This window comes from Ischnura elegans, chromosome 2 (genome assembly GCF_921293095.1).
Source record: "Ischnura elegans chromosome 2, ioIscEleg1.1, whole genome shotgun sequence".
Taxonomy (NCBI): Eukaryota; Metazoa; Arthropoda; class Insecta; order Odonata; family Coenagrionidae; genus Ischnura; species Ischnura elegans.
This window is the reverse complement of record NC_060247.1, coordinates 35854402-36142759: the sequence shown is the minus strand read 5'-3', so window position 1 is coordinate 36142759 and position 288358 is coordinate 35854402. Positions and strand designations below refer to the sequence as shown.

At 39.6% G+C, this 288358-nt stretch overlaps 1 protein-coding gene across 1 annotated transcript; it reads left to right on the top strand.

Annotated features, from left to right (window-relative positions):
- Positions 1-99708: 99708 nt before the first annotated feature.
- On the top strand, positions 99709-267393 carry LOC124153609 (homeobox protein HMX3-like). Its single transcript, XM_046526890.1, has 2 exons — positions 99709-102233; positions 264433-267393. Exons 1-2 carry the CDS (start codon positions 100823-100825, stop codon positions 264963-264965), a joined length of 1944 nt encoding a protein of 647 aa, XP_046382846.1. The 5' UTR covers positions 99709-100822; the 3' UTR covers positions 264966-267393.
- The last annotated feature ends 20965 nt before the right edge of the window (positions 267394-288358 follow it).

The following is a 288358-nucleotide window of genomic DNA, read 5'->3' as shown; positions in this document are numbered from 1 at the left end:
GCATATATTTGCTCATCTATATACATGTGTATCTGTTATCCTTGAGGCTGATTTTCTATTTATAATCATGAAATCAATTAGGGATCGGTGACCCCTGGCTGACCAGGTGAATTTATTGATATCTCTTTTCTTGAAAAATGTGTTTGTTACGTTTAATTCGTTAAAAGTTATAAATTCTCTCAATTTACTTCCGTTTTGGTTCAAATGGTCTTCTCCATGCACTCCAATCAATTTTGGAATTGGCTCTTTCCCAATTCTAGCATTAAGATCACCAGCTATTATTAAGTAGTCCCTGTTATTTAATTTCCCTATTTCTTTTTGCAGTTTCTCATAGAAAATCTCCGTTTTTTCCTTTTTCCCATCTTCAGGTGCATATGTTCCAATTATTGTTAAATAACCCCTAACAAATTTGAGTCGCACAGTTATTATTCTTTCGTTTATGAAAGGGTATTCCCTCATGTTATTTTTCCATTTTTTGTCTATTAAAACACTCACTCCACAACATGCTCTTTTATTCTGATCAACTCCACTGCATAACATTACGTAATCTTCCAAGTCTTTCGCCCCTTTTTCTACGTACTTTTCTACACCTCGAAAATTAAAATCTACCTTTCGGCCATTCAAAAAATCAAGGAATGTGTAAAGTTTCAGTAGGAGTAGGAGTAAAATTTCAGTAGGAGAATAACTAGGAGTAAAATTTCTGAGATTTACACTCAAAATCAAATATTTTAAAAAGATTCTTCAGCACAAAATATGAGAGCCCATTTGAATAGTACTATTAGCGACATATCCAAGAGTTAAAACAAAAAACTGATATTTTAACGGATAATTTAGTCGTTTTTATTATAATTTATTTGTATTCTTAAGGAGGAAAAAACACTAGGTACAGCAGAAGAATGCGCTCGTTTTTCTTTTACATCATCTAGATTTGCTTTCATACACCTACAACACCACGTTATTACACCAAAACATTGGCAGCTTTAATGCTTGCCTGACGAGGCAATAGAGTGCTTTGATGAACTTCGTTTTCAGTTGACGGAAAACGTCTCAATACAACTCGATCCTGGGAAAACCTAGAATTCTCATTTCATCCGTCCTGCTGAGACAACCTTAGCGAGTCCTCAATTACTAACGATTTAATGCGACCATCCAATATTCCCAGAATGGATAACTTAACGTGCAATTTTGTGCATGATGCCATGAGAACTGTTGATATTATGCATGATGAGTTAAATGACACTTTGAGGAAGCATTAAAATTACCATTATCTTAAAAGGCATACCAAAAAAAGGATAATAAAGGGAAAATTGGACGACCTAACGTCCGAAAGTGAGCCGGTGGACAAGCCATGTCTTGAGGCGCAGTATTTACCTAAGAAAAGCAAGGAAAAAAAATGAGAGGAAAAATGCAATTAGAAGGCCAGAATATAAGTACGAGACTTGTGCTTGGAGCCGATGGATGCAAACAGAAGGAAGGCAATCATCAGAGATCTGTAGGAAGTGGCTAGGGAAAACGATAAATGGACAATTTGAATGATAAAAATTAAACTATGTTTCTCCACAGAATTTTTATTAAAACACTACCATGGTTTCAACGCTTGGTTTTGGTATCAGAAGATGACATTAAGCATCGAAACCATGGTAGTGTCGTAAAAAGCCTGTGGAAAGGCAAAGTTTATTTTTTATCCAAAAATGTCTCCAAATGCCACAAAGTATCGCCAGAAATCACCAACTTTGATATAAATGAAGTTTAATAGCAAAATAATCTCAATATTTCACTGATATAGTTGAATAAATTATAACATATCAAATGTAGTTGATAAAAAAGCAATTACTGGCTATAAGAAATGATGTGTTACGACGAACAACAATCACATATTATTAGAATTAAGAATGAAATCATTCCTATACCTACAAGCCGTAAGGTTGATTCAGGCTTAAAAACTAATCCAAATATGATGGTTCTAAATGGCATAAATAATTCCATCACGTAAATCGGTACCCGAGACACGGTAGACTATCACATTGGAATTCCTCATGAATGGCCACGTGCCTTCACGAATGAATAGCGGAGGATTGGAAAAACCTCATCTGTAACCACCGCGATTGCAACTTCGGTTGGTGAGGCGGTGTTTCCAATCATAGGTGGCCGTTCCTCGCGGTAAAAAGAAATATATTGAAAAGATGCGGCAACCGCGGAGACAGCCCGGGAGCCATAGAGATTCCTAAACGATCGCCGCAGACCACAGAAATGCTTTAGTCCGGAGGTTTTACGAATATTCCGCCGGGCACGAGAATGAGGCGGGTAGTGCACCCGGCGCGGCGCGGTGCCGCCCTTCAACTGTTACGTGTTTTGCCCGCGGAGGGCAGGTCTCGATGAAGAAGTGCGCGCTGCAACCTCAATGCGAACGGTTTCGAGGTATCGGGCACCGATATTTCGATGGAAATATGCGGTCCAAGTCCATTGCACGTTGCTGTGGTGACGCACGCACGTGTTCTATAAGAGAGAGGGACAGAGAAGGAAAATGGTAGATTTTGATGTACCTACATCCTGTTTCGATGATTGCACGTTTTTAAAGATTTTGTCACGCCTTCTGAATTTGATGACCGCTAATATCACGCTCAAGGGGCACGGCAGCAATTCCCGTCGTTTCCCTGGGGATATTCCACTGACGCCCGGCTGAACTTTTCGCGGCTTTCCGAGTAACCACCGAAATTTCAATTTTTCCGACGCCACGAATTACATGCGGTTCGACCGATTCGCTTCCATTTTTTTCTCTCTCGGAGAGAGGACTTATTTTTCCACGCAATTTCAGTTTTTTTGTGATCAACCATTCAAGAATTCGGAAACGATACGATTTTTCTTCCTAATTCAGCTGTTCTTTCACCGTAAAGTGCCTCGAGGAAATGTATTAGGGCTCTCTACCGCAGCCAAAATACATGGGTATCTCTAACACATAGACGGTGATTTAAAGTAGATTTTCGCCAAAAAAACGGAGTTTTGGGCTATTCCATGGTCGCGTTTCCATTAGGTGACTTGAACGCAGGAAAGTATAAAACATTGCTTCATTCATATGACGAGCAATATCATCTTCCATTCAACCCATCAAAATTTGATGCCAAAACGTGACATTAGGGAGCATAACCTATAATTTGGACACGTAGAAATTTAGACCTCACAAATAAGCCAGAATCGTTATGTTCTTGGTACATCGTGAGCGTGTGAAGTCAAAATATTTTAACTTTTTGGGAAAATTCCGGTAATTGGCAAGAAATAACTAATATGGAAAATACGTGTTACAACAACCACTATTTCGACGACCACTTAGGAAAATATAGTGTAAGTATACATATATATTTCATTTTAAATGCTGATACTAAAATCTATATTAGGATCAACGTGATTAATAAAATAATAGCTACCAATTTGTTTTAGCATCCCGGCAACGCATGCAATTTTAGGACAGGAGAAGCATCTAGTCTCCTCCTCAACGTACGAAATTCTACCTTCCAAATACCAAAAATGGCAAAAATTGTGCCACGTCAACCTTCATCAATTAAATCAGCCATTAGTTTTGAAGCACTGAGAGAAATTTACTACTATAATTATATTGACCGTCTATATCGATTCTTTCTAATGTTTCTCCTTATATCTCTCGATCCATACGCTCTTACCAATACATGATCATTCGTCACTCGCACTTCCCACGCAATCAACACATCCCTCAATTGAATATACCTCAAAAGCTCAATTCTTTTTCTCTCCTCTAGTCGCATAGTCCATGTTGCTGCATGCTGCCTTACATCAATAAATTACAATTAAACGCTAATAGCTTTTTCTTTAGCAGGATATCGGTAGCGTAGCAAGAAAAAAATTTCCTCTTACTTTTGAATGCTTTTATCAATAACTACATACGAAAAAATATCGAATAAAATTAAAAATGCTTACAAAATCGCGTTAGAGCTGATGTGCTCCGCCATTTTCCGCAACTTAAGAACGCCACAGACGCAGGGCTATTGGTGTCTTCGATCAGCGATGATAACAGAATTCACAAGATTGCGAGTCGTAAAACCTGGAATCCATTCTGAAATTCTTGATTATATCTTTGCTACAGTCGAATTTTAAAAAGGGAAGAGCAGAATTAAATAATTTTAAATTCCGTCATGATGCAGGTTTTGAGTCAAATATCCAATGCCCACCTTAGGCCCTTGAAGCATCTAAGCGTCTACTAAAATGGCGCATTGGTCCCATTCGAAAGGCGATAGATTCTTAGAAAGGCGTAGAAAAAGTCTTCGTTAATATTGCGGTATGGGTTCAGGAACAAAAAATAAAATCTGGACACAATTTCTTGCTAAAAATGAATACTGATCTCCTAAAGTCCCGCAGTTTGAACCATGAGTTCAAATAATGACGGATACGATTACTCGTATTTCAAATTTATTTTTTTTTAATGAGTTTGGTCCATAACTTCCATTAATTCCTGGGTATCCTCAGTATAAATTTGTATCCAGGAAAACTTATTATGCAGGAACTTTTAATCCAAGAAAGATTAGCACATAACTCTTGGGCTTTAATTTGGGACTAGAAAAATGAATTTCTTAGTGAGGATGAGGTCTTATCAAGTTTCTATGTAAATTTGTGCTGTGCATTGGATGACCCATGAAAAAAAACCTAGCGACTCAATAGTACAAAAGAAACACCCAAGTACAACCCATGACCACAGAGAATCTCTTGTGATAGAGAAGAAGAGCTGAAACTAAGGCGTCGACTTGAAGAGCGAGAAGGGGCCCATGAGAGGTGGAGACGTCAGCCGATTGGTCCAGAGAACGTTGAAATGAGGAGCGCCCTGGCTCGGCTAGGTAGAAGCGGGAATTAGTGGAGGGAGGTTTATGAGAAGAGAAAAAATGAAAAAATGGTAGGTTGAAAGGAGGATAGAGACATTAAACGATGGGACGTAGGATGAGAAGAGAGGATGCAAGCCGAAACTTGGATGCCTCTCGTAAAAATTCCAAGCCTCCTCATCAGCGCCTCTTAAAATTTTCCTATGGCCAGATGATGTCAGTTATGAAGGAATAAAAAAGGATAGGTGCATACCAGATGAGATAATACACGAGCGCTTAAAATACAGCAATAATTAAGCACAACTGGCAAATGTTCTCGAATATTTGTTGAGTGCATCACTGGCTAATATGCAGGAATTGTAGGGCGGAAAATTCTTAGACATATTGTTAAACCAAAACAGCATTGCAGTGTGTTCATGCAGTCATTTGTAACATCACTAGTATTTTTTGAATTTATGCATTGATTTCCAAGGTGACATTTTTTCATGCCGAAAACGATTTCGGGAGCCATATTTTCTAGAAAGTATTGAGTTACGGTAAAAAAAATGAAAATGTGTCCCGGGACTGAGAGGTATAAAAAACAGCCATATCTCTCCAATCATAAGCCAATCCAATAAAAAGCAATGAGATTTAAAATTCAGTGTATCCTCGGTCAGAGTAGATTGAACGCTGATCCGTTTTGTGGAACTATGCATTGCACACTTTCGACACAACAAATTCAAGGGCCAGCCGATTTATTTAACATGATTATATAAAGATGTGTACTGTAAATTAACCAAATTTCATTTGACCTTACAGACAAACGAACGTAATGAAACATATACTTTTACCTCGTTTCTTCCGCTCCGAAAAAAATCAGGATGGAAAACTATATGCAAGGCCAGATAATTGGGCAAAATACACTAAGTAATATGCCTATATGATCGTTTTAACCAAAAATATTCATTTATTCGATTATTTTTTTCTAACTAAAGAAGCATTTAATGAATCGGCCTGATTGACGTTCGAAATCAAAACATGTGCGCCGTTAACTCTTTAGGGCTTTGATAACTCGATCTAGGTACCCGATTTTTTGCCAAAATAGTGCGTATGGTGCCTACTTGTGTTAACCAACAGAAGTCACGAATCAGAAACTTTTTAAAAGAAATTATGGGCACATCACGATAACAACACCCAAAATGGCTAAGTTCGTTGATCTTGTGTTTAGGAAAACTGAATACACTTCTGCGTTTATCCAAATGTGTTGCATCAAGTGATAAAGGAAATATTTAAAAAATAAAAAATAACTACTAATAAAGGCTATCTAAACAATTATTTGGATAAATTAAAATTAGCAATATGGTCAAATTTTGAAAAAAAAAATTAATTTGCGCACGGAGTTAAGTTAGTAATATGTGACCTATGATCAAGATTCACTATCCAACCTCAGTTGACGCAAGTCAAGTTCACTATTGATGCAAGAAGTCACAAAGAAATGAACCTTGCCGCTGTATAAATATAGGAATGGAGCAGAACATGAGTACTGAATTCACAGAGGAGAAGGAATTCAGCTTGCTGATATCAAGGATCACACATAAGATCATATGGAGATGATGAAAACTTGATTAGGTTAAAAGCAAGAAAATTTGCTCTCAATACCAGTTAAATTATCCAATGAGACGAATAAAACGAAATAATCGTAATCGAAAAAATTGTATTGCACCACTAGTTTGCAGGATCATTTACAATCACGTTCCAGACAGACGAGGTTTACTCGAAAAACGGAAGGAAGTCGAACCATTAAAGCATGATACAGTCTCGGCACTGCACGCCACCTCAATGTATCCGACAGAGTATGGAAGTCATCGTTCCTAAAACTTACAAGGAATTAATTATTACAACCGTTATAATAAAAATAGTGATGAAAAGACCTTGGTGGTCATTTTGAATGATCGCTTAACAGTAGTAAAATTGCATTACGGGTTTTCTTTGCCATTTGCTTAAATTAGGAGAATAGTAAAAAATAACGCGCATTTGTTGAAAGACAAAAAAGTACCATCAAGGAGCAAAAGGTGAGAAATATTTGAAAATATTATCCAACAGAGAACAAAATAACAGGATAAGAAGAAAACATACAAGCCATTTAAATACACCCTGATGAGAGGGAGGTCAAGTAAGAATAAAATAAAACCATATGTCTCAGAATTCCTATTTACAGCTTACCAATTTAAATCTGAGATAAATTAAGCGCGGCTAGCAAAACATATTCCTCAACCTCAATCAACGATTTATTTCACAAAGAGATGGCTACCGCAAGTGGAAAAGTGCGCATAGAACAAATTTTAGGCGTATTTTAAATAGACATAACAGGAAGAAAATTATTTCTCGGAGTTAGCCCTAGAACAGATGAAGGCTTCACTCCGCGGGGTAAAAGGAAAGTTTATTGTTTCAGAGATTCAAAAATACCTGGAGTTGGGAAAATGAAGCCTTAATTTCAATTAGTCATGCACTCTAAATACAGAGATAAATGCACTGCAAAATTTAATCAGTATTAAACTCGAAAGGAAATCATCTTCCTCATCCCAGAGGCAACTAGAAGCTTGAATAAACGGGCAGGAAAGAACCTTATGGCTATGGAAGATAAGGAACAGGTTGATAGGGAAGACAGAAAGATAAGGAACAAGAAACTCTTTTGTTAAAACTTCAGCAAATACTGGTCTCGGAGGTACCAGAGTATTTATTCATTATTGGATTGATAAAAATTAAGAAATTATTGCAACAAGAAAGTAGGCTATGTTCCAGATAAATTCTTCGGAAGAATATTATATTTCTCATCAGAAACAGCTTCAATATTGCAATGCATTCAAGTCAATGATTGTTCGGGTAGATGACGTTTGTTCATATATTTATACCAGTCTAAAGTCGAGGCTTTATGCAAAGGAATGAAATAAAAGAATTTTTCTTCTGTAATTCATTACAATTGTGAAATACTACGGTAAAATGTATTTACTATGAGTAAATATATTTTTTACCAAACGTTAAAAAGCAACAACTCTGACTAGACAGTAAATAGGGTGAACAACGTGCTATAGATTTGCAGCACCTCCATGAGGTAAATCTATTTCAGAATATACAAAACGACATCAACATACCCAAGGTCATAATCACTATCTATTTGTGAGATTGTTTTCACTTCATAATGTTCCAGAGGTTAATTCATGATTCCAGGGGGATTTAGTCTAACGGTACGAAATATTTCGGTATAAGTGGAAATAATTACCCATTGGAGAGAATATTAATTTTTGAAAAGGAAAATGAATGTGACTGCTATATCCTCAATTAAACTATAGAGAAAAATTTCTGTAGTTTTCCGAAAAAGAAGCAACAAAGATTTAAAATGAAACTAAAAATTTTGCTATGGTGATGGAAAGCCAGTCTATCCCACTGAAATTCTTCATCAGATTAAAACTACAACACGATCAGATCCAGAGTGAGATCATTACTAGAGTTCGACGGAGCATATCTCCTCATAAAACTGACCTCTCACTTCTTAAAAAAAACAGCGATTCCGAAAGATGTCTACGAGGCACGAAAATGTATGGAGTAACGGATTCGTTGACTGCTTTCGCTTCGGGCCACAATGAGCGACTAAGATAGCAGCAGGAACGCCAATGCATACGGTCATAAAATGAGGAAAAGTATAAAAGCCAACCATCGATGATTCGATAAGGATCCTTTTTTAAGAGAACGGTGGTGATATCAGCATTAAGGGTGGGACCCGAGGCAGGGCATAGCAACGAGGCCATGGCGCTTCTTGAATTATTCATTTATAAAAAAAAGGGGGTCTCGCCACGCTAACTCCATTGCCTTTTTGTATAAAGACCAAAAAAGGTACAAAATACAGAGAGAGAGAGGAAGAGAATTCAGGGCTCTACTGCTCACCTACGCACTCACTTTTTCCTTTATCAGGAAAAACAGCTCGCCAGCGAGACAGATCGCGAGGGAATAATGACGGAAAACAAAAGCAAAGCGAAGGCTTTGGCGCGCCGTAATCGCTCGTATTTTTTCCTTAATTTGGCACGCCCCATATATCTTTCCATTTATTATCCTTTCCCTTGATGGCGAGTAAGTAACCATGGTGGGCCTTAATAACCAGGAATAATGGAAAAAGGTGGCAGCGAGGGGTTTGCGGGAGGAGGGGGAAGGGGTCACTGGATAAGGTGGGAGGGGATAAAGGGAGGAAAGGCACCAATTACCTCCTCCCATCACAAACATCACGTGACCTATCGCCCTCTCGCCTACAAGAGAAGAGATAAGCATGTGGGGGACCTGTTTTTATTTTCAAAGGGATTTTTTTCATCTAAAGGGTTGTCACGCGTAAGAGGAAGAGTGGCGTCTAAAGGTAATCAGCCTTACTCATTAGCGTCTTAAGTAGAGGGATTACCAAAAATATAATATTATTCACGTAAAATATTGTACAGCACCCAGAACCAAACTTTTTTTACGCGTAGTAACGAATTTATGTAGATTCAAAATTACAGTAAAGAGACGTATTTGGGAAAGGAGCAAGGATAAAATAACAGCACACACTAAAATAAAAGGAACACCGATACTTGGTAGTTTTTTGGAAAATAAGAGGAGTAGTATAACGTCATATGCTAATTCTGTAATGCGTCGGCAATAGATAACGATTGTAATGCTGAGCAGAATTTTCAGTCCTTTAATTATGGTTTTGTGATATTAAACTGCTTTTCGTTAGTTTTTCTCTTTGGTATTGATTCTTTGTGTCATTTTTTAACCTGTTAATTCAAAAATATAAATTAATTTCACATGTATTACTTATAGAAGAAATATGAACATTATAACAGCGATATGCAGCTAATATTGGCAGTACATTGGGAGTACACATCGGTTAAACTAATTTGATCCACGCATCGAGCCCAACGACTGGATACATCGCTTCGGTACCTCTCAGCGTCACTTCATTATTCTTGCTCTAAAATATACAAGATAATTTAGGTAATAAATCATTTCAAATCATCTCAAAACACCTTAGAATAGTATCTATTCTAGAATTAAGGAAGTACGCGGCCAATGCGCATCCCTTTACTTTGATGAATAACGCTATTTTACGAATTTGTATATACATCAAGGCAGCAAACAATGGACTCAAAACAATTAAAAATTATGCTATAACCTAGGCTCTAAGGGAAAAGAAAAATTTAGATGAAAATAAAATTTGGAGTAGGACACTTTTCAATATTTGGCTGTGGGTGATATTTTTCGTTTAAGGGAAGTTAATGGGTTTTGAGTTGATTTGAGGATCAAATACCATTTTTCAACAACATTTTTCGGTTTTGAAATGATTTTCCCCGACTTTGGAAACGCTGAACATCTGAATCATGGTGAAATCACGTTTAAGGCTCAAATTACGGTCCGAATTGGAATATCTTGGAAATTGGCCATATGCTTGCCCATAGGTGGTAAAAGAATGCCTGAGGACGTAAAAGTGTGAGATGCAGGCAAGGCCAACTGGTAACGGCTAGCATGAATTTAAAGTGGAATGGGAAATGAGTTGATCACGGAAGAGCATATCTATCCGGGTGGATCGTAAACGATATAACAATCATAGCCAAAGAAGAGTGCTTCGTTCATATAAAAGATTAAAGCATAAAATAAAGATGAAACTCCATTAGCCAATAAATGCCTTGACGACAAAACAGGAAGGATTCATTGTAATAATATAAAAAAATAGAAGTCAGAATTCTGAGCATATCCAGGAGGAAAATTCAATTGCTTTTTGCCCAAAATTTGATTAGCGCGAGATTGCAATGAAAAGTTAAGTACATAGCATATCAACGACGTAGCTTAGAAATGAAAAAAAGCAAATCCTTATTTAACAGATATCCCCACATTGACCCTGTAAAACGATAAAAATGCAAAATTTAAGCAATAAAATACAACGTTTAACCTGAGAACAAGTGAAAGGGCTTACGTACAGATGTCACCTGTTTTCGATTACCAGCTTGAGGAGTTTAGAGAATAAATACCAAGGAAGAGCCAATATTTCTCGATAGAGCACGTTAGAATTGCTCCCAATCCAGTCATGGAACAGAACCTTAGGCTGATTTAGGAGAGGAAGGAGGACATGGGGAGGGGAAGGGTAGGATTGAGACGTGGCGTGTGGCGAATGATGGAGCCTGAAAGCATCGATAGGATCAGTCGGTGGCAGGGAGGACGAGAGTGGGGCAGAAAAAGTAATCGTGGAAGATAATTACTTTCCCCCACCTTCTAGCCCAAAACCTTAGCGCACGCCTCATAAAACCCAGCCCACGAGCTAATCGGTGAGTGGAGGCCACTGTATGTGTGTGGGTAGCAGGGAGGAGGAGGAGGAAAAGGAGATATTATTAGAGGCGCCCGAGCGATGGGGAGAATTAGACGAAGCGAGAGAGGTGGGAAGAAATTAAGACGATAGAGAGCTAAGGTAGTGCTGGAGGTGGAGAAATTGAAGCAGGAGCAAGAATGAGAGTGGGGGCTGAGTTTTAGGGAAAGAATTACAAAGGTCGAAGTGCTTTCATAATAAAATTTAAATAAAAATGTTAAAATTAATTTTTAACTTACAATAATATCATATATAATTTTTTTATAAAATTATAAATAATATATTTAACGGCTTTAAAATATTTTTACCGATTTACTTAAAATTATCAATATCAAATCTAATAAATAAGCAACTCTAAGACTTTCGCCACGCAGTTTTACTCATGCGCATCCAATATCTATGCTCTAATTCCTGCAAGAAAGCGCTTGTAGTGAATGGTCAACAAAAGATTATCCCAAAATTCACCAGATCAGGCCACATGAATGTGGAAGCTCCTAAATGATCATGTGTGCGTGCCTGCGCCACCAGCTTACTAACCCTAATTTGAAAACAGGATTTTGATAGTCGCTGGATCAATGAGTGCTGACAAACGGATCAAAGGTGTGGGAGGAACTTGCATATTGACAGGATGCGTAATGCGAGACGCACAGTATCGGTACCAATTCGCTAAAATAAAAATTTTTTTAGTTACTATTTCGTTAGCTACATCGATTAATTTATTTTCTTTTGATGTATCACATGAAATAATAACTGAATCTGTAAGTAATTACCTATCGCTATATACGAAAACAACAACAATCGAAAAAGAACCAATCAGGGCACTCGTGGAAATAAATAAATGAAATTCCAACGAGAATTTGGTCCCATATTCATCCCCTGAAGACGATTCAAAACTTTGGGACCAATCATCCAAAGCCACAACCGTTGGGAAACCCGAGTATTATTCCTTCAATTACTAATAAGAAAGCAACTCGATATAGTGATGGTTCGCTGAATGGCATAAAAATCTATAGATATGCTCAAAACACCGATATTAATTTTAAAACTCCATGTGCTACGAGATCGGCGGAGGGTCGCGCCTTGTGGCGGAGAGGAGGGGGGGAAATCGTTCTAGGAAACCTTCGGTCGCCGGTGGCTGGCTGGCTGGCGGGCGGAGTTTTTCAAACGTGGTAGCCGATCATTTTCGTCCGAGTCAACTCCCCGCACCAAGTCATTCCCTCCTGTCTCCCATTATTCCACGGGGGACCACCCACCGTGGGCGGCGTGTATAAGATGGAGTCCTCAAGTAATAAAGGGCTGCAGAAGGGCGGGCGATTTGGAAATCAGAGCAGGGCGGAGAGATCGGTGGGATGGGGAAGTGGGATAAGTCCCCAACGGGAGGGAAACCGTTTTTGGGGTGGAATGGGAAATAATCTTATAAGATTCGAGTCGATTGGATGGGATAGTCATCTCGGGAGACGGAGGAAAGGGTGGGAATTTGATGGGAGGGGAAACTATGATATAAGGGAGAGAGAAATACACCGTTGGGCGTTATACTTACCTTCGGCGTAAATGAGACTCCAATAGAAGTTTCAGTAAGAATAACAAAGCCACAAGCCGCACCCTCTCTGGCGCAGAAGTTTGTCGCTGGGACCGGTATATGGTCTCAAAGAAAAAGTAAATAAAATTCCACGTAGGGAATACGGTTACCCACTTTTTTACTTTATAGCCAAAGTGAAATGATTTCTGTCGATATTATAATTTAATGCTTCAGCTGTTTCTATAAATAACATGTTCATTGTTTCTGTCATACTTCTGTCTTACCTGACTGAATAAAACGGTAATCTCAATACCTGAATCGCAGTGGAAGTTTTTTTTTATCCTTAAGTCCAAAATTCTGCCATTTCAAAACACAGTTGAAATTTAGATTCCAGTCCTGGTCTTATGATACGAGGTAAATATTCGAATTACCTGGTAACCTACTAGGTACTTTCTACATGATAAAATAGAATTCAGTAAACTTCATTACCTTCTGGACCTTGAGGCAAAGCCAACACAATACAGAAATTGATTGTTTGAGGCGTAATTTTGTGAAAGCGATTAATTATTAAAATTAAAAAGATTAATACAGAAAGTTACGGTGAAAAATAAATATCAACAAAATTATAACCAAGGTCATCATACGGGTGATTAATGCGAAAAAAAAACAAATTGAAAAATAGAAATAAGAAAATTATTTTCGGACATAAGAATTTCAAGCGGCGAAGAAAAAGAGAAAATTCATTAAATGCCAAGATAATAATGTTAGCTATTTGAATTCATGTATCAACATTTTTCGAGATGCAATTACATTTTTTTTTAATTATATAGTGCACACAGATTTTTGAGACATTCCTTTTTAAAAATTACAGAGAGAGTATTTAGGGAGGGATCGTCAGATATTTTATGGAATAATCCGAGTAATTTATTTTTAAATGATTTTATGTATTTCAATTTTCTGATATAAGGTGGTAAATTATTTCATATTCGAGCCGCTATTATTATCAAACAGATTTTTGTACGTGTGAACTTTTGTGTAGGGGAATGTTTATATGAAGGAGATGGTTCCGGGTTAAAATCGGATGAATAGTTTTCCTCCAGGAAAATCTGTCGGCAGGATATATAGGGCTACCTGTGTGCACCGTATGAAATGCAAGAAAAATTAAGGGGTATAGGTGTCTTTGTTTATAATTATCCAGTTTTAGCGCACAATTGAGCTCATACTTTCATCTAATTTCTTCAGGTCATAAATGTAGCGCATTGCTGACTTCATGGTAAATGGCAGTTTATTCTAATTTTTTTCGGTTAGTTAGAAGGGAAGAGCAAGAGTCTAATGAGGTAAAATTAGAGATTGTTCCAGTGTTATACGAACTACAGGAATAAAAATATCCTTGTTTCTATATAATTGGAGTAATAAACCTGAAATTTGTTTTTAGTATCATATGCTTGTTGCTTCCAAGTTAAATCTTTATCGAATATAATACCGAGATTTTTTATAATTTGCGTCGTATAGTTAGTGAAACATGATAATGGTTCTCTATTTGAGGTGTGGTTACATCTGTTTGGGGGTTACAGGTGTTTGGGCTAGCAGATGACCTCGCCCTATGGTAATTGACTTCGTTTTGTTCTCATTTAGCTGGAGGCATTGCTCCAATGACCAGGATACCAATCGTTTAATGCCTTCATTAATCAGCGATATCGTGAATTTTAAGTCCGGTATGGAAGAATGGCAATAGCTTTGGAAGTCGTCAGCATAAAGATGGTAATAACAGAGCGCTATGACTTACAGAATAACGTTTATGAATAAGGAGCACAGGAGAGGGCTTAAGACTGAGGCCTGAACTACGCCTTAGGGAGCGTATATCCAGTCAGAGATTTATTATATGGCCACCTTGATTTCAACAAATAGAAATTTTCCCATTCTGAAAATAAATAACTCGTGTTCGCAAAGTCACTTATGACTGACCTTCGTCCATTCTCATCGGCAGGGACTTCTCCTTTACGCTGCGTAGATTGAAAAGACGAGGAATCCATGGGAAAGACCGTGTAATGGAGAAAGCAGGTATAAACTTTGAGAAACAGAAAAGAACTCGGACTGAAGGAAAAAGGATCGATTTGGAGATAAAATACCCGAGCTCGAAAGAAGCGTAATGAGAAACTTGGAAGATGGTAGTAGGATACGTGAACCATACTTGTCATAGGCACGTATGGCAGTTTCACATTCACGATCGCAATTTGATGCCTTACTCAAAAATTCTTCTCTCTCTCTCGCACTCCCCCTCTGCAATTACCCGCGCAAATAAACGCGAGAGCATCGAATCACCCCCTGCGGTGATATTACCAAGGAGAAAAGGGGTGCGATCGCAGAATCACATTTCGAAACTCCAATTATACGATACGCGCACAAGTCTCTCCGCGCCGGCTCACTCGTTTTACAGTAATATGTTCCGTTCCCACGTTACCCGCCTCGGTTCTGATTCAAACGTGGATTATGATTGGGGAGGTTAAGAGGCGCTTCAATGCCTTTCCTGCGAATGATGGAGAGATGGCGGTTGGAAGGGGGGACTGGAATGGGGTGACCCCCCTCTTACCCTCCCAATGTCCAGGAGGGAGAACTTTTTCAAGGCAGTCGTTAGCGCGCGGACTGCGGTAGCAAGTTGGCAGAAGAGTTTCCGATCGAGGTTGTTTTTTCACACGCCCTCAATCACCCCGGATCACGTGATGCGTGCAGGGATTGGCGTGATTGGACGCAGTTTGGACCCCCCCACCCTCCTCTTTCAAGACTTCTTGACACTCTGGTACGGTTGGCGTCGCCTTTTTACGTTTTTTCACTGAGAAAAAAAATAACTTTAAAAATGGCCTACCAGCATACGGAATCGAGGTGTGGGCATGGGAGAGAAATGAGTCTAAGATAGGAGGTTAGAGACCACATCATCTTTACTCTCAAAATACTATTTGATTCCTTATTCACTAGAATAGTTCACAATAAAATAATATTTATTCAAATGATAGAATTCGGAATTCATTCTTTTCAGTGTCATGCATTTATAATGTCATGTATTCGAAAGAAATTTATCTTGTGACACGATTATTAAACACTAAAAGCCATTTATTATCATGCAATATTTTTGCAATAGGTTTCGGTTTTCTTGTGCCTACAATGAGACGGTTGAATAGTTTCCCACATGGACGCGTACAAAATTTGTACTGTATCAAATTCGTATCCTATTTGCATTGACGCGAATCATACCTATAGATGATCACCATCTGAAATGACAGTGTTGATTTTTGATCCTATGTAAATGTTGCTAAGGACACAATGTCCCAGAAATTTACCTAATACACAGGAATACATTAAAATACAGTCAATGTGAGCGTTTCTACCAGCCGTATTCAGCCCAGTCCTCGTAAAACGAAGTCCGCAAACAGGAGCAGGGTTAGAGGGAAGGAAAGTATAGGGGAACTACGGTTTTCCACGGCAGAGCACGGCAATTTTCGAAGTGGATGGAGATTATCGGGCTCGCAATAAAAAAACTCACTCCAAGCACACGTATCGCTCGTTTTTACAGTGCCCCTCGAGTCACGGCCGTGCTTCACGCACGCTCTTTGGGTGGCCTTTCTTTCTCGCTTATTTTTTTTTGTTACTCCATGCTCACGCGGTCCTCATTAATTCGAGCCCGGCAAAAATCGTTCCGAGAATTTTTTTCCTTTCCATCCCGAGGAAAGACGTGGAAGAGTTATGCTTAACCCGATTCTCGAAAAATTCACGGTGCAATTTCATCAATTCAGCTCCATTACAGGCATTCAGGCATTTATTTGAATATTTACTCGAAGTCATATTCATTGCGGAAGATTTACTCGATTTCCCATTCAAAGTGGCTAAGAAGCTTTTTATTCAACGAATACGGGAAAGTTAGAAATGAGCCAAATACTGATATGATTCAACTTTTCCAATAAAGTGACATTAACATATTAACATAAAGTGGAATCACCACATTTTTTGTAAAAGCAATGCCATATTTTCTTCAAAATTAGTATTTTCAGTGGAAAAAGTAATGTATTTTGCAAGTAAATTTGAGAATATTCATAATCATTCCTAGAGCATTTACGAGCAAATGGTATGCCTTTCATTTCACAAAGTTATGGTAATTCTACGATTCCAACTTTTATGCAAATGCTGTATAAAGAGAAAAAGTAATTTATGGATTACTTTATGGAGTTCCAAGGCTTTTTCCATGGTTAAATACACATCCAAATTCCTTTTTCCTACAAGAAAAGTAAAAAAAAAACATTGCCAGATAAAACTAAATCAACGCTTATGGAATCATAGTGAATATGCAGTCACCATTCACAGGATAAAATTCTGACGAATCGGGACAGTCACATGCCTACATTCAGGCAGAAATTTACCCAACACGACGCGCAATGTCGTCGGGAAAATGTTTAGAAACATATAACTCCTCACACGCATATTATAATTTGGACGGCAAAACAAGATTGAGCTTCAAGATACGCACTTTGTAAACTATCGTAAAAAAACTCAACTCTTGAAATATGAGGAATCAGGAAATACCAGATATCGCTAGGAAAATCCAAAAATGGGAGATCTGATTTAAAAAATCACTGCTACAGAAACAAGGGAGCAGAATAAGCAACAGTATGGACGCATATGCGACACTTGCTCTTTATTGTTACAGCGAGTGATAAGACCACCAAACTATGAGTTTAATCGAGTGTAGTCTTTTAATTTCATAAGAATGCACTGCACTATCAATATGTCCAACTATCTATTTCAGATAGTATCTGGGTTATCAAAATCATTGCAAAAAACGATCTTATTGAAAACAAACTCCAAATAAACTTGCACATATTTTTACATCCTCAGACATAAAAATACCATGCAGTGTATCGTAAATATCTACTACGATCACTATTGCTCTTCCTATTACGAATTTTAGCTTTGAAATTCGTCCAGGCAAGATTTTTTTAACAGCTAAAGAGAGTAAAGTTACAGAAAAAGTGTAATGCTAAGCCAGATTTGAATAATAAAGCAAATACATTGATCGCCATAATTTATATACCAACTCGTAGGAATATCAACATTTGTTTGCACGAGGTTTGTTATTTTTCCAATGCCACTAAATTATTTTACCACATTCCCCAAATTTGGATCTCAATTGCGTGGTTTATATGCTCAGACTTTATGATTAGCAAAGTTGGTTGCCACTAGCAGATACCATTCTCAGAGATTGCAAAGCAAATATTTCAGAGCTTACAGTCAACAGCTGGACGACTAATCCAAATTAAGTCGAGCGCAATTATGAAGTTCCCCAACCAAAATAAAATGTGCTCCTATCATTTCAGTTTTATGCTCCTAAGGAGTTTGAGCGTATATGGGAATGGACCAATTTTACTGCTGATAATTAATGGGTAACTTATATGAACGTTTTTTGATCTTTGATCATTGAATTTTAAATCTATAATTTCAATGCCTAACTTCGGAGTATAGTCAAAAGGCTCTATGATTCACTAGATTTGACTATAAATTGAAGAATGCTAAACATTAATTCGTGTTTACAAATAAGAAATGAGTTTCGAGAATCCTCGAATGCTGTAGCGGAAAGAAAACAAAAAGCTTTCTCTCACTGAAAATAAAGATAAATTACGACAAGTATATACTGAAACCTCCAACGGGTAAATAACATCAGAGAAAGTGAGCGGCTTGTTTCTTGTTGCTCTCTTTGCCTTGATAAATATATCCGGCATTAAATCGAAGCTTGAAGCTTTTACGTGGTGGAAGGGCTCCATATTAATTATGAAAAACACTTTGTTACTTCCACAAAATTCACAGAGTTTCTATTTTTAACCGGTTTCGACTATTACATCATGTATTTGAAAATGGTGTAATAGCCGAAACCGGTAATAAAATAGAAACTGTGAATTTTGTGGAAGTAACTAAGTGTTTTTCATTATTAATATCCGGCATTGGTTTCCCTCGAAAATAAAATGATAATATGAGTCAAAGAAAGCCAGAAAGAGTGGTTTATGAGAAAATAAAACCTGTGCGTTAATGGAAAATTACTCAATTTTTACTTGATCAAAGTCTTGATGGTCTTTAAATATTCATTATCGAAATTTCAGTACACAGTCGTAGTGTTTAATGAAACTTCGTTCCAAGTGGGTATTTGACGAGAAGAGTGAGATTAATGCATGCGAATTGTATTCATGCCTTGAATAAAATGCAATAGCTTATATTAAAATGATTAAAAATGCAAGTGACTCCAAGTGAATTAATATAAATCAATTGTCTTTAACTTGAGCTAAATCTAGATGACAGACTTGAACCCAAATTATGAAATTGCATTCGCAGATAGGCTGGGTTGGTAATCCTTTCTTCTTTTCACGGGGTATTGAATAATGCTCAATGCAATGGCGTATTAATATTAATAATGTAATAAAGCTGAGAGCTTCATTTTTCCGCTCATAATTTAAAAAAATAACTTTGATCTTCCCCGTTGTTTCAGTAGGACATTATTATGATATGAAACGATTTTCATTCCAAGATAGATTAACACTGCATTTTAATTTTCCCATTTAATCTAACTTGATGCAGTGAGACACAACACAATATTCTACACACATTATTCGGAAATATACAACAAAGTACATGCAGTACCAATTCTGCGCTAGTTGGAAAATTTCATCCCAAAAGGTTTGGGGTGCATATTAATGCTCTATCCGAGACGATAAGTTGCCTTGGAATTCTATGTTTGGTGATTCTGCCCTAGATTGACCATTTAATAAGCCTTAACACAGCAAGAGGCCGAAATAGCAGCACTCTGGCATAATTAACAGCATTGGCTTAGTATTTCACTTCCTCATTCCATTGGTTTTCTCTAAAACCGTAAGTAGTTGAAAGAGTGTGGAACTTTTAAAAAGTCATTAGTAAAATACACCAATGAGCAATAATTACTTTTAAAAAATATTAATTACTCCTGAAGTCGAACCACAAACCCCTCCGTTTGTGCCGGAAGTATTTGCTTGATAGGAATAAGCTGATGATTAGATGGTTATACAGATAGGACATCATTACCAGGACAACTACATCAGCAGTGCTTCTTACTAAGTATCAGCATACTTCACGGTTACCTAGGAAATTTATTCTTATTTTATTTTTATTTTATCCTCAAACCATTGAATACAGCTCATATTAGCCATTTTATATCGGGGTATTCAACAAATTTAACAATTAAACGTTGGCGAGCAACCATGCCCTGGACAGGAGAAATCTACCCATGCGGGACTCAAACCCGCGACCTCTTGTTTGGCAGGCGAGGACGTTACCCCGCCGCCTCCGAGGCCGGCATTGGGTAAAGACGCTAAAAATAAACCTGATGGTGAAAGAAAATAAATGGAATTTCACAATCCGGGGAGGGGGATTTTGGTTATTTTTTTTTAAGCTGCGACATTCATACTGAGAATGGATATCTTTAAGAGCGACACAGAGAACATAATATTAGGGCCACACTATATTTCCAGGTCCGATAGAAGTGATAAATTAAGAGAGATGTTTTGCCGAACGGATAGATATGCGAATTCGTTTTTCCCCCGAACCATAAAGGACTTTAGTAAACGCTAGTCCCAACTTCGTTTGAGCACTTAATTTTTTTTTATAGCTGTAAACGGCTGGTGTCCTAACACCCCCTGCCACACGCCTTTTAGGCGGCTTGCGGGGTATTATGTAGATGTAGATATAGATGAAATGAGTTATTAAGTCTTTTTTCAGAAAACTTTCATCGATGGTGAATCCTGTAGGAGTCAGAAATCAAAATATATCTGTCTGGCCTTGTTGCGCTAAACCTTTGATCAAGGAAAAAGATACCTGAGTAGGTAAGCACTGTCAAAAGTTATTACGTACATAGGTATTATAGATAACAGTTAAATGTTATGAAACAAATATGACTTGATTTTAGAGATAAAGAAAGCATCCATCCGTTAGCATCTACTTGCCAACGGAAATTCTTCTGCAGGATATCATGACTCTGAAATGCTTTGGCATCTTACTGAATTCAGAAACTATCTGGGAAGAAGCATTTCCGTACGGAAAATAAAATAGCAGATATGGCGTAAACGGTTATTATTCCAACCCTACCTTAACGTTCCTTTGACTCCAATCCACAGTTGAACCACAAAATTTATGGCTAGCATAATATGCCAATATAATGAGGATGACGTAATGATTCATGAATTTCTGATAATAAAGAGTCAAAATATAAAATACTAGATGTTTACATTAGATTTATTCAACAATATATTCGCATAGGCTTAATTTTCTCTATAGCATCGAAATAACTTAATAAAGACAGAGAACACACATTTTCACTGTTTTTGGTTGAAATTTATATTTTTATTAGTTACATAAAATGTTTAGTTTTAATAAATAATATTTTAAGAATATTACTTGCATCAAATACTGATTTCTGTGTATCGTACTCTACATTTGCTTAAGTAAACATTCGTTACTAATGCCCTCAATAGTCACAATAGCACGAGAGATCATCTAATGTGCCACTGCAAAAAGTTTAAGCCTTTCAGACAGTTGAGAGACTATGAACCATCACGATACGGCAAACACACTGAATTAACTGAAAAGAGCGGATTCCCGTCCATCAAAGGGTATCAAAGAATGCATCTGATGTCAACATTTCACATGGAAAATCTCTTTTGCACCGTTGATGGTTCAATTGACAACCTTATCTCGAATGTAGTTAGGACCAAAGAAAAGACCAACGCCACCACCCTCTGATAGGATCACCATGGTGCCTCTTTTTGCCACTTTCTTTAGGAGCATATTCTATTCATTTTATTCTCAAAATATTTTCTTCTATTCGTCTATTTTCAAAATATTTATCTTCGTGGAATAGATGGAATCGGAATCGAATTTAGACGATCGATTCTCGATTCTGATTCCGTGTCCAAGAATCGATGGAATCGAGAATCGACATTTGGAATCGACTCATTCCTACTTTAGAGAAATCATGGCAACGCCCGCCTCTCTCTCCCCCCATCTTATATCCCTAGTGTCGATGGTCCCACCTCCTGCCGCGACGCCGATCGAAACATTCCGATCTCGCACAACCGGGCCAATCACAAATATATTTGAAAAGAATTATAGAATCGCTTGGACCCCGTGACGTAAAGAATATGTTCAGAAAGAGGATGAGAGCAAGCCAGATTCGAGGACTCGCGGGAATGAATGGGGCGGGATGTGAAAAAAACTACGGAATTTCCCTTCTCCTCTCTTCCTTGCAGCCTTGCTCACCCACCATTTTTTCCCACTTCAGGGAAGTAAGAGAAGACCAGAGATTTCGAAGGAGGAAGAAAGGATAAGTTTGGGCGTTCCTCACCTTTCTGGAGGGCCGGAGGACGTTATGAATGGGTTCTCGGGATGTTCATCACGGGGTTGTGCGTGAATCAAGAAGGGAGAGAAATGAATATAGGGGATGGGGAAGGGATGATAAAAGGGGAGGGACAGCAGGGGTGGAGTGACTTCGTGATTTAGTAGGAAGCAAGCAGGTATAAGGTGGAGGAGGTAAGCCAGGGAAATCGTGGAGTGAGTCGGAGATAAAAGACCAATAGGCGCTGCCTCGGGAAATGAATTATGCGCAAAAAAGGTGAGGCCACACACGATCAGGCCTATCTCCGTGTGCATGAGGAATACCGCGCCCTCCCCAGGGAGACTCGGGGACATTGATTGGGCTTGTCATGTTAGCATAAATGAATGGGAGCCCGCACGGGAGGAAGGGGTGGAGTCGCCGGGTGGAATGGAACAAGTCAGGGCCGGGAGATGAAGCATTGCACTCCCGTTGAGAGATAGCACTTCCTTCCCGGGGGCATGGATCTCCGGCCTTGCACAATGCCATCGCGGCGATGCGAAGAAGAATTAATCCAGCAGAACGAAAGTTTAATGGACCTTCCCGAGTTCAGCACGTTAGAAATCAAAGGAAATAAGAGGGTGTTCGCCAGCAAAAATATTCTAGCTATTTGCAAATACATCACATATCAATCTTACAAATACATAATTCCCTATCAACCTCATGATTAAATGAAGCACCAGGAATTCAAGCAATATGAAACACATGATAATTAAAGAAAACACAAATATTGGTACACTTGCGAAATTTCAGTTTAAATTGCTGAAAATGTCACACTGTTGTCACAGGCATTAAAACCTAGCTGTGCAGTAGGTAATACATTATATGTGATGGTACTATTTGCAGAAATGATAAAATAGAGTAAGGGATGCGTAAGGAATCCTACTTAAATACATGAAATAATGAACCTCACCTAAACAAATGAAATCTCAAAAATTTTTAAACTCATCTTTGGCGTAGTTTTTTCAAGGGTAATTGTTTTAAAGCCAGGTGAATGAACCTTGTGACGCGCATTATGGTGAAGTATGGTGCATCGATAAAAGATACTTTCCTGAATAAAACAAAGACAAAAATTTTATTGACCAATGAGGATAAGTTTTCCATCTCAGTCGTTGCATCACAACGCAATTGGTTGTCTTAAATCTCCTAGACTGCTCGTTGAATGAAACCACAGGGCAGACCAAGCCGATGGGACTGGTATACAAAAGATAACATCGGTAATGTTCAAACGATCACCGTTATCAATAAGAGTTGTAAGGGCAAGAGATGATCGTCAAAAAATGCCAAAAACATATCTCCATAATTTTAGGATATTCTTTGTGCTTCAATGTTTAGGCGCGAAGCTCAATGTCATGTCCGGTGTTTATCAAACTTCTAGTGCACTTCAATATTTGGTAATTTTAAAAATAATCGATATTTTTATCGAAATTGACTTTAATGCATCCCTCTATTCACGTAATTGACTCATTTACTGAGTTCAGTCAAAAAGTACTTATTTCTCATGTACATTTTTTCAAGAATTGAATGCCAGTGTAGAGGTATACGTAGAGGAAAATAATTTGGAAATGCCTTCAGGAACATAAAGTATGTTCTTCGGAGTAAACAATATAAATAGTACGCTCATTGGGTCCAGAAAGAGGACAGAAACTCATCCGTCTAGCTAAAATTTTATAATGATCTCTGAAAACATTTTAAGCGCCAAATTCGGAGCCTATATCTTTAGCAAGGACTCATCAGTGTGGCAGACTTAAAATTCTTATTTTTAATCGCTTATGCATAGAATTACATGAATCACTACCATACTGAGCTATATTCACACTTCAATAATTGATAAAATGCACGTTGAATTACATTACCAACGCAATTACCAGCCTTTACGACATGCTATTTAATACTCTGGGCCTTAAATAATAATGGTCGGGCGAAAATAAGCGACAATAATCGTCTGAAACAATTTATCTTTTAGCTTAATTAAACGAGATCTCTGAGCGTGCATCAATAATACGTTCGCAGGATCCCAGCCATTTTTTAAATTAATTGTATTAGGCAATTATTATCCCACATTTTTATCCAACCCTACTTATTTAATGCCATTAAAAATTCAGAGAATTGAATAAAATTTTTGAAAAAGCCCGGGCACCCAAGAAAAACGGTATGTGCTACGTTTATCAAAAAATATTTTTGCATTGCCATAGCTCGGTAACTTAGAAGTTGCGACTTGTGGACAGAAAATGCTTAAAGTTGTCTCCCATTCCACCTCCTGAAGTACTGGAGATTCTTCCTGAAACACTATGCACACTATGCATACATAAATAAGTCTTAAATACAAATAGGACTGGGTCTATCATTTATTGAGGAATTTCTTGTTGCTTCCTCGCATTAATTTCCTTCCAAGAAGCAAAAAATAATGAGTTCGAGGGAACGGAAAGGCAAAATATTTTGGGCAAGAAATATTAATTTATCCCCGAGTTAAAAATTGCCTCAAAGACCACCAACGTGCAGGCCAAGCGTAAATGCTTTATGGCACTCCGAGTTCCTATCCACGGCACGAAATTCTCATCTTAATATCCGGGGATATGTGAGTCACGGAAAGCGTAAGGATGAGTTTGCAAGAAAAAATAAGATTAAGTGGGATAAAAAACGGCCTTAATTCAATTACCGCAAGGAGTGACACAAACTAAGCGATGTTAGGTATTTAAAACGTAAACTCAAGATCTTTTACTTTTTATACATTTCCGGATTACATGAAATATTGCCCTGAATTTTCCACGGTTACGTGAAGGTACAGGAACCCATATGGGAACCTTTCCTAATGCTCTGCCATTTATTTATTCCCCAAACAAATGAAATTCAAGGCGGACTTAATGCTATTGAAGAGACCAGCCGTAAATATACTTTAAGGTTGGAAATTTCAGCCATAGTAGATACAATCTGAGGAATACAGCCTCCAAGAAAAATGGGGCAATGAACACCGATATGAAACTCTGATTTTGATGCAGGAAAAGGAAGCAATTAGGAAACCATTGTGGCAGTGACTAGATACTTAGATAGTATTATGCAATAATATGCCCAGAGTTAAATTCAAGCGACTTATTTTACAGAAAAAACAAAGAGAAAATCATGTAAAGAAAACCACTTTGCGCGCAGCCACTGCACACAATTCTACTGTTATATCTTTTTAAATTAAAAGACAAGAGGAAACATTTGAAGGAATCGGACATGAAGGAACTCAAGACTGGAGGTGAAAACCAAGCGAAAGAATCAAATGGGCTCCCATAATGAAGCAACAGATCAGGAGTTAAGGCATGATGAAGTCAGGAGGCCCTGAGGATCATAAAAATGCCAAGCACCTTGACCACGTTTTCGAAGGAGATATTGTCCGTCTGTTTCACACCTAAATCGAACTTCCCTGCTAAAAGGCGTATTTTTTTACGACCCGACAGGACCAATTGCGGAAAATTTCGAAAAGAAATACATTTCAAAAGCGGCGTCTGGTCTCACCTCCCTGAGCCATCAATCCAGAGAGACCGCACCCCCCCACACCACGCTGGAATCTCACTCTCCTAGTCGTGAGGAACGCATAAAAAAAACCTTCCAGTCCCTCCGTGCGTCGGTCGTAAGTTTTAATAATTCGCTTTTAACAGGAAGGAATCCATCGGCCGAGAGCAGCAGGGGAAATAAACTCGTTAATCCATCCTAACGAATCCGTTCTCAAAAAAGCAAAAAAAACATAAAGTTTGGCCCTTTTCGGGAGGTTGAAGAGAAAACGGTTGGGCATTACGACGTTGGAGGAGGGTTTGAGGGAATTATGTGAACGCTCACTCGGAAGGAAAGGAGATGTGACGCTTTAGGAATCCGCGCATCGAGCTAACAGATGGGGAGCGGAAGAGAAGGGCGGCCTTTTCCCTCTCTTTCTTATCTGCCAAGAGATGAGGAAGTTTGTGCGGGGAGGAGGGAGGGGTTGGATGGGAGAGATAGCTCGAAGAGGGAGGGACGCTCGCTCGAGGTGAGTTTAGCGGTGAGGTTTGAGTAGGTGGCGCTGGAATGAGGAGGAAAGAAGGCTTATTTGAGGACGAGAAAATGGTGACTGAAAGGAAGGCTCACTGACACCTGTGGGTTCACACACATTGCTTAGAGATGTGGACAAGGAAATCCAAGAAATTAATTTAGGGTTTTCCACCGGGTCGTTTTGTTTCCATTATGATTAACGATTAAATTCCTGCATCTTTTGATTTATATAATAGAAGAATTGCGTACAATAGCAGCGCAATATGAGGTTTTTCCCTCCCTGATGCTTTCTTTCTTTGCTGTTCCTATGAAATAGGCAGATTATTCCAGAATTCTATCGAGGTATCTTGTCGCATTCACAATAATTTCCTAATTGTTTCCTTTTCCTGCACAAAAAACAGAGTTTAATATCGGTATGTATTCGTCTATTTCTCTTGGAAGATATTAATTAGATGGTATCCACCATACTATGGTAAGATCATAAGACGATGTCATCGTGCTGATGAGGGACGACGCGGTTATCGAAACGTTAAAGATAAAGAAGAGCAGAGTGAGGCTACAGAACACAATTCAACCAAGATCAACATTTACCGACGAAAATAAAAGTTGAACCAGAACGGGGCAAGGATTTCCGATGCTTACATTTTCAAAACTTTTTGCACTACCTAATTTTTGTACCAGTACGAGGGCATCAATCTGATAGTGTCTTAATTTCAACTCAAATAGCGAAAAATCGGTATCTACCGAAACTCCAACGAAACAAAGCTAACAAAGTTTCCCATTTATCCCAATAACGAATATTTTTTTCCGAAAAATTGCATCTCTAGTGAATTGGGGCAACATTTAGGCACATAATATTAATGAATAAACTGCATCGAATTTCAAAATTTAATTACTTATTTCAATATGTCATCGAGAACCAGGTTAGACAAATATTTAGAGGAGCCATTTCAATGTTAATCATACGTCGTCGGTGAAATCGGCCGAACATTCGAAGGTGAAAGAAAGTTGAGGAAGCTTTGATAATGGTTTGGTGGTTTAGTATGGGAAAGATCCAACAAAATCGAAGGTCTATGAGAGAGAAACAGACCTAAAATACGAGTGACAGGCAGCATCGAGTGGTTTGAGGTACATTTGGCCAATCCCAAGAATGGAGCACACCACCTAATAAAGGTACTCATAAATAGGAATTAAAACAGCAATTGGGTACATGTACGCATGAAACCCGATAATATGCTATGCAAGCTAAATTCTTAATTTGACATTGGTTATTCTTTAGATATTGTTAGCACGTAGTTATTTCTATACAATTATAATTTTATACATATACTTTCGGGCGTCATTTTGTGAAGAAATTATTACATGTTCATAACTTTTATGCACATAATTCAGTACAGAACAAGTGTAATTACTTCCTGCACATTTTCGATCAATTAAATACTCCTAAAATCATTTCTCAGGGGTTTCAAGTCCTTATAGAAATGGACATTTTACAATGAAATATAATAATAACGATGCGGTAGGTACACAACTAGAAGAGAAAGGGAGTAAAGATATCTTAAGTGGTAAAATTTAGCAAGAATCGTCACCTGACGTGAGAAACCTAAAAACTTTCAACCGCAAACGCAATTAATTCCAACTTGACGCATCGGCAAAGAAAGAAAAATTCAATTAAATTTGTAAAAAGAAACGCCCCTCTTTACTTATCCACTAAGACAGTTGTCTTCAACATTATTTCGGATAACTAACGTCACAAAGTATTTATTTTCACTACTCCTACTCAAACAATTAGTCCTAGCAACGCAACGGATTTCAAAATGATTTTTTTTTTTTCGTTTCAATAGCTCATCGACAGCAAGATTGAACCAAGAACTAGCGGAACCATCCCCATTGAAATCATATGTTGACGATGAAATAGGCCTACTATCTGAGCTATGCTAATATGATAGGTGAGAGAGAGAAAGGACACTCATATTTAATATAAGACAGTTGATAATCGGCGTACATGACCTAACCTCCTCAGTCCCGGCACATACCTCGTTATCTCTGGTCAGAATTTCATGTTTTCTGGGTTATTAGATGTTATCAAATACCGATTTATGTACCATTGAATTATTCTTTCATCTGTCAGGAAGCACTGAACTAGTTGTAATAACGTCATTTCACCTAGCCAAGCGGTAAAAAATTCTAATGCCGATGTATTGCATACAGAACGCCACGACCGAGGAGGATACGGGAAGAATGCACGCAAAAGAACCTCACAAACCACATGGAGGCGAAGCACTGAGGTGAAGAACTTAAGGATTTAATTCAGAGAGAGAGATACGAGAGGAGGCGGTGGTTATACCTCCAGCGAAGAGTGGTACCCCACTCAACCCATCCACCACCTCCTTCGGACTTCCCCATCCTCTGCCGGAGTCTTGGAAATGGGCGGAGCTGAAGAGGAGGAGGCGATATCTCTCCCAATTTGGTGCCGGAGTGAAGAGGCCAAGGGCCGCAGGAGAGAGGGAGGGGGTGGGGGAGGGAGAAGGGCAGGTAGGAAGGAAGAGGAGGACCACCTAGGCGGTGTGCTCACGGAGGGGGCGTGGCGAAGTAACACCCGTTGGAAAGAAATTAGAAAAGGAAAAAGTGGAGGAGGGGATGGGGTGTTTGTATGGGTGTGCGAGGAGGAGGAAGGATAATCGGATGAATGGCTGGCATTCGTATGCGCGGAGGGGGGGGGAGGGAGGGAGGGAGGGCGGGAGGGGAGGGAAGATTGAGCAAATAGGGGGACTCGATAGAGACGCGTCGGCTCACGCAGAAGATGAAAGGGGACGTTGAGGGGAGGAGATGGTGCGACAGCGGAGAGGCGAGAAATGAGGGGATGAAGAGGGAACAATGATCGTCGAGGAGGGAACGATGATAGAAAGGTCTTTATAAGCGTATTTTCCCATTTTTAAATGCATGCGAAAGAATAAATATATGAGACATATCAAGAAAAATGCGCTACTCCCTATGCTAAGCGCCGCTAAAAAATTAAATACTCGAATTAAAAAAAAATAACTAGCGATGGTTGCCACCTAGGCAAAAGATTTTTTGACAATTACCCACAACTAAGTAAAATACTATTACTATTTTTAGTAGGTACTGTTAAAATCATGTTAGTATAGAGTACGTAAAAATGCCCCTTGCGCAATGAAAGAGGATAAGTATTGGAGAAACGCATATAATGGCGATCTTTAAATGAGTCGAAGTTTATCTTTTAATGGAGCAAAGAAAATGTGAGGTACTTTTAACTGTGTCCCATACCAGCGATATTCTAGCCATATTTCGTGATTAAATATATGCCTCCTGATTTTCCTGAGTCCTAGAGAACATCCAAGTGAAATAGACTGCCCCTACTGAAAAAGTTAACACTGTTCATTTTGTTTATCATAATCCTGCGAAAAACTACAACTGAACGGCGTGAAAAAAGTTTTGGAACACTATTTCACGACCAAGTAAAACCATCAGGATAAAATATTTTTGAGCACGATATTGGAAGTCTCACAAAAAATTGTGAAAAGTTGAATACCTCTGAATTATTTTTTAGAAATCAAATAAAGAGCAGCCATCCCGAATATTTATAAATGAAAAAACAAGATTTGAAAAGAAATGAATATTTCAATCGAATGCACCTGTGTTCAGAAAAGAAATTACAAAACAGAATTCAAACTATCTCGCTAATAGAACGCAATTCCACTTAACCTCATCGATATCGAAGCCAAAATGAAATAAATTGAAATTATTAAGAGTTAAAGATTAAGGAAAAAAGTGGTTTCAATTCATAGAGGGATCCTTAAGATCCGAAAAGACGTCTTTCTCACATAAGCTAACTTTTGCTCGGAATAAATCATGAGAGGAGTAGAGAAAAGGATTGGCCAAAGGATAGGAACGAAGGTCGAGATCAGACGTGAAGGATAGGTCGCTAAGTGGGAAATGCGATTCATATTGGGGGGTCGGAGGGAAATGGAGAATGGGCCGAAATATGTAGAAAGGCTAGGAAGGGCGTTTCAGCTCCACGACAGTAAACGAGGTGAAAGGAGTTTTATTTAAGAGATGGGAATAGTGGGCCTCACCGATGGTTGAACGAGATAGGTATATGCGCTTGAAACGAACGTTAAAAAAAACTTTCACGGTATATCTATCCATTCGTCATGGACAAGATTTATGACTAAATGCAAGATAATTTCGGTATCACTATTTTATTCCGTAAAGAAGTAATGAATGATGATTTTTTTTTACTTTGAGGCACACTTAACTGCATACTTGCAGCATTTTAATTTTCTTAAAAGCTCAATGAATATATATGTACCTACAGTCACTTTCAAAAGTCGGTCACGGCAAAAAACTACGTTTCCTGGTCAGCGCGAACTTCTCGTATTCCCTTTGTGGCTTCATAGTAACAGCTTTTCTGCCCTATTCCATGAATGGGAGTGAAGTATGTATTTCTAGGAGTGCGTACGTAGTACTTGAATTCGAATAAAAATGTATTTGCCTCAATTATAATATGTTGGACTCCGTATTTCGGTGACCTAAGAACGAAAAAGAAAATGTTTCGCTATCTTCCCAGCGTATTCCTAAACTTCATGCTAAGCTCGGCTTCCTTCAAACTATTTTGGTTACGGCTGAGGGTTGTTGTCAGGGAGATAGTCTTCTGATTTGAAAAATCATGCTTGGGTATTTAAGAGTAAGCAAAGTCAAGTCGCACCAGTTTTACCACCCAATCATGTCAAATTGACTATCGGTAGATTCTATATAACGCATGATCAATAAGTGATGGTTGATGGCAAAAAGAAAGAAGACGGTGCACCGGTTTTGTGGACCGACCTTGGAAAATCTTTTAAGAGTTTAGGTTAGGAGTAGGTGATTCATACAGGTTGACTGATGATTAAATGATTCGCTTCATATATTAGCAGTAGCATAAACTAATTATAATATAAACTAATAAGTAATAAGCAAGCAAAAATACACGTATAAGTGAACAAATTATTAAAAACAACGTGCAAATATTTAACTAGCTGAAAAATTCATCACTAACGGTAAAAAAGAAATAAATACGCAGTTTTTTCTTTATAGATCTAGGTAAAAACCCAGAAACTACAACCAATTCCATCGGTGAAAGCAGGAGTATCGTTTATCATATGATTCTTAATTGGAAACCCACTCCTCTGTACGATACCAATAAATTTATCAAAACGTTGAATCATACTTCTAAGCCGGCGAAGGTAATTCTACTCATAGCGAACCGACAGTCATTCTACTTACAAACGAGCGGCATTTAGACCGGTGAATGAAACAAAAACATCTTACAAGACAACCGCTAATGTGGAATGGCGAAGTAAAAGGCCATATTTTTCCACGATCGAGGCTGAAAAAAGAACGGTCGCTCCGTTGGAGGTTAGCATCCATCATGTCGGCAATTTAAATGCAACTCGCAAAAAATTTAAGCGAGCTATTATAAAAGGGCACTCGTACTCTCCGCTGCTCTAATCAAATGAATTATTAGTTTTTTTTGCTCACAACATGCTGGGTATTTTATGTTCTCAGGACACAATTAATGAGTTCTATTCTGTACTAATGGTCACGAGTCTGAGACAAATTATTAAACTCGCTACACCGGCAATAGTTCGAAACATCTGATGATCATAAGGCGTGCGATCGTCTTGATACTACTTCACGAATTTTCTTCATAATATAATCTATCTGAAAAACACTGGTATGAATACTGAGTCCCTGAAATACGTTTCTCAATTCTTTGATGAAAAATTATGAATTGGCAAGGGAAACAAAAATGTCCATCATTGTGGCATAAATTTGGCACTTCTAAATGGAGTTCATAGTGTCTAATAATAGAATGGGGCCATACAGCCGACCTCTTTCAATTAATTATGAATAACGAAGAGTATTTTTAGCATCGCTGGAAATACTGGGAGATGAGAAAAAATTCTGATGCTCCTTAAAATAAAGTATAAATAGTTTTAACAACTTGATTTTTAGTTTCAATTGCCAGCATGTACTTAATAATACCATATGATTAAAAAATCTAAACAAGAGCTTGAAAGGTCAAGGAAATATACGTCATGAATGGCTTCAATGTAAAAAGAAAGTTAACTGCGTGAAAGTAGGCGCATCACATTTTAGCACTCAACCGAAACATATACATATGAAAGTCATTTCAAATATGAATTGACTATTAACACCTCATGAGACGCGAAAAGATTATTCACAAAACAATAAAAAAAGACGGAATATTAAATAGAGAAAGAGAGAGCGAGTAACAGGAATGCCCATGTGGCTAACATAAATTTACTACTTCTGGGTCAGCTATAGAAATATTAAACTCGTTGTCCTCACTACAAAGGCCAGGAATAAATGCGTCGTTTTCATTCTCCCTTATTACTAACATGAGAGGTATTTCGTATATATTTTCAAGATTTTAAACTGCAATGAAAATAGTATCTTTGATTCATACTCACTGGCTCCAGAGTTAAATCACTATGAATTACAAATTAATATCTCCTTCAATATAGAAATGCATGTTCTGTGACACAATATATCCCATGAGATCGGGTGACCAATATGATTCTTAATAGATAGAGTAGGTTTTCAAAAACAATCGCATGTTGTGGAATCAAATTTTGATATGAGAGCCGGAGATGGGAACAGCTGATGCGTTCAGACATATTTGCAAAACGCAAGGAACAAACAGAGCACTTTAAAAATATCAATACTCGAGGCACACAATTATGAGATTCACAGGAGCGGAAAAATATGAAGATGAAAAACAAAAGCACATAACTTGCGAAGTCTATCGGTTGACTTCAAGCTAAATAAATACCGCAGTACAAGGAAGATACAATACCTACTTAAGCGTTGATAATGTTTTAATTTTAATAAATTTCACCGATATTAGCAAGGCGGAATAAAAATCTCTGGAATCATAGTAGAGCAAATTCTTACTAATAAGGATGTGCGATCGAGGCACTGAACCAGAGAAATAAGCAACTAGCTAACCGAAAAACTTAACGCACTGATCTGTCAAATTAGAAAAGAACATGTGCTATCTGTGTTAAATCGAGTATAAATAAATTGGTAATACACGGGTGATGACTGGCATTTTTCGAATAGAATGAAACAGATTTATATGACCAAGATAAGATTATTTTAACTTTAATAATTATGCTTTTTCTGATAAACATTCATCTGGAAGATCATATTATTGAGGTTACTGACGTTATTCAAGTTATGAAAGGGTGCTTTCTTCCAGGATATTATTATGTTTTGATAAACAAATCTTCATTAGCAATGAAACATTTTACAGTTGTATGAGTGCTTCTTAACTGGGGTTTAAGCCTAATACAATAACTCATTAACTGCATGGAGGTCAAGATTTTTCCGTCAGTCCTGATTTAAATTCTAAAGATTATACGGATTTTTCTTGCTAAATACATGCCCGTTTTTCTAGTTTCGTCCGATTTATGCGAAGAAAAATCTCTTTTAATTAAAAAAAATTAAATGAAAAAACAGAGCCATGGATAAAGTCAATGGATGGAGCCGATATTAATAAAATCAAAATTGAATCAGCATTGCCCTCCTTCCAAAAATATAAAATAATTTCAAAATTGCAGCAAATTGAGGTAATTACGTAAGTATATGGAACAGTTCTCTTATTCAAAAATGAATCAAAATGTTCTTAATAAAGACACCGATGCCCATGGCCACACAAAATTGTTTTCGGGAGACCATGACATTTTGTGTACCACTTTTTTGCTGGCCCTATCTGTCTAACCTCGCCAGCCTTACTGTGGTTATCAACAACCTCAGAAAGAGAAAAATCCTGATCTCAAAAATTTACGAGAAAAAGGGCTAATTTGTAGCTACGTATATAAAACTGAAAATGATTTTGAATAAAAGTCGTCCAAAAAAAGGCTCGTGAGAAAGGTTAAAGGTCGTTATCGTTGGAATAGCAATAGCAGGCCGTTAATTAGGTACCTGTCCGTCTTCGTATGATTTCGTTAGGTTATGTCAGTTTTAATTAAATGATTACGGTCCTCAACAATCTACTCACCCCAGAAAAAACCGTATTGGAGAAGATCCTTCCAGTGTGAAGCTTTTTGATGAGATTTTGGCTGCTGAAGACGTTTCACAAAGGATTAGGTGTCCTACTGTGGTTATCAACGATTATATCAACTCAAACATATTTTTTGGAATAAGTATGGTATCATATTGTCCACGGGGTTTCCTAAAAATAAAAAAGTAAAATCACATTCTCATTTACATCATTATCGGTGACTGTGCACATTATACGGGGATATTCTGAAGAATAAGGAGTCCAACTTTTATAGAAATAGAAAATAAAACAATTTATTTTCGATGATATATACAATATGTACAATATACACATCATTTTCAATATTGATCAACTATATACTTTTTCTACATAATTGCCATTTCGGTCGACGAATTTTTATATAAAAGCTGTGACAGTTATTGTATGCTCATGTTGTACCAGCTTGCCGCCATGTTGAGCTTCATCTTTCACCTCTTCGTCGGAGCTGAAATACCTTCCAGGCAAATGTTCTTTCAACTTCGACAACAGGCGAAAGTCACTGGAGACCAAGTGGTGGGTGGTTGACAATGTCCAAACCTGTCACCAAGTCTTGCAGGAGAGCGACGATTCACGTGAAGAATCGACTAGCCTGGATGAAAGTTTCTCGGGTTTGCAACCGGGTCAGGGTCTGCATGGTGTAGACCGACATGTCGTTGGGACACTTTCCCAACATCCTCAGGGCTGATGATCACTCATCAGGGCTGATGAATTACATCAGCCCTGAAGATGTCGGTCGGTCTACACCATGCAGATCCTGACCCGGTTGGAAACCCGAGAAGCTTTCATCCATAGTATTCACCGGGAATAGCTCAGATTCTTCAATCAACTAGCCGTTTGAGGTTTTTAGTCAGCATTCTCGGCACCAATCTTGCACACACCTTCCAATAATGCGACTTTTCCTTTAGAATCCTTTGAATGGTGTTTGTGGTGGATAGGGTGGGTGGTTGTCAGACTCAGGTTCAGCTCCGACGAAGGGTTGAAAGATGAAGTTCAACATGGCGGCGAGGTGTTACGACATGAGCATTGGGCAAACAAAGACTGCCACAGCGTGAACAAAAATGCATCGCACGAAATGGCAATAATGTAGAAAAGTATATATAAATGATCAATATTAAAAATTATGCATATATCATAGAAAATAAAGTTATTTTTATTTCTGAGAAAATTGCAGACCTTACTTTTGGGATCACCCTCGTAGTAAACTCACACATTGTATAAATTGAGCCACATATACTGAGCGAAGGAAAATTGTGTTTTACTTCTCATCGCATACAACAATCTAAGAATATTACCCTCATAAACGAAAAAAAATGCCTAAAACACAATGTGATAATTGTAACAGAAAAACTTTTACCTTGGGAAACCCAGTAATAACGGTACGCAGAAGATTGAATGAATAAACAACATTCATAACAGTTTTAGGATTTAGGCGATGTTGAAGAGTATGAATAAATGGAAAAAAGGAGTTAAGGCATGAATCACTCACACAGTAAAATAAAATATTATTACTATGTTTTTCCAACCCACAAAAAAGTTAAAACTTAAAACAAATATATATTGCGTGGATACTAAATGGCGTGATGAAATGAAAATAAGCGAACAATTTTGTAAGTAACTTCATCAAAACCTTCATAAGTCACCGAAACATACCTTTAAGGTATACACACCGAAACATACCTTTAAGGTAAACATTTTGATATTCATACTGCGCGGTCGGAATTATTTCAATTGCTGCCTAACATAAACCTTGTGTTATTGTAAGGAAAATAACACAAGGTTTATGTTAGGTAGCAATTGAAATAATTCCGACCGCGCAGTATGAATATCAAAATGTTGCTTAAGAAGTTTGAAGGAATTGCCCTTAAATGGCTAATACAGGAAACACTGTGATGAAGGCATGGAATGACAAACAATAACGAAGGCCTAATGATCTAGAGGCGAGGAAGAAAAACCACATTTCAGAGGTGAGGAGGAAAAAACATGCGTCACCTTTCCTTTGTTCCGAATTGATGGTTTCTGGCGAAAAAGGATGTTTCGTCATGAGGCCTAATGGCATTCGACAAGAAAAAGAGCTGCAGAAGGGGAGAATAGGGCATGGAATAATGGGAAGAGTGTGAGGAGGAAGCGAAGGAGTGAGGGAGGAAGGTAGTGGAGTAGGGGGCGATAGGAGAGGGGACCATTTGGCGGTCGACTAGGCGAGGTCTTCTCAAATGGCTCTTGACAACCATATACCCACCGCATCGCAAAAATGTCGATCTTCCCTTCCTCAAAGCCTCTCTTCCTTGGCATTTTAAATGTTGCTGCCCGCTTCACTTCAGTTTTCCCTGCATTACAGTCATCCAAGCGCGTGCCTGAACCAAATTCATCAATTAAACGACTTCGTTCCGCCGTTCGTCATCATTCTCGCTCCAGGAAAGAGGAAATACCGCCCAATTTGACGGAGACTTCAACTACCGATAGCAGTTCGAGTCATAAGGATGGCCGCAGCTATGGGATGATCTTCGTTACAAAGTGAAACATTAGAACAACCGTTTCTGCACATAAAAGATGATGGAAAATTTTAAAAGAGTTCATCAATTTTTTATTCAACATATAACGCGGAACCTTCATCAACTTTGCCCGTCACCACACTACGAAATGGGAATTAATATAATGTAAAGTAAATAAAAATTTACCGAATTGCATAAGGTAAAAAATATGAAAATATTTATAATCTCATATCGAAGACAATTAGAAACATCATCATCATAATAATTTTCCATCTCGCCCACGTTATCGCTCGAATTAAAAATAATTAGAGTGGTATATCACAGAAACTCTAAAGAAAACAAATTAAGCCGATGTTGGACTGCATTCCATTTCCACGATTCGTGCACAAAAAGAGAGGTTTTACAAAATCAAAAACACTTTGTTGGTATTAAATAGTTGCGTTTAGAATTTGTATTGTAATTATAATTTGTTCCAGAATAATTTTAGTACATGTACTGCACTGTAGGGATTTTAATAAAATTGTGTTTTCGAAATTAATATAATGCATCAATCATGGGAATAAGTGCGAATGCTAAATAGCTTCTATTTATCAGAAATGCACTGTAAAAAAACATTATGCTGTACCAACTATAAATTTTTGTAATATCCTATAACTTTTAATAGCTTATTTCAAACTATGGGCAAAATGGAGCATTAAAGCTGTAAATGAACGTTTTTTGATTCTCATATTTTCGTAAAGCATACATATTGAAGGAGTAACAACTTGTTCAGTCATAAAATAGAAAGCAATGTGAAATTTGTAAACTATAATTACTGGAGTCAAATCAAACGATAAACAGCGGACCCGTAGCTTACAATGGATTTGAATAGTATAAAGGCACAGCTCTGGAGTGACAATCTTTAGTTCACTTCAAAGCGAAGAATAACTGGCTCGTACAATACTTCATTGAAAATATTTTGTTAAGTGAAGGCACTATTCTTGACGTCGAGTAAATAATACAATCATTAAATCAATTAAAAAAATTAGTTTTAAGAAGTAATATCGACTATTGTGCAAGTGTTTCCTACCATATTACGAGAATCACACACGTCTTTTTTTCATAAACAAGAGGTCACAAACATGAATGACGAAATAAATCGCTATTAAATGAAATATTTATCGCCAAAAAACAATCAGAGCTGGTGGAACTATTTTTATGCCGAACTTTTTAAGTAATTATAAAATACATATGAATTAAACCGTACGAATGTAATCATTAAAAATTTTTAGTGTTAATTTATCAGTAAGGATTATATTAAAATTTTCATCACATTATCTTAGCATACAAATGAAACTCAACTCATGAATTTTCCGTCAGAGACTAGCTTTTTCCGCCAATCAACACATACGTAACTTTTAGTACTATTCAGAGATAAAAAAGCTCCCATAAAGATAAAGAATATCCCATTAGATTCCGAAATAATCTATACTTCTTTGTCAGCTCACAAAATATAGGTAACATCTAACAAAGTAACTGAAGACAAAAACGTCATCAGGTTTGTTTCGATATGGTTTTAAGGTTAAAAAAAAAATGCTTTCAAGATTGAGTCGCAAATTTTATTCCATATTCATTGAATGAGGCAAGATGAAAGCTCTAGACCGCATCCAATATTTGCGTTAAATTTTCGAGGCGTTAGGGATTTGAACATGATAGGTTGTAAAAAATTACTCCCACATTTGCAATTCTAATGTTCTAGAAAGCTACAAAATTGCCGACGAATGCCTGAGAATATTCTCATCTCAATGACGCAGACATTAACCTTACATTATTTAATGATTTTTTCCCTGGAACACAAATGTCCATTGGATGATTCGGTCAGCTGCTTTCTTCATATGAATTATTTTATGAAAATAGTTATTAGCTCCCTATCTACAGGTGGTCCCACTTTCATTTTGACTTCAGGCGGCCTAAAGAATCCCGAAATGAATCGTCCGCCCAATATTTCACCGCTTTAATGGCGGGGAATCTAATACAGTACTTTTTTCCCAGAGACCTCCAATATAGTGTTGAAATGCCCAATAAAATATGAAACATAGCTGATTTAGAGGCAACACCTGGCTTTTAGACTTTAACGACACACTCGTTGTTGGCCAGGACCATCTCTAAAATCGGTTGAGTTTGAAAAACCGGAAGGGATCCCTTCTTTCCAAATATTTCAAAAAGAATTAGGACGTTAATATTTACGACTTCCAACTATTCAAGGTAAGTATGGTAGTAATTTAAGAAAAATTAACTTTTTCTCACATAAACAAGCATTTCAAAAGAGCGTCGAAAAAGATATACCATTCACACCACAATTCAAATTATGGAGTTCTCTAAATTTACTTTTATGCTGATAAATTGCATTAATTATAAGTGATTCACTATCCCAACCAGCCCAAGGAAAATAATTTGATTCAAAAAGCGTTTACATCAAATTAATATTGCCTAAAAATGGATCCATCATCAATTAAACAAACAAAACAGGTTCCGCATTTTGTGTTTTTTTCTGATCACTGGAATAGATTGCGGTGGCAACAGGTGAAAAACCTTTGGCGTAGTGGAACCTCCATGTTCATTTAAAATTCTTCTCAGTAAAAAAACTGTTTTATGCAAATTATTGTGTAACCTAATTTTGTCAACAAAAGTCTGCACTTCTGACGTATTTATTATTTACATTCCAATGCTAAAGCAAAATGGTGGTTGATATAATGACTAACAAGCATCTAATCTCAAAACTGACTAGCCTCTTTGACTTGAGAGCACGCTGCATTAGTTTCTGTGTACTAAGGCATGCTAAAAGCAAATATAACCTGGAGAATACAACTGAGTATTTACATACTCCTGTCCATAAGCTCTGATATTCATCTAGTTTAGTACATTATTATCGCTTTTTCTTTTTTCACCGGAATCTATTGCACGAATATTCCGTTGATGAGAAAACATGACGAGTGCAAATTTTGATACTCGGAAATTTTATTAAATATATATATTTAATAACATTTCTGAGTATCAAAATTTGCACTCGTCATGTTTTCTCATCAACCGTTCATAATTTATCCTTAGACAGTGATATTTTTCGTCAATTAAAATTGCTCGCCGTTTTACATCATTTGAACTATTGTAAATCCATTAATCTTTATTCCAGACCTATTAACCTTTATCGTACTTGCGGCCCCAAAAGGGGCCACCTAATATTTTCGTTTATGGCCTTGCGCTCCCTTTAGGGAAACTGAGACACACTTCGTTTAAAATCGGCTTATAATGAGTTTCGTCGCTGAGATAGTGTAAATATTTCTTTAGTCTCCTGGAATGACACTCGCTAAGATCATAAAATAGGTTACACTTGCCATTTGACTTAAAGCCGTCCTGTAAATGTTAAATACATAAGTTTGATTTGATGACACAGTTGGAAATTTTAAACGGATAAAGCGTACCACAATATATATTTGACTGTAAATTTATAGCATATTCCTTAAATTTACTTTTGCATTGAAAGAAGACGTATTCATGTCATCAAAAGCATCAACGTCCACCAAAGAGCTTTCATCTGATAAGTGCGATATAAACACAAAAAACAAGGATTTCACTAATACTAAGATACTTTTAAGCGCTTAGTAACCATACAGTAAGGTCCCGGCGGACTCTTTAAAAACCTAATAACATCTTAAATGCACCATAAGAAACGAAGAATTTGTTCCATGAGGTTCACTCAATACGTAATTCACGAAAGAAAAAAAGTAAATACATTTGTTTGCGTATGTGTGAAGTCTAGTCAAGTTGCACCCTTAAGTTATTTAACTAGCCGATGTATTTCGCGGAATTTAAAAACATCAACAGTTGCGGATCTTGGGCATGAGCGCTGATAGAACTTCCTCGTCATGGACGCTTTGGAGATGCACATGAATGATTCCCGATATGAATATTATATTTTCTGCATTCTCTTTTTTGTTCTATTAAGAGTCCAATTATAAAAAACCACAATGTATTTAGACCTGTTCTCAGTTCAGGTAAATTTTTCTGCGAGTCAAACTTTAAAAGTTTACCAACCAATTTGCCCTCTAGAATAAATTCTATCAATTAATCACCTAGGTAGAAACATAATGGACGGGGATCACAAAACCACAGGCGAAGCTCTCGATCGTTTCTCACTCAACACGCAACCTATCAAAATTCTCTAACTCATTTTTAACTGCGTGGTATTCCATGCAAGGGTTTCTCGGATGAATAAATATTACTTATACCACTTCTTTTTTTAAATAAAGCTAATAATGATTTACGAATGAAAGGTAATATTTGTAATTAATATACGCCTGATGATAACGTTAATTATTCATTGAAATTCAGGTAGATTAAAAAAAAAGAAGTGGTATTAGTAGCAGTTATTCATGTAAGAAACCCCTAAGAAACACAAACCCGGTCGACAAAGGAAGGTCGTCAGACAGCATCATCCCAAGAGGAGACAAGGGGACTACTAACAAGTACGCAAAAATGCCTCACCGAGTTTTCAGGAAGTCAATTAGCAAGGCGAGGCGGGCGCAAGATGGTGGTGGGGGATCAAGAGGGTGTGACGTGAGACTCATGGGCAGCAATACAGGAACGGCGGGAACAACGGCCTTGGTGGGGCGCACGACGACTGAGATCATCATCAAAGATTAGAGCATAATTAGAGGAACCAGATGGAGGAGGAGGAAGGGGGAGGGAAACACGTATTTGCATGGGTCGTAGTCTCCCGGTATAAGCGAAGCCAACTGGGTGGGATGCAGTCAGAAACCATAAAAAAGCTTGTTTCACACGACACTTGATCCAGTATAGGACCTAGCCTGCCAACTAGTGCAGGATGCTGTGAAAATGCAAGTGTAGGCGATGTATTGGAGGGCTGAACAAAGTCATTGAAATTTTTCCAGCGAGGAAATAGCGGTGTGTATAAAATGAAATGTTATCTGATTTTTTGTGTATTCTTCTGTTTCTAGGGAAAAATGTAACCGGCCAATTCTCCAGGAGTCCTGTCCAGTCTACTAGGAGTCCAGTCCAACGCTACGGTTACCCTTTTTGGCAATACCGATTGAAGCAAAGGTCGCAAAAAATGTTTTCTATGCATGGTACCCAAACTAAATTTTAGGTCATGTCATTTTTGCTATCACTGCACATCTCACATTTGTCAAATCATTAATTTTATTCGGAAAGGAAAGTGAATATAGGTGATTGAAAGTATGTGATTGAAATTCAACGTGATAGGTTAAAAGCTACCAGTTCAACTGGGAGCCAACTGCAATTTAGTACCGCATCAATCAGGAAAACATGTATTTGTAGTTTGCAATGAGGCCTGAAAAATAACTGCCCTTCCTATACGGATAAAATAATTTTGTTCAAACATTTCATCCAAATTGGATCACATAACTCTCCAGACCGTACCCATTGGAGAATAATAGCTTACATGTCACCATGAGTAATTTATAGTTCTATTTGATTAGAATTAGCTATCGTAAGCGATTATCTAGTGCTAAATCTAGTTATCGCAAACAATGAGTTCAAAACTCTCACCCTAATCACGGATCACGCGTAGTCTTTCTCCATCCTAGCCAAGTTTCTCCTTTCAACTTCATAGTAAGATGTAGTTAAAATAATTTGTAGTTCCTGGAACTTTCTTTGTCTCGGAGAGTCTGTATGCTTGTGTGTCCTTTCGCCGATGCTACTTTCAGGTTTAATGAGGACTTACTACTATATTGCAAAACACCTGATAATAACTGATCTTCCTATAAGTAATGGACAATTAAATACACATTTCGTTCAAATGCTCGATCCTAATTTGATATCATGACCCTCTAGATCGTGGCCAAGCGCCAGACTGCCACATTATGTCAAATCGAAAATATCATGCTTGAAGTAACACAAGTCAATTATCTGTCCATTTAATGGTGGAAGGGGTTAACTTAGAGAAAATAGTAATATTTTTCTATTTTAAATTTTAAATAATTTAGAAAATTTCCGGGAATTTTTACGGTACAAACGCAGGTTTCGATTTTGCTATAATTATCTTCTCGCACACAGGCCTTGACAATGGCAGTAGCATGGCCAATAATCATGAAAATTAAAATTATGACGTTCCTTAGAGTTTTTAAGATACCAACCCATATTTCCACTATGCTACAAACACTTTCCGATTACATTTGATATCACAGAAACGTCATCATCAACAAGTTGATTGTGATTATCACCATTTGCATGGAGTTTCAAAAAGTTATGTCCACCACTATCAAGTGTATTTTTTAAGGTTTATTTACGTACGGTGGCGGAAAGAATTACGCGGAGCTCATTGGCCTCTGTCTGAGGCCAGGTAAGGAACAATTTGAAGACATCTGACCTCCGAAATTGTGCCCTCGTAAAGTTCTCATAAAACCGGGATTTTTAAACAAAATTCCCTCTGTACGGGGGAAATTCAATCACAAGCGTCGCAGTAAGACAACGCATAAAAGATCCTACAAACATAAGAATTTTTCCAAACCATGCCTCGTTCACGTCTCACCAAATATGGAGTTAACTCTTCTCGGGTTTTCAAGCGTCGGAAACCACCTTTTGGGGCATTGAGACAAATGAAGAGTATAATCGTTCTGGTGGTGTAGCGGGTAAGTATCATAGGTTCGATCATTAAGTATCATAAATAACACAGATTCAACGGATCAAATTTTGCACACCTAAATTACTCTGGCCTGATAATGTAGAGCCCATACGAGGGGGTGTGACTCCTAGGGGTACAAGTAAGTTTTGTTTCTAAACAGAGTTAAGTAGAGAGATTAAGTAAAGATAACCGATGAGATCAACTATCCTTTCCATGTCCGCACCGAACAGGGGCTCGTGTCCCTAGGCCGCCAAGTTTTTGCATTTTTCTTCTGTAAATTTCTGTACCTAACTACGTTTAGAAAAATGACTCGTACTTCTTGGCTTCTCACCCTCTCAACCGAAACAGAATAAATAATGCGTTAATTCGAATCATGAAGGATTCAGATCTTGACAATGGAATTAGCTAGGTCAAAATTAAAGGATATCGGAGGAAAATTATTATCATTAATTATCAAAATAAAATTTAGGAGCGAGGGAGGATTGTTAAAACTAATTTTTTTTAAATATCAAGAGAAATTTCCCGGATTTGAAACGGCACCAACCCATCTACATTATTCTAGCATACTTATGTAAAGCCCATGGAGAATTAAAAATGAGTTAATTCCAATCAGGAGGAGGGAGGGATGATTGTTAGGCCGATACATGCAAGAGAGAGAGAAGTGAGAAGATTAGTGGTGTGGATGCTAGGAGAGGCGTCATGGATGAGAAGGGAGTCGAGGTCGTGGATGCACGAGAGGGGGGTGTGGGGAGGGGGGTTTGGGCGGGGGTGAAATTGAAGAGGACCCCACACGGTGCCACGGTTGCCTCGCGGCGGCGCCTTCCCTCTCCAGACGGGATGAGGTTTGATAATGGGGTGTGGGGGGATTATGAGGGAATGAGCCGGGGTGTGAGCAGAGAGAGAGAGAGTTTTTTTTTCATATTATCTTTTTTATTTTTTTCAGATGAAGGGGGAGGAGAGGCTCTGTCCGGGCTAGGTGTCGGTTTGGATAAAGTGGGAAAGAAAAGGAGAAGGAGGGAGGAGGGGTGGAAGATGCCCTCGAGGTGTGTTGTGGAACGCACGGCGTGTGAGGCTGAGGAAATTCTGGAGGCCGTGAAGTGTGAAAGAGGAGGTAACGATGGCAGGGGATGAATCTGGAGGAGATTATGCTTTTGGGTGGGCTTTCTCTGAGAATCGTGCCCTCTCGAACGGCCGGCCATGCACAAAACACCTTCCCAAGCACCCCTAGAAATCAGTCTAAGGAAATAGAAACAAGGTAAACGAACTACTAATTTCCAGTGGCTAATTGTTCCTGGGTACTTTTACGTGGGTATTATTAAATAAACTATGCCTTCCTCGGCCTTCCATGTACAAAACATCTTCCCAAGCACCCCTAGAAGTCAGTCGTAGGAAAAAAGGCAAGATTCAACACCTATTCCAGTGTTAAATTGTGCCTGTGTACATTCATGTGCGATCTATATTGCACTAAGAGTATCTTAAATTTCGATCCGTATTATTCTGTCCATGCCTTATATTTGAGCAGCAGTATAATGCTTATCAAAAGAAATGTAGTACCTACCGCTCTAGCTCAAAATTAAATTCATAGCAAAAAGGAAAAAAAAGGATCTGCCACAGGACTCGAACGAAATGTTTCTGGGATCTTGGAAAGCTTTTCTACCTTTCACTATTTCAATTACCTTATGTTATATCTCATTCCAGGGTAAATAAGTAGGTATATTAAAAATAAATTGGTAAGTCAGTAGGTACGTTAGAACTGAACCCTATGAAATATACAAATTTGGGAGAGCCAATGGTGAATATCTTCTCAATTAGCTGAGCCAAGACAATCCATCAAGGTGGTATTTCTCAGCTTTGGCTTTCATCTCCTCCATCTAGCTTGCATCTTTCCCCTTTACCTAATTGGCAGTTAACCATACTGCATCTCGCTAGAATTCACCTGTTTGGCGGTCCAGCCCATACCATTTTTCTCTCCCTGACAAAATGCAATTTATTCAGGAACTTAATATTGTTGCAACTATTGGGCGTGTTCATAAACTTAATAAAATACGCATTACCCCAGAGCAACTGCGGCTCGTTGGGTAAAATATAGAATAATGATATTTAACAACCAATTATTCATGTAAAAATTCATGCATAACTTTTGCGGAGTAATGTATAATTATTTCGGAAAAACGGAATACTATATCATTCTCTTTCATTTAATTGAGTCGATCAAAACAAAAGATCTCGACCATTTACTTGATAGTCACTCTAAAAACGTCTACTGTAATAAATTCAACGATCACCGCAGTAATCCGGAGACGAATTCAGAACTTAATGCAAGAATATGATGGTAAATTATTAGTTAATCGCAACAGACTTAAATATATAATGATTTACTAGAGGCACATGCATCGTCGAAAATAGGAAAAATATGAAAAGTAATTAAAAAATTCTTTGGTAGAGATAACTCGAGTCGAAATATATCATCTATCAGCCAAAAATTAGTTAATAATTAGGGAAATGTTCCAGTAAAAAATAAAATGTAAGTAACAAAGTAGAAAAAGATAATAAGTTACAGCAAGTACAAATAAACACGGCACTGGAAACTTCGGCCTCGGCGATCGGCCGAGAAATAATTTTCTCGGCCGATCGCCGTCTAACTCATAAACCCGTGACCCGTGGAGAGTCATAGTGGCGAAAATCGGAGGCGCAAGCGAAGACCTTTTTAAGTGGGCACCCATGGAGATGAAGAGGGATCTTTAGTCCGAGCTCATCGGTGGCACGGGAGGTCCTCGCGAGTGACTGACCACCCTAATTCTAATGGACGCGATGGATCACGCGTTCCCTTCTACCCGTATATAATCACCGGGGTTGTAATCAAGCCGAGACTCCGGATCTCTGCCCTTAAGCTGGAGAGCGTGAGGAGCTCGGAGCGATAATATTGTCCGCCGCCTAAGCAGGATGCGTGTCCAGAGCCGTTGGTTTGCCGTCATGGGAGGCACTTCAGAAATCTCGAGCTAAAAACGTTTCACCTCTGAAGAGACTCTTGAGGGGAGAGAAAAACGAGTTTGAGGTTAAAATGAAAGGTGATGTGGAAGATGAAGGGAAGACGAGATGAAAAAAAGATGGAGCAAGCCATCCTACTCAAGGCTATTAACATTTTCATTATTGCTGACCCTTTAGGAGATCAAGAAGTCTATCCCCTCTCTTTCCTCGGCATGTTCCATACCAGCCTCACCTCTGGCGGCGAACCGAATCACGAGACGTCCAGATACGGCCACACCCTATCGCCACCTCTCCAGACTGTTCGCCCTCCCAGGACGAGAAATCCGTCGAGCTCGGGATAAGAGAGGCCTAGGGACCATCATAATAAGGGGGATTAAGCAGCTCAAAGAAACGCGGAGAGAATCCCCGCGTCTTAAAAGGTCAGCGCAATTACGCTTCAAGAGCGTCGAGCGAGCGAGCGGTGGAGAAAATTCTCTCGGGGGAGAGGCGACTTAACGAGAGGGGGTCCCACTTACGAGCTGGAATATCGAGACAATGATTAATTCACCTCTCCATTCCAGCGAAGGATAACAGTCTTGCACCAAGAACAGTACGGGATCAAATGGAAGGGCTGAGGGCTGCTGGAGAGCCCGCTCCTGCTGGAAAAAAATTGAAGGAGGCAATTTAAATAGTTACCGATGCGTAATCATGCGGCGCATGTGTCTGGCATAGGTGCTCTTTACTCTCTGCACGTAAGTACTCATAACCGCGTGCAATCGGCTCTCCACTCACGTCTCAATGAATGCTGAAGTGGTTTTTCGCACTTGCGTGTTAATGTGGCCGCTAAAAGCCAGTCCCGAAAACATCTAATTATTTACTGTAATTTTACTGGATGCAGGCGATATCCTCTTAAAAAAAACCGAATGGCAGTCAATATAACGCCATGGAATCCATGATGAAAAGCATACCAGGGAAGAGAAAGCACACACCATTCGCAAAATGATATCTAACGAGTGAACTCAGAAACAATGGGCACCAGGGTCGTTCACACTTCGACCTTACCATCAAAAGGTCAAGCACCGTACTTGCATCCCATTTGTTCATACAATATCGTTGATGAGTACGCTACTAGCTATGTTCTCCGCTAGTCCATCATTTTCAAAACTCAAGTCAGACTAAATGAATTTGCTCCCATCCATTGTAAGATGCATAGGGTTTCTAAAAAAATAATTCTCTGTTTTTAAAACTACATAGTTTTATGATAGAATCAACCACATTAATAGATTGTATTTCAAAATTTCACACCTCAAAAGTTATATCATTGCTATTGTAACTGCTGTGAGTTCACCATCAACAGCACGAGCAATGTCTTCACTATCGAAACTCTGATAACATATTAACGTAAGTATCTTTGTTTTCAGAAGTTATGGCAGTTATTATTATGTTCTTAGTAGAATAAAATAGCATTTAATATAAGAACTTAGTCCTTAGGACTTTAGGTTCAACATATGTTACAATTATGACAAATGCACTCTCCCAGTCAAAAAAATACTCAGTTGCATCTCCAAACAGTACAGAAAACCATTACAGAAATAAAGAGTGACGTACATAAGATACTTAGTGAATGATTGGTCTGGATATTACAAAAAAAAACAATCCTCGTCTAAACAATAACAATCCTCGTAACAAATCTACCCCCATCGCACAAACCTCCAACCTAATAACAATAACCTACTATCTGGGTGCAACCTTTAGGTTTAGACATTTTGGAGATACTTCATCGTTCACTTGATAATATGCCAGACGTAACAAAATACTAAAACAATTTTTTATCACTTAATAAATAGAAGTATAAATACTGGAAGTTCGTGCATTTCGGAGATTTTCTATGGTACACTCAGTAAATCGCCAGATGCAAAAGATTTCTTACACTATTTCTCATCACTTAACTAATTTAAGTACGATTGTTCTTTAAATTTTCCGTTAGGCGCGAGTCTAATTTACAATAGTATTGCATTCCATATGAGGGTTGCAAGTACCAGGAAGGAATTGATGTAAGAAGTAGTCCAGTGTTGTGGTAAGTGCAGGTTATCGAGCGAGTAACTTTTGGTTCGATTTCTCCTGAGAACGTAAATTGTGTGTTCTTCAGGATATCTATGTGACAAATTGAAGGAGAAATGACCACACTTTCCTTCGTATATCCCGACAAAAAATAAACCCCATTGGTAGGCAACGATACGGAAGGATCCACCATGCCATCACCCGCATCGAGAACCGGAGTGTTTGACATTATGCTCATCTGTCTTGAGCTCCTATGGAGCATATGATTGGAGAGGAATTTTTTTCTTATCAAAAAACCTAGAGGTCCCGTGGGACAAACGCGCTTCGATCCAAGAGTGATTCCGTTGATGTATTCAGCAAGGAAATTGGTTTCCAAGGATGGCGCCATGGGGACGCGAGCATAACGCTTCCCCACCGTCGTCGTCGCCAAGCAACAACCGCTTCCACTCCCTCAAACCCGGGCACTCATGAACAGGCTTTCTTCTCGGAAACCTCAGGATCGTCCTCCCTCATCTTGCTCTCATCATGCAATTATTGTCATCGCCTTTTTCTGGTGCCCTTCGCGTCGGATTAAGCACTCCGAACTCTTTCCTTGAACTCCGAGCCGGTGATTTTGAGGTGATTCTCGAGGAAATTTGATTTAAGGGAATGTACGCATGATAATTTTCCCGCGAGAGAAACATGGGTGATTGGGTGGAGATACATAGTGACTCACACAGCATTCTTCTATATGAGAAAAAATAGTGGGACAATTTTATCTTAAGCCTAAATTTTGCTGTTGATCATAGCGTTGTAATGACTTTAAAATATTTCGATTCAATGCTATTGTTCTTTTCGTGGCGCATGATATAGTACCCAATGTTCTCATGAATTGTTTTTTACGTTATAACTTAAGTCCTTATCGATTACTAGCTGCTCCTAATATTGCATTTTCATCTGCGAGAGAATGCAATTAGTCATATTTAAACCTTTTGAATTATTTGCTTCACAGGTATTGCATATAAAATGCTATGATATGACAAATTAATGCGGAAATGCTATATTCTGGAGATATTTTACACCATCATTGCGAACTACCACTGGTTACACGGTTAATGATAATGTGATAAGCAGTAGAAAACCTGTATTTCTACGAATGCATAATTCCTCGAATATTGTCGGCGTTTGCATTTTTTTCAACAAATCTTGGGCTAAATATCTCTCTGGCTACATATGAAGTGCCGGTGACTTAAAAAGAATTCTTTTATATGAATCCCTTACTTATTTACTCTCTCATGTTTGTTTACATATGTAGTAAAAGGGACTTGATGTTACCAAACTGCAATGATATTATGAAGACAATCGTCGAAGGGCAAGTGGAAGGCAAGAATGGAAAAGGAAGACCCCGAACAAAATATATGGAACAAGTAAAGAGAGATGTGAAAGAGAAGAAATACGTAGGTGTGAAAAGATTAGCTGATAGGAGAACTGAGTGGAGGTCTGCGTCAAACCAATCCTAGGATTGTTGACCAGTGATGATGATGATGAATGATATTATATTTCTGCCCCAAAATATCATATTTTAATTTGAATACTCGATTTTGAATACTTTAATTAATGGTTCAATTATTTAAAAAGCCTAGAGACTCACAATAATTAGATGCAAGTTTAATTAATTCCACACATAGCATGTAATATTACATCTTAAGCCTATTGTCATTAACTTCGTAGGTATGTTGGTATTTTCGGTAAATCATAAGTAAAATAACGAAGGAAAGAGGTATGAGGGATCGAGGGTATTGCGATTTGATTGTGTTTCACTATTTATCTGAACCACCTTTGAGTAATCATGCATCGGCCTCTTGTATGTACTCCGGCGTAATTTTAAAACATTTCGCTAATGGATGCAAAAAAAAAAACTTCGGGCACGATTTTACGGTCACGAAAGGAAATTCAAAAGAGAGAACCAAGATCGACACTTTTGCACACGACTTCATGATTACTTATGACTAAAGCAAGCTGAAAATATGAGACCGGGACGGTGTAAAGCGGAATTTTATGGAGTCTCGGCCTTGCGAGAGCTTCTCTGCCCGACGCAACTATATGCGTGCCAACCCCTTACCTTCCTTGCAGCGGGAAGAGCGTAGTTTTGCCACCCCCGGATCGCCCGTAGTCTAAGGCCTTTTTTTCCCACCTCTTAGAAGAGGTTCCCTCAAACCAGCGCCAGCCAAGACCACCACCACCCCCAATCATCTCATACCTTTCCAGAACCATTCCCTTCCCCTCCATCTCGTTCATTCTCGCCTCCCGAGATAGCGGCGTGTATTGGTGGGGGCAGCGGCGGCATCCTTTGATCTCCGCCGCCCTTAATATGCAGGTGTGTCGGCCTCACACTCAGAGAGTCCAGGACCACCGCTTGTTTCCACCGCCAGATTAGAGGAAGGGGAAGGGGGTGAAGTGAGGAGGAGGGAGACGAGGACGATCGGAATAGATGAGTGGGATGGGGAGTGGAGGGGAAGTTGCGGGTCGTGTTGTGGTCTTGTACTCATCTTTCGCCACACACACAACCACGGTCACGCACACACAAACACGGTGTAGTCTCATCCCTCCAACACATCCCAATTTCTTCGGCCAAGACGCACCCTCAAGTCTCCAGACTAAAGTACTCGCCTCACTGTCTCCTTCAATATCGGTCCTTAGTGATAGAACGAATGTTTTTGATCTCTGAAATTTTCACGGGTTTTCTGCCGCGTCAGTCGGCTTGTATACAACAGCTGTGCACGAGCCTACTGACGCGAAAGAAAACCTGAGGGAGTAGTAGAGATCGATCCTTCGATTTGAATATTGACTACCTTGCGTCTCTCCACCTTGTGTACGAGAATATATTTTGATACACAATCTATCAAACTTATGAGGTATAAGGATGAAGAAATGAGGGACTGTGCAGAACAAGGAATCAAAGGAGTAAGGGTGAACAAAGATGAAATCTGTACACAGAGCTTCGTTGATGCAACCACTACATTTGAAGGAAGCAAAGAAGATTCACCCGGCCTGATCGAAGAAGTGTTTCAGGAATACATCATGAAAACTAATAAAAGGAAACCAATAAACTTGTCTCACAAATGTACTTTGGGCCAAGGAAAAATCTGATTCATTTGAAAATAAATACCGTGGGTGACTATGTGACAAGGGGTCTATTTTTCGTATTTTCAATCTCGCGTCGAGACCGCTCGTCTCACAAAAGAGATGTACTGGGCATTTCATTTGTCAGACATGTTGCGGCAGCTTGATGGAGCTTCTTAGCATGTGCAGTTCTTTCTGACGCCATTGTCTAGCAATACTTTTTTTCTACTCTTTCGGAAAAAGAGAGAGTCTTAAATCGAGAAAAACCTTTTTGTTACAGGCACATCTAAAACAGGTTTGCTCATTTCTTTGTGAATATGTTGGGCAAATTATTCTAGAATATCGATTAAATCAAGTCATGTTTGTTGAACATATGAGACAAAAACTGGAATGCTTGCACTTTGTGTGGTGACTTTGTGACACGTGGGCTTGTCACTAAGACACCCCGCCATGGTTTCGGGGTAAATTTTATCATGTTTCTTTTGTCTTTGCAACACTGAAAGGAAGATGAAGACATAAAAGAATTTAGGAGCAAGGGCCTAAACAAATTACTTACTGCAATCACTAGATGTCGCCATATTCAGAGTTCTAAAACTGATTTGGCGCGCAATTTTGTCGGATTAGAAGCAATCAGCGTCCGGTAGCCAATGAACGTCCGTTCCACGCAAAAGACGAAGTGCCTGGTCTGTTAAAGAAAATGATGGACAAGCTGCAGAAAAACAGTATAAAATCTCAAGTCAGGAATGAGGAAGACTGGAATTTTTCCGCTCGACAAAATGGAAGTGCTCCGAAGACTTTCGAAGGCCATCTTGGAAGAGAGCCTTCAGTCAGTACCAGGAGTGGTTGGTAAGATCTACATAAAAGAGCTACACAAAAAGAGAGATGAGGTTATAGGATGCCGTGCCCCAAAGAGAAGGAAAAGCGTGGGTTCTTTGAGGTGAAAAAGATCGATTAGGGAGCACCCAGTTCATCGTTAGCAAAAATACTGTAGCTTTGCCAAAGCATAAGAAATTATAAATTAGATTAATATAGTTTTTTCATTTGTCGGCATTGTGACATTTTTCTTTTAGTGTACTTTGTAACCCAAATAAAAGTTGTCACAAAGTCACCCCATTTTACGGTACAATATTTATAAAACTTTACACACGATCGGAACATGAGTAACTTCGAAATTTCGCAAGGATTTAGCAAGCATGAACACTTTCCATATAGTTTTCTCGGTTGTTTTCAAGCAAAATGAGCTGTAATGAAACCTCTGAGACGAGATACCTATCCGAATATACCTTGAAATTGAACAGCTATGTGATGTATTATGCAGATGCAATGAGGTTTATTTTCAGTCGAACATGATCGGAAACGATGACAACGAACAAACGCTGATCACAAACAAAAAGATGCCAACGCCTGTCATTGCTGAGGTCGTTCACCAAATACAACCTCTACAGTATTTTTTGTTTTACCGGACACACTTATGAGTTCTAGTTTTCTAACTCATGGCAAGTATTATTTCATTCTCATACTTTCGAAAATTCTTCTTTCTCCGATGACATTCTCTGTATCTTGTCAACTATTTCGAGCCCTATTCAATCACCAACCTTTCTTCTTTTCCTTCACTATTTCTAATAAAAATATTTTCTTTGACTAAATGAAAATGCAGGTAATTTTTTAACATGTTGAAATATTAAATACAAAAAAGAATGACAGTTCTTAAGTTTATTTACTCGGAACAAATTGGTATGGGAACAATATTATTTCATGAAAAAGTTGTGATATAACCTGTGTCATTAAATGAAAACGACGCGGTTGACAAAGCTATTTACTCCTTGTCCTTATTCCTAACTCTCATTACTCCAAAATTGACAACAACGTACTTCCGTCTACTTTTCCCGGCGGAGTTGGAAGTTCTTTTTCCATGTTGTCAAAATAAAATTTAGCAATTCAGAATCAAGATTTGATCAGTAATTTTTAGAAAACTAAGTGCCAAAGTTTTTTCAAACGAACGCCCACATGAACGCGAAAGTCAACAAGATCGCAAACGGCAAAATGAAAATGAACGCCCAGACGAAACGAACGCCTAGAGTCAATCGAACGATCAGATAATTACGAACGCCAAGGGGAAACGATCGGTCAAATGAAAACGGACGCCTAGATGAACCGTTCGGCATTTGACATCGACTGGGCGTTCGCCGTTTGTCCTGACTTTTGCATTTGATATATTTGCTAGAGTCAGCTATTGAGCTGCAGTTCTAAATACCTCTTGGTGAGCATACCTACCGGCCCTAACGAGCCGCACGAGAGCAGAGCAAAAGTATGAACAGTAAACAGGGAGTTTTTAAGAACTGGTCATTTTTGGACCGGATAATTTTAGTGCACAGCTCGTTTTGGCAGTTCGGTTCTTTTTGGCCCACCTCTTGATATGGAAAAATTAAATGAATTTGGATTTCTTGAACCAATTGACTTTTGGCATGAGAATTGGGGTAGGTAATATTATGCGTAGATTACTTATTAGTAAACCCGAGTATTAAAGTTACCAAGAACTAGCTATCTGACAAAACCGTAAAAGTTTTCTTATAAGATAGTTGGCGCAATGAAATGCGTTAAATGATTAAGGTGGGTTTAATTGATATATTTTTGGCCAAACGGTGCTAAAATCAACTATAAAAGCCACCTTAATACACATTTACAATACAGTAATAACCGGTTGGTTTTGAATTGCTTCCACAAGCGGAACTTAAAATTTTATGGGTGCATGTTTGAGAGCGAGAATATACATATTTATCAATATTTACTTAACCGTCTGGGAAAAAAAGGAAATTGGCTGGGGAGCCTATAAAAAATAACCATCTACAAATTTTGTCTCATCACCTTTAACGCGGAATTCAGGCTAAATAGGTTTACAAGATGAAGTTGGAATAAAATATGTAGCTGTCGCGGATTTTGGTGAAATGTAATGTGTACATTTTAACTTCGACCATTACGAAAAAATAGTTCTCAAATTGAAAACTCTACGATTATAAACACTCTATTTTCCATATGACACTAAAGCATACGAAGGATTTACTGTATAATAAAATTAATCACAAATAATTTAAGGGAATACCAAGCAAATAAAAACGGCAAAAAAAAGGAAGCAAGTCTTTGGCTACTAAGTATACAGGGCTGATATTCAAGGATTGACTCATGAGAAGTTCATAACTCAGAACTCGCTCATCATTTAATTTTTCCCATCCGAAATAGGAGTAGAACTTTCTGAAATGGAAATTCGTTTTTAAGACCTAAAACAAATCGAGTCCAAATCTAAGCCTGGATGAGAATAGTTCGCAGTCGTCCAGGCACGTAATATGAACGAAATCTTTAAGAATTTCTATCCACGTTGAATAATTAAAAATGGAACAAAATTCCTGCGTGATGGCATTTCCTCGTCATCACTACCTAAATGGCCTTAAATGCATAAACCTAAATGGCCTGATGAAAAGACCTACGATGAATGAATAATAATAATAATTTCACTGAAATCTCGGAGCTCCCCAATCAAATACATTCCCACTTTTTGATGTGCCTTTCCTTCGATTTTTATTTTACTGTCATATGATAGAAATTTCCCACAACAACATAATGCTGTAGGGAAGTACCAGAATTCGTATTTTAATCATAATCAGATACTTGAATTTGCGGAAAAATTAATATTATTGTAATGATTTTTGTCACCGTTTCCTATTTAAATTGACTTAGCACTCAATTATGATAAAATTATTACGACGACGTAGTTGCATAACAGAGCAATGCTTGTTGCTTTTTTCGTCCGGAAAACAAGTTTTTCTCAATTTCTAAGTAAAAACGATATCTTTTATGAATTCCATGACTACATCGGGGAACAAATTCGTAGATCACTTTCGCTCATGTCACCTTGACCAGCAATGGCACGATTGTGCTAGTGAAAATTCATCGAGCATCTTAGGTAACATTTAAGACCAAAGTTTCTATAAAAGATTGTCTCTCAAGCAGTGAAAACCGATTCCATGATAGCGTCATGTGCGGGAAGAATAAGATTACACAGACACAATAAGTAAGTCATGCATAAAATATCCATAAAAAATATATTGTAATGTCATTTCTGCTTGGAGGGAGAAACAATAACATAAAGGTCGTTCAAATTAGACAACTTCATAAGAAAACCTCACCTGCTATCTATCACAATTGACTGTACGAGGAAAAATTAAAAAAAAACTCTGTGGCATAGCCTGCCATAGTTAGAGGGGTAGAAAGGAGAAAAAAGGATGCATTCACAAAAAAAAAACATAATAAAAGCAGCAAATAACCATCATATACCGAAGGATGGTGATGAAAATGCTTTATACCACTATTCTATGTAAGGTCATAACCAGAAATAAAAAAAATGTGAAACTAAGTAATATCTAGAAGTGAGAATCAGGCCAACAGCAATTTAGGCAATTTAGGATGATGAAGGCAAACAGCCTGGAAAAGGCACTAAACACAATGACTGAGGAGCCAAAACGCTGTGGGAAAAAATTTAAGGCATTCGGCACGTTAGCCTAAGGATAAATGAGGAGACATCCATCATAATGGATCATCGTGATTTTTCTCTAAAACTCTCCCATAAATTTTCCAGAAACTGATAGACCGTTTGGCCATGTCTTGTGAACATGCAGCGATTTTCATGAAAGTGAAAACGTTTTCAGTGCCTATTTAAATAGAATTTGAAATGTGAGCCATAAGCATAACATAAATCAAAACTCGCATAAAATATTCTGGTACTGAAGTTGCAAAAACTCATGACAATTTTAGGTGTTACAGCTCATCATAACTTCTGAAATTGATTATATTCTTGAAAAAAATATGATGCATAATATTACAAAATACCGATACGGCTGTTATAAGGACTGTTATTTAAGATGAAATTGACACTGGATATTCCACAAAAACTGGAGACTTCCCACAATGTGCCACTGATCGTAGAAAGGATCCAAGTAATCTAAGGGGGTAAAAAGTGTAATATTAACATCAGTTAAGCACTAACATGTGCCTATATTTTCAATGATGATGAAATACGTTCAGAAGATAAAGATAAAGAACGGTTAACACATAAAACGTCCGCGCTTGAGGTAAATGAAAATTACTGTCGAAATTGAACGTTGATCAATTCCTTCCTTCACTCTAATGACCATATGTCTGCTTAAGCTAATTTAAGAAATAATTGAAAACTATATTAAAATCAGTACCCTCTATCCAAATATACCTACTAGACCTGCATCAACACATCCCCAAAGTAGAAATGTCGCATTCACAGAAAATTTTACAGTTTATCTCCCCATACCAGTAATTTCTACTGTAGTGAATTCACTATTTCTCTATCAGAATCAAAGATAATATTTTAAACAGTATCGTATAATATTTGTGTTTGGAGATATATAAATTCTGATTAATAATAAACCGTGAAGTAGGCTCATGAAAATAAAAATGACCAAGAAGAAAATGAAATTGCGGGCAGAGACTTTGAGAGTGATGCTAAATTAAAGCGAACACTTTAGGTGAAAGGAAAAGAGGGTTACAGCGTTATGATAAAGCCATTTTATCCTAGGAGTCCCTTCATTTGGCTGTAGTAGGAATTTCAGCCATTTCCTATGCATAAGTCCATATCCCAATCAATATACATCTACATTTGATCCCGTGCTAAATTTGATCTCCAAAGCAATTTCGAATTAGTTGCAGGACATTCACTGACCGGTCTAGAAATCAGTGTAGTCCAGGGACGCCGACTTACAAAAAATATTGGGAGAGCCCAAACCGGGAAAAATTATAAGTAGTGAGTTTTAAGTTTTTTAAGCATTTTAAAAGAGTCATATGATCAACATTAGAACCCTGACAACTCGAATCTCGATATCTGGACACTCCGGGGAAAATCGACAGGCCTGGCACATTTTTTCGTCACACGCATAACGAATTTTAGAGGGGGCTCGGGCCCCCTCAGGCCCCATGGAGTCGGCGCCACTGGTGTGGTCCATCTCACGTCCTCCTTAAACTCGGATTAACCACTTTTAATTCGTAATATAAATTCACAATTCAACACTCGGTCATCATTTCACATTTCCCATCGGTAGTATGAATATAATTTTCTGAATAGAAAGAATTTTTGGAAGACCACACACAAATCGAGTCAAAATCTAAGCTTCGACGAGAAAATTCAGCAATGATACTGGCAGGTGGAGGATATGCAAAAAATGAGGGTCTTTTGAGAAATTACCGCGCGACGCGTAAGGCGACGGTGCAGATCGCAATTTGTGGCAGGACTGAGATTTTAATTCGTAAGCGAAATTCATAACTCAGCACTCAATCATCATTTAACATTTCCCATCCGAAATAGGAGTAGAACTTCCTGATATGAGAATATTTTTAAGACCGAAAACAAATCGAGTCCAAATCTAGGTCTGGAAGGGGATAGTTAGCAATTTCAACGACAGCGTGCGTGGAGGATACGCAAAAAATATGAGGGCCTTTCGAGAAATGAGCTCGCGACGCATACGACGACGGTGAAGATAGGATTTTGCAGGAGGACAGAGATGATGGTCGAATCGGGAAAAATGAACATGAGAGGACTCGTCCAAAGATTGGGAATAGCTGGGAGGGGAGGGAGGATGGCTTTCGGAGCAGTTTTAAAGGTACGAAATGGGAGGGGGGCGGGGAGGAGAGGGTTAAAGGCGGGCGGGGCGCCCACGTACGAGGCGAGAGGAGATGTCTTCCGCGGCCGACTTCAAAGGAGCCGCTCCCCTTTGATGCTGGATCGCGATGCCGACGACGGTGCCCTGGCTGCTGCTGGAACCCAAAAGACCCCTACACAGTCCATTCCGCCATATTCGCCCTCTCTCTCTCTCATTCTTTACCACCTCATTCCTTCCCCTCTTGTTCTTCTAACCACCGCACGACCCCCCTAACCACCGAAGCCGTCAAATGCCTTCTCTCCGGAGAACTCCACCCGCCTCGCCGCATTCGACAACCCCCCTCCAATGACACGGAAGGGGAGAAATATCGAAATGGAATTCCAGGATTAAATTGAAACGGGGAGGGAGAAAGACGGACGGGGAGAATGGTAGTTGGTTGCCTGTCGGCCACCTACTTGTGGGAGTGGCGGTAGCGTTGGGTGGACCGATGGTGGTAGCTGGTATTTGGAGCGTGGAATGGTGATGAATTGGATCGATAGCAAGGAGTAATACTAGGGTCAATTCCAATCAGGGCGCAATACACAAATATATGATGGTGACTTACCATTGACTGTTTACAAGTAGATCTGACATTTGCTCCTATTAGGACATAGGCGTCCCTTAGATTGGTTTTGTAAATAATGCGGAAGATAATAAATTCGTCAAGTCATTATCCATTACGGCAATATTAAATAAGATAGATAGTACATTGTTACCGGATGTATTTATTGATATATTTTAAAAAGGAGAGGGTAAAAGCCTAATTGTTGTTTTATAACCGCCTATAGGCTCTCGATATCAAATCTCAAATGAAAACTTTGGACACACTCAACAAAATTCGCCGCAATGTAAGATGAACTTGGCACTTTTAGTTCAAAACGATCTATCCTTTTCAAGGATCCTGTAGTCTCCGTACATGCTAGCAGTCGATAGATTTGAGTGTAGAATCTAATCCGTACTTTCTTTTTGAGTTCTTATTGTGGAACAACAATAAGATCTAATACCACATTCTGCTTTCCAAACTCGACCAAAAACGATTCTGATAGGTTAACCAGATTTCAAATTATTACTTAAGTTTACCCTGAAAACGATTGAATAAAATAAAAATTGCAATGAAATAAGTAAGTACTTCTGTCGTTTAATATGTTTTTTAGATTAAATCTGAGAAATGGGACCTTACATCCGTTTAGCCTTTCACCTCATAATTTTTTTAAACTCTACACATTTAGTCTTAGACGACACAAGAGTTTCCCAAGAATAATAGCCTCAGACAGAGAGAATATTTAACACAAATCACCGGGCGCATGATGTTCGACAGTTGGATTGGAGCACATCTACTAGGATGTTCGAGCAATCGTCTTCCAAACGATTCCCATATACCAAATATGGACTAAATCAAGTAATCTTGGAATATTGAGAAATAATTTAGGATGAAGTTAATGAAATGCGACTATGGCGAATATCATAAAAAAAAACGATTCCTTCAAGTTTTTTAGGATGAAATAGGAACGGCTCAGAGGAGTGCGCAAGGATAACCAGCCTCCGCATTACATAAGGTCGTTAAAAAAGACAGCGTTTGATGCAAACCGCTAGAGAAAATATACAGAAAATCCTAAAAATAAAAGTTCAAAAGCATCCACTGAAGACATTTAGGAAGATCTTACGAGTTAACTGTGGAATGATTTTGTCCTCATGGTAAAAAATATTTCCAACTCAAGCATATTATGAATAAGGAAATTTCTTCCTCTCTACCTAACTGATAGCCGTACAAACTATTTACAGATGGGCCCCTTCTTTTCTTCGCCAGGCTCATCATCATAGAGATGACATAAAAAAATGAAACCGCAATCACATCACGGGAGGATATTTCTTCGTTCGCACCGGAAGGAGGGCCGACCGCAGTGGGAAAATCTAAGAGGTGACTCTTCCGTAAAATATGGATCGCTCAAAATCGGTTTAGCCTCGGACCTAACTTTTCCCGTGAGAATTGCGTAACGACGAGAAGAAAAAAGACCTTAACTGAATCCGCTGCAATGGTTTCCGATGCCATCACCCTTAAACCAGACGTTATCAGAGGACACTATCTTCTGGAATTTGTATCTACCGCCTAAGAGTACTCGCGATTGATATGAAATTGAGATACAATACGACCAAAGTGAATAGTAATCTGGAGCTTGACTAAAACATATCCACCTATTATGAAAAATACAGTTAATTATTTTTACTATTGTCAGGTACATTTCCTGATGTCACTCGATGATTGTATGAAGAGAAAGTATCGCTTCAAATGTGACAAGCGATACGATTAATAAAAAACGCGCCAAAAAATATAATTTTTATATTAAAATCTATATTACTTAAAATATATTTGGAAGTACTTGAAGCACATTAAATGGAATTTTAAAGTAAATGGCCCGGGAAAGACCATTTGCTTTACGTGGAGTCTTAAATGAAATCTCAAGTAAAGCTCAATTCTATTTTCAACGATACGATTAACTGATTTTCATTTATAGCATTACGTTCAGGATCCACGTTGTTAATTACATGTGCAAAAACATAATAGGGAACTAAATCATCGATAATTTCCTCTAGAATAGAGACTACACATGATGGCACTATGATACTGAATTCAAATTGTACAGCTACGATGATATGTTGACAACAATGGAAGAATTCATGAAATAACAGAATAACGGCGTGAATCCACTTGATCTATCATAAGCGATAAAACGCATAAAGGGTATCATAAATTTGGGATGAATTTTGTCATATTAAGTTATGAGACTAGACAGCCTTCTAAAACATAGGAAAGAGGATAGACGTATTTCTTAGCTATATTTGACAAGACTATCATGTATGTTTTACGAATGATTATCATGGATGAGATAAACCAATTTTCAGTGTTACGTCAGTCAAAGTATGCATTTAAAAATATACAGAGGTATTCATAACACAAACTCTTATGAAATATTAAACAATCGATGACATGCTAGAGCTCATAACAATTTATTCAAACGTAATATTTTGCGAATACACAATTTACAACTAAAATACAACGTTGATTTCCATTCGCAAATACACATCACCATTATTTGCTCGATTACAGTCTTTATTGTCGTATATTTCTACGTGAATGACAATAAAAACATGAAATGTGTAAAAAGAGAGAACTTTTCACCGCCCGCAGAATTTTAACTCCAATTAATTTTTTGCAAATAAATCTTTTCAATATATAGAAATTTGTCAAACACAAAATAACCTAATTGCAAAATTTAAATTGATTGCAAAAGTCATGCTAATACACTGCTGAGGCTGATTAATATCGGATAAAACCAAATATATCCACTCATACGGTGGTAGGCTTTGTATATATTAAGGCATAACGCCTTATATTACGACATCATTGACCCTCATCAGCGGTATTTGATTTCACTACCCAATTACACTTCATAAATCCACCTTCAGCGTGAAAATTCTCACATGCTGGCAAAAAACAGTATTGAAATGAGGAGGATGGAAAGAAAAGTTGTAGGAAATCGCGGAGGCGTGCGAAGTGATGACAAGAATGAAGGAAGTAAACGATTGAGGAATCGAGCCAAGTGAGAAAAAAAAGGATAGACGACACCATCTTAAGATCTGGAACGTGCGGTTATCTGGTGAATGACTATATTGGGCGGTGGAGCGGAGGGCAGTGGGAAAATTCTGAAGACAGATTCAGGTGGATGAGCGCGGAGGGCCGTCCGAAAAAATACCGGAGGAACGCAGGAAATAGCAAGTTTGCATCGAGGGTCATTGGTGAACTTGAGAGACAGAAAAGACGAGCTGTAAGAGGAAGTGGCGTACGGTCTCACCTGGTTCGAAGCGTAAAAGGTGGAGACTTCAACGGGCGAGTCGGCGGGAAACTTCGACTCCCGAATCTTTTTCTCACGTGATTGACGCTCGGGACAGAGTCTGCTATGAAAAACCTTCTCTCCCCGCGCGAAAGAATGAGCTCCAAGAGAAATGGAACGGGGTGATGATGGATATCTGAAAGCGCGTATAAGGGAAGCGAAATACCCATTCCCGTTCAGGTAATAGGCAGTACCATCATGGCACAAGGGGATTACCTCAGTTTTTTGTACAAGATGATGGTGGGAGTGTAAGGAAAGGTACCAAAAAAGCTAAACGAAATAATTTTAAGAGATGAAGAACGTGGGAAACCCGTATCTTTTGCCATGTCTTTCACTTGGGGGTGATTGAGGTCTCACGAATTCGATCCTTACCTGTGATTGAGAGGTGGAGATCCGGGAGCTCTCGCCGATTGAGATACTTGAAAAGGTCAGATGTAACGGAGGGAATGAGAGAAGACGAAGAGGTGAACGCTAAATTTGGCTCGTAAATAACAGGAGTGATTGCGAGTTAGATGACGAGCAATATCTCACATAAATGCATTTACCCTCTTAAAAATACCGAAGGAAAAATATAGAACTAATTAAAATTATCTAGCACATATGTAAATGTACCTGTATTGAAAACCATCACTGCCAAATCGAAATCCACGGCGCTATGAATTAGAAGCAACTAAATTTACGATTACTGTGATTATATTTCGAGGTTCCCCTCCGTAGGAGATTCACTGTAATTTTGACATTCACTTCACAGAGTTAACACGTACACGGACTCTGCTGGGTAAATTAAAAGTGAGTTATTCATTTTTAACTGATATTTGAAAGTACAATGAATGAAATAGAAATTGGAATTTTTTAATGAAAATTCAATGAAATAATGAGAAAAAGTTACTACTACAATTCTTCCTTGGATTTCACCATAATTATGAAAAAAACATATCCCCTATCTTAAACCAATATCTTATAAAATTGTATGATTTAATGCTACAAACAAAATAGGGGATGTTCACCATCCACTTCTGGGGTTAACTAGCAAAATTTGGCACTTTTTTAATATTAACGCAAATGTAAAAATATTTCTTTCATGCAGAAGGAAGTTGCTTTAAAAAATGAGGCAAATATAATTTTCTCTCCAGCTTATAATGAAAACTGTTTAGGAATAAACTTGAAGAAAACGAAACATTTCCTCGAATGGCAATATGCTTAAATTTAACTATAATTTACATAGTATTAGGTCTCACTATCATGATAATTTAAATGAAGTCCACTATTTTACGCTTAGCTATCCAACAATTTCGATGCGTAAGTAAATCTTCTTTATACATGCAATGTCTACCACTCCTTACTTCCACCTTTTTTCTTCTCGGGGATTGTTTATTCAATAACATTTTATGTGTTCCACAGTATATGTGTTGTGTTAAGCTAATATCTGGACTCTATCTTCGTGTCTATTCTTCTTCTTCTTGCTTTGTGCCAAAATGCAGAGTACCCAATTGTACTTAAGTTTTCTGGGACTCATCTTATCCATAAAGCTCGATATCACTCTAAAGTCTTTAATTCTTCCATGGAGTCATTTCTCTTCAACATGAGAGGTTTACTCTTGGTTGTTTGGGAGAGGTAAAGGAAGCTTGAGACTAGAGACAGGTCAGAAGGGATTCAGCATGCAGAGAAGTACTTGTCTATTTCCAATGAATTTATTCATTCAAATCGATCCAAGGTTCGGCACAAAATGCCATTTTCAAGGTGAAAATGTCTCTCAAAAAAGTACACTCAATGCCTTGAAAATGGCAATATGTGCCGAAACCTGAGTCACTTTTTATAAATAAAAAAGTGTGAAAACAGAAAGGTTCTTTTCATTCATTATGCTAAATATCAAAGATTATCATCGAATTACGCCGGAAACTGTATTTGTTATCTAAGAAAGGAGTTCATACCTGAAGGGGTTCAAGAAGATTAGCTTTTAAATGACTGAGAGACACTAGGAAGAAAAAATTACGCACGCATAAATCCTATCGATTAGAAACCCGCAAACCCTTAGGGAGTATTGGCTGGTGACAGCATGCTTGCCATCTCTAAAAGTTTCCCAACGTATGGTCACCTTATGAACCTATTCTTGGCCGCCCAACTCCCATTTAAGCGCCACACACATACGGTGTAGGTTTCAGGAATGAAAGCCTTTCACAAATCTTTCCTCAGCAATTCGCCATGCGCCACACCATGGAGAAAAGGGACAGGTGATGGAGCGACTGTACGGCCCAAGGGCCCGTCAAACCTTGCGGACCCCACGGTAGTAAGCGCACAGGGCCCGTCACTTCCGCTTTCACAGATGACGTGACATGAATTACAGATAATTAACGAGGCACAAATACTCTGATTAAAAACTCGGCCCCATGATTCTACCTGGTCTGAACTCATTGCACTGAGAAAGGATTTATGAAAGGTGGTACAGCGCCGAATCGTGGCCACCTCGTATGGGTGTGATGAGAACGTCCGGGAGCCTTCCGCTCGGAGATGTCACTTTGATTGATGGTTACTGCTATCCCCGCCGGGAAAAAACTTTTATTGTGTTGATGAGAAGCCTACAAGAGAGTGTATTCTCCTCGCAGGAAAAAAGCTAGTAGCAGTGCTTAAGAGACTTCCTTGCTTGGGAAGCTATATATATACCTGCTCCTTCCTCATCAGGCACTCACTCAAACAGCATTACGAGACGTTTCGACAGTTATTCCATACGATTCTTGGTCTCAGTTATTTTTGTGAGTCACGTCTCATACCACCCTAGTCGTTTTTCCTGTAATCCATCAAAGGAAACACTAAAACGCTGACGGAACCATCCGAGCGCGGTGAACTGGATTAGTGCCACGGAAAGGAGTATTGATTTGTTTTAAAATGAATACAGTGAAGGAAAAATGACTGGAAAAATTATAAGGTCCATTCACAAGGGAATTTATATTAAAAAATATATTCTCATGGGAATTTACATTCACAAATTATATACAAATGGGATTTTAAAACTTTTTATATTAGTGAATAATGATATACTGTCGGTGCGGGAAGCTATATAAGCCAAATTATGAGATACTTAATTCATTTTTCTAACTATTTTTAGACCAGAAATTCACCATATTATATCTGAAAAATAATTGGTAGAGTGTTTTTATCCACCTGGAAGTCTATTCACTAAATATTTTATAAAACGTTTGGCGTAAATTGGGAGAGACGTGGTTTACTTTTACCAGAGAAGCGTCATGCTCGGGTTGAAAGGCTAGAAAAAACTCTCCCAACGAAAAAAGAAACCGCAAAACTCCACTTACCCGTTCTTCCCAAACGGTCCAGAAGCCGAAAAAGGCGGGGGCTATTCACTGGGTGGATAAGCCTTCAAGCTTCATGTATTTTGAGTCAAAGGTGCCGAATGGCTGAGAAAGATACTACCGGAACTGTACTAATGTCGGAAGGACAAAATCGTCGGAGACACCCTGATTTTGAAAAGGGACTCTGGACTTAACCTCAGGCATACCTATTGTTGAACACTGGGTCCCATTTGTAAATGAGACACCCTTTGTAAGAACTGATGGAAAGAAAACAATACATAAGAGTGTATGTCAACAGCGGCAGCTCTTCGGTTTGGGAAGGATTTAGATGGTACCTTTTTCTCGCCGTAAATGCTGCCAACTCTGTATGGCCTTCCTTTAAATCTCATTATGCTCGTTTTAAGAGCATTAAATCACAATAAACTGGATTGCAACATACAATTTCAAACTGTGATCAATATTTGCGTATGTTTGTGATACATTTGTAACGATCTTCTGTCATTATAAATACTGTTGAATCGGATTTTCAGGATTTTTATATACATGAATGGCAGAGATATAATATTCATACGGGAGGCAATAAAAGCCATAAAAATAAGCAGCGATGCATTAAATTGCATTCGCTTTTCCAGCTACGATTTCCCTTACATATCCCATACAGAGCATCATTGGAGTACTATTCCATTTTATCTTACGAGTAACAGCTCGTTATTTATTATAATTTTGATTGAGTCATATGAAACTTTTAAATTGACTTATTTTTACATCTAATCGAATAACTGATCTATAAGACAATAATTCTTGAAATAAAGGTGCTAAGAAAAAAATACAAAACTAACTGAAAACTGTCTATATTTAAAAATTTTAATCAACATTTTCATCAGCTGAATACATAAATATTGCATCGCCACCGGCTCGATACTAACATCCGATGAGAGTTTTCTGCTGAGAAAAAAACAATGTCTTCGAATTTAATCTAATTTTTACAACTATTTTTCTCGAAAAAAAATATGAAGGATTGAGTTCGCTAGCTGAGAAGGCTCGAGATCATTCGGAAGAACTTCAGTTCAATGGACCCATTTTTCATAATTTACATGTTATAGTGTCAGGATTGTGAATTAAGATTACTAATCCTACTTTTCCAGCAAGTATTACTTAAAACTAGATCCATACGAGAAATTTGCCACCGTCGTCCAATTCTAAGGCTAAGATATTCCTCAACGTGTGCATGTGGGCATGTAAGCACTAAGAAAAACCGCAAATAAACTATAAGGAACCTCAAAGCACTAGCTTTCTCAAATTATAATTGCAGGTTATGAACCATTTCCTAGTTTAATTCTGGGTCAAGGTCTACCCTGACCTAACTAAACCAATCTCCGGGCGTTAACTCTGTCGTTTCCGGGGCCAGCAAGCTTGAGGCTGGGTGCAACTCCAAGCCACAAACGTTTCCAGGCAATGGCGCCCGTGTCTTGGACTCATTTTCAATTACTTCAGTCTATGCATCCCTTCAAGGAGACACGTCCCTTCAACCCTTACGTCCTCATCAATTCACATGCTTGCCAGCCGTCTCAAATGAGAGGGAGAAGAAAAGAGTGCGAAGGTGTGAGGGAAGGAAGGGGGGACGAGGGGAGACAGAAAGCAAGCGATGAGCGTGGTGGTGCGTTTGTCGCGGCGACCGACGAGTCTTTCGGAGGACTTCATCACTTCGGACACGCTTCGCCTTTTTGGAGAAGAACTCTTGGAGTGAGAGGGACGGCGGAGAAGGTGAAGCAGACGGAAGACCACCAACTCTCCCTGAGTCCCTGGGGGGGAAGGAGGTTTGGGACATTTGAAGCGGTCGCACACAAGAACATCATCGGTCGCCCCACGCCTGAACGACCTGAATGACCGCCCGCTCTCTCAGATGAATGGCCTGTTCCCCTTTTTCTTTTCATCCTTTTTGGGGCGAGAGAGGAGGAAACTGCGACAAATTCGACCTGAATGAGGACGGGGGAGGGTTTTTGGGTGTAGGGAAGGAGAAAATGAAATTTTTGTGTAAACGATCGGAAACGAAAATGTGCCGTGCCCCAAGACCTCCCGGGCACAAAACCCGGACAAAGCAAAGCAAAATGAACAAGAGAAGCATGCAGAGGCCTAGCTTTTGGTATACTTAAAGCAGAGAGTCGGCACAATGCTTGTATTGAGTGAGACATAAAGACGCATTGAGGAATTTTAGAAGTGTAAACAAGTTGCATCTCGTTCTACCTTAACCTTCAGTTCTGAATATTGCATTTAAGTAGCATCGATACATCTTCCATCTCCATGCGATGCCATGATGAAATATTGATCGTTCTTTTGCATGGTCTCAATTTTTTGTATTAATATCCGTCTATTTATCATTAAAGCGTTCAAAATTTATTTTGTGGTCGTTTTATGTTCAAAATCACTTGAAAACGAAGAAACCGGAATAATAGTAAAATGATAGTAATAACTCGTCGTCTTTATTGAGCTTGGTTGGGATTAGAATTTCCCATCTTCCATCTGAAGGATAGGCATTGAAACACTAATTTATATGGAAACACAACTAAAATGATAAATACATTTTATTGAGAAGTCGAGAAAATTTGGAAAAATTCTACTTTGTTATGCAATTTAAGGTTCATAATAAAGTAATAATGATACAATTTGAGGCGCAGTTGGAATGTTTCAAATGACAACACAACTTGCGAGGGAAAAAGATTAAATTTGACTTATGAAAACATTTTCTTCATCAGTAACATCTCCATTTGTTCCAGCGCAGCAAGCACGAACACCTGTGCAAACACAACCCACGAAGTGGTACGTGAGAATTAGACCACAATTATCATTGACGGCGTATCCTTCATATTTCTCTTTTTCCACAAATAACCGCCACGCCTAACTTTAACGGTGCAATTGTCCTCAAACGTTGGTGAGTATCCCAAACCATTTCGGCCTCTAATAATGTTACCGTACCTCGAGTCCAGGTTCTTTCATTTACACTCCCAGCAGTAATATGTTGAGAGAGAGGGAAGCAAACACAAAATTAACTACTCACCATGAGAATTCCTTAAATTTCATCCCCGAGGAGAAGGCGGTTGGAGATTTCGAGCCCTGAATTCAAATCTGGATGCTGGAGCATCTTTATTGACACGGCAAACGTTTTCGGGAGCTCTAATTTTCGGAGGAATGCTTTTCCGGCGCGAGAGGACGGACATAAACATCAATTTCCCCTTTTAATGCGCCCGCCGTGCCCCACACCCCATCAATCCTTCGACAAACACAGCTCACTCCAGAATCCTCTCATCCTCTCCGCCTATCATTCCCCTCCTAAACCATAATCCCCCAAAGTAAAAGGTAAAAAACACAAGAACAAAAATTTAAGAACCGTTTTTTGAGTTATTTAGGCCGTAGAACTACCATATAGGTCTGTAAAACATTTCATGCTACCTGGTGCTCAACACGCGGGACAAAAAAAACTTACAAATATGACATGTCTTTAAAAAAGAAGTGCGGGGATACCTGAGAAAATACTGAAAATTTATAAGAGCAACGTTGCAATTGCGAAATTCACGCGTAAATCTGTGACTTGTGTTTTTGTTATCCTGCTGCGTTTAACTTGTTTTGTTCATTATTTCATTTTAAAGAAACCTTTTCTATGAGAACTAACGTCTCATGAGCTAGGATTATTTTTTTAATTTATCGTATCGCTTTCAATTACAATCAACAATAATGATTATACCAACGTCATTCCAAACAAAGTTAACGCTGATATCCAAGATATTGTGATACTGTCGCCACAAAATGTCATGTAAATGTGTTACTTTGGGGCATTGGCGGATCCAGGATAGAAACAAGGGAGGGCTACGTGGGGATAATCTCCCTGCAGTAGTGGGGGTCTGAACAAAATTACCATTCTATCTAGCGTAAAATGGATACCCAAGGGGTGCGCTTAGCCACCCCCCCTCCCAATAGATCCTCTAATGCACTGGGGACTGTGCCGTTAACTTCACATTTTTATTTTTTAGTAATTAATCTCGCTCAAAAGCCTCAATCCTGGAATGTAATTTGTTAATGCCGCATTAGAAACCCCAAAATAAAGCAGTAAATAATAAAAAAAAGTTCGTCAACCTTCCACTTTCCCCTATCTTCATTCTATCGAGAATTGCTCTTCGTAAAAACATGTATAATTTATTTAGGCATTATCGCTTCCCTTTCTCTTGACAAGTAAACCCGGCCATTACGCCCTTCTGTTCAAGGCAAATTAATGCTAGTAAGTATGTATATTATCTAATTGTGGTTGCCAGATAATGTTATTTAAACTCATTTACTCCTCTTGATCCGCAACACATTCCCTGCGACGCCATTCACTCCATCCAGCCCCATCACTCACTACGTCAAGGAATAGAGAAAAGCGAAAAGAGGAGGAGGAGAAAGAAACATCCACTTCACACTTTTACCCCGAGAAGTAGTGTTGGTAGCGGGAGCTTTGGAGAAGAAGAGGAAGTAGAGAGAGATCTTGAGCTCACATCATTCCCGAAACGGCGTGAGTGGCCTGCAAAGATTACCCTTCACACTAACAAAACACCGAAAGCCATGTGAGAGCTCGCCGACCAACCACCGCACTCCTTCAGCCTCCCTTTCACTCCTTCTCCCCCCACTTCTCCACTAAAAACTCTCACCCCCACCCTATCAACTTCCCCCCTACTCATCCAGCATCCCAGCATTGCCCTGGATACTCATCCCCCGGCGCACATGAGGGAACCTTCCTGCCTCACACTAAACTCCCAGGCCATTCTCTCCCTCAATCCCTTGCTCTCCCGAAAAACCGTTCTGCCCCCCTTGCGCCATTGTCGGGTGATAAATTAATTTTCCCCGGGGACCACCATGACTGCCCCTACGCTTAACCACCACCTCATCCCTGCCCAGCGCTCACACCTTTTCCCTCGGAAACTTTTTTTCTCGTCCCCCGCCCTCGCCCCAACCCTCTCAAAACCCGCCACACAAACTTGTGCTCTTCTTCTTGTATCACCAAGCCAATCCATTTGCCGCCCTGCGTCATTCCCGCCGATAAATATCTGATTGTCCGTCGGGATTGCTGTGCACTGGCTACGGATGTGAGGGGCAGAAAAATAAAGTGATTCACTGAAATTCAATGCATACCAAAAGAGCTTTTTATTTAGAGGTATGTATCAATAAAAACTACGAGTATAGCATCCAGTATATTACCCACCTTCTTTGCAGTTCGAAAGGCCTCCATTTTCGTTTGAGTCCCTCTTTCATGATCAATTGTTAAAATGAAACCGGTAATATTCTTATGATGGGAGGTCACTTGCAACGTTATCCTGTGCCTTTTGTGATACTGCAGCCACTAATTATCATTTACACATGTCTACTAGCATTACGCTGGGAACTGTGCGGCTAACTTCGCATTTTTATTTTATTTTTATCATGTAGGCAATCATGCTCAACGGGCTCAAATCCCGGAATGTTATTTTGTTTATAATGCAGCCCAAAGCCCAGAATAAAAAAGGAAATACTCAAAAATAGTTCTTCTGCCTCCTAACTTCCTTCACACGGCATTTTATCAAGAACAATATTTCGTAAAAATCTGTATCACTTCTGTGTGCTAGTAGGTAACCACTAGTTCACAGCCATAATTTTCAAAGTAAGTAAAATAAATAAAGCTGAAGAGAATAAATACTGACGCATGAAAAATAGTATTACATTCCCTGGGAAGTAGATACAAAAAGCTGATTATCCATATGCGTGTAAGAGTACACTGCATTTAATTAATCTTCGAGGAAATATGCTGGACGTGAAACAGGAAGGTGGTACAGAAAACAGGAAGGGAGTACCGGGGAGGATATTGTAAAATAGGATAGGCGGACAGTGAGGCATAATTTATAGAAATCCAGCAGGGTAGGATCAGCACAGCAGCATACGTTAACCCTCTAGCAAGAAATACCGGCTTCGCAATCATACGAATGCATAGAAATTCATTGTTTTTCCTAGAGCTACTACTTAGTGCTTTATGTGAATCTCTAGTTCGTCGGATTGTGCACTTTGCCAGGAAAGAAAGTAAATGTTATTTTCCTGAGAAATTTGAATCCTATCTCCTGATTTCGGCGTTACTTTATGAAACTAAGAAATACTAGTAAAAGACAATGGATTATGGTTCTACAAAATAATTTTAATTTATTCAAAAAAGTAGGATTCTACAAACTATTAAAGATAGAGTGAACGAGTTTTTGTAATCGTACCTTTTGTTCTTGCCATGAAGAATTTAGTTTTCTTTTAAAAGATACCTATCGTATTCTACCAGCTGCCGTCCATACATTGAAAACCAATTTACATAGGAAAATGCGATGGAAAAACCTATACTTTTATATAGCCTCTACTTACCAGTTAGCTCAGTGACCTAAAGTATACGAGTGTTATCTTGGTGATTGTCACCCGAAGAAATGGAACAGTGCGGAGCCAAGTCGCAAAGATCCCCCGGACATGTACCTTTACAATTAGTTTTAGTATTATTCTTAATTTACATAGGAAAATGCGATGGAAAAACCTATACTTTTATATAGCCTCTTCTTACCAGTTAGCTCAGTGACCTAAACAATACGAGTGTTATCTTGGTGATTGTCACCCGAAGAAATTGTACAGTGCAGAGCCAAGTCGCAAAGATCCCCCCGGACATGTACCTTTACAATTAGTTTTAGTATTATTCTTAAGACCAACAATTTCAAAAACAGATGGTGGAGTGTATAAACTATAAAGTACTTTTCTTCGGTCTAACGACTATTTAAATGAGATTTAAAGCTAGTCAAGATCTTCAGCTTATTTTAGGATAGATAGCTGTAATATTTTTTTCCTCAAAAGTACTTCCTTTCAAATACTTTTTATTGCATAAAATTCTACTTTCATCGATAATGCTGCACTGAAAATTAATCCACATGTCTTGCAGATTCCTCAATGAATGTAATTTTAAATTAAATTCACACTAATTTTTCTGCGTAATTCTTGTTTGAATCATGGTAGACTCACCATAGGCCTTTGTTAACTTTTTATACGCTTCGTAACACTTAATTTCCTAACTATTCTTTGCTCTGCAATCATTCTTTGATCTATTCTTTCAACAAACGAAAATCACCGAACTCATAGAAACACGACTAACTTAAGCGGCTGCCACAGACAACGTAAACCTAGAATGTACATCATTTTCTCCAATGGTTTCAAGTTGGAAGTCCTTTTTATGAGGGGAAGTCGTTAAAAATGACGTCTCTTGAGAGAGATTTAAAGTCCTCATAGTAATCCCAAAAATGTACGTATCCACAAACTGTTTAATATATTTTTAATGGACTGTGGTACCCATTCTCGTTCAATTGAAAATACCTTGCGGAACCTCTCATCGTAGCATTAAGGACGAGTATTACTTCGTTCTACTTTTTAACGCCGAAATTTGTAGATAAATTTAAAGTTCTCATGAAAATGACGTGACTTTTACTTGGCGTCTTGGCAAAACGCTGCATCCGACGGACGGAGAACCGTCTCAAGTGAATGGAGAATCATTATAGCTTCACGAACTATGTAATCTGTATATTCTCCAGTAACCAATTGAATCAAATTTCAAGTAAAATAAAACTTTCTTGTACAGTCCATTATAACTAAGATGAAAGTTATTTACAACAAATTCCGATTCATAGGGTAGTCATCAGGTTGTTGAACAATATAACGCTATGCCTCGAAACGCGTAAAACGCGTCGAAACGATAACTTCCGCTTAAAAAAGAGCGGACAGTATAAAAAAGTTTATTTATTTCAATTCATTAAGCTATTTGACAGAATATATCTTAATATAAATTAATATGTTGGAGCCGTTACATATATCAGCTATTTTGCGAGCGCAACCAACATTCGATCTTTTTGAATGAAAAATTAAACTTTAAACTTAATAAAGGAATTACCCTTCGGAAAGACAATGTTAAATTATTCATTCAAAATGAGTAAATTCTATAAAATATCGCCAGAAACCATCAATTTTAATATTCGATCGATAAACAACTACAACAAACAGAGTTTCATACATAAAAGTCATTTCAAGAGCAATGCATGGAAAAAAATTTCAAAGTTACAGTTACACTCACAGATAAGTTATCCTAGATAGATATAGCTTTAAACTGGCTAAATCTCTGGAACTAGAGAGGTCAGAGCTAAAATTTAACTATTAATACGATTCGAACTAAATGACAAAATCACACGACTAACACTTAAACCAACGCTAGATTTAATTTTGAAATAATATCATAGTATACAGCCTTTGACATGTCAATATAATTAACATTTTGCAACAATTAGGAGACAGTGAAAGCCACTGTGACTAGAAAAAAGGTTTCAGAAAAGACTTGAGCGTTCAAGTTGGCTTACAAAGTTCGATATTTCTCGATGTATTCCAATTCGCGATAAGGATCTTCGAACTCTAAAAATAATTCCGTATTAATTCAAGAATTGCATGTTTTAGTGCGTATTCCTACGAGAAAAACATCCAATGATACACTAATTTGACTAAAAGAGCATTGCTTTCAGCTATAGATCTTGGGACAATTCTATTTAGACTAATTGTAAGTATGTTTCTTGAAGCGCCTTCGACCGCCTTACGGCATAGATAGATGAGAAGAAATCACAATTTATCCACACGGATCTAAATTTTGATGCAGATATCTGAGTCATGAAAATGCTTTCTACTCACTATCAGATTCTATTTTTTAAGGCTACACATAATGAGCTCTCATTAAGAAATTTTGGGGTTCTATCTTCGAGCAGCCATCTAAAACAATGGCAACTCAGATATGTGCCGTGATGAAAGAACAGAAAGATAACTCTTGTGAATTTCCAGAAGGCGATCAATCTTACGTTTAATAATTCAAAATATCTTCCGAGGCATCTTTACTAATTAGGCTTTTTCCCTTGGACATGCGATACTGGTGAGGTAGAATCGCGTGCCAAAGGGCGACCACCGTGTTTTGCATAAGAGTTTCGGAGTAATTTAGTGGATGGATCAGTATCAGCACATCTGGCTTTTCAACAATAACGATTATGCTAATGGCGCGGACACAATAGGCTAAACAAAATTTTAAATATTGGGAATGCTTTAGGGGGAAAGAACGTTTAATATCTTTAAACTTGACCGAGTTTTCAGCTAATTTGAACCCTGATTTAAGCCTTCTACTTCGGGTAATGCAAACTGTCACCAACTCTTAAATTAACGTGAATTAATTAATTGCCTGAACTGAGTTGTGGCTCTTAGACTGATTGAGATTATTATTAGTTATAAATTCCGATAATTTTTACTGATGATAAATTGATGATAATTTTCATTCACTTGTACAATAATATTACGAAAAATTTATTTAAAACACAGGTACATATATTTATATATTTTCATGCTTCAAAATTAGAAAATAGTCTGTTTCGTATATAAGTCATGATAAGGGGAATATCGATATCGTTAAGAAAATAATTTTCTCATCGAGGCCACCAGCTTGCTCTCGTATAAAAATCGGTAAAGATGTTTCGCTTATCGTTATAGTAACATCGATTCAGCTATGGAGCTCCATACACCATCAGAAACAGTACCTTTTATCAAGCTTTGGCTGAACTTAATTTGTATGAATTAGTGAATTATCTCATACAACAGAAGCTCAAACCAACGTTCCGAGAGCAGAATCAGAAGCATTGAATCCCAGCTTTGATTTCATGTGAACTTTTGATCCAAACTAAAACCTTCTCAATGATCCAGTTCTTCACTATAGACCCTATCCCCTTTGAATATCCCCTTGGGGTTTCCAGTTCACACATAGAACTCTGGATTAGAAAAGGTGGATTGGCTAACATTAAGACCTTTCCACTCCCCTAACGCAGTCTGATACGGCGGCATCCCAAAACCAATGGTTTCAAAACGAACGAATGAGAAGAAGGGTCTTGGGTAGCAGAAGCATAGAAAGTTTACACGGAGATCCGCCTTCAATCATTTAAGAACAGCACGCGAGACGAGGTGAACCGAAGTATCCGGAGCCTAATATAAGAGGCAACGGAGCGGTGTGGCCGCATGTGATGCAGGCTGCGGCGATGCCTTTTCCCTGCCAGCCTCCATGGTCCTCTTCACAGTACACAATTCTCTGGCTCTGAAAAGTCGAGGGGTTTTCACGGATGGAAAGAATGAAAGGCGGGAGGGGGGGGGGGTAGGAACACCCTAGCGAGGCACGACCCTCTTCGAATGACACCCCACAATAGCCTCTGGGGAGAAAAGGAGGGAGGAAATGATTTTTCAATAATAAAAGGGACTAGGGCGATGAGAGGTAAGTGGTTTGGTGCTTACGGCGGGGGGTAAAGGAGAAGGGGGGCGTGAAAAGACTCGGTCAGAGAAGGGGGAGGAATCATCTCTTCTCCACCTTTTCGACTCATATGTATATATATATGTACTATACGCGCCCCCTCTCGCTTCAATAAACCCTCTTCCTACCTTCCGATTTTTTCACGGTACCCTAGCCAAAGCGGCCGACGAGCGATTCCATCCGGGATCCTTGTACATTCTACCACACTCTCCCTCGCCGTCAGCAGACAATATCCTTTTCCGTCATCAGGGAGCAAGTCTCAGGTCCTCAAATCCAAAGATAACACGGGAGTCTCACATTATTCCGCCTCCGATTCCACAGCACCGCGCTTTGGTGCCGAGAAAAAAACCGCATCCCCACAAACGTCGGCTAAGCACAGAGGATACACACCTATTTCTCTTTCGGGACGAATAAATACCACTGAAGTTTATTATGGGAAGGGATATTGCACCAAAATCTATCCGAATGCGTGAGGTAGCTCGGCTGAAAGCGCAAACGGATGCAGGATGATTCCAATCGATAGGAAGCGTGAACATAATTTCGATACGGCGATTGCGATCACACTTTGAAAATTGGACTCCAAAGATGATATTCCTCATGCGCATTGCAACCAAGCAATGAATACTATCATCAACTTCCACAGCCACCGTTGTGGCTAACAATGTCTTTCCCTGGTTTTTCATGCTGATAATAATAAAAACATTCATAGGTAATATTCTGAATTCTTGCTGTGATCTTGTTCATACTGACGAAACCTAAGCACAGAAAATTATTCAAAAATAAAAAAAGCTTAACAAAGGTTTGCTTAAGATTTATTAAAGTTTAATCATAAGGATAATTAACTACTATGAATAGAGGGCCGCAATTACGTGTATTGACCCTTATCAATTACGATATTCTGAAATACCTCGATATACAACAGGCACAAGACAAATATAAAAGGAATTTCAAACCTTATTCACCTTCTCGATTTCTCTCTGATAAAATTAACCTTGGTATCTAAAGGTCTTTGTGCGATAAATTCCACCTCCAAATATGAATAAATTACTCCTTAAAACAAACGTAACTAACCTGGTAACCAGACCAAATTATTCCTAAATAGCCACGGCCGGGTAGCAAAGCCGATTAATGCATCGAATTCCCCGTATAAAAGCACATTGTATATTGCGACAACTTAGATCTATTTCCATACTGTGGCAGGTTTAGCAAAGACCGTCACCTAAAAAAATCACAAAAAAATCTGACGGCCAAAATTTACCAACAAACACTATCGGTGACCTCAAAGAAGATGAAGGGTAAACGCCGGAGACGGAGGACGAAATGAGTGAGAGAAAGTTCTTTCCCAAAGATAGACTTCGCATTGAGTCGGAGGTGAGTGCGAGAATGGGATAAGAAAAGTTTCTGTCGAGGGAGACGAATTATCGGACAACGATGGAGTATGGGTTGGGAGGGGAGGCAGGCGGCAGCTGTTCCAATGCCAATCCCGCCCGCACCCGTCAACAGCCAACATGCCACGCTGCCGTCCAACTCCGCTCTTTGAGGTCGCAGGCGTGCTCTTCTTTGCTCTTCATTGGCATAGCACGCCCGCCCATCTCACTCCCACACCACAAACGCCGCGAACGACGAGAGACCCGTCTTCTTTAGTTCCGGTATTCTTCGGCATGAGGCGCAGTGCCCGAGCATCGTCAGACCTCATTTTCACCCTATTCACATCATTGCGCACGGTGGCTGCTCCGGACTCGGTGCGACCTTACCATTTATCGGATGTTTTGTTCTGAGGAATTGGTAGAGAAAGAAGCAAAGGCAATCGACTTAACCTGCCCCTGAATTGACTAATACACCTCTGACTACCAAGTCTTTTAAAGTTTTCGGCAAACAATTGGGTTGCAACGAAAATAAAATTAAGTCTTGCTGACGCAGAGGCACAGGGGTGAATAATCAAAAGAATCTCTTCGAATCGTGGAATTTCTGGATTGGTTTTGCAGATGGAATCACAAATAGATATTTGTTTGATCTTTTAATAGAAAAATCCACCACATCGCTACCTATAGGAATTATACCTTGCCAAAGGGGTCTTCGTACTACAGCCTAATATCTTTCTTTAGGAAAATAATTACCACCGACCAATAATTTGCCACAATAAATACATGATTATTATAAATAAATGTAAATAAGTAAATAAAACTTTTTAAAATTTTAGGAAAAGGTGACTTGAACCTTATTAAGATTTCACTGGCATTTAATGTAATATCCAAAAGGGAAATACCACAGTTTTTATTGGATTAAAATATAATGATTATTCTTTGGTCTTTCTATAGGACTATCTTCTTGCATGGTACTTCACTTGAAGAGGGCAACCTTTGGCTTAGCCCATTTGCACCATAAAAACAGTAGGGGGGAGAATGAGAGAATCTGAATGTTGGCGTTATCCCTCTTCCATGAAAACACAAGATAGGAAAAACGGCTTTGCCTTCAACAAACGTAACAGGTAGGCTGCTGGATGTGAAAAGCATAGCTAGAATTCACAAATGATTTCATGAATATTACCCAATTATTAATTAAATAATGGCCAAAGATTTGAAGAGTCCTGTAAAAAATATAACACTTTTTGGTTGCAATGCATAACAGTCACGTTTTCACATGTAAAATGGAGCCGAAGGAAATACTTTTGCCTTTTGATGCAAAATTATTTGTTTAAAAATACAGAATTCACAGAGGAAATAGCGGATTGATAATCATCAACTTATAGCAGAATACAGAATTTCAAAACAACCACATTATATAACATGGCTAAATCACGAAAGATTTGAATAAACCATTGTGTTCAGCGCGAGATCTGGATACCTCAATAGCATAATCTGATACATTTATAGTTCTAAATTAAGATTTAGTGCCAACATATTCGTGAAGAAAACAAACCTGCGGTATTAAAAATCAATAAACAATTCCAGGACAATAACGTCTATCATCCAATGTACCCTTCGTGAGGTTCGGAATAGAGCAAATATCCGGCTGCAGAAATAAAGGATAGTTTACATTTGAGCTCTTTCACAAAGAACCCTCAGCTATTGCCGCAATTAAAACTGAACAGCCCATCACACAAATGAGGGGTATCGATAAATTAGGCCTGCGTCATAACAACAGTCTTCAGTGGGTTGACTCAGTCGCCTAGGAAGCCACCAACAGTAGAAGCTCCTTGCGTTGTATTTCACTTATTCACTTAAATAATGGGCGGGTTTGAGGATTTCATTCGATAATGACACCCTCATGCCGAGTGGAGGAACCATTTAAAAAAATTAACGGAATGAAACACCCGCTCGTGGAATCACTTAGTTTCCCGGATGATGGCGGCGTGTTAGTAGTGCGGAAGTGTTGTTGGCGGCAACGCAGTGAGCGAGAGGGGTGGGGAATGAATTGAACTAGCCCAAGGAATGATGGTCCAAATTGAAACATCCTCCTCTCCGCTAAACCAATGCATATACTTGTTGGTATAACGGTTTAACTCTCGCATGCTAACACAAGCCTAGGCAGACATTATACGTATGGTATTTTTTTTGGGAGGATGCGTCCGACACTTGAGGTCATTTGCGCCATGAGGGAAGAGTAAGTAAGGAATGGTGGAGAGAAACAAGGCGCCAAGGGGAGCACGGCTTAACGTCCCATCCGACGGATGTAGTGTTGCACTTGAAATGTACCCCACACTTCATTCAAGCAGGGATCTGGCAGTCTCTGAAAATTCTCAGCCACCGCGGGTTTATGAACCCGAGCACACGGGGTGGGAAGCCGACACACCAACTACCTCACCAACTACTACACCAAACTAAACCCCACATGTAATACGAAACATATGAGTGGTTATAATGCGTGATTTGAATCTTTTTTTTGCGTTATTTTGCGTTTAATTTTTCCCCTAAACAAATCAAAACACTCCCCAGTAAAAATATAATTTAAACGTGACTGAATTCTTAAAAAATATTTCTTAACAATTGGTTTGAAAGAAAATTGTCAAATGTGAGGCTTCACTTGTTTTTCAAAAGACCAGATAAAGATACGGAAAAATAAGTGCGAGCCGTACTAGCATGAAATCCTCAATAGTGACTTTTGAACTGAACGCAAAAGTGTCAATGCATTTCTTTCATCATTTACTAACTGAGTTTGCCAATTAATTTACGCCCCCTTATTCAGCGAAATCATACGCTGTTTTAGAAGCTGAAGGATTTAAAGCCTTGATATGACTTTGCATCAATCAGGAAAATTCAGAAATCAAATACATATATGACTAAAATACCAAAATGACAACATGGTAAGCCATCTTCCTGACTGCTGTTCAATGTGAATCATTACATATTTCAATGCGAGCCTGTTCGTGGATAAATAAAAGAGCAATTTAAAAGTGTTTATCCTGTCTCAACTGGTTATCGAATGCCTACAAGCTCACGCATTTCACTTAACATCATTACATGTTAACAACTATGTAAGTCGTGGCTAATCTCAAGTTTCCATGGCTATACATCTTTGACGTAATGGCTTCGACTCTTAACTCGATCATTAAACTTTCTAGTTAAGACGGGAAACAGGGTTCCAATTAGCTTTTTTGGCTGCAGTGTCATCTGAAACTGAAGAGTTATTAGTTGAAGCACTAGGAGACAAAGTATTGGAAGAAGAGAAGCGGTTTACTATATGTGTGAATTTATTGGTATTCATTTTTGCTAATTAATCAGAAGGTGGTTCATATTTTTATGGTTCTCCATTGTCTGGAGCATTTAGAGAAAAACTTGGTCGATGTTCTGCCCATTATTTATTTGCTATTCCTTCTAGTTACCTAGTAATCTTTCTCTGTTGAACTTGAGAAAAATATGGACGAGGAAACAAACGAGGATATAACGTGTAACTGCCCCTTCTATAAATATAGATATAGGATATATAGATAGATATATGCATTTCGAGCCAGGTTCCGTACGGTGCCAACACCAGGCCTCTTAAATGCACTCCAGCCAATAGACCGGAGAGCGTCGAGGGAGGAGACCGGGCCGATAAAGCCAGGATGGCGAGTCATTTGCAAGTTAAATAGTTCGCTTAGGCAGTTTATCCCGGGTAACTTCCACCCTCCCTTGAAAATATCCTCACCCAGCTCCATCGGGTCCCCATTCTCCCCCCCCCCCCAAACTCCCCCGAAAAATCACCCATTACACCCCGAAACACGGATTCCACCCCTCCCCCTCTTCCGGTTCTCCTCCCAGGGAGAGACCTCGCCATGATGCGGCTCAACCATTATTCATTAGCCCTCTCTTGTGATCCCCATCGCTTCATTTCACACAATCCACACACACACGCACATAATGACAAGTGATTTGGTTTCAGAGGGACGATGCTCCCCTTATGTATATCGGCTGTCAAGGCTCCCGCGTGAAAATATATATACATGCACTAAAGCAAATAAGTGAAAGAAGGACGATTAGCCACGCTCAGCCAGGAGTTGAGTCGATTACCGTTCTTTAGCTTATCGTCTTTCAGCTATTCAGATTAATATTTTTATTCGTAGAATAAAAATTTTTATTCGTAGAATAAAAATATAATAGAAGTAATAAAAGCAATTTTGAGTAATTACTTTCAGTATTAATGGGTGAGCACTGAAGAAAAGTCTTTTCCTTTTTTTGTGTTTCTTTAATAATTTTTATTTCTCGCATAAAATTTACGATATATTGCTATTTTTTGAACGATATATATATATATGAATTCATGTATAAGTATGTAGTAATAACCTCTGCACTGGTGTATACCATTTAATGTAGCTAATTCCCCTCAGTTGTATTGCTAAAATTCTTTCTTTGTTTTTTTTTCTTAGGATTATTTATAACTGTATCTAACATGGTTTTCCACAGGAGGACATTCGGCTGCAGGGATTCAGGAGGTCTTCTTCGGCCGAATAAGCGAGTGATTCGCAGCCATACCCATTCTCAATCATTAAATTAATCTCCTGGGTAATTACAAAAACTTAATAACTGACCCGGATGTAAGTATAACGTTGGTTCCTTCTACCCCATGTCATCTACCTCAATATATGATCAAAGGAGTTACAGTTGCTGATTTTTGTTACATTTACAGCTTCATTATTTGGAGTCTTATATTCCCTTCTCTATACTACATTATAACTCAGTAAGTTAGAGCAAATGACATTCTGAAACTATTGTTGGATATTTTTAATGAAACCACTGTTCAGATAAGGAAAATTTATAACCTGGTATCCAATGATATCTGAGGCTAAACTTATTTTTGTTTTATGCCAAAATAATGGGGGATGTCAAGTAAAACGAAGCGAAAGTCAAAACCAGTAAAATGTCAATAGTTTCGTTCCCGGTAGCGAAATGAAGAAACGTAACGAAAGGGATTTAAACCCCGGGAGCTAAACTCAGGGACGAAACGAAATCGGAGTCAAAACTACTTCGGGTCGAAACTAAACTAAAACTCTGGGACGAAACGAAACACATATAATGTTTCGCAATGGAGGGACCACGTACTTCACCTTCAAACACTTTAGTTTACACACCGAGTGCGAAGTATAGTTGAATGAAGTAGAGGTTCAGCCTACCGCCATAAAATGCATAGGGCAATAATATTTTTGCCACTAACAGGAGAACGGTAAAATGGTCAAACTGGCCGTTCGATTTTTAAGGTCAATGTTTTAACCTCTCTACACGCATGTCAAACGTAATGGGTCGAAACTATTCACTCTTATCACCCTCCACTCAACTTATGGGATCGAAACTTAACTATGAGCAGCGGAGTTTCGATTAATTTAGTTTTGTTCCCAGGAGTAAAGTTTCGTACCGGGTCGAAACTAAACTCCTTGGTGATATTAATTTCGTGCGGGAATGAAACTAAACCCAGGCCTCGTATTTTTGTTTCACTCCGGGCCGAAACGAAATATTTTCGTTTCGTTTCAATTGCCATCCCTCAAGATAATTCCGATCAAAGACCCTGATTCGAAAGAGCCAAGTAATCAAGTAAGGGAGCCCAAACGATCGTACTTCCGTTTCAAACAAAGCCAAAACTGTATATACTACTCCACAAGCCAACTAAATAGGAGAGTGACCGAGGATGCTAGGACTTCATCTGTTTACAATAGAAAAGGAAACGGGGTGCATAGTAGTGAATTGACTACTGAATCCCTACAAAAAGCACCTTCAGAAGAGATCACGAATTCAAATTAGCATCAAATATTAAAGTTTTGGCAAAAGTTTTTAAAATTTCAAATTTTTCTCCTCATAACGTTTTTGCATGGTTGAAAAGCAACATAGTAAAAAAGAACTTAACGTTTCAGGAGAAGAATTACAACTGTCGATGTGTCTGGGAGACTCCACAGCGTAAACAACTGATATTACCAATCAACTGCACCGACCCAATTTACTTTTGAACGCTGAGACAAAGACACAAAATAGCATAAACATTTTGTAATTTATTGATATGAAGTATATTTTAATCGGTCTACTACCCACCTAAATAGCAGTACACTTTGATGGCCATGGCTTTTAGAGCTTTATTCACAAGGAAGCCTCAGTTCTCCAGGAGACAAGCTATTTCTTCCTTAATAATAATAAATGGATCAGTCGGTCAGCGAGTATATTTCGACATCAATGCATTTCATCACCTATGAAAAATATCATAAAATGCACCGTAAGAAATATTAACTGCTTTCACATGCCCATACATAATTTCACACCTATGTTCCAAATGACTTTCCTTCTCATAACTTGTTTGCAATCATCCCAGAATTCCGACACTGGCTTGTATTCACATAAAGGGTACTTCATCACATTTAACTCCTAGAGTGCTAGCATGGTTCTTTTTACTGCCTTTCTTTTTTCAAATGGACCACTCATGCTTTTCACATTATTTAAGGGAGGTTTCCGCAGCAACTCGATAAATAACAGAACAAGATAACATTATTTCATTTTTTTTATTCATATTGCTTTCAGGTGAGTTCAACCAGCATGCTGCGTATCATAACTAAGCTACCCTAATCGAGAAAACAGCAAATATGTCAATATCATTGCATTTTCTCGGGTAGATACTAAACATCAGAGTAGAGCAGCGGATAATAGTTTGGAAAATAATGAAATTAAACGGCGGAAAATCACCAGTGCTTTTCCTTGTGCCCTGAGACTATCTTTATGTACTATATTGATGTAGGGAACAATATGGTTAATTAAAATCAGTGCTACAACTATTTGGTTATGCTACGACTTTTTGTTTATTCAGGGGTCGTGTGCAGCTTTTTGTCTATTAAAGCTTAAATAAATGCTCTGCTCTGATCATTTGATTGGAATTTTCGAATCGATAGTACATTCGATACAAAAACCGAGAGCATTTGGAATATGATAATTCCTGACAGAAAGTATTAATTTTCAGCCGTGGCCATTTCTTTAAACATTCATGGTATTGCAATCGTAAGATTGGTATACCTCGATGTCTTCCGTTCTCCATCCAGTTCTTTTTGTTCCCTGTGGATCTTCTTCCTTCCTTCCTGATATGTCCACAGTATTTATAGCTCGTACTTCATCGAGGGACTTTTTTCAATAATCATATGCTCAATGTTCCTCTCCATTATATTTCCTTCGTGATTACTGCCCCATTGCTAGGCCAATCCACCGTGCTCTTTCTCAGATAATATCACAGCGCAGTGCCCTTTCTTTTTTCATGCCTCCAAATCCTTACTCATTATTCGCCCTATCAATCTATCGGTTCAATCTTCAGTACTCTACTCCAGCGCCAGATCTAGAAGACTTATGTTATTTTCTGGTGGGTTTATAGCTGTCACGCCAACTATTCATACAGGTATGTAAGTGACCGCACGAATGCTTTTGCGTGCCTCTTCGACTTCTTCATTCTTAGGCCCAGTTCCACCAACGAGGATAATATTCTCTGTTATCTCAGTTTTCAAAAACTCGGTTAAAATTATTATCTCAGTAATTTGATGATCGTGTTTCACCAACGACGTTTTATCTTAGTTTGCAAAAACCGAGATAATCAGAACAAATGATTTGGCTCGTACGTTTTTCATTACTCTGACGAGGGAAAAATAAATGACGGTAAGGAACCGTATGACATGCAATCAGCTTTAATCAGTCGGTAAGAGTACAACCAAGTATACAGTGAAAAAATGAACAGCAACAGTGTTGATATTGACAAAGAGAGTTAGAAAAGCTCAAATGTGCTGAGGCTGCATGCGCGCCATGCCATGTTAAATCTGCCCTAAGATTAACTAGGATAATAGCTTTGAATGGAGGGATATCGTCAGTAAAAGTATAAACCGAGATAACAGCCAAAAACCGAGTTAATACATCTGGTGAAACGCGATTGTTGTAATACATCGGTTTTTGGAGAATATTGTCCGAGTTAATTCAATTATCCTCGTTGGTAAAACTGGCCCTTATTCTCTTTTAATGGAGCAATGGTCGTTTTTTCATGAACACTTTTTAGCTCGGGCTATAAGAAGCTTGATGTCTGTAGTGCACCTCCGTCCAATTTCTTGCGATGACGTTTCATCACGAACTAGCGAAGCCAAAAAGTTTGTTTTCATTCTAGAAGCCCGAAACATTCAGTCCAACTCGACGCATTTCCTTGCGCCCGACATCTGCTTAAACTCCCGACCCCGGCAGAGCACCTCGTCGCAGGGGAAGCGGGTCCTCTCTCCGCCGACACCCCGGCCGCCTCCCCCACGCCACGGGGGAAAACAGAGGAGACTGCCTTCGTCGGTCGGACATCTCCTCCCAGCCTGATCTGGATAAGCGACGACGCCCCCAGCTTAAACGAAGCCATTCGACTGCGGCCACCACCGCCCCGAAAAGATTAATGAGCCACTCGGGAATTTGTCACGCGCAATATTTCTCCCGGGACGCAATCAATCCGACAAAAGCCAACGATCAAGCAGCCCCGGACCCCTGCTACTTTTGTACACACAGGAGATCGCCACTCGGGGAATATACCCTGCTACGTCATCATCATCATATCACTCTGTTCCGCACGAGGTTTTTTTATACGCACACATACAGTATATGTATACATGCGCGTCACTTGAAGGGGCGTGCTTACTTTCACTATTCATCCTTCAATGCGCTCTTAATTCATTCCCCTTTTTTCTCCCTCCTTGCGGTGCACGCTACTCCACGGTCCATGCAGATCGTAAAGAAGGGTAAATGACTTTGGTCCTTGATATCACGGCTGCGGGAAGGGACGGGTCTGAGCGATACATCAGGCAGAAACCAATGACGACGTAGGAAATTGACATAGAGAGGGGACGGGAGAGCATTAGACTCCATTTGAATTTCTAAATGCTTAGCATAAGGCAATACATTTTTATGATTTATAGCTCGGTCAATGATGCTAATATTCTCCGTTTCAAATTCGAGTCGATATCATGAATTTTAAATTAAAAGTCCTCGATTTACATCTCCATGCATCGACATAAATTGACCTCAACATATCCCATCAGCTAGTAATATTGATAGATTACCAGATGTATTTTTCAATGCCGCAACATATCTTGAGTGGTTCAACGAGATAAATCAAAATTCGTTTATAGGTGATGGAGTCACTCGATACTACTATTAAAGTAGATCATAACCTCATAAAGATTGTGGCTGTTCTGAGGGAACCTCAATAACGGCTAACAAAGGACAAAATGCAACATATATCATACGACGTCCAACCACAAGTATGTCAGTAGCTATGCTCTTATAATTCAAACTGTCTTTACGAAATATAATTACTTGATATGCAGATGCATGAACGAGGATTCATTCATAAATTGAATCACCAATGCCTGCCTGCACTGCCGGTAAGTGCAAAACAAAATATTGCTCGACAGGTTATGATGAAGGCTTATGACAAAAAGGTAGGTATTTCCCCGTCATCATTGGTGTATTTATGGGATCACTCTTTCGATTCGATGTTCTCTGTCCTTCATGAGAAATCATTCGTAACACATTCATCTCCGTCTACTAACAGCTCCTATTTCATCAAGGAAATAAGGAAAAGGAAGGTTAATCGCGTTAATGAGAACTAATAAAAGAGTGAGCACTGTCTAAACTGAGTAATTCTTTTAATATAGAGGATAACAAGAGCAAGCCGCAGTAAAAACTCGGTAGAGGGAAATTATTTAAATAAGCATTTAACACCAAAAGCACTAAATATTGTTTATAGTTATAATTTTTCTCTGCTAGAGACAACAAATATTGTACTGGATTTTTAAAAATGAGGAACTGTTACCCATTGATAATGAGCTGTACATTGTCATCTGACTGGTCACACAACAGAGCCAATGTACTTAGTAGAAATATGAAACATAATATATTTTAGTTTATATGTCCCTAAACATATTTTCACCAAAGCATGAAAATAGATCAAAGGCGTAGAGTACATTTAAATTAATAGTTCACAGCATAATATTTAAGTTATGGTAAGCAATATTAAATTTACTTTCAATGCCGATTGGATAAAAAATGGAAATTACTGCCTCAAAAAACATAAAACTAAAAGAATTGATTCAAAAACTAAATTGTTGCATGTATAATTAACAGAAGATCACTGAGATTTCCTCAATTAACAATTACTACGAGCGAGAATGCAGCTAAAATGACTACTGAAAAATATAGCGCGCGCAATGGAGATAAGATGACCGCCGTACAAGCGCTTCATTCTGAATAGTTGCTCTTTAAGAATGGAGTTTGATAGAGGAAAAAAGCCAGCAGATAATCGCAGCCAAATATTTGCTTGGGAAGCTAACAGCTGAAGGACTTTCGTCTCTAAGAACCCAGTACTTTCATCTAGAGCCACACAAGTTCATGTCGCGATAAGAATACGAAGCGGCTAGTTTTTTTTATCTCCGAGACGTCACTGACCGCCCTTCAGCGCTTGGAGCTTGGGTGGCAAACATTATATCCCATTGATTACCAAGAGGATAGTACTCCTCAACTTCCGGCTGATTTGCGAGCCTTGGCAAGCAAGCCTTGGAGAGCTGAGTCGCCGAGCGACCGAAGCGACTTGGAAGCGAGGGATGCGTGAGGATGGTTGTTGGCATGGTGACTCTGAGTTTGCCTCATCAAACGAGATGAATGCATCCCGCCCACTTAACCCCCTCCCCCACAAAACATCTTTCCGTGAGACCACGCCCATCGGCAATCAACCAAGCTCCATCCAGAGATCACCAATGACTTCATGCACGCTGGTTTCGCGGGGATATTAAAGGGCGTTGGTGGCTTTGTGGAGGGTTTGAAAGGGTCTCTGGCCCCCACCACCCACCCGTATTTGTACAGAGCATTTTAATGGCGCCGAGTTGAGGGAGGTATAAGAATGAGGGAGGGAAGAGGAGATTATAAGGTAGGACGAGCATTTATGCGGGAATAAATATTGAAAGCAGCATCAAAGCCGTTCGACCATTGTCGTCGTAAATCCTTTTAGGAAACGGTGCGATCTTCCTGCCAGCCTTTATTCACGAGCTTTTCGATATCATTGCGTACGAGAAATTTTACAGCCGACCATAAATCGAGAATCGGAGGTGAGAGCAGTGAAGCCGTTTCATTAGCCAGAGCTTCTTTATTTTTTTCTTTGGTTTCTAGTCAAAAATGGCAAAGAACAATTATCACCTGAGGTCAGCGTTTAGAAACACCGCATTTTTCAGCAGTCAATCCAGCAAATTAAAGACATGACAAATTCAACGGGGTTTTATCACGACACGAAAATATAATAACATAGTCCGATCGCAATAATATAATGCTCATAGTCCGAATTTTATGCTCATTTATCTGTACGAGCATAATATTAGTTCATGCGTGGAAAAGATCAGGTACATTTTGAAATGAAAATTGAAAATAATGCGGGATATAATGAAGCTTGGCAAAAAATCTCTCTCTAGCATTCAAGTGTATTGTCTTGCATGTAAATAATACTTCGTTTCCTTAAACATAAGTGTATTTGTAATATAATGAGAACCATAGTGTGGATCTAGGTCACAAATAGTGGATAAAGTTGGCCTGAAGTGCCAAAGAAAGTGTCATTAGGTAGAGAGTTATTCCTTTAGCACGAACAAAACGCTATGCTCAGGTCATTTGACTAAGCATCAGGAACTAATGGTATCAAAATAATGGAATAAATGTTTAGTATCCGTTTTAATTTATATTTTAACGCAGCACAAATTCACCGTCAATACCGTTTAAAAAACGAAGGAAGTAATTGCAACTCAAAACATAGAGCTAAAAGAATTGATTCAAAAATTAATTGGTGACATAAATTATAAACAGAATATCATTGCGATTCCCTCTACTGCCAATGGCTATTAACAGGGACTGCGATTTTACAATGTCAGGTACTGAGTTAACAAAGCTGATCCAGTAATATTGTTTGCGTACATAGGTAGTCATAAGTAAGATATTACCTGGCTAAACTCGCAAAATTCCGGCAAAAACTTATTTTCTTTGAAATATTGTAAGAAAAAATAACGCATTAGGTGAATTTGAAATTTTTAGGAAAAACATTTATAATGGAGTCGACATTGAAATCAATACTATAATAAGAACCTTCAAAAGTCTTACTACATTAACTACTTTTTATATTTGTCCTCCCACTGAATGACCGCTTATATTTGTGGAAAGAATAACTATTTATTGAGGATAAAATATATTTATGATTTGCATGAACCCGGGACTCTAAATTCATCAACTGATAAGATGTTTCAGTCATTCCATCTCAATCTGATCGTCAAATTGACCTGCCCAAACACAACATAATAGTTACAGGAGCCGTCGGAACGCCGGATACTCATAACTAGGCCTATACTCTTAAGGAATAAGTCTCAGTTAAATATTATTTCCTCAAATCCTCTATTTGATTTATAAAGTAACAACGCTTAAGAGGCTATGCATCGGGTATAAAGAGCATGCAAATGCGTTATATGTCATGTTTAGAATTTATTAGTTGATAAACTTAAGTCTAACAGGGTTTAAAATATTAAAAGGTAGCATCAAAAGCATAGGTTACGTATCGTTAGTACATGTGAAATTGATACGGCAGTACCCAGTTCAACAAATATAAAACCTGCACAACAGTTAGTGAGGAAATTGCTTTTTAATCAGACATCTCAGCAGCGGGAAAGGCCTCTAAATATTCGTTCTATTTTGCCCAAACAGATTTTTCTTTGTGCAACTATTATCGTCTCTCCCCACAAAGTCACATTAACTATTTACAACACATATTTAGAACATTGCCCATATAATAACTTCTTCACAATCAAAAAATAAGAGCGAACTTGAATGCACCACTATTTAAAATGAAAAACGTTTTAGCATACTCTCTCTCGTCCAAATGTTAATGCTCTTTGGCACGTTCGATCCATTGTGAACACGAAAAAGGCGCTTCGAAATCGACCCTACACGCTACAAAATGATATCGCGAATAAAATTCGACTTGCAGGTGAGTCCAGCCGAGTGTTAAGTGTTGTTTTGGGCGCTCTCTTGTAACCAGGACAGGGTCCGGCTATAACGTTCGGACCGAACTCAACGGAGAAGGAATGCTAAAGAGGTTACGGAGCCAAATCGGCAATAAAAACAACTCTCTGCCGCGTCTTGAGGACGAATCTTTTAGCGCCGCTTTCAGACTTAATAAACGGCGGCCCAGCTAACGGATTGAAATTGGAAGCGGGCCAATTATACCACATCTAATGGACGAGATAAGATAGAGCCCTCTTTTATGTCTGTCTTAACCGGTGCGCAACAGAGTCTTATCAACGAAACACTGACTTTGAAAGACGCCGTTCTCATGCGAGTGTTCATAATGAGGCACTTGGGAAATTGGACAGGTGGTGTAAGGGAAAAGTAGCCTTAAAATTATGGCCCCAGACCTCACTTCCAATACCGACTGATACGAAGGGATGGAAGGTAGATAGGATAAAAAAGTCAAATTATTCAAATGCAGGGAGGAAGTATATCACAGCTTAAAAAGTGTGCTGACTGAGATAGCAAACATGTATCTCTTCCGCCGTCTTCCCACACTATCTCTTCAGCAATTAAAATGAAACCATTCCTTTGTCCTGGATGAAAAAAAATCCTGACCCTATTTTTTGTTTCGTTCACATGAATCCAAGTCTGTGTCTACCACAGTCCCGAGTGTACAGCATCAAATGTGCGGAATGAATAGTCGTAACCGCTTTGAATATATATGCACCGGTTTTAAGCTCCTAGAAGGGTGGTAATAACTCTTACGAATGCAAAATTATAATGCACGGTTGTTGGGTCCGGTTGAGCTGAACAATACCCTGGTCCCTAAACCGGGGAGGCGGTATGACAATTGCATATTTGCCTCCGTCTCGATACACTGATGTGTTTCTTTTTCCATACGAGGGAGGATGTTTGTCTACATAATTATTTGGAGGGCGTAACAGCTCCACGGTCGGCTAGGAGGTTTAATCGACCACATACCGCCTGCGACCGGATGAAGTTAGAGAGTAGACGCCGAAGGCGCATAAGAGAAATTCTACTTGGTGCTTCTTGATGAAGTAGCAGTGATGCTTCTCAACTGCCAACGCTAGGAAATATAAATTATGATAGAAGCAGATTAATGTACCGTCAGAATTACCTCCTCAGACCCGGGATATATGCCGTTGTTTTTGCTCTGAATTTCATGTTTTCTGGTTAATTAGATGTTAATAAACATCAATAGCAATTTATGTGATTCTTGATGATGCTGTCATCTGTCAGGAAGCACACAGCAAGTTACAATGACGACATTTTACTTAGCCCAGCGGAACATAAATTCTAACGACGATTTATTGCATACAATACGCCAGGACCAAGAAGGGTAAGCTAAACGCGTCAAGGAGAAAGAGCCCACCGACAATGATATACACGTTTGAAAGAATAAGAGTTGAATTGTTATATCAAAAGGGATTCAAAACAACACAATTATACACATGAGGGGAAAGATACGGCACATGAAGTATCCATCATAATTTTATCATAGCTTATTCAGTTAGTTATGAGGCAAAACTCTGACGCATACCTTAAAGAAATCTACTTCCAACTTGTACTGCAAAAGCAAGGATCAGCGTTCACTGATATTTCTACCCTGCAGCAGGCCTGAGTCTCCAATACAGGTGACCCCAAGATATCTCCTGTAACATGAGTATAAGGACATTTTAAACAGCGGCTAGCGGTCAACCTTAGGTAGAACATAGCATAGAAGAAGATAAGCGACTCTCTGTGCACCTTAATTCAAACCCCAAAGACTATGGCCCAATTGATACATTGAAATAAATAAAATTAATCTACACCAAATTTACCAAAATTTACAACATCTAAAATAAATTATAGTTTATCATAACTAAGAAAATTGACGATATTTGCTCAACAATGCTGAATTCAATCTTATGCTTACTGATCTCATTTCATCATATTTTCCGCAGAGATTTCACTTCAGAAGATGCAGCGATTACGTATTTTAACTTATTTCAACAAGCCAGCCGATGAAATGAAATGCATTTTCAAAAAAGGGAATAAATAAAACATGCCTAACGCATACCTTGCTTACCGCACCCTTACATGTTATGTTCAGAGGGTGCAAATCGAAGTCGACACTATTCACTCAAGGAGCCTGCGCAGGATGTCTACTGATTTTCCATAAAAGCTTAGACGCCATTGCCATCTAACGTAAAGGGTAAGAATGAAAAGGAACTGCACACTTAGTATGCAAATGTTCAAACAATTGATTTCGGCAGCAGGAAGTCTGGGTAATGTGGTTGGTTGGTGATGAAATTTTAAGGTTAAGACTCAGGACAGAAGAGTTTCCGGAACTCATTCCAATTCCACTTGCATAATGAGATTAGCTTTTGTTCAGGTAGTTTTGTTATTTTTGTTCCATGTTCCTCCCCATCTTTTTTCTCAATAGCCCTCCAAAACGACTCATTTCACATACTCCTTCAACGGCAATTATGGTCCCATTCATGACAGATATTCAGAGCTTTCGAGTAGTGACGAGAGTGTGACTCACCGTATTCCTGAGTGCATATATGTATCCAAATCCCATATCCTATTGGTAAATGTCGAGCGTATAACGATATTTGAATACATAGGAAATCCAATATTGAGATTTATGCGTTCGTGGTACACTATTCCCGATAAGATTCGCGATATATTTCCCAGTATGAAAAATAAAAAATTAATTGCGAGGTACAAATATCCGGATAGAATATAGTAAACATCATCTAATAAAAATTGCTGCCCGATGAAACATCACGAAATATCGTCTGATATATTTCCGATTAAATGTACATAGTTCAATATAAAATCTGATATTCTATCGCGAGACGATATTTCATCGGAAAATATATGCATAAATGATGGTGAGATATGTTACGATATTGAATAATGATGAACTAACAGATAATTTTATCGCGACCTACAAGACGATAGTTTATTTTTTGATAAGAGTCGTAGCTATCATAAATCATTGATATTAAACATCATTACGTTCCGGAGCTGAATATTCAAGATCGCCAAACCCACCCAAAGTCACCGCTCTACGGTGTCGGAAAACAGAAATTGCGGCGCTCTTCTCAGCGGTTTCGAGTGGGGAACGAGAGCGGAGGAGAATAGATGAGAGGGGTGATAGCGAGCAAGCGGAAGGAAACTCAATTTTTTTACCCTATCATTCACAAGCCTTATGGGACTCACTCGTGCGTAATTTGGTCTCTCTAAGAATCAAGAATGTCCTCCCCCCATTCCGAGAGCGTTCCAATCCCCTTCCGAGCACAGCCAACCCTTGAAGCTGGTGAGCGTTTTAAACTCCGCCCGTTTCTCCGAACAAAAGCCTTATTACCCTGATCTTAACAAACGAGTGAGACGGCAGTGTGCTGCTCCGCTCTTTCGCTCGAGGGTAAGGGGCTCGAGTCGCAATCATTTCCCAGGACGACCTTTATTTTTTCTCTCCCATGTCTCGCTGAAAGGGGATTACGAGAAAAAGATTGCGCAGTTGCTCGGGAGTGCTTACCATGAAATTCCTTTCGATGTAATCTTAAGGACGCATTAACTTGTATTTATGCCCCCAAAAATATATTACCGAGCAGAAATAAGATTGATGCTACCCCGGCGAATTATGTGAGTAAACCTTTCTCGGGATTCCACCAGGGTTAAAAGCTCCATTTCCGCCGACGTTTCGAGCCCCGAGTAATAGCTCAAAACGTAGGTAGAAATAGAGTTTTTAACCCGGTGGGAATCCCGAAAGAATTATCACAAACTATTTACCAGAAATACCAAAGGGTGAAACCTTTAATACCTGACGCCAAACGTCGAGCCATTCCTTTCCCACCTGTAACCCAGCATTATTTGAGCAACAGGAATTACGTTACGTTGCAATATTTCATTGCTTATGGTTACTAATCGAAGCTATCTACGCATTTTGCCATTGTTAACATCTTTATTTTTACAAAGTTTAGAAAAGTAAATTTAAAGCCTTTCCAATAACCGGGATGCCAGTTATAAGGGTGCAGTATTGGTTTCAGCATTGAGGAGGTGCATGCAAGCGTATTTTCTCGTCTATGTGATCAAAATCAAATACCATACGTGGGAAAATATGATGGAAAATACGATGGAAAATTTCTCGGGTTTCCCACCTGGTGTGGTAATGGGTAACTTCTCCCGACGTTTCAACGGCTGAGTCTGCCATCGTCTTCGGGGGTATACTCTTTACGGTATTTTTTTCAATGCCGTAAAGAGTATACGTTTGGAGAAATTCCCTAATATCACACCCGGTAGGAAACCCGAGAAAGTTACCATAACGCCGGGAAGAACTAAAATTCTACAAATACTACACGTGTAAATAATTCAAAAAATCCCATTATTAATGAAAATCTATGAGGTTGTAAAGTAAAATTACGGTAAATGAAAGATCGTAGCACTTTTCCACAAGAATTTTTAAATTACGGTATTTATATTGCGGATTTATCAATCCTTGCTTTGTTTACGCAATAATTTTTTCCAGACACGTGGACTGACCGAAATGTCACATTAATGCAAATAAACTCGGTTGACCTAAATGGCAATATAGGTACAACTCAACATCTAATGGGATAAAATGCTTACAGGTGATTTTATCATTACTTTTAGGTAAATGATAACGAATGTTAAGTACCAGTTTTTTGTCAAAATGGTGTATCCATTCCGGCAGTAATCAATATTCTCCCTAGCTAAGTCAAGCACAGTCATGGGAGCAAATATAAAATTCATGATTATAAAATGAAATTTCCAAGAAGTATTTCCAGATGGCATTAAAAACCTATTTTTCGTGGCCGTCAGTCGATGAGAATTATAATTCGCAACTTTCATGAAAATAAAATATAACAACTTCGTTCATAGCACCTAATGCCAAAAAACAACAAAAAGAAAATAAAGTTCCACCATGGATACAAGTCACATTTTTATGCGTCCCAAGTTTGTATGGATGTCAGCAATTCCAAATCAAATTTCAACGTGCCCGATTCAATATTCGGCTTTTAACAAGAGCAACGGAGGAGTTTTGATCAATGCGCTTTGAGCATTTATTCTGTAATGGCAAGTATTGCTTTATGTTTAATAATATCACAGCAAGAGATCTAGCAGAAAGTCTATTTGACCAGGAACTAAACTTTAAGGAAGTAATCTTCCGCGATGGGAAGCAAGAGAACTTAGCAAGTGAAGCCACAGTTTTCATGGACATTCTGAAGAGCAAGAATGGTAAGAAATCCGGACCCTTGGCACCAATCCAATGGCTTTGCCTTGGAATTAACATTTTTTAACGCTCCATACCCGCTGCAACCATTAATGCGACCGGCCTGTCCCGAGGAAATTACTCACTCACTAAGTAAATTGTCAAGCGGATCCATGGCAACAACTCAGGTGAATATTAATGAGTGTGTGTAATGATTCTTGGTAGGCAGTCTTAGCGTTCCAGCCGTAATTACATTGTGTGCGTGGAGGTAGAGAGAGAGGGGTATGAGAGAGCAATTTGTGGAAGAGCGTTTAATATTCCTGGCAGAAGGTCTAAGAACGCGGCAATGTGTTAACAGCCTCTAAGCGAATAAATTGCCACGAAATATGTGAAGCATAGACAGGGAAAGGATTTAGGAGGGAAAAAAAAGATCCTAATGACTCAATATCATAGTATATTCATTAGACTAACGACCATTATGCCCGTATTGGAGGTTACCCTTAATTAACATTGACATATACGGCGGACAACTCAATTAATGATCGCAAAAAGCGTTTAGCAGTTACGCGAAATTTGCGCTCCAAATTGCAGCTGTTAGGATTGATATCAGTGAACAATGTTTAATCAAACAGCCAAGCTTCCACGTCTTGAAACGACTACAAATCATAAACGAGCCATTAAAATAGTTCAAAATGACCTTTTACAAGTAAACTCATACGCTGAAATCACCCCTGTCAACGTGCATTAATTTTATGATAGGTATCTCGGCTTTAAATGACGACAAGATTAAAGTCCGACTTTAAAAATTGCATGCGCGGGTGATAAATCATGGCGTAACGAAATAAACAAACTTATCAGTCTGCGTCCTTTGATATTAACATCAGTCTCTTTCTTTCAAACGCCAAAGCTAGTTTAAAAATAAGTATTTTGGTTTAATAGCCCAAAAGAAGATTTTCCGATGTCGTCTATTTTCACAGGCTATTACCATTCCATAGAACACTCGGTTGTTAAATCTTGAAACAGTCGCAACATTTCGAAACTGAAACTGTAACCCTTAACTGGGATTCCATCTAACTTAATCATGGGATGGAAAAGTTGAAGACTTCTTCTTCAAATATACGATTATTTAAACGCTCTTAGCAACATAACCAAATGGTCTGGAGATATTACATTTCATTCTTAAAATAAGGATCATCTCAAGAACTCTAATTTTTTTACGACGAATTAGTAATAAATTTACTCCTAAGTTACAATCTCCATTCGTGCTTTCATTTTCTGCACCCTAGGCTAAGACTGCTTGAGCAATTGAGAATATATATCTTCAAGAGTGACACAGAGAACATCATATTAGAAACCCACTACATTTCCAGGTCCGAGAGAAACGATTAAATAAGAGAGATATAGTTCCGAACGGATAGGTAGATATGGATATTCGTTTTTCCTCCAATGAAGGACTTTCATAAATGTTAAGCATAATTTCCTTAGATAAATTCGTTTTTCTAAGCAAATGGCTAGTGTCCTAACAGCCCTCTCCGAGCGCATATTGGGGCGGCTTACACGGTAGTACTACGGAGATGTAGATCTGACACGCTTTCCTGACCATAAGATATCAATGACTATCCCGAAAGAATTTTTAGAGTCCGAATGTCTTTAAAGGGTCTTAGCTTAATGACGTCAGGTACATTTCGATTTTTTCCTCAAATAATAAACAATCTTTAAATCTCAACTTAATGCCATAAAAGTGAATGAGGTGACGAGTGAAAAACACAACATGAGGTAAAGTCATATTTCTACTAAGTAATGCTCCAAATTCATATGGTTGATGGAGGCAATCAGTACCAGAGTAAGATGTGTTCGACAGCAAAATTCAGAGCAATACATATTTCTAGTTTAAAGAGAATGATGACATAATGCAGAACTTGTTGCGAATCGGTACAGTCTTTTATATGCTAGAAAGACATACTATAAGAAAACTGAACAATATCTAAATAGCAGGCATAGGACAATCAAGACCGACAAAAATGAAATATCATATAACATTAAGAGAGCGGGAAAAATGACAAGGCTATACGGCCACACATCATTAAATACTATCGCTGCTTCGAATACAACTTTTCAGAGGTATCCAGAGAAGGCTAGAAAATAATAAACTGCCCACAACCTGAAAAGGGTAATAGGTAATAAGCTACACCAAAGGTTGAGTGACTGCATTGAAGACTGGAATATAGGCATCGGTTTAGGTATTGATGGTTTACTTGTGGCTTCCGAATTCCTCGTGTGACTCGGAACGTAATTGTAACTTCAAACTTGACAACTTAAATTGTTAAAAAGTGAAAACTGTGCCCGTATACTTAGATGCGTATTATGCAAAATAGTAAATCCCAAGTATTTATAGCTACAAACTCAAACTTTGCTGCATGAGCTTACAAACAGCCTTTAATTTCCCCAATGATATAAGCAAAATATTTCGTTATACCAGGTAAAAATAATACTCCTTAGAAGGTGATAAATGCAGTGATTGGTAATTAAATATCCAAAGACTTGAAATAGGGGAAGTGAGTAAGGTTTGATGTCACTGTGATAGGGTGAATTACCTACAAAAAAGTTTTCCCGCGATATCATTCATTGGTTCAATGACTTTCACTCAAGGTAGGTAAAAATCACGGCTAAATATGTACTGAAACATACGAATAAACAAAACGTCAAATTCGGCATTTGGGGCGTAAAACAGCCGGAAATTATTTTAAAGAGATGTGGTGAGGGCGCGTCACCGCCAGAAAGAACGGAAGAGAGATGCCGCTCCGTCAAACGACTTGTCGCCACGTCTCCTCATTCCGAACCACGCAGATATAATTACGTCGAGCCAGGAAGGAAACGGATCGCTTGGAGAGGAGGGCGCGGTGTTTGAGGGAGCCGCCACACTGCAAGAGACGGAAGGAGAGGGCTGGAAGAGAGAGGAAAAGAAGAATGAGACGAAGGAGAGGAAGAAAAGGGCGTGAACTCTCTTGTGGCGAAAAAATATAGCCTTCATCACGCTTGGCTGGCTCTCGTCCATGGCCGGCCCCGGCGGTGGGCGGGGCTTCGAGAGGCAGAGCTGCGGGTTCCACCAATCGGAGATGCCGGTGGGAAGGACTTGGGAGAATGCGTTCACCGCCCTCACCCTCCCAACATCGTTTCCCATCCCTCCCCTTTAAGTCTCCCGGATGCTACCCCCACCACTTCACACACACGAACCCTGTTCCACGCCCCCTAAGAGTGGAAGAGGGAAGGGAGGATTTTGAGAAACCATGGAGAGAGAGATAAAGTAGGAGATTTTTCTCTCTTGCCGGTTTGAGAGCGTCCTCCACAGTTACAGAATGCTCGTAGGAAACACTTTTAGAGATAAGTATTAGGAATATCCACCGTGTAAACCTTCATCGTACTGCTATTTTTCCCACTTGATCTATTACCATCTCCTACAACACGGAGAGAGTGGGGGGAGGTCAGGATAGATGCGGACTGAGATGGGGTGAGATAGAAAAAGAGGACACTTGCTTAAGAGCGAGACAGGAATATCAAGAAGTAAAAAAAGACAAACCACAAGTCCTAGCAGGCACGTAGCGCATATCTGAGGGAAAGTGTAAAAAAACGGTCTCTAGATGGCATGGTAAGAGTTGTGGTAAAAAATATAATTCTAGAGCCCATCCATTCCTTTCCTTACCAGCTCCCCCCGACGCAAATCAACCTCTCACACAAATCGTGAGAACCCATTGGACGACAGCGCTCAGTCTTAGGTATATGGAGGGGGAGAGAAGAGCCTTCCTTCACCCCCACCCGACTCTCTTGACGCTCGCTGAGGGGCCCGCCAGTCATTAGTATCTCCACCTCCTCCAGCGCCTCCCCACCTTAACTACTCCCTCCCGTCCGTCCGACCGCCCCAAGTCTCTCTCGCAGGAAAGTTATTTATCGACGTTGATAAACCAGATGACAGCTTCCCCTATGGTGGTGGAGTTCTTGGTGCTTGAAGGGCTGGAGGCCAGAGCCGTTTAGGCACCGCCCACTTTTCGGCGTAGGAGAAGGGCAAGAGGTGTAGGAGGAGGAGGAGGGCGGACAGCGTCGTTAGCGAAGAGGCTGCCTTGCCTCCTCATCTTGGATCGCGCACAGCAAGGAGTTGGGCGTAGCGGCGAAGACACGGCGCGTGGAAGGAGTGAGATTTGCTGTTTTGATCGACAAGGAACGCGTGTGGAGGGGGTAGGAGCGAAGTGAACGGACGGACACTTTGCCAAGAGACGAGTGGACAGCTTGACCATCGCCCGGAGAAGTCTTCGACCACGTCCGTCGTGAGAGAAGTCGTCGAAGGTTCTTCCAACGAAGTCCAAGGGATGACGGCCGATGGGTTTCCTGCTCGACCCTCCCTTGAGTTAACCGCCTGAGCGTCCTCACGGGCGACTGTGGAGCAAGCTGTCGCCGGGGCGAGCGATCGAGCGATTCACCGGTGGATCGAGGTCCGTTCCCCGGGCGCAGTCGGGTGGTTTCCCCGTGAAACTCCGTCTGCGTCTCCCCGAGAAACTACGCGAACGCGGAGAAGTGTCAGTTCGATTCAGTGCGAATTCGCGAGACACCCTACAGTGAAAAGACACCAGGAAGAATCGCTGCCGTGTTGTTGGAACAAGTACCGATCAACTCTACGCATTCTCGGTGTACAGTGCCCAGTTTTTATTTCTGTGCGTGAAATGTGATAGACGGACGAAAATTCGCGCTTTGTTAGATCAATAATAGGACGCCAAGTGGACCCTTTCTTCCCGGAACACGTGTATATAATTCGAATTGATTTGTACACATGACGCATGAAAACCAACATCCACCACGGAGACAGTGGTCCGAGTAATGTGGCCGCCATCTTTAAAAGACAGTGAGTGAGAACTGAAGCTTTCTGTGAACTCATGCAGCAGTGGAAGTTATGTCGTGATGTGGCAATTGGTAAAAACATTAATTTACACTATCTGATGCGAAAATAACAATATTTATCCTCGCTGTAGACTTCAACCAGAACAGAGTGACGCAGAGGATTGCTTCTAGAATATTTCGCGGTGGTAAACACTGTCAACGCATCAGTGAGAGCAAAAATATCACACCGTCCCTCGCGACTAGCTAAGTGAAGGCAGGGCTTTATTTTACACTCGGCCATAAAAAATCGGAGGACTGGAGACTATACAGTTCCTGAGCCGCTTAGGCGGTCCATTCACAATCTCTGCACCTCCGATGTGCACCGTAATGGACGCAGAGGTGTGCAGCCACCGAAGGCCTCCGATACACGCCCTGATACCTCACAGACGACTGTCCGCCCCCATGGCCACCGCCCCCGTCGCCGCGTCGGGGGCGGAGTCCCCGAGAAGCGACTCGGACGCTACCACGCACGGCGACAGGACGCCAAGCCCTCATCCGCCACCCACCAACCTCTCCACCCGGAAGCACCTCCATCACCAACAGCACCTGCAGAGGCGCCGGAGGATGGCAGAGGACTGCGCGGAGGGCGACCCGCCTTCCCCCGAAGACCCCACGGAAGATCCCGCCAACCCGGAGACCGCACCGGCCGAAGAGGACGACGACGAGATTAGCGTGGGGTGCCCGTCTCCGGTAGCTCCCCTAAGGCCTGCGACCCCTCCACCTAAAGCTCCGTGCGAAGCCGAAGATGACGCGGACGGCGCGGCAAGGAGGAGACGGAGGAGACGCGGCAGCGGTGCCAGCAGCACGAGTAGCGGCGTCGGTCAGGAGGGTCACGGAGCGGTAGTTTCCGACTGCGGCGCAGAGTCATACACAGGGGGGAGCCCCATGTCTAGGGCGGAAGACGAGGGCGAAGAGGACGAAGACTACTTCAAGCCCCTCAAGAAGCTCAAGATGATGCACATAAAGCACGGCGGTCAGCACTCCCCGAAAGGAGACAGCCCCCGTGTCCCATCACCCGCGTTGCCCCCGTCACCTCCTCTGCCGCCTCCGCCACCCCCACTGCCTCCGCCGCCCCCGGTAGCGGCGACCCGACCTTCCGTCATCGGAGGTGTCAAGTCCTTCTCGATCCTGGACATCCTGAACCACAAACCAACGGTGAAGAAGACTACGGCCCCCGCGTCCCCAACCGGCTCGACGGTGTACAACGGAATGGCGTGCGAGGTCGCCTCTCCGGGTGCGAGTGTTAGGATAGTCAGGCCGTGGGATCTGGGATCCGCGGTCAACCAGAGCGCGGGAACCGAGGCCGCGCCGCACCACCCGCTCCCCCTGCCGGGAAGGCCGTCGGGTGGCGGGCAGGCCAGGAGGAGCGGCAAAGCCTCCTCACTGGGGGTTCCACCCCCGATGGACTGTTGCGACCCTTCTAGCCGGTGCTCGGAGAGCGATTACCCCGACAGCCCGTCCTCTGGCGGGACGCAAGCGACGCCGCCCCCGCCGATGCTGATCCCGTCCCCGCACCTTCACCTCCAGAGGCACCACCACCATCACCACCACCACCACCATGGGTCCGGGCACCATCGGCGGTCGGCGTCCGCGGGGCCGACGCACGGCGCGAGCGGCGGAGGGGGCGGGGCCCAGGGAGTGTCATCGGCGTCCTCGTCACCGCTGGACGCGCTCTTCCAGATGACCAGCAAGACATTCGAGGGCTTAAACGGCTCTGGAGAAGCAGGTGAGTAGACTGACGTTTCTGTACTGTATGCTCGCTGCACTCTATGCTCACAGAATATTATCATTGAGTTCTGACAAAAAAGTAAATTACCTTCGATACATCATTATCAATGAATTGTTATGATATGTTCCACAGCATTCAGAACTGATGATAGACTAAGGACAGTATCAACATAAATCCGAAATAGAAAAACAAAAACGTCACCCAAGATATTGACGTTTCGCCTACCCATTAATCATAATCTAAGTGATATGAGATGCTACGAAATTCCTAAGTTCACCCTCACAATGGCCAAAATCTAACAGATTATCTGAACATGTTTCGAAGAAACCGATGACATTATCCTCTTGTAGCAATACATTTATAGAAAAATAGTGAATCAAGAACTATCCTAACGTTTTATGAAAAGATAATCATCAAGAAGCTTAAATTCAATATTAAAACCTTTTTCGACAAGAAATATTTGCAATCCACGTTTTATCCACGAAAAATATAGTCCGATAATGAGTTCTCCTTAGAAATAGTAGTTGTTAATACCCCATTATTTTCAAACTCATAAATACGAAGCCCTAAAATTTCAGTATAATAGTAAACAGCATTTTTAGTCACTTAAGTAAAAACTCTCTCCAGTATTTCTTATCTGTACCTGAATAACTTATAGAATGCATTTGAGTTAGCCAAGCTTATTGTTTTTTTTAGTATTCCAAGGAAAAAAACTACCGAGTAGAAAACTACCGAGTAGAATTAAAAATATTGAAAACTCGAAATTTAAATTTCTCGCTTTATTATTCACGAGAAGAGCGAAGGTTACACAAGGAGCATTTTCGAGCAGAGCTTCTCGATTTGCAGTTTCTTCTTACATTGATTCTAACCTAAGGTAATTTGCACGATTATACGATTTTTTAAATAAATCAATATGTCATTCACTTGATCTGGAGCTGTTTTGTTCCTTCGAGATGAACCTTGCATTATCAGATTTTTCGAGCACGTTGATCAATATTTTGTTGAAGTAGATTACTTATTTTGCGTAAAAAGTACCCGCTTATTTTTTTAACAATAGGTAAAAACATTTTCCATATTATATATAATAGAATAGCAGTAGTAAGAGTATCGGATTTTTTTAGCACTTAGGAATTTGCGGTTTAATCAGCTACATAGTTTCGTAAAATACTGCAAGTAGTTTCAATTCTTTGTCAGATGATTTCGTTTTCACGAAATAGAACTGCTAAGAATAAATTAAAAAAGGAGAAGGTCTCAGCACATCCATGCATCCGATTCATAGACGTAAATTAGCCTTTACAATAATAATTTCTCAGGAACAAAGCAGTTAACGAAATATGATGCTCTGAAGAGTAAACTTCCGTAAGGATTGATTAAAATAATAAATAGAATACCGAATTTAAAAACCAAGGAAGAGTCTGTTAATGCAAGGATACTGGAGGAAAAATTAATGCATGATCTTATAATTAATTTGTAATCAGGGCCAGAAGATTTTCATATCTTTGAGGGAGCATAAAAAAATCAAGTAAGTAATCAAATAGTGAGCTTACTATCAGTGTAAAAAGCAATCGATAATAAATAAGAGATTGCTGCGTTGCGTATAGTAAGCGGTTAACTCAAGGAAAAATGCTGGAATAAGACTGCGAAAAATAACACATAAAAATTGGCATTTTAATTCCGGAAATTAAATTGCAGTCTCTTACAACAACATTAAGGCACAATTATTATATACATATATACTCATATTTTTTTTTATTAAAGTTTTCGGGGAAATTCAACAGAAGTTGGAACTTTCGAATATTTTCTTGCATGGCTCCAAAAATGGCTATCAAAAATTATAGTAAGGAGGGGCAACTACAAGAAAACACCTACAATGTGTGTATATTACGGCTCTTCAGTATTAATTTCGCCTATTAGAAATAATGTGAAAAGACACACGTATAATATACCATTCTTCCGAATAAATTTATAGAGGCCATAACCTCAACTATAGCGTAAAAAATCAAAATGAACAGCTTACACAACCTAACATACGTTGATAGCATTTACACTGCAGCTTGATACATTCAAACAATATTTTTTAAGTAGCAAATTAGTAATGGCGGCTCATACGAAGAAATCCATCTCGGAGGACCAGATCCTAATAAAATAGCAAATATGAAGAATATTTATCATTGGTTTCATCTTCATTTTTCAAAGCGACCCCTCTTCTAAATGCCATGACGCAGACCTTGATGCGCGACAGCAACCAATCCATCGACTTACGATTCTCAGCACATAACAAGCGATGTTCAGCAGTCAAAAAGGAAAAATTGAGGTCGACATCACAGGGCTGTCTTTGGAAGAGTTCCAACGCGCTGTCGCGGCATTGACTTCTCGGACCATTGAGCGAAACAAAACGTTGTGAGAGAGCAAACATTTATCCGCTACAATGCAACAAAGAGGGGTGGGAGTTCATCGCGCTTTGGGGGAGAAAGGCCTTCGTACTGCTCAGATGTGGCTAGAAAAAAAGGACGCATCTATAGTTAGCCGCTCCTATTCCCTTAAGTAATTTAATGCTTTCTTTCGGGAAATAGCTTCTGAAAGAGATACGGCAACATAAATGGAGTCAGTAATATTTTAAATAAGTGCAAGTCAACAAATAAGGAGTAACTTAGAAGACCAAATAGGGGAAACTTCGGAAGAAGAGGAAGAATTTCCAGCGTTTCACATAGCTTTTAGCTACGGACTTCTGGAAGGTTAAGAGGTTGCTTTAAAATGGGTTTCACCGCGTTTTAATTACTTTGACAAACACACTATGCTGTGAATCGTCCAATATCATAAACTAAATAGAAATAACAAATCGATGAGGAAATCTTACACTTAACGCAATATTTTTAAACGAAGCGAAGTAGTAAAAAGTATGACAGTACTTCAACTTAAGAGAGAGTTATAAGGATATTGAAATCTTTGTTAAGATTAACCGAAGCCGAAATATGCTCTTAGGATTCAGTTCTTTTAAGCATGAAACAGTAAAAGCAACTGCGTAGCCGTGTAAAAGACAGAAAAATTAATATATATCACAGCGCAGAATTGTTTGCAAAAAAACTCGATACATTAATAACCAAATGAAAACAATAAAATATCATCGGATCATTGGTAAGTATTACAGCTCTGAAATCTTCTTTATTTCAAACCTATTTCCACGGGAGTGTTACACTATGTTTGCATGAGCACAAAAATTACCACCTGGGAAAATATAAAATGCATTTCATTTATACAACTCTTACTAAGGCCAATTTTGTACTTTTTAGCACCTTCTTCTGGCATTTCGAGAAATTTAGTTACATGATGATAAATCACGTCAAAATGATAAACACGTGAACAAAGTCACAATCTCGTGAAACATATGAAAAACAACATTTTACTTAAAAAGCATCGCAGTTACTGATAACTAATCAAATTGCATAATAACATCATTACCATTTATGTAATGATGGTAGTACCTTACAGATTCATTATGTTTCGCAGCTTGCCTGCGCACTTTTGGGATGATAAAAACTACAAGGATGAAAAGGTATCTCTCAATTTCTCAGAGGAATTTAATTTTTCGGTTTATGTAAGTGAGAATAAAAGCCAGTATTTCTGCGGCAATACTGAACGAGCACGTTTTAAATATCCTTAAATTATATAAAAATTTTCGACATGTAAAAATGGCAGAGTAGATAACTGGCAAGGATAACATTTATTGGGAAAGCACAAGGTTATCAAATAGATTCCACTAGATTTGTATAAATGAAAAATGAAGCATCGTTTCGGTGTGTTACTTCTAATCTTGAAAGTGTAAGAGCAAGACGTTCGTTGAACTTAATTGAAACTTAATATAGCGAGTGATTAATTACGAGAGATCGAAGACTCACGAATATTTTAGGCAATAAAGATCATTGCGAAAACCCACTGTATATGCATATCGCACTATTTTATAAATTAGATTTTGTAAAGTTACTTCCCACTTATAGAACTTTTAGATGAAAAGAAATGTTAGTGTGGACTGCTTGTTTCTTAAGAATAGAAGCATGAATAGTACGTAATTGATTTTAAATTTCTATTCTCAAAGGTAATCAGCTGAAATGCACCATATCATAATATTTGTATTCCTGGTATCATTTATATTTTAAATATTCACATACTTACGATGGACTTCTTCTCACTTCCGTACAAAATGTGTGCATAACTGCGTAAGACCGAAGCTTTAACGTTCCTTTTATTAATTGAAGTTAATTTTGTTTTCATTTTCTTGAAATTTACTGCCCTTAGTTTACCATTAATTTATAGGGGAAGCTATTATTAATTCAACAAATGGTCTTCACGTGTAAGGATGGCTGACAATTGTTTAAGACACGCTAGTTGAAGAATTAATACTGTATTTATTAGTTTATTAGTATTATATATATTGATATTATATCCTATCTCAGAAACTGTATTTTTTCGCATCACCGGCTCAGTACGCTAGAAACCATTTTTCACGCCAGGAGAGATTTTCGATTCCGTAACATATTTCCGTCACTGCGTCAAACACTTTGCGGAAAATTATTGTCAAATCTTAAAATATTGAAGATTAGTAAACGCAATTTCCCGTTGCTTATAAGAATTGCAAAAACAGAAAAAGCCGAACCATAGCTATTATATTTCTTGTCGTTTAATTGAATGTTATATTTTTTCAACTTTGACGCACGCTAATAAATGTTTCAATTAAATATGGTACGTGCGATAGTGCTTAAGATTTCATATTTTATGTCATAAGTGCGCTCTGCTTTTCTGTCATGAAATGCGATTACTGCGAAATTGACAGTCATGGAAACCATGATTCATTATTCATAAAATAATAGTGATATCATAGGTCGCCGAGTATATTCCTTCTTAGAATTTATTTTTAATGATATCTAAATACTATAAACTAAGAATCGATTTATTTTAAAACAATCTAGGTATATGTTAATTATAAATGCAGATAACTTAAGATAATATAATAATAACATTATGAAACTACATTATTTCTTCAAAATACAGATAGTTCAAAATGTTTATACATTATCAATATCACAGCATACAAATAATTTCTATTCAGAATAATATAATAATAACATTATGAAACTACATTATTTGCTCAAAATACAGATAGTTCAAAATGTTTATTCATTATCAATAGACAAGCCATCAATATCACAGCATGCCAATAATTCCTATTCAGAATGTCACGCCTTTTATTAAACATAAAAAAATACCTGCTCTAAATGAATAACTGAAGGCTTAACTGTTTAAACATTTTTAGTACAATTTTGACTAAGGGATATATCGTCTTCAACAACAATTTTCTTTCTTATATACAGTTTTCTGATACAAAATATGCGAATTTCTTAATAACTACAATGAATTAAAGCTTACAGATAAGATTTATTTCACTCACAGCACGGCTCATATGGAGAAAGGTTTATCGATTCCAGAATTCATCATGGAAGTCTAGAAAATAATGGCTCATGTTCAGACATAACTGTTTACAGAGAGTTACAATACTTAGCTTATCACTGGATATTAACGAAACAAAAGCATCATACGAATAACCACTAAGCAAACAAAGTTTTTAATGGGCGGGTTGTGAAAAGGGCAAATAAAACACTGACGAACGAGGAAGTTGAAAAACGTCGTGATTTCAATAACATGATACCGTTGCCCTATGCTTTTAACGAACGAATTTTTTCCTACCCATTACAATCACTTTTAATGTCGTGCACTCAGCGGTATACAAAGACAAAACGTAACGTTATATCCTGTTCTTGCATCGTCCTTAATTGTTTCGTTCCGCTCCAACTCGATGATGATCTATCGACGTGAATCCTTTTATGACCCTCAACTCTTGAAATGTTGAACGACAAATACTTAGAAGAGCAATTGCGGGAAGAAAAAGGTTTCCATCGGAGCATTGCGCGAGTGAAGTCCGCGCAGCAAAAAGCCAACCATTAAGAATGCGGAGAGAGACATGAAGTTCATGCGCCTTCCATCGCTTTTTCACTTCGTAATGCTAGCTATAGTAGAGTATTTAACTTCTCTTCATTAGGAAATAGGATTGACAATAATGGAAATTAACTTTATGGGGATCAGGGATCAAGTTTTTCGTTGGCTAAATGAAATGAGAAATGCAACGATAGAGACAAGTAAAAGTATAAGGATTATAGAGCGAACGCATAATTTGTTTATGATCAGCACAGAGTATCTATCGGAAACGCATACCTAGTAAACCAATATTGTCATCGACTTACATTAGCTGAAAACATGTAGCGTAAATATCACTTCACATTTTCAATTACCCTTGAATATCAAAGTACTAGCGAAAAAAAAAATCATTTTTAAGCAGAGAAAAGAAAAAATAGTGAAAAAGAACCATCACACGCTATTTCAGAGCAATGTTAAAAATTTAGAAATATTTCATTATCCGTCATTACGTTGTAGGATGAGAATTTCACCTACAAAACCAAAATTCTGAGATGCCGTTTTCAGCAAATTATACAATCAGAATTCGAAAATTCAAACTTAAACTCCTTTGCCAACGTGGGTTTACTAAGAATTGTACTGAGGTGGTAACGTAAGATAAACTAACGATTTCATAATGGCATTTGCAGCTCTCTCGACTTGAGACAATAGGGTATATGATTTTTACCAACGTTGCGAGGTGAATGCTGGTGGTTTAGTAACTTCACAAGGCACACTGAATATTTAATATCGCTTAACATGTCACTGACAAACTATTAGTCGCTACAATGCGCTCTTATGGAGCGTGCGTAAACAATTTATCCCATTGCTAACTCATCTCTTAACATTCCTCATTCAGTTAGAAAGCTTTCATTATTATTAAAAAAAAAAAAAATATTTTTCTCGCTATTTTAAAAGACTTCGAGCATGCGCATCTGGCATGACCGAAGTCATAATCAGAAAATTCGCTGACTTCGTGGTTTTGCCTACAATATTTTGTTCGACGTAAGTACTGCAAAAATCTGCTCAAAGTATTGTCTTTTATCTTATCTCATCGTCCTCCATTTTCATAATCTACAGGAGTTTTATTTTTTATAAAAATATGCGGTATGATGACCAAATATAAACGCATACAGGACAGAGCCTCAATTATCAACGAGAATTAACTACTCACGAAACTAATTACAGAATATTATTTACGGTCAATAAGAATACCATTGAAAATATTATGTGTCTTATTGTTTCAAGTTTACGCGTGAGAAGTTTTAGATACCTACCCGTTTATTCTTAAAATAATCAACAGATGAGAATATTTAGCAACATAATCAAGACTACAAGTGGCAACTGGCCTTTCGCAAGCCACAGTCGATTTTAAAAGTTACAAATGCCTCGGTAAATGATCTCCATCTTCGTAAAGCTCGCAACATACTTCCCCAACTTGTCATATTATTCGCTAAAAGATGTGGTAGGTTAGTGCGAGTCCTGCGAGGAAACTTAAGCAGAAGCTCCACAGAATGCGGAAAGACAGCATTTAATCGCAGTCACGTGTTGCACAACATATATCCAGCAGATTAGGCAATCACATTTTTTGGCATTTAGCTCCATTTCAAATAACTTAAGCTTAAGATGACTAAGCATGTAGCTAAGAAGTTAGAATGGTCGGAGTAGGTAATATGATGAAACATCATAATGAGATAATTATTTATTCAGCCAGCATCGAAAGAGTGAACGATGATTGGGACACCTTTCCTCAACTTGAAGAACAGTTACCCGAAAATATTCCACCAATCGATGCTCCAAATAAGTCTAAATTTATATTAACTAACATTCTTCCGTTCACAGTCCTACCTACGAGATTTTATGTTAAGAAGCAAATTAACGCAAAGTTCCATTTTTTATAGGAGTACACCGTTCCACTTGATAGTAAAGTAAAACGTCCACAACAACAAAGATCAAAGAACGTATCAAGTCACTCACTAGATGGCCTTAACGCAAACAAATAATTTGAACCATAGGAATCCCATTTAGAAACAGTGCGAAGAATAAGGAATAATAACATTTTTTTCGCACATGAATAAGCCTTTCCCTAGGGCTACAGGATTGCCGCCGCAAGGCCTCACGCCTTAACACGACCCCTAGAGCAGCACTGGCGTGATGCAAACATGACAACATGCAAAACCCTTGCAGAGACTAAAGGCCATGAAGGGGGGGAGCACTACCAAAATAATTCTCAAATACTCCATGGAAACCTACCTCAATCGCTAGAATACTTAATGCATGAACTTGAATTAGCTGTATCAGTTATTTCGACTAATTCGCTGCGTCGGCCTGCAAGACATTTTTCAGGGTGACTTTGCTGCAATTCAAGACATACTTAACCCTTAACCAGTGACGTGCAATTCTTGTTACACTAACAGTGACGTGCGGTCTGGGAGACCGCAATAAATCAAAAATTCATAAAATATTGCTACGCCATTTTTATTGTTTTGTTTAATTTTTCTTTGAATGATTAACTATTTTAAAACTTTTATTATAATTTTTACACTCCCAATACGAACCAATTTGTCATAAAAAATTGCGATTTGAAGCAGGATCAAAAAACTGATGCCAAAAACACTTGAGTTATAATTATTATATTTATGTATCAATATTTGGCCAGATTCAAAAAAGGCCTTAAATGTTAAAGTTGGAAGGCAAAGTAGTAAGTAGCCATGAAATTTATCCCGCTTATTCCTTTTCTTGACACATTCTTGGTAAGTGACGTGCGGTCTCACAGACCGCTAATCGAGTTCAATTGCAAATTTACAGAAATTATTAAAAGGAACGTTAAATTTTAAGAGTGGGATGTCCTTGTTATGCAAAAATATGAAGCTAACGAGAATGATAGACATTTTGGAATCTTAATTTTGAAAATATTCATAATTTTAGAAACGCAGCGGTCTCTCAGACCGCACGTCACAGGTTAAGGGTTAACTATTTAACCTTCACCTGAAACTGATTGGAAATCAACATGTACAATCTGAAAATGACTTGAAGACACCAGTAAGTTTGATTTGTACTGATTCGCCACCTGCATTGCTAGAAATCATTGTACAAAGCGAAGCGGATATGGAAACCTTAATACCGATAAAATCATTGGAGTAAATAGAGTTATTTTTTATTACATGCCAAATAAATAGAGTTACTTTTCGAATCGCCAAACAGGATGAATAATCTGATAGCAATACCATACTTTTATCCAAGTATCTTCAATAGAATTTTTATGTAATCATAGCATGCAGGCTGTACACAGAGATATTGTATCTTTTATTACTCTCATCCTGACTATTACTTGCCTCCTAATGTGTTACGCTTTAAAACCGGTGTTCAAGAAGTTATGGAGTTCTTATTAAAGAAGAAGCCTACTTTATTAAATAGAATAAGCTAAAAATCAGATATTTTCGCTATAGGTACATGACAGTTATTTTATGATTTCAGCTAGTCTTGCGAACTCTTAAAGACGTCACGGAAGTCAAGTTTAGAAAAGAACAATGTGGTGTTGCACGTTAGAAGTCATTATTAATCAGCACGTACTACTCTTCTTCTCCTAGAATAGTGAAAAATGGATCGCTTTTCTCCAACAAACGATCTTATTTTATGAAATTTGCAGGCCGAAAAAAAGGAAGATAAATTTTTTAATATAAATATTAAGATAAATTTTAATTTGTTATGCATACCGAAGATCAAGTTGTAATATGGACTCACTAAGGGAGAAAAATAAAAAGAATAATTTGATAGACGTGAGAAAAATTAAAATGAAATATTTCCTGCACATCCAAGCGATGATTCACGCTTTAGTACGTACTATCCATAAAATGATGGGAAAAGAAGTCTTCAATTTAGCTTTTTACAGATTGTGGAGAATGTTTTGACATCCTCAAGATATTTCATGCAATTGTAACTCCATCTTCACTGTAGAATATATGACAGGTTCATAATTGAAATTAAAATATTTTAGAGAAAAACATCCCAAAGCCTATGAGAGATGGTCAGTGTCAGAGTTAAATCCAGTAACTGTATGCCCATCAATCAAGACCAGCCTGCAGTAAAACCTTAACGTAGTCGCCTGCAAGTACATACAAAATGAAAAATTACGTCCTCCTAATCAAGGCAAATAATTTTCCCTTGATGGAATTTCAAAATATTCAGAGGAACATTTCCACTCACGTATCAACAGTTACCATTTCCGATCAATACTATCGCCATATTTATCATACTATTTACTAACAAATGACGAATTTTTATAATAAAAATGTCGGTACACTTTTTCGATAAGCTGCATTATCCTACTAAATATCTAATTCAGCGGTGCAAACGGCGATTTCTCACGTAACATACAGTAAGTTACGTAAGTAATAATTATTTTAAAATTTTTTATCGACATAATAGTGACAAAACGTTCCTCAATAATTACTCCGTTCGATGTGACCATTCGTAAGATTTCATCGAGTCATAGAAAATTTAAAAAATTTGCTTTAGATATGCCTAAGTCAACGGTTTAAGCTAACTTATATATAGTTTAAAAGATCGAAAAACGCACTTTTAACTAGACTAAGTTGTACTCTTTGCGCATTTTTTTTAACTTCCTCCCTACTGTTTCGCAAAATAATCACTTTTTTCGCAATCATTTTCATTACTTTAGCAGAGGAATATAATATATAACATATAGTAGCAAATTCGCATTAACTGTTCATTCAGTCATTTGCGACAGCGACCATATCGACCTGAGTAAAGCACCATTGCCAATGGCTGATTTTTGACATTATTCTTTCTTCTATCATTAGCCGCAACCCAGTAATTCTACCGCAGTTAGACTTTACGGTAAAGAGACAGCATTAGATGGTTGACCGAAAAGTTACTGCTAGTCAATTCGGATCTGTTTTTTGTTCACAAATAATTTGTTGGCATATCTAAGCATATGTTTTGAATTCTGGGGATTTCACGCTTCCATACAGTCCGCCCGCGCACTCTTTGTTTTCCAATTCAATTGTTACCAATATCGGTTGCGTATTCAGAGACTTTAGGGGAGAGTGTTTGTTGAAGGCTATTTCTGCTCTCCGCCCGATGACATAAAGAAAATTTGCTGCTCGGACTGTATTTACCAATAGATATGTGCCATTTCCTCATGAGAGGAAACTAAAAATCTGGCTTTCAAGACCAAAATGTCCCAGTTTATGCACCCGAAGGCTTTTAACGTTAGGTACAAAATATTTTGCCTTGTCGATTTCTGGTTTTTGGAAGTTGTGAATGCACCATTATCCAATTTGGTAAAGAATTCCGGCCAAAGGATACAATAAAGACTGGTTAAATGTATCTGGAGAGAAATAATTTTTTTAGACCATAGCAATCGTCACATCAACTATTTTTTCCGAGTCATACCTTTCATGCACATAGTAATTCAAAGAGAACGTAAAATTTAGCACATCGGACCCGAGATCGTGAGCCGATCATGATTACAAAGCGTATTAGAAACAATTAACCCCGTAGACATCAAGCGATCAACTCTACAGAATATATTCATTTTCAGATTAGCCCCTGATACGTATGTACCCAATATCCAAATTCTGAGAGTTTAACCAACCAATTCCCTGATTACAAAGACGAAGTTTTACAATCCGTGGTGCGATTAACACATCAATTATTAATTTGGAATCCGGAGCTTTAACAATTTTAAAAGAATCTTTATTTGCGGATTATATTAATCCATTTATTTTTACACGAATTTCAAAGTGCTTAGGAATTTAAAAATATTCGGCAAACAACCAATCGGATCGTTGTAGTTAAGCCTTGATTTTCTAGGAAGTATCCTACGCTTGCCTTTTGGTGAATGCTCTTTGAGACCTTCACAATATTAGCCCTTACATTTCGATTTGAGTATGAATCTCAACCGATCATCAGTTCTGAAAACACCGATGACGACAACAACTCGTACATAGAAACTTCAGAAAAGTGTACTAGGTTTCATTGAGTGGGGATCAGAAATAGCCTTAAAAAATCTCTAGTTTACCTCTGATGAAGATAAAAAATTTTAAATCGATATTGGTAAAAATAGAATTTCAAAGGAATGCAATAGCGCCCAGACTGTACGGTGGTGTGAAATCGCCAGCAAGGAATATTTGAAACAAAAATTTGTGCACAGAAAGGAGAACCGAGTTAACTAGTAAAATGATCGGGAAAAACCATAAATTATGGAATACCAAAGTTAAAATCAAATTTCTTCCATTCAACTGTTATTAACTTAAAATATTCGTACGCAAAATAACTTTAAGTTTAACATTAAATTTTTTTACAAAATAATTCTACGTGTTAAAAATTATTAACTTAACTTTAATCATGGCAATAGGCGGGGAAACGATGGTCGGCTATTCACCCAGTGATCCAACTCGAATATTGGTTTTGATTGGCGAGCTCAACCAGCCTTAAGCCAGGGTGAGTGCATGCCTGAAATTCAGGAAAATGGGACAGTTCCTTTCCCGATGTCCCCTTATGCGTCGACGTTGTTTGCTTGGGAGCAATCGAATGTTTCACCAGTGGTATGATCCGGGAGCCTTTGGTCGACAGCCCAACCCTCCACCAATTAGAAAAAACGCTGCATTGATCGATTGTTAATAGAACTATGCTCCAACTGTATAATTTGGTACGGCGGAACGCATTGGTCAAGAGACACTGAAAATACGGTATTGACCCAAAATAAAATTTATCTCCGTACAATTTGACGGGTAAGGGTTATTAGGAAAATCCCTCCGACTTCCAAAAGATTTCAGGCTTTGCCGACAGACGATTTGGATTAATACCTGCTATTTTTATTAGTGATAGTAACAAGTGCCTGGGAATTCACTAGTTGGCACTGGCCAATCTGAGAGTGGGAGCACTCGAGACAGCAGCCGTATTCCCAATGCGCTGCAAGATAAGCTCCCGCTTCCGACTGCTGTTATTCCTTCTTGAGTTATTTAAACATAAACAGAAAACATAAGTAAGTTCTGATAAAAATTTAATTAAAAGGACACGTTATTAGCGTATATCAATTAACTTTTTACTCAAACATTAGAGCGTATTACACCGAAAGTGAAAAGTAATAAAATGGAATAAAGGGCCGTGCGGTTTTACCCACGTCTTTCTTTGCATAAACAAGGAATTTAGGTTATCTCCTTGACTTTGTATCTTTAAAATATCTACACAGCACTTTATGAGGCTATTATTTCATGATTTAGTATCATAACAATATTACACTCTACCTTTCGATGTAGAAGTTTCCAGGTGCGAAATTTATGCTTGAAAAATAAAGGTAACCGCAAACCCTGCTTAAGCTCATGATATAACTTGCGTATATCCATTGCAAGTAATTTGTAACATGGAGCGTTTTTAGTATATAGCTGGCATCTCCATTTCAGTATATCATTAGTACCGTGCCTGACATTCATCGAGCAATTCAACTGTTGGCATAGTAAGAATTTATTGTAAAATCTTCTAAATTTGGTCGGTTTACAGGATTATTAGTTATTATGTTATTGTATATTCAAGAATTTATCAGTTTCGCCTATTACCGAACATTTTCAAATTTTTATGGTTGGAGAACATTGTGATTTTTTCAATATCAAATGCCCAAATCCGTAATCAGTGACCTCATAAACCTGCAAATACTCTGCTTCGGTTTCAATAGGTTACCGTCCCGCACTTTTTATTATTCTGGACAATTGTACGGCATTCCAATGAAATTTTTACAATGGTGCATTGACATTGGAAAATTATTCTTCAATGATTTGACATCTTCACAGTATTACTCTCTACATTTCGATGTCGGTACGGATCTCCAGCGACCGTGAGTGCTGAAGACCGGGATGATAACAACAGCTCGCACATCGAGACATCAGAAAATGTACTTGATTTCCTCAAGCGGAGATCAAAAACAGCCTCCAGCGAAAACTCTCCTCTAACTTACCTTCAAAGAGGACACCAAATAAGTACCTACTGTTATCGATAGAATTGAAGAACAGAGAGAGCGGGCGGCTAGTACGGTAGTGTGAAGTCGCTAATACTAGACACTTGGAACAGAATATCGTTAGCAAATGAGCGGTTCATGGACAGGAAGGAGCTCATGAGAGGACCCGTACGTAAGTGTTCAAATTAAATGTTAGTGAAGAGTTGGATTGGAAGTGTATCGATTTACGGTGCGGAAACATGGACACATAAGGAAGGAGGACGAAAAAAGACTGGAGGCGTACGAGATGTGGGTTTGGAGAAGAATGGAGAGGGTGAAGTGGAGGAAGAGGAGGAACGACGGAGTGCTGGACATGGTGGGTGAGCTATTAGAGGCGATACGGAGGAGACAAAAAGGTATGGATGGAGCGAATACTAAGCGTGCAAGTGATGTAGAAAACAGTTTTAGGGGGTAGAACTTAGGTAGACGAGGGAGAGGAAGGAAATGAATAGCAATTTTTAGATAGAATGACAGGTAGTAGGTCTCATTATGAAATAAAAGAGGAGAGACCATAAAGGAAGGAAAGACTTTTAAATACTCCATGAAAACCTAAATGTACTTTAATGATCCATTATTTTTGGATGGTCCTTACGACGGGAATTGATCGCCGACGCCCGGAAAGTAAGCCGTATGACGTAAACAATGCTAAAGAAATATGAAAGATTAAATATGAAACCTTGCAGTTAGTAAACATTGGGATATTAAATGTCTATTTGCCAGCCTCGGTGGCGGCGGGGTAAAGTCCTCGCCTGCTAATCTAGGAACAATGGGTCGCGGGTTCGAGTGCAACCTGGGTAGGCTATCCCTATCCAGGGCATGGTTGTCCGTGCATGTATAATTGACACCATCGATATGTACTGTTTTCGGTAGAATGGGAATAGATTTTTTTTAAATAATAAGCAGACTCGTCGTCAGCGGGCAAAGACTATGATAGCTGTCGGCGGATTCTGGATGTTTTTATATTAACGCACACTGCTAGGAATTTTACCCGTGATGTCATTTTACTTGAAAATGCTGACCGGCCTCATAAATGCCAATACACGTATGCAACCGCAGAAATCAAAATCTGCTCCACCTACCACTTAACTCCGCATCGCCAAAACTCCTCCGGAAAGAAGCCAGAGCGAGCTGGAACGATTCATCCGAACGAAGAGAGTCGACTCTCGCGGTGACCGAACGAATCTTTCCCGGAGAGCTCATGCGTGCGCTGAAGAAGAAGACGGACCTTGGTGAGCCGTATATAAGAAAAGAGGGGAGAGGATGAGGCTTTCGGGAGGCCCTCGTGGGGCGGCGGCGTCGGCGATATAAGAGGGCCTTTCGGGCCGAGATGAAAGGGGCCGCCGCCGTGGGGGGGCGGTGCGAAGGGGCGGCGAAGGAGCCGGGCCCCCGGGGGCGAGTGAGGGGAGGAGGGAGTTCCCTTGGCTGCTAATGGCAGACGGGGAAGAGGGAGAAGGTGTCCGTGGGGGCATCGGAGCCTTCTCCTCACCTGCATCACCTACACACGGACACAAAACACGATTACACCCTCCTCCACCGCTCCGACACGTCCAGAAGACTTGGCTTCCCCACACTCCCGAGACGCTGGCCAACCCACTCCTCCCCCCTCCTGCCCAAACTCTTTCTTAATAACTTCATCCCTCTCTTCCTCACACCCGTCTTCTCTCGCATCTTCCCTTAAAGAAAGACCTCCCGCCCCTCTCCCCTTTCCCCGCCCGCATTAACATTCTTTCCCCGCTCTCCTCCATGCCGATCGCAGTCTGGTGTTCCTCCACGCCTACCCTTTTCTTGCCGAGGATCGGCGCTCGAGGTTTGGCGGCGGATGCGAGGGGAGTTGCCGTTGAGAATCGGTTCCCGTCTCCCGAGCATCTCCAACTCAAACTTTCTTTGATGAAGCCTTGGTTTCCAAAAACGGCACTCGCCTACTTGCCAATACTTTGGTATGAAAGGTTGTTACACGTACAATTATGATTTCAATTGACTCGTAAATTCTAAACCTATGGCTAAAAATTGATGTTTGCTGATATTATTTGGGCTATCTCTGATTGTTGACTCTGCGCGTGGTTAGAAGAATGATATCGATTTTTGTCTGGATATATTGTCAAAGATTACCGGATATTTGCAGATGTCGTATATTCTTGTTGTGTTCAGCTATTTCAGACGGGGGTAAACAACTGTCATATACAGTAACCTGAGCAAATAAGAACATGGACGCAAATTACAAGCTACTACAATTTGCTTCTTCTTCATAAATTATAATGTAGTTATCGTCCATTGTCTGTAAGCCAGGCCATAGTGATCAGAAAATATAAGCGTAAATCACTAGCCATTGTTCCAGTTAAAACGTAGAGTTTTTTTTACGAAAAATACGTTTTACACTGGCGATTCATTTGTCATTGCAATGGATAAATCAACCCCTTTAATAAACACATTAGTAGATGAATCAGCAAAATAAGCTACCCTAACATACCGAATAAGCTCAACAGATTCAGGCTTCAATTGGTGGAAGTTAGACATATTTAAGTAAATGAAAGGTCGTAGCACTTTTCCACAAGAATTTTTAATGCGTACAACGCGTTTCGGCTCACTGAGCCATCATCTGGTACAAGACCAGATGATGGCTCAGTGAGCCGAAACGCGTTGTACGCATTAAAAATTCTTGTGGAAAAGTGCTACGACCTTTCATTTACTTAAATACCCTAACATAACCGATAGTACATCGATAGCTTCTGTCAGCTTTCATTATATAAATCACAAAATAAACAAAATAAATCATGTAATAAAGGGAAGCCTCTGAATGCAGAGGGCTGAACACAATAAGATTGCACCCGCATGGATGTATACATTGTAAATTATAAATTACTTTGTTTACTGTACCTGCGATCAAGTATTCCTCTTTGTTTGCTTTAAATTTCGATGAGACGCAGCCCGTATCCCTCCAGAGAGAGAAGAGGTATAGGAATGTTAATGTAATGGAATATGAAATGAAATATAAATATGAAATAAGTTTACAACCTTGTAAGAAAAAATAGTGTAAAAAGGATCGATTAAAAACTGCACTTGCTGGTGACAAAATAATTGAGAACATAGACCTTTGGTTTTCCTCAAAACAATTTCATTTGCTGCTACAAGTTTCAGAGCTCAAACTTAGGTAAGGTGGTTATCACTTACGTAACTCACACCATCCTCAGCAATCCTCACCCACAACATCAAAGTCAGAAAAATTAATTGCCTTAACATATTTTATTTTATTATATTTTATTATTCTAACATTCACGCTTCATAGAGACACAAGGAATTGACTTTTAGAGAAACCTGCATTTTGGACATATATAGGTGTGTATACCTGTGGTTTTACAAGTCATTCCTTGATTCAAAGAGAAATAGAACGATATATTTACTATGGAGAGGAAGGAAGGAAATAAATACGTTCGGGTTACTTTTGTTGGAACGTAAAAGATTGGTGTAGCGATGGAGTAGTTTTCCACACCACACAAGCTGGACGGATCAATTAGATATTGGACTAGAAGTTCCCAGTAATGGCTCGTGTTTTAAAATGTGTTGACAAATGAACGGCCACTAGCAGTCGCTGTAAAATTTCGACCGCCGAAGAAGCGTTAGATTTAATGTTCGTAAAACGTGCGACCGTGAATACGAGAGGGGACGGAGACTAAAATTTTAGCTGTTTTATTTTTATTTTTCCTCCCGAAAATCAGGCGGGGGTGTGTGCACTTGCCACCCGCTGACAAATTTCTGGAACAGCCCAGCGTTCCTCATCCCCCTCAGAACGCAGTCAACTTCCCCCTCCTGGATTTCACCCCCCCACAACTCCCACTTCGCTAAAACTCCTCTCCGTCCCTGTGCTTCCCACAGTCTATGCCTTTTTCTCTTCCTAAGTTCCACGAGCTCCTGCTTTAACGTGAATTCTCAGTAAGTATATGCAGTAAATATACTGTGCGGCTCACAGCAATGTCAATCAATTTTGCGAAAATACCACAGAGTAAGATCCATTCGCCTAAACCAGGATACGAACCCCAGATTTCCGGTCGAGTGCTTAGCCAGTTAAGCTATCGAAGCGTCATTACCCTCGGAGTAAATTTGTGGAATATCCTGATCAAGGTGAATGATGATTTCTCTGTAGAACTTTCGCACAACTTGTGCATTGTGGGTGACTCCGTAAAGTTTTCACCGTGGCCCCGATAAACTTAAATATCAGTTAAATTTCAATCGAGTCATTATTTTATAAGTTTCCAGAGGCTTGCGTAGTTTCTAACAACTTCCATCATTTTAGTAACATAAACGATACATTTTTTTACATCAGTGCACAGAAAGATATAGATCTCATTTCGTCGAATGAAGTTTGAAAGTTATGAGAATGGAAATAGTAAGAATACCGAGTGTGCAAAATTGAGCAAACTTAATGCTCCGGCAAAAAATAGATACTTGTTTTTTTAAAAACATTAAGTGCGAGAAAAACTAAAGGGTGAAGGATTTTTATTTTAAGCATAGAACCATTTATTATTTATTTTAAGCATAGAAAGGTCTTGTCTTACGCTTTTTGCTGCATTGAAATTGGTCGCTTCGTTTGAACGCTCGATCTCGAATTCGGGTGTAATGCTTTTATTTTAACAAACACAAACCATTCCTGTAGTCCTGTATCACCAATTGATCCTGCCTTTTTCCCCAACCAACTTCCACCAGCTCTTTGCTTTCCAATGCGAAGACGGGGGGGACTTGTTCAGGGGAGCAGAACGGAAACTTGTTTTCAAGGGGGGCGTGGAAGTGCGAAAATGCGACATGGGGTACAAGGGTGGAGGGGCTCGATTTTCGGTTCGACGAGGGGGCGTGGGAAGAACACGGGGATGGGATTTTCTGCTTAAAGCGTTTAAAAGGTAGCAGGTCTGAAAATGGGAAACCAAAAGGGAACAGAAACAAGAAAGAATTGCCGCTTGAAAGAACCTTCGGATAGAAATGGATGCCCATATTACTAGCCTTAAGTTTCGTCACTTTGGTCTCAAGTACAAACATCGCACGAAAGAAATATATAATAGGATACTACTAGAAAAAGAGTTTTCCCAAACATTCTATTCAGGAGACTTTGTCACGTAGAGCATTGTTTTTCCCATCATGTTTCCATTATGTCGATGGCCAATAAATTCCCATTTGGAAAAAAGTTAGAGGACTAAGGGTGACTTAAGACGTGGAAATGGTTTCATTTGGTTACGAGTTTAGTCACACAGTAGGTAATGAGAGTTCACCACTAGATCCAAATCCACTTAAAACCCAGAATTGGCTAAATTAGTAGGCCATCAATTCAGTATTAGTATGTATTTCTTACATATTACTTAGTTGCATCCGCAATTCGGGACGAATATTTCAAGCAATAATATTGATATGAAAGATTTTTGAGAGCATAATACCTTCAAATTGGCTTCATCAAATTGATTCAATATTGACACATTGACATTTATCATAATAGATTCTACGTGGATGTACTCTTTAATTGGTATTTATTTTCTTGCATATTTTCGTCGGCATTCAAGTGAAACGCGCAGAGATTCTGTTAGTCATAACATACCTATTTCGCCAATTGGACGTAAGTTGAAGGCGCAGACTCAGGCGCAGCTAATACGGGCATGGCAGCGATAACTTTATCAAACATTTAAAGGTGACAATTCTTCACATATACTACTTGGGTCAAAAAGCACGGATGGCCAATAAATTCCCATTTGGAAAAAGTTAGAGGACTAAGGGTGACTTAAGACGTGGAAATGGTTCCATTTGGTTACGAATGCATAACGATAGGGAACGAATAAAAAATAACTTCAAAATACATCACAAGTCACCCCATATCTAGGTAAAAGTTAGAATAATTAGGTCATAATCACTGAGTTCTATATCAGACATATTCTATAACGATTTTCAGAGGAGCAATATGTTTTTGAGGCCAATTTATTTCTAAGTTACGTAAGTTAACCACATATTTATGCCTGTCACCAGCGGTTTTTACCATAAATCAAGGTATTCTAATCTGAACATATTCACTTATGATGGACATAAACATAGCGATCATGCACTTTGAATGCTAAAACATTGCTGCAGTTTATGATATAAAAATAAGATTAAGATAGAATTCGTTCGAAATTTAGAAAAAAGAGCAAAGGGATATTGGGAAAAAATTAGGGCATACAAGAAGAAAAAAAACTTTCTCAAAAGTACTCATAACGATATTCAATATGCATGGATTTCAATATACCTTTCCCTCTACAATATTTCGTCCCGTTCACTTAAACAGAAGGTAACTAATAAGGTTATTTCATCCGCAAGAAAGTTCCGAATACTGAACAATATCACGTGATTAACTATAATCAGAAATTATAATATAGAATATCAAATCTTTCATTATTTATTATTTTCCAAGCATCTAACTTTCAATCACTTCACATCATGAGAGGATAATGGGGAAAACAAAAGATTAAGGAACTCACTCCGAGGAGAAGGAAAGGGACATATCGAGAGGGAAAAGGCTCAAGGGGATAAGTTGATGAGAATCAATCGAAAATAATCGTTTCGGAAGTGTGCGGGGAAGTCAACGAAAAAAAGAGTAGCATGAGGGGGAAGGGAGCGGAAATTGAGGAGCTTGAGGTGGGGCATCTGTAAGGACAGGAGGGAGAGGAAAAAGGGGCAGGATTGTCCTTTTATATTTCCATTCCGTCATTGAGTCCAGCTACCACAGATACACGCTATATGCATTTAAGAAATACCCCAATTGGTCCCGAGGGATGAATGAAGAAGACATGGACGATAGAGAAGATTTAACGTCAGGCAAGATATACTACCAATAGAGAAAACAAATTTTTTATTTAATAGTCTTCGGATGAATTTAAGTTCGAAAATGTAAGTGAGCCAGTCCTCATTAAAGTGAGTTGCAATTGATTTTATGCTATGGATACCATTTCTTCTTTTGTAAAATTGCAACGCTTCTTTCCATAATTCAGCCGAGAAAATGCCTTTTCTACCCTTATTAATTCCACAACTAAGTTCACGAATGGGTTTACTATTGCATTCTTACTGTTAGATTATTTTATTGTGACAATGTGTGCCACTTACAAAGTCCCACCTGAAGAAAAACAGACCCAAAGAAAGGAATTAACTTTTTGGAATTGCATATCATAATTCTTACAAAAAATATTTGGAATTTAATACGTCGCATTACACCTAGGTATAGTAATAGATTAATAATTTGAACGAGGAGGAAATCCTCGCAATCACGAAGTTAAAGCTTCATTTATCTTTAAGCCTTGGTTTTCAATCTATCAGTTTAGTTGCCACGAGTTCAGGACATTCAGCGAGCAACAATTTCTTAGGATAGCGTTATTACGTTGAAGGAAGTAGGTTAATCATTAATGGAAATTTGAAAATTTTTGATTTAATTGCACGTGAATTTCTACTCATTTATGCCAAAACTCGATGCAGAAAGTTTGCCTTCATTCTCAGCTACATGGAAATAACTGCTTCTGAAAGTTGTATTGCAGAATAATCAACTTATCTGTTCCCCTACGATTTTACTGAACTTATATAAGGGTAGTTTCATTCCTAGGAGTCTTCAATAGCAAGTGAATAAACATGGTTCCAAAGGCAACTTTGGTGCAAAAAAGCATAAATAATGAAAAATTTGATGCAGAAAGCGGAAAATACTTCATCCACATAACAAAACCACGTGATAAACACCCTTACGTCTGTATAAAATGCGTCTATATCCAGCCTGCATGGACGGAAAGCTAAATTCTCCCAAAGAGTTTGATCTCTGCTACCTCACATTCCTTCTGCCTCCTCCGACTCGAAGAAAATCTATATGGATGGGAAAAACACGTATCCTTCGCTTGTTAAATCCTTGGAATGATCGAATGGCAGTGCATCGTTTATAGATTCCCTTCCCCCGCCTTCGTATACTACCCGCATTATGATCTTGTTTTTTTTTTTCAATGATATAATTTCTCCATTGTGAGGGATTATTATTACGAGGCAGCCTTCGTCTATTCCAAGCACACGGGAGGGAGCGGGCACGTGATGGTGCCTCCCATTGCCAATCACCCTTAATGGGTAAATGGATACGGGGCGATTTTTTTTTACGGCAGGCCCCTTAGCCTCCCCTTAATTGATTCCAAACGAAAATCTTGAGTCCGCTTACGAGGTTCAAATTTTGCGATCGCGCCCTTCCACGGGATGCGGTGCGGGGTATAATTCAGGCTTCTGGCGAAAAAACTAGCAATCGGTAGCGTAAAAAGAAACACCCACTGAGCTAGGGCCCTCGCTGCTGAAAAATTTACATCGAATGTTAAGACGAGATAATTTTCGCGGATTACTTCCTCCATTCGCGGAAATTCGTATTTTTTCAACAATGACGGCTCGCTATAATAACTCTCGGCCGCCGAAATACACGGAATTATACGAATTTTTACGATATAATTAAGGATTTCACGAGCGTTATGGAACAATGGAAAACAAAATTGGTGTTGTTTCCCTAATTTCCAAACTAGGTAGGGTCCAACCTGACGCAGTACAAGCGGTATTGGTCGAATTCATCCCCATTAATTTAGTTAGGTAGTACAAACTAACTTCCCATATTCCATTAACAAATACGTATGATCAAGTCATCATCGATACGAGAAAAATATGAAATAATGCATCTCAAGGGGCAAATCTACAAGAGACACGAGTTTTCGGTTCATGGCAGCATTAGCATCATTGGTAGACGTATTACTTCATAATTCGTACTAACTTATTCCCTCATTACACGTTCCTACTTATCATTTAAAAACTTCATTAGCTCTACACTACTTTATTCATGAATTTCAAGCAAAGCGAACCACAATTGTCAAAATGAGCAACCACATTTTAGGCCTTTAATGTAGTCACCACGCAGGTGGTTTAACTCAACTCGTGCTTTACGCAAGATATTGTATAAAGAAGAAGGTATTTGAGGTGGAAAGTTAGAAGATAACAGTAAAATGAGCTGCAAGAACAGTTTGTATTCCATTTTTAAATATTAATTTTCCTATGCGCCATTATGACCGCTATAGCATATATTTATTTCCAATTTCCCCGTAAACAACCCATAAAGGCCTTTACAACAGAGGTTTAACAAAGGACACCACAAACATCCATGCCCTGGATAGAGACCACCTACCCAGGCGGGATTCAAACCCACGACCTTCGGTCTGGTAGGCAAGGACTTAACCCCACCGCTACCGAGGCCGGCAATGTATGATATGGCAAAGTATGATACAGCAAAATATGAGTATATAATCTTGAAATGTAGGTTGCCGATTCATACGATGACTAAATTAACCAATAACAACCATGTCAAGACAAGGATCCCAGCATAATAACTCCCATGCTAATATTAAGGGAACTTCAAGGAGTAATATCCTCTATTTAACGAAAAAACACGCAACAAATATTTTCTACCTAAAAATGTAGAGTTCGCTGGAATTAAGTCGACTCAAATAATTTCGGAAATACTAGAGAACGGAAATGGAACGTTAAAATTTACTGATGATTTAATGAAAATGTCAAAATCATCACCAATTCCAATGATTCCTACACTCATATCAAACTTAGAAATACGAATAATTCTCCGCTCTCTCAACAAAACACTGAAATTTAATGGGATATTTCTTGTAAAATGGGCCTTTGTTTCACACGATATCGTCGTACGTAACGAGGAATGCTAATTGATTCCGTTTTATAGCATCCCTCTTTTTAACTCCCTACCCTCGCTGGTTGGACGTTGAAATTTTCACAATAACTTCCCCCTCCCCCCCACACCTTCCCTTCATCTCTGCGCTGTTGCTTCCTCCCTCATCCTGAGTCCTCATTAGCCGCAATCTAGATGATAGCCGGTATACTTGGGAGCCGAAAAACCTTGAGGTGCCATTCACTCTTACCAGCACCACCTATTTAATTCCATTCCTTCACTTGCTTCCAGAAAATTTTTCTTATTCGCCAGAATCGTTTCTTCCTTCAAGCAATAAAAAACGGAGGGGTCCGTATGGTATGGTTTCATTTCTCTTTCTTTATGGCTCTTGAGCAACGAATAACGATACAAGGCATAAAACTTGTTCGTCGAAAGAACACAAAGACCTGAGTTAAATCGTGAAATTTCCTTTCATCAGGTTCACAGACCAAGGAAAGTGAAGCGCTGAAGAACAAGAATGTGTGGATGTTCTGATTAAGGGGAAATAAAAGTATTTAGAAATAATTACGCGGTGGCCCATTCATGTATTTTCTCCGCTTGACGAGAACTATTTACTTTGTTAGCTATAACTCCCAGTATGCAGGGGAATTTTGGTGGCTGGGGTTAAAGTTTTTCTCTTTCTCTACATTTTGGTCAGGGAGTAATATTTCGATATTAATTCAAAGTAAATTTTCAAATAAGATCTAACGAAAGAAGATTAATTTTTACCTTTCCAAATAAGAGCCAACGCAAGACGAAAGCCAATTTTAACTAACGAAAGAGTACGGACGCGTCTATCACAAATTTGACGATTGACTGCAACATGAAGTAAAATTCGTACAAGGATTCAGCCAATGGCACTAAATGCATCCTCACACATCCAATATTCATCTTTACATTCAAGTAAAATGGCTTATTACACTTCGTAATACCTTGAGGATGAATAGTATTAACAAATTGCTGTATTAGCCCAAGCTCATGACTTATTTTTATCTTCGGTCAAATACTTCACCAATCTTTGAGTGAGAAAATATTTTTTTAATTTCACCCAAAGAGCAAATTGAGGTCTGCCAAAAGGCAAACCACGACTTATTGCGTAGGTTTAAAACTTGGCTCAGAGGGTAGGATATAACCGATGTTATGAGAAGCAAAAGGTACACCTGCCACATTATGTGAAAGAGACATTTTGCTATTTTATCAATACTGAAAGAAAATGAGAAGAAGTTTTAATTCATTGAGTGATTTCACCTGGTTAATAACAAACTTATGTGGAATTCAATAGCTTATTTATCACTAGCTAAAATATCTCCGAATAAAATTTAGATTTGAAGTCGGAAAAGTAGCAGCTGTGACGCATTAATCAAATCAAATGACGTAATTCCATTTTATTGGCGTAAAATTTTATGGGCACTGACTTTACGGGCGGAAACTTGCTCTTTTGTTACTCTGTACAAATATCCTAGAGAACCAGAGACAGCCAATGAATGACGCCCGACATTGGGTTACGAAAGATAACCGAGACAGCAATAAAAATATAAAAAAAATTGAAGATGCGCTTTTTTGCGTGAGGGCAACGATGAAGAACGCAGCCGCAAAAACGTGGAGGGAGTTCTCGCTAATTAATATTTAGTGCCGGGACATTTTTATCGGAAGGTTGCGGAGAGGGACTGACGAGTTCTCAAAAGCCCCGCGCGTTTAGGGGAATTTTCTATGGGCATGTTACGAGTGGCTTTTTGCTCTCGACCAAAAGAAAAACATTGCCACCATTCATAATGGCCGATTTCGAGTGGGTAGTGGGAGAAAGAGAGGGACTTCTAAAGGGAAGCCGCCTAGATAACGGAGGGGGAGGCAGATAGAAGTGGAGGGGGGAGACTCGAGGGCTTCAACAGCAACATGGGTTGGGTGGCGAATCGAAAAAATGGAGGAGAGAAAAAAGATAGACTACCTAAGGAAACAAAAATGGAAAAGTACTTAAGCATCTAAATACCCACTACCTTGCGAACCACCGCCTCAAAATTCCAGAAAAGTGAAACGCCAGCTATCGGCCGAGTTCGAAACTAGAGCTCCAAGGATATGTAGCAATCGCCATAGACAACCACGTTCACAAATCATAGTCATTGTTGGGAATTTTCTGATTTCTCTTGTTATTTCGTTGGTATTCAGCTATAATAACGTAGTAATGAATGTATTTTATGAATTCATATTTATATGTCATCCTTTTTTGTTGCCATTCATTACTACAATTCATCATTTACTGTGACAATGGTTGTAGGTATAAGGCGTTTAAGGTAAAAAACGTAATATACTTTTTCTTTTCTATCCTGCTAAGAACAGTTTTGTTTATCGGATGGTCATAAGAAACCCTTTGCGTAATCGACGCGAGGTAGCTGCGGAAATTTCAGCTATAATTTAATACTTCCTGATATTTTCTTGCTCTTTGCCGTTGCTCCTAGGTGTCGAAATACCTCCTCAATACCAAAAAAATCTATTATATATCTATATCTTACTTGACATTTCCTACTTTATTTTTCGATGTGACTCGAGTATTCTTCCTATTTCACCAATTTTATCATCACAACACTATCCTCGATGCGTCGACCATATTGGCAAACTATGCCAGTGCCTTAAGCGCCGTCATCGATGATTTGAGTCTCGAATAGATTACTGGTTGTCATGCATCAAGGACGGAAGCAGTTGTAGCCAGTCTGGGACTTACAAGCACGGCCGGCTTCAATGCATTTGTTTTAAATGGGAAAATGGAATCCGAATGGGAGGATAGTGCAATTTCAGCTACAATAATTGCCTTATAGAATGCAAGTAATTTATCTTCCCATCGCATCGGACATATATGAGAACTGAGATACAAATTTTAAACCTGCGTTATATCCCATTTATTTAAATTGGAGCGCAATTTTCAAGCTCCTTCTCAAGGTGGCCAAATGCACAACTTCGTTGCTTCCATTAAGGCCGTTTTACACGTTACACGGAATTGCGCAATCTGACGTACGTGCGAAGGCGCAATCAAAATTGCGTCGTGTAAAGCGGTGAATTGCTAGAACACATGCGAGACGGCAAAATAGCCCCTGTTATAATTTCGTTAATGCATTCGCGCAACTCCACGCCATTTTAGAAATTAATGCAGCTCTAACCTGCGCAATTCCGTGCCCCGTGTAAAACGGCCTTTAGGGAAGGGCGTATCAACATTCTGTTTTTCAGAGTTCCATCCCCCATCGGCTTTTGCTAGGTGAAAGTAGAGGTGTGCGCTGCTGCGCCTCAAACTTCTACAACTATGATACTTTTCAAATATCTTTGCGACCGGCCCAGTCGTGCAAGCTCCGAATGTTTCGAGCGGCGTCGCGGCAGTAGGTGGGACCTACGGCACGAGGGATGTGGGAAGGGGATAGAGAAAGGTGGACGTTGCAGTGTTTTCTCAAAAAGACTTTTTCAGTGCATGAAAACGATATAATGTGCCAAAAACTGTCTTCCCTCTTGGCAACACAGTTACCTTACTCATGAAACGTACACAACGAAGATCTGAAAGCGGCTGAATTTCCCGGAGACTAGGCTCCACTTGCCGCATTTTGGTAATTTGTCACCAAGGCCCGTGCCCTTCGCCCTCAACCCCGGAAAAACTTGCGTCTGCCTCTCAGTCGCGAAGACATTTGAAATGAACTCTAGTCTACGCCGCAGCACCGATGCCCGGTAAGCTGGATATCAGACAGTGAATCTCTCAGAATATGCTTACAGAGTATTATGATGTTAACATATTACGTACGGATGTCGAGCATTCTCCTCATTTTTCTTCGCGAGCGTTCAGGACGTATGCCAATATTCTCGTCATTTGGGCGTCAACTTAAACAATTTCAAAGTATACTCAAGGTATGAGGTAGTGGGTTTTCACTTTTTGCTCGTTTCTTATTGTGAATGGACGTATCGTGATATTTAATTACGTAAAGTTATATTTCGAACATCAGCATTTCTAACCGTATTCAAACCAAATGCAATTCGCCCAAATTGGCACATATTTTAAATCTCAACACCTATACGCAAGTACGTCGTTCCTCTGAATTTAAATGCCCCGGTACGCGACGTGATAAGTCGACATTTTTTCTTCAAAAAATTCCAACTTCTTATAGAAAAATCATAAATCTACCTTATCGTACCGTCAAGTTTTTTCAATTCTTCTCGATTCCAGCAAATCTACTATGCATTCTAATTCATCTTGAAATTTTCACTGAAGGATATCGATCACGGAAAGATTTTTTTTCTTCTTAGACTTTAAGACACTGGATTCTTTAAATTTCGCAAGAAAGTAAATCGATGGTAGGAAAGGGTGAACGTAAGCAAGACTCTCCCCTCTTTTTATGCAAACGAGGATCCGGTCTTAAAAAAATGGGGAAACATGTATCTGATTCCAATGCCCACGGATATCCACGCGTGAATCCTGGCTCTGTTCATCGCCATCCGCATAATTGAAGTCACTTCCGTGCCTTCTACGTCTCAGACTGAGAGAAAACGTACCCATACCCGAACCATGGAGCAGTTACCGGCAGCATACTTTTAATAATTAATCAAGCCTTAGATTTGAACGGAAGTGATCACCAACTGGCAACACTGATCACTCTTCTCTCATTTAAATACTCTCCCAAGATTCTTTCTGGCCAGAAATTTAGTTACAGTTTTTGCAGGCGTCATTACAATGATGTGACTCACATGGTTGTTTTATCGTATAATGTTACTCTTTTATGTTTGCATAAATAGCATTTGATTACCAATAATTTACAGCATTAGGAACTTGGAAAACTCCATCAAGTATCATTTCCCTACCCAGCTAAAACACTTGTTCGCCGAATTTCTTCACATAATTATTCTCCCTTTCATTTCCATCTCGTAGGAATAAAACTGTAGAATTTAGTGACACCTCCCACTTTTAAGCTAATAACATTACCGTGTATATATCATTAATTTCATCGCGAAAATTTTTTTAAAAATGCACGCCGCCATTTTATTGTTGATATCATACAGAGGTCGGGATGGAATAACTATTTATATTATCACAAAAACGATGTTTTCTGTGCACGCAACTGTAATGCGCAACCCCAATAAGTAATTCCACAGTGTACATTCAATATAAGATGTTTGTACATGAAATATTTCAAGATTATAATTCAATGTTTAAAGTTTTAAAATTTAATTATTTTACTTATGATCATTATTTGAAGTCTGCAGGAGTAATGTCTAGTAATGATACGGAAAGCGGACATAGGAGCACCTATACATTGGTACGTGGGCATTGCAATCATTTTTTCTAGTATGGTAAGAAGGGAAGGGGCGACTGGGGAGGGGGTGGGGGGAAAGAATAAAGGTGATGGAGAGGAGGAGGGCTGGCGGGAGCAATTATCGCCCATCTAGGCAGCTCCGTGCGGCGGCGCTCTGAATAAAGCTTTATGGCGTTACCAGAAGGGAAACCGACAGGGCCATCTTGTGGCCAAGAAGGATAAGGAAATTGGAGTCGGATAAGGAATGAGGTTTCGGCCGAGGGGTGGAGTTATATGAGTTTTTGGAGAAGGTGACGCGGCGAGGGCTTTTATCCTCACATGGTACATGGTGAAGCAGAGGAGGAATGCTCAAGTTTCGAGTCGTTATCTCCCTTCTCCTCCAACCGCGACACTCACGGAGCAACAGCCTCGGAGTTAAAAAAAATGGAGCAGTCCGGAAGGCGTTCCCTGGGGATGAAGGCGTCCTCACCGAGGGGAATGGGGCGGGTTTTCGAAAGGTGGTGAGCAGGGTAGGTCTGAGAAGGGTCTGGAAGCTGTTGGAGTATATGTATTCATTAGCGAGATCAGTGCAGTGACTCTCCATTGAGAAGTAGGGAGAGGGCGGAAATATTTCCCGGCCCCGAGAAAAAGACGAATTTTAGTTCATCCACCAAACATCATACTACAGGGATAATTTTTCTCATACATAGCCATTTCAACAAAAAAGAACGATTTATCCCTCAAAATAAAAATTATTAATTCTGCAGCGAATGAGTTATGAAAATATACCTCACTAAAGAGCATTTAACAGTTTTGCATTGCTCTTTTCCATTTCTTTGCCTGTAGTGGAACCTATTTACCTTCTGCAAAAATTAGGTATTTGAAATTTCAACCTTACTTGACTTAGTAATTTCTATCTAATGCACTATGAGCAATAAGGCAAAAGTTTTGAACGAAATATTTAAACTCATGCCACGAAGATAGATACGTATGTACTGGCCATGCATAAAATAAGGAGAAGTCAAACAAAGGGAATACGTAAATATATTGGGAATTTTATGTTGTAAAATTGCCATTATCGGCGATAATTGGTTTCTATTTCATCCATGCCTTCGATAGAGCATTTTTGCGATAGTATTAATCCTATTACGTGGCAGATGAAAGATTCATTTTTATATTTTATGATCAATATGTTTGTAAAAATTAATAAATACGTCAATCATTCAAAACTCTTTGCATTTTCTAAGCCACAGTTTTTTCAGCAACTCAGCTTATTGCGCAATTGATGATTCAAGTACCATGGTTATTGCCAGGATAGAAAATTATATCATAATAATCTACTTTTAACCCTGCAAAAAACTGTAGTCTAATTGTTGACACTACAATAAATACAGAATCCTAATGTGTACAGATCGCAGACCCCTTAGGTACATGGAATAATAACTTTACTTCTTTTCTCGCAGCTGGAGCCATGAAACATACCACAGGTGGCATTTTGATTAAGTCAACCTCATATGCATGAGACAAACGTTCATAATTGACCGAATAATCGAAGCCACAATAACCCTGAACGAGTCTCCAGAAAACTCATTTATATTCGGCAGTAAAATGAGGGAGTAAAGGCAGGAAATGTCAGGAATTAAATTCTATTAGTCCTTATAGGATCGCGATAAGGCAGCAATAAGGAGGAGTCTGGACGAATGGTGCCCGGAGGGCGGCGGGCTGCCATGGAAATCCGAAAAATGCCGGGTGAACCAAGAGAGCCAAGGCAGCGCGGTAGCAGGCCAGCCGTTTGATTAACGGATCATTTTTCGCCACCTAATCAACTGCTATCAAAACAAAATTTTCGCAGGTGGAGAGCCGAGCGGATTCCTTTTGCTGGGGAACAGCAGAAAAATATATACGCGCGGATGAACCCCGGGGGAACAAACTGTTTAAAAAATACGACAGCTATGAAGTCTCCGCGGCTAAACGCTAAGAATTGGAATGACTTTGGGACGGCCGAGCATTGATCTAAATGCAATCTTAGATTGTTAGAGAACAATCAAAAATAATTAAAAGAGATATAATTGTCATTCTTGGGGTAAAAGGAAGAACATATAAAAGTAGCGCTAAAGAAAATAAATTAGCTGATTGGGAATAAAATTTTGAATGGTTACTGTGGTAAATAATTAATAAAAGAATCATACAATCAGGATACTGCTTATCTTACTAATATGATATGAGAGGAAACTAATTTATACCGCTCATTCAATCACCTGGCCACGGAGAGAAGTTGTTGTCAGAAAACTATAATTCATTAGCCTAGCTTAGATTCATCAACTCTCTCCAGCTCTCTCCCTATTTTTCAACTCTTATCCTTTACAAGAAATACTGAGCGATTCTGAATTATTGAAAAACACCGAATAAAAAACTTGAGAATGAAAACGCTGACTTTGAAGAATGAATAGGCTGCTATACGTTATAATTACAGGAAACGTCTCATCGAAAAATATGATTTAATGGGGAAAACCGTCGAACATGGAATATAAGCAGACATAGAGTGTGATTAAAGATATAATTTCTCCCTTACAATATTCCTCATGGCTGACTAAATCCATGGGGGCTCGAAAAAACGGAAGCCGTATGAATAAACCGCTGGAGATCTGAGGCAATTGCGCGCGGAACAGAGAATCCATCTGTGTAATTTACCATCCATGACACATTATGATCATCGAGAGGATATCTGTCGAGGGCGCAAGAAGGCTTCTTTCGCAATCACCTTTTCTTTGCCGTCATGAAAGGTACTCTCGGAGCATAAACATAAGGAGAGTGACGGGATACTTGCCTGATGACAGCCGCATAGTAGAGAATGCACACCTGACTCATGTTCGAAAGAAATGCAGGTCGGTATAAAAGTTTTATTGATTCTGAAATCATTCTGTCTTTCTTTTTTATTTCTCTCACTACGATTTTTCCATTGGCACCAATATAGAGATAGGAATCTCAAACATGTTAAATTGGATATTAGCGTATTTATTTTTCAATGCATAACTTGAGCATTTTTGATAATTAATGAAAACGAAAAGAACCGGAATCGATGGAAACAACGACAAAATTAATTAATAGATCAAATAACTTATGTTTAAAAGCAATGATACTCGTGGAGTTTCCAATTCTGACCGCTCCCTTGATTGCATATTTGAACCGTAGTGAATAATCTCCACCTTATCCATTAGCAACATGTCTACTCGATTTCCATGTATAACGCTAATGTAACTTCAAACTCTCACAGAATTAACGAGCATTTCATTACAAGTATACAAATACTTCCTCATTAATGAATAAATTCATTTCTCGAAGCAGAGATATTCACAATGACAGCTAATGGCAGAATCCTGAGCAAAAGAATAAGGATGAGTTTCCCGCTTTGGGACTGATATTGTATTTTATAGACTTTTTCGCCTCCTATGATAGTTTTGTTACAGTCCTCCAAGTGTCTATTCTCACAAAACTGGTATGAGCATAGAGTCTGAAGCCCCGATTATTGAAACCGTAGGGAGTCTACATGAACAGAAGAACACCAATTCATTTCAAAAGACAAAACTTTCGAGTTATGCGTCACACTATTCATTCCACCATGACTGAACACTATGCGTCAGCCCAGGATTCCTTTCCTCCTTCTTCCAACATATTACTCATAAATTCCGGAAATATTTGGTCCCCCATTCTGCCCTCCTCCCATCATTAAGGCCCCCTTCAAATCACCTCACAAAGACAGCGAAGAACGCACGCCCGTCTGAGGAAAACCCACTTCTCATATATCTGGGCAATTCCAGAGAGTGGCTATCCCTCCATCTCCTTCCTAAATTATTGAAAAACAAGGATTCAACCTTCTCCTTCGTTTTTCTTTCTTTATCCCTATCATCTGAATACCTGTCTTACACACTGGCCTGTCCCCATGGGTACCTACATTCAACTCTTAGCTCAAATCAGCTGTCGAACAAAAACAATCAAAAAGTACCGCGAGGTAAAATGGAAAGTAAGCGCACCAAATGATAAAAACAAAAAAATGAATAAAATTCATTCATAAATTACACGGCTTGCATTCTGTAGATTGTCTTATTTGATAGAGGAATACTTTAAACTGATCTATGGTGTAATGAAGGGTGCTTTTTTAGGTGCCTACTGATAACGCAAAGTTTCGGGGAAGTTAACGAGAGAGAAAAACTGGCGTTAACACAATACTTAGTCAATCATAGCGGTGAAACTCAATTTCTACGCCAGTACTGAACAGATATATATGAATTTGGATAAGAACGGAATGTATTGCATTGCGTCCCTTACAGAGTCCCTCACTAACATGGCGAAGTTCGAATGGGGTAACTCGAGAAGCATGACTGGTAGGTAATGTTTGCGCACGGGGCGGCACGGGAACCCACCGCTCGCTGAAACAGAGGCGCAAAACCCTTACCCGATCCTCCGCAAGATGAAAAGTTGTTACGGTGGAGAGACTTTATCTCTTTCCCATTCTTTCCCCGATGGTAGAGCCCTAACCCACCGTACACGCACGCACACACAAACCACGCGAGCAGTGCCCGTCCCAACAAACTGTCGGTCTCGCGTAATGGCCCGTATTATTGGCACTCGGATGGGGTCGGGAGGCGTGGATTGGAAGGTGAGAGAGGGCGGCCCTGGAAATTACAAGGCGGCCTCCTGCTCGTGTGAGCTTTTTGAAAGGAGGCACTCACCTTCTCTTCCTCCCTCAGAGGTGGTCCGACCGCCGATCGCTGCCTCCGACGCTCTCCGCGAGATGCCTCCCCTCTCTCTTACAGCGCCCCCCCTCCTAAATCGCTTCCCAAACCATCGCGTCCATTTCCTCTACATCCAACGTGAAGACATGAAGTTTGCATCAACATCTACGGCTTCGTAAACGAAATAGTGGTAACACAAGGGTAAAGGTAAACCTAAGCCAGGCACGTAGCCAGGGGAGGGTATAATGGGGGAGAGCCACAAATATGGAGGTAAGTAAAAGAGATCACCAGTATCGCGAGGTAAAATATAAAATGAGCATAATTGATGATTAAAAGCTATACAAATTTATTTTCTAATAAAATTTGAGAATATCCATTTCCTATTTTCTGGAAACTGCGTATAAAAATCCAAATTTTAAAACAGGCTGGTGCGTCCATACTGATTTAAACCAGGCAATATTCAGAGTGACGTTGAGAGCTTCAGCTCCTACAAAATTTTTTCCCTTAAGATAACTACCCGCGATACATGTGGTGTTGAGACCACTACTCGCTTGGTTAGTAGTCTCATTGAACTTTTTATATATTTACTCTGAGGATGATAAAGGATGTTAGGATGCCATCAGTGTACAAAACATGGGGATGCGAATTCGACTTTCTTCACTTCAGTTGCCCACTGGAAGTAACAGTCGATGGAGCTGGCATGAGGGCCAACTCTGGTTCATTTCAATTCAGGCTCGTCCATCACCTCATCCTCATCTAATTAAAAACTAATCAAACTGAGCGACCATGTTGAATCTTTCACGGAAATAAATATATTATCAAATGAACAAGGGTAGCACATTGTTGATGGAGGCTTCAGCGGAGTGATGCAGAAGGGGCAGCTAGTTTTCCAAGTGGTCCTCCGCGTCGATTCATCTACGTGACGACAGTTTCGCCGTCGTTGCAGCAGGAGTCTTCAGGTTCACTTCAGTCGTCTTCACGTTCACTTCGAACCTAGAGACGCCTGCTGCAACACCGGCGAAATTGTCGTCACGGAGATGAATCGACGCGGAAGACAACCCGGAAAACTAGCTGCACCCACGGCAGTTCAGACCACCGACACTACTTATCAGCACGCATTTTTCCTCATTGACAATCCCCGTCGACGCGACGCGCAAGGAAGATATGTGGTTCTGCGAGTCAAGTATGAGTGCGAAGTAGGTATCGGCGCGAAGGCGCGCGCCGTCATGCAACTCGTCTACTTCCCTCCCTCAACGAAGGTGCACCTGCACACCTGCTCCTCGTTGAGGCCACGCACACGATTGCGATCATTGCGATTGGGCCCTTCCCGCCCACATCTTCCACGTGAACTCTTCGTATGCCCCAAGATCGCTTCATCCTAATCCTTGCTCCAATTCCATACTCACCTCCATGGTACTACGAAACCAGATAGACCACAGCGGTGGACGAAATTAAGCTCGTACTGCGATTGGTGTCACCTAGATCCCTATCTCGTTAGATCCTTCGCCGGAAAAAATATGAAACGTGGGGTACACGAGTGCATTTTGAAATTCAGTGCATAAATAACTCGAAAAAAACTGCTTAAACAAATGCGAACGGGAAAACAATGCAATATTGTACCACGCTCGCCTCTTCCAACGGTACATATAGGCGCTGGGACACTCACAATACTTTCGCGGAATAATTCTGATCGGTTTTCATTACGAAGATTTTCATCATCGTACATGGAGAGGTTGAAATTCGGTAAGATTACTTATGCTTGAAATTTATCATTTTGACGACTCACAGACACATACTAAGTCATGGCATACCTCGTCGTCAGAATAAAAACTTTCAAACACAACATATTTCGTGTGGCTCCGTGAATACATACCACCATGCAATTCGAAAAATCCTCTGACCATACCTGAGAAATATCTCCTCCATCTAGCCAAGATGAACGAAACTATGCGAGCATATGGCAGCCAGTGAAAAAAGTTCTTCACCTAGTGAGTAGTAAAAGTCAACTCCATATCTTGAGTGCTAATTTTTAAGAGCACAGAGAAAAAGAGTGGGCATTGAAGGAATCAATAGACAAGTCACTATCAGAAATCGAACACTAACCGCAAGCTTTGAAGGATAGTATTCTAAGTACTCTTTATAATATATGGTTATCCTGCTGGGTTTACCTGAAAAAAGTTAGAAAAGAAACAATCTTCCCTCTTCCGTAATAAAATCAGCCAAATAGCCGTGTCCGTTGCGGGGTACAAAAACAACCGTGGAGGGCTACGAGCAATATAAACAACGAAGGGAAAGGGGGCACCCAAATCTCCACAAAAAAAACTTTAACCTTGCCACATTAAGGGCCGCATTTCGGTTTCCCTTTACCCAATTCTTAAAGGACACGGCTGTGGTGGGGCTGCCCTTTGATCTAGTCAAGGGTACCGCGCCGCTTTAACCCACACAGACACACTATCCTTCTTATGTTTTTTTTTATCCACCAAATCCCCACACCATTCAAAACCTTTTTGTCCCGTGACCGGCTTCCGTAATTAAAATTTGCCTCTTTTTCTCGATGGCGCGCGTACCCTTTCATTTTTTTCTACGCAACCAAAAAAAAAACACTCCCTTATCTCGCTCTCCCATTGGTTCTTGTGTTACATGCGTGGTTTTCACTAATTTAACTCCACACGCACCGGTCGCTTTGGTACGTGTCCGATTCACCATTACCTATTCTTTCTATTTTTTTTCTCATCGACGATCAAGTGTTTCCGAAAATTCCGGTGGTCGGTGGAGCACTCCCTGTCTTTTCCCCTTCCCCGTCAGACGGTGGCTGTTCGGATGGGGAATAATTTCTCGAGAGAGAGAGAGAGCAGGTGGAGAGAAGACTTTTGAGACTGAAGGCCGGCCTTTTTCAAAAAGATCGAGAGGCGTGGAAAATATACACTAATACATAATACCGACACGCGCTAATGTTGAGTGTGCGGTCCGGTCCCTCCCTACCCCCGGGGGGAGTGGTGAGTTTTTTTCTACCCTCGAAATTTCAGCCCTTCCACAGTTTTTTTCTTTAATTCCCTCAAGCCTAAGCACTCATAATGAGCGCATTAATCTGACATCAGTGTATGCAAAAAAAATCCCCTGCCATCGATATTTTACAGTGAATAGGATATGCATATATTCATGACAATGTTGAATGCGCAACTCACTGATCCATCAACTGAAAAATTAATGTATCCTTTACGCGATTCCCTGTCCGATTAATGCTTTATTTACATAAATAATGAGTAATAAAGATGAGAGTGACGTACAGGTTGTTTCGCTCTAAGGCATGACTGTTCGGATGTCATGTTGTAATGTAAGCAGCGGTTAAAAAAAGAATTGCAGACATAATGTTAAGAATAATTAGATAAATGCATATGCGTCTTTCATCATAACAGCAAACATCTGCATTATTATCCCATTATAAATATTATTCCATTAAATTTACGCATACCTTACACAATTGAAAGCTTGCTCAGATCACCGATTCACAATACAGGTGAAGTTAATTCTTTTTGGACGTATCTATCACTTGAGCCTTGTTTCAAGCGTTATACATGTACCACTCTCAAGATTAATTAGAAGTCGCTGAATATATTCGCTCATTATTGCAAATTATTGCTGACCAAATTATTAAACAGAAAAACCACGCGTAAACCAGATTCTTAAAAAGCAGCTGATTCACTTCATATTGCCTTCACACTTTCACCTTCCCTACCAACTGCATTTTGATACCATCACAATCCTCTTTATTGCCAAAGAATGCTCACCTCACGTTCAAGCATAAACTCCACGTTCCTTCTTCCAACATCACACCCTGTTCTTACCCATCCTCCAGCAACACTCTGAAACCTCTCTCACCTGGTCCAAGTGCCACTCACAAGCCATGTAATCTTCCGCGAATCTCTCTCCCCTTTCCCTGCATAAAAAATGTCTTCAAAATATAAGGAAATTAGTTTTACCCAGAAATGATTTCTTTTTCTGGTGCTTTTCCAGGGATTAATTTGCGTAAAGATAACGCCCACAGTTTAAAAATCCATTCTTTAAATACATCAGCGGTGGAATGGAGATATATTGTTAAACTTAAGTCCCTCCATGCCCTCCTTTGAATGAAGAAAATGGAGATGTTTTCTTGATCATTATGAGGCGAGAAAATATTCTTGCTAGTAAAATATGGAACAGTAGTTTCAGAAATAAGTATAACATTAAAATGTGTGAACAAACATAAGAACGTGCCATGCAGTGCCGTGCACTTTTTGTTTCCATGTTTTTATGATGACATATTAGACAGAATACTTCGTCTAACATCTTACCAACTTATTATATTTTTATTTAATTAAAAGGTATTCTTATAGTTGCCACGAATTGAAAACCCTCTTTCCATTAATATAATTAAATTAACCTATGAATTATTAAAATCCAATGTCAAAGAGGAAAAGGTGGACATGTAGTAGCCCATGCCGGCTATAATTAAACAATTTAATTTCACTCATAATAGTCTATCTTTTTTCATTTCCATGTAAGTGTAATTCACTCCATTCAATTGATATTAATTGGTAATAATCACACGATCACTAATAGACCATATGACCTCATCAGTCCAGTAGTAGTCTCCAACAATACGATTGACTAGAAATAATGCTAGTCTTATGAAATCAATTGCAAAAAAATCTCATTACCCTTTAAGCCAAATAATACCATAAAACCAGAGTAAGCACCTCGAGTAATCCAGCAAAATAGTTCAGCCATATTTCAACTGATGTGATTAAAGGAGTGGTACCGACAATAGAGATGGACAAGTTGTTGTCATCAATAAAGGCACCTTTCCCACAATATGAACTGCGAATGAAATTCCAAACATGAGTTTCCGCTTTTGCCTCACTGAAAATGATTGAAAATATCGGACGGTTTAGAATTTGTGACATGTTTCTCGGCAAAACCTTCAAGCTTGAAAAGGGGATGGGCGAGTTAAAATAAAATAACCGAGTCGAAACGGCTTCGAGTTTCAAAGCTTCAGGGTTCCCCTGTCATGACCTGACAAATCGGCCAGTTAACCTTAAAGCCTTATTAAGTCTCACGAAATACGAGAGCCGCTTTTTATATTTATTTTATCTGTATTTTTCCCGAGATTGGCGTGTTTAATGTTTCGACGCCAGGTAAAACAATATAGGAAATATTATGAAAAAGCAGTCAGCCTTATCACCCGAAAATGTCACAGAACCTCGCGACATTTTATGGGCTACAAATTTTCGAGTAAAATTGAGGCTTGCATCAGTCCTCTGACCTAGCTGGCCCATTAACTATCCGACCAATTCCACACGCCAGTGGCGTGTTCTGTTTCCTTGGATACGACCAAGTTGGCGTGTTTGGAGACCGATCAACGAATGATAGACGGTTGAAAGAAAAGATCGGTCAAGAATAATAATATACAAAAAACATTCGTGAAGTGAAGAATGAGAAAAGAACGACTGTTTTGACTGGAAAGAGGCGTGGCTTTAGAGAGCTAAGCAGCCCTGATAATCAAAAGGACTGTCAATGGACTGATTCCATGAAGAGAGAATTGAGGCAAGAGGAAAATCTTTGAAAAATCACCATGGAGTACACGTCGCGTAACACTCAATCGAAAACTGAAGTAGACGAGCCAAAGATTAGGCAGTACCTGAAACGAGACAATGAAGTTAAAGAGGGGAACCGTGTGGTTATCCTTATTTTTAACGAATTTCTTTGAAATGAAATACCTGCAACCATCACCATAATATCAATTAATAGAGCTGGAAATTTTTTTCCGGCAACAACGAATTTCAATTGCTGCTGACTCGTTAGGAACCCATAAACTACAATTCCCCTTTTATTTCTACAAGAGAAAGCTACAGAATCATGGGATCCGCGAGGAAAAAAATGCTCACAGCAAAATAAAATAAAAAAAAGGATCTCGGGCGTATATGGTGCGGAATGGCACGGGGTTTGCCCCCCGAAAAAGAGAAAAAATAAGCAATGTAGTCTATTGTTAAATTAATCGTGCTTCAGGGGTTGAGAAAGATGGGCTGCGTCCCATCGAAAATTTGTAAAAACAACCTTTCCCCGTAAGTTTCTCACTTTTATTTTATTTTTCGTTTTTCTGTCAATTTCTAAGTTTTTTTGTGTGCCCACCACAGGGCAAGAAGAAATATATGAGTTTTCCTCATTAAAATGAATAAATCTACCCAAGCAATGATACAGGCAACACCACTATTACCATTTTAAGTTAGTACTAATCACTCTTTGAGCAAAAAAGAATGAAAGGCTCGGAAGATTGAAATCTCTCAGCAAAATTTGACGAATATCCATGAAGTATCCTGAGAAGCGCGATTGTATCTTCCGACCAATGATACTATTTACATTGTGGCCAAAAGTAGGTCCTTCAGGAATGATTGTAAGAGAGCTCTACTCCACCCCAAAATAAGGAACAAATAAGCCACTGATAAGGACAAAGAAGAAACTGGATCGTTCAATCTCATCCGTAATCGTAATTTATGAAATGAATTCGGAAGATGGTAGGGAATATGATAGACGAGTTACGACGTAGGATATCTTGCCAAGCCATTCATTCTGTTAAGTCAGTTTATATAATGAGGCCACGAAAATTGCCGCTCACTTTTCACGAATCGGTGTTGTCATTGGAATCACGGTTTTTTCACTCGTTCAGGGAGGAACGGGGAATGAAGGAATCTCTTAAAAGAGTGCAAGCAATAAAGAACTACGCGAGGCCTTGGCACAAGGCCGACGAGTAGCCAAAAAGTGGCGCTCCACTCGCCATAAGTGCGTGACGTCACCAACTTATCTGCAAAATAGCTAAGGTAGTCGATGTTTCATCACGAAAAGCTCGAGAAGTGGAAGAAATGAGGGTCTTTATATTTTTTTAAATTATTATCATTGCAATTGACGATTAAAAATTTGGTAACAGAGCCCATTCGAGAGGGAAGGAGCCAGGCGGAGGTAGATGGGAAGATGATGGTGGAGAAGAGCGGGGACAATTAACTAAGACACGTCCTCCACAACACCCCCTCCCCCTCTGCCTTCCCTCCCTCCTCTTCCCATCCCCCCACTAATAACCCGTGGGTGCCCAAGTCTCCTCTGACCAATCAGCGATGAGGGGTTGGATGCGCGGGAGCGGGAACATTTTCAGGGGGAGTGGAATGGGGGCTGAAGAGAGTGAGGATGGGCAGAAGGTGGTGAGAATTGTCGAGCAAGCATATTTCTCGGGTATCCCACTGGGTATTGTTGTGGGTGCATGTTCCTAGATTTTCAATGGCAAAGTCTGCCATTGTCTTCATGGGTATAATTGCACCCCAGATGACTTCGACATTCTTAGCCGTAGAAACGTTGGAACCATGTCCCCAAAACATTGCCCTGAGTGAAACACAATAACTATTCCTGAATCATTCTACCCGTGAACACGATAGCCGATAGAAAACCTGAAAAATATTCCTTCATATCATCCCCGGTGAAAAACTTTGCAAAATTCTGCAAGAATTGTTGAGTTTTCTCCTCATGATGAACGTCACATCTGCGCAACCTCAATGAATATCTCAGCCATTTAATTTTCTGGTCCCAGGTCAATGATAAATGTGCATAATCAGATATACGAATAAAAGTCTTCAAGTTTTCCAGGTGATTAAGTTGGATGAAACACTGTAAGGCTTGCAACCAGGTCAGATGTGTCGACTTCTCGACGTCAACGTTACGACAAGTTAATCCGCCATTGCAACAATAGCCGAGTAAGATGTCGAAACGTTGGCATGGAGCCAAATCGGGCCCGGTTGGAGTCTCGAAAGTGTATTATACAGAAATTAAAATAATTTCTGAAAGACAATTTTAACCATTTAGTATGCAAGATTTCAACTGAAGCAAAGCAACAATTTCTGATGACTGGGCAACTACTCATATTTGATCGACCTTTCAAAGAGACGAAATAAAGAAGTGATACACATAAATCATTAGTCTTACGCCAAAGATATATGCCGCGATTCACAGCAAATAATGCGAAGGAAGGTTAGAGCCAAGGCAAGAGACGAGCGTCAAAGCTTGACTGAAAGTTGACAGATCGTTTTTTAGGGAGTATGGTTAATCCACGTTTAAGAACACAAAATAAAACTTTTACCGCAAAGGCCAATATCTTCAGTAAATATCTGAACTATCAATCCTAGTAAGGCACTATTCTCGTTTAGCTATTCAAGTCTAATTATTCAAGAATTTTCGCCCAAGCTCGTATGAGGTTGGTATATTTTTCGCAGGAGTTTTATGTGTCAAAAATAAAGTCAAAATAAAACGCATTGCATGCTCCGAGTCATTTTCTCTAGTTGAAGTTAAAGTAGAATTAAAGCTCGGGACTGTCATGTATATCATATTATCAAAGGGTCCTTTGAGCCTTTTGAGCAAAGTTCTTGTCCTGACGGTATATTTCATGGTTGGATTGTGTCTCTACTACTTCTGGAATGATTTAGTACCATACACCAAATTACAATTTTCGGCTGCCGATGACGATCTGCCGTAGTAAGACGCTGCTCTCTTTTAATTCTAAATGTTCGAGAATTTTCGCCGAAGTTTGTTCGAGGTTGCTGCATTTTTCCTATCAGTTGTATAAAAACGATGACAAGGAAAACATCTGAACTTACATTGACACAACAAATCCATCTTTATGATAAAAAGATGAATTCAGTTTATCTTCTAAAAGTATATTTTGACTGCGGCAGCCTTTTATTACCAAAAACTCAACCAGTTAAATTAGACAGCAATGACCTAATCGTCAATTAGAAAAAACCTAAGGAGTTTCCTTTCAACAGAGTCCGATATTCCACCCTGCCCAATAAAACATGTAACTCCTCCCACTGCCTTCAATAATCTTGCTTGGATACAACACAATGCTTGCATTTTCCGCTCCACTTCTCCCGATACTCATCCAAGTCGATTCGATTGCATAAAAACCTTCACCAGTCTCCTCCATTTCCAAATTGGAGCAAGGGAATGACTACAAGTGGAAACGAAAAGGGTTCCAATTCCCAATCCGAACTCCGGTTTCGTCAGTCTTCCAGGCACATCTACCTCGCCATAGTAACAGCCTGAAATAATTAGCCGTGCGCGGTTGATGGGATAATTTTCGTTCGCCCAAGGCCGGAGGTATTCTGGAGTTCTTTCGTTTCACTACAGTTCAAATCAACATCGTCATACCATAATTAAAGGCAAATGAGACGGTAAAGAATAGAACATTTCAGAAATTTAGATAGAATACTTTCGTAATTTTCAACCGACAATTGGGTTCTTTGAAAGTTTATTAGCAGAAATCTACATAACTCACGAATTTACCGCAGATGAGAATATTTGATGGTTTCACCCATAGTTTTAGAGGACAAAATTCTTACCCATGGAACGCATTACGCATAGAAACCTCTGAAAGTGAATACGTTTATCAAAATGGCTACAAGTGCAGGTAATAAAAGGTACCTGCAGTCAAGACCTCCTTTTCGAGGATAAACGGCGGTGGATGACACAATGAATGAATCTTTTATCATAAATCAATGAATTGAATTTGATACCAATGAGCTAAAGAGCAAATGGATGATATATTTTAATAAATTTTTAAGGGTCTTCAGCAAAAGATATATTCATCACTCATGGGAATCTGATACTCCACCTCAAAGAATATCGTATAAAATTTTCCTCCTATATCAATACTGTTTTTACGCTACCAAGTGTATATTTACGTAATTTTAATCCGTAATTTCACTACACAGTGCCAATTTGCACCGTTCAATGAAAATACGGATATTAAATATTACCCAATGACAACCCAATATTCTAAACATCCTCAATACTTGGGGTATTTTCACAAGTTATGCAAAAACTCAAAGCGAAAATTTGACAGCATCGAATAAAACATTAGTAAGTCTCATTATGATTTATACATGACGTTATCGCTTCAATGCAGCTTATGTTATAAACGTAATGGTACTGAATGGGAAAGAATCATACGAATACATTTATTTTGGAGCAAGAGAACCTTCTTTATCCGCATTACCGATAGCTATGCGGAAAACTCTACTTCTACATTTTTTTATTAATTGTGGGAATGAAAAAACCTTGGCTGGTAAAAAAAACGAATCTTTTCTGGGCACGCTTCGCTATTAGTGCCTCCACGTGGTGGTGGAGGAGGGTGAAATGAGAACAGCCGTCTCAGGGGAGATCGCCAATGAGCGTCTGATCCCTGTAATTCTCGCCGATGGTCTGGCGTGTGCCATTCCCGGTCAGCCAAGGACGCCAAAATGATCCTCTCCACCCCCTTCTTCTCCTCCTCCTATCCCCTCGGCTTCGCCTTTGTGCGGCCAGGCGTTCCCTCATTCTCGCCACAGCCATATATTTTCCCCTTATTCTACAGCGCGTATTCAACTCTGCCAACTCTCTCATTCTCCGTTCCCTGAGGCTTGTAGGTGCCCGGAGAAAGAAGAAAAATTATATCGATATTTGACTCGTGTTTGAGTTTCCAATTGAGTCTTTATCGACTTCTCGATCCCTCCGCTTACAGATAATAATAGCACATGATAAAGACGGATGAAACATCAATGTGTCTCAGTCCAAGCCATATTTTTTTTAATTCGCACTAAATAAATGAAAATAAATTAGAGAGGGGCTTTTGGGGCTGCAAAATTATTATCTTTCAATGAATAACAGTTTAAAACATTACATAATAGGCGATAAGCATCATTGAATATCCGTCATCGATGTGGCGTAAAAAGTTCAGATTTAGACCACATACTTACTTACTAAACCTACATTTCAGCGGTTAATAGTTTAAAAGATACATTGCCCGGCGTGATACGGTGGAAATCTTTGATATTCAGCTTAGTATAACCATATGCCTGTTTCCACACACTTTTATTGAAACCAACCATGGTTTCAGCAACTCGTGCCATTATCAAGACATTTAACTTGATAATGGCACGAGTTCCTGAAACCATGGTCGGTTTAAATAAAAGTGTGTGGAAACAGACAAGTGGTTTTACTAAGCTGGTTAATAGATTATTAAACAACGAAATTATACTATGCATGTATAAATGCATATTCAACAGATCCTCTATCAACTTCAAGGAGGTAAATTTATGACAGTTTAACTGCAAGAGAAATAAACGCGGAAAATTAGATAAAGCCGTAATAAACGTTATGCGATACCAATATCTTCTCTGTCTATTTGTCTTGCTAAACGGAGTAAGACCACCATATCGTGCTACTGAGAATAACGTGCCTTTGATCTTGCCAATTAATTCCCGTAAGCGGAAGGCGTATTTGGCCGCAGAGTCGTGAGGGATGACTGTTGGGTACCATAGACGAGACTTCCTTGTCTTACCTATCGGTCGGGATATTCTCTCCATGTAGTCGCAACCTATTGCTCGTACTAACGAGGGAATTGAGAGACGTGGAAACTAGAGACTGCGAATCGATTTCGCAGTGGTGGTGCCCATTCCTGCAGGGCATCGTTATCGTGATGGGTTTCAAACTGAACATCACCCATACCAGTGAATACTGGAAGCATAGGAGTAAGTTCTCCCTATGAAGATGTCACCTCGAATGGTTTCAATATTTCAAGTCACAAAATCACGTGAAACTCAAGGAAAATCTGGAAACAAGGTAATATTTCCCCATAATACAATGATTTCCACAAAACGAAAATAGTTTCATGTCTAAGGCTATTTTTGAAGGGAATTTGAGGAAAATACATTTTTTAATCGAATATATATTTTTTAAATACATTAACCTTCATGAATTAAGCACAGCATATCAGAATGAGAAGAATTGAGTTAAAGATGATCAGTTCAAGTGAAATTTGGCTCGGTGAAACAATAAAAGAGAGCTATGTGCAATAATAGGGATATATGCTACACCAAACCATTGACATACACCGGAATGGGAACTTCCTTTGCATGCACTTTTCACACTATGCCTTTCATTTCGAATTGAGATGCCCTCGTCATGTATCTTTGATGAAAACTTCTAATGCCGAAAAATGGACAATATAATAACATAGAGAGAGTACGATGAGAGTATGAGTTTGGAAATGAATCACGTTTTCTATTGAAATTAATCCACGAATATTTCGGAAATTGTATACTTTGATGAGATCACTATGGCATTGAGGACAATCAATGTAGGAAGATAAGAGGGACCAAAACACGGTTTATTCCGCGAGAAAGTATGAGAACATCTCGTCAAAAAACCGCGTCGGACCCATTCTTTAAGGGTTCAATGATAATGGAAATGTTATCCGACGTCGACAAGCAAGGAACCTCAATGCGTCCCTCGGACGTAGGCGTTCGTTCTAGATGGTTGAAATTTTAAGGAGCCCTTTTTATTTATTCATGCTGATACACCCACTTACGCTCATTGAGTGAGGTAACGCCAGACGCATTCGGGGGGGAGGGGAGGAAATAGCGAGAGAGAAGGAAGGGGAGAGACGCTGGACGTCGGGGGATTCGCCAGGCGCGGCAGCCAAGAGTGTGGAATGGGAAATAAGGGAGCGGATAACGATGTTATTCCGAAATAATGGGAACATGAGCCGCCACAAAACTTCTCTTCCTTCCCCTAACGAAGAGCACGAAAAGAATTGAGAGATTTTTCACCCGGAATATACCTTTAACTTTTTTCTCCTCCCTAAGGTATCGCTGATACGACTAATGAGAAAATAATGAGGCTTCAGAGCCTAATTTATTCCTTGAAAGGATTCCCGTGACTGAGCTCATGAAAAGGCCTCTTTTTTTTGCCATCCCTCTACCTTGGCGGCGCCTGACTCTCTCCTCTGCACTCCCCGCTGTTTCCTCTCCGTCCACTCGATTGCGTCCACGCACATCCAATCAGCTCGCTTTTCATTATCCATGGACACCGCGGTCTCGGGGAACCAAGGCACCGCTGTTCCGCGACTCAATTGCAAACCTACGAGTTTTGATGAATTAATGGATTGCACACGGAAAGGCCTCAGTATTTCACTGAAGGACATAAATACCTGGAGCCATACTTAGAATGTAAGTCAATGCATTAAGATTCGGATCGATATTGAAAGCTTACTGGATTTTTAATTTAAAAAAATTAGGCATTACATAATGGAAGCGATTGATCATAAAGTATATCCCGCAGATTTTATGCAAGATTTCTATGACTCCACAAGGAAGAGGCAGCGTACAATGAGATAAGAATTATTAGATTCAATATTAGTTGAATAGTTACCTTTATTTCATTTCAGCTTAACTCACCCTTCTCTTTGTTATCCGAAAATCTTTGAGAAAAAGTCCTTATTGATTTTGTAATAAAGTATAAATAAGTCATTTTAAAAAGTGAACTTTGCTGTATTCCAATTTTAATCTATCATATCACCATTTCACAAAACTAACTCGCAAACCAATTATTTCAAAAGTATAAATAATACATTTCATGATCATTTTTCGCTTTTTATTTTTAGAGCCTCATATTTCAAGTAAAATCTGCCTTAAAGCTATAGAAATTAACTGAGTATTAAAAACGTCACGTATCAAAAAGACTACACTTATTTTCGGACCGTAAAAAGTAATAGAAAATTACGTTTTATTGTATTCATCTCTCACACAGATAGGAGAGAAAATCTCTCATCAGTACGACACACCTTAAGATTGCAACTCCCTTGAAATGTATGCCACAGCCGGTATGCAGCATGACGCATCCAGGATTTTTTTTACCTCCGCTTCTAGCCTTCATTTCCCATCCCATCGCAGCCACCAGATGTACGTATCTACCTCTCTGCGGGAGGCAGAAATAATTGATCCAATCTATCGTTCCCCTTGCGAATTATAAGAACATTTCCCATGTCTCATCTTCCTCTCTTATATTCGTAAACCACAACCGATTGAATTGCCGGACTTAATTTAATGGTTTGGAGGTTTGCTTTCCTCTTAACGAGGCAAAAAGCACCGGAAGAGAGTAGGTAAGGGATGCGGGAAATATACGAGCGAAGCCCGCATGGGAGCTTGGAGTGTGCAGTTGTGTATGTATGTTACTTCTCCCTAACAATGAAGCGTAGCCTGTGGAAACATCCCATTAACTCGGCGTCTATTGTGGGAGCAGAGAAATTAGCGCTAATTTACCCTTATATTAGACATTAGCCGCGAGACATTATAATTGGCGTAAGGATCATCGCCACAGACAACACTTCGCATACAGTTCTCTGCCAAGAGGACGTTTCCTTCTATAAAACTGTCTGTTCTCTCGTACATTTCCCTTTTCCATGTAATGCCAATCCACATTTTTGGAGCACAAATTTGACTTACCTACTCCAACAAAAGTAATTTATCTATGTAAAGTAAAAGTAAATAATCTATGAATAATGTGTTCACCGTTACCACTTAAAAAAACAGAGTTTATCTCATTCACTAAAGCTTGAAAGAGATGATATACCAAATGTGAATTTGATGACCGGTAAAATCATGAAAAATATTTTTATCTCTGATGATTTACAAACGAACACAGCGCTGATTAAGCAAATCGTAATAAAAGGTCTGTATGTTTTATTTTAAGGTGGATAGCTCAAGAATATTTCTCACAATCTACTATTCCCAAGACAATACTTATCCCATGCTCTAAATAAAAATGAGGCACCAAGTATGCATTTTAAGTTAATTGTAGAGAAAGAAGTTACTACGGATTGACATTATTTAAAATAACTCGACGAAAATTAAAAACCAAATATTCTGCCTCAAATAACGCATCAGGGCATCAGTCACAAAAACCATTGCAGAAAATAAATACTAAAGTAGCAGAAAATCCTTTCGAAACTTCGAGAGGGAAAAAGCAGCTTTTTCAAAGACCCATCAGCGACAACCTAAACATCAATTTCAAATATGGCAAAAAGAAAGGATTTCTTCATAATTTTCCAATTTATCACCACTTCCCTCAACACTAACGACACTCACGGTAAAAAATCAAGTCTGACAAGGGAGTGTAAAACGTCACCGACCATTTTTTTTTCCTCTGCAGGAGTTTTTTATTTTATTCTTCGCCCTTTTCCGAAGGTAAGCATGCAAAATGATGCATATTTATTCTCCTTCCTCTTGACATTATCGTCGGCTGGAACGCGCCGCAGCACGAGCAGCAGGCCAAACTCCTCGACGCCTCGCCGCCTTCTTCTTTTTATCGATACGGCGATTTAAAAAGGGATTTGTCGAGGAGCATAAACGAACGGAGAGAGGAAAAGAGAGGGGGAGGTCGAAAGAGGAGCGGTTTGAGCAATGAGGGGAACAGGGGAAGCGTAGCAAACCCTTCGTGTTCTCTCGTTCAAGGGTCTGCACGCGACCTGGCACAATACCCTCCCTGTATTCCTCACCTATACCCTACCTTACCCTATTCATCTCGCTTCCCTCTACACCCTCCCTTACCTTAAAGGCCTTTTAAAAGTCTCCAGGTCTCCCATTACCCCATAACCCTTTCATTCCTACCGTCTCTCAAATCATCATTCATGGTAACATTTGAAAAAAACGGCGTGAGTCTATGGCACAAAATGTTATTAATTTCAAGCACGCATAATCAATGAATTCGCTCCTTTTTCTCCGCTAATTTATTACCGAAAGATTGAAATCTCTTCCAAAGACACGGTGGGATATTCCTGATCATATTAACCTTGAAGACGAGTGAAACGCAATCCATGCTACCGTAGCTCAACGGGAAGTCATCTTCAGCAGTATGTTTTTCAAAAGAAGCTATACGAAAAATTGTCTCATAATGCTAGAAAACTGATGCCAATACGCTACACCGCCGCTTCAAATATGATGTTACAGGATAATATGTAGAACGGGGATTATCAATTCCGTTACAATCGCCATATTGTGCGCCTTTCGATAACTACTAGAGCTTTTACAATTGTTGGAAAGAATAATTAATTGATAACTGTAAGAGTTATTCATGAAATTTGAAAGTTTGCTATAAGAAAAGCTAATAATATAGAAATTATTTTGCATTCTATTTTTTCTGGGGGTCACCTTTTAATTTGCTATAAGCTAGACCATGAGGCTGAAAGACGCAAAACTAATTCATAAAGCTAATGTGACTTTGCAAGTGCACTGACGTCTCACCTCTTTATAAATAAAAAATTATTCGCCTTAACGGAAGCTTTGATGACTTCAAGATGTTGTGCCGGGTGCTATTTAATTAACAGATAATTTTCATTGGATCAGAAAGATTTCGTCGGAAGACGGAAAACGGATTAAATTTTCATATTTAATTTGGTCAGTTAAACCCTTGGTTGCCAGCTTATCATACATCTGTCACCAATATCGGGTTGAAAAACACGAAAACCCTCCTTATCGCCACCAGAAAAACTGAAAACGGACATTTTAGGTGCCAGGCGTTTGCTGTGAGGAATAACGTTGCATATATTTCGTAGGGACCTAAGGGTTTTATTCGTTGTAGCTATTTCAAGCGTAATCAGCTTTCTACAAATTACTTTAGGAAGAATTGAAATAATTATCCAGTAGTTGAACGAATTACTCTATCGAAAGCTACTACCTATATCGACATGTTTTCAACTATAAATTCAAGTACATATGTGCGAAATAGATCCAATCCGTTGCGTTCTTTTGTGCGCTAATTAGATTCGAGTACAAGGGTCAGGTTGTTACCTTATAGTCAAGTGTTCGAGGTAGCAGAGGGTTTTCCATTTTATATGGAAAACATCAGTAATGAAAAAGAATTCAAACATGAATATCAGAATATTAATCCAATATTCACAAAAATTAGTGTCCAGTATAAATATTTAAGAGGAAAGAAGTAGATGATGAGAAGACGAAAATAAAAGACCTAAGAAAGTACCTAAGAGTTTATTGTCCGAAGAAACACGGTGGCCTCATATGCATAAGGAAAACTTTAGCAAGGAAAAAGAATTTAAAGATGAATAACAGAAAATTAATCCAATATTCACAAAAAATTAGTGTCCAGTATAAATATTTAAGAGGAAAGAAGTAGATGTAGATGATTACGAAATTAAAAGACAGTACCTATTACTAGGGTTGTTATCTCCTAAATCCTGAAGGACCACTATTACTGTTATTTACTTGCTTCCCTCTTCTAGTAATCGGCTGAGTGGGTACTCAGTGCTCATGACCAAGCGATCACCTCGCCTTGCACCGCCCTTACGTGCTCAACCCCTAAGATTCGATCCAGCCACCCCTGCTACTCCTCCCCCCAACTCGACCAATCTCACCCCCTATCGTTCCTCAGCCACCCCTTGCAGAGTCCCTCCCAGTGGGTATATAGTACCTACATACATAGCGGGAGCAATCCCTTCCAAGCCCACCCCTTCCGTGCTCTCGCCTGCCCCATGCAGTGACCACTGCACGCGCTGCTCCGCCTTAGTTCGTTAAGGGGATGTCAGGGGTCGCGGGGGGACGGAGGGAGCGTGTGAAATCGATAGCCTAATTGTGGCATGACGGAAGCCTGGGACCCGATCCACTCTCGCTGATAACCACGCGTTTCCATGTTTAAAATTTCCCCTTTCTCATGGAGAATGATTGACGCTTGATTTACATCCCAAGAGAGATCGATAACGCTACCCAACCGCCAAGAGTAAAGCGCAATAAATTCTTAACCTTGCAGCATACGAACTTCATCATTAGGTAGAATTTGTCGCCCAATGCTATGAGTGAGTACAAAAACAGAATGAAAGCTGATGGTTAAGTTAAAATAGAACCCATTTTATGCGTCGAAAGAAGGTAACTCGCATGGGTACTCATTGAATTAGAAATAATAAAAAGAGGTTGGTTTAGGACAAAATTTAACCACAAGCTCGAAATACTAAAAGGGAAAAGTAAAAAAGTAATAGGAACGGCGGTTTTTATGTTCTAAATAACTTTTGCATGCTATTAAAAATTAAAGAGAACCAGCAGCATTCTCTTGAAAACTCCAGTTGGAATCTATCTCACGCTTTTGCTGAACATAATTGCATCACCAAGAGCCTCTCTGTAGGAAACGATTAAATATTTCTACTAGTTTACTTGCCGTATCAAAATTTAAAATTCTGATAATCACCTAAATTTACAAGGGTAAATTGGCCCAAAAACAAAAAGTAGAGGCATATGAGCAAAGTATCGTATCATTAAAAGTGGTGAGCTTCCTAATGAGGAAATTAAAACTGAGAAAAATACGGAAAAATTGGAATGAGCCATACCTGCCTTAAAAAGCGCACGATAAAAAGATACAGTTCCCGGCGTGATTCGGTGGAAATATCTGGTATTTGACATACCTAATGAAAGCACTTGTCTTCGTCCACACTTTTTTCAACCAACCCTGGTTTCGGTACATAATACCATTTTCAAGGTTTCTTCATGTTTCCAGCTTAAGGATCCAGGTTTCGACACATAACGCCACCTTGAATATTGCATTGTGCGCCGAAACCTGGGACGGTTGAAATACAGAAGCGTGGAAGTAAACAAGTGCTTTCACCATGCTAAACTCGCTAAAAAGGTTCCAGGATCTCGTCTTGTAGGTAGTATCATTTCCTCTCACGTCAGTTCCAGCATCAAGAGCGGGCTCGAAGGTTTCCAAGTCTAGTTGCGTGTGAGACAAGCCCTCTTTTCCACGAGGTCGTGTCCAGGATGGCGAAAGAGGATTCGTGCCGAGAATGCCCGAGGAGGGGCTGCGATTGGGCGGCAGGTGTGGAAGGGAGACACCGGCCAACCGAATATCCACACTCGCCAAGGGAGGCGTCCCTCCCCCTCATCAACCTTCCTCCATCACCACCATCTTCTTCTCCTTCCTATACACCCCTTGAGGAAAGCCCCTTGTCCCGTAGCGTGAAAATCGTCCGAGAAGCTAATTAGATACCTCTAACACATACACACGCAGACAAACTCCAAACGCCAATTCTAAAAGCACAATCCTCAAACCTAACTTCGTAACCCACCCCATCCACTACCTTATTTCGTTAGCTTCCTCACACCACAACTGCCAGCTATATTCTCCAAACCATATCTCATCCTCCACGTCACTAACAATGGACTACCACCGCGAGACGGTGCCCGGAGATAGAGAAAAGAGAACAAGCCAGGAATAATCCTGTGAAGTGAAAGAGAATGAAAATATTTTTCCGATTTCCTATCTTCCGAGAAGAGAGAGGAGTGGTGGACGGTGAGAAACGAAGCGGCAATATTATTATCTCCGTGTAGTATGCACATGTTAGCCTCCTTTATCGGTTTATGTGTTTCCACCGGATCTCATTCGCGTTGATGATGACAGGGGATCAAGATAAGGGTGGGTCAATATTAGATGCCCTTTTAATTTCTCTTATTTTTTTTCATTAAACAGCAATGCTGGGCTGCTCGGTTCATGGGCTGAGATGATCGTAACGGAAATGACAAGCGGCCATTTCTGATCGAAGAGATAGCAGAGTAGGGTATTTCGTGAAAGCGATGAACTCGGAATGTTTTCCAAAACGCCGTCTTGAAGTGTGTTTAAATGGCCCATTTTTCATGTCGGGCGGTCGTGTTTGTTGGTGGGCTTGAAAGGGAAGGGGGTAGGTTGGGTCGCTTAAGCAAATGAGGTCTTCGCACCTGGGAAGCGAATCAAGGCCCTCAAACCGAGATAAGCGTTTTTGGAAAAGAAAGTCTCCTACGGTGGGGTAGTCGTGCTGAATACATTACCGGAGCTGGAGGAGAGTGTGAACTTACCCCGGCCAAGCGGTCTTGCATGCGTTCGATGCTCGAAACATGAATGTACTCATCAAATTAATTCGCAACGCAAGGCTGATGCTGCTGTTTAGTCTATCATACGTCCAAGTTATTTCTTTTTACCGAGCAGAATGGAAACGTGATTCTCCAGCTGATATTCAATTAAATAAAAAACTCACCGGCTGTATAATTCATAAGCCTGTCAGATGAAGGATTGCTTAACCTGAAAATATTTATTTCATTCATTATTTTCCCTCGCATTTAAGCCTTTTTCCTCGGCTACCATATATTATCACTGAAAAAAGCTTCACCCACCATCGTTATCCCTCATGAATTCAGAAATCAGACTATAAATATGCCAAGCTACAAGCTGGAAAATGTCATCAGATAAGCGACAAGAGGAAGCAGGAAGCGGTACCTGATTCAAAAGGAATTGAAAATGGATATATAGTAATATCAATTGAGAAAAATCTACGCTGGCTACTACAAAGCTCTATGCTCTCCTTTTTCTCTCCGTGAAGTTGGTTACAACCGCAAATTAATATTATTCATAATTCGCCTGCTCCATTTTTTCAGATATTTTTCTTCTAGTAATTTTTTAAATATTTTCGTGAGTTATCGGTGGATTTCATTTAAAATTCATACGCACTAATAGAATAATAAAAATATAAAAAAGAAAGCTTTTGGCATGTTAAAGTTAAGTTTTATCGTAATTGGATAGGTCCAGCTTCAAAAATGTTTTGAATATATGAATCGACATAAGATAAAAATAATAGGCACATCGTCGTGAACGTGTCATAGGTATATTTTTTAAAGAGTTTTAAAAAAATGTATGAATCGATGTAGCAAAAAAATGATAGATACGTCGTCGTTCACCTTGTGCATTGCCTGCAATGAAAACAGAAGCCTACATATGCCGAGAATGACCTTATTTTTTCTTCTGTTTGTATTAGAAAAATAATCACTTTATCCACAAGTTACATACTCCGTGTCAATAGTAATTTGCGTTAATTATAGGCGACATCCATTGACTTGTATAGTTCGTTGGCTCGGGCGTCAATTCATAGAATCGACTCATCATAATGAAAAGTTAAAAACGTAAGTCTACATGAATTCAATATTGTACTACCTAGATTTCAACATGCGACACGTTTTGACACCAAATGATGACGTGCCACGTCAAAACCCAGGTCGTATTACATTAAATTTATGTAGAATTACAAATTTTTGCATCTCCTTATTTAATTGTACACCAGAGAGACTTTCTCATGCAAGCGAATGTGTTGGTCAAAAACCCGGTAGCTTAGGATGTATATCTGTCATCCTACTTGCCTCGCCCTTTTGCTATCCACATCTCCACAGTTTACGCATCCTATACCATCGTCTCATTCGCACTGTTTAACCGTCCGCAACAAAAAAAAACTTCCTCACGAACTTGTATACTCCAGGGTGGCGGATTCCGCGAGCAAATTCAACCGGAAATATTTCGAAAAGATGAGGGCGCTGACGGAGTATGTCTCCACGCGCCTCTCTTGAGTGTGGGAGCTTGGCGTGAGGCTGAATGTCCCGGGCCACAAACACATCATCAAGGTTTCCTCCCTCCCACCACCGAATAAATATTTCCACTGCGAAGTCCTTTAGCCTCCGCAGAGGAATAATCATTTCACGGCCGAGTCCCACAAAATTAACGATCCCTCTAAATTTTTAGCTTTATAAAGATTTTCTTCCCTCCCTTTCTATTACATGTATTTTTATGGTGTGCAGTCACAAGTTATCTGAAGATTTTTTTCCTGATTTTTCTCTTCCCTCCTGCTCAAATCCGTTCGTTCTTCTAGTTAACTGAGGTGATTTTTTTTCTTTTCGATGTACTCTTTTTGATTTTTGTTTCCGGGTGAATTTATTTTTATGGGGTCAATTTAATATTTGTATGTTATTAATTAATTTTTTACTTTTGTTGTTCGTGTAAAAATTGTTGCATTTCGTATTTGCTCTTATGGGGAAACCCAGTGGATAAATAAGCCTTCATTATTCATTCATCATCAAGTTTTCCTCCATCTCTCTCGCCCACCCACTACCGAATAAATATTTCTACTGCTAAGTCCTTCAGTCGCTACTGAGAAATAATCATTTCACGGCCGAGTCCCAAAAATTAACGATCCCCTAAATTTTTAGCCACCTAAAAATTTTCTTCCCTCCCTTCTTTCTCTACACCCACGTTTTTCACATAGTCAGCTCGCGTGAGTCCATCGTTTCCACGTCAAACTCTCCAAAGAAGGGGAGGATGGGGGGGGGGGTGATATTTTTCTGCCTCTTTTTTGGTCGCACAGGAATGAGTTACGACCCCCCCGCATCCTCTCGCGGTGAATAACACATTTCGTTGCGTAAACTCGGCACACGGGAGAATGGATGGATGAATGTGAATCGATAATATTCTCGTTCTTTATGATTCTCTCTCGCCTTCGACCCTCGAGGACTACGTTGTTCTCTCTCTCTCTCTCAACGTCGTGGCCGCGGTGTCATATATTCACGGAATTACCTCAGCCCATAAATCTTTTAGGCGAATGACAAAAAAGAGTCAGTAACAGGCCAGAAGAAAGTGTTGTTTCAAAGAGCAGTTAAAATAATCATTCACGGGGTCTTTTGTGTGCGTGGATAGGCACCCAATACAAACTGTCTGACATAAATAATTATGCAAATGATCCACAAAACTTGCATGGTGAAATTTCTTCCTCTCCAACGCAATAGTGCATACCTGCGTTTATAGTTTGTGCGCAAGATTTGATGTGCCTGTGAGATATTAACCCCTAAAAGTAAAAGATATGTTCATAACGTTTTTATAAAGCCGCTTGGTTTTTTGTCGTCTTGTCTGGGTCAAATCTTCCAACTCAATTTCAACCCACTTTCCGATTAGCTATCAAGGTGAAAATTCAGGATAACTCAGAACCAGATGGAAAAGCAATATTCCTACATTTTTGTTATGGTTGGGAAGGTATCTCGATTTTTATTCAGATTGATAAATTACATTATTACAAGTAGATTAGTTTTAAAAAATTGCCACCAAAATTTGATGGCGGCGATGTGATCATGAAAATGAAAGAGAAGGATAGAAATACCAATTTGTTTGTAACAAAGTTCCTTGAATGGTTATCGCGAGAAAAACGTAATTTTTACCATAACTTATTTTTATATTGTAATATCTTTTACCAGCAAATCGGAAATTTAATCCGAGTCTCAATGGCTCACTGTGAGATAAAACTTGTCAAATTCTTACAAAAATGACCTAAACCAGCCCATTACATTCAATAAGAAATTAATTTTAAACAATATTCAACAACAGAAATGATAAAGAATCAAATATTGGGGGTGCATCACAGAAAGCTGTTTTCTCAAGATTCCTAGTAATTAGCTATTGGTCGACGTAACAAAGTATGAAATTATCTAATCTAACGACAAAGGAATCAAACGACGCGAGGAGGAAAAAATGCAGCCTCACCTCGTCTCTGCTTTCAATATATCCACATAAAACATCATAAAGTTTGTCCTATTGCGTTCAATAACTTTAATTGCGACCGGATCGCTTTCAAATCCATCAAAAGTCACCCAAAGAAACCCCAGTGTCTTGTCTCCAGTTCTAACGAATGATTCTCGCGGTCATCACCCGCACCCATTCATGGACCACGAAAGAGAGAGAGAGGAAGAGGACCGTGTACCCGAGGAGGTTTATATCCAATTCCCATCCGCAAGCCTCGCTCACAAATCACCCAGCTCACAGCAAATCGACCGTTCCCCACCCCCCCGGGAGTAGTAAATAAGCCCAAATTCGAAGCACGTCGGGTCAACGAAGATTTGTCGTGCCCACCATTGTTCGAGCAGGCGAGGCTCTCAATAAAACTTTCCTTTTTTCTATTCCATCCCCCCCTTCTTTGTTCATGTCGGGAGGATGGCTTAGCAAACCCTTCACACACAGCCCCGGCCCTGCCCAATATATATCTATTTCTCTCCCATCCTCCTTCCGCCGCAAGCTTTTCCCCCACCTTCACCCAGCTCATTTCAGGCTAAATCTGAGGCAATCGGTTTTGTCACCGCTCCGAGACTTCTGCTCCGACCCCACCAAGTCTGATGGATCCCATTGCCCACCCTCTTCAGCTTCCCCGATGTCACCGTCCCATTTCGACGACCCTTGCCGAGGAAAACTTTTGAACGTTCCTCCCAACGTGTCCCTCCGACTGCCTCCCACGATGGCCCCTCGTCTCCTTTTTCCGGGAATATCTCCGTACTTCGGGAGAAGGGCGCCTTCCCCTCCAGGGAGAGATATTTCGTGGAGACGTCGTCGGGTCCGAAGACAAATGAATGGTACGAGGGCGTGTGGCGATGGTAGGAGAGAAGGGGAGAAACGTTCGAGGAGGAAGGCCGTTCTTTTGCTTCAGACTCGTAACTCTCAGTTCAACCAATAGATAAGCTTTCGAAGCTCTAAACACAAAACGGAGATCATTTCATTTTATCTACTTGGACCAAATACAGTATACCGCCGGCTGTGCATAAATGTAATATGTTCAACCACAACTTAGCAAAAATTCAAGACAAATTCTGACATAAATTATGCTCACAATTTTCACTCAAATTTGTCTTTAATAGACGACCGGTTTCATCCAACAGTGGAAAATTATGGAAATACTTTTTAGTTAAATGGAGAATATAATTGATTATCAATATAAACTGAAAGGTTAGAGTACTTTATTAGGCTTCGGCTTCATCTGTAATAAAACCTATCGACAAGCATTAACTTTTATGCCTGATGATGTCTGCTGGTGAATGAAACTGGTTGTCTTTAAAATAAAAGTTTTAGCAAAAATAGTACTTACGGTCTAGTTGTCACAGTTGTAAATGATCCTCATTTAATTTATATAGCTGAGAAAAGTGGATACAAAAATAAATATGTAAATATCTAAGAAGTGCCATCAGACATAGCAAACTTCAGATGGTTGTTTTCAATAGCATAAAAGTTTTTACAATAAGGGGTAGACTTACGGGATAAAAATAGGGGAAATCAATATGCATGTCGATTAGCCTCACTGACATGATTCTTTATCACCTCACTCTGTGGGCGATATCACCTGTTTTCTCTCGAGTCTATCCTTAGCGATTAACTGGAAGATGGGAAGCGGTCATCTGAGTTGTCATATTAGGCTGAATTCGTCCAATGATGGTCTCATCTCTCTTCACTACCATTCAGACCTCAGCTCATGAAACATTGTGCACTCACTCACCCCCTTGTCCAGCAAATATTCCCCTCCTTCCCATGATGGCCTCCAGTGGTGTCTGGGACTTATGAGAGCACGGCGAACGAGTAATATTGAATAGCAACCCTTATTTACAAATGGGCTCACACTTAGCACACCACAAAAGAGGGCAGACCGACACAGGAAGCCGTGACGTGAGAAAGAAATGAATGAAGATTATAGAAAGTAGCAGTAGTACTAATGCTGAAATACGGGAATGAAATACCAAAGGGAGAGAGAAAATAATAGCTCAAAGTGGAAAAGCAGAGAATTCAAAGCCATTAACGCCTAATAAAATAAAATCCAGGCTTATAAACGATACGCAACGCACACGCACTGGTGTTAGTTGTGGCACGCACCATATGCAGTGTTAGGCAAATGAAACTCCACTGTGAACAATGCAGGTTATTCAGTAGTGAATTTTCTTTCTCAAAACAGTGAGAGCACATATGCCTTTAACTTGAAGTTGTGAACCTTACCCTTGCGTCTTATGATCTCTTCATGATTCTGATAATCGATTTCTATATCTGATGAATAAAAGAAATTGAAAGGGTCACCTATATATGAACTACCAATTTCCTATTAACAGGTAACTCCGGATTAACTATTAAATTCCGATTTACAGCATGTACTCCATAAAATGAAAAGGAAGTAAGTACACCCAGCTTAATTTACTATTAGAATAGTATTTGACAACTCTCAAGTCGTGTTTCGGCGAGAATCATGGTTTTGCTAATTGACTTCGTAGGAAATATATTGCCTGAGGATATGTTTATAATGTTTTTCTCATGAACTCAATATATTACCAAAATTTTGTAAGCAAATGCCTAATTTTAGCTTTAGAATATCTGTTAAATGTACCAATAATTTATAATCTTATCACACATAATAATGACAAAATTTTATTGTTTCAGGTATGTATTCTTGCTCTGCCCTCCGATTTCCATGGAAGACGTAGTGAGTATCCCAGACTATGGGTACATTAATTTAGATCGGTTTGTGTATGGAAGTGCATCCAATGTTTAACAGCTCCAAAAACCTATTTCAATCAGATGTTTTGATTCTTAATGATGAAAAATCAAAGGATAGAAAGTAAAACTTGTTCGCACAGCCAAAATATACTTATAATAATAGCAATGACATGATAACAATAATGGTTAACTGGTGCTAACGACTGTGCTAATCTCCAAACACTGTATACACTTAATAAATTTCTCGGCGATGTATTATAGACGCTGCACCGAGTTGAAGTTTGCAGTGTGCCAGCTTGGGTATTATCCATATCGTCTTCTGAGTACAGTTTCAATCTAGTTCCTCATATAATAAATTATTTTCCTATTTTGATTTTTACAAAAATAACCTAATATTGAGGATGTTTAACCAGCCTTCCAAAAATTAGGATAAATAATAACAATCTGCGTTATACTACTGAACTTCAGGAACGTGCAGTAGCGAAAACACGTCGCTCAGTTCAGCTCTTTGCGAGAAATCCGAGACGGAGATGACTGACTAATAACCTTCACTAATTGCTGCCCTAGAGATGAGAGTGCACTTCAATGACGATGTGAAAAGGATATACACCTTCATTAACCCCATTTAATGGAAGCTTTGTTGAGCGAGGTACTTAAGAAGTCAAAGAGTAGTACCTTTAACGTACATACAATCACGTACAAGATGTGCAGCCGCCTTTTTAAACTGAAGCTATAATGGTTTGTAGCTAAACAGTTATTTCTACTTTATTGAGGAATTTAATGCTTTTATTTTTAGCTCAAGTATCGGAATATGAGAGTGGCGAGTCAGGAATCAATCCGCTCAAGTACGGAGGAAAATGAGATTCAAAAGGCACAGTCCCTCTGGATTCCCATTAGCAACAGAAGCTTAGATCTTTCTTTCAACACGAGCGTCAGTAGGCGGCAAAAATGCATTTCTCTGATTACTTAAGTTTCCTAGAAATTGCTTACTTACGATTACTTGCTCTCAACGCTAGTCGACTCATCTCTGATTTGTGCTGATTAAAATGAAGCATGACATTCCGAATGCTTTCATGGCTGGCTGCCTATTATTCGAGTACGTTTAGAGAACTCTAAGAGGAAAAAACGAGGCTTGACGCGAATTGAAACATCACGAATAAACCCCCTGAAATAATCTTCCAGGGCAACAATACCCCTATATGCAAAACTGGTTCCGTGAAGCGCCTGTCACACCACGTCTGGGGGACAAAAGAAGTCAGATGGCTCGCAAAGGCGGCGGGAGTAACCGGTTGTGAGGTTACGGCCTTCAATTACGCTAATCTGCCGCCGTGCAATTAAATTCAATGAGTCTTTGACACACGTTATTATTATTAGATGATACTGAAGCACAGATGCATGAAATCAGAAATGTAAATAGCTGCTTGTGAAAGTTGGGACGGGTTAGTAATTCGTCCAGAGAGGATGATATAATCTTATTGCAACAAGATAATTTTTCCCCAAAACTTGAAAAAAAAGGAGGAAAGTCATTCATAACTATGCATATGTCAGAGTTTACGGAAAATAGCTACCTGTAAAAACTCCGCAAGTAGGTATACACCCTTTGGCATAAGAACAGTCGGTTCAACGAGTTAATGATGTTTTCACAAATAGAAATTATCGTCATCAAACTAAGAATCTCTTCATGTTTCTACTGTTCTAATTAAAACTAGCCAATTTCACTGTCATTGATTCTAAAACCAGGATTTTAAAAGTTGGCTTTAAACATAAAAGGTAATTTTACAGATATGCACTTTCAATCAGGAAGATGGAGAGTATGTTAAAATTTAAATGAATAAGAGGTAACCCAGAAGTCATGAATACATTATATGACTTCATTTATTGTTTGACTCCTCAGCGAGTTAGGTCATCACTCTATTAATTAATAATTCCGGTAGAAAACCATTGCTTATTTGTAAAATATATGTACATGCACGATATTTTATATTTGAACATAAGGGAATTAGACTCGAATTATTAGATAGTATTAAATCCTTTCAAGTCTACACGCTGGTAGCTTGCTAATCAAGAATCTACTAAAGAAATATTACAGATCGTTAGAGCAAGATACTCCATAGATGCATATAATAATTCCCTCCTATAGGTCTATTATGCACACAAAAAGAGGAGGTGCCTCATCGTTTGCGAACTAAAAATATTCATCCATAAGGAAACTACTTTTCCTGTCGTAAAACGTGCCTTTTTATGTGAACTAATTAGACAGGGGGAGATGTTGTTCCTACAAGTTTCATGGGTTAAAAAAAAAACAGCGTGAAAAAAGTACGCATTGTTCATATCGACAGTTGAACTGAAGGAATATATTAACTCTGTTTGAACTTCTTTTGAGTCTGAAGCACCGCACAGCATTTTTTTAATGGCCTCATCAATTTTCAGAGCTCGTTGCCTGCCAGAGGACGAAATACCCTCCTCTCGCATGTCTGCGCATAATGGCGAACCAATGACGACAGGGCACATTTTAATGCCCCGAACCTCCCGCTTGAATTTTTTCGCGCCCTCAAACGGGCATACATTAACGCATCCAATTTATGCCTACGTGCAGGATATGAACAGGCATGCGCTCTGGGCGATGCCAATGACGTCCCGTCTGCTCCGTCAACAACCCGTGTCATCGCTGTTTGATTATTATACTCCCTCCCAAGTGCCACACGGTGCTGGGCGGCGCCCTTTGAGTTGGGTAACAGCGACGAGATGAGGCAAAAAAAGAAAAACGAATCCCGCTGCATTAGCTAGGAGAACCGCGAACATGACGTTCGTCGACCACATTAATATTGATGATTAGAATTAGATGCCATTCGTTACTTTCCTAGCACAAGGTTTAATTTGCAGTTGTTAATTCCACTGATACGGGTAAAACCGCTTCGTTAACGTGGGTGGCGATCAAAAACAACCTATTTTGAGCGGCAGCTGCCGCTGGAAATTGCATCATGTTGTTAGTGACATCGACAAGCCAATCATTCACAATAAATTTGAGGATATCAGTTAAGCAGAGAAGTCTGCATTTCAAAAACTAGAGTGCGTAAAGATACCTTCACTTTGTCGCATTAAATTCAATGATTCGTAGAGTATACCTTCGTTAAAGATGGATCAACAAATATTAATATTTAAACAAATCACATAAGTTTTAAGTATGTTCGACACGATTTACAGCATCCAATGTAATAGCTATAATTTGATTTACGTGCTTCAAATTAGCCTCACAACTTCATGAATATGAATAACTACATCTGCATGCTCAGGTGTAACCATAAGTTATAAGTATGTATCTTATTGCTGGATTTTGGAAAAAATAATAGTTTCCAAAACTCTAGCCGTAGAATTACTAAATTTTATTTAAAATGCAACGAAGCAGAAGATAATTAATTTCTTATGATTCAAGCAAATACGCTAAACAAATAACCGTCCTTAAAAATATTTTGTGTGGAAGTATTCCTTAAGGAATTGAATCCATTTCAATATCAGGAACATGAAATAAAAGACTTCAACTACTGTACCTGTACTTCTTCATTTAAAGCAAGAATGCATATAGTTATAGTTAAGAAATAGGGTGATTTTTTTAAATACATTAATTCGTGTAAAGAGAAACGGCTAATCACCAAAACCGAAAACCACGAAATAGAAGTTTGCGAACGAACCTCTTCAGTCGGCCATTTTGATACTTTCCTTCCACCTCCTTTCCGCCTACGGCAAACAAATATAAAGCCGTGGCAAAGGAAAAGAATGAAGCGCATCTCTTCTGTCGAGGCCTTAAATTCTTTAAGAGAGAATTCTTTAAAATAGAGCACATAAGCGCCATGTCACGTCTCCGCTAAGTACTCGTCGGAAGGAAATCTTACAGAACGAAGCCTGAAAGAAGTTTTAACGAGTTCCACCATCAGTTGTGAAGAGTAAAGCACTTTTCGGGTAAATCATTACTATTTTGCACAGAATGGCAGTTATTTCGCTTGGATTATTCCTACGCTAGGAACACTAATATCTGCCACCATGAAAGAAGGAAAGATGGACGCGGAAAAAAAAACAAAGTTACCCTCCCCCCACTCAAAGTAGGGCATACTTAGGACACGCCTCCTAATTACTCAGACCCACGTCGCCATTGGCACCGCGTCGGGGGAGAAAGATATTTAGGTTCCAAGGGGTAGGAAGAAGCGAGAATTTTTGGGGGGAGACGACGACGGGTGGGGAAAGAGGGTGGCTATTGGCTGTCCCCCTACACACCCTCCCCCCCCCCCCCTCCGCTCTTGGTAGAAAATTGACGTGGTGCGAAGGAGGGTGGAGAGAGAATGGAGTTAGGGGGAAGGGGGGAACAGGACGGTGGAAATTAAAGGTAAGAGGCAGAGGGAGAGAGAGTGAGGAGGGGAGTGGTGGAGCCATTTTTTTCTCCAATCCTCCCCACCAACCACCACCCACCGATACACTACAACGCTGCAAAAGCTCGCGCGCCGTCGTCGAGTGGGCTTATCCTTTATCACCCTCATGAACTTCCCCCACGAACCCTTTTCCCCCAACTCGGCAGAGATATTATATACCTCCCAGTCTCCCATGCCGTGGCAGCAAAAAAATCGGTTTTCTCTCCTTCCCTACTCCATTCTCTCAGCCGTTTTTCTTTAGGAAAAAATCACCCGTCTTTAAGTCCTCATCATCCGCACTTTTTAAGGGAGAAAAATTGGGAGCACGTCGCTTGGAGAGAAGGCAGAAGCCGAAACCACGTTTCCCTTTTCCAGCCGTTCGGAAAGGGCATGTCACGGGGGAGGAAACTGCGCCACGATACTTAAACTAAAGTCTCCTCCTTTACCATCCACTCTAGCGTCACCACAGCAAGGATCTTATAGTTAGTTAAAAGAGCCATACGAAAAAAGACGATGGGGGCCCAAAGGAACAGCTTTCGCATTTACGATTTTCCGATGACTAGTGACTCATTATGGATCATAGGAGGTCAATATTAATAATTGAATTCCGAGATAAATGTTAAAGTTGACATTATTGGATCATACATTTATAGTCACATATTGATATCGAATTCGCTTAGGAAAATAATTTTAGAGGACATTTGACTGGTTAAATTTGATCCGAGAGATTCAGTCATCTACCGTCCATAGTTACCCAATGTGACTACAGCAATTACAAATATTGCATGGTAGTAAGTGCCACATTCTCAAGCAATTGATCGCGACTGAAGTACAGTCTACCATAATATTTTTAACCAATCTTCCGGATGATACAATGATTGAATGTGCGAGATTTTAATAACTTCACTTGGCATTGTGATACAATCTTTGGATAAAAAACTTCAAAATTAATTGTAGAGCAGCACTTTCTCTCTTCCAGATGAAAAGTTTATTAAGACATTTTAAATCATTTATTTATTTATTAAAATTTCCATTCTTTAAGTTCTAAGTACAAAAGTTCTGCCACAAAATATCCCCTTGATCTTTTTTACTATCTTCAAAGCACAACTGTGTACGAGCAAATATTAGATGATTGATGACGGTCTTTTTGTGGTTTGTGTGAACAAAACACGTGTTTAGATAATGTTTAAAACATTTTATTAAGTATAACTAAGAATACAGTAAACTTATTTTGACGTGTTGGTTGCAAGCTCAGACCTGCAGACGCGTCGGGCAGAGGTGACGCGGCCGGCGCTGCGTGAGGAGGCGGCCGGCGCAGTGCACATATTATTTCCTTTTGCGCTTCTAACTGGCAGAATAACGGTATCTGCGCATCGATCCCCTTCGTAATAAACTATTATTATGCTAAATACAGAATAAGTGTACAAAAAAAACTGAAATTGTATGTTTTCCCCATATGGGAAAAAAAGTCCCATCCCACGGTTCTAGGTAAATCGTCGTTTTTCTCGCGAACCAAACATCGTACAATATTTTCAATAAAACCTTTTGAAAGAGCATAAACAATTAGTAAAAGTCAGTAAATTTCAAAGGGATCAAACCACTAGTACATGAATGGCAAACATTTGCAAAGGGCGATGGGACAAAAAAGTCCCGTTCTAGTGTTAAACTTCACACTGTAAAGGAAATCAAAGCATATCAACCGTTGATGATGTTATCACTTCTCCCTATTAATAAGCTTATTTTTCAGAACAGTATGAATGACCGCGGCTTAACTAACTAAAAAGCTCGACATTAAGGCATCGGTGAAATGTTAGAGGGTTATAAATTGTATACCATAATTTCTTTAGGCAGTTTACTTCGCCAAAGGTGATATATCAACTGTTACTTGTCATCTAGATCCTTGTAGAGGAGATACATGGACTTAAACGTAAAACGCGATTGGTCAGACGCACAATCAAAACTCATAAATAATCGAGACACTTTTCGCAACATAGCTCACACTGATAATTTCTCCCCGTTGAGGGAATTCTCCCCTCTGGTTTGACTAAAAGGATATCATAATGCTATTGATTTATCTCAACACTAAGAAACGCATAAGTACGTGAACTTTATACGGTTTTTATTAAAAAGTTTTTTTTCCTTGCACGCGTAAAAAAATTATGCAAAGCACCACGTTAAATTTAAAATCCCTATAAGGTACTTTAAAACAGGCGTAGATAATTTTAACGAACACTACTTTAATGAATTAAGTAACCATTTTTTACGGAATCAGACATAATATCAGGAAATGAGACAACAAATATTGAAGAGGAAGAGCTAAGTATTGTTTTTTACTGATGTAGGTATGTTATTTTTCTTCCCTAACAACTGTTATTGGAATTCAATGAGAGTATATTAATTTAGCTTATGGCTTGGTGGTTGTGCGAATTCTAAATGACATCAACGGACTGCAAATAGTTTATGTGAGTTATTCAATTGCTTCATGAATGTCTAAACTTAATAAAAATAGAAATACATTCACCGCAGGATAATGAGCAAACGAAACTCAAATTAAACCAATACACAATGAATCAGTGTTTTCTGTATAGTTGCACGAAATAACCGTTTAGTACATACACTCCATGTTATTTCATAACGACAACAGGCAAATTCATGCTAATGATGCTGAAGAGAGCTATTACAGCATGCACCTCTCTTTGCAGGGAAAAATGAAAATTACTTGCATTAGTTCCCACGGTATCGACCCCTTCAAAAGAACCTCAAAATTCTGCAGAGACACGCATGACGGACTGCAATGGTCGTACATACCTCTACAATGGAAAGGCTCACCGGGCTCACCCCTATTCTCACGAACTTCAAGGACACGTTTCTGATACATATTCATCCGCCATTTTCTCGCCTAATATTTCGCAACGGAACCAACCAACTTGAAGACTTATGCGCGCGCGTCGGTCGGGCGGTAGGAACGAGGAGGCCTCCACTTACGTTGTCGGAAAGACCAATTAACGAGAGGAAGGGAATTATGTTTTTCCACGGAAAGTTGAAAATTTTTTCCACTTTCGCCCTCTCGGTTAGCCTCTGGGGGTGGGTTTATCTCGTTGAACCATCTGCATTTCCTTTTCCTCCTCCTCCTCTCTCCCAACTCCTCCCCCACCGTGTTCCCTAAAAATGTATTCCTATTCCTCCGCCGACCTCTTGTGCTTCCTTATGCATATCTTCGGCGGGGGTGGAGGCTGAATGCAACGCTGGAAAAGTGGGGGGGGGGGGGGAGTGAGGAAAAAAAGACTTGCCAGACAAAACCAGACCAACAACGCGGAGCAGGAATAATTTTGCGTAACGAGTGTGAGAGAGGAGTTTTGGAATTTTGGATTGCTAGAACTTGAATAATAAGAGGATCAAGTTGGTGTGGTGGCCAGAATGTTGGCTTTCCACCCCATGATCTCGAGTTCAAATCCCAGAGGTGGCAGAGAATTATTAAAAACTGTTCGATTCCTGCTTCAATGTTACGTAGAGGACATTTCAAGCACAGCACTCCGTCCGTCGGATACAACTCATAAACCAAATAAATACAACTCAATAATCCTAAATAATGAGTACACGTAGAGTGAATTGATGATACAACAATACATAGAGTGGATGAGAATACTAAAATAAAAAAATACACTCAAGGAAAGGGATCGGTTTGATGTGTTGGCTATTGTTGGCCTCACATCCCGTGGTCACGGGTTCTAATCCCGGCTTTGTCAGAGTATTTTCCAGAATTACCCAATTCCTGGCATTTCGAGCACAACACTTCGTCCGTCGGATGGGAAGTTAAGCCGCGGTCCCCTTGGTGCCTTTCGTTCAGAGCAGGCAAATGCCGAAGCCGAGTTTCTCTCCACCCATCCCTCATGGCTCATATGACTCATCTGTAGGTCGCCTCCTCAAAATACCATGTCATACGAGAATATAAAGGAGGAGGAAACGGTAGATTTATGTGCTGAGAAGAATACAAAGAAAGAAGCGGAAAGAAAGGCAAGAGTCACTGCGCGGAGCACATCACATTTCATACAGCAGGGCAGCTACGCGGCCATTCCACTGAAACAATTACGAAAAGCGACCTCCTCCTACCTCGTGCGTTTTTTCCTGCGAGACGGTCTACCGTGACAACGCGATTCCCACCCACTTCGTCCGTTTAACCTTAGGGGGATGTTATTCCCTTGATAAATGCACCCAAATGGTTAGAGGAACCGAGGTTTAAGCTAAGCTGAGTGGGTAGTAAGGTCACGTACACCAACATAGGGCTTATTCTCCAAACCAGGGGACAATCTTTGATTACTTAGATATTTACAGGAGATGAAACTTTATCATTCTAATGGATAGCAAAAACCCAAAGATAAGAAGCTGATATGTTTATTTCCAAGCTCTTAATTTTTCTCTCATTTCGAAAAATTGGAACCTTACTTTAGTAAGAGCTACCCATATTTCATAAACATCATATGGACATCGTTCACCACTCTCAAGAACAACAATTTCCATCCCAATAAATTTTAGAGCTGAAGTTTTTTTACTAAATATTAATGTTTTTAATTTCCAAACCTTGGATCAATCTACTAATCCCTATTCAACGCCGGAAAGATATCGATAATTTTGCTGAAGATGTATGTATCTCGGATACGGATGAAAAACTAGAGAAACTTATCCATGAAAATAGCTTACAGCAGAGTTCTTAGAGGAAATAAAATTTAACCCAATCCCCGAAAAAGAAAAGTAAGTACGCAATATTTATATTTTTAGATGAGAAAAAAATAAAGAAAAATCATGCGTGATATACTCTCGTGGTCAAAGGAAAAAATATTGTCCATCAAAAGCTTTAAATGTTTAAAAGTTAATATTTATGTTTAAATAAAAATTCCGAAAGAATAGTGATAAACCTCTACTGGTCACCTTACGGATGACGACTACTGCTAACAATGCCAGTCAAGTATAAGTGGAGAAATAAGAAAGGAGGACAAATAAATTTGTAGACATCTGTACAGCTATCTTTATTAGGATCGAACGTATATGGTAGAAAACAGGGAACACTAAACATTAACCTACACTGCATTAACACTCACAGTCACTAGCAGTTTACTAGGAGAGAGAATTCAGAAATTTCATCATCAACGTCTATCATTCTTTGCGAAACACAGAAATAATTTCAGTCCCAAAAATTGTCTCAGTCACAGGGCACATCCTCATGCTTTACGAGGAGAAGTAGGTGAAGTAGGGAGTAAATTAAAACCCTCATTCTCATCGGTGCTCTTCCGGTCTCCACCATACCACTTTTTCTCATACAGGTCTCCTTCACTTTGGCTCAAACGCACTCTGCCTTCGCTCAGCATATCAGCAACCCCCATTTCTCTCGTCCCCTGCATTTATTTCCCTCCCCTGAAACAGACCCCTCGAGTGGTCTCCAGCCCTCCTCGTCCCTATCTCTCCCTGGCTCACTCCTCCCACTTCCCTAATAATCGCCGTCCGCCAACAACCCCCTTTCTCTTGGCGGTCCCTCCTCCTCCGATGAGAGCAAGCGCACCCCAAGCACCACTCCTTCCAGCCAACCCTCTCTCTCTTCCGCCCTCCTCTCCGCCTCCTTGGTCGGCTAGACATCTGCCCCCTTCTTCTCCACGTCTGCACACGTCTCCCCTTCCGATTTCACTTTGCAGTTCCTAGCTCTCTATGCGCCGAAGGAAACCAAACCACGACGCGTGGTTAAATAATTATTCAATGGCTTGCTACAGGATTTAAGTCCTTCCATGAAAAGTTGCTAAAAATCTTATTCTTATAGATATTAGGCCCTATTTGTAAAGGAATAATTTGGCTATGAATCAAAGATTTGGATTTCGAAAATTTTACAAAAAATGGCAAATTAATTCTTGGAGGAAAACAAACTTAAAAAACCAATAGTTTTGAAGTTGTGCGCGCAGAATAATAATTTCAATAAGAGAAGAAAGAATTAATTGAGAAAATAAAGAAAATTTCTCAACTCAGATTATTGACTCTCACTGTAGTTTAAATGTATGATTGAACAATTAAATTTCTCCGATTTTGTATCCTGAAGTATCACGTTTTACATAACTACGTTCAGTGAAAGGAATGGCTGAGATTAAAATCACACAGTCGCTCAAAAACAGCAATCTATTTTGAGACACAATTTTTACTTACAGAACAGAGATACAGGGGAAGGTAATTAACAATCATCAGTCATCAATTTCCATGATTGAAAATTACGAACGAGAACTTTCAAATTTTAGATTGCACTTTCACATTCTCTGGGAGAGATATTTCATACCGAAAACACTGAAATAAAGCATTTGTAAAGGAATAATTTTGCTATTATCAAAGATTTTGCTTTAGAAATTATATATTACACATAATCGACGAGGAATATTTCATGATTCTAATTTCCTAAATATAACTATAAATCCTCGGAGAAATATGAACTTATTATAAGCCGATAAGATAACTTATTACAAGCTTTGACATTATATTAGCAGGGAGAACTTAAAGCCTATGCATTGAAATATAGTTTCTGATACTTAAGTGCTTAATTGATTGAGCATTTACCCATCTGTCGCAGGGTTCAGTATTCTTTGCATGTTTCCAAACGAAGTTCACGCGGAGTAATGGCCGAAAGAAGTGGATGAACAATACCTACTCATGTAGCTTTGTTCTGGGTGAGCGTTACCCGCACCCATCCAAACCTACCCTCGCGCTGATATGAAAATTTAGAGAAGAGATGATGGCCAACATCTACCGCTGCACCGAATGATAGTTCTGAGGGTAGTTTTAAACAACTCTCCAACCTATTTCCAGTTAACTGCAATTCACTTTCAAAATATACAATTAGTATTCCTAAGATTGATGAGCAATCAAGTTTCATGCACAAACCAATTCTAAACCTTAGGAATTAGCGCAATGAGGAAAGAGAGTTCTTGTTGAATAAAAACTACCACATCTAATTATTTAAGCATTTTCTACGTTCGCCACACCGCTTGATTAACGGGTTATGACGAACTGCTCTCCTGGTTCTCTATATGCCATAATTGTGTTAACTCAGAAACAAAATGAATACCTACTTTACTGAAAAGTCGGTTTAGCAAATATGAATTTCTCTAAAATAAACTAAGACTGGTGATAACTTAATCCCCTAATAAATAATAATTTGGTCCCGGAATGTTTTTTTCGGCAGAAGAAATACCACCACCACTCGTCTATTGCAAGGTCTGCTTCATTGTTGACAGGGCATTCAATGTTTTTCATGGGATCGAAAACGCGTACTCCAGGATAGAATATGGTGGTGGACTGAAGAAAGGGGAAGGAAAGAAAGAGGTGGAGTGAAATACGTGCATGGAAGGGAGAGGTGGGATGGGGGAATGTGGGGGGGGGGGGAGTGAGGGGCACGAGTATGTTGGAGAAGTGGTTGAGAATGTGGTCGGAGTGGGTGGAGCGTGCGACGGAGTTTCCTGACGGCTTTGTGGAGTGGTGTGGGGGTTGGAGAAACAGAGATAGCGTTGCCAGGGCAACGGGGTGGCGGTGGGTGTTGGGAATGAGGGGGTGGCGGTGGGTCGCTCGCCATTGGAGGACGGCGTCCTCGTGGGCGCAGTCGCCGCGCCGCCCCTCTTCAACCCCCCTCCATCCCCCATCCCACCCCATCTCCCTCCAACCACCTCCGAAACCCTTTCTCTCCCTGTATATATACGCGCGATAGGAAGAAAGCCGCCGCGGCGGTAAGCACAAAGAAGAAACAGTGGACAACGAAGTAAGGGTTGATAACATTTAAACTGAAAATGGTTATTTCGAAACGGTAACATAAAACTCCACTACCAAGCATGGCTTCAACACTCCTCGTCATTTTCGAGGTACGTAATACCACACTACCGACCACATTTTCGACATTCTATGCCATTTTAAAGGTCGACAGTCGATACCATGGTCGGTAGTGGAGTTTTACATTAAAGTGTGAAAATTACCATTTGTCGTTTATGATTTCAAGGTTAACCTTTGATCCTTGAAAATATAAACTACATTCCACGCTATTTTTAAGGTGCCTTATATATGGCATTGAATGTTGAAACCATGGTCGGTAGTGGAGTTTTATATAAAAGTGTAGACAATATCAGTTGCAGTTTATGATTTATCATGTAACCATCGCATTTCCACCAAGTCAAGCCTGAAGCGATTTTAACTAAGTAAGCGTTGCGATCAAGTACGAGCACCGAGTCAGGTTTATACAACCAATTACCATTAGCAATCAGAGATTGGAGGATAACGCATGAAAGGTAGATTTCTAGGATAAGAGTGAACATAAAGGATTAAATACAGCATGGATGAAGTCCGTCATGAACAAATATTTGGCTTAAGCGGGATATTCGGGTTCGATATTCGACTACGTTCAAAGCTCCTTGTTTCATGCAGGACTTTGATAAAGGATAAAATAAGCTTATTTCGGCGTTACTTGATGTAACAAATTAATACGGTTATTAAACACAAATGGTGGTTCTACAACCTATTAATTGCTGTCAACTAGTATCCACGATTCTTGCGCCAATGTAGATATGTGAAACCAGCCTTCGTTGCGTTTCCTATGAGAGAATATTAAAATATTAATTAATTCACGGCTCATTTCCGTAATACGGTAACCGATCGCACTTTGTAAGAATTATCCTCCTGAATACGTTGGGGAGAAAAATCATTTATCATAGTTGTATTTTCGCCGCAGCATGTCTAATATTGCCATTGAGAGGTCACTATTAGGATTAGCTAAATTTTCAGTGTTTTAGTTTTTAAATATTTTTTAAATTTCATGAAAAGAACAAGATAATTTACTTGTATTTCTATGATTTCCTGTAACGGCTCAAGATCTCGGACATTAGGACTATCCGTATCGATACACAAAAGCAAATTTTCTTAAAAAATAAAATTATGATTTGCTAACTTGCGGCAAAACCAAAAGAGCCACAATTCTTAATAGCCTTATTGAGGAAGGCCAACATTTGCGATGAGCTGAATTTATATGTCTAGAGAAAACATTCAATTGTCATTGGTAAATATGCAGTTATAGTAATCGAAAGTACTGTGCCAGATTTAAGCCTGGCGATATTATACATTGTAAATACAAAGAGCATAGCATAAAACATAGCATAAAACACGGTCAAGTCTAGAATTTTTCTGTAGAATGCCCTGATTAACTTAAACCAAAACTAACAAAAAGCCACATTTAAAAGGAACAATGGTTCACGGCTTATATATCCGAAAATAAGGGAAACCGTGAAAGCCAATCGCCATAATAGGGAAAAATAATTCAGAGACAGGAATTACCAGCGCTTGACAGGAAAGAACAAAACACTGGAACACCAGAGAAAAAGAAAACCGAAATCTCTTATTTAAGCCTAGCTCTTAGTGAACTGACACCACAATAATCTCTTTCTGGTAGATAATGGCCTACATCATCGGTATTCCGGTAACGGACAGTTTATCTGCATGCCTTAGAGCCTGTTTTTATTTTTTCTGATAAATAAGCTCTTTGGTCATGGGCGTAGCTGATAAAACCGCCTTCGGTTACGGTAGAGTACCACTAAATTGCCAGAGGAACGAGGTATTCAATGGAAGACCGTCTATGAACAGTGAAACGTAGTAATTATCGTTCTTCTTGCATTCATTTGATTTGGACGCACAATATTGATTTATCTACATTAATAAAAGAGACCTTGTTGAGCAACACAAATTCATACTCTGATTTTAAGCAAATTCCTGAGAACTGTGTTAAATTTGTCCCAAAAATACAACAGAAAGGCTTAAACCATCGTAGAGAACATGAACCAAATAACAATTAGGCATGAAGGAGAATCCAACACTGGAAGACATCGGTATACCCGCAGCATGAAGGAAAATTGAAAGCGGTTTCATCCTCATTAATCTCATTAGGCATTGGCGCAGCGACCTTGATTTAATTGGAACTTTTTAAGAGGATCGCGGCAGCTAAGTGAGAGGCCAGGTGCAGGATAAGGGAATTTTCTACAGTAGGGAGCAATTCAGAAAGGCGCTTAATGAGTGGGCACTGTAGCCTTGGAAAATTTTTATTGCGAGCCACGATAGACTTAATTAATGACGAACCATAAAGTTTGGCCATGGAAGCCTCTCGAACAGGAACTTATCGTACTCAAGCATCGCCTTTTTTTCTACAATGTCTATCATGAGGATTAAATTTCGATGCGATAAAAGTTATCGATACCACCTTGAATCCAAAATCCTTTTTTTCCTATTCGTTTATATATGGATGAAGGCTAAATAAAATACATGCCTAGATATGCTTTTATATTAAAAAAAACTAGATATAAATCATCAATCACATAACGAGGCATGACCACAGAATGAAGGCCTGCAAGGAATCACAAAAACATTGGGGTGGCAACAAAATTTCACGTAGAATTTTCGGTAAGTAAATGAATGTTATGCATTGAACTATTTATGAAAAATTATCATATATTTTACGTAGGACATGAGAAAAATTGTACTTTTGTATCATACACATACATATGGTGCAGGTGATATGGAAAAGGCAGTTTACATTGGCATGTGATTGCGTAAATAGATTCTACTTAATCACTGGCGAGGGGGACCGAAATGATTTGAATAGTATACCCTATTAAGAAGAAAAATGGCTTGGTTTAGTAGCTGAGAACGAATAAGGAGACAAGAAGGAGTGGAATGAAACTGGAGGGAAAGCAATATTATATAAGTTACGAGGGAGGGGAAGCAGTCGTCTAAAGCCGGTAGAAAATACGGAATTAATTGGAAATTCAACACTTGAGGGCGCACTGAGGGCAACAGATATCGAATTGCGGAACAAGCGGATGGGAATCTTCTAATGGGCGCCATAATCTCCAAATTGAGAATATTCCGCACCGCCATAGCATATTGAAGCCGAAAGATTCATGGAAATTGTGCGCTTTAAACCCTATCATCTTGAGATGTTCAGTGAAGGGCATACTGAAAATACCGTTTGCAGCATTTTCTTATGCCTCAAATACTCTTTGAAAATTTGAAAGATTCGGATATAGGCGGATGTCAACAAGGGTCAACTCAAAACTCGCTAAAATATTTCAAGATCCATGATTTTAACTAGGAAAGTCCTGGTTTCCAAGAACCACGCATCTGTGGCTGCGTGATGCATGATGCACGGCGGCGTGATCACGGAGCCAGGGAATTGCTTTGCGAGGATGCGTCAAAACCACCGCGCAACGTTGGAAACAACATTGTCAGGCACCACGCCACGCAGTCGCGTCGCGCACAAGTGAGGCAACTGCTGCGGGACGCGCATCCGTGACCACGGAGCGCGATCCCGCACCGCGATGCCTGGAAACCAGGAAAACGGGGCTCCCGTAAATGCAACTGGCGCGCGTTTTGGCAACAGTTCTAGGAGACCAGGGCAGAATAGGTAGCCATCAGATAAGAAAAAATGCAACCGGACTTCATGCGGTCTCAGAATACAATAATTTGAATTTGGCCTGCATAAGATACATTTTACCTAGTTTTTAACATTAAAGGATATGCTATCCACATTATTTTCTTAACGCTATTATCTGGGCTACGACTGAGACAAGTTAGCTGGACATTGTGACTTTTACTATTCAGCAGCTTGAGACTATAGTTTAAGTGGTTTATTTAGCAATATCAATGGAACCTCACACTACGTTCGTACTTTATTTTCTTTTACTTTTTGTCTCCCAAATTAGCGGCATTGAGTAAAAACTCAAGAGCTAGAAACCCGTTCTGCCAAATCACAGCATACGGCAGAGTCGACTAAAAACCTAACTCAAAGTGTTATTTTCTAAATAAAACAGATTTTTAACCGTAAAAATATGTTATGCAACAGCCAGTTTTTATACGCAAACTTTATAATAGCAGCATATAAAACTGATTCCTGAGAACACGAAAAAAAAGAATCAACTAAAGATCACTTATTCATATTCCTAGAAAATATTATTTAACTGCTGACTACCGAACTCCTGAACACGCTAAAATCGGGAAAATGTTAATTTCATTCAATCGATTTACCGCGAAAATTCTTAAATATAACATTAAAAAGTAGGAAATCAAATTTAGTACGAAGTTAAGAGTTAAGAACGAAGTTAAGAGGTCCGGGTTGAACCACGGAATAGGACGATACATATATCTTAAAAAGGAAGTAGGGATGATGGACGCGATGGTCGTCGCACAGCAATCCAAAACTATCCGCCGAGAACGGCAATCCCCACGAAAAATCGCAATACCAGAGTCAATTACAACTCACTCCATCATGGATGTGTAACGTCAAAAGGCACCGCTCCTTCAAATTTTCCCCGCTCTCCTCCCCCTTTCTTTCAACCCTTCCCCTTCACATACACACACTTGGAATTTCACCCCTCCGCGGCGAGATGAAAGGGCGCAAGGAGGAGGGAGGGAAGGAAAAATGACGTCTTCGAAATTTTTATTCGAGCTGAAACAAAAGGGAGGGATGGGCTTTTTTTCTCTTCTTACTCCCCTTTTTTTCTTACGTCCCTCGCTAAAAGGAAGGAAGGAAGGAGGAGAAAGATTTGAAGGGGAGTGGGGGGGGGAAGAGTTGACGAAGGTGGGAGAAGGGAATGGAGGGGAGGAAGAGGAGGAGTAAGCAAAGGAAGAAGAGGCAGAGACGTAGGACGGTGGCACGGATTGAGAGAGACACCTCGTTATGTGTTTCTCGCCCACCTTTAGCGCTCCCTTCCTAAGGAGGCGGCCAAACAGCGGTCCTACTTGTCCTTCCTCTCGACCACACACACAAACCCACCCTCCTCCCTGGCACGACGAAAAAACCTTTATCTTCCCTTGCGCGGCCCCCACCTTTCAACTCTGGCATCATAGAATGCGCATTCTGCTTGCGTATAAAGGCTGTTTTACACGGGGCATAGAATTGCGCAGGTTAGAGCTGCATTAATTTCTAAAACGGCGTGGAATTGCGCGAATGCATGGACGAAATTAGAACAGGGGCTATTTTGCCGTCTCTCATCCACGCATTCTCGCATGTGTTCTAGCAATTCACCGCTTTACACGACGCAATTTTGATTGCGCCTTCGCACGTACGTCAGATTTCGCAATTCCGTGTACCGTGTAAAACGGCCTCAAGTCCTTGTAGACGTATATAGGAATTTTGAGGAGGCGGCCGACAACGTAGATGAATTTCGCCAAAAGTGGGATGGCGTGGCGTCGGCATTACCTCGGCAACGGTGGCGGCGGAGTAAAGTTCGCCTTTCCAAAGAAGAGGTCGCGTGTTCAAGTCCCGCCTGGGTAGGTTGCCCTATCCAGGGCATGGATGTCCGTGTACGTGAAATTGTTAAAGTTGTTGGAAACCCCGACCTAAAAGACCAATGTGCGCTGTTTTAGGTAATATGAGAAGAAATAACAAATTATTATAAAACAACCCTTTCTTTCACGAAAGGCGCCTAGGGGAACAAGGCTAAGCGTTCCATCCGACGGACATGGTGTTGTACTCTAACTGGCCTCCACAAAGCACTCAAGTACGTAAAGATCGGGCAGTCACTGAAACATATTTCTTCTCGGTTATATGGTCACATTCACAAACAATTCTCCATGAACAAGATGAAAAACTCTTAACTCTAATGATGCTTTAACTCAAGGATAGAGGGCTGAAACTTTAAAAAATTTTTATTGTAAACTTATGAGCGAATGGCTGAGCGAGGAAGATTTTTTTGTCGTACATTATCTTTCCTTTCAAACTATTGAATTATTTTGATCAATTATGATTTGAGGCTGAGTGAATTACCCCATTCAAAAGTTGCTTCGCTTTTTTCGCCTGAGGATGACTACATACACCTTTCTCGTCTCCCACTCTTCTAGTTTCTGCTTCCTCTCAAAATTACTTTTGGTCTACCACGTTTCCCAAGGCGGACCTCCTCTCCATCCTGAAAATCTTTTCCTCTCCCCCTTTCGTTTCGTCCCCCTCCCCTTGCTCTCACCCTCCCACCTCGCAGGCGAAACTCTTTTTTTCGGGAGTGTCACCACTCCTCCCAGTAGTGCCACCAATTTGAGTTCAGCGTCTAAAACTTTGGGCAAAGACAAGAGAGGACGGTCTCGAGGCGGAAAGAGACACCGAAAGCGGAGGCGAGCTGCTGCATTGTGTAACCAAGGGAGAGAGAAAAAAAATACCGAAGCAGGATTTTGGATGAGAGGAGGCTACGGTTGTTAGTTTTTTCTTCATGTTTTCTTTTAGGAAGGGCCATTTTTTGTTTTCTTTTCGCCTCCCGAAAGGAACTCTTTGAGGAAAAAACATAATGAACAGCGGATGATGCATCAAAGAGCTAAGGCAGTGAATATAAATTCTGTGGAATGCAGGAGCGGCCTTCTCGGAGGTATTGCACGAAGTCTGTTCCGTTTCAAGAGGAAAACGAACAGCATCCGCGAATTCCTTCTGGAATGAGTTTTGTCACCATGTCATCTGAAGCTGGTAGCTTATTTGCTGAGGTTACGGGTGTTGACACCAAATCACAACAAAATGGCAGCTTATTTCTGTAAATTCGATGCCTATCAACAGTTGCTCAATCGATTAGAGTATTGCCTAATCTAAAATTCGCAGCTTATTTGATTAAGTTACGGGTTTTTATGCCAAAACACTTCAAAATGGCAGTTTATTTTTGTTATTTTCCGTTTTTTCTTTCGTTCAATGTATTGAATGCCAATTAAAATTTACCGCTGCAAAACCAGTAGATGTTTCAAACGTTTTCTGGTCGTATGAGGTTGCATATTGGAAATAAAGACTTTTAAAAATATTCTATGAAAGTGTTACGTTTTGCAAACCTGTAGTAACTAAATAAAAAAAATTATTACAAAATGGAGGAAAATCCTTTGCCTGCTGCCTACTTTTCATGTCTTACGTGCTGAGCTGACGAGTTAGGAATCGTTAGAAGTATCATCATAACGGGGTAGTACACATTAGCATAAGATAGCATTTTGATTTTTTAATGAACAAATGTAATTATTTCTACGGTGGCAAGTTTGTAGTAAGGCGGTAAATTTTATAAAGGAAACGGTTATAAGGTTTCTAGGTACTGCGCTTAAAAATATAATGCTAGCAGCGGAATCGGCAACAATCACCAAAATTATTCAAGAGTGCTCCAAAGTGAACCCACTTCCCACATAGTTTTCGCTCTTAAATGCTTTCAGGGTTGTGTCCCTCAAATTTTCCGGTAAGGTTAGCATCTCGTGGCTTAAATAACATAAATGACGACTCAGCGTGATCGAGCCAATCTTTCATCACTCAACACATAAAAGCTCAGTAATAATGAGATTAACTTCGAGAAGCTTCGAGGTTTTTATTTCACGTGTTCTGCGTTCCATAAATAATCTATTCCGTCGCGTTGCAAATTCGCTCGTCAGCAAATCACGTTTCCTGGTCGGCACTTCACTGAATCTTTAGAGTCAGAGGCGGATAAATGATTGCTAATTGGCTGCAAACGTGTAAATTAAGCCGCAGCGTCGCTAAGTTCGGTTAAACGACTTGTGATCACATTAGGTAAAGCGCAAACGCACCAGACTAAACTGGTTCGCCGACAAATAATCAAGCAACGCCATGGTCAAATGATGTTCATTTCAATACCCTAGCTTCAAGGTAATAGTAGACATTTAAATACTCAAATGTAACTTTTGTTTGGAATTTTGTCATTAATTTCTAGTCATTAGGTTCATAAACATTTTATTAGTAAAATCACCGCTACCAACGTCTACATAATTAAATTTACGAATTGTAAAAAATATGGGTGACCATGACTACATATTAAGTATCAAAACATTTTATTTATTTCACTAAACCGCATTCATCGTTAATTACAGAATAAAACTATGAATAATGTCCGGAATAACACCTTCTGAAGTATAATATAGCTATGCAAGAAGGTGGTGAAGAAAACTGACTGTTAGACATAACATCTCAAATACATGATATTAGATACATGTTTAACATGACCCGATAGAGAGGCAATATTTAAGGAACAAACATGGCATACCCTGAACTAACTTTGAATTCATTAGACTTCCCATTCACAGAACACGATCAATGAACGTAAACGACAACTCATATAGGCATTTGCTATCGCAATGTATATTATGCCAACATCAGCAATAATTCATGGACACATTACGATCTCCGGATTGCTACAGAGCCAAAGACTGTTGCGCAGCCTTGAAGTAAACGGCAGTCGGACGCAGTGAAAACAGAATAAAAATTTCCTCAAGGATAGCAATAAAACAGCGGAATCTCCGTTTGTATACAGTCTTCATCTCTCATAGAATAAGTTTTGTTTGTAATTATTTTTAAGACTCATAATTCCGAAGCGGATACATCATATTCTTTCCTTCGTTGATTCTTGGCACGATGAGAAGGCCTGAAATCACAACTCTTAGCCAGGATGACATTTAACGAGGAAAGTTTATTTTTCATCCGCAGCCTTGGATCACTAATGCTTCCCATGAAAGAACACTCAGCTCCATTCAAAGTACGGGAAGCTACGCGCAACAATCCGCAATCTACAAATGATGAGATAAATGGTGAAAGCAATACATCTCAACCCTCATTTGAGACGCGATTAATATAAAATAATAATTAACACGCGAAGGCACTGCGGTCTTATTCGAAAATAAACTTAAAATGTGCGAATAAGACCTCGCTTGAAAAAAGTCTCAAAATATACACAGGTTTAATTAATAAGAATATAATGGCTACAGCTCTATGGCAATACTGAAAGGAGAATGATAATGAATAAGCTGTTGACCAACCAGATAGAGATTTCCCGCCTTCGTAGGGTTATGTATAGGCTGAGGATAAATAAAAAGGCGTTATATCAGCCAATCAAATATCTCATATACCGTCCAATCCGTCCTTCCAACTTTCTCCATACCACTTATTGCCACGGCTAACCTCCTATAATCTTTATGGTTTAGGACAATAATTGCTTAATTAAATACATGGCATAGTAATCTAGCGTAATGAATTAGTGGAGTTGTGCCAGGCTCTGATTTCAAGTCAATTTCTCTTTGATTTTTGCATAAGTTTTTGAAAAAAATGCATTGAATTTCTATCGATATGCAAAACCGTGTGTAATTTGAGTTCGCATAGTGTATTCCGTAGAGAGAAATACTCCGTAAATCGTAGCTGACACCGTGCATCAATCATGAAATCCATTTAATAGAACTTTTTATTGTTCATATGACTGACAATAGACATCTTACCCTCTTCTAGCTTATTTTAGGAAATCTTTATACCTTTCTCAATCAATGGCTACACTTAAATTGACTTACGCCTGTATAAGTAACTGCGTACCAGCAAGTACACTTTTCAAACTTCAGCTTTAGCTGCACCAAAAGTTGAGACGTGGTGAGCAAGGCTTAACACTCACCATAGCTTTTTAGCATTAGTTTTTCTCCTCCGAACACATGATAAACTGCTGAAAATTTTATTCAGGCAAGTCTCACTGTTGGAATGAATCCTTGAGTGTGACTTGAGCTCTCTAATGCCAGGAATGAGTGCAACTCGAGAGAATGGCTGTTGGTAGTGGAAAAGGGGGCACCATTGCAATCTTAATTCGGATTCCTCCGCGGCCACGGCACCCTCAAATGCACCACCATTACTCTCGATGAAGAAAATGAGGCTACGGAATCGACGCTACGGTATTCTAAAAACAGAAACACTTGGAGAGAGGCAGGCGGTTATTGAGCTCTCAATTCCGCATGAGCAATGAGTCCAGAGCGGTTTAATCCAAGTAATCAAACCCGTATAAGTTCCACTTATCTAGCGGGGGAATGTATATTTACAACCAAAAAATATCCGTGAACGGATGAAGTCATAGACACCGAACTTAACGACTACCGGAAACCGAAGACCCAGTTCCAAAATGGTATATTCATGAATCCTCAAAATACAACCATTTTATCTAGAGACACAAAAGAGAGGAAGAATGGCCAATAGATAAAATGCTAAGGCAGTTGGCCGCGTTAAATTCAAAACTTCACACACCAAGTATCTTAAAATTACTATTCTCTCCATTCGACTATATAGAAAATAAGAGTTAAATTTACTTAAACGTTATTTTCCGGTGTTGCACAAATGTACATGTCAATTCAAAAAATATTTTCACTCATTTAAATATTCTGAAATCTTGAGATAAACATAAACACTATAATTAGCAACTTGACCGCAGAAATAAGAGAAATTATGATGTGGCCTCGTTCATCTAACTTAAAATTTTCTGTGCACACCAAAGTAATACCTGCAACCTGAAAATTATTTCCCTACATAACTGTCTCCTGTTCCTCACAATATCATCTCTTCCACATCCAATCCATGGTGTATTCCTAATGGTTGGCCATTAATGCAAGGACTGGTATAATTGCATATAATATAATATAATATAATGCATAGCAGTTCTGTAAATATTTCAATGTCATATTGATATCAGAGTGAGTATTGATAACAGAGTCACGTGGAAGGCATAGGAAGGGAAATTATTAAGCTGAATAAAATTAGCTTCTTAAAGACACTCATTGGAATAAGGGATTTCTCTTACATCTGATGGCTATCATGATGTAACTATCTGGGGAACAAATGCTTCAAAATTTGAATTAAGTCATACACAATGCTTACAAGAAATAAAACGGGAGTTGAATATGTATCTCATATGCGACAAATAACATGTCATTTACCAAATATTTCCTTAAGCTGTAAAGGAAAAATGAGCACCTAATAAATTAGCAAAAAAATGTCCCCAACGAAAAGAATATAATTCATTTTCAACTGTTATGAGCACTGCCGTAAAATGAGACGTGAGTGGAGGCATGAGAGTAAGGAAAGCAGAAGGAAAGAAACATTTATCATGGGTCGTGAAATAAAAAGAAAAGGAACACCCGGAGGGATATAATATATGCATTGGGTAACAATAAAAAAACTGTCGAATGACGAACGTGAAATAATTCATTCCAGTCATAACGGAGGATATTTGGAAAATGGGAAGCGAGCGATCACACCAGAGAAGAAATATAGGAAGAGACAACTGCAGGAGTGAATGAGGGAAGTTTGAGAAGCACTGCCGAGGAAATAGTGGTTCGTTTGGATGGGAAAGAAGAGGGGGTGCGTTGCGGAGGGAGGGAGGGGTAGTACGAAGGTAAGGAAGGGGTGGAAGTGGTAAATAAGGCTGAAAGGAAGCCGCCCGGGAGAGAGGTAGGTGGGATGGGTGTGGCGGAGATCAAACATGGCGTTGGCCTCTCGCAAAGTGCGAGCGAGGTTGCTAGGCGACCACCCGATCATAAAAGTCTTCCCTTCCCTTAAAAACTCTCCGACCACCTCTCCCTTCCCTACTCGGTCTCCTCTTCTTTTCTCTTAAGCGGAGAAGAAAAAAAAAGAACTTTAAGAAAAAAGCACTGCCAGGCCTCCTTGGCTCTGCCACAACCCCGCGTCTCACCCACCTCCACCCCTTTCTCCTTCCACAGCATCTTTTCTGCCTCCATCACGTCTTCTCCCATCTCCACAGTCTCCACTCTTTCTTACCAGGTGAGCCTTACTTGTCCTACAAGTACGAAAGGAATGAGGAGGAAAGAGTGGCATAATTCACAACATTAAGAGGTTAATCTATGGGTCTGCACTCATAGTTCCGTCTCAGCTACATTCCCAACTAATTGGACTACAATTTCAACATGGATTTAAAAAAGCATGGTTTGATCGTTAAAGAAAAAGTTATCGAGGATACGCGAGCTCATAGAAGATAAATGATAACTTTTATCGAGACATAGCAACAAATTTTGATTGAAGTTTACCAAAATGATGCTATAAAATACATCTTGGTCATCCTTTGTAATTAAATGAGATTTGTAAGCAATGATGCACCAAAAAAATGGGTTGTTAAGATAAAACACATTAAAGAAGATAAAAAAGGAAAAAAAACTATTCACTGCAGCAGTAAATTAAATTAAATGTTTTACCTGCCCTCCATTACAATGGCATAAAATGATGAAATACTTCCTTTGACGTCTAATAAGTCTAACGGTATTAAAATAAAAGTTTGGTCCACATATTTGACACTAATGAAAAACTATTTCCATATACCAAACTCATTGAATCTAGCTACCTAAAAATTGTCCTATTTTAGAGATAGCTTATTTAATGAGATCTAAAATAACTCCCTTATCCCGTTCCAGATTTCTACTCGTTCTTACAACGTTTTCGCGATTTGGTTTTTTTTTCATAACTAAAATCAATTACACACAATCAGCCAAGTTTCCATCATAATTCCGTTCCAATTCTTATCCACCATAATATGCATAAGTTTCTCAACTGCATTGTAATATGCTATTCGACTATCGTGGACATCAAGATAACAAGAAATATTACGGAATACAAGCCTGGGGAGGCATTTAGCGTTACGTTTAGAATTATATTTGTCTGAAGTGAACCCTCTTTTTCCCTAAAATCACACGGAGGCCATGCGATATATCGGAATAATAAATGTTGAGCACACACAGCTTTTATGGGTTAAACACCACTGTTACTGCACTGCACTGTACTTCGCTGAATATCAATGAAAACAGTATCAAAGTTATTTAGGGAGGAATTACTGACGGGCAAAACAATTTTTCTTGCTCCTATGTTTAGGCTCAAATAATGATCTCTATTCCCTCATACCCCTTTCTCACTCGATTCCTCTCCTCACCCGTTCGTTTCTCTCGCTTATTCATCTTCGCCTTCTCCTTATCTCCGCCCCGACCACAGCACCCACGTTCGCGGAGCAACCACAGTAGCCAGTGAGAGAGAGAGAGAGCTTAAAGCGTTTACGAGCGCTACTAAACCGTCCATCTCAATTCCCTCGGCCTTCTTTTTAATGATAACCTAGAGAGGGAGGGTAAATGTTGGAAGCGGCTCGGGGTTGAAAGGCAAGAGGGGCTGGATGAGGGAGGGAAGCGAGCGCCGCGGGTGGCTTCGAGTGAGCGGTGAGCGGCTTAAGAGAGGCGGCAGCGGAATTTCAGGCGCGGGGGTTGCTGAGAGGTCAAACTGTATTGCATGAGCATTCTCCAATAGGACTAACAAAGTCGTCTGCTCACGCAGGAATAGAATGTAAATAATTTATGACAAACAAGCGCATCTGACAGTGTTGCGGAATGTCGAACTAAGAATGAAAAATAATTTACAGTACGATCTCAGTGATCCGGCACATTTGCAGACGCGGAATAGCCGATTTATTGGACACGTACAGGAAACAGGCGCAATGCACAAAAAGTTTTATAAGGTAAATTTTATCATCAAATACCTATAGTGACTCTCCCAACTGCTTGGGGTGTGAGTTAAGGTAGATAGCCGAATAAATAATAACGAAAATGTTCGATGAAGGCAGAATATACTCTGGGCACCACTGTGACTCTGCAAAGAACATTTCTTTTCCCAAGTTATTGGGTTACGTAACAAAGAATTCACGCAAATTATGAACTGACGAAAAACTAAATGCATAATAATAGAACAAAGAATTAGTACGTATTGAAAAATCTTTAATTTAAAACTGACGAAATAATATTAGCCGACATGACGTCGCCAGCCCTGCACACCGGGTTACTGAACGTGTGGGACTACCGCAAGGCTGGATTACAGAGATTGTACTGTAGTAATAATATCATTTTTTTAGGATTAAGAGACAATATAATGGTAAAAATAAATGCATAAAAATTTTAATTAATTTGATAACATAATGATTTGATTGCTACTTAAAAATATACATATAGTGTATTTAGTTAACCGCCAATAATGTCGTAGCGTTTAAGTGAGATACCGAGAGTAGGTTCCAGAAGCTTGCAAGGCAAAATAATTTCTAAATAATACAGTTATTCACTTTATATTGCAAAGAATTTCTATAGCTTGGCCAACTTCAGCAGTTTAATATGCCACCTTCCAAAATTTAAAAGCCCTAACTATCGAGTTCATAGTCTTTCAATCGATTACACCAAGAAATAGAGTATATATCGCGCACAATAAAGTTCCTGCCATCTAGAATATCTACTTTGATGAAGCAATCAATAACTTGAAGTCCCTCATACAAAATTGGTCCAACTTAACAAAGTCGATTTAAAAAATTCATGAAAGTCAATCAACAATAATTGTGATTAATATTTAAAAACATTTTGAAACCTAAGTTGGCAATAATATTTCCTAGTCTACATTTTATTTAACACTACAGAGCCTTGTTAGGTCACAAGTAAACATCCTTACTGAAAGATTTATTTGAAGTTAGCCTTAGAATATTGAATAAGAGACTGAATTGAAGGATTAATTGCATTAACAGAGCCATTAAAAAGATCACTATTAACACTTAATCACTTGGAACATAAAATCACGGTTTTCCGACGGAGACAAGGCCAGATAATTAATGGGGATCCATCGCCCAAACTTCGCGCTCTGTTTTATCGTCAGATCGATCTCCGAACTTGGTTCTTTTCCCAATAGGCTGATCGATAATCAGCCCACCTATTCCATTAAAAGTGATGTTTGGGATAAAAATAAAACGTCTCTCCGCTCACCATGCTTCTGTTGTTTTCTTTGATCGGTGGCTCCCCGTCCGACAAGGGACGGCTCTTATATAAGGATAATTAATCCTGTTTCTAACGCTAGTGCCCTCAAGAGGAGAATTTTCACCTCGTTAATACCAAAGTTTGTTTTTCAGAAGATCAGACCCTTCTTCTTCTGTCTTGTCCTCCCTTTTACGACTGTAGAGTTGGTGGTAATTGTCCCGGATGAGTTGATTGGCAGATGTGATTAGGAGAGTGTGAAACATCGATGATCAGAAAAGAAATTCTGGAGCTCAGAAAGGTTTGATTGATACTATTTCTCTTTTATGGGATTTAATGCTGACAGATTGCCCTATTGAAACCTTAATTGTCATCAAATATAGTCGTCTGTTATGCATGCGGGCTGAGATAGAGTCGCTGCCAGCATGCTAAGAGGAAATTGAATCAAAATAGGAAAATGACGCTATTTAGGAGGAACTTCAAATTTTCAACGTGATTTTCCTGGAATCGACATGCCGTTATAACGGTAATTTGGGAAAATCTATAAGAAGAAGTGAGTAATCTGTTTTAGACCGTATTATTTTACTCAACGGTGACTGTGAAACCTGGTGAGAATACAAGTATAGGGACGTAATTTGAGCACAAACACTTTTCGAGACTATATCTAATCGCTCGGCGTAAAACCATATTGTGGAATTAAAAATTTCTCTGTTTCTGTTTAATGAATTACTTACATATTATTCTCCACCACGGTAATACGTTTTTTGTCAACGATGACATGATGTCAGGGCGTAGCGAAAATAAAAATTTCTTCTTCGAATTTCATCGAAATGGAATGATGACACTACACATGCAATATATTTCGTTCGACGATGAAAAGCGTCTCCATTTCAGTGATTGAAATAGATACGGGGATAGAATACACATGCTTTAGTTGAGAGAAGTCCCATCGTTCCGTGTTCGTCGGTAAATGAATTCATCGATTCTGAAGGTAATTCAGATCAATTTATACTAAAAGTTCATCCCTTATTCCCTAAACACGAACGCTCGAGGGCATGAAAAAACGCTGAGCCAGGTTTTCATGTGGATGCGTGCTTGTCCAATTGAATTGCATGCCAGAAGTCACCGGAGGGCACCGCTACTCTCTTACTCTGGGATATTACCCAAAAGCGTTCTTGCATTTAATTTCCGTGCGATCGGAAGGCATTGAGTTCCTAAATTGCTGACCACTCTTGCTTCCACTGACAACTAACGAAAGAAGTGCACCCGCCACGGCGGGTAAACACTGCTCTTCACCGACAATCATCGACTGCCACCAAAACACGAAAAACGTAAATCACACATTGAAACTATCTTCGGCTTTCTTTTTGCGGTCACTCAACGCTATGCATAGGACCTTTAATTCTCCCTCGAAATATTCCACTGAATTACATCACACTACTTTTTCCGTCTCAGAAATTTAGCTGACTCTGCTGAATTCTGTTCAACCTGCATATAATTACACGCTGTTTTGCAGAATACTTATATGATGATTAACCGATAGTATACGTTCTAATTACATACTCATAGCATAGTTATACCAAGTGGAGCTCTATCGACAAGCCTAAAAAAATCAGGATATTTTAGCGCAAATGGTAATCGTCAGAAATACCGATAACTTTACAATTATCTCATAATAAAATTATAATAATCCCTTTCAATGCGACTAATTTTTTTTTTCGAGATTTTTCTTCATTCGAAAGCAACATTTTTTCCGTGATCTCAAAAATACAAGCCTGTATAAACAAAACTGCAATCTAAAGAATAGGCATTGATTTTCACCAAAATATTTTAACGATTCAGTGCATACCCCTCAGCGTTTTCTTTCACACAAAAGACACAGTATCCGCGGAGCGTAATATCAGCAAAATCTGTCGTGAGGAAACAGCTCGAAGAACTTCAGTGTTTGTCCATCAAGCGGGCCGTAGGAGGCAAGAATATTGATGAGCCATAAAAACAAAGAATCAGGAGTCTTATTGTGTGCAAATGGTTAGCCGACCCCTAATGGCAACTTCAGCCAACTAGAGTGGAACGCAGACGTAAAAGGTGAGGATGGAGTTAAATTACAGGCATAAAATAGGATATATCTGCGTTAGTAATAGCGTGGCTGGCGATAAGTGCTACAAAATGTAGTAAAAGTTACACCGAGTAAACGGAGATCATAAATAATGCAAATTTATGGAAAACGACGCAAAAGTAGTGCCGTAGGAAGATCGGGCGCTTTAAAAAATTTAAAATTTTAACAGATATACGTAAAACATACGGCTTAAAAGGGAGAAAAATATAAAAATGCGGTAGATATGCATTAAGTTTAAGATAAGTAATATTTTATCCTATGAATTCTTTTCTGTTTCAAATATAGCGTGAACGTGGAATTTGGAACCATAGCTTTTAGAGTGATTTTAGGGTAGCAGACATTTTGTGGGACAGTGGATTTCAAATTCGTTCATCACCAAAATCAAGCTCACTCCATCTTGGTTTTATAGCCAATAAAGATTTCAATCCAGAAGCGTACGGTATTTAAATCATGCTGAATGCATCTGAGTTGGGAATGTATTAATAAAAACTTGGAATCATATGTGCTTAAGAAATCTTGAACGCTAACTTGCGATCAATACGTAATAAAGGGGTCCCCGCCCCTCATCCCTGAGGTCTCACTCTCCTCCGCCAAAAAAATATGACTCATACCCTTTCAATAATTTTTATGTGTATTTATTCCTGCTTGTTGAGCGGTTTGTAAAGGGTGACGTTCCTCGTCCGTTTGCAAAAGTCATCGTGCATACAAAATGGAACGCTGAATAATATTGGATAAATGTATGGAGGTGATACTTTGTACATATTCCGAACATTAAACAAGGTAAACAAAAAAAATTTGCACTCGATTAATATAAAGCTGTGTGCAAAGTAGAGGTGCTTTATTTATCTCGTACAATACCCGCCAAATATATTTTTACGTCCTCTATCCATATTTCAATAACATAACGTGCTCCGTCAACTCCTCTATTCTATATATTAATGAAAAAAGGGAGCCCATCGGATTATTAGGAATATTCTCAATTCTTCACCCACACTCCTTAAAAAAGGGCCAGCATTATTATCTGAGAAATTCGTCCCCTGACGCAACCACATCTTTCCGACTCCTGTTAGTGAACGCGGAAACGACATAAGGGAGAAGACGAGGACTCGAATCACATTTAATTGTGCGCCCATCGAGGCGTGCCAAGCTGTGGAGATGGAAGCAGCCCTAGAAAGAGAGAGAGGGCGAAAAACCAATAATATATATCCCCATGGACGGGAGAGCAGTAGCTCAAGCGAAGCGTTAGTGCGAGTGCTGGGTGCGATTCATTGTGCCCCTTCGGGGTCGGGAGGGCGTGAATAAGGGCTTGGCGTCGGGATAAAGGGTGTCGTAGCGAGGGGGTACGCGGGGAAAACGAACGGTCGTCGAGCAGGAGGAATCCGCGCTGGCCGTTTTTACGGGCGACCGGGCAGGGATAATACGGTAAGTAGGTTTAATGTCCCGGATGTGTGCACAGGTTGGAGGGGGATGGCTTTGGGCTTTAGCGGGGAGAAGGGGACGTAGAGAGAGGGAGAGGGAGAAAGACTTTATATGCGTTAGTGGAAGTGTTGAGGTCGAAATGTATTTTTATTAAGGGGGCGAAGGCAGTAGTTTAGTGTGGCGGCGAGAAAAGCGGGGGTGGGAGGATGAGATTTTTGCGAGAGGCGGAACGTGTTGATGGGAAGAAGAATGACCGCGGGAAGGAGGGAGGGACATAGTAGGTAGTGTGAAGGGAATAAAGGGTAGATGAAGGTAATGGAAGACTGGAAGACCAAAACACTGTAGTGATATGACAAAATCAGAAAATGACTGATAAAACAAGAGAGGAAAACGAAAAATTAATAATCTAAAAACGATCGAGTGATTGAAGAATATATTAGAATAAGGGAATGGAAGAATGGGAGACCAAAAAACAGCAGGGATATGGCGGAAACGGTGACAGAGATATAAAATAAGAGAAAATATGAAGACAATAATCTAAAAATGTGAGATGATTAACTTATTTTCCGTTTAATTATTACTTGGTCCTTTGATTCATTGAGTATAATAGGCTTAAGCATAGTTAAAATACACTCTGACGAGCAAAATGTTTTATTCTAAGATTAAATCACATTCAAGGCATAAATATAAAAAAATGAGATGATTTTTTTCTGCTGCTACACGAGTTGTACGACTGCGACAGGACAAAAGACTTCCTTGGCACGAGTAGAGAATAAAAAAATAATATAAATAATGAACGGCTTGAGAATACTAGTGTAACGAGTGGGAAAATACAATATATTGAAGCAGCAAGGCGAAAAAAATATTTGTGAGAATTAAAATCTAAAGGACTCAAAAAAAGATAGTTTAGGAAGGAAATGGCGTGGATGGAAGAGGAATGGAGAAGTCGAGCCACGAAGAAGGAAGCTAGGAAGGTAGACGAACACAGAGAGAGAGAGGAGTAGGAAGGAAGAGGGAGGAGGAATCTGTGCTCGGGTTAAGAGTCTGTGTGGGTTGACGCAAGTGGAAGAGAAGCCATTAATCTGGGAATCAGGGAGAGAGGAGGTGACACAAAACGGTTCCGCTAATAGAGTGCCGGTGGGGAGTGATGGGTGCAGAGCCGGGCGTTGGGAGGACAAATAGGAGGAGGGAGCAGTTGAGAGGAAAATAGAATGTCAGAGAGATTGGATGCGGGGGAGGGTGATTGCGCGAGAAGGAAGGTGACAACGGCGAGGAGGAGGGGAGGATAATGAGAGAATGCAAAAGGGAAGGATGATGAAAAATGGAGTGAGTGAGGAGGTGGCAGATTTATAATGGAATTTCGGGCGTGATATACATCCCACCAGTCGAGTGATTTAACGCCCGAAAAAGAGGCAGATCCCATCCCTTTTACAAGCTATTTAAGCTGACTGCTCGTCATTTTCATTTAACTAACACGATTTGACTGCAATTATAATCAATTACAGATATCGTTCGTAATTAGCTCAAAAAGTAATCCGATGACGAGAATGAATTTTATTACTTTACCTATGGTTCACGCGGTATAACGGATATTATATCAGTTTTCTACAAAAATAAAAGATAAATCATCACCGTAATCCACATTTTTCATATTCTCACACTGGTAAGGCCATCAGAGAATATTAGGAAATGCGGATCATCAAAAATGGTCGTAACGGAAAGACTGATTTTTTGCGGCTTTCAGTCGATTAAATACAAAAAGAAGAGATATTTTTAAGTTCCCATGGCAATAACATACTTAGAGTCATGCATGCAGACAACGCATTGGAAATATCGGTGTCAATGAAGCACAGGACCCGGTAGAAAATCCACGATCAAATCCCAAAAAACGACATATGCTTCGTTTCTCGTTTCAACCTCTCCATGAGCTCCATTTCACACCTTTTCAACTCCCTGCATTTCACACCTCGCACCCAGGGGCATCCCTTGAAACAAAGCTACAGGGGATTAAGACAAGGAGGAGCGAGGGAAGATAAATATATAGGGGGTATAAAACGCGAATAAAAAACACATATTTACGACTACGCTGGAGGGGATGAGAGGCGTGAATTCGAGAATAAAAACCGATTTCCGATATGAAAGGGAGGGACATAATCCAAAAGTGGAAGTAAATTAGGTGTCCTAATACAGGAGACGCGACCATATGACGACGAAGAATTTAAAATGTGATGAAATAATGCGGGGAGCGGGAGACAGGCCTTGGAAAAGAGAACATGATACCCACTGAGAGGGAAGATTTTTTTCGTAGCGGGATTAAAACTCGGGGAAAATAACTCGACGAGGCTTTTATACCCTCACCCTTTCCTGCCCGGACCATATTGAACGTAATCCTTTAAGGCTCCCTGTAATTCTTCGAGCAGGGGCATGACGAGGGTGGGAAGAGGGGGAGGAAAGATAGGGTGGGGGAGGGTGGGGCTTGGAGGGAAGGGCAATTCTCGTTAATGCCTCAGCCCACGACTTGAATACGCAAGAGGGTTAACGGGGAAGGTTAGCTCTCGAGGAGAAGACCTTCTTCTTTCTGGGGATACGGAGAGAGGGCGTCCATTATGCGCAAGAAGGCAAATGGGAAAAGAGCGCTCTCTCCCGGGAAAAGCGCCGTAAAACGACGGGTCGCGGGACCGGGGAAGCGAGATTGCTGGAACGCACTTGGTTTTTTTTCCTCGAGCGTTAGCTCTCCTTCCCGCGCGACTTCCAGTTCGTCGTGCGACCATGAATGGAGAAAGTCTTAGAGATGAAATCCCAAAAAGAAGAGGAAGCAAGGGAAAGAAAAATGAAATCAGATCATTAAGCTACATTTTAGAATTGGAATTAAAACCCAAAATAAATGCAATGCATAAAAAATTTTTAGAGATAAATCGAACTATGCACTCTCTCGCAAATAAGAAAGTCAAAATAATAAATGAAAATATCTAATATATATCTCCTACCTATATTATTTCAACAGTACCATTGGGCTCATAAACTAAACGTAGCCTTACGTTCCCAAAAAAGCATTCGTGATATGATTAACCTGATAAAGAAAGACACGAAGTTGCGTATAAAGTAAACATAGTACGTGAAAATCGCCCATAAAAATATGGGTTAAGGAAAAAACGGGGAATTAATGCCATACGCGTTTATATACATTCGCCAATTTTGGAAGAATCAATTGCCGCAATGGGAAAGTTGATGCTTTCCAAAGCTACTATTCTGGAACTAAGTCCAACTATTCTGGAACCACGAAAAGAATTAATATTTTCCATTCCTTTATTATTCAACCATAATATCCCATACGTATTAGAAAAACTAACGAGTGATTTAGTTAAAATGAGCATCATAAAAGTAGACGTAAAAATATTTAGTCACATAAAAATCAATGAAAGTTGCCGAAAAAAACATAAAAAAATGTACTTTACACGGTAGGGAGCGAGATGGAATGATAGGGCAAAAAGGGATTGCCAGAGTTGAGAAAGGAAATGCATGGAAAACGCAGGACAGCAGAGAGCGCCTCGGAAGAACGGCAAAAAGGGATGGCAAAAGAGGAGACAGAAATCCGGGGGTTAATGGTCGGCTGTGGCGTGGCGGGTTGAGAGGACTTTGCAGTTTGCAGGGGTTTTTCGTCCAGAAAGGAAAAAAGCAAGGGGTGAGGAGGTGTTAAGAGTATCAGGGAGGACGAGGGTGTTAACGCGGGGGAGGAGAGTGTGAGGGAGGGGGAGGATGGTAGGGGAGCGAGGGGGTGGAGGACGTCGAGAAGAGAAAATAGGATTCCAGGGAGTAAATGGCCGAAATGTCGAGGCGACAGGAGCAAAGCATTTTGGTAGCAATGTTAAAGCGACGATGGGGATAGGGGTATGAGAGGGGGGAGGATCAGACAGCGTAGTAGTGGTGGAGGAGATCAAGGAGACGAGGGATGGGGAAGAGGAGAGAAAAAAAATTAATGGAACAAAAGAGGGGGTGGAAGGGAAAAGGGGTGGTAGAAATGTTTATGGGGTTTGAGGGAACAAGAGGGATCGGAAGGTTTTTCGGATGGGATGAGAGGAAATAGGGAAGGGACAAGAGGGTGGGGTGGAGAACCAGGAGAGAGAGGGATTATCGTGGGGTCGTTTAGTAGTTAAAAGCGAGTTTTTAGGAGGATAGACGGGTGGAGAACCAGGACAGTGAGATAAAAAATATACGTACATGCATACGCACACTTAAGCAGAGATACTGCTCGTAAAGAGGTGTACATTTTCAGCATGGGAACTTTTCCATGAAGAGCCATTGAGCAAAAGCGATCATTTATCGGGACAGAGGAAGAGTGATATAGAGCGCATTCCGCCATAAAGGAAAGTTTCTCTCGAAACAATGATCGATTCGAGCGGGAACATCTATTTCCCCATAAAGTCTTGGCATAAAATTCCTTCACAAAGTAAAAATATGTCCAGAAATAGCCACAGTAATAGCATGAGCTTATTCCTCCCCAATATCTCGTTCCATTTCATTTTTAGGCAATATTTCCACACAGTATGCTCTAAAATCCATTAGAATACAACAGGCTAAGCCGAAATATCGATAAAATTTAAAAAAAAAACATCATATATTTACTTTAACATTACATCTTAAACATCACCCTTTAAAAATTATGGCCGCGGTATGGTATTGGAATAAATTCTCTACATTTTCATGATAATTTCCCCTGTGACTTTATGACAGTTGACATTACTTTTGTGTAATTATAAATACATATTTACGGTAGTTATTACCCATTTGGAACACTTCTGCAAAAAAATATCCGATAAAAGTAAAGAAGCAAGGTTCTTGAAATCGTAAAAAGAGTTTATTGAGTACGGAACGAGCTTCTAACAAAGACCCAAGCGTTATGTACGGGCAACGGTGAGCACAAAATAAATTTGATAGCTTGGCGCTTAAAAAAATAAAATCCCTTTGATTGCCGAAACAATTATCACACTGAATTTAACCTGAATAAATAATAAATCGCATTTTATATCATCATCTCTTACGAGAAGAAATATTTCTGCATTGTTCAGCTTCGGAATGGGGGAATTTAATGATGGTTTTGGTATTGTTGAGTCGTTACAGTGAACCCACAATGGTAAATTATCATAATATCCTATTTGATTTTCAAGAGGTGCTCTATGTACTGAAACTTTACTTCGAGTGAAATGGGGACCTCGCGAAAACGGCCTTAGTACAAATCCAATGGCTTTCAGGTAATTTTTCTTGCCCTTTTTCAAAGAGGCACAACTAGGGATGATTTTTTTCTATGCTATGATTATTTTAACGGTTGATGCGTTGCTACGACCAAATCTTTAACATCAAACATTTTTCATATGGAGCTTGCATATCGTTAGTCGTTAAGGCAACCCCTACAATTCGTTGAAAACCATCTCACTAATAGGGTCCTCAGGTGAAAATATGAACTTTCATCAGTATTCCACTGTTGAGACCATCTGCCTCAGTGGCAAAGTGAATTATCTATCATATAATATAGCATGTTTATTTGTTTACATGATCGAATTGAGGCTAAGATCAAATAAATGACATGGAGTAATGAGAGGACGTTTTTCTCACGCAGGTTAATTTCTATTCATAACAGTATTGCAACTTATGGCCGAAGATGGTTCATTAGCTTGAAATAAACTGATTAACAGTTACCTTTATTGCCTATAATAATTAGCCTTGAACTAAAATAGGATATTTTTAAGCGTATTAATGGACGATAACTCTCTCACAGGAAAATGATTCAAAATGAACGCAAATAAAAGTTCCCAAGACGGCTACTCGGAAACCAATAACTTAAACACTTGAAATACTAATGAATGCATATCTGATTAAAGCCCGGAGTTTAAACTTTAATTTAAACGACGAAATAAAATGTAAAAAAAAGCGCTAGCGTTGAAATCAGCCCATTAGGTATCGCGTGATTTAGGATTTTTCCATTTTAAACTTATTCACATTTGCGGAAGACCGAAATTGCTCCCGTTTACATTTACTCTGAGTTGACGGCAACTTTTCCAAGAAGTAAATAAGAGACACTCCCACCGCCTGGAGCACGACCGACCCATACTGTTGGCCATCAATTCACGAGACGACCGAAGTGCGTAGTGGGATAACATCCGCAGAGCGAGCATGGACAAGGGTAGGAGACAAGAGGGCAGACAACAATCCCAATGGTGCAGAAAAACGGTTGGGCCCCGCGACATAGCGCATTCCGTGCTCACAATGCGCCTACTACCCCTTCTACCTCCTCCCCAGTCTACCCCGCTAAAGGCGACTGCGCAGGCCTGCGGAGAAGAAAGGGGCGTGGATTGCCATGGGTGGGTAAGGGGGAGGAGGAGAAAGGGGGGGAGGGAAGGGTGGGAGAGAGGGGGGATGAGGGAGATTGGAATGGGGTCAGAGGTCACCAAGTTTAAGTGGCGAGTCTCCCGTGATTTATCGACCGCTCCTCTTGGTCACATATTCTTCCGTACTGCACTCGTGTCTTCTCCGCCTCTCTTCCTCGCACGACTCGACGAACTGCTTTCTGTCCTCTCACCATGCCCGTCCGCAGGAGACAGCAAGCCTTTCCACTCCACGACACTGCAGTACAGTGCTGCCTGCCGGAGCGCTTTGGGATTTTAGGGTGACTGAGAACTTCACGGCCTGAAGTAATTGCCTCCCAAGGACATCATCATGTCCCAAACCCTTTTCGAGCCTCGAAAAATTATTTACGAGCGGTCCTATCTTCAGGCTAAGTTGGAGCTGTTTTAACTATGTCCACCGCTACGCTGTTGGTCAATCCGTCTCAATTCTTCTGAGAAATATCTTTCAGCGGTGGGAGAGGAAGGGAATCAATTAGCAGGCGATTTCCGTCACTCCGTAATGGTAATTTACGTATTCATTTACCGTAGAATATCATTAATTGGCAAGTAAATATAGAATATTCTGCTGAAATCGTGGTAAAGTCCTCGCCAGCCAAACAAGAGGTCGCGGGTTCGAGTCCCGCCTGCGTAGATTTCCCCTTTCCAGGGCATGGTTGTTCGAGTACGTTTGATTGTTAATATTTGTTGAATACTAAAATGGCCAATATGAGCTGTATTCGGTGGTTTAGGAATAAAATAAAAAAATAAAAGAAAACACTTAATGTCAAAATTATCTACTTTAATAACTGGACACGGCTTTTAATCACTGATTAATTTCCTAGTCCATTTTGAAGCTATTTTTCCGTCTCTAACCTCCGTATTATGAGTGGTTATGCCATTATTCTATTTTTGCATTTTTTCAACTTAAACTTCCACAATCGTTCAAAGAAGTATAAATATTCTTCGTGTTAATGCCAAGGCCAATATAACATAACATCATCACCATTAATTTCAATGGGATAAAAATGTTAACTGCAATAATATGTCAACAAATTTGAGGATTAATGTTTAATAAAAGATTTTTGCCATGGATATATATACATATAAATACACGCTTATTCAAGAAATCATCATCACAAAAACTTAATTGCCATTTATCGAAAAAGCTTATTGATCTCTCTTACTTGTCACCATAATGCTTCAACTAAATAAAAAAGACGCAATCAAAAGCACCTGCCTAATATATCACGACAGAAAGGCAGCTGTCAGAAAAATCCAGTCCATAAATTCACACCATTCGATTTAATAGCCATGTTTAAGGCTGGTGAATTTCAATTTCGCACGTATGAGACAGGAGAGGAGAAAAAGCATCAATTCCATGGGCATCCATCTGTACGCACTTCGAGCCCGACAAGTTATCCTGCGATTGGATTAGACCACGTGTCAAACACACGGTAAAGATTGAAAAGGGCCTTACTCTTATTTCATCCATCTCCGCCAACCATTAGCATGATCCCCTCTGCTTCCCGTCAAATCTTCCGCTCGAGTCGTCCCAGTCACAATGCCCTCCCCACCCGGGGCGAGATTCGATCAAGGTCAATTATTCCCGGACATATGACCCTCCCCAATCGCCGGAATAAGACCATTTCGACAAACACAGCTTGGCATGTCCCTCTCTCCTAGGCTCCTGAAGGTTCACGACGCCAGGGAGGCATCAAAAAATAATCGCAAGATATGAAGCATTTATTTAGATGCACATCCCATATGATTCGGGTTGATTGTTGCGATCGTGAAAGGATGCGTGGATAAATTGGCGGGGTATTATTTCTCAAGCACACTCCATGGAATAATAATAACTCCATGCGTAAAAAAATAATATGAGGACAAAGACACTCTAGCAGAACAAAAGACGATGAATGTGTTGAAATACTAATTATCCATAAAGTGGTATTGCCAGTCAATTCCCACGTAATTGTTAATATAATTGCAAGTAAAAAATTTAATCGCCGTAAGAAGGCAAAGTTAAAATAATATAAAACGAAGAGGGGATTGGAAATTTTATAAGTATAACAGGGAATTAATACCAAAATCTATAAATGAAGACCTAACATGAGATATACGTAGAAAACACTTGTGCTATGTATCTGACCAAGAGGGAGTTTCTGAAGAGGGAAGAGGGTTTTCGAACTTACTCTGGGTGTGATGGCCTGTCAGCATTAGATGATGAAGAATAACCATAATAATCCTCTAATGCCGATAAAAGTATAGCCGCACGGCATACAATAATTTTAGCTTTATTTTCTGATTTTACATCAATAAGATATTTTTAAAGTTTGGCGTATTTCCTCAATTGAACCCTTTCTTTTCCCATCAATCACTAGAAAATCTAGAGAAAAAATCTTCGAAAAACAGAAAGTTGTCGCACGAATGACACCAACGAATGATTGATCAGTCTCCCCTGAGCTATGAATGAGGTAAAAATACCTAACGCGAACTAAGAAAACTGGCGGATGATTATCATTCTAGGGAAATTACTAACGTAAATGTTGCGAGATAGAATATTATTAATCTTTGCATATCCCCAAACGTATATTATGTGCGTAAGAAAGGAGTAGCTTTCGTTGTTTACACTTGAGCCTACCAAAATATTTGAAGATGGTCATATTGCCTCCCTCGTGATGTGTAAGGAGATGGAGGGATCAATGAGTTATGCGTAGATTCGCTAGTCCTTAAAATTAAGGTAACTGTATCATCTAAGGAACTAAAGATGGCAACTTTCAAGACCTCCTCTACCGCCATCAAATTTACCTGCGATACAACCAGTATCATGGCCGGAAAGAAAAGCGGCATTCTAATGGAAATATTTCTTTTCACGCAGCACTATAACGATCCTTTCCCATTTACGGCAAGCAGTAGCATTATCGTTGTAAAGTGATGGACCCATAGAATACATTTAGGAATAACGTTGTAAGGTTGTACAAGGCAGTGTCCGATCGAAAGCGGCCTACTGAAAATGGATGTTTGACAAGGATAATTCCCCTATAGAGGAGCCCTATCCCCGTCTCACACTTTTCATTAGAGTAATTTCCTACTGTGGAAATGCAGTATTAATTGCAATTGTGATTACACAAAAAAATTCATATTTTTTCCCAAATTTGACTTTATGAAGGACATTAATTCTCTTATGCTGTAAACGGAGAAAATATTTGGCTGCTTATGATTTTTCACCTATTAAAAGGGCTTTTTAAGTTATTAATATGCTTCAAGAATTCAACGGAAAAAATTAATGAATTAAACTAACTATGAGTAAAAAAAACTAACTTAAAAACTAACCATGAGTAAATGGCCTCAAAAATATAGTTCAGAGGTTTGGGTGTTAACATTTAAATTTCCATATAAATGAGATCTGATGATATCCCGAGTATTAACCTAATTTTGCTGCAAGGTACGAAAATGAATAAATTTTCATGGCATGACTATCTCAAAAGCACGTACAATATCTTCAAGCGTTATTCTCCCATCAGCAGCGATTTCCGATAAATACAGAAATAATCGATAGATTATTATAATCAATTAATAAAAGTTATGAATAAAGCTTGCATTTCGATATGGAACCATTACGATACCCAACTTGAACAAAACGCTTACAAGACACATTAATTTATGGCATTTCTTATCCCGGCAAGTAATGGCGCCAACTCTACATCTAGCCACTGCTATGATCCACCCCGCTCAAGTGTTATCGCAGTTGCAATGACTTAAGTCCCTCTACTTTTCATTTGCATCAAATCAAATGACTTTTTGTTCCTTGAGACTCGGGTAAAATAGATTGGAAGAGAGCAAAAACCGCTTGGCCGTTCGCCTCCTCAAGGAAACATAACAGCCAAAGCGAAGAAACAAGATACGCACTCGTTCCTAATCCTCGAGAAGAGGCTTTTCCTCAAATGGCAATAAAAAAGAGCGGGACGGACCAATTTCGGAGGATTATGATCGAGACAAAGCCCTCTCTCTCTCTCTCTCATCCATTCCGAGTGATTTACTCCATTTCATCCACACGGCTCGCTTTCCCCATCGGTTCGGAAGAGATGGGATTTTATTGCCTGGGTTTCCCAGATTCCCTCTCACTCCCCTGTTCTCCTACTTCGCTCACGTTCAGGGACGCACGCCTCAAGACTTGCCTCCGCCTCTCATTGCTTCCTAATCTTCGGGCCCGCCTTCACTCAATGTCTGCCAACTTTTACAGCTCACTCGACTAAAACTCTGGGCCCATAACACGCTCTGTCCTCGATCACAAGGAAAACTGGAGTGTTCTTCCGAATATAAAGACAATTTGAACTGCATAAATGAAACTGCATTCGAAAAATCTTACACCTGAGCCTAGCAGGTGTCAAGCCATCAAATATTTTTTCAGGGCCGTTTTATACACTTAAAAATTTCTTCAGTATCATGGATGACACATTTTTTATGGCATGACGTTGTACTATGTCCACATTATGGAAATTACTTCCTGTTACCACCTTGAGTTCAAATCATGAAAAGTTTTAGATAAACATGAGAATTTGGATGACATAAATAACACAATTTTACAGCGAGAGAATAGAAAAATACGCTGAAAATTAACACATCAAGGTGCTACCGAACAAATTTAAGGAAAGGCAACGAGGCTACGCGATGAATTGATTAATGAATAACTCGATGGAAGCATTCGAAACGAAATTTTCGTATAAGAATGAGACGATTACCTGTTCGTAGCCTTTTTCTAAGGATTGAAAAGGAGTGACGCAAAGGGTTGGGGTGACCAAATAGGACGGGGTGGCGCGGAGTTCACCGCTCCACGCCGCCGCGCTGTCTCCCAGGCGGGCTAGGGATCGGCACAGGCGCGGCCGCAGTCGAGGTTCACGGGCGTGGCGCGCGGCTACAAACCGGCCGACAAAGCGCACCTGACCACAGGGGTTAGCGGTCCTAAATAGTTTGTACCGCAATACTCATAAAGAACGAATTAAATCCTGTTAAATAATAAATTGAGCACGGATACTAGTTCTTCACTATGTAATAACCCAGCTACACTACAGAAAACGCTGGATATAAATATTTTACAAAGCAGCAGAAAGTTTTATAAGCCGAAACATAACCTCATCTAAAATAGCATGATCCAGAATGATTTGAAAAGGTTAAATTTGAACTAATTTCAACTTATACTGGGTACAAAAAAAAACAATTGAGAGGAAACACATCTGTTAAAAATTTACTCACTTGCCAAGCTAAGTATCTTCTTTGGTGATGCGTCCATCGGATAATCAGTAGCGGACTTCACCGAAGTCCATGATTCACAGCCAAAGCCACAAGTAACCGCCGTAACTATTCTGAACAAGGCGAGCGATGCAGCGGAAAGCACGAGGGTTTTCTGCGTACCTTCGTCACAGCAGCGGAAACGCTCCCGTTCTTCACAAGACCTCGTGGTCTCTCCACAGCACTAATACCCAAAGCGTACGACTCAGACTAGAGCGGAATGCTGACTGATGCGAAATCACGTGTGCCAAACGGTATGGTTGACCGAAAACAAATGACAGCTGAATATTGCTGATTACTGTCTCCATTCAAATGAACGCGATGGAGATGCCCCCTTCAACTAAAAGTATAACGACTACCGAAACTCACTGTGAAATCTTACGAAACAGCTCAGCAAAGCTACCTCTGTTAGCTACTGGTATTGAAAAAGTCCTAGATTCACGGGAAAGACTCGGAAAAGGACCCGAAAAATTGAAGTAGAATAATTGTTAATATAATAATGCTGATGAAATAAGACCTCGTCGGAGCTGATGAAATGTCCACACTAAAATATTTCATCGCCACATCGAATTATTAACCAAAATGTATCCGAAAAGTTACAATATAATCACTCATATTTAGATAGCACATCTATTTATTTATAAGACTGTAATTTGTAACATTCGGTGGGTATAAATGGTGGATAAATAGTGCGCTACAATACACTCATACGGAAACATATTTTATTGAGTGCAATTACAATGGATACGCATCGTTAACTTAAGGCCAGGAGGAAATAGAACGGTAAAAGTTACCCTGAGTCTCTGAGGTGGCTATAAAAGCTACAAATTGGGAACCCTCATCAAAAAGAGATTCCCAAAGTAATAAGGCCATAATTGTCACTCGCGGATCCAAAGGTCCTGCTTCCTAGCTACCGTAGAATAAAAGAGAATGCATAGTAAAGGCGGGCAGCGTGAACATGAAGATCGGAGAGAAACTAAAGATCCACCGAAATGACGAATATACGGAAGGGATTGAAAACGAAGGACCAGGAGCGAAAGCATCTATTGTAGTAATATATATAATAATAATAAAATTGAAGAAGATATATAGTGAGACTTGAATACAAGATACTAAAGATTTAATCTTACAAGGCGCATAAATCAGGTTTCACTCCAACTTAGTAACTGGAAACTGCTGAACTTGGTAACTGATAGAAAAATGCTTAACTTTAAAAATGGTCAAACGATCTTCATTAGACTTTATATCTAAGAATTTCTGACTTGATGAGCAGGCAATTAGATTAACGGTAACTCAATGACGTGGATTAAGCAGGTGGAAACAGCCAAAAATCTCATCAGGGTATACTCTCAGGATGGGAGTCATTTCTTTGAAACGTAGTTACAGTTCCAAGGTGCCTGGAAGCTCTCGGTATACGATAGGATGGAAGAATCGACGTGGAGAAAAGGGAGCGGGTTCTCGGAGCTGGAGGAAATGAGGTTTACGAGGAATGGCTGAGGAAATGGAACGAGTGGGCTTTCGAGGAGAGAACGGAAAGAGCAAGGGAACAGATGAGAAGCAGGGGGGGGGGGGGGAGAAGGGGAGAAAAGGACAAGTTGGAAAAAGGCATGCGTGCGGGAGAAGTGGACGGACGATTCATTTTAATGGATTCCAGGGAGGATGAGATGGATCGCTAATGATTTTATAAGGGTTGAGCAAGAGTTATAAGGGTCGCTGCTTCGAGAGAGAGAGAGAGAAGGGAAGGATAAGGTAGGAAAGAAGACTAATTTGTAACGAGGGAAAAAATTTTACTACTAAGGTGTGGTGACCTGAATGGATGGCGTTTATCGCGTTTTTTTCCGCATAATTACAATGGAGCAGTAATTAAGGGACGGCGGCAACATATTCTCGACGATTAATGGTACGGCCGAGAGAAGAAAAAATAACGTGCGTCCTGACGTTGTTTCTTTTTTTCTTAACCTTTAATTAGCCCCCGCGAGTGGTTGACGCGACGATTACATGGAATGGGTGGAATGGTGGTATGAGTTTCAGTCACCCTAAATAGATTGATTTTTACCGGGTGTGTTCGGTAAAAACTGGCTTCAAATTAGCCTAGCTTCCTGAAATGAGATTGTAAATAAAGAGCAGTAGGCAGCCCATACATTCATTACACCAATTACTGTAGAGACCATATATTCAAGCAACGGGGATACACCACAAATCAATTCAACGAGCGCATTTAGATTGTAGATTTAGATTGACTGATGTATGCCCCTATTAGATTTCAAAACAAAATATAGTCGTTAACAAATGAAATTCTCAATATTTATACCAATATATCGATGGATAAGTTATAACAACACGTATCTTAAATTCGGCCGTTTTGAAACGGGTATCTTAAACAAAGTGTAATAACATTTAAAAAATAAATTACATGCAAAAAACAACTCTTTGTTTGCAAATGAATTTTTATTTTTCAGTTTTATGAACCTTTTGCTTTTGATTTCGGTGTACAAGTACAAAAATTTAATCGTTTTTTTGCTCTCCTGAAAAGTTTCTATTTTTGAGATACGTGTTGTTAGAACTTAGCCATCGATATGCCATTATTGCAGGCTAATTAAGGTGAATCATTAAGGCTGTATTTTGAATAATTATAACTGTGGAACACCTATCGAACTTGACTTTAGACATCAATAGCAATATAAATAAAGGAGATATATCAAGTAACAAATTACTGAATACTATAATTCAAACAACACGGAGGTATTTGTAGCCACAAACCTAGCCACCCACCCACAAGGAACATTTGGTATTTTTACCTTTGTATTTGGGATTTAATTTCAATTTTCTCACTTCTCTGCAGCTAAAATGGCATTTAATCAGTAAGTGTTATTTTGGAAAAACACTTTTGTGAAATATCCCGTGAAACAATCAATTTCATTGCACGAATGAACTATTAAGGTTAACTCTTCCAAATCACTAGATTTCCAGTAGTTTTTATTTATCTAATATGCTAGAGTTCCACCAAAAAACCTTAAACAACTCTATACATTCCTCCAGATGTTGAATATACCTTATTAATAAAGAAGACTCAGCTCATGCGTGGGACTTGGTCTACCGCTCACAGGTGCCCACATCGCCTAATGTCGTATAGACACCGCAATGGCTACGAAAAACTCGATCGGGCACCATAGTAATGACAGGTGATTGAATCAGCAAGCGTTGTGCATTAATTACCCATGCTAATTTAATATTTAAAGTGATTGGATATAATTAACGTAAAATTCAAAATACGAGGAATTTAGTTATCAATGCTATTGCATGAATAGTGCCAAACGAGCAGGGATTAGCTGCCATAAAGAGAAGATGGGGGAGGAGAAACGTGATTCAAAGAAGCGACGGTGTCGATTTAACAAGCCAGAAAGCTACCCCCCAACCCACCAAAAGGCTCGCCCCAGCTAACCCGTCCGTTTCGGATGGAAATCGTGAAATTGATGCGGCATGGTCCAAGTCTTATGCCTCCTGCTCCCTTAAAAACGAGAAAAAGAAGAGATGGGAAGCAGAGCAAAGGGATCTGAGACGTTTTCATGGGAATAGAAATAGTTTGTTCGACATTCTGATGGAAAAAAACGAATGAAGACGGCACTGCGAGGGGGAGAAAAATGAATGATAAAGGAAAAACTCAAGGATGAAATTATGAGAGGGAGCTGAAGATGATTACGACACCAAGGAAGGGAGATAGACTGTGTTAGTGCATATTTTCCTAAGGATTGACGATTTTGTAGTTGCGGCATAAGAGAAAAGTGACATTAAAATGCAAATTTATTATCCTAAATAACAGAAGGGGAAGGTAGTCTTTCAATCACTAATGCCCAAGTTTATACGGTAATTATACAACCACGCAATGCCCAAAGGCTTTCTTTTTCTCTGAAGATAGTATGACATGGCAATATAATTGAAAATAGACTATACATAACAGAAATCTAAAAGGATAAAAAATGCAACAATCATAGAAACTCATTGCATTACCGTCCATTTAGCATAAATCAGTTATTTGCGGTCGATTACTGTCTCAAACCTCTTTATTTCGCCTAATGCCAAGTAAGACGACAGTCAAAGGCTCGATAATTAAAGTTCAATCATTAAAGAGTAGATTTCTTCAAGCTCCGATCATCCACATCTGGATGCGATATATTTCCCAGGATTTTAAATGTGCTGCATCACCTATATATTTTTATGACCATTTATTGTAGGTCGTACTGTGAGACACCATACGCTTCGATGATACCTCTCATAACGGAAGACGGCAATAACGAGTGAAGGATGAAACATACAGGTGTATATTGAGCACTCATAAGGCTCCAGAACACCCCTGTTGATTATATCAAAAGAGCGAATTCGAATTCAAGGCTTTTGAGCGGCAAGCCATTACTGCCGCCACCCCACTATTGCAATTCGCAAGCGATACACCGCAGCGTAGCAGGCACCTAATCGCCAGACTGGTCTCTAATGGGACAGAACCTCGCTTCCCGCATTAATCTGTCTCTCGCTGGCCGCACTCACAACAGTTTTGAGGTCGACAGTCGCGGGAGATGGAATGATGCTTGGAAGAGAGTGGGGGAAAAAGAGTGGTGGTGCCAATCGGGACCATTCGGGACGAGTGGAGAGAAGCGCCATCGTGCGGATGAGCAGCAAGCAGCAGGAAAGCATACGTTAGAGGCGTCCAGCCGTGTTAACAGTGCGACAGGAAGAGAGAGGGAGGGAGGGAGATGTATGGCCTCGAGAGACGGGAGTGTCGCCGGCGACGCGACCGGCGGTGTGAGGGAGCGCGCTGCGGACGAATCGGACGGGCCGCGGCGGGATCTGAAAGGTGGTGCTGGGCAGTGAACGCTCGCGGCGGTTAAAGCAAGGAAGATTTCTGGGAACAGGAGTCCTTTTAGGATATTTCATTTATATCAAGGAATGCAAGCTCATGAGTAAAAGTGCAGAATGGTAATCATCAGATCCTTTAAGTTTTATTTATTAAGTTTAACTTGATTTTTAAGTTAGCACGCCATCGATGCCAAAAAACCTTAACGGAATCAGCTTATTAGTTATACATAAATGAGAAATTGACGAAAGAATTGGCATCAATTTTCTTAACCTATACGATGTTTCAGGGTTCCCACTACTGACTGTGAGTAGAGTGTTCCCACACCACTATTAGAGTGTTCCCACTACTTTCACTTTGTTTCTCAATCAAATAATTTCCACACATGTTCCATCTACGTTTAAAATCATTTTTAATACCCACGGAAATCGTGTTTTATTTAGTTTGACTCCTTGATGTAAATATTTCTTTGTCATATTGAAGATAACAAGTCAGTAGCTTGCTTACATTTCCTTTCCCGCCCACAATGAGCTGTAACACGTTTCTCTGAATAGCAACAGACGTGTATCAAAGGTGCTCAGAAGAGGTAACACATCTCCGATAGATTTTCCATAATCGTGGAAATAAAGAGAAATGAGATACACAACACAGACAGAGAGAGAGGTAAAGAAAAACACGAGGAATTGGAATGGGGATCGAGTATGGGAGAATGCAAAGGGAAAGGAGAGGAGGATGGGAAAAGCGTAGTTTGGAGACACGCCACACTAAATCTCCAACATCTTAATGGATAATTAAGAACCCAACACAAATATATATCTAGGGGAAGAGCACGAAGAGAGGAAGATGGAAGAGGCTGTGGGGAGGGCTGGTTTACAAGGGGGTTGCCGTGGGAGTGGAGGGGGTTGATGGGGATGAAAAAAAAAGAACGGAGAAAAAGCCAAAGGAGCGACTAAAAGAGTTCTGCTTTAAGGTTTCGACTCTTGCTGAGGGAAGGGAGGGGTAACGTGGGTGGGGAGGCCAAAAAGGAGCAAAGGAGGGGTATAGTTTTAAATATATCCACGGCGCAGGAAGGCTTTTCCGTCTTGAAGTTTGAGGGGAGAGACTTACTTAATGCCTATGCCCTACGGCACACTGAAATATTACCCACAACAAATCATCGCAAACAATTTCTCACGCAGTGAAAAAACGCGTTATTTTCTTTGTATTAGAAAAAAATAGGTACATAATACGAATAATTTCTTAAGATAGAGAAAAGCAGAAGTTTACATCTTTGATTGCTTTTTCTGCTGATTTTGATTCAACAGATTTTTTTGCCGTCGACTACAGCAATGAGAATAGTATGTATTTTTAAGGAGCTTAGATGCCTTAAGTCCTATGAATCATTTACAAACCGAATTCTTATTATAGTCACTCAAACACATCAAGAGTACAAGTGTCATAAATGGTTCACAGTAATTTCATTTTTAGACAAGTGGTGCGCATCAATCGCCATATTTAAATGTGCTTCGTTAATGTTGTCCGTCGCCTCTGACTACGTCCCCATGAATTTAGCATCTCGCTAGAAGTCTAATGGATTCTACTTCCGCAATTCAGTTGACACTGTGGTGATAGATAATATAAATTAATATATGATTCGCGATACTTCCAAATAATCCTCGACGGATTTCACATATTCGGAGCGCGGTCTTAAATAAAACAAATATGAGAAAAATACCAATTTTGCTCTTTCAACGTGAATTAAAAGCATTTTCACTCGGTAAAACCCGAAATAATAAATTTTACTTAATTCATCGAGCTATTTCCAAATTAAAAAAACAAGAGAACACTAAATAAACACTAATTATTTCAAACCTTCGCAAAGAAGTTGTAGGAAACTTCACATTATACATTTAAAATCTTAGAGTGAAAGGTAGGAGAGGCTTTAGCCGTCTGAGTGGCTTTCAGGGGGAGCAAGGAGGTGGGAAGCGATAGATGCTTGAAATGAGGGGTCGACTGCGCTGGCAAGGGGGTGGGGGAAAGAGAAACTGGGGGAGGGTTAGAGAGGGAGAGAGAAGAGGGATGCAATGTTTATTTTAGAGAACGACAGATGGGGTAGTAATCGCTGGATCCCATTTCGCTGCCAGAGTGCCGTTTTGTGGTCGCCTGACGGAAGAGAATTTCAATTGGATAGACCAGGGAAGGGCTCCATTCTCACTAAAGTTTTACGTTTAAGTTGTCGAGGGTTTATGGGCTCGCATGCGTGTGGTGCCGCGAATGAATTTATTCTTACTCTCTTCCCGTAATTTATGAAACACTACGTCACGGATGACGCCGAAAGTATTGCCTCAACAATAAAAAACATAAAATGAAGCGAAGTAAAAACGAGGCGAAAAAGTTCTAAAGCAAGAGATTGTTATAAGATTCATTGTTCAATCTTCAGAAGGCTTTCACGACCCATATCTTTATTCAAAATTTTCAAGTAGGATAACAACCCTTGAAATTCCAAGACAAATGAAATGTAATTTGATGATCTAACTAATGAATAAATAAATATAATCAGTAAAATGTATTTATAAGTTTCAAAGAATTCCAAATTGTCGATTAAATTGAACGACAGCCAGTGTCCACTTCATTGCCATCATCACAAACTTTGAAGCTTTTGTCGCGACTGGACGACACTGCTACCGACTGGTAAGTCTTCTGCCTGGATAAGGTCCCGAAGGGAGAGCGAATCAAATGCTCATTGGGAGTAATTAACACAGCTTTTATTGTTCGTTCTTATTAAGTTCTTGCACTTGCACGGGGGGGGGGGATTTGAGGCTGGCGCGCACGGAGGTGGAATGCTTGGGCAGAGAACTTACGTGGCGGCGAGTAGGGAGAGGCGGTGCCGATGTACGTGGACCTTGTTGTGCCCGGTTCGATGCCCACTCGAGTTCGTCGTTCGGGGACTGCTACGACTCTCCTCGGGGGACTCTTCGGGACCTAGACGCGGGAGCTGCGGTAGATCTCGAACGACGACTCGAGTGGGCATCGAACCGGGCACAACAAGGTCCACGTACATCGGCACCGCCTCTCCCTACTCGCCGCCACGTAAGTTCTCTGCCCAAGCATTCCACCTCCGTGCGCGCCAGCCTCAAATCCCCCCCCCCCGTGCAAGTGCAAGAACTTAATAAGAACGAACAATAAAAGCTGTGTTAATTACTCCCAATGAGCATTTGATTCGCTCTCCCTTCGGGACCTTATCCAGGCAGAAGACTTACCAGTCGGTAGCAGTGTCGTCCAGTCGCGACATTTTGGTGTCAGGTGGAAAATTGGTTGTAATTTTCGGGAGCTAGTTTTACAGTGAATAATCTAAAGGACATTTATTCCAATTTTTTGTTATTTTCGTGCTTTATTTTACTTTTATTGTGTTGAATTTTGGTATTACTTCACTATGGACTGGTCGCAGGAAAATTTCCTTTTCAATCGAAACATGAATCTATTATTTCGGCCGGAGCATAGCTCGGATTTAATTGATTTTCGTCCATCAGTTAATACTATAACCCCAAATCATTCTGAGAATTTACCTAATCCGCCATCCACTTCACCTAACTCCGCCATCCCTCACACTCTTGGGGGACAAGTGCATTTTATTCCGCTATTCAGTGGGGATGATGACATATCGGTAGAAACTTTTTTCGAAAAATTAGATTTAATTCGCAATTTAAGTGCTTGGACCGAACATCAAACGTTATGTGTCGCGCGCTTACGCTTGGCAGGTTCCGCTGCTGAATATGTGTCGGCTAATCCACACGTAGTCAAAAGCTTCAGTGATTTCCTTAGGTATTTAAAACAGAGATTTTCTGCCCGCATTTCACCTCTGTCTCTCGAGCGCTTATTTTCCAGCTGCACTCAGCAGCCTTTGGAAACAGTAGCAGGCTACGCAACAAGGCTTCGGAAAATTGCAAGGCAATTGCTGGAAACGCTCGCGGATCCGTCCTCGGAAGTGGCCACGGCGATGATAGGAAACAGGCTTCTTTTGCAATTTTTGTCGGGATTACGAGAAGAAATAGGTCGCTTTGTGCAAGTCAGACACCCAAAGAGTATGTTAGAGGCCGAAGAGTATGCTCTGCAGGAGGAAGCGACTGTGAAGAGTTACGCCGCCAAAAAAATAGACGCGCAGTATGTGCATATGTTGGATAGCTTTCCCTATGACCCTGCCTTCCACATCCCTTCACCCCAAGCCGGGAGAATACCCTCACTCTCCCTTTCTTCGTCCAGCTTTCCTCAAGTGAACCACATCCCTGACAGACAAGGCCTTCGCCCACACCCTTCTCCTAGACCCTCTCCTGCCCATAAACCTGTCGTTCAAGATCGCCCAACAAATGACAACCGAAGCTGCTATTCTTGCGGAAAGACAGGCCATATTTCTAAGTACTGTCGCTCGCAACCCCATCGCTGCTATAATTGTGGGGAAAATTCACACTTCTCCAAGGAATGTCCACTTCAGTGTTGTGGAATTTGTAAAGAAATCGGCCATCGCCCGCTCCATTGCCCCATCAAGAAGACCTCCGAGAAACCGGGAAATGGGATAACCCCGGCCGCGAGGTCGGGGACGAAGTAATTTTGGCAGTATCACCAGTATCGGGTATGGCAGTAAGAGTTCAAATATTGGGAAAGCCGTACCGTTTTTTAGTGGACACCGGAGCAGCAGTTACCATTATAAATGAGAAGAAATTTCCGTTTCATAATCTCCAGGTTCTGCCCTACAATCGACCAATTAAGAGCGCCTCGGGTCATTGTTTAAAAACTTCGGGCCAAAGCAACATTCCATGCGTAATAGGTGGAATACCATACCCCCATGATGCTCTTATTGTCGATTTGGGAAATACGGAGTATGATGGTATAATAGGGTTGGATTTTATGACGCAGTATGGGAGCCAAGTATGCCTCGCTAGCGGCACCTTCAAAATTACACCGGACCACACCGTGAAGTTGCTCTCGAGAGATGCCCCTTTGGAAGAGATAAAATTAATTTCTTTCGAAGAGACTAGTGGTGGCAAGGAAAATAAATCCAACTATATTCCTAGTCACGATTTGGATTTACTTTTCTTTATGGAAGAAGAAAAACATAAGGACTTACCGGAACCGATTTTACCCCAACAGGCCTCCATCGCAGTAGGAAATTTGATCGACATTGACACATCCGGGTTGGTTGAAAGAGAAACACAAAATAGATCAAGTGATTTTGAGGATAAGAATGATATAATGCTTGAGGAATGTTCAAAACCTATGACGAGAATTAGTGTAAATAACGAGGATTACGAGAAAACGCCAGTGAACGTGTATAATGTAGAGGATAAATATGAGGTTATCGGAATCATCCCGGCCGAAAGGCAAGAACAGGATTATCTTGGGAATATGGGAGAGATTGGCGAGTATAATGGGCCGTCAGGGACTCTACCAGGGAAATTTTGGAGTACTGACGATGAAAGGGTATGTACCGCAATCTCTTCCGCCGAGAGGCAATCGCGAGATGACCTTGTGACCAAGGGAGAGATATGCGATGGGTATGAGCAAAGCATCACTGATCCTCTAAAGAATTATTTTGGGCCGTCAGGGACTCTACCAGGAAAATTTTGGAGTACTGACGATGAAATGGCGTGCACCGCAATCTTTCCCGCCGAGAGGCAATTACAAGATGACCTTGTGACCAAGGGAGAGATATGCGACATGTACGATAAAAACGCTGATCTCCGACAAGAAAAGTTTCGAACGTATGCATATTTAAAGAAACGAGAAAAAATTCCCCCCTATTCTGCAGTATTAATCGCCGCCTGGAGTGAAGAATTAGCTGGAAAAGTCGTGTCAGTGGAGGCAGCGGACAATGAGACACTTGTAATCCCCTCTGTCTCTAAAGTTTCCGACGCTGGAGCCGTGAATGTTCTTCTAGGAAATCTTACTAGTTCCGAACAAGTCCTGAAAGCTGGAACAGGGATTTGTGTGGAAGAAGAAAATGAGGAAATTGTGTTCTTATCCATTCAGGAGGGAAAGGAAGAACCACCAATTTGGCCAGAAGAGGCGAAAGATGGTGATTTATTATCACTATTTAAATTCGATAGCGTACCAGAAGGCGCGAGAGACTCCCTGAAAATTTTAATCAGCGAATATTCCGATATATTCACCCACGGATCCATTCCTCTCGGATGTACAAATCAAGTGAAGCACGTTATTAACGTTGGTGACGCCCGACCGATTAAAAAACAACCTTATCGCGTCCCCCATGGCCTTCGACCTATTCTAGAGAAAGAAATTAATGAGATGCTCGCTCAAGGTGTCATATCACCTTCTACGAGTCCTTGGGCTGCGCCTCTCATTCTGGTGAAAAAGAAGTCATCATCAAATAATGGTATCCGGCAGTACCGTCCTTGCGTAGACTACCGGGCGCTTAACAATGTCACCGTTAAGGAAGTTTTCCCTCTGCCAAATATCGAGGAGACGTTTGATCAATTAGGAGGGGCAAAATATTTTTCTACGATGGACCTCTGCAGTGGGTATTGGCAGGTGGAGATGGATGAAGCAAGTAAACAATACACGGCTTTCAGTACACCAGACGGGCATTACGAGTGCAACCGCATGAGCTTCGGACTCGCGAATGCACCCTCCACGTTCATGCGCTTAATGATGAAGGTACTTCGTGGGATGATCAACCATGGCTGCGCCTGCTACCTGGACGACATCATACGCTATGATTCTACCCCCGAAGACCACATCAATGGGCTCCGAGAAGTTTTTAGCCGATTACGTAGTGCAAACCTACGACTTAAGCCGCAAAAATGTAACTTCTTCAAGGAGCAAGTAGGATTTTTGGGCCATGTGGTGTCGGTCGATGGAATACGGCCGGACAAAGAGAAAGTTGAAGCCATAAAAAACTTCCCTATACCTAAGAATGTTCAGGCAATACAATCCTTCCTCGGTCTCGTCGGATACTATAGACGTTTCATACCGGATTTCGCGGACGTTTCTTGCCATCTCACACGGCTGATTAAAAAAGGCAACGAATTTGTTTGGGAAGAGGAACAGCAACAGGCGTTCGAGAAATTAAGATTGGCTCTCTGCACTCAACCCGTTCTAAAATTTCCTGATTTTTCGAAGCCATTTCTTCTTTACACGGACGCCTCTACTCAAGCGTTGGGAGGAATATTGGCGCAAAATTTTGAAGATGGTGAGCACCCTGTGGCCTGTGCCAGCCGGCAGTTGCGTAAAGCTGAGAAGTCATATTCCGCAACAGAACTAGAGTGCTTAGCAGTGGTGGAAATGATTAAAAAATTTCGCGTATACTTGCTCGGACGAACCTTCACCCTCTATACAGATCATAAGCCGCTAAAATGGCTGCTAACGCAGAAAGAGCCGAAACCGCGATTGGCGCGCTGGATCATGGAGATCACTGAATTTACGTTCGACATCCAACACCGACCTGGCAAACAACTGCCCCACGTAGATGCGCTATCCAGAATAATTCCCGGGATTAACGCCCTCGAGGTGGAGATGGTCACTCACGAGCCAACGTGGGATAAGGAGAAAATACTGCATGAGCAACAAAACTGTCCCCATTTAAAATCCCTCCATGACTTGGCCCGAATTCATGACCCATCCTTTTTCTACGATGAAGATGGACTCCTTTATAAAGTTATCCCCGGCACACCCGATCCTAAATTTTCCCTATGTGCACCAAAAGCTATGCGTCGATACATCATGGAGCGATGTCATGACAATCCATTAGCTGGACACCTAGGCGTGACGAAGACTTTGGAACTTGTTCGCAGGCACTTCTTTTGGGATGGATCCTCGGTCGATACGACTAACTATGTTAACGGCTGTCTAACGTGCAAGAAGAGAAAGGCAAGAACCCAAAGGATACCGACTCAGCCCACAGAAGAAACCTCCTACCCCCTCGAAAAATTAGCATTGGATATCGTGGGGCCTCTTCCGAAATCTTCCCGCGGAAATCAGTACATCTTAACCTGCCAGGACCACTTCACCCGGTATCCCGAGGCCGTGGCCATTCCCAACCAATCCGCGGAAACAATCGCGCGAGCTTTTGTGGAAAATGTTATCTGTCGTCACGGAGTACCGAAATACCTTTTGACAGACCGTGGTGCGAATTTCACCTCCAACCTAATGAAAAATGTCTGTAAACTTTTGCAAATTAAGTCGATATTTACCTCCCCTTACAACCCCGCTGCCAACGGTCGCCTAGAACGAGCGCATCAATCGTTCGCGAATGTAATTTCCCACTATGTCTCGCAGGACCACACAGACTGGGATGACCATTTAAATTTTGCTCTTTTTGTATACCGGAATAGCAAAAATAGGATCACCGGGTATTCCCCTGCCTATTTAATATACGGAAGAGAACTTAAAATGCCGTGGGATGCCGTATTAGAACCCTCAAGCGTTTCTTACGCCGAGGAACCCCCCTACGAATTGGTAATAAAAAGAAGGCTGCAAATAGCGCATTCGCAAGCCGCAGAATTCAGTAAAGAGAACTTAGAGAGCGACAGGGAGAGGAATAATCAAGGGATATCTCTTCCCCCGCTGATGGTCGGACAAATGGTCCTACTGAGAAATATGAAGCTTCCAGGTGGCGCGAGTAAAAAGCTCGCCTCTCGGTGGATTGGGCCATATGAAGTAATTAAGGTGAGAAGTTCAGTCACCTATGATATTCAAAGCACTCAGCACGGTAGAACCCTGATTGCCCACCGCCGTAACATTTTACCCCTACCACCTGATCCTGTGCCAACGCAACCCACTTTCCGTGCCGACTGCAGTGATCTCTCATCCCCCTCCCCCCCCTTGTGAGCCTCGCCGGACGCCCTCTCCGAGACCTCTCGAAGAAGATAGTGCGTCGCTGCCCACTCCCCCGACCCCCCGAAGTCATCCTTATAATCTTCGACCCTTACCAGGCCGTGGAATCCACCCTTAGAAATTACTCCCTTCACCATGCCGCACCCTCGGAGACGCCCTGCACTCCGACTCACCACCCTTTTGGTGGGAACGTTCGGTGGTACGCGTTGGAGGAGAAGGATCCACCGATTTGACACGTCGGACGCCCGAGGACACCAGGACAATATTCCCCACCCCCCCAGTGCTCCGAGCCGTCAATTCTTTTTGTGTGTGAAAGGACAGGAGACTCGGTTTTATGCTCTATATGTTATGCTTATTTGTTTTTTCCTCAGTGTGACTTTGGACACAAAAGTGATATTTTTGTGCAGTGATTTTTGAGATTCTTTTTATCAAATGCAGTGCAGTGTTTTCTTTAAATATTTTATTCTATGAGTTTATACTGACGATGGACACAGTTATTCTTTTTTAGCGTAAGTTGTAGAGCTTTTTATATTTTATTTTAGGACTAAACAGTTACATTGGACACATTAAGTGCAACATTTAGTGATTTTAAAAAAATGTTCGTGTTTTTTCAAGGTATTTTTTTTCTGTTTAAGTGTTTATTCTTGATATTTGCACTGTAAATTGTTTTTTTCTCTCGTTGAAAATTTGGTGATTTTTTTTCATTTGGTTTCTTTCAATGTTTTTTTGTATGTTGTAATTGTCTATTTTTGTCAATTGTGTTTGCGAATTGTTTTTTTTTCGTATGAGTTCTTATATGAAATATTTATGTTGACTTGAGGCTGGAGCGCAATGAAACCTACCCCTCTCCTTTTCAAATCACCCCCCCCGTAGATTTATTTGCCAAGGAGGTGATGTGGTAATCGGAAGATACTCTGCGTGGCGGGAAAGGAGGCGGGACGCTACTTTTCCCGCCCTAGGGTGCGTGGGTCCAAGTAGCATTTCTTAGAATTCGGACCACGCCCGAGGGTACTCTACCCTTTCCCGCTGCGACCCCTTTCCCTCCACCCGCACCCCAAGAAAATAGCTATATAGGGCAGAAATTGTGGCCCGCGGTGGACAGTTTTTCGTGGGAGTACAGCAAGTGCGGAGTGCTTGGGCAGAGCGAGTTCGTCGTTCGGGGACTGCTACGACTCTCCTCGGGGGACTAATTTCCTCATTTTCTTCTTCCACACAAATCCCTGTTCCAGCTTTCAGGACTTGTTCGGAACTAGTAAGATTTCCTAGAAGAACATTCACGGCTCCAGCGTCGGAAACTTTAGAGACAGAGGGGATTACAAGTGTCTCATTGTCCGCTGCCTCCACTGACACGACTTTTCCAGCTAATTCTTCACTCCAGGCGGCGATTAATACTGCAGAATAGGGGGGAATTTTTTCTCGTTTCTTTAAATATGCATACGTTCGAAACTTTTCTTGTCGGAGATCAGCGTTTTTATCGTACATGTCGCATATCTCTCCCTTGGTCACAAGGTCATCTTGTAATTGCCTCTCGGCGGGAAAGATTGCGGTGCACGCCATTTCATCGTCAGTACTCCAAAATTTTCCTGGTAGAGTCCCTGACGGCCCAAAATAATTCTTTAGAGGATCAGTGATGCTTTGCTCATACCCATCGCATATCTCTCCCTTGGTCACAAGGTCATCTCGCGATTGCCTCTCGGCGGAAGAGATTGCGGTACATACCCTTTCATCGTCAGTACTCCAAAATTTCCCTGGTAGAGTCCCTGACGGCCCATTATACTCGCCAATCTCTCCCATATTCCCAAGATAATCCTGTTCTTGCCTTTCGGCCGGGATGATTCCGATAACCTCATATTTATCCTCTACATTATACACGTTCACTGGCGTTTTCTCGTAATCCTCGTTATTTACACTAATTCTCGTCATAGGTTTTGAACATTCCTCAAGCATTATATCATTCTTATCCTCAAAATCACTTGATCTATTTTGTGTTTCTCTTTCAACCAACCCGGATGTGTCAATGTCGATCAAATTTCCTACTGCGATGGAGGCCTGTTGGGGTAAAATCGGTTCCGGTAAGTCCTTATGTTTTTCTTCTTCCATAAAGAAAAGTAAATCCAAATCGTGACTAGGAATATAGTTGGATTTATTTTCCTTGCCACCACTAGTCTCTTCGAAAGAAATTAATTTTATCTCTTCCAAAGGGGCATCTCTCGAGAGCAACTTCACGGTGTGGTCCGGTGTAATTTTGAAGGTGCCGCTAGCGAGGCATACTTGGCTCCCATACTGCGTCATAAAATCCAACCCTATTATACCATCAACGACGAACTCGCTCTGCCCAAGCACTCCGCACTTGCTGTACTGCCACGAAAAACTGTCCACCGCGGGCCACAATTTCTGCCCTATATAGCTATTTTCTGGGGGTGCGGGTGGAGGGAAAGGGGCCGCAGCGGGAAAGGGTAGAGTACCCTCGGGCGTGGTCCGAATTCTAAGAAATGCTACTTGGACCCACGCACCCTAGGGCGGGAAAAGTAGCGTCCCGCCTCCTTTCCCGCCACGCAGAGTATCTTCCGATTACCACACTTTTCTATCCTACGATACAGATAGATTTCAATACGTCTACACGTTTGAGGTGGCTCAAAGCCGGTTATTTGGCGTGCCAGAGTAAAATTAGTGAATTACCGAAATACGAGCAACTCTTTCTTTCGCGCAACCAGGAAACATAAGTGAAATACGTATCAGAGGAAAATTATACAAAGAGGAGTGTTTCGAGTCTTCTGCTGGTTATTAATATAAGACCCGCAGTTGTCTATCGCTTTTTCTAACTCTGCAAAAGCGCCTAACAAAGATATATTTGGGTTGCCTGCCAAATTATACATGTCTTTGCCAATGGAAAACTAGAGCCACCAAGACACAATGCTCGCAATCACTGACCAACCTAGTGGCGACTCATCAGGGATTTTAAAACCACAAGGAAAAACGTTCGTGCTGCCTTCTTTCCCATTCAGCTTGTCCGCAAAATGCGTTGGGGTCAACTTTGCAAGCTCGAAAGAAAGGAATGGCCCACGATTTGGTAAAACGGTCTATTTTCACAAGGGACACGGTGCGTGCGTGTGTGAAAGAAATATGAATGCCCAGGGTCAAACTTGAGCTTTCACAGAAACACAGGGGAGGTGAGAAGAGGTCATAAATTAAGCCTGCCCAGCGGTCACACCGGGGTCCGGGAGCCGAGTCTCCCACGCTCGGAGTGCGCTGGTGAAAGGATGGCCAAGGGATTCAGGGTGGACTTTCAGGGCGAAGCGCTGGGACGAGCAGAGGAACTACTATGACATTTCTGTCATCGCAAGGCCGAGCCACTGGCCAAATCGTGTACAAGGCAAGACCCAGAAGGTGGAGGGATGACCCCGGGGAGAGAATCAGAGACTGCATGGAGAGAAAAGATTAATGCATCACTCGGCATTCGTGGCTACCGACTTGGTTATGAGGGCCATAAATCCATCCGAAAGCCAGCCTCCGTGTTCTTTCTTATGCGTCGGAATACCTACAAAGATGTTCCACGAAAAATATGTGCGCACGGTTGAAAAATTCAATACGCAGTGATGTAATTGTGAAGTCTTATGTGGCTCGCCCACGAGTTAGTAATTCAAATGCAGCCCACGTATACAGTAGCAACTGTCAAGCCCACCAAACACAAAAAGACACCACCCAACGCTACATTACGGCAAACAATCAAAGATCTCGGACCGAGAGACATGCCACTCAGCATGTAGCAAGACGCAAAATTTTGTATTTGCACAGAGAAAAAAAAGGTTTTGGATTCATAGCTTGAGCAAGAAACCGGATAAAATTTTCAAAAAAATATTAGATTCTTTCTTTTGAATTCAGAAAAAAATGAAAAATGCCTACTCCAAGCAAAACAAAATTTCAAAAATTAAAACTGTTTCGGAGGATAAGTCGCTAGTCTACACATCGGCATCATTTTACCAGGTGTATTGCCGTATGAGTTTAGAGTCAATAAAAAAAGAGTGATCGTCCGGGAAGACTGGAATAGTATAAAAGTTTAGTGATATCAAGATGCTTTATAAAAAGTTCATATCAGAACTCATACCTTAACGAGACCATATCGATCAGATTGAACTGCACAGTTGATTACGAGAGAAGTAGGAAAAACTTATGCAGCTAATAAGTATTCCTTCACGTTGGACTCCCGAATGTAGATACGAAAATGATACACGATTGGATAAATAATTGTAGGAATATTGTCACATGTCCCTCTCTTTTTCTCCCCCGGTGTGGTCTGCTTTGCTGCCCCCCCCCCCCCCTAAACCTGATTTATCTTATGGGTGTTCCAGTTGTGACTGACTTGTCATGTGTCCGTCCCACTTCTTGAGACTTGAAGACGAATTTAGGGGAAGCGACACCACTTGGCGGAGGCGACGCCTCCGCTGAGTACCCACTTGAGGGAGGCAGACGCTGTCGTCGTGACAACCGAAGGAGGGGGGAATCCCCGGGGGGAAACTTTTTCTTTCCTAAAAAAAAGTCGCGTGGTCTCAATTCCTCGAATTCTGGTCACCGTACACATTAAACGGTCACCATTTAACCTGATATTAGAACTTCTATAAAATTGGGAGTACATGATACTACCAAGTAGTCTTTGAGCAAACTTGAGTTTCAACAGTTTCTTTAACAAAATAAAAATTGAAAACGATAGTACACCAATTCCAGGAATCAACGCCTGAAAATGGAAAAAATAATCGGTCAGGGGAGAATGTTAGTGTATATTAACAGCTAACGGAGGTAACTCGCGACCAGGCGAAATTATTGAAAAGTATCGAAGAAAGTCGTACTATCTAGTACTCAGAAGTAATTTAAGTACACATGTAGGTAATTGAACAACCAAACAGATGGGAACATATCCTTCCTCGTGTAAGAACAAAAATTGCGGCTTACCCATACATTTGTCTTAGAACTCGAGAACTCAAACGAATTCGTGAGTACTCAAGAATGTACCTGGATACTCGGTTGCCCATTACGGTAATGTAATATTTGTACTCTGGGACTTTTGACACCTTTTTTTCTACCAAATTTCAACACTACAACTACAGAATGCGACGGTAGACATGTTGCCTACCTCTAGCGGTGATGACGGGGTAGTTAATTCATTTTCGTAAAGTTTCAGAGATGATAATTAGCCTTTTTCGAGATTTTTTTTATGAATCGGTTGTGTGCCGACCAAAAAAATGGACCTGGATGACGATTGATATGGGGGTTTTCGAGGAGTAATGGACCTCTTCCGGGTTAAGTCGAGAACGTCCTCTTGCTTCTGTAAATGGACCGAAGATGATCAAAATTCACGAGGTGGAGTAAAAGGGTAGCGATGAAGGATATGGCGTTGAAAATGTTCAAACAGGGGTTCGGGTGACGATTGGTATGCAAGCGTGCCCCAGGGAGTATGCTATGCCCCAAGGGTTTTGATGGGACCAACCTATTTCCGGACATTTGAGACTTCGACACTTTTACGGATGCAGCAACTGCAGCCTTGAAATGTTGTGTTGATTTCAAGCATAGCGGAAATAATACGAAAAAATTTCTATTCAAGTACGCTCCTTTCCATTCAACATTTTATTGCACTAGTGAGCCATAGAGAGAGAGAGAGCGGCTTCTGGGAATACAAGAGTTCCTATCTCAATTATTGCATGAAAAATGGCATGAATTAGATCAGGAGAACCTAATAAATGTATCACACAATGTTTTCCGAGGTATGTGATAACGATAATATTTGTGTCCGATAAAATCCATCAGCAGTAATCATTAAAAAATCTAAAATCATATGACTTAAGAAGATGTGAGCTACTTTATCCCTAAAATGAATAAATTTATAGACAAATTTACTTGCCGAAATACTAGATGGTAAGATCGAATCGACAGTAATGTAAATGTATGCCTTTGAAAGATCATGAACACCATATGTAGAAGGTCAGCCACGAAGGCATCCGTAGTTGGAAGGCCTCCAATTAGAATCATAGAAGAAGAATGGCCACCTCATTCTTTGATTTTTCTCGATGTCGATTTCTTAGATGTCGATGTAGAAGAAGTAGATGTAAATGTTTTCCCAGTGAATTTACCGCGACGAGGAGCGATCACCTGACGTTTGGGAGACGGCTTCCGATTAAAAATTAATACGACTTGCAACGATCACTGCGTTATACACTATGGCTTTATTTTTCCCGAGATAATGAATTTGTTCCCTATACACAAGCCATATCATAAATCTATCATATATATCTTAAAAAATCGAACAGAGATATTTAATGACATAAATGACGAATCTACTGCTTAAGAGTGACCTTTCTCTGGACCTGATATTACATCCAGGAACTGGCACAAGGTATTTAACGCCAAAATTCCATACACAAACGAATGCCGGCATCGGTGATTACTCCGCCACAGCGGGGTAAAGTCTTCGCCAGCTAAACCAAAGGTTGCGGGTTCGAGTCCCACCTGGATAGGTTGCCCCTATCCAGGGCATGGATGTTCGTTTATTTACTACATTTTATGACAATACCGATGTAAGGCCTAATTGCGCTATTTTCCAGGTTTTGCCATAAACGAATGAGGTGCTCTACCATGAGAGAGCCGACCAACTTCATGCAGTTACCCGACGACACCATTTTATTCCTTCCTAAAAATGACTACGCGGTAGCGCTTTTAAACAGGTGGCCTATCCACGAATCGCGCACGTAAACGGACCAGGCGTCGGACAAATCGTGTGTGTTTTGTCACTGCCGCGGCACGTAATTTCCTGTTTTCCATTTGGCCAGCAGGAAAAAAAAATCGAACGAGAGGGAGGGAGCCAAAAGTTTCCAATTAAACACGCCTACTTTTTTCACCCCTTTGCATCATGGGAAGGATAGGCAACCAAAAAGCCGCCCTTTTCATTCTAAGGTATCCCTCCTCCTCCCAGCCAAAAACACCCTCATACCCAACCCCCGCTGGTTATCACCCCATGTCACTAGCTTTAGACGGCTCAATTTCCCGTCTTTTGTGACCCTGCCTACACACACTCGCTGGCTGTTCTCGTTATTCATTACCACTCATTTCAGCGACCGGAGGAGGAACACTCGTCAGTCTCGACGCGAAGCGCGCTTCCGATGAATACCCAGTGCGTCCCAAACAAAACCTCCGGAAGAACGTGCATTCAAAAAGTCTTCCTTCCTCTCGGGCGAAAACATTTGTGCCCGCCTCTGAACGCATTCGCCGCGGGAGGCAACGTAAAAGGACAAAGAACACGAAGGGTGTTGAGGGAGTCAGAATGGTCGCCTTAATATTACCCTAATTATTTTTACCCCTGAATTATTTCGCCCGTTGCGCTCAATAGCGCTGGACATACGTCTTTGCATCGGTTAAATGTAACAAAAAAAGAAACCTCACGGTATACACAAAGATTTGACAACTCATTTGAAGCAGCTGGTTGACTGCCATTTCAATTCTCGCGGAACAACAGCGTGACAATGCAAGAAACGCTTTCAAGAGTAGCTTGGGCCGATTACGGGTCAATTTTGTAAGTAGGTAAATATCATACTAATTAAGTTCTTCGGACCTTTTTCCGACGGGTTCTCTCGGTGGCAGGAAACCCTTCGTTCTCTCTCGCTAGAAATGTTTCTTTTACACGATTTAATTAGGAATAACTGTCCTATGAGAAAGAGAAACGTACCAGAAGATTGTAATTTTATGAAGACTAACTGCTCAATTGGGGCTAAGTGCATGAAATTTTCACATAAAAATAAATAAAAGATTCAGGCCTTCTTACAAAGATTTTTTTACAATAAAAGTTTTTTTCCTCACTAAGGAAGGAATAATAAATTGTAAATCATAAAATCAACGTGAATTTCATCATAATCACTCATTGACTTTCTAACCCAGTAATTTTTTACTCGCGAACCCTCATCATCATCTACATCGGTTAATGCCACATTTAATACATCGTACTCTGAAGCGAAGGGTATTAAAGTGATAGGCGACATTTTTTTCAATTGTTAAGTATATTAAAATATTTTAAGTAAATTATAGCGCTTATAGGCTTTACCCGAAAATTTTAAGACTAGAACAGCTTCAGTTTTCTAAAAAAGTAATATAGGTTACTGAACAAGCAGAATAATTAAATTTGTGCAACAATAATTATTTCGCAATATCTAAAGTTGACCTCTTAATAAATCAAAATAGTCATCCAAGGCATAGTGGGGCTCCAAAGAACTCTCGCAGGGCTCAAAGGAGGCAAGAGTGCAATTAATATTTCTGCTTTTGCTCTGATGCAGTCCGTTGATCTTTCCCAACACAGTAATCCACTCACGCAATGTCCACAATCGCCCAGCTTCAACCGCCTACTGACGTATCGTGAAATCTACACCATTCGTTATCCACCGCTATTAAAACTTTCCGTGACAACTCAGCGTACGACGTTCCCACTTGACGTTCTTAATAGCGGAGCTTTAATTTTTACACATTTCGTCGCCGCATATAAAAAAAAGGCAAGAAGACTGCGTTGATTATAAATGAGCCACATATCTCTAGTGACTCAGGGCAGCTTGCTCCAACTCGCGGAGAAAAAGCCTCCGCCGGAGAGATAATGTGCAATCTATGACAGATTACGTGCAGAGAAGGGAGACATGATCGAGGTGGCAGCAGGGGTGAGGGAAGGGCAGAGAGGAAGAGCTATCTCAGCGTGCAATCCTCACCTGTCGTGTTCTCAAACGACGCCAATTACACGCTAATGAAGTCGTCCGCCTTCGGACGTCGAACTGTGCCAAAGGACGGGGATTGGCTCGCGGCCACCTATCTGTCTCGCCGCTCTCCTACATTATCTGTCTATCTGCGCGAGACTTTTTTCCTCCACCGAACGCATCGCACGTGGGACCGCTCTCATTTGCCTAACCCCCATGGGGCTGCATAGCGTTATAATGCAATACCCATTGTGGTCGCATATGTCCGACTTGGGACCTACAATCATAGTCAAGAAGAAAAGAAATAATGTTTTATTTCAGACATAGAAGAAAATTTAACCCCCAGCGAGTCACCTCCTGAATTTAAATTTCATATCTTTAATAGGTAAAACTTTTATCGTCTGATTGGAGCTGAAAGCTAAAAAAATCCATATTAGGAAAACTAGAGCTACGTACTGTCTGATATAATCCTTCACCCATCTTGGTAAATTGAATACGGGAAAAGTGGTTACCTATTTTTCATTCATCGTTAAAATATTGAAAATATATTGCGATTTTTCAGATTCCCAAATATATTTGAATCACTGATATCAATAAAATATTTTAATACATTTATCTATCTATACACCATCAAATTTCATAATATGTATTCTCAACAACTAATCGCGGATGAACAACCTGACACTTAACTGAACTGACAAAATGTTAAGCTATTTCTGCCCCATAGTTTACAACAGAGATACTTTTTACGAGTCAACGATACAGTCCGTTCGTGATATACTTAAAGAGGAGAAAAGCCAGTCGAGATTAAGGAGAGAATAATGGAGGGCAGGTGGGCGAGTACATAATCAATGAAAGAAGTCGGTGTTACCGAGGAGATGCATCTATGCCTATCCACTGTCGCACTCCATGTCCGCCCGATTCATGAGATTCAGGCAAGAGAGAGAGGAGAAGAAGGGGGTGGGGGAGGATGAGGAGAAGGGTCAATGGAAACGGTTGCCAGGGAGATGAACGGAGAGTGGGCGGGGTTCGGTTTTGAGATGAGAATTATGAGTTCCATCCCTTCACCCCTATCTCACTCACTATATCTCTCCTGCCCTTCATTCATAGAAACCGTCCAAAACGACGAAATATTCCTCTTCCCCTTCCTAAGAGCATAGCGGTCACAATGAGAGTTGGGAAAATGTATTTCCATTCAAATAAAAAAATCGAGTTTATAATAGCAATGATTGAGGAAATCGAGATCGAGCCTTGATTTTAGAGTTTGCTCCAAAATCGATTTTTTTCTTCCATCTCGACCATTTCGCTTGATCTTAGCAGCGTCACTACCGGCCTATGTTAACGTCATCCGTTCCAGGTGAAAGACTTTTCACTATTTTAAAGAACCGTCAATTTTTCTATGAATCGATCTTTTGGTTCTAATTTCGATTTTCAGCAGAATTAATTTCGGCAGAAAAGTCGAGATTATCCTTTCGATTAAAAAACAAATGCTCGAAAAATCGATTTTGACCGACATTACTCCATCACTAGCCACACTACACGCACGCATACACCGCTTCACGACTCTTTTGAACTGTTCCCAACTACCTCTCTCTTCCCACTCATCCTGCCCCTCAGCACCATCTCACGGGAGGTCCAGAAAGTTCCGTTCCTCGGTCCCATCCCCCGCCCGACTCTAACCACCACCACCACCACCCCACAAACAGCTTTCTCCCCCGCCCAGCATCTTCCCACACACCTCAAAATTCTCCCCCTCCCCAAACCCCCCATCTCTTACCCTTCAAAGCCCAGTCGCCCCCACGATAAATATATAATTTCTCGTGTTCGCCTCCTCCTATTTTTCACGCGACGCTAATTTTTCCAACACACCCCCAATTCCTCGACGGCTGAGGCGGCGCGGTGCCATCAGCTTCTTCTTTCAGCTACAATTCTCTACGTCAGAGCACAACTCCCCCATCCACCACAAGGAAACACTGGAAAATCCTCTCCCAGTCGAAATAATTTGAGCATTCCATAAAAATGCCGTTGTTGTGCACCTTTTATTCTCGATAAATTATGAACTATAGTTAGGAGAGACCGACACAACAAGGTAATAAGCCTGATCCTCAGAACATACCCATGGGGCTGAGGTTGAAAGTGTCTATGGTATGAAAATAACCCTAAGTTAACCATTAAGGAATGTTTTGAAAAATATCTTAGCTAAGAGGGATATGACTTAGTAAGACACATATTCCTGGGGGCTTGATCTCAACAAAATAAATCCGGTAATGGTCATCCTTAATTCCAGCTTTCTCTCCGCTGGCAAAGTCATTCACTCTGATGAATTCTCAGGAAGGGTATTCGATATAATTTATTCCACAATATTTTGACAAATTAAAAAATTCTCGCTCATAATCGTAACTCTCAGAAACTTGATTCCAACTTTAATTGATTACAAATAATCACCATTTCATAAAAGCCTAACGTTTGCAATGCCGGTTGCACAATCGTCAATCATGAAACGTATTTTAACCATAAAATTAAAACTACGCGTATCTACTGAGGCAGAAATAGGAAAACTAATTCCATTAAAATATCTACATCTACATCAGTAAACTGAATAATTTCACTAATAATGAAACCAAATGATCGATTTTTACGGCCAATCGAGGTGACTGTACACGATAGTTACATCAATTCCTCGGGTTTATAGCTGCGGGGAGAGTAGGATCCGACCTTATGGACAAAAAAATTGAACCTTTTGGTCAGATTGTGTTCTCTGGAAAATGTTGGTATCGACAGTATTTCAACAAGATGTGTTCATCCAAAAATATCGTCATAGACTGAGAAAGGTAAAAGGTTCCTAAGGCAAGGTGATCATCGGGAACAATTATCTAAAAATCGGATAAGGCGATTCGATTTCCTCTTACATTGAAGAATGATGTTGGAGCATTCTCATAGCGTAAACTATTCCGTGCTAGGAACTGTTTTCAACAGTAAGCTAAGAGTAAAGAATTTCCGAAAATACAATATATACTATAGTGAGATTTTCATATACGTAACTGTAAGAGTAACGCATGATATACTCATGGTCATAAATACTCCATTTCTGATGTACTCCATTTAAGAACTGAATATCGTTACATAAGAGCCTAATCACTTCATTACTCACATGAGCAACTGATAAAAAAAATTTATCTTCGTTACTGATAATCACTGCTTTATTCATTCCTCACGACAACATGTAGAAATACATTTATATCAGTCAGAGAATGACAAAAATATGGAACCGACAATGGTATTTCATCTATAGTTTAGGTAACAACACCAAAAAGATATATCAATTACCATGGTTGCTGAGAAGAATGGACTACATCCGCTATTCTAGCAATTGCCGGGCGTGCGCTACAGAAACTCAGGCAAAAAAAATCGAGTTCAGCTGACGCTTCAGCGGAACGGCAGGCGACTCTCAGAAGAATTCCCGCTGTTTTCATTTCCGTACATGCTTTTAAGGCTCGCCTTACAATATCATCAGTCAGATCATTAATTCGATTAATTTTTTTACGCCAACACTTCACCGCAGCCCCCTTCGCATTCATATATTCCACAACGCTGCACCCCAAACAGCAGACAACCGATCCGTCTGAAAGGTAGGGTGAATTGAGGTTAGCCCGAGGGCCTCTTTATTAAAACCTGCGCCTGTCACTCATCGGATGGCAGATGGGCCCATAAATTGCCCTCGCCGTCTCCCAGTGTGTGTCCCGCGTCGAAATACTTCGCGCTCCCCTCGGCCAATAGCATCGCGCATTCCGCGCAGATGGAGTAAAAAGTCCCTAAGGCAGAAATCGGGGGCGCGTGTTTAAGCTGCGAGTGGAAAGACCGGGGCACACATCTGCGGCACCTGCGAATATCTATTGTGTCCACCTTGCCGCACCACCGCTGTTGGGTTGAGACATCGAAAGGAGAGTTGCCAACGAAAGACTATACTGATATCGATGTGCTACTTATATAAAGATTGCTAAGGGTAAACAGCACTGAACTCGTAGGCAATCGCGTTGCTGATCAAGTCGTGATATCGCTAAGCGCTGTTGATCAGGTCTCGGTCGTAAAAACCGATGCGTTAACATGAGCAAATTAATTTATTGCTCCATGACATTTGCGTCATTTTATCAGATAGCAATTAATGGTTCGAGGTGTTACATTTTGGAAGGTATGCAAGATTATAACGATGATATACATACTTTGCACTTCCACAATATTTGAAAGGGGGCGTTGCGTTACGGCATCAATTCGTATACACAGTAGTATAACACCTTTATTAAACGTTGAAAAATTCCTGTCAAAAATTCCTGAAACAACAAAGTGAATACTAGTTTTATCTTCATTTTATAGCAAATATTTGAGGGATTCTGAGAACATAAGACACATTTAAGAGAGTTAAGCCTGTATAATTAAATACATACTCAAAATTTGGTGAGGACATGAGTGAACACGGGAATGAAAACTTGGCGGTAAAACCGATCAGAAATGTTTGGATAAATTTTCTGTTTTCATGCTTCTCTTACGATGAACTACACCGATAATTAATTAAATAAGTCTAGATTTTTGAGCACATTAGATATTCTCACAGCGTCTATTGATTAAATAGACGATCGAAAATGTGCTTACTACATATCACTTAGGGATTAGGGATACTAAATAAAATATTTATGAGGTAACGGTAGTGTTTTTTCATAAATACATAGACGCAAAGTGCAGTGCGAAATATGTTTCACCCTATCATATCTACTAATTGCATTACCGAGAAATTCTTATGCTTTGGAGGCAAGACAGCAAAGTTATTTATCATGGCGGAAACATTGAAAAGCAAAATCGTAGTTAAGTGATCGGCGTCACTAATATTTTGCATCGTTATATCGCTTACATGAGTCAATATAAACTAGCAGCTATATCAGTCCGGATGGCCCTTTTTTTTAACGCGTTTTCAATCTTGAAAGCATTCTGTTCATTTCATAATTTACCTTTTCAACTTTCACATCGTAATTTAATTTTTTAGAACCTGCAGCTGGCCACCAATTTTAATTCCCATTTAGCTCAAAAGAAGTGTAAAAAGTTACCCAAAAGCATGTTTTTTCACTTCTAACGATCACATCACCGGGATAAGTGAAGATAGACGACTGTTACACATGTCAAGGATTTATCCTTTTCTCCTTGGGCGGTAACACATAGATACCAAGGGAATAAGTGTCAAGGTAGGGTGAGTGAGGTAGGGTTTGGTCACAGAGGTGGCCCAGAGTGGCGGCATAAGGGGCTCTCAGTCAGTCGCTTAGACCTCAAGACGAAGCGGTGTCGAAATTCGATACGGATAATTTTCCCACCGCTCTGTCCGAGTCTCTCCACTACACATGTTAGCCCCGTTACCATCTCCCCATCCCAGTCCCCATAACATTTCTTTTCCACCCCCTCCCCTCGCTGCAAATGTCCTCACACCCCTCCATTCTCCTCCTCCTTAATAAGAGTGAGAGAGAGAGAGTCCAATCGTGGGAGACTTAAATTCTTCCTCTAGATGCACAAGTTTCTGTTATGGTACAGATGAGTCCGATTCTATAAAGAAAAAGAGACGTTAGGTGAAGTAAACGTTTATCACACGGAAGCAGAGTTTATTATAAGGAAGTGATGAATGATATCCGCGACGCACAGGGTTCAGGGAATTTAGCTATTTTAACAGTAACTAGAATCAATGACTGTTTTTACACTATAATCTATATTCTTTTATTAATTCCTACACTACCTTAAACAGTACATAATGGCCATTTACATAAAGGTTTGTTCCATACTTCAACAATTACATATGCAAAAACAACAATACCCTGGATAGGGACCACCTACCCAGGCGGGACTCTAACTTTACCCCGCCGCCACCGATGTCAAATGGGGTAAGGTAAAGCACTTAAAGCAATAAGTTATTATTGACCATGAATTTATAATGCTATTAATCATAATTATGAAATAATATGCATGGATTGTTCCATCAAATGAAATAAATTTTACTAAGAATTTCAAGAATTATAAGATTTTAAGCCATGAATTATGTTTCAATTTATTAAGATGGCAATGGAAGGCCAAGGGACTGAAATTTTGACTACGTAACCTTTCATACGGTTACAAAAATGAGCGAATACAATAGTTGGAAAAGAAGTACAAAACGAAGACAAAAATAAATTGAATAGTAAGCGGGAGAAATTTTTTTTAGAATAGCGAGTGGTGGTAAGTGCTAACGGATTCTCGCTCAATTTCCGAGATGCCACTCCAAGGGATTAAGTTTAATGATGGCTACTCTTCCTCCATGCCTTAACAAGCCATTCATTATTTAAATCTGCCAATCAAAGTGATTATTACCGTTGCGCAAACAATGACTCTCCTAATCATGATTCCATCTACGGGAGTTCTTGCCGCGAAAAAAAAACTCAAATTAATCATTTTAAACCTTGGATGACAATGATAAATGAGATTAGAACTGTGCCTAATGGAAAGAAGTGTCGTGCATAGCTTTTTGCGTCGGATTTGCCGACGTTAACGAGAAAATGTGTTAAAGGCAACAAAAGAACGATTCAGATACAAGCAATTCGAAGCAGCTCGCAAGTAAATTTATTCTCAAGAACATTGGATAACGAATGCCTGCTAATGTATCCACTTGATATCACGTCATTGGTACGCCTGCTAAAAGTGATTACTTTTAGTTTTGATGGCGTCGTCTACATGAATTTGAAATTACTCAACTCAATGCCTAATACTTTAACTGCATCAGACACTGAGTTGATGGATTTTCATACTGAGCACAAATTTCTATTAATAGTGCATCGCATTTCGGAAATCTTATTTCTGAACAGGGAGTTTAGACTGCCATTCGATATTTTTTGTCATGAAGTACATTACATTAAGACAGAGAACACGTGTCGTGGTTACTATATTAATTGTAACATCAATGAGTAATTATTGGGACATACAACCCAAACAACAACAATCTAACAAAAAAATAACCCAGAAATTAACAACTAACCACAGGATAAAATGCTCGGAGGTACAAGTTCGGCTATGTCTGGATGACAAAATCATTTTTAACTATTACACCTCCATTTGCAATCCTCACGGATCGATCATCCATGACATGACATTTCCTTTTATACGGATCAGTTCCCAAAATAAAATATGTATTTGTAGAGGAAAGAAGACATCATAGCTGAGGTTAAATTTCTTTTAAAAAAATATAGACAACTAGACTATTACGCATCGCTCAAATTTTAGGAGCTAATCCATTCGTTTATTGGATTATTTCTAGTTTCTTCCAAATTTTTCAGAAACCTGCTCCGTGAGAAGATACGCGAGACATAAAATAATAAGAAAATAAACTTAGGCCTTTCTCGACGTCAAACGGAGACGAAAAGATATTTGACGAGTCGTCGGTCCCGTTGTAGGCACGCTGTCACGCATGGCTATCCATTGGAAGGATTCGAAGATTCAAAGGAAGTGATCAATGATAGCCGCCGTTCTCAAAGATTGATTCCAAGTAAAAAGCAAGCTGAGTAAGAGAGGGTGAATCGTGATGAGCAGATACAAGGTGTTGAAATGACGGTGAATGATGAAGGGAGTTTAACGATCGGACATAAATACGAAGGAAAATGAATACTAACCGCTGGTGAGATGGATGGTTGTGTAGCTGCGCGGCAAGACGAAATTATTCGCAATAACATGGAAACAGAATCTGAATCTGGAATACCTCCAATAAGGGGATGAGAAAAATCGGCGTATTTATAGGAAGTCGCAATGGCGCTAATTGAAGCGTTATGAAAGGCTATCTGGGTATGCTGACAAGTTTCCCAATTAACTTTTACAATGGGAGAATGGAATATGCTAATGGCATAATGGTAATTATCTAATGTGGTGCACTGAGGTACACATCGCCTCACCGAGGTATTAATAAAAAAGGAATGATGCATATATGCGCCTGAAAACAACCCCAATGGATATTTGATGAATAAAAAATAGCATCAATATGGTTTGATTATAACCTATCCAATAAAACAGATGGATATAAATAGGTATAATCTTGAAAAAGGAACAAGAAGGCCGTAAACTTAACCTCGTTAATTAAAAACCTCGTTAAAACGGAAAACTCTAACAGATGTTTGGATAAAATATAGCTACGACAGATAATGAGCTTATTTAATTAATCAAAACCGATTCTATTTATCAATTCTATGTCAGGATGTGTATTTGACTTCAATTTCGTGCACGTCTAATTCCACGAATACAATTAGGAAGTATCTATGTGGTAGACTAATAAAGGCTGTTCCGCAATAGGTTTCTGGCAAATCAGACTAGTCTAGATCGCGTGTGAAAATTTCGCACATATTCCAAGAAATCGTGTTCAATTTTCCGCAGCCAAAGAGAAAAAAATGAATTACTAACTTCAACCGAGAGCGAGATCATGGAAATAATTCTGCGAATCCAGGCTGAGGACATCACATGCTCCTTCGCTCTTTGAAAAGCTTTTACTCGTCGCTTCCTCGGTCCATCCTTTGATGCTTCCACGCATGAAGCACGCGAGGTTGCCCTTTTCATCATGTACTTGCCGCATGACTTCCCCACCTTCCGTTTTGCACCACATACATTAATTCGCATCACCTTCCCCTAACTGGATTAACTCATTAGTCAGTCTCAGTATTTTCTACCATGCGATGCATCAATAATATAAAAAAGGCTTGGGAATCAGCCTTCATTAAATACTAAATGAAGTGTTGCTGCACTTTAAAGGCCAAGAAAAAACCTAGGCACGAGCAAACAGCCAGTTGATAAAGACGAATATCCATTTGCCAATATCCCAATTGTTTTTATGAATCCTAAATACACATGGTAGAATTATTCGAAGAAACAGACAGATATGGCGAATCTAACCACTATTTTGTACATTAGGGGCAAAACATGTGAAAGCTACCACCTCCACGAAAAATTCGAAATGTATACACCATAAAATCGAAATATTAGTCATAACTTCTACACTCAATAACCTTCTCAAAAAGGGAGACCATGGAAATAGTGTATGGCATAGTAGCTATTGTGATCAGCTGGGAACGGCGATGTGAAGTCGACGCTTATTTTCTGGAAGATTTTCAGATTTTTTCTGCATCTTTTCAACAGCCTAACCCGACACTTGTCAGCTAAGGGTCATGAGTCCTCATATTAAGTAGTCACTCACAGGACTTGCGTCTCAGTCTACAAAAATCCAAAAAAGTGGCAATTTGGTTAGCATTGATCGGAATATTAGCATGAATTAGGTATAGTATGGCGTATAGACTATTTAGAACTAAGAGTGAAGCAAAGCACTCCGTAATAAATAAAATTTAAACACGTAGCCGCAAATGGAAGAATTCGGCAACTCCTATTTTCATTCTCCTCAAAATTATAACAAGACATAACAAAAACAGCCCTAATAAGTGACTCACTTTCTGCCACTTCTTTCGCCCCTTCCATAGTCTTTCTCTCTTTTCCACACAGCCTCTCTCCCGCTCCTCATCTCTATTTCCTCTCCTCATCCTCCTCTGGACCACACCAAACGGGATGGGCCAGGAACACGCGCGCTCCACCCCACTCCACCATCCCCGCTTGCGGTCCAACCCTTTTCCTCCCCATAACAGCCTCCTTTGTGTAACAATATCGCCGCCTTGTCATTAAGCTAATTCCGCCGCTCATAAAGAGCCCTGGGTACGAGTTCATCATTGTCTCATTACGCACTACAAATTCCTCTGCGGTTTCTTTTTCCCAACCCCCCTCCCCCCCAACTCTTCCGAAAGCAGCTTCAATTCCCTTCCTAGCACGCCCCCCTCCCCTCTCTTCACATTCCCACCACCATCCTCCGAATGCGAAAATTTTCCCACGCACTCATTGACCGACCGCTTCCTCCGTCCATCGAAGGAGATGAACGAGCGTGATCTCCCGAATATATTCTCCGACCACTTTGCGTGCGCTCGCGTCTGCCCGCGTTCATGTTACCATCGCGGAGGAAGGAAGCCGGCTATCAAGTGGGGCGTAGAATGCAGCGCTCATTCATTATGAAGCCGGCCAATGCGCGAGGTAAATGTGGGATGAAGTATCTTCCAATAATCACCGACTTCTCGGAGGTCAATTTTCGAAACAAATGAGTTCCCAAGTCGTTGACAGGGGTTGCGCTAAATGCTTATTCTACCAATTTCCTCTCGAGAATGGAATTTTCTTGATACGCAATAAATTAAGGTAGATCGATTTCAAAAGACACAAAAAGCTCTCTGAAACGATCAATTAATTGAATTTATTACTCCTAATCAGTCAAAAAGTTTCATTTTTTCCAATGGATTGTATTCTGACCTTACCGATCCTGGACTATTAGTAAATAGATCTTTATTATTGTCCAAATCCCAAATTAAATTAACAGCAAACTCTAAATGGCTTCAGGATTTATTTTAAAATTTCTATCTAATTATGTCGGAGTGAAAAAATTACTTCGTGGAATTTCAAAATTTTATTGGAAAATGACTAGAATTTCAATACTTAAAATCATCTTCTAGTTTCTAAAGTGATATCAGCTGGCATTGACGCTAGGCCCTTCGTAAATAAACTCTTCCCTCAATGATACCTACTTATTAAGAACATCTTATGACTGATGTCAATCTACTGAAATGGAGCTTGGTCGTACTTACTAGGACAGGGTGAAAGTATTTTCCATTAGGAAATTCCAAGGAGACCGAATCCAAATATACATTTTCTTCCCTAAATTTCTTGATTTATTGACGGTAACTCATGGGGAACCTAAGGGATATAGCGGCTTCCGGGTTATCAGGGTAGCCATTGGTCAGGAATTCCTTCGTAATTTTTCTCCTTATGGCAGTTTCGGTGGATTTATTTATCTATGGCCAATTGATAAAGACGTACTTACAGAGTGCATTTTGCTAAGAGAACTCATGGAAACGACAACGCCATATAATCTAACTTTGGGTAAAAAGTAAAGGTTATATTTTGCTCAAAATATCATCTTCAAAAGCATGCGTCACATGAACTCGAGCGGTCATTGCTCGTGACGTGTTAAACAGCAACTGAAATGTACTACTCCGAAATTTTCAGATTAAAGCGTTCTTATCAAAAGAGCAATACGCCACGAAAAAAGAAACGAAACGGTCATGCAATGCGTCCATGCCCTCCATCTCATTTAGTAATACCGTCTACGATAGAGGTGAGTGTTAAAAAAAGAAGTTGAGTTATATTAGACGCATTGACCGTAATTAGAGGAGAATAGACAATTAGCTCCATTGATGCCGCAAGCACGGTGGCGATGCCGTCATTCTTAGAAATTAACGGTATAGAAAGATAGAGTACGTATTGAGGGAGAGAAAGATGCCGAGGCGGAAAAAAGATGGAGCGATCGAGATAAGACGGGTCGCGTGGATGAGAACGCCGAAAGAGAATGAATATGAAGACGAGGCGGCGTCGGATCCAGAGACTTTTGAGAACACAAGGCGAGAGAAGGGCCTTCCTGGGTGGCCTCCCCCGCGGCCAGCGGCTTCCATAATTCCCCCGAGGGCCAAACGCGGGACCAAAAAAGATGGGCTATCCCGAGAAGGTCGAGGAGTACCGCTCCGCCCTTTGAAACCGTGGAGAATGCCAGCTAACCGGAGTGTGAGTTTAATACGTGTGTGTGTGTGTGTGTGTGTATGTGTGGGATGGAAGGCTGGGGTCGAGGGCGGGTGGGTCGCGTAGGAACGCCATTGTTGTGAGCGGGGATGATTGAGGCGAGCGAGCGGGCGGTGGAGTGAGGAATAGGGAGAGGAGGCGAATTAAATGTGAGGATATTGAGGCGTGAAAGGGGTTGGACGCGGAATGGATCGAGTCGCCACTTAGTTTACACGTGCATTTCCCCAAAAAATGAGTTTAGAATGAAACCATATTGGTTCTCCTTAATATTCGTATCTGGAGCACAAACTATAGATATCATATTCACCGTTAAATACGTGTTGGGTTTGAGGCATAAGCTGATAATTATTATGGTATTCCAAGTGTCTAAGAAAATCCAATTTTTAAGCAACTCGCTCAGTTATTTCTCTGCAAATAGGTCGAATGAAACCAAGTTTCTCCCCAGAGTTCTTTTCTGCAGCACTGTCTGTCGATATATTTACCGTAAAGTATCGATTAACTGTGAGGCATATGCTAACTACCTACCGACTCGTATGTTTACATCATGCTCCGATGAATGCATACAGCAGGCGTTAATCGTGAATATCAGGTCTATATAACAAGTAAACGGTGGATTATGAAAAGAAACACTTCATCTGATTGAAATGCGCCAAGCACTAATTAGAAATGTTCTGGAGTGTTGTAACATTCTTGCTGAGAGATAACACAGCTAATTCGTTGAAAATAGAATTTTCTGAGACAAAGAATACTAAAATCGAATCAAATCCAATTAACTCAAGCTTATGGGTACGTAGATACCGATAATAGTTAATTAGTAGTCGAATAATTTTAAGAAGATTGATAAAATCATGGTATTATCATTAAAAGCGGTGGATATCGATAGGTACAGGTCATCTAGTAAACAGTACCTACGGATTTCCGAAGGACCTAACATTTTGATCGTATTTATTCCAACTTTTTCTAAGTTATGAAAACTCATTAATTAAGAGAGAGACTTCATTAAATAGCCAGTAACCGAGTCAAAAGAATTCATAAAAGCAAATTACACGGAACTAACAGTTTACTTAGCTTTACGGTAAAAAGTTCCTGAGACGTTATTTTAAGCAATTCCCAGAGACACTGCATAAGAGACTATTCCATAACATGGCTTTTAAATTATGCACACACTATCTGATGCTTTCCCGGCGACCATATTCCACATAGGCTATTCGGGCTTCCAGCTGAGTGGTCTCCCCCCATTCTTCCAAATAAAATAAAGCCATAATAATATGTGCATTCCATATGTAATGTTCAAATGAGGAAGAATGGGGGGAGACCATCCGGCTGGAAGCCCGAATAGCCTTTTTCGAATGTACACTCTATGTTTCTACACTTGTTTTCAAAGTCCATGATTTTTTTAATAAAATGAGTTGAAAGTCAGATCCAGCCAAAACATGAGAACAAAGACAATGACAAAATAACCTGAAAGACCTTAATGAGAAAAAAAGCTTGGAAATTTCTTAAAACAGTGGTTATTGGACAGTAAGATTTCATTTGTTTTTTTAAGTAAATAAAAGTCAACTACATAATAAACTATTGTTAGCACTGTAATCATTTACTTGAGGATTTCAAGCATATTGATTAGTGGGTATCTTAAACGACTGAGTGGTATACGATAAAAGCAATTGAATAACTAGCTCCAGATGAAGAAGGACATGATGAGGGACAGAATAAATACATACGTAATGGAGAAAAAAACGAGTATGGCCGTTTTCGTAGACAATCTGATGAAATTACTTGGGGTCTTATTGATCAAAATATCTCAGATCGTTCACGAGGTTTCGTTGATTACGCTCAGGATTTAGTACAATATCAAATGTTAAAATGAGGAATCACGTAAGAGCCGAGTTAAGTTCATAAATTATCTTACCTCACTGTCTTAAGTTAATTTTCCCTACAAGCTATGCAGCTGATAGGCGACATATCTCACTTTTCTTCAAAAACTATTTTCAAGCAAAAATATGGTGCAATATATTACAGACAGTGTCTAAACTATTTAGAGTGATTGCGATGAAATAATAAAATTAGCAATGTAACCCGGGGTCTAGTGTTGTCACGCCGCCAGTCGTTGACAAAGGAGAGATAGTGTAAAGAATAATGAATAATGCGAGGTGCATCACACCAATTACTCACACCTGCCCACCAAAGTACCGTTTGGTTAAGAGGCGGATATTTTTTTACCAAGGGTCGGATTCGAATTATAGAGCGGCCCACCTTTTATAATAATTCCGCATAAACTCCGTCTTAACATGACGTGGGCGTTAACGGTTTGGGAGTAATCAAAACATAAGCCGAACCTCAACCAGAGCCAGGAGAGGGAAGGATCCACGGTTTTCCTCTTAAAAACCTCCTCCCCCTAGTCTTTCGAATGAAAACATAAAACCCCGCCCTCCCCTCCCCCTCTCAGATTACGCTGAGAACGCCTCTTCCCGCCTCCCCCAGGCATTCTAGCACCTCAAGGACCCTTTCAAAGCCTTTATCCAGACAGCATCTCGACAACCTTCCAACAACTCCCCTGGCCGACAATAGCCCGGCCGCACAATCCTCAATGAAGGCAGCCACTCCAACTCACAGATACATGAACACGACTGATAACACCGTGGATGCGGGTGTTGAAATGCGTGAAGGTTATACGAGGGGAGTAAGTGATAGTGGAAGAAAGATACGTTTCAATGCATGCTGGGAGAGGTGATGGAAAGGGAGAATGATGCGATGCGATTGGACGCGATAAGAGAGGAGAGATGGGTGAAGAAAAGGAAGGCTCTCCTTTTCGCGGAATCCAATGATTTTCTGGTTTGACATGAACCACAGCGATGCGCGAGGTAGTAGGTTGAAAAGAGAAAAAATGTACATTATTATTAAACTTTTCAAGCTTCACATTAGAGTTTTTCACTGAAATATTAAGAAAAATTGATGTACCACCGTCCTTCTAATGCTGACCTCTTAACTGCGATTTATGGGGTTAAGAGAAAAAAACTTTTTTTCATCGAAAATGAGTATGTTGCCGCACTCCCTCGATGATTACTCACTGCATAATTTGGGTATTAGTTATGAGTGAATTAATTAGTTCTGGACTTAAATTACCATGAGAGACTAAGTTTAAAAAAAAGTAACTCACCAAGCGTCGTTGGCGTAAGATACTGCAGACCAGATTCCTCGATATTCATTCATTTGGAGAGAAAGAATGACTTCGGAGGAAGTATGTGGAGGAGATGATAAAAACATGTGGAAAAAGATAGTAAGGAGGGACAGAAAACATGCTTGGCGAGAGGGAGCGTTGGGGATATGAGCGTGAGGAGGCGACAAAAAGTCGGAATTGAAGGCCTATAATCCGCCGAAAGGGGTAGGAGAGGGATTGGGAGCATGGAGGAGGAGATGGAGGGAGGGAGAGGGAAGGTGTTGGGATGAGAGGGAGCGAATCGAGAGGAGAGAGACGCTATCGCAGCATCCCGTCACACGTCTCTATTAGCCTCCCATACCCGCCGTCATCAGAAACTAGAGGCGCTGCTGTTCCACCCACTCTCCCCTCAAAGACCACTCGCACCGCCACCTCCGCTACCCTCGTCATATCACCTCACCCCCCCTGCCATTCCCCACATAACTGCCATCGTATTTTTTAGCCCTCTCTTTCTCATCTTCCACCCACCCACCCCCCCTTCACACCACGGCTACTCCTCCTCCCTCCTTGAAGGTAGGGGGGGAAAAAAAGAAATATCTCTCCCACCTCATCCCACGGTCAGCCCATATTAAAGGTCGGAAAAGGCATTGAGTACCTTTTAATTTTATTTATTCCATTTGGCGGCCGGCTTTTGAGGAGTGGTGTGGGCGATAGGGGGGGGGGGGAGGAGGGTTGGGGGAGAGAATGGCTGGGGAATGGGAGGGTGGGATGGGGCAAGGGCTTCGTCGGCGGCTCTCGAGCAAAAGACGGATAAAAGGCAGTGAATGGGAGATGCCGATGGGTGAGCGTGAGAGAGAATGGGAATAAATTAGGGATGGAAATAGGGGGAAAGACGCAAATGGAGAGACAAAGAGGTGTAGAAGGACGGGGAGGAAAGGGGATGGGAAGATGATGATGATGATACGAAGAAGGCATGGAGAAGAGAGAAGGGAGGCTGAGAGAGACGGCGAGGGGCGAAGTGGAGAGGATATTCGCAAGATGTTGAGGAAGGATAGGACGAAGAGGAAGAGTTCGAGAACAGGCCCCGAACTGGACTTAAACTGAGAGGGAGAAATACAGGGAAATACGCAAAGAAAAAAATATACCTCGATGATAATTACAATGAAGGTAAATGACACAAATATAACGAATGGCAATACTAAGAATAATAATTTAGTAATAGAATAAAATAAAATAAAAAATGTGAAAACACCATTCCTTCTAACATCGAACCTATGCCAGTTAAAAATGCTATATTCCTAAAGATGGAAGAGATCACCTCAATGTTGACCATAAGGTTGTGGATTTTTTAGCCATACGTTAAAGATGTGAATATGATCCCTTTCCCTGCACCACTTGGGAGAGCTATAAATATATTTTTCACCCACTAGATAGTATCAGAGTGGGAAAGAAAATGTAAGACTCACGGGAAAACACAGTCATGAGAACAAAGCAATAAAGACATGATTAAAATCCAAAAAATGTAAGGCTTTATGAAGAAAAGATGAGAGCAAGTATAATGCAAGTGAAAAAACAGAGAAAATAAAAAGAAATGTGGAGGAATAAGAAACATAACATAATTTTCTTTCTACAACTTAACTTTCTGCTTCACTTGACTAGTTTCGATATAAACTATCATATATTCTAACTAATCTTGAGAATTATACAGTGTATCGAAACTAATCAACCCTTCCGCGATTGAAGGGTAACCTGCAGAAAGCAAAGTTTCTTATTTTTACAAACTAAAAATGAAATTCTTCAAGGCCTCAATAATTCAGTGCATCCAGCAGATATGTGAAAAAATATGAATAAAATGAGGAAGCAAAGAAGACACAAGACTGCGAAGGAGAAAGGGCAAAGGGGTCGAACTGTAGAGTGTGGATGAAACAAAAGAAGCAGCGGAAGCATGCGGCGATGTTCATCAGACAGAACGCGGCGAGACCAAGAGGCGAGGGACGAGGAATCGGCGGCACAAGTGAGAACAGGAATGGAAGGCATCCCACGTCTCGAAAAAGAGGTCTGGTTTCTTCCAACGTGGACGCTATTTATAGCTCCGGAATGTCTTTGCATTACTTATGCGTTTCGGAAGGCGTTTCGTCGTTTATTTTGATCGTTATCGCATGTAACATGATTGGTTGTAATTAGATTAAAACTCGGAGCGAATTTTTTCCTAAACGGTTCGTTCCACTCCTTTTCAGTATTTTCGCCGTTCCCTAGAGTCCGAAAGGAAACTGGTTCCGAGATCGATTTCCACAAAGGTGACTCCGCCTTGTTTGCTCACAAAATTTATGAAAGGATCCCAGGCGGGACTTCGAAGATTTATGACTCGCCAAAAATTTCCGACGCGATTTCAATGAGGTCGAAGTCATAATTAAGGGTCGGTCATCATGTTGAAACGCAAGTGTATAGGGTGTTTCAGATTTTTAATTTTCATGCATGAATTTATTAATTAGCGCAGCATATCCTCGAGTGAACAAAACTATCCAAGATCTTACTATTTTCTATTTAACGCTGCGGTCACATAAATGGCATCAATTGCTTGCGAGATGGGTTAAAAATAAATACTTACTAAATAAGTTATTTAAGTAAATGCATTCGTTAGAAAATAGATCGAATAGTGTTCAAGCGTTAGTAGAAATTAGCCACTGCTGTCGACATTAACATTTTAAATATGCAAGGCCCAAATAAATCGAATATTAGGGAATTATTCGCCTCCACTCACGAGCCTATTTTCTATCGTTTTCCTGTAATTGGATTGAAAGCGACGGAGAAGAAATAATGGACATGTACTCTTGATCGTGTAATTTCATTTGATCCAAAAATATACCAATTAGTAATGTAAAAGGATAGCTCACAAATGCAACAAATGACTGGCATCTTAGTGTACCTTGCTTGGCTATCTGTAAAATTACGATTGACGAATATAGAATTGATAGAATTCCAAAATCAATACAAATGTAAAAACTTGAATGGTAGCTAAAAATTCAGAGAGAAACAAGAGATAGAGACATCTACATATTGAAGGCCAATATAGTGTAATGAATGAAGCAATACAATCAAAGTACCAAAAGCTTAGTTGTATTAACGGACTCGGAAATCAATAAACTAAGTCCGACGAATCAGGGTAGCCCAATCACGGATAATCAAACCGAAATTAAAATTTTGAAGACAATTGTGCCGCTCGTCCAATCATGGTCAAAAGGAAACCGTTCGAGCAAGAGCGAGCTTAAATGGGCGCCGATAATACCCATCGTATTTTATAGTTACCGCACCAAAAACGACGCAAATGAATTGCGGAGAAAAGACGCGAATCCTTTTTCTCCCCCGCTTTTCTTCGCTCTTCCTCTCACGATAAAAAGAAGAATAACGGATTCCAATTGGCTGAAATGAATTCCAAAGGAACGGAAAAAAAACCTTAATTATATTACGACCCAAAACGGCGGCGGCCTTCTCTTTCTCCTTTTTATTTTTGAAAAAAATAGTTCCATTTTTTTCGTCCTCAGCATCGGCATAAGGAAAAGAGGCAAGAAGCGAGGCGGCGGAGTGGGAGAGGCGTTTGTTGCGCGGAGCTTTTACCGATCAGCGATCCAAAAAGGGGCCTATTTATCACTCCTCAATTATTGTGACAGCTTTCTTCGCAGCCGAATTGGAACTGGAGTGAGGCGATGAGGAAAGACTCTGAGAGGGAGATTTTTTTATTCTTCCCGTCAGCTATCTTCCTTGCAACGAATATATATAAAAATAAATAACTAGATTTTAAAGCATGGAGACAGAAAAAAGGACATAATTGAGAATGGTGGATTAAACCACTGAAACATCTGGCAAAATATTTTGCAAGTGTCCCTTTGTCTGCGTATCTAAGTTTTGAAATATAAAATCTAGTTATTAATTTATTTAATTCGCTTAGTGCCGCGGGCTGATATATACCGGCTTTTGCTTCTCTACCGAAAAGTGCAACGAGCCGAAATATCGCCCTTGAAATAGTTAGCTAATCTAATTAATGATTAAACAGCTACTAAACTCTTGAATAAAAAATCAAGATTAATTGCATATTTAAGAAAAAAATATTTTGCGAACAAAATTTTTAAAAACATTTTGATATACCAAAAAATGATGCAACAGAATTTTTTCTTAGGCATAATATCTTAGGCATTTCTAGCCAGTATCACTCCAATTAGGTGGCATTAAAAGGGTTAAGCGTCCTTGCCAGAAGCGTTTCCACAAGTTTATCTTGATATAATATATTTTCTTGATGAAAGATAAAATCTCAAATAAAATTTAAAATGTCAATATGCATACATATACAAATTTATATATATACTACACATTTGAAGTAACAGTCGCAAATTCACACGCACGCATTGCTGTACATAAGTATGCTCGTCGGAAAGTTCCCTGAAAAGGCCCCAATCAAGAGCACTCTCTTTTCTCGCTCCCTCTGTCTCTCTCCCTCGGATATTTTGCACTCCATCGAAGTCGCTCAATCAAACGCTGCTGCTCACAAAAGGGGCTAATTATCCAGAGATCGTTTCAAGATTAGCTATCATTATTACATCAGGCGATACTTACAAAGATAGGAATTCCCCTTCACTTATTCCCTTGCGTTTCCTAGTCCCTCTTTCACTCTCACCCACCCACTCTCCAGTTCACCCACTCATCATCCCCTTAACTCTCGACCGTCTCGGCAACAGACAACACTGCCTACCGCTCTTTAACTCAGGCCTCCCGTATATCGACGTTCACAATAAAATCAATGTATTGAGGCGTCCACCCCTTTCGAATCTCGTACCCTTTCATTGCGGCTCGCGGAAAACGCAATCACATGGATCTGTCACGGCAAATGAACGGCCAAATTTCAATAAGCCATTCACTTGTCGGAGAGAGAATTTGAATGGTAATAAATAACACGCGACGTAAGGCAACGAATGAAAACGTTGGAAAGTAGCGGCATAGCACAACAGTTAATCCATAAATAGGTACTAAAAAAACGAGTTAAAATAAGACATAGCGATTAGTTTGGGTAATTGCACACAAAGAAATTATATACCCCCATGCATTATCAATGTTTTTGCTACCTTTTTATCATGTGACATATTTTGGGAATGTCAAAACGATTCGAAAAAAAATTCAACACGAAATAACCAACTACAAAGTCAGTTGAGTTTACGGAATCTCCCTTAAAGCCATTTCTTTAGTTAAGATGTATTTTTATCCAGAACATTCGGAAGTATTTGAGCTGCATTTTCAAATTCGCTTCATTTTATTCCTTTTGACAAGATACTATTCACGTTAAACGGCGAAAATTATGCGACAAATCTAATCAAAATGTGCCAACAATCTCGTCCCCGCCACCATATTCCGAAGATGGCTGGTGGTAATGCTCCCATAAACAAAGGCACTAGTGGAGGGAAGAATTTAAATGCCCTTCCCATCGTACCAAAACGAGCTCATATATTTTATCTAAAATGTACGCCCACAAAGAGCCGTAATAAGCACCTTAAGGGAGGAATATTAATCGAAAGACGCATAAATAATTCGGCTATCATTGCTCATTCATTGGGAGTGGTCAGGTGGCGTGAGGTCACCACTGAAACAAATACGACAACACGCAGGAAATTGAATGGAATAAGAATTAGGAAAAAATATAAAAATATTCCGAGGAAAATTTACATGAATTATAATGTAAGTAAAATTATATGGAATAGTTGCCGATATAAATTGCACATTTAACTTCAAGTTAATAATTACAAATACAAAATTATTGAATGCCTGCTGACTGAATGACTGCAGGAATGGTAGCAGTAAACAGGCCATTGTCTAAGGTAAACGTGTTAAGCAAGTTATTAAGGATTTTTTTCTCGTTTTTACCAGATAGTATATTATGTATGTGATCCCAAAAACCGCAACAGCGCCATGAAAAACCCACGTCTGATAACCATGAAATGGTATCGACGAATTCATCGAGCGAGTTTTCACTGCATATCAATTAGAGGAGCTGCTCTAATGTGGTGGAGCTAGATATAGTATTTCGTCATTCGCCAACTTGTCCCGATTTAGCATATTCCAATCTCGCCATCTCAACAGAAAGCAATAACATAACTGCAATAACCGTCTTTTCAAAAGAAGCCGGAATTATGGAAATTTTAAGTAACAGTTTTCTCGAGGAATACTCGGAGTAATAAACTGAGGAAGAAGAATGGGAAGAAAGTGAAAAACAAAATATAAGTAAGGTACACTAATACGGTAGGCATAAGAGACGAGCAGAAGAAAATACGCGAAGAAATTTAACAGTGATGACCGATAACGGACGAAAGCCAATATCCTTAGGTTTTTCCCACGTTTTTTAACATCTTTTTACACTTAGTAAACGTAACTTTGTGAACTTTGCATTTTGTTTTGTTTTTAAAGCATACTTCTATCACTTTTGTTATAAATTGACTGTAGTTAATTTAAAGAGCTACATGACAACGAACTCCTCAGAAAATATTAAATTTATGACGAGGGGATGTTAGATGGAAGCTGGGACTTTCTGGTCCTAATCTCGCCAAATAAAGCCGAATTATTATTATTATTATTATTACTTGCAATGAGGTACGAATTTGCGATTTTCGAAGGTAGGGAAGGAATGAGGAGGAGGAAAGCTATGAAGCGGGAATAAAGAAGAAAGTAAAGTGGGTAAAAAGCGGGAAGGGAGGCGAAAGAGGAGGTGCCGCGAAGAAGAAGAAGAAGAAGAAGGTGTAAAAAGGGCGCGGTCGTTTTCGACAGTGATTTCCTCTTCCGCCGCCTCCTACCGCGGCGGCGCTGCAGATCCCTCCCCCCCTTGGCAGGTGTGACTAATAGCAGCACAGGCGGCTCCTTTAGCATTTCGAATGCGGCCCGAAGGCGACTGACTGACTGTGTGCGTGAGACGAAGGAGATGGTGTGCGTGAGAGGAGAGGAAGAAGAAGGCTCAGAAGATGGAGAGAGACAGAGGAATTAGCAGAGTGGAAAAATAGGGGGGAAAAGATTGACTTGAAGAGGCGAGACGGAATAGTAAAAAGTAAGGATATAGTTACAAAAAAAGTCCATCGAGAACTGAAGTGGTAAAAAAAATAGATATCTGAACAATATAAAATTTTTCGTAACGGTATACCATGTTCTATGCAATAAAAAGAGGAGAATAAATTGGTATGGCTGGGAAGATAGGATGGTAAGCAAGATTATAGTCCTAAATTTGAAAGGGTGAAATGACAGAAGAGACAATTGATTGCGGGTGGTTTTGACGCCTTTTCTCAGAAAGAGAAGCCGTAGAAAAAGATGGATCCAAAGCCCAACAAAAATAAGCTTAAAGAAAAAAAATGGAGACGTTATTTCCAACCCTAGACTTGGAAATAATTATGTACTCACCTTTCTCACATAACGGAAATAAAATCGAAAGCAGATGCAGCGATTGACTCAAATAAATGTACAAATTTAATTAGGATTCCTCCAATTACATTCAGTCATCAAATAATTAATCTATAAAAACTCCAATAAATTTGTAAAGCTTCTTTTCACACGAAAAGACAGTTTCGACCCAATTAAAATATCTATATTTTAGCCGGAGACAAAAAAATTTATATGAAAAAAAATAACTTGAAATTTTATTTACTTCACATTCCATAAATGCAAAATAAACATTCTTCGAAACTTAAGCCTTTTTTGCCACAATGCTCCATAAAATCCATTCATTGCAGCCTCTTAACTTTTGAACACTGCAAGAGTTTGTACTGACTTCAAGAGATGAACGAAAAAAATATTTTTAACAGTGAGTATAGTGCTAAAATGATTATTTTTGGGGATAACTGACAGCTACAACTTTGACTAATGCCTCCCCGAATATAATATCTCAATAAATATTAGGTCGATACAAATCTGGACTTTTTCAACCACAAGAAAGATCGTACAACCGTAAACTAAATCTCCGAAATTCGACCCATGTTTTGATCCACTCCTTTTAATACGCTATATGGATATCGAGACGATCATTACAGCGGCCGAACTGAGATGTTGGGAAGAGTATCTGATCACGATCGACGTGAACTCCGCGAAGCCGCAGCGGTGGCCCCATCAAATCGATCGCTGACTTCATTACATGCCATGCGGAGCGCAATCATTCGACCAGCATAACGGATGTGACAGCTGACACCGCTAAAGAAGCATTCCCCAAATCACTCAGCGAGCGGAATATAACTGAGGAGGGCAGAAGAAGAGAAAGAGAAATCGTGGAAGGGGGGGATTCGATTGGTGTGGGTACGCCAAGAGGATTCAGGGGCCGCTCGAGCTTAATGCGTTGTCACGTGTCTCCATTATTGGAGGATGATTAATAATCGCAGTCTTCTCATCAATAAAATTTTAATGAGCGGGGAGAGAGAGTCATTCGTTGTCAGTCAAAAATCCCGGACATGACAGCGGATGAGAAATTTGTCCGATGACCATTCGTATAGAATAGGGACTCATTGCTCTTTCGCAATCAGTATTTCCCCTTTCAAATTAACACTAATGGCCTGGTAATTTTTGTAAAACTGATAAACTATTCAATAAAAATGCGATGTAAAACTAAAAACCTAGATATGCTTAGCAGCGATGGGCCTGTGTCCCTCCGAGCGACCGTCCTGAATGCCCTTCAAAAAAAGCCACGAAGTCTATACCTTTTGGGTGGTGAAAGGTTTTGCACTAGCATCTTAATGCAACCAAGGAAAAATTCCAAGTTTCACATGGAATGCTATAGATCTACTCGTAAAACACAAAACACTGAGATATTAATCAATTTTTCACAAATTTTTTCATTGAATGACGCTAAGAATATGTACTTTTTCAATAGGAATATGAATTAGCTAACTATACTCACTTCCTCTCGGAGGACAAGAAATCGTCTCTCTCAAGATAGTAGATACATACACCGGGATACTGACTTCACAGTTATAATTAAAGCGTAATAAAAATATATTTCCAATAAAAGAGTCACGAGACTCATAAATCGATCCTAAGTTACACATGGTGGTTTTGGAAAACCAAAGCACTTACGAAATAGCTCCATGTATTTCCGGCGTACTAAAGCATTTACCATGGGCCATGGCATTTACCACTCCATGGATATAAAAACGAACCCTGGTCGTCAGCTTTCCCACACATTCAAGGAAATTACGAAGATAAGTCCGTGGGTAAAATTACCCCACGGTCAGTAGAGAACCCCATATATTCAGCTTCAATCATAGAAAAGATAAAAGCCATGAGAAGAAGGAGCTAGTAAAAAAATGTTTGAGGGAATTTGCTAAACCGTGAACGATTCAAGATCTTTTTTCGAGGCAATTTTATGGTGGAAATAAACGGTGTGTCGGCCTCCCACGCTACAGATCACCATCTTAAAATGTTATATACTACTGCGCGTGCACAATAACACCCATATCAGTAGCGTAAAAAAGCTAGAGAGCAAATTTCGTCCATCTTTAAAGTCATTTTTCGAAAATTTGAAATTTTAAAGAAATAAACTTCACAAAACCTTACGATCACTGATTCGCTATCATGTCATGATTAATCTATTAATATTTGCAAAACTTTTAGTCGCAATTTTGATTTGTTAATCCAATATAAATTAGTATTTCAATGAATTGAACAGAGTTAAGTCAACGCTAACATCCCCATTGTAACGCTGCAATGTTCATCGTGAGTGATAGATGTCGATTTTTATCAGCACATCCTTGGTATTTCCAGTGGGTTTGTGATTTCGAATGATATTAACTTACAAATTCAGTTTCAAAAAGAAAAGGAAAATCAAGGCTACGGTTTTCTAAATGCTTAGCTTAAATTCTTCAAACTAGGATCACAGCTAACTGCTGACATAAAATGAAGGAATAATACCCGTATCTGCAGAAAAAAATCACAAAGGCTGGCCGGCGCAATACGAAAACTAAGGAGAAACCGGCAAACACCATACTCTCTTGGAATAAATTCACAGAAGCTGGCCTCAGCAAGTCGAAAAGCTAAGGAGAAAACAGCATAAACGATTCTCTCTTAGATGTGAACGCATTTGGAGGAAGATAAACATGAAATTGGAGGCGGAAAACCGTGCACAGAACCGTGAGAAATGAATTTTGGGCTTCAAATTCGAGAGAGAGGTCAAGAGTGAACTCTACGGCAGATAACGGAGAGGTCCATCGTCCGCTTTGAGCGATGGTGTGGGAATGAGGGAGGATTGGCTACCCGGCTCCCGCTCCATCTCCTGCTCCATCAGCTCAAACTCACTCATCCTTCGCGACGAGACCTTTTTAACAACACAGCCCCTTTTTGGGGCCCCGCCGCTCAACCGCAACAAGCCCTCATCCGCCCGTTTGGGAGCAACAATACACGTCCGTGGGACAATACGGTGTTGAGGCACGCTCGAGTTCGTCGATTCCTCCTTGGAGGAACGCCGAGGGGCTCGTTAAAGAGATGAACGCCATGGGGTGAGGCGAGTGAAGTGGGTGGAAAGAGCAAGCAGGGGGAACGGCAGGAAGAAAACGATCCGAGATTGAGCGGGTGAGGTGGGTGGGAGATCTGTGGGAAGTCATCGGGATGAAAAAGATGGAGAGGAGGATGAGTTCGGCAACAGATTTTCCCGAAAAAAAGGCCAGCTGTTTTGGTGTGGAAGCTTAGCTACGAGAAACATTTTCCTTTCTGCGTTTTTGCCACCGATAGCCGTCTCAGCTCATTCCACAGCGCGGAGGGCTAAAGTGGAAGTGTCCGGAGAGAAATTGACCCTTCCAATGCCTTCCGCTACTCAAGTCTGATCACTGGCTCCTTTCACCTGTTCATATCGTCGGAGGTGGAGTGGCCATGCTTCGTGTCACCTCCGCTTAATATCGCTGTTATAAATGGTCTCCCGAAAGCGGACAAGCTCTTTCTAACCGTCTCTGATTTCCTGGCATTCTCGCGTCAACCGAATGACACTTTCCAGCAATGAAGTCTCAGAATGCAAACAATTATGTAAAGGAGTTTTGGATTACCTAATAAATACGCGAGTTAACACATTCAGTGCGGATGACATATATATATGTCATGAGGGCTTTTCCACTCAGGCGGATGACATAAATGTATGTCTTCGGGAGTTCGTTTTTCCGCTGGTCACGAGAGTGCTCCGAGCGCGCCTAGCGTTACGTTTTCACCCTCCCGCAGTTCGGGAGTGACCTTACACCATTGCGGAAGTGTCCGTTTCTAGTTCTACGTGTTCTTTCATTTTTAGTGTTTTTTTGTTTACTTTAGTGCTATTTTTGGAACAATTTGGCAGGTTGAGATTTTTCTTTTCATTTCCTTCGCCTTTTTTTCATCATTCTTATCGTAAATATCATAATCATGCCTTACATATGGATTTTTTTATTTATTTGTTTTTTTACCTTCATTTTTAATTTATTCATATTTTATGTGCTATCACAAAAATTATGATTAGACTAACTTTTTTATTAAAGATATTTATCCCCGTTTCATACTCAATACATAATAAAAAAATGATCTTAGTGCGGTGCTTCAGTTAATGATGTCATATTTGAATTTCTTTTTCAAGGGACATTTTTTATTAATGCAAATTACGTTTATCCTGGGTGATTTTTTTTTGGGGTCTTTTTCCTACTTTTACGGCATATTTTCTCATTCGTTTCCCTAGGTCAATTACCAATCCTCTATTCATTTCGATTTTATTTCATTTTCTGAGTTATTCATACGTGTTGGGTTAGTTGCAGATTTTCTTCCTTTTCATAAAAAAATAACATATTAATGACTTATGCAACACTGCATTACATTATCTACAGTATTGGTCTGTATTTTTTTACTCGTTTATTTGTTTCCTTAGCTTTGTAAACGAAATTGCAGAAAAGAATAGACTCAGAGGTATTAAAGCATTACGGCATTTAAACATTATTTATTCCCTTGAAATAGTATTTTTATCTTATTTTTTAATTTATTCATATCTTATGTGCAACCACAAAAATTATTATCAGACTTAGTTTTTGTAAATAACGTGTATTCCCGTCTAAAAACTTACTATTTTATTCCAAAATGTTTCCATGCGGTTCATAAGGTCGTATTTTATACTTTATTAATAATTTTAAAATAATTATTGCAAATTACGTTTTTTTACATAATTTGGGTTTTTTTCCTAATTTTACGGCATATTTTCTCAGTCATTGCTCCACATCAATTACTTGTCCTCTGATCATTATGGTGTTTTCATTTTCTAGGTCATTAATACATTCTAGTGTTAGGTACAGATACAGTCTTAATTTTCCTAAAAACTAAGGTATTAATCACATATGCAACACTCCATTACACAAATTGTACTATTTTGCTGGATAATTATTAAGGCTCAAGGTTGGAGTCCCTCCCTACCAGCGGCACTAGCAGAGATTATTTCAACTTGCAAATGATATTTTCTTTGAAATAATCCTCTCATAGACGGAGAAAAATGCAGAAAGCATTTTCCTCCAAAATCCTTCACCAAGGGCCTTCACTAAGGGCGTAATGAATTGGAAGCCGTTGGACAGGGAGAACTGGAAACTTCCACACATGGGCGCAATTAGGGTTAACACGATTTCTAACGATTGGAGGTCAGAATTAGTGCGAGTAGCGATATTCGGGAGAAAATGTGCCGTGATAGGTTTTTAGGAATGATGCAGGCTCTTCATTTCTCCGCTAACCGTGAAGGCATTCGTAGGACAGTGACTACGATTTGCCCAGAATGTGAAGGTCAACCAGGGATCTCTCTAAGGCCTTGCTTTCAAATATATCATAAACATCTGTGAGAATTTTTATTGAAATGTTTCAATTTTGCAATAACTCTGAGGTAACATAGATTTAAAAAAATGTTTATCCCATAAATTTATATTTTTCTTGCCGTTCATTGTGTGTTCTACTTCTGTGACTTGAAAAAATTAAATCTACGGCCGTTGAAACAAAAAAATACACGTAAAGACTAATTCCAAGATATTTTCGTCATTAACCTAAGGAATCAACGGTAGAAGAAGTATTATAAACGGAAATAAGAAAAGTTCACTTCTTCATACAAGGAAAATTGCATGTGTGTAATGCGGGTTGCGTGAATTGTCAATTACTGGTGACGGGTGGCATACATGTATGTCATTAGGGTTTTTTACAAATTGCTTGAAAAAGAAACAAAAAAAATTGCAAATTCTGTTGTATTACTTCCAAGACCACCGTTATGAAGGAAAATCACCCATCCGTCACTGGAGGTTTCGGTGAAAATATCATCCGCATTGAATGTGTTAATGTTCATTTGGCAGAAAAAAGTGCAAAAACTCAAAGTCATCCCTGTACAACTAACTTCTCTATTGCACAAATCGTGCATCTGAAATGATTGTAGGATGAAAAACAGTAAATTACATTCTCATTAAATGGTGATCTTCTTTCCAAAAATCGAATTCGGGTGGGTAATAAAATTAGGTGCATGAATAGGTCCCAGACAAGTAATCAGATGAATACAGAAGACCACTATACAAAGTTGGTGCTGAGTATAAAAGAATTAGGGAATGGAAATAAAAACACCGAAACGCTTAAGAAACAGCGTACCTTGGATTTGGTTCAGAATTATAATGAGTTTTGGAATGTAGCGACCTCTAGGAAAATAAGGAGGCACCGTAAACTTACACCGTAGAAAGACCATGCCTCGTGCTCCCAGTCAAATTGTACTTTAATTATGGCAATTTTCTGAACTCAATACTTGATGAGATGAGAACTTAATGAGAAACTTTGCTTGCCTCGGTGGCGGCGGGTTAAATTCCTCGCCTGCCAAACGAGAGATCGCGAGTTCGAGTCCCGCATGGGTAGGTTGCCCCTATCCAGGGCATGTATCTCACACGTGTGATTGTTAAATCTGCTGCGTACACCGACATAAAATGGCAAATGAATGCCGTAATCGGTAGTATGGTAATAAATAAAAACTACCCCTTTAGAAATTTGTAGGTTTCACAGTAACGGTGTCACACCGTGTGCGGAAGATCATCTCGCTAACAGGCCGAGGAGGCTAACTCGATATACACGACTAATCCGCCACACCCAACAACAGTAGCACCTTCCGATGCGACATTCTTCCTGCGCATTTCACCAGCCCTCTCTTTGAGAAAAAATCTCCTCTCCGTCTCCTTCGCTCTCTTTAAAACCACTTAACCCTCTCCGCCCTCTCCCCTCGAATCCGCTCCCGTCTCTATGCTCCGTCGCCGACGTCATTCAAGTCTTCGAGGTGAAGAGCATGAAGCCACTTGCTTGAATTCCCCACCGAAATCATCGCTAAGGCGCAAGGAAAAAGACGAAGGGCTCCCTTTATACCACCTTCTCTCTTTCTCCCGTCTCTTATTCATCCACTCTCTCTCTCCCTTCTTATGGGAGGGAACTGGTATAAACGTTGAAGGTAAAAAACAGCATCAAGATGCCGGTTGGGAAGATATGGCTTTTTAAGGATGAAGGCGATGATGCGTTTGGCAACGCCGCTGCTCAGACACTCTTCCTCCGCCTCTCCTTTTGCCAAAGTCGATTGTGAGAAAGCTCGTCTCCTTTTTTGAGAGCGATGGGAAATGTTCCATTTAGTTCTGGTTGCCCACCGGTGGTCGGAGTATCTATCCCCATGGGTCAATCAGAGGGCGTTAACTCGATCGTGGGGATCCCATCCTGTCTCAAGAGCCGACACCGACACCACTATACCTTTCTCTCCCCAGGTGCATTGACACCCGGTAATTGATCGAGGGGATGAGCGAAGGCCCGTGGGAACGCATCTAGGGTCTATACGGAGAATCTGCATGCATGCAGTTCCAAAGCCCCAGCTCAAAAGACATTTTTTCAAACAGAGACTCGGGGAAAAACATTTGAAGTTCATGTTTCCACATGTTTTCTCATCCACATATAATGCACATTTCTGAAGCACTAGAAAAAAATCAGCGTCAAGACCTCGTATTTTATACTTCAAAGCGTAGATTGTAGGAACAAAAAATTTCTTAGATCGTGAATTATACACCAAAAAGAACATACTTAGTTCAAGAAAAATTTTAATTCTAACGACCGCAGGCTATAGAATGTTGATAACCTCATAACGTGGATTCAAATATGGAAGAGTTATTTGAAGTGTTTACTGACTGGAGTCTTAATAGTTTTATACACAATGGAATATGCCCATTTAAATGCCACCACACTCCGACTGAAATAATTCTTTTTAAAATTTACTGATCAGCTTTTCACTTAATATTATAGCAGGTAAATAAATCGACATATCACCCAAACTGTATATAATGACGTGCTATAATGATTGAGAATGCGCATCAAGATGCCTATATGGAGCTTACGAAACGTTGCACATACTGTCGCCGCAAATTAATTATAGTTTTATATGAACAGTGAGAGATAATTGTGCCTGAATTTACCTTCAGTAATATCCTCCACTGAATCTGGCGCCGATTATCATCAAAAATAATGAAAAGAACACTCGATGAAGGGGTGTAACCGATGGTACGCACAATATCCAAGTGAGCGGCCGAGTCTTAAAATAAATGAAAGGTGAGTCGCGCCACACAAGAAAAAGCTCAATCTCTCCCTGTCATACCTCAACGCCCATGTTAACACGAAACCAGGCATGAGAAGTCCGCCGCTCTTCGATCAGCAAATCCCTTCATGTCACAGATTCCTAGAAACTGGTTCACCTAAACGTATCCGCTCGTAACCATCACCCAACCCACTCCGTAATTTCCCTGGAAACGGGGACTTCATCCCCCGCGCCTCTCGGCGGCGGCAGCGGTGATCTCTTGCCTGGCTCGTGCCTAAGCGAGTGCTTCTCTTTCCTCTACTACCCATCCCATTCGACCCTTTCCGGTCCAGACGGCCCCTTCCCATTGCGCTGCTCCACGTGACCTGCGCGATGTCAATCCACAGATCCACGCGGCCGCTTAACACTCTCTCAGAGCAGCAAGCGACTCGACTCCCTTTGAGAGAGCACGACGCGGAGGTCCGATCTACAAGGGATGCCGCCGACTGTGGAAAGAGAGAGAGAGAGAGAGAGAGAAGTCTCTTTGACTTCAACCCGCCTGCACCGCCGCTCCGAGAGGGCGCACGCGTTTTCAAAAGCCACAAACGCGAGCGCGCTCTCTTTCCATCTCCCCTGCACGAAAAACGACGATGAATAGACCAGCACAAAATATATACCCTCCCCATTTTCCCACATAACTTCATCCACGCCACCGGAGTCTTTCAAAAGGTCAGGATTTATTCCATACTTCCCTTCAAATCCCTCGATCACCTCTAATCGGATTCCTTCCTCCAGTTACCTAAATTAGCAGCAAAATGTTCTTCATCATTTGTCCTTGTTTTCAATCACTCCTCCAAAATAGATGGAGCAAAGACAATATATAATTATAATGTGGCACTCGATGGAAGATCTATAGAAGTGAGAACATAAATAATGAATTAGTAGATTTATTTCTTCAGGTGGAGGTCTATAAATAAAATAATTTAAATGGCCAACATTTGGAACATGTCATGTTCTTCCACAGGACTTTTTGATAGGCTGTGGATTATGTTGAATTACATTGGAATAAAGACCACCTTCTGTCTTTTTCGTCTTCAATCAGGGTTTTCATTTATGAAGACTCTAGTGACAGTGCTATTCTTTTCCCTTCGACCCTCTGATAACTAGGGAAAGATGGCGCCTTAGTGATGATTGATTTTTGTCCAATAAATGGTTAAGCCTTCTTGACCTCCATGTAATTAATTAGCAGATATATTTCGTTGGAAGTATTTCTATAAATAAAATACCTATAGTAAAAGTATTTTAGAAGTTTTTAACAAAAATTATTCCGTTAAGATCCGAGAGCGGACATCTTAAATTCAAAACCTCCTTTCGTTTACAAGAAATTAGAAAAGAAAGATAACATAATGGGCATGGACATAAAATGATATAGTAGAAAAAAGGCAAGTAATGAAAGATTATGTATGGAAGGACTTCAATACTGAGAAAACCTTTTTATTCCCAAAAATATAAATCTGGACAAAATATTTTATGCCGGCATGATTATAAACTTAGAGGATTAGAAGAATCATGTCCACGGAGTTCAATTTTCCAATGAATTCCATGTTCAATGTAACCACAATTTGGTTGTAAAAGAAAACATTTAGAAGGCAGAAACCCAAAAATTTTCTATTGCAAAAACTTTCAAAAAGTCCCTTTATTCTCAAGTATCATTTAACGTTCTTGGCCCTATCACTAGTATTTGAGCACAGATGAAACAAAGATAGAGGAACACCATTACATTATATGTGGCTGTCTCTTTACGGTTTTTCTGCGTATCGCGAAATGGCTTTTTAAGCTCATCTAAAAAAAATTCCTTAGTGCGTATAAAGAAGTTTTCTCAGCAAAAAAAGCTCTTTTCCCACATAAGTTCATCCGCATTATCCAAGTATTTCGACAGGCAGCATATTATAGCTTTCACCTCTCCCACCCCTTGGTCTCTCTCATTCGGTTTCAGTTCTCCAATTACCTTAATTAGCGGCAAAAAAAACTCTTCCCTTCGTCTCAATTGCTCGGGTAGTTCTCCTCTCCATAACCATATGTCATCCCTATATATGGCCCCACTTATTCTTCGGCTTCCTCTAATTCCCACTCAATTCCATCCTGGTATGATTCTAAAGGCATTTCATTCCTGCATAACGGTGGTTGATCATATTTTTCCAGAGTTAAGATATAACCTAGGCCCACGTTATGGAGTAGAATGTCAACCACTTGATATCAATGCATTGCGCAAGTGCAACGACAGATTAATCGTAAAAACAATTAAGACAAACTTTTAAAGCCATAGACGGTCACGTCAAATATTCTAAATTAACATTTAGCAATTCCATGAAATCATTTTCATTAGAATGTTCCATTGTATGATGAACACTGACCTGATAAAAAATTGAGAACTTAGATTGAATACCTAATTCTTTTTGGCAAAATGATGCTCAAGTAATATTTGCCGAACTGATAATTAAAGCGAATTACTCTCGCATGCAACTAAAATTTGAGAACAATAATGAAAATTGGGCAATTTGTTACAAATAATAATTCATCAAGTATATTTACAAGGCATGTAGACATAAGGTAAAGTTATATGAATTAAAAAAACGAAAGCGTCAAAATTTCATTATCATTTAATGAAAAACCTTTCCTTTTAAACAACTTCGCAGTCCTCAAAGCACCGCAAGCATAATAATTCAGCGGACTACATCTCAGCTTAAAGGTCGCAGGCAAAACGAAAGAAAAAAGTAAGGTCCCCAGGAACACATAGCACTTAAAACCAGACCCTCTCTTTGACTGCGCAATCGAGTGTGGCAGTCGCAATGAGATTAAACTTGAGCGACAACCGCTAACGACTCCAAACACCAGCCGACGTCAGAGAGAGAGAGAGAGAAAGGCGGTCGCGTCTCTTTTTACTCGGCCCGCGTTGATAGGGACCCCCAACCGAGAGGAGGACAATGAATTAGACCCTCAACCAATCTCCTCCGCTCTGTTCTGCCGCCGCTGCAGAAGGGAGGATGAAGTTAAGAGATGGCCGAGACTGATGCCTCCTTCGGGATGAAGGTGAGACGGACCTGCGGGTGGATGGGAGCGTCACTGCGCCACGGCTATAAGGCGGAAAGGGTGTGGGGTGAATAGGAGATGGGTATGACTGAGCGGCGCGAATGGTATGGCTTACCAATGAGAATGGAGAAGGGCGATCATCAACCTAGGGATCGTTTTCAAAGACAAATAAAATCATTAAAAATCCTAACCTTTCCCCGCGAATACTATTGACGACATTTTCTCGGGTTTGGCACCGGGTAAGGCAATTTAAGGCCAATGTTTCAATGAGAAACTCCTCATCTTCATCAGAACTAAGACTGACTGAGCCTATGATGACTATTCGGGAGTTTTTCATGGAGATGTTGATCTTAAACAGCCTTCACCCGGTGCCAAACCAGAGAATATTTCATCACAGATAAAATCGATCTTATTCTCTAAGTTTCACCTCAACAATCAGATCTGAAATGACATTTATTTTCTCTCATTCTTTATGAATAAATTTCCAACGTAAACACACCTGATGGTGCTACTTTAGAGGCGTCAAAATAATAACTAAGGTGCTCGGGTTGGTGTGGGGGTTAGTCTTAGTTTACCACCCTGAAGGGTACAAGTTCAAATCTCGGCGGTGGCGATTACTGCCTGATTCCAGCTTGGGTGCTTTGTTAACTTTAGCGCTTCGGTCGTCGGATGGGCCGTTAAGTCGTCGTCCATTGGGTGCCTTTCATTCAGACCATGCTAATGCCGATGCTGGGTTTCTCTCCACCTTTCCCCTATGGCGCAGATAACAAGAAGTCAGTCGCCTCCTTCAAATACCACACAATGCTAATACGTGAAAGGTTTCATGAAAAGGGTTTTCAAACCTCAAATAATGCTGCGCTATGCATGCATACTGGAACAGCCGTCTTTTTCTAACGATGAATCTCCTACAACGTCTACAGGAAGAAAAGCACTACCCATTTAGACCCACCACAAGCAATAGAACGTAGGCAATGTTTTACATGTTTCAATAATGTTACCTAGAGACTTTATCCTGCAAAATGATGCTTATTTCGCAGTTCTATTATCACATTGAGTTACGGAGGCGAAAATATTTTTCCATGACATTATTTTAGAGCAATTAATTTCATGTTTAACGTCCAAGGGTTCATTCACTTTTTCCCTCTATGTCATTACTCAAGATGGTAATGTCTCAATGGAGTACCTTTACCACCAAAAGAGATGGCGGAAAAAAATACAAATGGCATATAATTCCACATGATGGATGCAAATGCCATTTCTGTCAAGCATTACGGTATCATACTTTATTTCTTATGTTTCTCATGTTTCTCCCTACCGATGCTTTCTATGGCGTTCGGTCGGTAAATCAAAGAAGAGGAGGAATACATAAGCAGCTCATTTGAAAGAATTAAGACAAGGTGGAGAGGGCGCTCAAGGAGGTGGAAGGGATAGTTGAGGGATGATAGAAAAGTGCGCGAAGTTGATGCGGTCCCCGAGTGGCAAAAGGAGAGAGTAAAAAGGCAAAAAGTTGAAGACTGTTAGGCTGCATCTCCCGTTCAATTTATGTCCCTTATCTTCCAATCAGAAACGTAATGCGCTCGCATCTTGAAGACTGATCACGGCTGATTAATTCAATCAAGAGCCGAGGGATTCACCGGAGTAATCTATTTTGAAATGATATACAGAACATCGCGTTGCCACTTCCCCGCAGAAGGTCTCCGTAATATCTGTGATCCATTTTATTGTACAGCAGGCGAAAGCTTTCGTGAATTATTATTCGACCGGCTGACTAAGCAGCCGATATGATGTATATTATGGACGGTTGTCTAACCCTTAAATTACTTTGTGATATGACAATTTTAAATACGAAAATTAAATTCAATAAATAAGAAAATAATTCAAGCTGAGTGATATGGGGTAATTTTACACCGTAATGGATGTAATTTTGAATTCTATGTATTCTAACACAGTGAATCACTCAGAGAATTTTATGAAAGGGATAAAAATGATATCATGGAGAAATGAATGAAACCAACTAAACACCTAAAGACTTTCTATACGCCTATGCTGTGATTACCTACATAAATTATGACTATGACTCGAAACTCTGACTCTTCATAGCGGTATGTGTACATGATACAAAAAATGCCCCCAACCTCCAAAGAAATATTTTAGTAAGTCGAAGAAAGGTCACACCCCCTTGAACCAGGTGTAGAGGGGGCGTTTATGAATAATATCTGCGCGATTCGATGTCAGGCGCTGTTATTATCCAGTGCCGACACCTTCCGCAAAAGAATCCCACGCTTAGTCAGAAGCACGTGTCCCACTTTGCGATTCAGATATGCAGTGGTGTAGCTGACAAGTACGGCATAATCAAACGTAAGCGAGAGGGACGATTCTGCTTGACATCCGCGAGGAAAGCCATCATAAATTGCAGATAAACATAATTTGTTCCTGGCCTTTTTCTAACTTTCAGGAACCTTTTCGCGTCTTTCAACAGTTTCCAAGAACTTCCAGCTAATGACACCTTTATTTGATATGCAAACGAAGGAAGTAGAGACGATAGAATTTAGTCAAGAATGAAATTGAAGCAGAAAACGTCTCAAACTGCATGCGCCAATTTAGGTTACTGAATAAATTGTCTCACATTTTCTTTATTAACACCCCAATAATCAGCACATATTATTCAAACAGTTAATTTCATAAAAAAAGCCTTCCGGGCGAATCTGGTTTCAGCACAGTTTTGGCAAATTTTCTGCGCGGTCTCTAGCTTCACCAAACGCAACAATAATTTCAAAGATATTTGTCAGAATAACGGAATTCAATTATTATCTTCGAGAAAACTAAGCTTTTGTAATATGTGATCCTACTTTCAGATTGTCTGAACGAATACCAGTATTTTACGCACAGGAAGCTTGAAATATTTGCCATTTCAATAATTGTAACTCATTCAATTCACAAAGTCCAGGCCTTAACCCCGGTTTGCTCGAGTGACATTCCTCTAAGCAAAAAAATAACCAAAAAAAGCATTATGGTCACGATTTTAGTGGTTCATGATGTTCTTTGAAAATCAATAAATTTTCACACCACAAAAGTTAAACAAAAAATTAATAATAAAAAGGACCAATCACGCCTCCTTGACGAACACCTAGACATAATAGACGTCACTTCCAAACTGGTAAATTCAAATACGCAAATATTCTAGCACAGCCTTTCCGCGATATCTTATACATTTCCACCCCCACACCTTCGCGTTTGGGGGAGGCTCACCGACAGCGAGCTACCTTCCACCCCTTTCCGTCCTTGCTTTACGTCTCGGCATTCCACACGTCCCACGCGCCCTGATTGCGGCCCCCGGAGGCGAAAGATGAGAGCGCCTATGAAAATGGCCGCAGACGCTTCTCCTTCTTATGATCTCGCCGCCCTCCTTACTAAGCCGCTCTTCTTTATAATTGCCCCTCCTGCCGCCACTGACGACGCGGCGCTCCCCTCGCCTCCCCCCCCCCCCATCTCTCTCTCTATCCTTTCGCCCACGCCAACACTTTCCCTGCTCACGGAGCAACGCGCATGCGCGTCTCCTGAATCCTTGCGTGAGTGTGTGATACTGCAAGCGACAATGTTGGCAATTAAGGCCATGTTTCTCTTTTTCCTCCTCCTTGGCCACGGTAGTAAAACCGTCCTCCCTATCAACCACCTCACTGCAGACCGCTATCCAAGCTTTTATGGCATGAAATGAGCGAGAAGAGGGTTTTATACAGTCGAGGAGGGCAGTGGTAGCCTTTCCGGTATTTTCTTCCGATGGATCAACTCACCCATGATGATTTTTTCTCTCATTCTCGAGATGTAGTTACACTTAAGTATTCAACAAGAAATAATATTCCGTAATTTGCTGCCGGCAATGAAATGGTACATACATGGAAATGGATATCCGTCAATTCTTAACAAGGCAAGATACTGATAAGAGAAGGAATGAATCACATTTTCAAAGTTGTAAACATGAAGTAGTTAGATTATAATTTTAATGCATTGAAATATCGAATGGAAATTACAATATATTATCGCAATCATTTATGAAGATATTATTAATTTCACTGTGAAGAGGGCAGGGGAATAATATAATCTGCCTTTGTACCTCATTTTATGAGCTCATGGTTAGTCTTGCTATTCAAAACTCAAAGTCTTCCGGGTGAAAATTTCTAACAAGTATCCTATTAAATGGTTAGAAAAATGGCATGTGAATTGATGAGTTATTTCCATACTTCTAAGAGAAAAGATTTCATGTCCATAATATTAGCTCATTCCTCCGAAAGACATGTTTTAAATGAACTCTTAATAATAATTTTTCTTAAATTTGACTGAAAAAAGCAATAAAATGGTCATTACTAATACAAAATGTATCCTATTTCATTACAGAGGGAGGCGCGAACCACCTCAACCTGTTCAACAACCGGCAGCAGCCCAAAAAGAAACGGAAGTCTCGCACGGCATTCACCAACCACCAAATCTTCGAGCTGGAGAAAAGATTCCTGTACCAGAAATACCTATCGCCCGCCGACCGCGACGAGATAGCGGCGCACCTGGGGCTGAGCAACGCACAGGTGATCACGTGGTTCCAGAACAGGAGGGCAAAGCTGAAAAGGGACATGGAGGAGCTGAAGAAGGACGTCGAGTCGACAAAGATCCTGAAGGCCCACAAATCTTTCCTTGAGAACGTGCAGGACCTGGGCATCCTGAAGAAGAAGCCCGAGGACGCGAGGGCGAGTGCCGCGGCGGCGGCTGCGGCCGCAGCGGCGGCCGCCGCGTCCGGTGGCCCCGGTGGCGTGGTCATGATGTTGCCGTCGCCCGCCGCCTCCACTGCATCCTCGTCCTCAGCCTCGTCCGCCTCCGGCTCGCCCTCCGCCTCCTCCTCCCCCTCAATATCCTCCCCACACACGGGTGAGAAGTAACGATGGTGGCCCCGTCACCGATCCTTGTGGCACCCCACTCCCAAACACTAGAATGATCACCTGTGCTGGTTGTGAGGGGAATCAAGACAGTGGCTCTGCCAACGAACCTAGTGTAATCCCTGCTTAAAACTCAAACGATCACCTGTGCTGGTCAGAAGTATAATAAAAACAGTGGTCCTATCACCGAACCTTGAGGTAACTCCCTCCGAAAACTCAAACGATCACCGGTTCTGGACAGGAGTGTAATAAAGAGTGGCTCCTGCACCGAACCTTGCGGTAACTCTCTCCTAAAACTAAAATGATCCCATGTACTAAGTTGAATGAGAGGAATAAAAACGGCCCTCACCGAAGTGAGATACTCCAGAAAAACTCAAATTCCTCAGTGATAGGCGGGATAAACTCTTGATTGCCGCAACAAAATCGAAATTTGAAGAATTGAAAGAAGTGCCAACGTACGGTATCAATGGACCCCTCTCACAATAATTTACAGGAGAGTATGGTAGGGCGCACTGGATTGAGCGTAGAGGTCCTTCATGTGTGTTATCTGCAGATGAGAGTTTGAAATCAGTGTTTCGACCATTTCGATGCACCAGAGCTGTTGCCATACATGATTCAGTGTATGGTCTCCCCGATTCAATGACGACCGCGTTGCTAGAAGTTTGCATCAATGTCTGAACAAATATAAGACTTCAGATATCACAAACTGTGTTAAATTCGGCCCAAAGGTCGTGGAAAACATTTGAAATGAAGTGAAAATATTAAGTTATAGTGGAACGTTTTCTTTTATTGTAAACGATATTGGATCCCCTAGAGGAAAAATGTACATACGTCATTCACCAAAGTTAAGTGAACTCGAGTATCTCGGACGAGGTATCTCACAAAAAATATACCCAATGGTGTTAGATTAGCGAGAAAAAAGACTTGAAAGTGGAAAACTAACACCAGAAGGTTACATCAATGTGTATAAACTTGTGGTTATTACTCACTAAATACATGTGAGCAGTGAAAGCATGTAGTGAATAACGGTGTGTCCCAGAAGACTTGAATAAACTTCCCAGTGCAAAAGAAAAGAGATTAATGGACAAATCCGGGATGTATAGAAAGAAAACTTTCAATAACTAGAGTATATTTAAAAAGGTTGGTTCCAGTGATCTCGTAAGGTTTTCAAGCTCCCAAAGGATGTGGGGCGCAAAAAATGGTACTTTTTCTCGAAAGGGGTTCTTGCAATATATTTATTTCCACAAAAAAGATTCAGCCTTTTTCCTCTCGTGTTTTTTTTTCCTGCGGCGGTTATTGTTCGCCGGCAGAGATCAAAGGAATAAGGCGGCCTTTTTCACGAAAACAAAAGAGCTGCTATAATACTCAGCGTTCCATAAGAAATTGGGATCACTTCTCTGCCCTTAAGGATTAACGACAGGTCTAGTTTTTTTATTCCCCTTTGCTTTAACTTTGATATTCATGGGCCGGTGCATTTCTACATGGGTACTTGAGCAGCAAAAAAAAAAACAACTGGGATGAGGATTAGGGCTGCGGAAGACAAAACTCATTGGAAATCCATTTCGATGTGGCACGCTTTGAATTTTCACCGTTGTTCTTCTGCTCCAAAATACATCCCGAATAGAGCTTTCATCATTTTTTTACTCATCCATTGAACTACGCGCAGTTATCCGGTTCTCGATTTACACAAAAAGATTTATGCCATGCAACCAAATTCATAATTCATCTACTCATTTTAGAAGATTCCCCGTAATTTTTAATACATGAAAACTTTATAGAGAGAGAAAAAGCGGCATCTTTTCTGTCCATTCGTAGGTTCCATTTACTTCAGTATTTTATTAATTATTTTGTGAGCATTGAAGAAATGCATGGCACAGGAAGTACAATTCGGCATGGAAGGCGCGGTTTCCTTTGATAGAAGGGGGAAAATTTTCAGAGAAAACCATTTCATTATGTTGGAAAAAGATGTGTAATTAGTTGAGCTTCAATATACTTCAGCATAAGGTATGGTGTCTGTTTGGCATATAATATTGCTTGCCTACTGGATATGTTTTGAAGCAATTAATGACTAGAGGCTGTATTAATGTGTAAATTGAAATTTTCTAACCACCTAGCCCCACAAACAAAGAACATAGATGCCATTTTAATATTCAATTGTTGAAAATCATATATTTAACTCGTATCAAATTCAGTGCTGAAAAACTTCTAAAATGTGGAAAACCTGTCACCTAAATTTATTTATTACGTGTAAAGTGTGCAAGAATATGAATGTACAAGCATCACGCATGCTATAAATTTCGCTGTGTAGATTACTCATTAAAATCATTATGTGGTATTATAACAATAATACATATAATATTTGCCTGTGAAAACTCGGTGTACATAGTACCTATATATCTCTTTAGAAATGAAATCTTATTACAGCAAACTACTTGTGTTGTATTATTTGCTTTCCTAATTCAAAAAAGTTACCTGATAATATAATTACTAATATTATGTCTAACAATTGAATTTGAAGTCAGGATTCGTATTGATAATGAATCTATCAAAGCCAATGCGGACCACTGGTATTTTTATAAAGCTGGTATCCTAATCCCTGGCATGATTTTCATATGATAGTCTCGGCAAGATTCAAAAAAGTATTTTTGTTTATTGTAAGAGCAGTGACCTATGGACCATGCTTATGCTAAAAAATATTATAATAATTAGTAGTACGTTCAACTCATTCATATATTGCAAGTTCAAGGCCTTATCAACCAACTACGAAACAATAATAATAATTAACTGCAATGTTTTACAGAGATTCCCCTGCTCATCAATAGAAGCCGATATTCTGGTTTGCATCATGAGTCATTGTTCCTTTCATTTCTGTGTCACAAATTATTAAGCAAAATATCATTTTGTCCAACTAGGATAGCATGAAACCTCGTATAAAAATAGCCAAGGTTCCAAAATTACATTAATTTTCATTAAATCAAGAGCTACAAAAAATTCTAATCATGTGTATGAACTCACTGTCATGTATTATAATGCCACTTAGTTATCTCAAAAAATGCTTCAGCTTGACATCCATCTTGAATACAGTTCACCACAAAGTTGCCACAGTTAGTGATGATTTTCAATTAATGTCTCCTGAAACACCTTATGTTTTGGCAAAGATCTGTTCCTCCTACTGATTTAAAGACTTCTTCACGGAATACAATCAGTTTGCAATTTAAATGAAAAACGACAACACGCATCGATTTTCTTAATTTCCCCCTTTTCGAGGTTTACTCTTTGGAGCAAAGAGCATTAAATTCATTCGTTTTATATTCAAAATTTCCCTTTAAAATAAAAGCATGGCAACCTTGAAAAAAAATAACAACCGGTCGATGAGTCCTAGGGATGTCGGCGAGACGTATTCCTTTTATGGTCGGTGTCCCTATCAAGCTGTTTGAGCCAACAATTAATGTTCAGTGGTCACACAAAGAGATAATGGATTGTCACGGAAAAAAAAATTTACCTTTTATTGCACCTCGACGTGTGATCAAAGGCGAAAAAAAAATAATTGTCACGGCTCAAAGTCCATATGTTTTCATTACATTAACGGCGACATTTCTTGTTTGACTAACAAACGTTTCGGATGACGCACGCGACTTAAAAAATGACCCTTTATGATCACGGGTCAATAATAAAAGGGCGGAGCGAACTACCCAGAAGAGCTGGACAAAGGAAGCCCGCACCAAGACATCTGCCGCACGACCAGGGGGCGCTTTGAGAACGAGCCTCTAGTGAATTGGAACGGAGAGCAGGGAAATAAAGGATTCTTGGCAGACGCCGGCTGACACAAGACGACAAATAGGGTTGACCCTATCAGAAGGCTAAGGATCATCAATACTTGCTCATCTACCTTTCCAAACAGATGAATGCCTCACATTAAAAGATATCATCTAGAGAATGCATTAGCCGACCTTGCTTTGCGGTCCTTGCCTTCCGCCCAAGAGGTCGCGGGATCGAGTCCCGCCTAAGTAGGTTGCCCCTATTCAGGGCATGGATATTCGTGCACGTTTGATTGTTCATTTAGAAAACCCGGGCCAATGGTGCTGTTTTCAATGGTAGCGAAATCAATAAAAAAAATTAAACATTTACATGGTGGCACGCATATAGATAAATTCAAAACAAAAAATTATCAGACAATGTTTCATCATTATAACTGGGACTGTAGGTGTTCAAAATTTAGTTAAACTTTGGTGGAAAATGAGCAAGATAAAGCTAACCTAAAAACTACCGCAATGACATCCATTTTAGCTGGACTACTTTTCAGTTCCCCAATTACAGGTGCTACTGAAGAGACCTTAAAATCAGACTCCTACCCTAAATTCACCACAAAACGTAATTTTTTAAAGAGACCTACAAATTGAAGCATAATAAAAAAAATCCTCCAAAGAACAGCGCATCAAAGAACGATTTTACGCAGTTAAAAGCTTCCACAGCAAAAAACCTATGGCTAAAATAACCTTCACGAGGAGGGTCTAGCTTCAGTAAAGAAGAATGCGGTAAGTATGCAATATAATGTGAATCGAAAGTTTCGGCCTCAAACGATGATGTAAGTATTTATGGATGCCGGAGTGATTCTTAATCTCATAGTCAATCGCAGGGAGCAATCCATAAAAATGCTATTACCCGATATCTGAGGAGATGTTCGAGGATGGAGAGTGAATTTCACCTTAGCTTCCACTAAAAATACTATTTTTACAAGGAAAACCATGTATTCATCTTCACCAACAAATAATACATAACCTCTCATTTAGATTAATTACTTTTTGCCTCTCCTGACTATGAAACCAGAGTAACTCCTTTACTATTTCTTATTAACAAGACGGAAGGACTAAAAAGTAAAGAAATTCGAGAAAGCAATTCAGGAATGTATTATATTCTGGCTACAAAAAACAAAATCGGCAATGTCAAGCTAATAGCTTCTGCCCCCCCCCCCCCCCATTTTGGGTGCATCATAATATCTATCGTGCTTAATAAAATTCAAACTATTCCGTAGAACAAACATTACTTAAAAAGCAATATGCACCACCAAATCGTTATTAAAGATTCAAATAACTATTTTAAGACTTCTTAAGTTTTGAAAGTACGCACAAAAATTTAACTGCACAACACATGAGAATATTACCGAAAGATTAAGAAAACATATAATTGCCTTTAGTTCTCATGCAATTCTTCCTTTGAAAATATTTCCTAAAATCTGAAACCAAGGAATATTACTTTTTCCTAAGGTCCAACACCGACCCTGAATGACGTTGTCCTCTTTAAATTTTGAGAAAATTTATTTCCAGTAAAAGTCCTCGCGATACTCAAAAGCCATGGTATCCTACCAACTAAACTTCATTCACTAATCTTTTGTAATTTTTCTCGTGGCAATACAAAAAGAATTGATCGTCATTAGCGCATTAGGTTCTACAATGTCCACGGCTATGCAATTGTCAATGCTACCAGTGGCAATGGGTTTAAAAACAGCAATTATAAGATTACCAATTCACATGGAGATGGAAAAAAATCAATCCAAACACCAGAATGCTGAACTGGTTTGTTGTTTCCCAGACGTGAAACGGAGAGGAGGCTCGGAGCGTGGAAGGCGGGAGCGATAGAGCGTATGGCAGAGGGTGTTGCGGATACGACATTAGAATGAAGGGGAAACGGGAAGGAAAAAAATTGATGTGCCGTCGGTAAGCTTTGAAGGATGAGTCCTCCTCAGGTTTGAGGTGAACCTCGAGGGATGGAAGGAGGGGTTCGCGTCGCGGATGGGGGGAGTGGGAAAGAAGGGAGACGTAAGGGGGAAGAATAACAAAGGAAGGGAGGAAAGCGGAAAAGGTGGGCAGAGGGAGCGCGCTTTAAAGACTTGCGTGATGGATTATGTGTGGGTGGGCCGCCAGGCCAATGTAATGGATGAATCCGTGGTGTAATAGGTCTTTTTCTTGGAGTTGGCAAAATGAAAGAGAGGGGGACGGGTGTGAGGGACAAGAGGGGATCTTTAACTTCAAGGAGGAAGGGAAGGACTCGTTGTAAGAAGGTAGTTTTGCGAGAGCTAGATCAAAAAACAAATTCTTTTTCGAGCATATATTATTGAAAAAATATTACAGATGACATCCATCGAGGTTAAATAGTAAAATTAGGGTACAAGTAATGCAGAAAATACAATCCTTAATATATCCTAATCCTCAATTCCATTGTTATTCCCATCCACTTGAGTCAATATTCTCGCCATTTTCATGTAAATTAAGTGATTTGACTTCAATGACGGTCTTCATTTGCTAAAAATTCAAGTAGCAGTTGGATGAAATTCCAACATTTCATTTTTATTGCTATTCTTCTGGTTTAGCGATCATTATATTACTTTTTGTGAGAATAGCATGCATAATGGGGAGCATGGAAGCCTAGTGGGTAGAGTGCTTGGCTGCTGATCGATGAGTTTCGGGTTCAGATCCCGGGTGCTGTTTTCGGATACCGCAAATCAAAAATCATCGGAGTGCGAGGTGTCTAAGGAAAAGAAACTGCCCCCCTTACCCTGAATGTGTGAAATTCACACGCCAGTGGATTAGTTCTGGGTTAGCTGGACATGTAAAACCTCCTAACCTAACCAACCTCCGGGTTGAATCACTGAAAAAGTCAGTGAACACAATATGATCACATGCCGGGGTAGATAGATTCTGCAATAAAAGCCCATATAAAATTCGGATTTTCAAATGCAATGTCCTGTAATTTAAGCAGGTTTTAATAAGCTATATTTTGTGGCCAGCAATCGATGGAGCACAGTCCTTGCTACACCAGACTGCCTGAAAAAAAACGTCGCAACTGTCCATCACATTTTTTTACAATCCCATTTCGTCACTAAAACTTAGTAAAGAAGCTCTTAAAATTTTCGGTATACTTTAATGATGGTTTTCAACTGTCATTACGAGACATAGCTAATTTGAGCGTTGAATTCGAGGATAAATAGATAAGGGAACAAACGTTTTTCCTATGCTTTAAATAAGCTAAATATTGAAGCTGATTCGACCCAAAAATCAAGACATGTATCACGTAACAGATGAAAATGTTTTGTCCTTTGTTCTTTACTGCTGGATGTAAACAGTATACATAAATTCATAAATGAATAAAAATCTGTAATATCTAAAATGATAGCGGATGCTTCGGAAAATGTTCATTTATTACAATTTATAAATATTTTCACAGCGTTATCGACAGAAGTAAAATATAATCGTAAGTGTATACAATATCATGCCTACACTCACATAATAATGCTGTGTTGCCAAGTGTTTTTACATAATAATGGAGGGCCAAACGCAGTTACTAATTTTCCAGCGTTACTCTATCCGCCGAGTTAATGTGACTCCTGCAGTGCAAATTGTGGGAGTGAGACTAGGGAAGAGCTAGGAGATATAGATGAACAAGAAGAAATGAGAGTGCGGGAGAATAAATGGAAAATTTCCTTTCTCTGTGAGAAAAGCTCTTATCGCTTGTGCATGGGTTCTGCCAATGAGACGGGGATGAAAAAAATATCGTAACAAAACGAAAAAAAAGGATGCCGGCGATCGAGCAACGGAGGAATGAAGTAAATGACAACAAAGAGGTAAGCCGTAATCGACCTAAGTATGATTTTTTTGTTAAACACTCGTAATTCCGCCTGATGTATGTGAAGTTTAGTGAAGTAGTGACAGAACGATAATTTCTTCATTTGACCTAAGATTTATTGCACTATTTTTTTAAAACGCATATACCAATTCTTTTTACAAAAAATGTAAACTCATCGTTTGAGCCTGTTTGGAGTTCTGACACTATTCACACGAAAAATACATCATCATATACCAATTTTCGGTTTTGAGGGTAAATGGATAATAAAGAATATTTAAGATCCACATCCGAAGAAGAATTCTTTGCTTGCGCATGAAGCATTGAGTGATTTTTAATAAACATTTAGCTCATCAGTATAGAGGATAGATATACGCACAAAAAACCACTCAGTGAGCAATCCACAGACCCCTCCTTCAGTGTTTTATAGGAGCCCCGCCAGAGAACCTGATTAACATTATTTCCTCTACAGCAGGGATTAGTAGATAGCTAAAAAGCTCGATCTCATCTGAATGTAATGTCAAAACCTTGAAAAATCGCTTTATTCGCTGTTTCTCCTTATCATGGTTTAATAAATGAATAATAGGGTAGTTTCCTTCATCAAAGAAAACAAAAGGCATAGATTGCAATTCGTTACCCACCATTAGTGCATTCATAATATAAAAATTATTTGGTTTTAGAAATACCGGTTTAGACGAATGGCAATGGTCAATTTTATTCTCATTTGAAAAAGGACAGATTGGCACCCATGCGATGCCACTCCACGTGACGTCACAGGGACCTAGTTTCTATACGAGTAAATAGGAGTTTTACATCGTTTGAGATTACCAATGCATTCATAAGCCACAGAGCTCAGAGAAACATCTCTTAATAATCAACCATTAAAATTACCTAAGTTCGGAAAGTTTTCTTCGTTTGATAAGGTATTAATAATTCTTATTTAAGCCAAGCGCTACCAGCTAGCAGGGTACTCGGCTACCTGCTAGCATCCTGCGACGTATCAGCGCTCAAAGCCTCGCCCCAAGGTCACCTCACTTGCGGCAGCGGGAACCAGAACGACGTCACACGGAGATTTCCCGGCATTCCTACTTATCCGTCGCGTTTTCGCGCGCTTGAAATTTTCCACTTTTCATTTAATCGCGAAAAATAGATATCGTCATTAAAAAATCTAAAAGCGCGAAATACGTACTCCAGGACTAATAATCTTTGGATTTAGGAAATAAAAAAGTAATAGGAAACCATCCTATTGAAACTATTAGGACGTAAAAATAATCCTTTATGATAACACCATTGAAGATATTTTCATAAAATTTTAGCCAAGAAATTTTCAGTACTACCATTGAACTCAAATCAAACGAAAATAAATTGGACCCACCACTAAAAAATGATTTCAATGAAATAAAATATATAACACCATGCTCAATAAAAAGCTATTTTATATCCTAATGAGGTAGTTTTCAACTGATTTGTTTCGCTAGAAGCAACGTAAATACGATTCAGAGGTGACAAATCAAATGATATTGTCTTTAGGAGTTGATCACGGAGGCTGATGGACCGGGTAACTGTTTTCATGTTTTCTACTCTTACCCAGTTTCCTCATGAGGCAATGAATCAGCTCATGAGTTGCTCCACACTAATATCATGGAGTCATCCAGAAAAAAGAACACCGACCTAATTCCTTTCAGATTCGTTCAGCTAAACTACCACAAAACGAACGTCAAAATTAATATGCTGGTGATCGAAATATCATTTTGCCTGAATATCATTAAAACTACGACTATAGTATTTTTAAGTGACGCTTTCACGGTGGAGAGTCCGGCATCGCCGGCACATTTCACATAATAGGTAGACTTCACTCATCATTTTAAATTTTTACGACCAAATACGACTCGTTTTACCGCTGTTCCTTCTGTAGATCACAATTACTCCTCTGTAAACACCATATATACTGCAATTATGGCCTTACATTATTACAACAGGCAATTCAAATTCATTGATTCGACCACATGGAAAATACTTTCCCGGAGTAGATTCAAAGTTGGATTACGATATTTAATTAGTATTCTCCAATGAGCTGAATAGCTGTCTGATGGATTCCCTGCCTTGTCTTCTTGGTGGGTGTGAGCGGACAGCCCATTATTTCCGAGTCTTCCTTAATTGAAGTTTCCACTGACAAGGCAGACATTTACCTACATACGACCATGTAACCATCAACTGCCTCCATATGCCTTTGGGCAAATATAAATACGATTAGTGGTAACCAAAACATTGTCGACCTACTGAATTCTGTCCTTCTAAAGAAATGGAAATTCCATTGTGTCTCTCTTTCGAACACTGTCATTCACTAACTTAATTTATCAATAAAACCATTTTTTAAACTGTCACAAATGCTTCACCAATATTTTTGCCGAGGCGAACAGCTATAATTAGTCAACAGCCATTTAATATGAAATTTGAAACTTTATTTTCATTAGTATGCCGTCCGAGAAAAAGACTGAAGTCCTTATTCATGCCATGAATTGCATTACTAGCTATATTAATTCATGTAAGAATGCCATGAAAATCAGAGTTCATTCCAATTTGAACATGTACTCATGTATTCAAAGAACAGTTGCATTGCATTTTTGGCGATTTTTCGGCAGTGAATATCCATGGAGAAAAAAGTCAGCATGCTAAGATTTGACGATAACATAGCCGTCATAGCAGAAACAGAAGGATTTGAAAAATACTCTGGTTAATACGGGTAAGGTAATGGTTAAATATCAACTGAAAATAAATACGAAGAAAACCAATGTTAGAATGCAGCAGAAGAGAAAAAGTCGAGACTAACATTAAATAATAGGGAAGCAAACACTGGTAGAGATGGATGAATTCTGTTATCAGAGAAGTGACGGGAGAAGCAAGAAAGAAATTATCAGCAGAATAGCCCAAGCGAAGAGAGCATTCCACCGAAAAATACACCTGCTTACAGCGGGAAACTTAAATATGGAAGGAAGTGAGGAAACAATTTGTAAGAACCTACATTTGTAGTACGCTCCTATATTGAAGTGAGGCATGGACAATGACAGCAACGGAGAAAGCAAGGATAGAAAAATTCGAAATGTGGTGCTACAGAAGAATAATGAAGATCAAATCGATCGACCGAGTTAGTAATGACGAAGTCCTCAGAAGAGTAGGAGGGAAGAGAAGCCTCATGAAAACCTTAATAAGAAGACGGAACAACCTTATAGGCCACATTTTGAGATATGATGACCTGATGAAGACAATCGCCGAGGGACAAGTGGACGGCAAGAATGGAACAAAGAAGGACCTCGAACAAAATATATAGAACAAGTAAAGAGAGATGTGAAAGAGAAGAAATACGTAGGTGTGAAAAGATTGGCTGATGGGAGAATTGAATGGAGAGCTGCGTCAAACCGATCGTAGGATTGTTGACCAGTGATGATGATGATGATGAAGGGTACGGATTCTCAAGGATTATCATTCCCAAGGATTATCACACACACACTTATCATCAGAGCAGAAATACATAGTCCCGTACGTATACTTTCCTATTGTTATCGATAAATCCAGTGCTCATAGTCACTTGGATTCTCTTTTTGTACGCATAGTAATGAAGATTATTAAATTCTTTCACAAACTATTGGGAACTTGTCTACGAACAAAAATGGGAAATATTAATGCATGCAATTAATTCAAATGTCTCTTTACCATAGAGCTAATTAACGTCCTCATGGTGGCTCCTTCGGTAAATGTTCTCTTCTTATACCTATAGGTTCTCTTGTTAAGTATGTTTAAACTTACTCTGACATGGTAATAGAATGTCACATTATCTTAATTTTGAAATGAAAAATAGAAAAATAACTCAAAACTAATACAATATCTTTTATTACATTAAGGGCCGGTTTTATAATGTCTGGTTAAACCTCACGTTAAGTTGACGTGGAGATTACGGTAACGTGGAGTTTAACGAGAGGTTGTGTTTTATAAAGCAAATCCTACCGCCGGTTGGCTGATGGGAACTTTAACGAGAGGAAAGCGCAGCTACTGTAATTTTCATACCAACAATTGATCGCGAAAAGTGAAACAGACGAAAGTCAAAATTGAAAAAAATCGAGTTGGAGAGTGGTGAAAGAATTGTTTACGTTTGTTTTGAAGTGATGGTTAGCTTTGAAAACGAAGATGACGTCAATATTTTCGGTTTTAATCGTTGACGATCTTATGGTCAATCATCAGTGTGTCGTTAAAATAAAAATACTCGCCTCGATCTGTGAATATTTGGCAAGTACAAGTGTTAATTGTGTAAACCATAAATTACACGGAGATAATGAATTACTATTTGTTAATGGATTGAATCAAGGTGGAGTCCCTTTGCAAGAAATAGTGGTAGATTAACCTTGTTTGTGCTTATTATTCGAGAACGAAGATTCTCATTTGTATTGTGAAACCAATTGAAATGGTTTTCTATTGAGTACGCCACCAGAGCGATTTTAGGAACATTTTGAGGCTACAATTTAATCATAATGACGATAAATTTTAATCATACTTTTGCAGTAAGATATATCTTCTTAGCGTTAGTATGGCCCCTACGCTAATTTATTATCATCTCTGCGTTCCCTACGGAATTAGGAACAGCCTGCAAGTTGTGAATAATCAAAGCCTTTCCCGTTTTCAAAGTACTCACCATGGCCATAATTTAAATAACAGAATTTATAACCAACCACCGTCTAATAGAAAAATTCATCACTGTTCATTAAAACGATAACGAGGCTTCTGTCACAATGATGTCATTGTTATGATCAATTCATGGTAATTCCTTTGATGATTTTTGTGTTTTTATAGAGCATTTTCAGTTTTATTAAAATTTTCACAATGAGGAGGTATATTCAGCCATGTGCCACTCGTGTTACAGACACGAAAAGAATTGAGCCATATAATTGTCAGCTAGCAGCAGATATTTCATAACTTTAAATTATCTCATCTTTTTTATGAATATATATATACATATACTGTTAAGAAGCAATATGTTTCATGAAATCCATAATCTCTGGCAAATAAATTTTCAATAAGGGACAGAACTAAGTTTAAATTTCTTCATTAGAGATACCAAAATCTATTGCATGACACCAAGTAGCCCTTACCATTGAAGTATAAAGTGAAACATATTTTGATACTGGCTGTCAATAGTGTAGTTGATATTGTAATAGGGATGACTGTGAGTCTTTATGGTAATGCCATTGAGAATGTATTCATTGCCATTTTAAATTGAATGGATGTTCAGAAATCACTGATTATGAACATAGCTTCACAGTCAAAAATTATAATTAGAGAAGAATGAATAAAGTTTGAATAACTTATGCATAACCCTACCACAGTTACTTCAAGGGCTCCTGCTATCCAATTATTAAATAAATGTACAGTTTGCAGCAAACCTTTCATACTTTACAAGTAGGCTGCATGTTGTTATAAAAATATGCATCTGTAACAAATATTGCAACTCTTTTTGGCTCATAGCTTGGGATGGGGGATCTATTCTTTATGTTAATACTATTTTTGCAAACCTTGTGTAAGAATAAGTTTTAAGTGCTAACATAACTAACTTCATATCTAATCAACAGCAAAGGCTTGTATTGTATTTAAGATTTAAGGAAAAGAGATGGGGTGCAAAGATATTAAAGTTGCTGGGTTCAATTTATAAAAAATCTGTCAAAAAACATATCTAATCAGAATGAAATCATTAAATTTCAACTCTCAGTGGTGTTTATGAATACTATACTATACATGTGATAGATATTTTCTTTTATTCTCAGCCCACAAAATATGAAGCTTTCATTGAACATGTTTTAAATATTTAGCAGAGAACTAAATTATACAAAGACAGTAGTGGATCCAGGATAGGGACAAGGGGGTTGGGCTAGGTGAGGTTAAAATTCCAGCTGTAGTGGAGGTTGGAAATAAACCACCATTCTATCTAGTGTAAAGTGGATGATACCCAAGGGGAGCAAATTGGAAACCCTCCTTAGCCCCCCCCCCCCATGTATCCGTCACTGTACAAATATACTGTTATTTATATAGCATTTAAAGAATTTATTTGTATCAAATGCAAAGCATAAGAATTCCATCATGATGACTCCTTCATCGCAACGGTCTTTTTGGGATATGGGTTTTCAATGGAATTATGTTGTTACATGTTGTCACAGTAAGTAATTTTTTTTACTACCTACTTCTGGGGTAATCCTTTTGAATGCTGTACCAAGTAATCTCTGAATGCACCACACTGACATCACTCACTTATAATTAATGTATGTGCTTCCATTATCATAAATGCAATAATATGACTTCCTCACCGACTTTTATCGTACCATGTTCTATTTATGAAGTGATTATATAAGCAATTTCCCTTACATCCACTTTCACAAATTTATTAAGAAAATTTGCCTTTGTGACATGAACATACTGTTTCTCATTACATATGTTTGCAGCTATGCATGTTAAAATATATCTCTAGTGATGCAGATCGGAGCGAGACAGATGAGACAGTGATAATCCTTGGAATAAATAAAAAGAGGAGAATTAAAGGGAAAATCACAGTACCAAAGTGCAAATAGAAGTCCGGTTAAGATATATGGAGTAAGGTTTGCTATGGAACTGGTATTTTTGACCCAGAAGGAGGATAAGAATAGAGGTATACAGGAATGTATAGATAATATTGACAGGAAAAGGAAGTGCTAGCTAGACCTGATAAGTGAGGTGAGGGAATAATTGCAGGAGATGAATTAGATATAAATGATGTAGATGAAGTGTATATCAAGCTTGAAATGCTGACAACAGTGATTAAGGTAAGGATTTTGAGTAACAAGCAAGGGCAGGGAGACAATGGTTCTGGAATAAATGGAATAACCATGTATGTTACAAAAAACTATGTCAACCTTAATGAGTAGATCACTTCTAACAGTAAGTAATGGAATGAGATATCTAGTCATGCATTATTATAAGTGTTGATGATATTATACCTAATAGATTTTTTGAACGTTTGTACTCATTAGTGACAGTTCAATGGATGGAGCATGAAAAATTAATAAAAGCTACATATGGGATTGACATCCCAAGAAACTAACGAGTGTACCAGATATGTGATATAAATTGGCTGTTATAGGAATATGTCTTCACTTATCCTTTGAAGACTTATTAAACATATTAGTTAGTTAAACGTTGACAAGTAGTAGTAAGGGTTAATATTTTAGGAAGACCATACCAAGGATCCCACTTAAGACTTTGAAAGAGTTATTGGTAAAATTAGACATTGCAATATTTCCACTGATTTTACTGTAATAAAACTCAGTGGAAATACTGCAATGTCTAATTTTACTAATATGAAGAACTTCACTAAATCTTGCTCAATATCATACAAGATACTTTGAAAGAGCTTATCGATGAAAAAATTTCAGTAGTTACTGATAAGCATGGAAAATAATGAATGTAATGGTGGTGAATGCAGTCATTTCCTGTAAATTCAACCTCATGAGCAAATACATACGTACACAGACAACAGCTTTCCCCAATTGCAAGCAAGAGTAGCCCAGCTGGCTCAATATTGTAAGAAATACAACTGACTCTGATTGTTTCAAACATTCCCTTAGCAGACTATGCTTGAGAACCTCAATAAATATATTCCCTTAGCAGGCAATGCTTAAGAACCTTAAAGTAATATTTCTTTGATTAATCTGGCTTTGATGTTCCATGAGTCTTCAGGTGCAAGGGTCCAAATTCTCTCCTTGAATTAAGGCTCAAATGTGTGGAATAAAATCAAACCTTTTCAGGATAAAGTATCGAATTGTTTACTTTCACTATATTAAAATATTCAAACCTGAAATAAGATAAGTATTGGTAACCAAATTGGCACTCTTATATTTTAACATGAGGTATCTAGATGGGCACCACTGATTCTATGGCTCTGAAGCTACTTTTGATGGCAGATGCACCACTGATTCTATAGCTCTGAAGCTACTTTTGATGGTAGATAATTTGCTAGGAGGTTGTAATAGTACATAACCTATGTTTGGCTACGAACTGCACTTAGGCAATTAAGTCGCATTTTTTTCCGTTGAAGGCTACACATTAGAGGAGAAGACTTTTCTTGTTTAAGGTGCCTTTCCAAATCTTTTTCTATCAAAAGGATGAGAGGTCATTACTTTAGTCACAAAAAGTACAATAATTAGTAAACTCCACACTCTAAAGGCTCATTTGCCTAACAAATTCATTAATATGTCATACCATCTTATGAGCAAATCAGTCATTCTTACTTTTTTACCCACACGAGCTGTATTGGTTGCATCAATTTGCCTTTCTACGCTTCCAAAGAAAACTCAAACAGTATCTTGTATACATTACGTACGAAACGTGCAAAATCCTTTCTTTTACACGCAATCTTTCACTTGCCTCACTTATTCCTACATATTTATCTCCAAGAAATACCAAGCCGTACACCAGATATTGTTAATGGACTTACCTACAATTTTTTTTTTGTAGTACTTTGACAAACATATCTTTTGGAAAAGGAAATACGAAAATAATTTCACCTCATAACATATATCCTCACAATTAATTATAAATTCTATAGTGATATCACATGCTAGTAAATCAGAATGCAATCAGTAAGTACGATCTTTTTCTCTCTTTCGATTGCCAAATACGAAACTTGGCTGTTCTTCTAATTCAAACTGTCTTTGTAAACACCGACACATTTTAAATTCGTTGATGAAGTCAGCAAAACCAGGTAATAACAGATTTCTATACCTACACTCCTGTAACACCTCCTTCTTTCTCTCCGATATGTAATTCTAATATTTTTCATCAACTCACTTGGCTGGCACAATTCATAACAAACTCCTACACCGGCACAAATATTGCATAACTTCAACATTTTCAGGGGTTTCGCACACGATCTCCGACTGCAGTCCATAGAATAGACAATATTATTTATTGGATGGTGATTATTATCAAACTTGAGATGTTTGTAAGGATTTCGTAGCGTATACCGTAGAATACGTCTAATAGCATGAAAACAGTGGTCCGTTCCGGATATATCACCGGTCTTATGGAAATATTTCACTTATTAAATTGCTAGTATGGTGCTAAAAATATTGGAAATTGAATGCTGATATCGTAGACACGGATAAAAACGGAGGATGCTGCGCTTGGTCGATTATTTCTTCCGTATATTATCGTAGGGTCCTTCAGCATTTCAAAACATCCGCCATTTTCAACAATTTAAACTTCACGTTAACCTTTTACCCAAGGGAAATCCATGGTTTAGCTTGACTACCACTTTAACGCTCAGATTTGACTTAACCATCGATTATAAAACAGAATTTTGGGACTTAACCGACGCTTAGCTTAAACTCCAGTTTAACCAGACATTATAAAACCGGCCCTAAGTAAAATAGAACGCGTATTGCAGCTGATGACGTTAACGCTCTTTTCCACAATATTCAGCGATAAAACCGGAGGTAGGATGCCATTAAACTGGTAGAAAACTGAAAGGTGTGCAGATATATGTATAGCTAGAATGGGTTTCGGATCATGAATTCAACCCAAATTCTCGCTACTCGTCAGAGATATAGAACGTGAAGTCGGGGGAACGAGATAGCCACTGCGGATTGAATCAAATGGCCCAGGCCTTTCACGATTTCACAGAAATACTGATTTCTTCTTGACACTGAACACTCGTCCGATTCGTGAAATCAACGAAATCACTCGCTTCTTGGGAATCGGAGAGTGACCAAATGCCTTTGACGCTTCACTTACCATCCAATGGGCATTAAAAGCGACAAAAAACATCGCTCACTGCCTTCCCAGACTACTTTTTTTTTCCTTTTAACTCCCAAGAGAATAAGGTAGCAGATGTCTACCCTTCCAGCTCACATGGGTGATTATCCCTCAGCCCATTTCACTTCGAGATGCCTTGAAAAGCAAATGAAAGGAAACGGTGGAATAGACATAAATGTGACTCCAGTGGTCCATTATCGACTCCAGAGAATCGAACGAAGAATATCTCTAAAAACGCAACTAGTAGGTTGGATTGATTGCATGATTAATCGAATCGGATAAGCGTCAATAATAAGATACCAAAATACATTTTCATGATTTGGCTTTTATTAGAAGCAAACGACAGCTACTAGTGGCGTTAAGTGCAAACCCCAACATGGGTTGGGTGAGTAGAGTGAATCCCGACAACAGCGCTCGTAAAGATTATGGAAAGAAACGCGTCCAATCGCAGATGCAGAGGGCTGCAGCAAATGAAAGAGTTCTCCACAGGTTTTTACTTGATCTTAGCCTACATATGGATACCTTTTAACACTTTGCTTCATCAAAGACTCTCAAATGCATGTGCACCAGGCTTTGGGCGTAAAATGGTGACTTACTTAATGGTGTCAATATATTCGGAGGTAATCAACACTTGCTGGCTATTTTACAACCTCAGAATGAAACATTGAAATTAATACCAATCACCTCATTCAGGTAGTGGGCTTCCCAATGTAAATAGATCGCTAAATTACCCAGAATGGCTGAGTAAAGGGATGCAATGAAATACATATGTTACCTAATTTTAAATGTATTAAATGACTTAAATTTTTACCTAAAGCAGATTAATTTACAATGCAAAAAAGAATCCGTTGATAACTATGAGAGAGCAAAATATGTGACCTATGATTCTTTCTAATAAATAAATAGAAAAATGCAACAGCTCAAATGAAGAAGAATGTTGGTTTGATTGATTGCTGACTGAGATTGCTGACCAAACCCGACAGAGAGAGATCAAGATATCAATACATATCTATTAACATGTACACTTACAAAAAGCCTGCGACCCGACCTCTGTATGAAAATTGCACAAGTTTCAAAAGCTTCAGGAGAAGGGACGGTAGAATTGTGGACTCAGCTGTTACAAGTCAAATAAAATCATTCAGGCAAATAGACCACTAAATCAGAGATTAGTATATTTTGGCTTTCCCCATTTCCGAATGTGAATCTGGACCATCCCGATGGTAAGCTACTGTGCAAACACGGCACCCGTCACAAAGGTCAATTTGGACTATTTTAATTTTCAAGTGGTTTCCTGTTGTGGTCATTGCCCAATCAATAATTTGTACCTGAATTGCTAAAATAGCAAAATTGTTCACTACTTGGTACCGATTCAGTATGCAATTCCATAAATATAATGTTTCCATCCATAAGGTGTGATGCCAAGAGAACCCCGCCAGTGTGAAATAAAACCCAAGGTTAAGATCCTCAGGCAATTCAGGATATTATCAGATAATCCTAGATAGGTAACCTCCACTGCTTCGAAAATCACTAAAGTAAATAGCCTATTCCTGCCAAAAAATTGGTCACTACTCCACGAACAACTTCATGCATGTGAGGAATTATAAGAAACGTAAGTGGGAGCCGTTTGAAATTTTTAAGAATATATATCGATGATCAATTCTGGTCACTCACTTTTTGGTAAAAAATAATTCCTGTACGTAAATGTGTGATTATATCTCCCCTTTGTATAATAGTTTAAAATGGACCTTTATGCAACGCAAGCTGAAAGGAATATGTATCTAATTAGTCGAATGTTAACTAAAAACAAGAAATGCGAACGAAGACATATCCCCCGATATCCCCAGTTATTCCATAAGCATTCCTCGTGAAAAAATAATGGAGAAAAGGAAATTTAGCCAATATAAAGAATAATATAAATTTCAAAAGTAGTGTAAACTGCGGAGCACATTCCAATAGTAAAACTTATCACATCCCTCCAGTGGCGTAACTAGAAATATGCTTTTGGGGGGGATGGAGAGGCCTGAAGAGGCAGCCGCGCCCCCCCTTCCCATGCAACGGGAAGTACGGGAAAAGTTAAAAAAACGACATGCCTGTAAATTATTTTACATCATTTTGGCACTTAAATATTAACTTTAAGAAGATCCAGTTATTATATATCAAATCTAGACAATAGTTTTATTTTTTTTATTTCTCAGAGGCTTTGGGGGGATCTATCCCCTCATCCCCCCCATAATTACACCACTGTATCCCTCCATCAGGCTGAATATATTTTTTATGATGACTGCCCTGCATTCGCCGAATAAACAGTTTGCAACAATCCACCAATCATCTTAATTTATACAACGAATTCAGCGTGCGAACTACTAAAATATACTGAGATAATCGGATCAGCAAAGAGGAAATCTCCAGCAAAGAGATAAATTTCTCTTCTCGTCTATGTAAGTGGAAAGAAAAAATTAGATGCAATAGCAGGCACATGCCAGAGCTGCGAAATACACGTAGTTCACGTAACCAAAGCAAGGTAAGAAGTGAAAAAGAGAAAACTCGAGATGAGTCTGCTGTATCTTTCTTTTCTCCAGATGCATTACTTGTGTATAACAAACGCTATTACGATATATAAAGTCCACTTAGTAGGGCCCCATCAGCTCTGCAAAGGATCTCAAGTTACAACCCAAGGTTATCCCCAGCAAGGTCTCTACATCCTTGCAAATTTCAAAACTTTCCATTCGGGTGGAGCGTATTTGGCCGTGGTAGTCACTGGCGGGGAGGTAATATTCCCATAAACTACCAGAGGAGGGTATTCTGGTAGAGAAATTTTCGGTTTGACGAGTGGTGCCATATTTAACGACAATTGGACACCCTTTTGTGATGTTAACGCTATCACCTTGAAATTTTCCGGGTACATTTAATGGACTAGTATCAAAATGATTTTGAATACTATAATTTTTGATCGGAATTTTCTCGATTTGTAAACGTGTACACTTCAGATTCAGTAAATGTAAAGGTGAATGTAATACAATGTAAATGTACTCAACATTGCATGGAATTTTCGAGATTACAGGGAAATATAAAAAAAGTAACATGTCACGAGGAAATACCGCTCGATCAGATGCGACGCGTCCTCTTTTTAAGTTGGCCTCACTGATACAGCCGCACTCGGTAGGTAGGAAGAAGAAGAGATCGGTGTAAGAGCTTTCGAGAACGTATATAAGATCAAGAGGCGCGAGCGGAAGGGGAGGGGGTAATCAGAGGTGGAGGGGGAAGGTAGGGGATACGAGGTGGGAGAGAGAGAGAGGGGGGGGGGGGAGAGTTCATCTCCTTCCTCTCCTCCTCCTCATCCCGAGCTCTTTCTCACTCACTCTCTTGCCGGCTAACAAGCGTGACGACAAGGAGAGGATCAGATCAAAGGCGCCGACCGGAGGGGAAGGGAAAGATTGAGAGGGTTGACGGGGGTGGGGGTTAGGCGGCTCGGAGGTGCCGGAAAGGGGGAGGGAGAGGCGAACGGGGGATGGAGAGGCTGCGGCCGCCGGGGAATGAAGAGGAAGGTGATGGAAGTAGAAAAAGGTGAGAGAGAGGATTTCCAACGAGAGGGGGATGAAGGAGCCAGGGTCGCTTAGACTGGATAAGGCTGGGAGAGGGAGAAGAGCAGAGGCGAATCGGCGGGTTGATGGTGTGTCTGGTACCTAGATTCCAAAGGAAGGATTACTATTCCACTAGTCGCCGACGCCCTCCTTAGTATCGTTGCCATTTGAAAAATTACTACATAAATAAACATTATTCATGCTCTTTCGCTTTCTTTAGATCCTAAAATTATTTTTTATATCGAAATATATGCTTGCAATTTTCCAAGTTCATAAAATTTATTACGATAAAATGTATTACGACGTACTATGTCTCAATGTTACTACGCCATGTATTATTTTTTCTTAGTTCCCATGCTACTATATGTATCTAGTAACAAAAAAATCAAGGTCGTGATAAATTTTATAATCGTGGAAAATTGTAAGTATTTATTTCAAAATGGAAAAAAAATTTCACTCTATCACGTCTGAATCTTCAGATTTTATTTCCTTAAACTACTGTTACAGGACTGAGGAAATTCCCTTAATGAGCGCTATGATAACAGGAAAGGCAAAGGCTAGCTGTATGAAAAATGGAAGGATAAGGGTAATGATTGATATAGATAGAGATAAGGATGATTATTTCAGTGGCACAATATGTATTTTATCCGTTGAATTGAGCAGAAATAGCAAGGTATGCTCCGCTAAAAAATTAAGGTTGCTTTTGCGAGTGAGATCTGAAGATTGCTAGGTTATAATTGGAAGACAGCAGGAGATGAATTCTGTAACGTATCCAGATTTTATTTCAAAAGTAATCACAGGCAATCGGCCCTAACCCTTCATCCCCAAATCGAAATAATACGCAAATTTTATACTGATCTCCTTTGACGTAATATTGATTGATCTATTTTGTCCATACACTATTGACGCTATATTAAAATCTCTAAAAGACAATCAAAAATATAGGGAATACCTTGGGCTATGATGATTTCTGGATGCAGAACAACGCATTCGGAAATCAGGCGAAGAGAATTAAAAAGGAGAAGCTTAAGTTTGACAATAATTCGCTCGGTGACAGATGTAGCCGATGCCTCTTGGCGCTAATTACCCCATGCGTCATACCCTGAGTACCACCATGTGGGCGTCTGGCAGGGAATGATCGGGCGCCAGGATTTAATTACGTAATTGCGTATAATTGCCAAGCTCTTTTTTATGAGCCACTCGTAAAAGGAAGCGAAGGCGGCAATGTGGCAAAGTTCGGTTTTTTTATCACAATTGCAGTGTTCCACCTCTCGCGAATACACTGCAGAATTAAGGAGAACGATTTTGTGCTCGAATCCGTAAAAAAGTGAGTTATTTTAGTTTTTAAATCCTATTTAGATACTATTTGTAGTCCTATTTCAATTGGCATAATTCGGCTGTGAAGCTCTTTGGATTTTCCAAGACTTAGCTTTAATTTTTCTGGCAAGGATACTTGAATGGCATTAGTCTAGTCTGCAGAGTTTTACGCAGCCGAAAATAGATCGCGTTGCCCATTTTATTATTTCCCTTCCGTACTGTTGAATTTTTATTGCCAACTTTGGCATTAATAGTAAGATTACATTGAATTAGCACCTTACGTTTAATGAAGCTCTCCCAATAATAGAGTATAAGTTCATTATGCTGTAAATTGCAATAGCTATTCAGCAGTTAATCAGATTTAAACAAGCATTATAGGCATTCTTACAAATAGTAAGTGCTAAAAAGAACCGATGCCTGAGTTGAGTGTCAAATTTGACCATTAAGTGAACATATACTGAGCATCCAAAGCGGAACATAATACGTAACTATATCAAGGTAAATACAAAAAGTAGCTAATTAATCTTGTCAAAAAATTGCTTTTAATATTTCAAATCTGATACTTTTCAAGACACTCAGACATTAATTATGTGCCCATGTCTTTTGGGACCTCCAGCATTTTAACACAAAGCGAAATAATAATAATATCGTAATAAGTTTATTGTTCTGGATGGATCATAAACGATTTACTTACTGAGTCTCTTCATGTACAGGAGTGAGAATGAAAATATGGCAAATACAAATAATAAGATCTAAGAGATGAGGGAACTCTAGCGGAGGGTGATTCAAGCAATGAAGGAGACAGGAGGCCAAAGCGGTGTCAGACTTGCTTAAGCGTACCAGACGCTAATATGTTTGCACATGACGCAGCATTGACGAAGTGAGCATTCTTTGAGAATCTTTGGATGACTTGAATATTCGGCCGTCTTCGCTTAAGCCGCGATATCTCAAAGAAGAAATGATAACTTTCTGGGGGCTAGTTGATTTAAGTTTTCAACTGCAAGGTTTTTGGGAGAATTATTGGAGTTAACCCACTGTTTTGTAAATAACACG

Coding starts and splice junctions, on each gene's coding strand:
- LOC124153609 (XM_046526890.1), top strand. CDS start 100,823: ATGTGCACCGTAATGGACGCAGAGGTGTGCAGCCACCGAAGGCCTCCG. Junction 102,234..264,432: donor AAACGGCTCTGGAGAAGCAG/GTGAGTAGACTG, acceptor ATTTCATTACAG/AGGGAGGCGCGAACCACCTC.